We start from the raw sequence: 288,358 nt of genomic DNA, 5'->3' as shown, positions 1-288,358 counted from the left end.
AACGCAGTTTAGCGTCAAAAAGTTTAGCGCCGGCTAACGCCATTCTGAAGCGCCATGCGGGCGCCGTATTTATTGAATGGCGTTAGCCGGCGCTAGCAGACCGGCGCTGCCTGGTGTGCGTGGAAAAAAACCACGTACACCAGGCAGCGCCGGCGTAGGGAAAAATGGCGTTAGGGCGTCTTAAAAATGGTGCAAGTCAGGTTGACGCAAAAAAATCGCCTCCACCCGATTTGCGCCATTTTTAACGACGCCTAGACGCCATTTACATGACTCCTGTCTTAGTAAAGACAGGAGTCATGCCCCCTTGCCCAATGGCCATGCCCAGGGGACTTCTGTCCCCTGGGCATGGTCATTGGGCATTGTGGCATGTAGGGGGGCACAAATCAGGCCCCCCAATGCCAAAAAAAAATATTAATTGTTTTTTTTTTATACTTACCTGAACTTACCTGAATGTCCCTGGGATGGGTCCCTCCATCCTTGGGTGTCCTCCTGGGGTGGGCAAGGGTGGCAGGGGGGGTCCCTGGGGGCATGGGAGGGCAGCTGTGGGCTCATTTTGAGCCCACAGGTCCCTTAACGCCTGCCCTGACCCAGGCGTTAAAAAGAGGCGCAAATGCGGGGTTTTTTGCCCCGCCCACTCCCGGGCGTGATTTTTGCCCGGGAGTATAAATACGACGCATTTGTGGCGCAGTCATTTTTTTAGACGGGAACGCCTACCTTGCATCTCATTAACGCAAGGAAGGCATTCACGCAAAAAAATGACGCTCTTTCCTCATACTTTGGCGCTAGACGCGTCTAACGCCAAAGTATAAATATGGCGTTAGTTTTGCGCCGAATTTGCGTCGAAAAAAACGACGCAAATTTGGCGCAAACGGAGTATAAATATGCCCCTTTGGGTCTTATGAGTAAGCATTTCTTTTAAGACAAAAAGCACTGTGGTTCCTTCCCTAAACCCCGTTCCCACCCACAACGGCTAAACGCTGAATGTTACCTACTAAAAGCACTCCAGCTGATATCACTGCTATCAACCTGCAAAATCAACACTGATCACATAAAAGTTAGAGAATACAACTAAATCATTGACACATTTAGACAATTAACTTGAAATTGGCTTGGGAAAATCTAGCCTTCCCTCCTTATGGCTAAACAAGAAAATAAAAAGGGCTCTCCACCTTTGTGGGACAAGTGGCTTTCGAAGGGGATTTACGGGTAAAAGATTTGTGCACCAACGATTACGCCTTCACCAGCCTCTAACATTAAATCAAAAGAGAAAGCATAGAGTTATATAACTTTTTTTTTAAAATCAAGGTCACTGCAAAAATTCGAAGAAAATTTGCAACGGAACAATGCTTCCAACAGGTAGTACAGTCACCTCTGTCTAAAGTACACCTTGGGGCAAATTTACAAACTTTGGGCCAGATTTAACAAAAAATGACGGTGTGTGGAGTCGCGCCAAATTTGGCAGCGTCACGCACCATCATTTTCAAAATGCAGGGAGGCACCATATATAAAAGAATACAGCACACCCCTGTTTCCGTCTGCACCAGTGTTGTATTTCCTGCCCTTCCCCAACGCAGAAACCCTTGCACCATTGTGCAAGGATGGCTGCGTTGAGGGAGAGATTGTTTTTGTGCAGGAAGGAACACTTTCCTGCACAAAAACAATCCTAAATGGTGATTTGCTATAAAGAGCAAAAAATGAGGAGAAATAAAAGCATTTCTATTTATTATGCCCTGCTAACAGCACCCCTGGAGTGGCGTTAGCTTTTGGCGCTGCCTCAGGTTTACTAAAACTCATAAATCTGGGGCAGCGTTACAATGCAATGGGTGATGCTGTGGCACACCCACAGCAGCACCCATTGCATGCCCCTTGCACGCAAAGTGCTGTGTGTAAAGGGGCCATATTTACAAGGTGGTGTTTTTAAGGACTTTTGGGATGGGATTATCAAATACATTTCAGAAGTTCTTCCTGGAATATGATAATCTGATTTAATAAGAGTGTGTCTGGAAACAACAGCAGTTATCAATTTACATTACCTTGACACCACAGGCACCCACCTTCTTGATCTTATTCTTCCTCGGGGGGATGGAGGGGTCCTGGGCTAAAACAATACTATGTAATTTGAAATATATATAGACAAATTATCTTTGGTGGGCATGTCTCTGCTTTATTAGGAGTTCAGATAATATTTATTTATAAAGCTCACTTTGGCTGTTAAGCACATGCAATCTGGAATAAACTCAACAGTTACCTAGGAAAATCCATCCATACATCCCATAAGCTCACTAGCCTTACTTACCGAACTCCTTCTACTATCTCTCTGTTGTCACCTCTCACCATCTATTATTCATTATTACATTATGTAAAGATGCCTCATGTTACACACTAAGGGGGTGATTCTGACCCCGGCGGTCAGAGACCGCCGGGGCCAGGGTCGGCGGGAGCACCGCCGGCGGTGCCCCGCAGGGCATTCTGACCGCGGCGGTTCGGCCGCGGTCAGATGCGGAAAACCGGCGGTCTCCCGCCGGTTTTCCGCTGCCCATAAGAATCCTCCATGGCGGCGGAGCACGATCCGCCGCCATGGGGATTCTGACACCCCCTACCGCCATCCTGTTCCTGGCGGGTCTCCCGCCAGGAACAGGATGGCGGTAGGGGGTGCCGCGGGGCCCCTGGGGGCCCCTGCAGTGCCCATGCCAATGGCATGGGCACTGCAGGGGCACCCGTAAGAGGGCCCCACTTAGTAATTCAGTGTCTGCTATGCAGACACTGAAATACGCGACGGGTGCAACAGCACCCGTCGCACCTTCCCACTCCGCCGGCTCAATTCTGAGCCGGCGTCCTCGTGGGAAGGTTGATTTGCCCTGGGCTGGCGGGCGGCCTTTTGGCGGTCGCCCGCCAGCCCAGGGCAAATCCCAAAATACCCTCAGCGGTCTTTCGACCGCGGAGCGGTATTTTGGTGGGGGAACTCTGGCGGGCGGCCTCCGCCGCCCGTCAGGGTCAGAATGATCCCCTAAGTATTCGATCATATGATTTGGATACCATTTTCTTTTTTTCTATTTCTCCCATCTTCTCTCTTATCTCTACCTATATCATTTGACACGATACGTTAAGTGATATAAATACTTCGAACCAAGAAAAACAAGTGGCAGTTTCTTTGCTGATGATTCTGTTTTCTGTATTGTGTTTTACTATTCTATTTTCCTTCCGAAGACATTTTATTGATTTTTGAACATACCACTGAGAGAATACAACTCGCCTCCATATATTGGCCGCTGCTAATAACATTTAACAGAGTCAAGTGACAGTGAGAAGCCCTCCCTCCTGTCCCACCCCACGCCACCTTCCACAGGTTGAAGATCACACTACTTATCATTCATAATAAATCTTTACAAATATTTCTCGAAAATTGTTATGGATTTTTTTGGCTGGACCTTGCTTTTGTTTCCCTTTGGATTCACTGGACATTCCACTGCTTTTATTAAGTGTCATGGTTCCCAGTACTGAGGAAGTGCTCGAGGAGTTCTGGAGTAGGGCAGTAGTGGAGTGTTTGTTTGCAAATATTAAACTAAGAGTTTCCTTATCGTGGAAAATGTAGTTATCTGGTTTTGCATATCATATTTAAGCATCTCCACGTCTATAACTGACCACAATTTCCTGGACTAATCAAGCATGGATGGGAGAGATACCCCTTTCCATAGCAGCGCTATCTCCTGTTTAGCTGCTAGAAACATGTTGGAAGCCAATATTTAACAGCTCCTTCATTTTTCGCGTCTCAGACCTTGGATTACTATCCCACGATCGTCTGGTACCAAATGGAAATGTCCTGTACTACACCATTCAAATTCTCATCAGAATGGTGTAGTACAGGGCATTTCCACTAAATGTGCATGTCCTTCACAATCTCACATTGTTTCCAACAAGGTTTTTCTGTTCCTGTCAAGATCTTGACCAGCCTGCTCTGGGATCTATACCAGCTAAACATTATGGGGACATTACAACCCTGGCAGATGGCGGAGAACCGGCGGTACGACCGCCAACAGGCTGGAGGTCTTGCCTTGGTGTATTATGACCATGGCGGTTACCGCCATGGTCAACCGCCGGTTCTCCATCCCGCCCCCCAGGGCGGAGACAACCGCCGGGCTGGAGACCTGGGTCTCCAGCCCGGCAGCCGTCTGTATACCGCCGGCAGTATTTTGACCTGGCTTACAGCTGTGGATTTCCAGCGGTTTGAACCGCCATGAAATCCATGGCGGTAAGCACTATCAGTGCCAGGGAATTCCTTCCCTGGCACTGATAGGGGTCACCCCAACCCACCCCCCACCCCGACTCCCTCCCCTACACCCCCCACAACCCCTGCCACCCCCAAAGGTGGCAGGGCCCCCCTCCCCACCCTGACCCCCAACATAACATTACTCACACCCACCCGACACGCATGCAGGCACCACCAACACACACACGCACACACCCGACATACATGCCTACATCCACACACACAGTCAGACACGCACACCCACATTCAAACATACACGCACACATCCATACAGACATACCCACAGCCATACACAAACTCATTCCCATACACACAACACCCCTGCAAGCATACACGCACTCACACACCCCCTCTACATACACACACGCACACCCCCATGCACGCACACAACACACAACACCCCCCACCCTCCTCCCCTAACGGACGATCGACTTACCTGGTCCGTCGATCCTCCAGGAGGGGACGAGAGCCATGGGGGCAGCTCCGCCGACACCACACCGCCAACAGAACACCGCCACTTCTCCCGCAAGTATGGCTGTTGGCGGCTCTCCGTCGGAATAACGACGGAGAGCAGCCATCAGTCATAATTCGCCGAGCGGCAAACCGCCTGCACAGGCGGTCTTCCGCACGGCGGTCCCTCGCCGGTCTTGCAAAAAGACCGCCGAGGTCCTAATGACCCCCTATGTTGTAAAACAATGGTTCCCAACCTTTTGACTTTTGTGGACCCCCACTTTATTATTACTGGTACCCGAGGACCCCCACTGAATCATTACTGGCATCAGGGGACCCCCACCACTGGAAGCCGGTAACTCTGGCCTAAACATTGTGGATGATTTGAAATGCAAAACAATACACAAGAAATACAGAAATAGCATTCTTCCAACACATACACTAATGATAACATATTTTATTAATTTGCAAACAAAGGTTGGAGCTTTTCTAAATTTAACTGACTCCACACTTCGTCCATACTGTATTCCATTTGATGCACCTGCACTGCTCCCACAAATCAATCTGAGAATACTAATTTCATTTTTAACCTTCAATTTCAAATTCCTTGACATTTGCAGTACATTTAAAAAAATGTATTTGTAAATTTTGCCTCTTTATTCAAACACACTTTAATAATCTGTTAATATTATTTAATTTTCTAAGCAGTTGCGAACCCCCTGAGGAGGCTTCAGGGACCCCAAGAGGTCCCTGGACCACATGTTGGAAACCACTGTTGTAGCATGATTCTTTATTTTATAATTATGGGCTATCTTTGAAGCATCTTGCCAAAGTACTTGCCATTAACCTTGTGTCACTTCTCTAACAATTTTTCACATGTTTTCATATAGGTCCACTGTGTTGAAGTGTACATCCTAACTAGTACTATGTAGATATTGGATATGAGACCTCTTATCGACTTGAATGCAGTGAATACTTTCTCAAAGACTGTCAGGTCCTTGACGCCTGCTGCTGGTAAAGTGTGTGACATTAATCAGTGATTTAATTGTAGGTAATGAAGTATCGTGTACTCTCTCACTGAGAAGCCCTTTTTGTTTTGACTTCATCCTGGCGTAAAAGATATCTCACTGTTCGACAGTCTCTTTCCCTCCAATTTTTAAACCCTTTGACAACCATGGCTAGTTCCAGATCTGGATTATTGTGCATAGGTGTGAAGGGTGATGGAGATGTTGTGATTCCGAGATGGTGTGATGCCTGATCTCATGCCTCTAGTAGTAGAGAGCTACTACACACATTAATGCAAGTCAGTGTTTTTTAGGTAGCCATATCAAATCACAGAATGAGCAGCCCATCCACACCCTCACCATGTGAAACCAGTGTTTTTTTGGACTCATGCAGGAGTGACCTGAACGATATCCATAACTGAGACATCCTCTAGTAAGCCTCAAAGTGGGAAAGTCCAAATCGCCATTCTTTTCAGGGGAGTAGCCTGGTCAGTATCCCTGGTGGGGTGTGTCCTTAAGATTTCTCAACAATCAGGCTGGACATCACAGGACATGAAGTGGGCTGAAGGCGCAGTGGAAAAAGAGAGGAATGCGGATTGTTAGGGGTACTTAAAACACATTATTTTTCAAACTAATCAACATTTCTAAGGCCTTCAAATGATAGAGGAGAGAGTGTGTGTGTTTTTTGTCAGTGACAGCATGTAAAGATCACCTGTGAAATCCGACAGGCAACTCACGTTACCCAGCTGAAAGCATTTGTACCCAAATATTGAGTGCAGAATACATTTTTCAGGGGGGGGGGTGTAACCCCCCCAGTCGGAGCTACTTCCCTGCTTCTCTTTTATTGTTTTGCAAAATTCTTCTTGCCATTCTGTGTTTTTTACCACCCCACCTCAATGGTTCGCAGCGCTCTGTGGATTTTGCATCTCACATTTGAAGATAGAAATCAGAAGTGCTCGAAAAATAAATGTCTCAGTAAAATGTTCTTTTTAAATACCATCATTCTACCCAGCCAGGACATAAGGAGTGACTGCCACATACTGAGATCCCTTTTAATATCTGCCAGTAATGGTGGGCAGTTAGCATTAAGGAAACCCTGTAGCCTTGGGGTTATGTGCCTCTCCAACTGTTTAATTTTCTCTTTGGCCCATTGAAAGGGGGAAATGGCTCCTAATCTTTCCCTGTTTTTTCTGTTGGGGGCCTAACCCTAGAATTTCTGATTTATCACGATTCACCCTGAATAGATACACATTTCTCAAAGCTATAAAATACTGCTGGACTCAATAACTCTTGGTTACTCTTGGTTACTCACGGAGAGTAAGATATTGTCTGCAATTATGTGGATTTTGTGTGTTACATCCCCAAAGGGTATCTCCCACACTGCCTCAGCTCGTCTAATCTTTTTTGCTATTGGCCCTATCAAAGAATAAAGAGTAGCAGGTACAGGGGCTATTGACTCTGTGACTACCTTATGAGAGTACAGAACTGCTGATCAAGGTTGAAGCAAAACCTGGTGCAGAAGCTACATGGATGATATTTTTGTGATACGCAATGTGCCAGTCAATTAAAAAAATGGGTAATTACCGTGGACTTGCACCTCCTTTTACCAGTACAGCCGCACAGAGGTGTCTCCTCTTCCTTGAACTTTCTATCCCTAAATACCCACACTATAAACTTAGGATAAGAGCAGTGCAATTACAGAACACACAGCTTTATATGAAGTTCCTCAATGGTGAGGTTTAGGCCACACATGCCAGAAACTGCTAATGTGTGAAGAGTGGGACCTATGATGAAGCATGCCACCTTTCGGTGGGTGAGGGCTAAGCATCCTTTAATAGAGATTTGGTCCTGGAAGCATAGCACAGTATATAACAATACCTCATTAAACCAGGGTTTTAGGCTTCCAAATGGTGTACGTTCCCTAGAGGAGGTTTGTGGGTAGAGTTCATGCTTTTTGGGGGTTCTACTTTAGGAAATGTACTCCTGCTCTTCCTAAGTATGTTATTGAATCCTTTGTAAATGATTGGAAACTGGTTGACAATTGTTTTTCTCAGGTTAATACACTTCAGTAGTGCAAGGATAGTTACTCCTTACTAGTTACTAGTACTGGAACATTGTTGTGAGGCCTCTTTTAGGATATGGGTTGTCACCCTTATTTAAGTTTAGTTTTTCATCAATGGCTTTCTACAGATTTTATTAGTTTGGTTTTATTCTATGAAAGCAAGGGACAAGCTGCTCGTTTAATCTCCCTTTGCTCCATATATAATCAGTACTTCTTGTCCAAGGCTATGGAGCAAGGTACACAATATGCTAACTAGTGTTGCCTGTCCAGGAGACAGCTTCCATCACTAACACACAGCATTACATAAGAACTGTATTCCCAATATGGTGTGGTTTATTGTATAAACCATGGTCAGACCCAAGGAGGGCAGAGGGCATTCCAACCACGATGTCCCTGGGATGCATGCTGTGTGACATTCAGCTTGGCTGGCGCTAATCTGCCAGCTCCCTGAAAGGAGTGCCATCTACACAACAGGCTGATTCCTGATACTTTATCTATGTATGGAGCTGGGGCTCATCCTTTATATCAGGCCAGGCAGAGGGTTACTATCACTATGTTCTCAGAAATAGACATAGGATTTGGTAGGAACCTCTAGAACATCTAGAACCACATACATCATGGTTGAATTGTTTATCTCCTTTACCATGTTAGTAATACAAATTACCTTAGTTTGTTTTCTCTGCTTAATTGTCACAGCTCGCTCTTTATATACTAGATTATGATTGTTTCAATAAATGGATTGAAATCTTATCTTGCATCTTGTGCCTTGTCTTGGCATGCATGAGTAACTGAGTGAAAGGGGTATGGTCTGTGTCCGTGTCTTTCCTTGGGAGTCAGAGTGTCATGTTCAGCTTGCCGTAATCACCTTTTACCACGATAGATTTGAAGGTTTGGGTGAGGCACTGTGAGCTAGCCAGGACTTAGGCCGGCAGTTACTAACAGCGTGCATAAGGCTCAGTCTCCCATGCTTTTACTGTTCCGTCATCTTAAACACACAGTCCTATTACCAAAGTAGGAACCGCATAACATATCGCTACCAGCATATCAAGGTCAGGTACTTCTTTAACAGATATCCTGGGTAGTTTTTTCTTGTATGCCTAAGGTGCCCTATTCACCTTTTATACAGAGACGTCTGTGGTGTTAGGAAAATATCCTCCTCAGTGATATAGGTAGCATCTGTATGTGTCTGTAGGTTGTTCAAGCTCGAAAATGTCAAAGGATACCCCACTCAGGGTTTCAATCTCTGAATTCTGTTTTCTACAAATGGCGAATCCAGTAGTTGTTCCAGTAAATTGTAGACATGCTGTCACACAATATTTATTGCTAACTGGGCTACCTAATGGGGTGGAGACTTTACGTTTGTGAATGATGCACACAATGTGTACAAAACTGAAACATTTTATTCATGGGTAAATTTTCCTGCAGTTAATCCCAACACACATACATTTCATACATATACAGTAGCAAACACTCCACAACAATGTAGATTGTATAGTTATTTAGAAATACCTTTAACATATCAAGAACATAAAAATTGGTTCCAAGGCGCCATCCCACATGTTGTTGCACATGTTAGATTTGGTCCCCTCAGCAATGATGGGGACACATGGCCAGTTCTAGCTGCCTATACCCCAAATTCAAACATGCAAAATTTACAGGCAGCAGATATGTGCCCATTATATAATAATTTAGTAAGCTTATATAGATGCTTAACAGAATTTGTAATGTGAATTTTAAATACTGCCCCAAAAGGGCTGCACCAGCTTCCCAACAACAATTGACTACATTAGGGATTAACCTAGCGAATATTAATGCATTTTTGGGTAAGATGCCCACCAAACAAGAGGAGATTCCATTTTGGATTACTCAAAAGAAATCAGCTGGCAGCAGTGTTTCCCCATACGGGACCCCAAAACAAACAGAATTCTCACAATGTGCTTTCCATTTAAAATCATACCCCCAATAGATGATTGTGCTATGTAGGCACAGTTTTTGCTGCAATATATACAATAACACATGGTACACCATCACTTGCGGTCTTCCAGAAGTGCTAACACAGATACGGGGCTGCCTGTGCCCTGGACTTGGGGATGACATTAATTGGCAGTTTCGCCACAGTATCCTCAATTATTTTAGGAAATATAAAAGAGAAGCAGCAGCATTGGCATTTCGTGTCAGGACATGGGTGTTGTGCTATCTGGGGCCCGCCCCAGCCAAGTTACCTGCACTATCAGCATTGCCATTGTGCGCCAAACCATTATGTGGGAAGGCCCATGAGGCAGCTTGTACTGCCGACTGGTGGTCTTGTTGTTCATTTTCTCACTGATGTGCTTTGTTATTCATGTGGTATTTATTGCATACTATATTGCATGTTATTTATGACTACAATGGGCTTTATTATTCATGTGGTGTATATTGCATACTATATTGCATGATATTTATGTTTAGGAGCAAGGCTTGCTAATTATATCGATGTTTGCTTGGTTGTGTTGCACTTCCTCCTGTCGTTTTCATAGTAGTCAATAAGAGACTACATTTTGCAGCAAGCCACTCGACCGCCATCTTGGGTGTGGATGCCAGTATAAAACAGGCCCCACTGTATAACCCATTGCTCACTATTCTTTCCGGCTTCTTCCGGAAGGTCAGCTGAATTCCTGTTCCGATTTTCCATTCTCCTCTGAGAGGCACCTGCGCTGGAAGAACTTCTCCTCTTCATTCTTCCTTTTATCGCAGCTGTAATAATATCAAACTCCCGATTTCAAGGGTGTTTCTTCTCCGTTTTTCAGAACGCGATTTTGCAAAAGAAAGTTTTCTTCTCTCACATGCAAAAATCATAACAGGCCGTGTTCTATACGGTATGATATGATAAGGTGATTTATCATTAACTGCATAGTGCTCTGTTGCACTTTATTCTGTTCAAGACTTTTGAGAGGTCTGTTCACTTTTGGTGCTTTGAGACTATTCCTAAGTAAACGGTTGTTATTTATCAATGCACTATCGCTTAAGTCGTTTGGCACTTGGACATTATTATCTTATGCGAGTTGGTTTGTGGATCTTTTGGTTTCTTAGTGTGAATGTGATAGTTGCAGAAATATATGAATGCTCATGTTTGAGGTCACCTGGAAATAATGACAATATTGTGGAATGGGCAGAAAAACAATAGGTTGGATTACGAGTGTTTAGGCATTTAATCGGCAAGACGCAAACCTTGTCAGTTGGACCAGAATTTGGTGAATGGTGGAAAGGAGATCTCTTTGCAGGATATTAATATATGTGCATCTATATATTCCGGGAATGTTATGAATCAATAATGTAAATGTATAGAATTGTATGCTTGTATTTCTTTTCAGGTCTCCTTCCCTGCTGACCGCACCCCCAAGCCGTCCCCCTCACCAGGCCACTCCAAAAATCTGCGCTGTAATAGCATTCAGATTTGGAGGTGCCTGGAGGTGGACCTTGTTGAACTTTGTACAAATCCTGAGGAAGTATTGCTCCGACTGACAGTTCGCCCAAATTCTCACGCAAGTTCCTTTAATAGATCAGGAGCGCGAGTTACCAAAAATAATTACTGAAACTTATACGTGTATTGGTCGCAATAATTGTGGGGCCAGAACAGATAAACCACAGCTCAAAGGTAATCCTTAAAAGGATAATACCAAGCAAACACAGGAGTCTTCTAAAAAACGCTGGGACAAACATAAATCGAATAAAGATAAAGCAAAATCATGGGGAGAATCTCCACATTCGGAGAGATCTGAAAAACTTTATGATTTACGTAACTGTGATAATCTGAAACAACCTGACAGGTATCAGTATACTGATACACGTCCTACAGAACTCATTCGACAATCGGTCTGAGAGAGGTGGGATCTCAAAATGTAGAACAGAAGAGTATGTGAAACTGAAAAATGGCTCAAAACGTTCCTTTGATGCCATTATAAAAATGGAAGAGAAGTGTCCTCAAAAAAACGCCAGTTCAAAAAGAGGAAGGATGGAGGAATTTCAGCAAAATATGCCACATATATTAAGAATGTTTCTGTGGAACAGTACATGAGCAGCGACTCTGCTAGACAGTGCAGCAGAGGTCATGATAGTCATCAGAATCTTCAAAGAGCTGCTGTGAGAGCAGCTTACGACTACATAGAAGTTGAAACCCCAGATAGGCGGATTGCCCATCCAGATTGTTCTTATAAACTAGGGGCCATATTTACAAGAAATGACGCATTGCTGCGCTGTGGCAGTGATGTGTCAAAATAACTCGCACTTCAGTACAATAAAATCCTATGCCATGGATGCGTCAAATTTACAACATGGAGCACCATGGCATAAGGATCTTGGCTGCATCAAAATAAATGAAGCATCCCTGTGTGCCATGTTGTAATGAAATCTTACGCTTCTGCTACAAAAGTGATGTAGGACTGACGTAAAGTGATGCTAATGGGCCTTGCATCAATTGTTAGTGTGGAATGCCTCAAAAAAAGTACAAAAAATTGTGCATTGGGGAAAAATGGCACATTTCACAGATGGCAGCCATGGAGCAGGTAGCAGGAGGAAGGACTAGAACCCCAGCACCAGCCAGGATGCACAGACAGACTCCCATGGGAAGAGGAAGTGCAAATTCTGTGAGGAGGAGAATCACTGAGGTAACAGAACACCAACATCAGCTCTTTGTCACCTCTAAATTGCCACTAGGGAGGAAAGAGGCCATTTGGCAGTCCATAGTGGAGAAGATCAGCAGTGTGGGAAAATGAAGAGGACTGTCACCGACTGCAAGAAAAGTTGCCATGATTATAAATGCTGGATGAAGGAGAAACTGGCCAACATCCTGAAGGCAGCAATGCAGACTGGAGCAGGGAATCCAGCACCCCAGGAGGAGCTGGATGCCTTGGAAGAGCGGGTGGCTGCTGTCATCTCAGACGATTTAGTGACTGGAGAACCAGGACATGGCAATGCAGCACACGAGGAACAACCACAGCTACAGGATAAGTATTGTCAGGAATCCCCAAGGTGCCTCCTGTGTTATCTGTCAGCATCCCCAGGGATTAGGGTTAAATCACATCTCTGTTCTTGGTTAAACCTTTATGTTTCTAAGTAAACCTAATGGCCCTCATTACAACCTTGGCGGTAAATGCTGCCTACCGCCGTGCTGACAGCCGCCAACATAACGTGACTGCGGCGGTATACTGCTATGGGTATTATGACCCACATAGAGAAATCCGCCACTATACAGACACCCACACAAGTCCACCAGACCAAAGGTCAGTGATAAACTGGCGGTACCAAAACCCACACCGTTACGCCAACAGAACTACGCCCACAGTATCAGGACCCATGAATCACCGTGGCAGTCTTTCAACCGCGGTAAACCATTGGCAGTACACACCGCCGCGCTCAAAATACACATACAGTAACACAACTACACCACATTGGACAATTCAAACTACACACACCTGACACACATACACACACAACACCCACACACTCAGACCACTATAAAACACACACACACATTACCCACAACCCTTTCAATGAATAAAAGATTGTGAACAGAGAGAGAGACAAGCCAGGAGAACCCACTCAATCTAAGCCACAGAACACCATCACCCATACACCATCCACGCACCTCACAGCACACACCAAAACACATCACCCCACACATCCTCACACATACCACCCCAAAGACACCCCAGGTTTTTATAGGAGGAGCTAAGGGTCATGGTGGAGGAAATCATCTGGGTAGAGCCACAGCTATTTGGATCACAGGTGCAGGAGACGTCCATTGCTAGGAAGATGGAGCTATGGCGGTGAGTCGTGGACAGGATCAACGCCGTGGGACAGCACCCAAGAACAAGGGGTGACATCAGGAAGAGGTGGAATGATCTCCGGGGGAAGGTACGTTCCGTGGTTGCAAGACACCAGATAGCTGTACAGGGGACTGGCGGTGGACCCTCACCTCCTCTCCCACAACTAACAACATGGGAGGAGCAAGTCTTTGCGATCATCCATCCTGAGGGCCTCGCAGGAGTAGCAGGAGGACTGGACTCTGGTAAGTCAAATCTTTACTACTATATCCCCCATCCTACCTGCATGCCATCACAAACTCCTACCCTCACCCCATCACTCCACCACCTCACATATACCCCACTATCACAACCTTCCCATCCCAATACCAAGCCCTGCATGCCACACCAGTGCATGGACCCCCATCACAGACCTGCATGGACACACAGCACGCCCATTAGAGAGAATCACCTAGCCCACAAAATCACCACGAACACAAGGCAAAGTTGACAGGGCAATCACAACCATACATGGAAACACACCCATGCACAAGATGGCACAGGCAAATACAATAACACTGCATTTTCATCCCCACAGGACCCCCACTCAGCGTCACCGGAGAAGAGGTGTCAGCCACATACAGTCCTCCACAGAAGAGGCCCACAGTGATGACAGCAGCTCTGCATGCCTGGATCACGATGACCAACGGTGGCCCATCAGGGACCTCTGGACAGTGAGTTAACCTGCCACAGTCCAATACCACCACAGAGCCGCCCCCCTCAGGAAACACCAGCACAGCACCCAACCAGGGTGCCCATACCGCTGTCCCTCAGACACGTCAATCAGCAGTGTGTCCACCACTACAGGGACCCCAGGCAACCCCACAAACCCAAGGAAATCCGGGACCTGGGGCCAGTGGCAGTGGGCACACGGTTCAGGGGACATAGGCACAGGACAACAGGGAAGCTGGGACGACTGCTGTGTGACAGGGGGAGGATAGGCCCAGGGAACCCACTCTCCACGAGGCACTTGCAGGGATCCTGGGAACATACCAACATACCCAGGAGACCTTGGGCCAGATACTGGCCAAGTTGCAGGAGACCCAGCGGCTGCAGGAGGGACAGTACCTGGGGATCAGGGAGGACCTCAAACACATCCACACCATCCTGGTCACCATTGCAGGGGTGCTGGCTGACATGGCCAACACCATGAGGGCGGCAGTGGCACAACTGTCCCCTGACACTAGCCACACCGATGAACAACCCTCCACCTCCACCGGCGCTAGTGGACAGGAGGCCCCGCCACTTGAACAACAGGCCACCAGCACCCCACCCCCTGCAGAAGAAAAACCACCCCGCAAATGGTCCCTGTGATCCAGGCAGAAGCCAGAGAACATTGCCAAGACCCCCACCTAGAAATAAGACTCTCCTGATTGTCACCATTCTGTTCCACTCTGTCACCCTGTCCACCTTGAACTGCCATTGCTCCCCTTCCTATGCCCCATTGGACAATGCACCTGTGATACCAAGAGGCTGGACTCTAACTGGACATTCCTCCACCATCAACCCAGCCCATTGCACACCCCCCTCTACTTATTAGCACTTAAATAAACACCCTTGGAACAAATACAATTCTGGAGTATGTCAATTGATTGAAATATGTATTAGTACAACATTCTGAAAACATTGCAATTCATATGTACAGCAATTTATACATTGGTATGACCTGTAGTGGGTAGCAGTAAACACACCAGGAGCCAGAGTGGGGCACAGAGATCTGAAAATCGAGATGCCAAAGGGTGCAGTAAGTGGCCATAGACATAGGGAAATCATGCTCCCATGTACAATGTCCAACAGAAAACTGAAAAGTAAATTGAAGTTACAGTGTCTTACCTGTGTGTCACTGGAAGTACTGCTGTATGATTTTACTTCTGTTGTCCACATGTTCTTCCTCTGCCTCCTCTTCCTCACTTTCCACAGACTCCACCGCTGCCTCAAGACCACCTCCAAGCTCATCCTCCTGCAGAAAAGGCACCTAGCGTCTCAAGACCAGGTTGTGCAACATGCAACATGCAGTGTTGATCTGGCACACCTTCTTGGGTGAGTAGCACAGGGATCCACCTGTCAGATGGAGGCACCGGAATCTGGCCTTCAGGAGGCCGAAGGTTCTCTAAATAATCCTCCTTCTTCGACCATGTGCTCATTGTAACGTTCCTCTGCCCTTGTCCTGGCATTCCTCACTGGGGTCAGAAGCCATGAGAGGTTGGGGTAACCAGAGTCACCAGTAAATATCGAGGGATACCTGTTAGACACACACTAACCCTTAGGGACAACCCCATACCCAGACACCAACATATACTGGGTGGGGACCTTGGGCTCACCTATTAGCCACACCTGGTGCCTCTGGAGTTGAGCCATCACATATGGGATGCTGCTATTCCTCAAGATAAAGGCGTCATGCACAGAGCCAGGAAACTTGGCATTCATATGGGAGATGTACTGGTCAGCCAAACACACCATCTGCACATTCATAGAGTGATAGCTTTTTCTATTCCTGAACACCTGTACATTTCTCCGGGTGGTGGGGAGGGCAAATGCTACATGCGTGCCATCAATGGCACTAATGATGTTGGGGATGTGTCCCAGGGCATAAAAGTCAGCTTTTACTGTGGCCAAATCCTCCACCTGGGGGAATACGATGTAGCTGCGCGTGTGTTTCAGCAGGGCAGACAACACTCTGGTCAACATGTTTGAGAAAATTGGCTGAGACATCCCTGATACCATGGCCACTGTTGCTGGGAAGGAACTACTTGCCAGAAAATGGAGCACTGACAGGACCTGCACTAGAGTGGGATACCTGTGGGCTGGCGATAGCTGGCATCAGGTCTGGCTCCAATTGGGCACACAGTTCTTGGATTGTGGCCCGATCAAGTCTGTATATTAGGATAATGTGTCTGTCCTCCATTTTCGCAAGGCCCACCAGGGGTCTGTACACTGGAGGATGTCTCCATCTCATATTCATCCTCAGCGGTTGAAGCCTAGGGAGGAAAACGGTGAGCAGAGGGTCATATTAACACATCTATTGCAATAATGATGCATCTCTTCCTTTACAGAACCAGTATGTGAATCTGAGAGTCAGTTGATGTGCCAATGTCTGCTGTGACGCAGTTACTTGCCATCGCCTGTGCCCCCCTGAAATGGCGGCTGCCTGACCTGTGAGGAGGGACAAGTGGAAATGAGGTAATTCCGCTGGTGCTGTGCGCCGTTGCGGTATGCAGCTGTTAACTGCTGCGCAACTTCGCATTGGTTATCATTGGACCCTATGGGTTCCAGGAGCCAATGGCGATGTACGGCAGTGGGGAAGGTACGCACCGCGGCAGATGTGACCGCCATTTTCTATCTATTCACTCACTTGCTACCTGACCTTCAACAGGAGAGGACCTACAATGCAAGTGCTGGTGTGAGCTGTGTCTGGAAGCGACAATGGCTCATGTGTCTGGGGAAAGGGCCCCTGCCTTCACTGTGGAGGAGTTGGAGAGACTTGTGGATGGGGTCCTACCCCAGCACACTTTACTCTATGGTCTTCCAGACAAACAGGTGAGTACACTGTGAGCATGATGCGTGGGCCATGAATGTACGGAGTTCTGTGTGTGTAAGCCAGATGTAGGGGGGGGCAGAGGTGTTGAGTGCTGCATGTATGGTGGTCAATGTATGTGCGTTAGTGGATTGGAGGGATATGGTGGGCCATGAGTGTGACGGTCCGGACGGTATTACTAATCCCTTTTCTGCTGTATTTTCCCTGCAGGTCAGCGCTCATCACAAAAAGGGTATTTGGCGTGCCAACACCAAGGAGGTGCGGACCCTGGGGGTCTTTGGCAGGCGGAACACCCACTGTTGTAAACGGTGGGAGGACCTGCGTCGCTGGGCAAGGAAGATGGCGGAGGCCGAGCTGGGGCTGGCTTCCCAACGAGGAAGGGGTGCCTGTCATACCCTGACCCCCCAATGTTATACATCCTGGTGGTGGCCTATCCGGAGTTGGATGGGCGCTTGAGGGCATCACAGCAGCCACAAGGGGGTGAGTACTAATTCATATTTATGAGTTGGTGCACGTTAAGGTTTTACCTGGGTGGGGGATGTGGACTGTGGGTACCCCTAGGCCAGGGCGAACATAGCAGGGTAGGTCCCTTGCTAGGCAGGCTCTGAAGCACTCCACACCCAATGGTGTTAGTGGACATCTACTACTGGGCAGGGTCCTGTGGGTTTCAGGTGTGCAGCTGATGGCGTTATGTCATGTCCCACATGGGCTGGTGACTAGCATTGTAACTGGTAGTGCTTGGCCTAGTGCAGGGTTCTGCAAAGTCGGTCCTGGAGCGACGGGTCCATGCCAGATTTTTAGCAAATCCACATTTAGAAAACTGTAGATTTCTGAAACCTCTTTTTTCTAAATGTGGATATGCTAAAAAATCTGGCATGGACCCGGCTCTCCAGGACCGACTTTGCAGAACCCTGGCCTAGTGCACAGGGCAGCTCCCTGTGTGTTGTGTACGCCAACGGTAGTGGTGTTGCTGGCATTGACCAAGTGTATCGTCTGTCTTTCCCCCCTTTTTGTTTTCTCACTCTGTCCTTGTGTGCATTAGCATCATCTGGCGGAGGAGCAGAGGCACCAGTGATGGAGGGAGCTGCATCCCACATGGTCCTGGAGGCCGAATCCACTGAGGGTGAGGACACCAGTGGAATGGAGGGGGAGGGGACGACGGGACGACGGAGACAGGAGGGGACACTACAGACAGTGACTCCTCCTCCGATGGAAGCTCCCTGGTGGTGGTGAACATCTCTGTGCCCACCCCAACAACAGGTACAGCCACCACCCCCCTACCAGCACCGCCCTCCCAGCAGCCCCTCAGTGTGTTTCCCGTGCCCGCTCACCCAGGCATCTCCTTCGCCCCAGGCACCTCAGGCCCTGCCCCAATCAGCCCTGCTGCCCTCAGTGAGGAGGCTATTGACTTCCTGAGATCCATCACTGTTGGGTCAACCATTCTGAATGCCATCCTGGGTGTCGAGAGGCATTTGCAACAAACAATGCATACCTGGAGGGTATTCACTCTAGCGTGGCGGCCCAACAGAGAGCATTTCAGGCTCTGGCCTCCGCATTGATGACAGCCATTGTCCCTGTCTCCAGCCTCCCCCCTCCAACTTCCTCTACCCAGTCCCAGTCCCCTCAACCCTAGCCTATCCCAAGCACACCTTCAGACCAGCATTCACCCAAATCAACACAAAGAAGGGGCTCAGGCAAACACAAGCATCACACTTCATCGCACAGGCACTCACACAAGCACCATCCCCATGCAGACACATCAACATCCACTGCCTCCACTGTGTCCCCCTCCTCCTCATCGTCCACCTCACTCCAAGTAGCATCTCCACTCACACCTGCATGCACTACATCCTCATCCACTACCTCCATCACCTGCACGGCCATCACTACACACCCCTCACTGGGAGTCACCACCCCCACATCCATGCACACGTCCCCTGTGTCCTCTCCCACTGTGTCTGTGACCCCTCCTCCCAAAGTACCCAAACGCAAGCACACACCCACCCAACAGCCATCCACCTCACAACAGCATCCAGCTCATGCACCTGCACACAAACACAGCAGACTGACACCTCCTACAAGCACTCCCTCTTCCTCCAATCCCAAACCTTCACCCTCTTCCCGCCCCAATGTCCCTAAGAAGCTTTTCCTAGCCAACATTGACCTGTTCCCTACCCCTCCCCCCCATCCTTCCCCTCGGGCCAGAGTGGCCAAAACCCAGCCTAGCACCGCAGCTTTGCACTCCACAGGAGCAAGAAGTGAGCAAACCACCCACTGGAGAGACTTGAGAGACTGTGGCCTTGTACTCCCCAGTACTTCGCTGTGGGCATGTAGCCCCCTGCAGGAGCAATGGTGTTGTCTTCTGGCTGAGGTGCCCCCCCCTTCCCCGTCTCCCTGAGGTGCCTGTGTGTTTTCGATCTGATGCCCCTGCAGTGTTCTCTCCGTATTGAGGCAGGAGTCAAGTGTGGGATTGGCCTATATGTTTTGGTCCAGTGGGCCACGGACATTTTGGGTGGACATTGTCCCGCCTTTTGTACATATTGTATATTTTGTAAATACAGTTTTTGAGATATTAATGTATTTCTGAGTATTTCTAATATAACACTCATTTGACTCAATTCCTTTTGTCCATGCATTATTCCAGAGGGTTACGGGTGTATATGTAATGTTGTTGCATGTGGTGTGTGTATGGTGTTGGGGGTGAGGGTGGGGGTGTGGATGTTGCGTGTGTGTGTCACTCTCTTTTTCCTCCCTCCCTCCCCTGTCTACTAGGTGCTGTACTCACTATGGTCGTCATCGCCGCCGTTGGTACTCCTGATATATGAGAAGATACACCAGCATGGGTAGGATGTGCTGCTCTGGCTCCATGGCGTCCTGGTTCTTTCTTCAGTGTCGAGAGGGGAGTGGTTTCCCTTTCAAGTACTGTTTCCGCCGTGCTTTTGATGGCTTGGTACCACCCCGGAAAAGCTGGTCGGATGGGCTTGTTGTAATAGGGTGGGCAGTACATTGTCTTCCGCCTGGCTGTTGGTGGTTATCACTCCGGTGTTTGTTGCTACCGCCGTGGCGGTAAGACTGTTAAAGTGGCTGTATGTGTTGGCGGTTTCCGCCGTGGTCGTGATTCCATTTTTTTTTACCGTCGGCCTGTTGGAGGTATTACTGCTGCTTTAACACCGACCGCCAGGGTTGTAATGAGGGCCAATGTGCTGTGTTACACAATTGGTTTTATCAATGCTTGTTTTACCAATGCTTGTTTGTTAATGGGAGCAGGTGAAGACATGTGCTTCTAATTGGGTGTGGTGTAGACATGTGCTTCTAATTGGGTGTGGTGACCCATCCACATGTGGAAGTTCAACTGCTTTCCTGATTGGCTATAAATAGCAGAGTAAAGCATGCCTCCCTGCTTGGCTTTGTTTTGCTTCCTGATCTCAGCATCTGATTTGGCAGTCCAGCCCCTGCTGTCATCCTCGTATTCAGGACTTTTGAGGCAATTCTTTTCTTCGTTCCTGTACCAGCTGACACCAGGCATTCCTCCAGCTAAGTGACTATTATTCTCCAGGGAGTTTCTTCTTTGAGCGCCGCGCTTTCATAGAACAGCTGGTGTATTTCAGACCTTGTATTTTGGCAGAGTGCTTATCTTGAAGAGACAAATGCATTTCTGAACATTCTATATTATTATTGTAGTTACTTGCCTAAATTTGCTTCAGGAAATCTGCTTGAGCTCAAGTACTACAAAACGTGACTGTGCAATTTTAAAAGAGCATTCACGTGACCTTTCTTTCTCTCATAGCATAACTCTTAGATTTAAATTGTGTCATTCATGCCTGTGTTTCAGGTTTGAGGAATTTGGTTTTCAAGGGTTTTTCACACACAGAGTGAAACCAAACCAAACTGTTCCACCCTAACTGTTTAAACCCAGAGTGGACATTTGTATTTCTTGGATTGTTTTTGTTCCTTTTAGCTTAACCCTATGCATGCAATCAAGTTATACGTGATATAATAAATGCCCTTGTTTGTCTTTCTTGTGCATGATAAGTGCAACCACAGTTCTAATTGTAGTGTGCAACAGTGAATCTCTGTGAAGCCAGCCCTAGTGTCACAGTACTTATTGTTATGGTACTCAGTTTGGGTTTTTGGTAATGCAGTGTTAGTAATTGTGCCAACAGTTATTATTATCCAAGAAAAGTGCTGGAGCATCCCGGTGCTCTTCTACCGCTCCTGTGCCCATATCAGAAAGAGAGATTCAGTTTCAAGGAAATTGAGTGCACTAACTCTACTATCACTCTGTCAACAACGACCTGCCCCCACCGAAGATACAGGGTGCCTGGCTGGACCGGCAAAATGTGGCAGTGTTTTGTCTCTTTCTCTTCCACTCCTCCTTTCCTTTTGAGACACCTGCCGGGGTTTCTGTGTCCACCAGGAAGTGCCAAGAGGTGCTCCACAAGGTCGGGGGGCATACCATCGCCCCTGCAGACATCCTGCTTTTCAGGTGAGTGGCCCATCTCGACAAGTATCAATAAGGGGCAATGTGGGCAAAAAGGCCATGTTGTGAAGTGCATCTAGTTATGTCCCTGTGCTCCACTGTGCTGTGTGCAGGGTGAACAGCAGGAATCTGGCTCATGTCCCCAAAAATGGCAATGAAAAGTCAGTCACACTGCCCAGTTACACATTGCACAGCTCAGTTCAGCTCCTTCATGTTAACCTTTTTCATGTGTGAAGTGCAGCACCAGTCCAGGTCCACCTTTGTATACTGGCACATGTAGTGGAATATACAACATGAGTCACTAGAACGAAAAGTTCCACAATACAAAGTAAAAAACATGGAGTGGAATAACACCATGCATGGACACTTGAACCTTGCACAACCTTATGGTGACAATGCTGGCCACCTTGCACCATGAGGCCACTGTGTCTTACTTGGGCCCATGCACACAAATCTGGAATTGTAAAGCAATGGAGTGGAATGGACCTGTCAGAGGGGAAACAGATCACCCAAGAGGGGGACAGGTATGGAGTATGTGAAGTATGAACAGATAGGAACATAACAAGAAGCATGTGTGTATTAACTGGCATGGAAATACATAGCATGCAGCTATCCCGACGTGTGGGATGAGACAACACAGGTGTCAACTGCCATGGTAGGGACCACTAGAACTCATGCCATGTACCAAATTAGACTGGTTCAGGGTGAATGCAAGTAATACACCAGAGGACCATGTGTGTTGAAACCAAAGATGTGTGGCCCTTGTGGGCCCCTGGTTTTGCACTGCATTGTAAGCACTGACTGAGTAGGTTGAACTACCACTGTGTCTGAATGGAGACATGGCATAGCAAGGAGGTTAGAATAGATATGTGTTCTGCAAGGTAGCCTGAATAATACACATACACTGTTGTGTCTGACAGTGTCACACTTGTGTTTCAGGTGGGAAGGGATGATTGAGTAGAGCACATTGGGGTACATAATCCTATATTTGATGTGGTTGTGGGTGAAGGTGTAGCATGTGGCAGGAGTGAGACTGAAGTAAAATTGCCTCAGCATGCCACATATGTCTGAGATGTGAAATAGGGATCTATCAAGGAACATGAAAACTAGTCTGCCACCACAAAGGTCAGGAGTCAGCGATGGTTGGAGACTAAGGTGGATGTGCCCACTTATGTTACAAATCTGGGTAGATACATGTCACCCATTCTAGTACTACTACCATGTGGGGTACAGCTTGACCCATAGCCTTCAATAACAGCTATGATAGTCCATTGGATATGGTCACACATATTGCTGGTGTTGTAGGCACATGACACTCAATGTATGATCTGGGTTTCATCTCTGTATGACATTAAGTTGAGTCCCTGGAACAAAATGAGGAGTGGCAGAGCAGGCTTGTACATGTATAAAGTCAGTGGGCATGAGTCAAATGATGAGTGATACAATGCAGATACCCACCTCTGGCAATTATGAACTGTGATAAGTGTAAGTGCTAGCAACCTACCTAGTGTGACTGGGCCCATCCCCTCAGATTTGGTACACAGTGTCCACTGTCCACAAAGATAAGTCAAATATGCATCCAATCAAATCACCTGAGTATACACAAATAGGAAATACATGGCAAGCACTTGCTCCCACACCTGCAGTGTAGAAATGTTGTTTGAGGGTAGAGGTGTGCAGGATATGTGTTACAAAATAAACCCTCGGCCACATGAATGCACAATGTGCATGCAAGAGAGCACAACAAGGCAGAGTGGCACAGTGTACAGTGAGAAAGCCAGATGTCAGGACCATAACTAATTCATGACCAGACCCACATTACCTGCATAGGAGCTGTGGGCTGAATACTGGGCACAGGCAATGCAGGTACCCGGGGGGATTAGGTGCAATGTGAACAGTAGTGGTGTCAATATGTCAATGCAAATCACCATGGCAGATGAGGACCTGACTTCTTATCATACGTGCAGGAATGGTAGGTCCAGTGACCTGTGTAACTGTGTTGCAATATGTGCTATGAGTCAAAAAGTATGCCTTGTTACACAGTGGTATTGCCATATGAAAGCAACTACAATGCAACTTGGACTGCGAACCTACGTGTAACTGACATCCTACGCATCAATGGTGTATTGAAAGTCAAATATTAGCAAGTCTAATGGTCAATCAGATTACTTGTGTCATCATGTAACATAGGACACCATTATTATGTCTCTCTCTCATTGCAGAGGATGTACTTACACCGTTTGAGCAGCAGCTTGTCCATGAAGACAATTATGGATGAGGATGACAGCTGCCAACCATTGACCAAGAAACCCTCTGGCAAATCCTGGCCTCCTTTGACATATCATCTACGGTTATGGGAAGGCATACAGGATTATGGGGGCCCCAGAGGATCCACCCATCACTCAACAGATATCACCTGCCAGCCCACACCCAGCCCTGGACTCCGAGGACCTCCAAGTAGAATTCCAACCTCATGTGGTAGGAATCTAGCAGGAGATCTAAATGTGGTGCGGGTGGGGATGGTGACCATGGCAGGCACACTAGAGGTAGTCCATAGGTGCCTCAGTCCCAATAAGGACACCTCGGCCACTATACGAGGCACCTACCCTCTGCTCTGTGGACTCCAACAGTCCCTGGCTGACATCGCTGGTGTCATGAGGCAGAGGCACAAACAACTGCCCTGCCAAAGTGGCCCCAGCGAGGGTGCCAAACAGCTGGGGGTGATACACAACATAATGGAGTCCATGGAGCAGAAGCAGGACACATACATTGCAACAATAGCTGCCTACCACCGCGACGTTGGTGCTGTGCTGGCAAACCAGCAAGCTCTTCTCAGTGCAATGCTGCCTCCCTTGTTGGCACAGAGAAATGCTGCTGCAGAGAGGGGATTCACATCTTCAGCTCCTGATGTGTGTGTGCCTCTGTTGCCTCCGGCACTGACAACACCACCCTCATTGGAAGCATCACACACATCAGAGGAGGAAGGTGTGGACTTCACCTCTTTCCAAGGTAAAACTGCCCAGTAGCATTTCTCTGTGCCAAATTTCCAGTTTCTCCTTTGCCCACTACTGATGGCCATGCCAGTGTACTTCCCATCTGCTAGTCTCCTTAGTTTGCTGTCCCACCTGTTGATCTCACATATTTGGTGACTGCCAATGTGGCCTATCTTCCCTATTGACAATTTGTTCCTCCTCTTCCTCCCTGAAAAGCTCCTCTCCTCCACATGTTCCATGGATTCTGTCTGGCCATCCAATGCTCAAAAACAGCTGGGGGTGTTGCAGACAGAACTGTGACTGTGATCCTAAACATGTTTGCACATGTAAAGAAATGCACTGAATTCTACCTGTGTGTTGTATGTCCGTGGGTGTCTGGACTAAGTACAACATGGTGGATGTTGTGAGCCAAAGATACCAACTACTTTCAAAAGAGACATGTGTGTCATTGAGCCATGGACAAAACTACATGGGCTGGGGGAAATATATTTGGTCAACCCTATATGTATGTAGACTAGCAAGTAGTTACTCAAGGTCACCAGCATGAAGTGCAACAAGCAACATGCAGTCAATGTTAATTTTAAATAAAGTCACAGCACTGGTTGGGAGCACATCCGTGGATACCAGCAAGCAAATAACACTGCTGTGACAAGCAAATGATACAAAGGTGAGTGTGCAAGTGGGTGGCATCAGTGTGTGACCCAAAATGCCCTTGATTAGTGACAATGGTTTGATATAACTGTCCCATCAATGCCTGTTGCATGACTTACATACACAGTGCTCAGTAGCTGGATACCTGTTTCTGGGGGTGTATCCATTCACAGCAATAGTGCCAGTTACCGTGCTCATCTATGTTTAAAGATCCCTTAATGATCCCATACCACACTTGACAAATTCCTCTCCATAGCGTTCCACTTAGCCACACATGTCTGCAAACACTGCTTGCAAAATCTACTGCATGCACTGAACACAACCTAAGCAGATCTGACAACTTCTACACAGTAAATCATGAAGTAGACTTGTAAGTAGTAAAGACGTATCTTACTCTACACAAATAACACCACAAATATGCTAAACATCAACCCCCACCCCACTTAATACACATTTTCCCACAAGACAAACACAGACTACACTTATACATGAACTACCTAAATATTAAAACCTAACCAAATATATACTTTTTGTATTTTTTCTAGATTTTCAATTTTCTTTTTTTATACATATACTAAACATTGACCCTCCCCACCCACTAAATAACCTACCCACCTGTTAGACTTGGCATCCTTGGTGTGGTCTCCCCTAAGTTTTTGCCTCTGATTCCCGGGTTGTTGATATGTGCTGGACTCTGTTTTTGCTGTTTTTGATACTCTGGGCACTTTACCACTGCTAACCAGTGCTAAAGTGCAAGTGCTCCCATGTAAAATGTATGTGTAATTGGCTATCCATGACTGACATATTTGATTTACTAGTAAGTCCCTAGTAGAGTGTACTAGAGATGCCCAGGGCCTGTAAATCAAATGCCACTAGTGGGCCTGCAGCACTGGTTGTGCCACCCACATTAGTAGCCCCTTAAACATGGCTCATACCTGCCACTGCAGTGTCTCTGTGTGCATTTTTAAACTGCCAATTCGACTTGACAAGTGTACCCACTTACCATGCCTAAACCTTCCCTTTTCATACATGTAAGATACCCTTAAGGCAGGCCCTAGGTAGCCCCATGGACAGGGTGCAGTGTATGTTAAAGGTGGGACATGTAGTGATGTGTGTTACATGTCCTAACAGTGAAATACTGCTAAACTCAATCTTCACTGTTGCAACGCCTATCTATCTCATAGGTTAACACGGGGGCTGCCTTTAAATAACTTTAAAGTGCAGATTCCCTTTGAGAGCACATAGAAATATGGAGTTTCGGGTCTCTGAGCTCACAATTTAAAAATACATCTTTTAGTGAAGTTGGTTTTTAGATTGTTAGTTTGAAAATGCCACTTTTAGAAAGAAGGCATTTTCAAGCTTAAACCATTCTGTGACTCTGCCTGTTTGTGGATTGCCTGTCTGGATCAGTTAGACAGTTTGGCTGTTTGTGAATTCCCTCTAGACATTGAGTCAAAGGGAGCTGGGGTGTAGCCTGCATATCCTGATGAACCACCTGTGATAGAGTGAAGGGAGGAGTGGTCACTTGCACCTGATGGGCTGTGCCTGCCCTCTCACAAGGCAGTCTCCAACCCACTGGTGTGCGTCTGGGGCCTGCCTGAACGACTGAGACTTTCCTTTGAAGTATGTCTACATCAAAGGAAGAAAAGGTTTTAAGGGGTAACAGATCACTTTTGGAACCAAGAGGAACCTCTGCCAAGGAGAAGAGCTGAAGAACTGAGAAGATGTGCTGCCTGTGACTGTGCTTTGTCGGGCTATCCTGCAGTTGCAGCTTCTGCCTGTGAAAGGCACCAAAGACTGGACTTTGTGGTATATTCCTGCTTGTGAAGAATCTCCAAGGGCTCGAGCTGAGCTTTTCTCCTGTTTTGAAGTCTCAGGTCTCTCAAAGACTTCCCCTGCCAGCACTTGGACTCTCTGCTGATACTCTTGCCCTGCCAAGTGGTGCCCTATCCAGTGCCTGGGCCCTTGAAAGGTGACGTTGGCAGAACAAGAGCTAAAAATCCACGTACAGATCGCTGTGCGGGGACATTTTTGACGCACCATCTGCTGATAAATGACGTGCCGCCAGCTCTGTGGCTAAAATTAACACTCCACCTGCATCGCAGCTGGAGGATCGACGCACAACACCCGCTTGCGGTTGCTGATAATGATGCAAACCTCATGCAGCGCAGTTTTCTAACACTGTGCGACCGGATTTTCCACGCATCGATCCCTGGCTGTCAAAGTCAACACGACTCTGCGCGGATTCGTAGTGCCCCATATGGAAATCGATGCATCGTTCTCTTGCGAGGGAGAAAAACGACGCATCGCGGACCCGACCGGAGAAGAAACAAGCAAGGGCCTCCTTTGCGAGGAAGGAATCAAAGCATCGCTGCCTTTTCCGACAAACGCTCGCCTGTGTGGCTTTATTTTTTATGCTAACAAGGCACTTTGTGCAAAATCAATCCTTCCATTGTTTTCTACGGAGTAAGATTCTTATTCTTTTCAAAATTCATATTCAAATTCATACTTGTGTATGTTGGATGTTTGTCATTTTTGTCTTGTTTATTTAGATAAATATTACCTATTTGTCTAAACTGATGTGGTGTGCATTTTGTAGTGTTTTCACTGTATTACTGTGTGTGTTGGTACAAATACTTTACACGTTGCTTCTGAGATAAGCCTGACTGCTTGTGCCAAGCTACCAAGGGGGTAATCAGGGGTTATCTAAGTGTGTTTCTCCATTGCCCTGACTAGAGTGAGAGTCCTTGCTTGGACAGGGGATAACCTGACTCCCAACCAAAGACTCCTTTTCTAACATTAGTGATTAGCGGGGAGGATTTGGACTTGTATTTGTACTTGACATACAGTGATTAAGGCCCTCATTATGAACACGGCGGTCAAAACCACTGTGTTCATGCTTGCCGTCTTCTCAGTAACCGCCAGCTCCCCCGGAAAATTGTTTCTGCCCACCGGCCCAGAGGAATGCCTGGCCGGGACATTGACGCCGCCAATGCCTCTGTGCGCCGGGTGCAGCTGCACCCGTCACGCAGATCACTGCCTGTAAATCAGGCAGTGACCTGCGCGATGGGGCACTGCACAGGGGACCCTGCACTGCCCATGCCAACATGGGGCAGTGCAGGGGCCCTCAGAGGTGCCCCAGTGCACCCCTTCCGCCAGCCTTTCCCTGGCGTGGAGACCCACCAGGGAAAGGCAGGAGGCTAAGGGATCATTATCTGAGGGGCAGCATCGCTGCCCTGTCGGATAATGATGCCGCCCACCGCCAGGCCGGCTGACGGAGGCAGCCTGGCGGTGGGTGAGGGCCGCCTATGGCATCTTTCCATGGCTTCATTATGTGGCGGTGTGGGCCACCATGCCGGCTGGCGGAATTTCCCGCCACCGCCGGCATGGCGGCCCACACCACCATGTTCATAATGAGGGTCTAAGTCTCAACACCACGCCACCAAACTTAAACATTACGTCCTTGGCGGCTAAGGGGTTAACTGAACAGCCATGTGTGGAATGATGACATGTCCCACATCGACTCATAGGGATTCTGTCTGCAGTGAGGTAGGAATCAACACAGCCTGTTTGCGACTGCCAAACAAGATTGACATACATTGCCATGTGGACGCCTACACTAGCAGTGCGCATCAGACAGGCAGATTGACGTTCATCTCTCACATTTACTTCCATGACAACATCATTCATACCCCCAAGCCATTTTGGCGATTCAACTGCTGTCACCCCATGTCACATTTCACTGATATGCAGTACTCTTAGGGATGTGCAGGTATCAATGTTGTGGGATGACAGTTGTCACATATCATGATAAACATGGGCTAAGGGGTGAACCCAAGTAAGTCAATGGAATGAAAAATAGACTTACACACTCACTGTAGCAAATTAGGATATGTGACTTTGCTGCTGGTTTTGATATCAGGAATGATACATTTAAACCATGCCACCTCACAAATCCATATGCAGCATCTATACTGTGAAGGAATCATGTTTCGGTATGGTGAGCCTGCTCACATAGTAATCCAAGTCCATTGTAGTGCAAAATTTGGCTAAACACTGATTCCAGAATTTGTTGCTCTTTGAGTGGCATGAATGTATGACATGCCTTCAAACATTCAGACTGTACCAATTTCCGTAGGGTGGAGAGACATATTCAGTGGTCATGGGCATGGTATGATATGTACACACCGTAGGAGGACAAATATGTAGGAAAAGATGTTCCCTGTGCACATGTCAAAATTAAATTGGCAGTATTGTCTGGGTTATGTGCTACATCCGAACCACACCAGTGCCCCGGTCAAATTTGGACTGTGTCATGAAAATCACAACTTATCCCATGCAACATTTCTATCATATATTTTGGTTAACATGCTGTCACTTACTGTCCATAGTGTGGGTGAGAGACAATTGAAATAATGACCATTGTTGGTTTTAGGGCAGGTGATGGTACATGTGCCATAGGCATCCACACCATAGTTGGCACAACATTGGTACATCTGATGCATCATGTGGGCCTGCATACATTGAAAATTAATCAGCATTGCAATTTGGCCCTATTAATTGCACATGCAACGTTGTTCTACATCTGTTGTGAATCTCCATGTCAGGTAAAGCTTTTTTACCCTAGACTGATGATACCCCTTACACAACTCACTGCAACCAAGCTAAACAAACACACACAATCTTTACAGAGCACAGAAAAAATCAGGTGACACTCACTGGTGGCAATTGGATCTCCGAAGGCTGCTACCTCACTACGGCTCTATGGGTCAGGTCCACCTACAAGACAAGAACATGGTACATTGCTCTGAGAAAGCTGAACATGTAGCACAGTACAATGGCTTCACAAATGTATGGTATGCTGGACATGTAGCATAAGACAAAATTGGAATGTCCTAATGATGGACATATGTCTGCCATGCTGCAGTGTGTTCATATGATACCAGGCACATCACGTAGCAGGTGCACAAAGTGTAGACAAGGTATAAGACCAGCATAACTTGCTACATGGTGAAAGGGTGCCTTGATTTCATAGCTATGTGAATAGTCCAATTTGACTGACAACACTCTGCATAGTATAATAATGCTGGGGCCTTCTCAAGTCAATACATGTTCTTCATAATGATACACACATGAGACAGTACCCATGCTTATTTTCTCAATCTTCACTCAGCTCCTTACATGTAACCAGTACACTGCAAATGAACAAGGATCATTCAAGGCCTGTACAGGCTCATAAAGGAATCATGACCATTTCGCCCAATATACATGTATGTGTGATAACTGGAGGAAGGGGAAGGGTAAAGCAAACACCCTGTCTAACCTGTGGCCTGATGAAATGTGAGTGTGCTCCCCTGCATCATACATGCCATCTGGCCCCCACAGTTTGGAGTCAGTAATGACCTAGCAGGCCGGGTGACAATCCTCCCTACAAAATGCCAGATGGGTCACACATCACCTATGGGCCTAGTCTGCACAGCATGGTTTGTTTTGTCATGCCACTGTGAACAGGCCCCTGTGGCATGCACTGTTTATTTAAGTGAGTTAGCCCATATTAGATCATACTAACACAAATGTATATCTGAGCCTATAGGATAAAAAGGAAACTTTTAACATGTATGCAAAAAACACACAGCAACAAGCTCATGGTATATAGTGGCTTACCAGTAGCCTCACAAACTTCAGTCCACAGGTAGTCAGGGAGATCTTGCTCCCGGCTGACATCTACCCAGCGGTGCTTTAGTTGGTGGATGCTCCCCTAGATATTGAATATACAAGCTATACGGTAACGCACCTTCTCCCAAAGCTGCTGCCTCTCTTGTGCAGGGTAGCCTTGGCTCACCCAACCAACCTCCACTCCTGATCATGTTTGGCAGGTATTGAACCAACATCCATAGCAGACCACCAAACTCCTCTTCTGACATGTTCTTGGCTCTGCCCCTGCCCGACAGCCCACCACCCAAACTAGCCACCCTAAACCTACAAAAAAACTACACCTTCCCCCTTCCCAGAAACTACAGAACCCCTAAATGGGCAGATACTTGCCAATACAGTGGACAAAACTATACAGTATACAGTTACAATACACAAAGGACAGATTATGTACACAACAAGGACAACAGAGACACCTACAAGACCCACAAACAAACCACTTCTCAACAGCACACCCCAAACACCTCCACCAGCCAGCAAGGACAAAAATACTGTGAAAGTGAAAGGAACTTCACACTTCCTGGTGTGCAGCATGGCTGAGCCATTGCATCATTTCCTGGGAGGCTGAGTCACATTTCTGACTAAAGAGTCACTTTTCCTACTAAAGCTTTGTTTTTTGATGATGCATCGCTAGGGTTGTAGCCAAGGGTGAGCTACACACAAAACATGACAATGCACAAGGCATTGTTTTTGATGCTTTGTTGTGGCTGTGTGGATTCCGACTGAAGCTTATACTACTAAAGCATCACGTTTTCTACTAAACCATCATTTTTCTGATGCATCGCTAGTCAAATAGGTATTGCTTGGGTTATGCACAATCCAAGACAATTTCCAATGCATTGTTTTTAATGCTTTGTTTTGGATGCAGGGCCTCCAAAGGACACTCAGGGGGTCATTCTGATGGCCAACGACCGCGGGAGCACCGCCAACAGGCTGGCGGTGCTCCCATGGGCATTCTGACCGCGGCGGTACAGCCGCGGTCAGAAACGGAAAACCGGCAGTGTACCGCCGGTTTCCCGCTGCCCTGGGGAATCCTCCATGCCATGGGGATTCCGAGCCCCATACCACCATCCTGTTCCTGGCGGTTTTGGCCGCCAGGAAGAGAATGGCGGTATGGGGTGTTGTGGGGCCCCCGTAACAGGGCCCCACAAAGATTTTCAGTGTCTGCCATGCAGACACTGAAAATCGCGACGGGTGCAACTGCACCCATCGCACCCCTTCCACTCCGCCGGCTCCATTCGGAGCCGGCATCCTCATGGAAGGGTGTTTCCCGCTGGGCTGGCGGGCGGCCTTCTGGAGGTCGCCCGCCAGCCCAGCGGGAAACCCAGAATACCCGCAGCGGTCTTTTGACCGTGCAGCGGTATTCTGGCGGGCCAAGCCAGGCCGGCGGCTACCGCCGCCGGCCGGGGTCAGAATGACCCCCTCAGTATGCAGATTGACTGTTTTGATGTGTACAGTATGTTGCTACGCCAATAGGTCATCTGCTCATAGGTGCATAAGATACATAGCAGACTATGGGCCTGGTTTAGATACTGGAGGAGGGGTTACTCCGTCACAAAGGTGACAGGTAGCCCATCTATCGAAATAGAAATCCCATTATATCTAATGGGTGATGGAGTAACCCATCCACAAATATATAAATCAGTACCTATATTGTCCAACACCCAACATATGATTTATTAGTACACACACATCTACTGTCTGGGCTTGGTGTCTGGCACTATGGGGGTCATTCTAACCCTGGCGGTCCGCGACCGCCAGGGCTAAAATGACGGAAGCACCGCCAACAGGCTGGCGGTGCTTCCCTGCCCATTCCGACCGTGGCTGTAAAGCCGCGGTCGGAAAACTGGATCCGGCGGTTTCCCGCCGGATTAGCCCCGGCTGGGCTAATCCTCCATGGCGGCGCTGCAAGCAGCGCCGCCATGGGGATTCCGACCCCCTTCCCGCCAGCCTGTTTCTGGCGGTTTTCACCGCCAGAAACAGGATGGCGGGAACGGGTGTCCAGGGGCCCCCTAACAGGGCCCCAGTATGCTTTTTACTGTCTGCTTAGCAGACAGTGAAAAGCGCGACGGGTGCAACTGCACCCGTCGCACACCTGCAACACCGCCGGCTCCATTCGGAGCCGGCTTCTGTGTTGCAGGCCCTTTCCCGCTGGGCCGGCGGGCGCTCCCTTGGTGGGCGCCCGCCGGCCCAGCGGGAAAGTCAAAATGGCCCCCAAGGCCTTTTGACCGCGGAGCGGCCAATTGGCGGTTCCGCTTGGCACTTGGAATGAGGGCCTATATGTGTGCCACATGCAAATTACACTTGCAGAAAAGGGTCAGCCAAGACTGTTAGCCATTATCTTGTTCTTTGCAAGGCATGCTTGAGTAGGCCTCACAAGTGTGATGTCTTCCAAGTGGGAATATGTTTGGCATTTTCATGCATCCTAGTTTTACTAACAGAGAGGGCTAATGTGAATTTAAAATCTGGGTAGGCATTCACACCAGATGGTCACATGTGCAGTCATTGACATGTTACGCCACTGTGACCTGGGATGTCTCAATGCACGCTACTTTACCAAGAGTTACATCACATGTAGTTAAACATCAACATCTATTTGTCTCTTATATTTGAACAGTGTCCTGACAAGCTGACGCACATGTATGGAGCTGTAGGAGTCACTGCATTAGTTTGTTCCAGAGTAAGACAGAGCAACACAGTCACATCCATTCCTGCATCTGACAGTTACATCATTGCCTATTGGGTCAAGTGTGGCTGCATTGTGGCTAGGTAGCCAATTCAGCACTGGAACAGGTTTGGAATCCACATTTATATGTGTTACGAGATGTGCCACTTGTGCTGGCAAAGTTTTGTGTAAACTAACTGGGTTGCACTGTGTGCCCATGCACATCATACGGGCCTCTGCTCAGTCATAGAACAATCAGATCACTATACTGCCCTTTACGAGTGTGACGCAGTAAAGATATGTGAATACGGACAACACACACACTCAGTCATTGCACACTGTTGACATTTACACTCCCTTTGGAGTGTGATAGGATGTCTGAGAGCCATTACACAGCTGCACCACACATACTCACTACATGTGCACAATGTTCCACATTGCTACCTTTGTTTGTTGTGAATCTTTCACACACATGCATTCGGCAAATATTAATATGCACAAATGTTTTTACCACATGATGGTGTCATGGGGTGGGAATGACACCTAGTTACAGAACTTTGTGATGGCCAAAATTCAAATAGGTTAGATGCCAATGTATGAATGTTTACAGTGATTGTAAAATGAAAGTTCATACACAAAGGCAGTCTTCATTTGTTTATATTTGAACAGATTTATTTGGAATTAAATAACGACTGGCATTTATGACCATGAAACAAAATCAGTGTTCTCTGAAGAAATTCTGCACTAATGTGTCCCTTTGATTACTCCCAGCAACTGTGCCAATATTTTCCCCTCTGTATTCATCTTCATCATCATACTCCCCTGCTGGTTCCTGCTTCTCAGGGCACTGGTCCCATGGGACTTAGTATTCACACATATGTTGTGCAAAATGCAGCACACAAGTATGATCCTACATACCACGGGGAAAGTAGAGCAATCTCCTTTGGACATGTTGAGACTGCAAAAGCATAACTTAAGGACTCCAAATGTCTGCTCCACTATGGACCAGGTCCTGTTAAGCGTATGGTTCGCTGGGCCTCTGTCTGGGGATATACCCATGGCTGCAGACCATATCATTGGTCAGTTGAAAAGACGGGATCAACAATCAGTCAATGGTCATATTTGATGGACCCACATTTAAGTACATTCTGTAATGCACCCTGAATGACTCATATACACTTCCACCAGTATGGGACATACACTGACATTGTTTGGCATACACACACTTTCATTTTTGGTATGAATGACATTGTACTACACATACAAGTATACTGGCCTGTGTGATACACTTACTATTTTTAATACTTGTGAGTGTCAATGCCATGAACGTGGTGGATCTTTACTGGTATGGAAAGTCAGTTAGCCATTGAGGATATACTTCTCTCACACTTCTCTATTGTGTTGGTTTGGGACTATTCTTGGCATTTCTGACCTACTACATGTCTCTTGTCTTACACAACAATGCGCTGTGTCTTTTATGTTGACAGAATACAAGTGGATAGATATGTTAGAGTCTTGCGCTGTACTGTGCAACTGGGAAACTATCAACATTGTACTGCCACACTGATTGAGGGCAGTGTGGGACATATTTTTGGACATACTCCGGTGTCCTGAGTTGGCACACTGGCAGCATAACACCAAGACAGGCACATTAGCAAAATAGTGAATTTGTGGATGCATTTTCTATTAGATGTACTTTGTGCATGAGGGTATACTTTGCTGCACAGTCTGAACCCTTGGAATACTGAAAGAGTAGGTCTGTCTGCCACAAAATGGACCACACATAGGATAGCAAGTGTGTATATGATGACTAATGTAAATTTCCATTGAACACATGACCAGGAAGTGGCCAATTATTTTTTGACATATCTCAGTTTCACAAGTACTGGATACATGACATGCCTCATGAACATGAGAGTTATCTGTGGGCACACAGACACCAGAAATGGAAGTCTTTCCTTCAAGATATTGTTGCAACACAGCATTTTACAGAGTGTTGCATTGCTGAGGATCTTACCACCATTTGAAGACACACACAGCTGCCCTGCATCAAAAAGAAAAGGCTGGAATGCACTGTCTTAAGGAAATACGTCACATTACTTTTGCTTCTGCATGTGCCCGGATCACAAATTGGTGCCTCGAACCAACGCAGACACCCTTGCACCTTGGTGTAAGGGTGTCCGCGTTGTTGGCACAACTGCTTTTCCTGCACAAAAACAATCAATTAAGGCATTTTCCTCTTTCTATGTGTGCTGCCGAATGCTGCACACATAGGAAGAGGAAAAAATGAGGAGCAATAAAGTTATTTCTCCTCATTATGCCTCCCCTAGGGAGATGCACCATTTTGGCACATTCCCAGGTTTACAGATCTTTGTAAATCTGGGAATGTGTCAAAACCCAATGGTGTTGCGTGGGCAGCTTGGCGCTGCCTTGCCTTACCACATATCTATGAGGCCATGCAAAGGCAAGCAGGGTGACTCTGTGTTGCCTCATAGATATGACTGAGAGGCCTGCGTCACCAATGCGTTATGAAAAGTGATGCTCCAGCATTGCAGGCCTCTTGTAAATGAGGCCTACTGAGGATTGGAAGGTCTTCACATGTGTGACTTGCAGGGTTGTATTGCACATGTGCCATGTTGTATGGTACAATTATGAGGTCCACACTAGCTACGTATGCACTGTCTCATTCACCCAACACAAATATGGGTATTTTATCCAACATAATTTAGTGTCTTGAGGTCGGTCATGTGCTTCAGATGTACATACCAACAAATAGGCCATTTCCACATTTCCCATTCTGGAAGCCATAGTTTATGATGGAATGTCTGAAGATGTATGTATCATGAGCACTCCCAGGGTACTTTGCCAGCACATTGATGAACACCCCCAGATGGTCCACTATTCCCTGCATGTTGAATGAATATGTATGCTTTCGATTGCAGTATGGGTGGGCTACAGGAGCAGGAGGCACCAGTTGCACATGAGGTCTGCCCTTTTCCCATATAACATTTGGAAATCCTGAAATGGCATAGAAGCCCTGCTTGTTTTCAAGTTTTTTCTGCTGTGTGTTGAGGAACATGAGTTACTGGGGTGTGAGGCTTATGATGCCTTTGAGGATGGAAGGGAGGAATGCGGAAAAGGATGCCTGAGATATTCCTACTACTTTGGCAGCTGTGATTTGTAATGAGCCAGATGCCAACATGTGGAGTACTGCCATGAGCTTGGCCTGCAGAGGGATATTGGTGCACTTCTGAGATGTTGTCTGCAGCCTTGGTGCAATCTGGTCCAGAAGCTGGACATTGGACTCCCTCCTGATCCTGTAATAGGTGATGACGCCCTCCTCTCTAAGGTCAATAAGGGTGGTCCTCTGCCTTTATGCCTGCTCCCTTTTCTTGTGCTGCCTCAGTAGTGGTGGTGGAGGTGGGGGGTCGTTGTTGTCTTCTTCCTGCTGCAAGCTGCAGTATGAGTAGCTCCATGGCATAGATGAGCTCGGCAAAGTGCTTTCAGTATGTTCTGCTTATGTACCAGTGCCAATGCTTCATGTTTACAGCTGGGTTGCAGATGCGCAGGAATTTTGACGCATTTTTGACTCTGCACACCATTTGCCAATGATGCGTCCCTTTCCCATAGACTTGTAGTTATCGATGCATCTGTTCAACTGTGGATTTTACGGGGGAACGCCTACCTTGGACATGTTTAATGTTACCTGACGCAACTAGTTGTAGCACAGGAAAAAAATAACGCAGGACAGCAAAAAGTGATGCCTTATGTGCAATGCATCACTTTGTAAATATGGAGCACGGAATGTGCTGCATCAAAAAAATGAAGCAGCAGTAGTGCAAGCTCCTTGTAAATATGCCCCCAAACATACAAATTGAGGAGGACATAATGCTCACAGTCAAAATAATTTTCTGAGAAAGATTAACATTTAGCTATGACATTCTCTTGGCAGAAAAGGACTGGCCACTGGAATTTGTTAGAACCCTCCCACAAGGGGAAGATGTGATACTACCGTCTTTCTCAATCCTTGTTCCTGAGCAAGTAAAACGCTGTATATTGGGCTCTTGTGCAAGGCCCGACATTACACTGCACCCATGTGGGCTGGAATAGGGATTATCGTTATCATGTAATACCCATAAGTCCAGCCCTTCAAGTACACAGTACCCTATAAAACATGAAGCAAAAGCTCCTCTGTGGGAGATTCTATCAAAGATTGAGTATCAGGCAGTAATTGAACCCTGCGTATCTCCCATGAACAACCCTTAGCTAAACTGATCCTTCATATAGAATAGACTTAGATGAAAGACATTTAAATAGTTATACACACACTATTGCAATACGAAATTCACACTGTACAAAAGTAATGAACAACATTCTTTTAAAAAAATACAAAAACTACCATGGATATTTCCAATGGTTTTTCTACTAAAACATAGCACCTGAATGCAGGGATCTAAACACTTTTTCCGTGCTCAGCCCACAGGGCCAATTTTGCCAACTTCCCCAAGGGTATAAGAACAATCCAGGGCTGTTCTCTGCCCATGTGACATCAATATGGCATGATATTGATCCAGAGGCATTGTCCTATGCAGATGATATACATCTGACAACTTAAACGCACATTTAGCCAGAGTAAATGGCATTGTATTGGAATTTGCTAAACATGACTACAAATTTAATTTTAAGAAAACAAAAATTGCTTTTCTCAGTGCCCTGTTCTTCGGATACGAGCTTTCAAATGAGGGGAAGAGTCTAGCACTACACTTCCTAGTGAAGTGTGAACAATTACTTTCACTATATACCATCAAAAAATTGATTAGGAAATGTGTTATTAACAACACATAAGACCACTATATGACCTAATTTGTTCAGATTTTTCTAGTAAACATTGGACACCAGCACACACACACACACAAATACTCAGATCACTACAGACGGACATGCTTCAAGCAAAACACTTACACACACATGAAAACAAAACAAACCTGGTCATCTAGATCATAATGGGTGCCATTGGCTTTACCTATGTCACATTCGTTGAGGGTGACACAGTGCTGAATGCATGTAAATCTCATTTATATTCCAATGCAGAAATGAGTTTTGCACCCATTGAAAATAATACTGACTGCAGTTCAAATGACTGTCATTAAGGAAAGACCACTGACTCAGGGAAAATGCATCATTGCTGTAACTCCAGTACCTGCCTTGGAGGCAGTGAAAAAGGCTAGCGGTTCAGGTGCAAAAGCCTTACATCCTAGATGGATACAATAGGCCACTTCCTTGACTGCCACTGATGTCGACTGTGTGCCTCTTTACAATGTTTTGGTGCTAGGCAGGGCCCAAAACCTCTTGCTGTGCTGCCCTGCACCAAAACAAAAGGACAGGAATGCGCCATATTTACAAGAGACGGCGCATTCCTGTACTTTGTCCCACCGCTGGTGCTCAAATCACTGCCATGACCCAACGCAGGCACCCTTGCACCATGGTGCAAGGGTGCCTGCATTGTGGAGGTGATTGTTTTTGTGCAAGAAGGGACGTATTTCACTCCTTTGTGACACCCTTATGCCACACCTGGGATGGCGTAGGCTTTTGACGCATTCCCAGGTTTACAGAACATTGTAAATCCGGGAATGCATCAAAATCCAAGGGTGTTACGTGGGAACACCTACTACAACACACATGGAGTGGCACAAAGTAACGCTACGCAGCGACTTGAGCTGCGCTGCCTTACTCCATATCTACAAGGCCAAGAAAAGTCATGCAAAGTGGCTTTGCGTGGCCTTGTACATATTGACTGGCAGCTCGTGCCGCCAATGTACCACTAAAAGTGAAGTACTGGCAATGGAAAGCTGCTTGTAAATAAGCCCCTATGTTTTTGACCCAAAGTTGCAAACTCAAAGGGTTTGTACAGTACGAACTGGAGTACCCCATGCCCACTAACATGTCTCTTGATCAGTACAAATATATTACTTACACCGAAGGTTAAGCACAACCTGCTGTAGGTACCAAAGATCAATACTCCATGGCCTGCACAGCTTTTTATGGAGTAATGAGGGATGGAGAATTCCACCCCCAACAGACCTTTATGCAGCCCCTTGGGGATTGCACTGCACAGCTGCCTGAACAAAAAGCATTGAGTCTAGCAGTGGAACATATGGACCCTGAATTCCTGACACATATAGTGTGTAATTCATACTATTATGTTCAGTCTTTCGATGAAAATCTGCATTACTGGTGCATTAATGGATTCAGAGACGCCAAAGGAAATACCATCAAGCATAAAATGCTCTGGGGGAAGGTGGCAGAGTTTAAAGACAAATTGCCATGGCCTCAGGTAATACACAGATTGGTCCACCAACGGGTTGGAATACACTCGGTAGGGAATTCACAGGCTGATGAAGCAGCCAATCTGCAGTCGTTACTGCAACTGTAGTTGCGATTACTTGTTTCAATGGAGGGAGGATGAAGAAATACTGGTTGCTGTGAAAACTTCAGCTGATGGCACCCCTTTACCAAAAGCATATCTAGCAAAATATTCCCACCCGTTAAGTGCCCAAAGCATTCCTTATGTAGCAATTCCAGGGGTAGTTGTAAATGCTATCCCCAACCAAGACCATAGACTAGAATTAATTCAAGCAGCACATGAGGGTGTTGCTTCTGCCCATGCTGGTATGGTGGCTACTATTATACTACTACAAAAACATTATTAGTGGAATGATCTGTATAAACAGACAAAGCACTATGGCCCTCATTATGACATTGGCATTACATCCTTCTTACAGCCTCAGTGACGGGCACCAACATACCGCTGTGGTGGCGAATATCCGTTCGCCATATTATGACACACACACACCAATCCGACAGAATACAGCCATATACACAAATCTGCCAGCCCAAAGGTCAGTGAAAAAGAGGTGGTACCAACACCCATACCATTACGCCAACAAAACAATGCCCATCACATTATGACCCACGAATCACCACGGCGGACATTCAGTGGTGGTAATCCATTGGCAGTACATACCGCTGCACTCAGAATAGACAACCACATACAAAACAACACCACATTGGCCAAAAACACACACCTGACACTCATACACACACCACAGACACACCCACAGCACTATAAAACACACACACCCACATTACCCACAACCTTTTACGAATACAAATCATTGCCACCAGACTGCCACCAAGACCACTGTGACAACTAGACACACACACACCACTTACACCCATACATCCCTCATGCACCCCACTTCACACACCCCACTACATTACCCAATACACTCTTACCAACACACACCACACAACACCCATGTCCCCACAAAGGCACCCCTGTTTCACTGATGAGAAGTTAAGGGTCATAGTGGAGGAAATTGTCAGGGTAGAGCCATAGCTCTTTGGAGCACAGGTACAGCAGATATTCATTGCAAGGAAGACTGAGCTACGGCAGAGAATCATGGACAGGGTGAACGCCGTGAGACAGCATCCAAGATCAACGGGCGACATCAGGAAGAGGTGGAATGACCTATGGGGAAGGTACGTTCCATAGCAGCAAGGCACCAGCTCGTCATACAGAGGCCTGGCGGTAGAGCCCCACCGCCTCCCCCACAGCCTGTCATGGCAGTACTGCATCTTGAGGGACTCATTGGAGTAGCCGGAGGGCTGGACACTGGTAAGTCAACATTTACTACTTATCACTCCCCATACCTGCATGCCATCGCACCCCCTCACCCTCTCTCCCATCACTCCACTCCATTTCACACACTGCACCTACACACATGACTAACCACAATGCCAAGCCCTGCGTGCCATACCAATGCATGAACAGCCCTCCCAGCCCTGAATGGACACCCATCACCAAAGCATGCACAGCATAGGGAAACTAACAATGCCACAAGACCTCACCATACACAAACAAAGGTGGCAGGGCAACAGCAACGATAGAGGGGAAGCCAAGGATTTACAATATGCACACACGTAAAGAATGATACATCACTTACATCCCCACAGGTACCCCAGCCAATATCAGCGGAGAGGAGGTGCCACGACCATCCAGCACCCCAACAGAAGATGCCCCCAGTGATGACAGTAACTCTGGACTTCAGGATCTGGATGACATACCTTGTCCATCAGGGACCACAGGACAGCCACTCACCCAAGCCCAATCACAGTCCACTACAGAGCCTCCCCCATCAGTATCCAATACCACAGCACCCACCCAGCGTACCCACACCTCTTTCCCCAGGACATGTCAATCAGCAGTGTGTCCACCTGTACAGGGACCCCAGTCCACACCTCATACCCAAGACAATCAGGGACCTGTGGTCAGTGGCAGTGGGCACACCGTTCAGGGGACAGAGGCACAGGCCAACAGGGACACTAGGAGGACTGCTGTGTGCCATGGGGAGGACGGAACCAGGGAACCGACTCTCCAGGAACCTACCAACATTCCCAGGACACGATGAGCCAGATCCTTGACAACGTGCAGGAGAACAGGTGGCTACAGAAGGGACAGTATCAGGGGATCAAGGAGGACTTGCAGGCCCTGATCTCCATTGCAGGGGTGCTGGCAGACATGGCCAACATCATGAGGTAGGCAACAGCACACCAGTGGGCCACTACCACTAGACAGTCCATTGACCAGCCCTCCACTTCCGTTGCAGCTAGTGGGCAGGAGGCCCCGCCACAGGACCCACAGGCCACCAGCATCCCTCCCCCTGTAGAAGGTGAACCACCCCGCAAACGTTACCCGCGAACCAGACTGAAGCCAGAGACACTTGTCAAGACCACCGCCAGGAAAGGACACCTCTCCTGATTGTCCCCCTTGTGCCCCACTCAGTCACCTTGCCCACTTTGACCTGCCTTTGCTCCCCTTCCTATGGCCCCTTGGATACTGCACCTGTGCTACAAACAGACTGGAACAATACCCTGGACTTTCCTCCATCATCACCCCATTGCACTGCACTTTTCCCTTCATTTCTTAGCACTACAATAAACACCCTTGAACACAACTTGACTACTAGTATTTTATGTGTTGAAAATGTGTATTTATGGAAACAATCACATCTAGTGCAAATGAACTGTACACTGTGAGAGCACAGAAATAATGATCTGTAACAGTCATTAGTCAGCACATCAGTACACAGTTGTTATATCACCAACATCTGTAAAACCATAGGTGACAGTAAGTTGAGATGCAAAGGAAGTTAATGCCATCATGCTACAACCACACAGAATACACCTATAGTCATAGGATTGTGCAGTTGCAATGTCTCACCTGTGTGTCATTGGAAGTACTGACAGATAACTGATGTTCTGTTGTGATCATCCTCATCCTGAGCCTCTTCATCCTCGCTGTCCTCAGGGTCTACTGCTGCCACAGGGGCATTTCCAGTCTCCTCCTCCTGCAGAAAAGGTACATGGCGTCTGATGGCCAGGTTGTGCAACATGCAGCATGCCACTACTATGTGGCAGAACTTCTTGGGTGAGTAGCACAGGGATCTACCTGTCAGATGGAGACACCTGAACCTGGCCTTCAGGAGGCCGAAGGTCCTCTCGATGATCCGTCTGGTTCGCCCATGTGCTTCATCATAACATTCCTCAGCCCCTGTCCTGGCATTCCTCACAGGGGTCAGCAGCCACAATAGGTTTGGGTAGCCAGAGTCACCTGCAAGTATTGAAGGAGCACATTTAGCCTCACACAATCCTATGGGGTTAACACCAGAAGGCATACACTAACATACAGGGGGTGGGGACCAAGGCTCACCAATTAGCCACACCCTGTGCCTCTGTAGTTGGGCCATCACATTGGGGATGCTGCTATTCCTCAGAACAAGGACATCATGCACCGACCCAGGATACTTAGCATTAATGTGGGAAATTGTTTTGCTTTCACTAATGACTGAGCTGAAAACAATCTCTGGAATGCACTTCGTAAAGAAGACATCTATTATTACTTCACCACGAGGTTCCTGAGAGAGATTAGTAGGTTGGAGGTACACGTTTAAAAGTAGTCACAGCAATGAAAGGAAAATATATCAAAGTGATTCTCAATTACAATGTACACAGCAAATATATGTGATTATATTATAGCATAACTTCAAAGCAAAGAATAAAAGTAAAAATGTATCGCCGTAGTAGGGGCCACCAAATGCTTCATCTTTCTCATGCCAGCAAGAAGAACGACTCCTGTTCAACTGGGAGAAAGAGTTTTTCCGCTCCCACGGCCCAACATCAGGCAGCTGGCGCCCGCTCCTGACTGAAGTCTCGGAATTCCACGCTACAGAGTCATCTTTTATCTATCTTTGAATAGAGAACTTTCTAGAAAGCCCTCCCTCTTGGAGGAGAATCATAAAAAAAATGCTGGCTACTGCAGGTCAGAGTTGGGAAAAAAACAAGCCGTCGAAGGTTGGCCAAGTCCTCGAGGCTGTCTCTCCCAAGGCTGACTAGAGGGGAAAGAAAACCACAAAATATGCGCTCCCTTATCATGCTAAGGTTCGTTGAGAACAAAATACAGAAAAAAAGACACAGCTTGGTTTATGTGGAAAAACACAGCTCATCTGCAATGTCTCAACTGCAATGTCTAACGCCACGATACAGCCAATAGGCAGCTAAACTGAATGTTTAATACCACGTTAAAGCAATTAGGCAGCTAAACTGAATACAGAATGTAATGTCTAATGCCACGTTAAAGCCAATATGCAGCTAAACCGAATACAAAATGTAATGTGCTACTGATGAACATTCAACAACTAATATGTGCAGTGGTGAAACACAAAGTCAGTGGTCAAACATACTTAATGGCATAACAGAAATGTACTGGTCTGCCAGGCACACCAGGTGCACATTCAGTAAATGGAAACTCTTATGATTCCTGAACACCTCTTCATTCTGGCAGGGGGCGACAAACGCAATATGTGTACCGCCAGTCGTCCCAATAATATTGGGGATATGTCCCAATGCATAGAATCCGGCCTTCATAGTGGCCAATTCTTCAACCTGGGGGAAAGAAATGTAGCTGCACATTTGTTTTACCAGGGCAGACAAGCCTCTTGCCAGCACGATGGAGAGCATTGGCTGTGACATTCCTGTTGCCAAGCCCACTGTCACTTGGAATTAACCAGTTGCCAAGAGATGGAGCACTGACAGCATTTGCACAAGAGGGGGGATCATAGTCAGATGACGGATAGATGAGATCAGGTCTGGCTCCAATTGGGCACACAGCTCTGTGACTGTGGCCCTGTCCAGTCTATAGGTGAGGATAATGTGCCTGTCCTCCAGTGTAGCTAAGTCCACAAGGGGTCTATACACGGGGGTATGTCTCCACCTCCTATTCATCCGCAGCCGTAGGTATCTAAGGGACACAAGAGTGAGTAGGCTGTCAAAATTGGAACAATGAAACCACAACTTCAGTATATTTGGTGCACTTATGTAATGGACAGTGTTAATGGCGAGGTATGTGCCAATCTAATCTGTGACACAGCTAATGTCAATATGACTGTCCCCCCCCCTTAAAATGGTGACCGCCTGTCCTGTATGTAGGGACAGGTGGAAGTGAGGTAATTCCGCTGACATTGGGCGTTGTGGTGGAAGGCGGTCTTGCACTGTCGTGCAGTTCTTCATTGGATAATATGGGGCTCTATGGAGTACAGTGGCCAATGGGGATCTGCACATTTTCTATCTGATTCCTCCCTTGTTTCCTGACCTTCAACAGGAAAACACCTACACTGCATGTGCTGCTGTGACCTGTGTCTGGAACCCACCATGGCCTGTGTGACCGGGAAAGGGCTCCTGCCTTTACTTCGGAGGAGTTAGAGCGACTGGTGGATGCGGTCCTACCCCAGTACGGACTGCTGTATGGGCCTCCAGACCAACAGGTGAGTACACATTGGGCACGATGCATGTGGGAATGATGCATGGGGATCTGTGTGCAAGCATCGTGTCATCGGGGTGGGGGTAATGTCTTATGGTGGTGTACATAGTGTGCACCGAGTGATGTGTGTGCCAAGGCTGGACTGGTTGTTTAATGGTGTTCTCCTGTCTGTATTGCCTCTGAAGGTCAGCGGCCATCAAAAGAAGGGCTTATGGTGTGTCATCACCAAGGATGTGCGGACCCTGGGGGTCTTTGGCAGGCGGAGCACCCACTGTCGGAAACGGTGAGAGGACCTGAGATGCTGGGCATGGAGGACAGCAGAGGCCCAGCTAGGGATGGCCTCTCAAACAGGAAGGGGTGCCCGTTGGAACCTGACCCCCCTGATGGCCCGCATACTGGCAGTAGCCTACCCTGAGCTGGAGGGGCACTTGAGGGAATCACAGCAGCCACAAGGGGGAGAGTACAGTAGGTATCATTACGAATTTTGGCAGGTGGGTGGGATCCAGGTGGTGGATGTGAGCTACTGGGTGGCCCTAAGGCCAGGCCAGACATTGCAGTGTGGGTCAACTCTAGGGTAATGAGTATATATCAAATACAGGTAACCTAGCTTGTTAGCAGTCCATTTCAGGCAGGGATTGTGGGTCCCAGGAGGGGTGCAGTTGGTGATGTGTTGCCCTCATCTTGTCTTAGCATCTAGCCATATCATTGGCGGTGCAATGCATAGTGCATAAGCCTGTTCCCTGTGTGTGATGGTGTTGTGTATGCCAACTGTGGTGTTGGTGCAGTCATTGACCCAGTGTTTACTTTGTCTCCCTACCCCCTTTTCTGTTCTGTCATACTGTCGTTGTGTGCATTAGCATCATCTGACGGAGGAGCAGGGGCACCGGCGACAGAGGGAGCTGCATCCCACAGGACCCAGGAGGCGGAGTCCACCGATGCCGAGGGAACCAATGGGACGGAGGGTGAGGGGAGCACCACGGCAGAGACAGGAGGTGACAATACAGACTCAGATACCTCTTCCGATGGAAACTCCCCGTATCAGCACTGCCCTCCCATTATCCCCTCAGCGAGTTGCCTGTGCCTGCTCACCCAGGAGGGTGGGCATCACCTTTGCTCCAGGCACCTCAGGCCCTGCCCCAGTGAGCCCTGCTGCCCTGAGTGAGGAGGCTATTGACCTCCTGAGATCCATCTCTGTAGGGCAATCAACCATTGTGAGTGCCATCCAGGGGCTGGCATCCCTGATGCAGCAATGCAATGCATTCTTGGAGGGCATTCAAGGTGGATTGGTGGCCGAACAGAGATCGATTCAGGCTCTGGCCTCCTCTCTGATGGCAGCCATTGTCCCTGTTTCTACTGTCCCCCCTCCAACTACTACTTTCCAGTCCCATTCTCCTCAACCCCAACCCATCCCAGTCACACATACTGACAAGAATGCACACAAGACAACACCCAAGAGTGGCACAGGCAAACACAAGCACCACACTTCATCCCACAAGCACTCACGCAAACACCAGACAGTTGCAGACACGACAAAATCCACTGCCTCCACTGTCTTCCCCTTCTCCTCCTCTACCTCTCGCCCAGTCACGTCCACACTCACACCTGCATTCACTACATCAACATCCACCACCAGCATCACCACACCAAGCAGCACACACACCTCATTAGCAGACACCTCTACAACATCCATGCACGTGTCCCCTTTCCTCTCCCACCCTGTCTGTCCCCCCTCCTAAAGGACACAAACGCAAGCACTCACACACCCAACAGCCATCCACCTCACATGAGCATACTGCCCATGCACCTCCATCCAAGTACAGCAGACATACACCTCCTACAACCACTCCCTCAACCTCCACTCCCATCACTCCTCCCTCTTCCCGCCCTACCATCTCTAAGAAGCTTTTCCTTGCTCAGCTTGACCTCTTCCCTCCCCGTCCCCCCTGTTTTGCCCATAAGAGCACCGTCCCAATGACCCAGCCCAGCACCTCAGCCAAAGAGTCCACGGGGACAGTGGTGGCACCATCTAGTCGGGGTGGGAAGGATACCACACCTCCAGGCAAGAATGGGAAGGAGCATGCACCTCCAGGCAAGAAGCGGAAGGAGCCTGCACCTCCAAGCAAGAAGGGGAAGGAGCCTGCTCCTTCAGCCAAGAATGGGAAGGAGCCTGCACCTCCTGCTTTGAAGGGGAAGAAGCCCTCAACTCCTGCCTGGAAGGCTAAGGACCACGTACAACCTGCCATGAAGGGGAAGAAGCCATCAACCCCTGCCAGAAAGGGTAAGGAATCCATGCCCCATGTCATGGAGAAGACGAAGCCCTCTACTCAAGCAGAAGCTGTCAGGGTGACACCTCCACCACCACCAGTGGTCACGGGCCCCCACCACCAGCTGAAGAAGTGTAGCTATCACTACCTAGAGGCTGCCCAGGAGGCACCTCCATCTGCCACCACACTGCAGCCATCACCAACTGCAGAGGCTGCCCAGGAGGCACCTCCATCAAGAGGCTGCCCAGGAGGCACCTTCACCTGCCACCACGTTGCAGCCATCACCACCTGCAGAGGCTGCCCAGGAGGCACCTCCATCTGCCACCATACTGCAGCCATCACCACCTGCAGAGGCTGCCCAGGAGGTACCTCCATATGCCACCACACTGCAGCTATCACCATCAGCACCAGCAGAAGCCATGTAGGCCAGCCTCCAAGGGCTGCTGTATGAGGGGCCCCCTCCAGAACCAGTGGGTAAGTCACCCACTACAGAGACTGTGGCCTTGCACTCCCCAGGACAGTGAAATGAGCATGGAGCCCCCTCCAGAACCAGTGGGAAAGTAACCCACTCCAGAGACTGTGGCATTGCACTCCTCAGCACAGATAAATGGGCATGGAGCCCCCTCCAGAACCAGTGGGTAAGTCACCCACTCCAGAGACTGTGGCCTTGCACTCCACAGGACAGAGCAACTGGCATGGAGCCCCCTCCAGAACCTGTGGACAAGTCACCCATTCTAGAGGCTGTGGCATTGCACTCCTCAGGACAGTGAAATGGGCATGGAGCCCCCTCCAGAACCAGTGGGAAAGTCACCCACTCCAGAGACTGAGGCCTTGCACTCCCCAGCGCAGAGAAATGGGCATGGAGCCCGCTCCAGAACCAGTGGGAAAGACACCCAGTCCAGAGACTGTGACATTGCTCTCCCCAGGACAGAGCACTGGGCATGGAGCACCCTCCAGAACCAGTGGGCAAGTCACCCACCTGAGAGACTTTGGCCTTGCACTCCCCAGAAGAGAGAAATGGGCATGGAGCCCCCACCAGAACCAGTGGGCAAGTCACCCACTCCAGAGACTGTGGCCTTGCACTCCCCAGCAAAGAGAAATGGGCATGGAGCCCCCTCTAGAACCAGTGGGTTTGTTCCCGACTTCTGGAAGTGCCCCCACCCCCCCCCCTGATGTGCCTGCCCACTTGCAAAATTCTATCAGGATGAAGTCAGGATTCGAGTTGGGCCTTGGACTGTGCCCTGTGGCCATGTGGTCCCTTTGAACATTGGACTGGGGAGTGTCCCTTTGGGTACATTTGTACATATCTGTTTCAAGGACAATTTGATTATTTATTAGCTGTTGATATTAATACATTCACCTTCGTGCATTCCTGTTGTCCTTGCATTATTCTGCCATGTATCTGGAGCAAATTGTTTTTCATGTGGAGCTGGTTGTGTGCATGGTGTGTGTGTGTCGGGTGTGTGTTGTGCATGTGTGTGTGTAACTTTCGTTTTCCTCCCTCCCTTGTGTGCTAGGTGGCTGTACTCACCGTCATCGTCTTCATCGGCGTTGGTTGTTCCAGGTGGAGCATAACATAGAAGATCATCAGAAAGACTTGCATCTCGGGTTCTATGGCGCTGTTGTTCTTCCCTGTGTCTCCGATGGTGAGTCTTTTCTCTTCAGTGATGTGTTTCCCCCAGGCTTTTGTGGCGTTGGTACCGCCTTGGAAAACGTGGCGGTGGCTGTGTCATAATATGGTGTGTGGTACTTTGTCTCCTGCCTGGCTGTTGATAGCGATCGCCGGCGTGCGTGGTGTTTCTGCCCTGGTGGATGGTGCGGTACATTGGCTGTCTATGGGAGCTATCACCGCCATGGTCATATTTTGGCAGTAATTGCTGCCAGCCTGTTGGCGGTATTACCACCACTTTATCACTCACCGCCAGCATCATAATGAAGGCCTATGTCATTATTTACCAGCAAATTAAAGGTTCCACCGTTACAAGTCCATTGCAGACACCCCTCTTAGTGTCCAACATGCCTTTGCAGTGTTTGTACCAGGACCATTATGGTCCTTTAAATTCAGATGGTGCATACAAATACATTCCACTTGCAGTAGATTCTTGATCCAGATTCCTTTGGGTGTGGGCACAACAATCGGCTGACACTCGCACTGTTATTAAAGATTTGCAAGTCTTCCTTGGGACAGGGGCCATTATTGCATTCCACTTAGTCCAGAGCCCTGCTTTTGCCTCAGAAGCTTACAGGGATTCCATGAGAATTCTGAGTGTAGCAGTCCATTATTCTTCTCCCCATCATCGAGAGGGAAGTTTGTTAGTGGAAAGTTAAAACAGAGACTTAAAGCAATCCTTAACAGATAGAATATTAGGTTCAGGTCGGAGTTGAATCCATCATATATGTGGGTCCACACAACATTAAAAAAATCTCCCTAGATGATCTTTAGGTGGCCGTACCCCATGTGAAGTCCTAATTCCCTTTCACATAAATGAACATCTCACTGTCTTCCAGGAATTACAATATTTCCGAGATGGAGTCACCAACATCTACAGCCTGGATTCTAAAAGTTGGGGATCTGGTCTGAGAAAAGATTCCATTGAAAATGGTGTCTGGAAAATATACCATGCACTGGTGCCAGTTCTTGGAATCCAAAGTACCAGAACTGTGATTCTACCATTGCTTGCTGGCTGTAAAGGCAAACGTTATGTCTCCATTGATCAAGTTAAATTGCATCATGTGGCTGATCCTATAACAGTAGACCAGGAGGATTCCTGGGCAGTTCCCTGCCCCTTCTCACTACCCTAGAGCAGATAGCATTAAACACAGCTGAAATTGTTTTCCATAGGTTGGGGAGGACAGAGAATTATATTTTGTTGATTCCAGTGACTGCTACAAATCCCAGAAATGTACAGTCCTCTTCTACATCAGAGAGCAACAAAGTTGTTTATGATGACCCACCCTTAACGGCATCTACCAGTTATCTTTCACCTGCAGTGACCTCTGTCTTCACACAGACTGCTTCTGGATAGTTTGTGGACATCTACATATTCTCTTCAGATTCAACTACTACTTCTTTTCATGGCAAACATAAGCTTTTCAACTGGCTTAAGCACACTTATCTCATCTGTTTATGGTATCTCTTGTGGATTACACTAACATTGCTTTGTTTTTTCATGTGGATTGGATTTCTGATTGCTCGTTTTCTGCTTATACCTGGGCATTATCTTCCTGAATGTTCTGCTGATGAACTGGTAGATGTGGTATTGAAGCCTCACTTGTCTTCCCACAAAGTGCGAAGACTTAACCCTAATGAACACGTCTGCTGTTCCAGTTCCTGATGGGATTGTTTGGGATAAAGTTCCATATAATATGTTTGGCCCTACCGAAACTTATCAAATTCCGTAAGTTTTTAAAAGTTTTACATATGATATAATTACACATGGTGTTGTGTCTGATGACTGGGTCGTGAACCCGGTTGATTCAATGCTCTCTGAGCTCGAATTTTATACTGTATTCCAAAGTGAAGATATGTACATGAACATTGCAAAATATGGTGAAATGTTTTGTTATCACTATTACCTACATAGAGCTAGCACTCCATGTACAATCTTTTATTATACACAATAGGAACATAGTCTGACTCCATGACGGTGTAGTTCACAAGCATACTTAGACAAATACTACTGATCCTGAGTGATATTTTTTCAAATTACTAGCAACTAAAGCAAGGAGAAATTTGCTGACCGCCACTAAGTTAATTTATTCAAATTGTATTTTTTCCCAGCTAGCTATAAAAAGACTATGATTAGTGGAAAGAAATAATTGACTTGGACAGCAAAAGATTTGCAAGTACAGGGCATGGATGCCATATCTAAAGCATGTCTCATCCCATTACAGATTATTTTTCTGAACGACATTGTTAGGTTTAGCGAAAGTCAAAGAAATTAATGTTCCCAGTATCCCTTCATTGTCAAAGTATTGTACATTCTACAGAAGATCAGCTCAATAATATGGTTAGAAATGGTACATTTAATTCTACACTTTCAGGTCCCAACAGGTAGTTATTGTGGCAGGTGGACACAAATGGTTGTCATGCATGTTTTATAAACTCTAAACAGGGTTTTAAAGCAAGCAGACCAGACCCTCCTTATGTCAATACACAACATGCAAGTATAGTCACTACATACAGAGTGGGCAGGTTATATCAGCAATGGTTATAACATTCCACCTTGACAGGTGTAAAAGAGTACCTCTCTCTCATCTCTGAGGATATGGATGGACAATATTTGCTATTAGGTCCTAGAAAAAGATGCTCTAAAAGATACAATATACAATGAAATTTGGAAGATTTCCCAATTAGAGGCTACTACTCGTTTAAGGTAAATAGATCAGACAAACTTAGAGAAAGCATTAGCCATTGTCGATATAAGTATGAATATTTTGGCCTCTCGCATTTACACACTTATAATCTACAATGGACATGATACAAAATGACATTTCATTTATACAACATAAACAGAGTCAGCTTAAGTTCATCATGTAACTGAGTTGTACTTTGCAGGTACTGAAGTCAAACCACGTGAACTTGAAAGAGTCATTTTCACTATTCAACTTAACAAATGAACAACAGATAATGGTGAAGAAAGATGAAACATATACAATGCTTAATATAGAGATGTTAGAAAAGTCGTCTTTTACATTGGCTGAAATACCATCATCAGGGTGGTAAATACATAGGGGGTCATTACAACATTGGCGGTAAAAGGTGCTTACCGCCATGCAAAAGACCGCCAATACACCGCCGCAGCAGCGGAATTCCGCCACAGCTATTATGACCCACATCTCGGAATCTGCCGAAATTCAGACACCCACACAACTCCGCCACACCAAAGGTCAGTGATAAACTGGCGAAAACAAAACCTCCACCTCCACCTCCACGCCAACAGAAACACGCCCATGCTATTACGACACACGAATCCACGCAGCGGTCTTTCAACCGCAGTATTCCATTGGTGGTACACACCGCCGCGCTCAAAATACACACACACATACAAAACACCGCCACATTGGACATTTCGAAATACACACACCTGATACACGTACACACACCACTCCCACACACCCATTACAATATAAAACACACACCCACATCACCCACAAACCCCTATGACCAAAAATTCCAAAAGAAGGCCAGAGAGAGAGCACAGAATACATAACCCCATCACACAGAGGAACACAACACCATCACCCACACAACATCCACGCACAAAACACCACACACCACTACACTCACCACACTCATCACCACATACACCATCCCACACCATGTCACGCCAAAGACACCCCCCCTTCTCCGAGGAGGAGCTCAGGGTCATGGTGGAGGAAATAATCCGGGTAGAGCCACAGCTATTTGGCTCACAGGTACAGCACACATCAATAGCCAGGAAGATGGAGTTATGGCGCAGAAAAGTCAACAGGGTGAACGCCGTGGGACAGCACCCAAGAAATAGGGAGGACATCAGGAAGAGGTGGAACGACCTACGGGGGAAGGTGCGTTCAACGGTCTCCAGGCACAACATCGCGGTGCAGCGGACTGGCGGCGGACCCCCACCTCCTCCCCCACAACTAACAACATGGGAGGAGCAAGTCTTGACCATCATGCATCCAGAGGGCCTCGGAGGAGTCGGTGGAGGATGGGACACTGGTAAGTCAAATCTTAACTATCAGATCCCCCACCCTACCTGCATGCTATCACACACCCCCACCCTCACACCCTCCCCTATCGCTCCAAATCCTCACTAATGTACCCATAACACAAACCACCCATCCCAACACCAAGCCCTGCATGACACAACTAAGCATGGGCACCCCTCACTCAAGCATGCCCACTGCACATACCCAGAACACCCCCCAACCATCATCACACAAACCCACATACAGGAATGCTTGCAGTGGGGTACACAAACACCCACCCATTGCACACCATTACACACACAAATGCAATAATCATGCTCTTATGCCCCTGCAGGAACCCAAAGGACCGTCACCACACCAGAGGGTCCAGACAACACCACTCCACCCCCAGAAGAGGCCCACAGTGACGAAAGCAGCTCTGCCCTACTGGATCCTGATGACCAGCCCGGACCATCGTGGGCCTCGGGACAGTCGGTTCCCCTTGCACAGGCACAGCCCAACACTGACCTTCCACCCTCTGGTAACACCAGCACAGCACCCACCCAGCGGGCCCAAACCTCCCTACCCAGGACAGGTCAATCAGCGGTGTATCCACCACTACAGGGAACACAGGGTAACCCACCACCCCAACAACAACCGGGACCTGGGGGCAGTGGTAGTGGGCACACGGTCCAGGGGACGGAGGCACAGGAACACAGGGGAACTGGGAGAGCTGCTGTGCGACAGGGGGTGGACAGGCCAAGGGAACCCACTCTCCACGAGGCCCTATCCTCCATCATGGGAGCATACCACCACTCCCAGGAGACGATGGCCACGGTCCTGAACAAGTTGCAGGAGACCCTGCGCCTGCAGGAGGAACAGTACTTGGGGTTCAGGGAGGAGCTCAGGACCATCAGCTCCGCCTTGGGCACCATCGTAGGGGTGCTGAAGGACATACAGCACACCATGAGGGACACCGTGGCACTACAAGGGGCCCCTGACAGTAGCCAGGACGATGAACTGCCCACCACCTCCGCCGGCGCTAGTGAACAGGATGCCCCGCCACAGGACCAACACACCAGCACCCCACCCCCTGCAGACGGACAACCACCACGCAAGCGGTCCCTGAGATCCAGGAACAGGACAGAGCAAGATGGCAAGACCCCCGCCAGGAACTGAGACCACCCTGTTTGTCCTCCCACTGTACCACCTTGTTACCCTGTCCATACTTAAACTGCCCCAGCTCCACTTCCTATGCCCAGATGGGCAGTGCACCTGTGAGACTAATAGACTGGACTCTGCCATGGACATTCCTCCACCATCACCCCTCACCATTTTACAACCCCCCTCCATTTTTGAGCACTTCAATAAACACCCTTGAAACACAAAACAATCTGGAGTCAGTCTGTGATTTAGTAAATATGTATTATCAATGACAGTGTCATAATGGGTTTCCCATTGTAAGGTTAACATACCTATGTCACACATCACAAGTCCTTGAAGGATGCAAGCAGATGACACGTTGGTAACCACACCTGTGAAACCGTAATGGAAGGGTACAACTCAGTTACCAAATAGTGATTGCAATCAACAAACAGGGTAGAGGTAGACGTGTGAAAGTTAATGTAATGTTAAACATGAAAATGTTCTCACCTGTGTCTCACTGAAAATATTGCTGTATGACTGACTCCCTGTTGTTGTTGTCTTCTTCCTCAGCTTCCTCCTCATCACTGTCCACAGGCTCCACAGACTCCACAGCTGCTACAACACCGTCATCTGGATCATCCTCTTGCAGAAAAGGCACCTGGCGTCGCAGAGCCAAATTATGGAGCATGGAGCAGACGATCTCGCACACCTTTTTCGGTGAGTAGAATAGGGATCCACCTGTCATATGGAGGCACCTGAACCTGGCCTTCAGGAGGCCGAAGGTGCGTTCGATCACCCTCCTAGTCTGCCCATGGGCCTCATTGTACCGTTCCTCTGCCCTGGTCCTGGGATTCCTCACTGGGGTCAATAGCCAAGAAAGGTTGGGGTAACCAGAGTCCCCCAATAGCCATACACGGTGCCTCTAGAGTTGACCCATCATATCAGGGATGCTGCTATTCCGCAGGATGTAGGCGTCATGCACTGAGCCAGGGAACATAGCATTTACCTGCGAGATGTACTGGTCTGCCAAACAGACCATCTGGACATTCATTGAATGATAACTCTTCCTGTTCCTGTACACCTGTTCACTCCTGTGGGGGGGGACCAGAGCTACATGGGTCCCATCAATGGCACCTATGACGGGGATATGTCCAAGGGCATATAAGTCACCTTTCACTGTAGGCAAATCTGCCACCTCAGGGAAAATGATGTATCTCCTTACGTGTTTCAGCAGGGCAGACAACACTCTGGACAACACGTTGGAAAACATAGGCTGGGACATCCCTGATGCCATGGCCACTGTTGTCTGAAAAGACCCACTTGCAAGGAAATGGAGCACTGATAGCACCTGCACATCAGGGGGGATTCCAGTCAGATGGCGGATTGGTGACATCAGGTCTGGCTCCAACTGGGTACATAGTTCCTGGATTGTGGCACGGTCAAACCGGTCGGTGACGATGACATGTCTCTCTTCCATTGTCAACAGGTCCACCAGCGGTCGGTACACCGGAGGATTCCGCCATCTTCTCACATGTCCCAGCTGACGGTGCCTACGAAGGACAACAGCGAAGAATCAGTCATTATTCCTCCAGGTATGTACCCACAGTTACACAGAAGACTACACCACTCACAAAACCCTTCCTGTATGTGTGTTGAGTGTAGGCCTAGCTATGTGTGACGCAGAGGTAAATTAAGCCATGTGGGCCCCTGAAATGGCGGCTGCCTGACCTCTAAACTGGGACAATGGGATTGTGGGGTAACTGCGCTGGCGTTGCACACCGTCGCGGTAGGCGGTCGTAGACCGCGGCGCAATGCTGCATTGGTTAACATTGGACCCTATGGGTTCCAGGAGCCAATGAACAGGTGCGCCGGTGGTGATGATGCACACCGCCGCGGACGTCACCGCCGTGGACGTCACCGCCATTTTCAATCTGTTCAATCACTAGATAACTGACCTTCGACAGGAGAGGACCTACACTGCAAGTGCTGCTGTGACCTCGGTCTGGAAGCGACGATGGCTGCTGCATCTGGGGAAAGGGCCCCTGCCTTCACTGCACAGGAGTTGGAGAAACTGGTAGAAGGGTTCCTCCCCCAGTACACACTACTCTACGGTCCTCCAGCCCCGGCTGCCACAGCCCCGCTGGGCAATGATGGAACGTCACGCCACACACCAATGCCCAGTGTAGAGAATGTCATGCCACACACCAATGCCCAGTGTAGAGAACGTCATGCCACACACCAATGTCCGTACCAGAACCGCCATGTCAAAGCACTGCTGAACAGGGCAAAGACCGCCATGTCAAAGCACCGCTGAACAGGGCAAAGACCGCCATGGCAAAGCACCGCTGAACAGTCCTGAACCGCCATGGCAAAGCACCGCTGAACAGGGCAAAGACCGCCATGGCAAAGCACCGCTGAACAGTCCTGAACCGCCATGGCAAAGCACCGCTGAACAGGGCAAAGACCGCCATGGCAAAGCACCACTGAACAGTCCTGAACCGCCATGGCACAGCACAGCTGAACAGGTCAAAGACCGCCATGGCAAAGCACAGCTGAACAGTCCTGAACCGCCATGGCAAAGCACCGCTGAACAGGGCAAGCACCGGGTAGGAATGAATGGACCGCCACATCAGGCATCCTTATCCCATGTACAGCTGGGACAGTGACAGGACAGGAACTTTCACGGGGAGACTCATCCAGTCTGGGCACCAGTCCCCCCCAGTACCAGTGGAGACCTGCATCTACTTGAGAGACTGTGGCTTTGCACTCACCAGGATTGAACAGTGGGCAACCCACCCACTGTAGAGACTTGAGAGACTGTGGCTTTGCACTCCCCAGGATTGAACAGTGGGCAACCCACCCACTGTAGAGACTTGAGAGACTGTGGCTTTGCACTCCCCAGGATGGCACAGTGGGCAACCCACCCACTGTAGAGACTTGAGAGACTGTGGCTTTGCACTCCCCAGGATACATCAATGGGCATGGAGACCCGTTGTGGATCTGGCTTTGCAGTCATCCGGCTGAGGTGCCCCTCCTTCCCTTCCCCCTGAGGTGCCTGTAGTATTTCTATCTGATGCCCCGGCAGTGTTCTCTCCGATTGTGGTCAGGTATCCTTTGTGGGCCTCGCCCATGCATTTTTGGACTGTTAGTGCACGGACATTGTTATGTACATATCTGCACTACTTCTCGTATTGTATATGATTGTGACTGATTTTTATATATATCTGTATATTTTTGTATGACATGTATATTGCCACATTACAATGTTTGACCGAATTTCGCTTTGTCTTTTCATTCTTCCGGGGGGATTGTGGGTTGTTACTGTGATTTTTGTGAATGCATTGGTGTGTACGTTGTAATATGCGAGGGTGGGGTTGTTTGGTGGGTGTCCCCCTAACTTTTGCCTCCCCCTCCCCCGTGTCGTAGGTGCAGTACTCACCGTTGTCTTCGGCGCCTACGTAGCTGTTGGTCATAGAGGAGCAGAAACACAAGGGCAGGGAGTATTTGGAGTTCCGGGTCCATGGATTCCCCGTTCCTCGTGGGATGTGTAGAGGTGAGCGTTTTCCCATTGCAGAAACTGTTTCCGCCGTGTTTTTATCCACGGTGAATCCGCCCCGGAAAAGGTGGCGGATTGGCGGGTTGTGATACTATGGGCGGTACATTGTCTTCCGCCTGTCTGTTGGCGGTGACCGCCGCGCTGCTTGTCTGTACCGCCGTGGTGGGCGGTGTGTTAATGTGGCTGTCTTTGTTGGCGGTTTCCGCCAGGGTCATAATTCCCTTTTTTTGTCCGCCGTCCTGTTTGCGGTATTACCGCAGCTTTAACACCGTCCACCACGGTTGTAATGACCCCCATAGAGTAATCTCCCTGACAATATCGACTTTTCAATTCACTTTGCATATGAAACATTTTACGGTAGGCAGGTTTGAAGGTATAGGGGAGAGTTTTATTCATGAGGTGTGGGAACTGGCTTATGATTACAAATGAATGAGTGGAGAAAAGGAAGTTTTTCTTAGCAGTAGTGATTGTGAAACTTCTGTGAGCGATTCAGAGATTGGTGAACAGGTGGCATTGCACAGCGTATGCAACGTGTCACTGGCTAATTTAGCTTGCTTCTTGAAGTCTATTCCCGTCCCCTTGATTCACCCAGTGTCTTAGTTACTTTCAAAGGGAAGTTACTTGATGCTGAGTGATCAAGGCTTCTGCGGTGTCCCATATGTGAAATCTGTTTCTCAAATAGTGACCTGTTATAGAAATGTGTTATCCCCCCACGTGTGAGATTAGAGTAGCAAACCTGTGGCCTCACATGGCCACTTTCAATGTCAACTTTGACAAGCTGAGCAGGCTGTAAGAATTATTTAAAAAACATGTGATGCTCACATCTGCCTGTGAGACAGTGAAGAGGTGATCAGTGGAGATACAATCCCTCTTACATACCAATGTTCCAAGACACTTCAGTGAACTTGTGAGTAGAATCTTCAATACTTCAAACACTGAGGGGATTACACTTTTTAAGGCAGTAGAGTCTGGCTTTGTCAGCATATTCCATTCTGTTTATGGAGTAATACCATCATTTATCCATTCTTTATTTTCAAGTCTTTATGGAGGCATACCCCTTGTATTGGCATTAATTGGCAGCATTTTACTACTTCCATTTGTGCTCCATAATACCATTTCAAAGCCACGGGGTGATGGAGCTACCACCCACCCAACTGTGTTGTGATCGCATGATGCAGTATTTTGGAGTATCGCTATTGGAGAAACTAAACAAAGACTGCTAATTGTCTTACCAACTAGTGAGGTTCTATTTTCTGCACCCTGTGTGTACATTGCTTGCTGTGCCCCTTTGAGAGTGCATTGGAATTGTGTCCTGCTAAGTGACAGGTATTTCCTACAGACATGAATCTGCTGATGTTCCCGTTGATTGTTCATTCAAGGAGTTGTCCTATGGGAATACGTTTGTTTCGTGATGCCTTCTATTAGCTACTTTAAAGGAACTAGGATGCTACAGCTCCAGGAGTTCTTTCTGCTGGTTTGTCCGCTATGGACATGGCATGGAATACTGCATCCTCAGCTTCTGCTGAGGCCTTGGGTCATGTTTGTCCCGTCGACTTTTTGTTTGAGACTTTGGTGGTAATATTGTCTGCAGAAGGGGGCGTCCCTCATGGATTCCCCAAGTGCATTGGACTTAGATGGATTGCGTTTTCTAACAGAAATTCAATTTCTCCTATTTCTTTCTTTACTGTTTGAAAGTAATATATACAGGTATCTAGTCTTCTCCCCACTGGATTCAAAAATATTCTTTTATGCTTCAATATGTTTTGAGACTTCAGAGCTGTCCCTTCTTGTGTATCCTAGTAAATCACTGTCAGGATCCTCCCATCCTGCCACCAAGTGGCGCTAACTGATGACCTTCAGTGACCCAGCCATCACCATGTACAATAGTTTGGAAAAGGTGCATTGTTCCAGTGTTCAGTCACATGTTTTCTTGTTCACATTTGAAAGCAGTCCTGTTCTAGATTCTGTCCTGTGTTTGATTCTCATTTTCTTTTATGTTCTGCTACTTTTAGGCATCCATGAGATTTGAATAACTGATCTTTGGTTAATGTTATTCTACTCTGGATCTTACCTTGCATCCTTCTATATCACTCTTCTCTTGAAACACAAAGGCAGCTAATCCCCTCCTCATCTCCTCCCAGCAGCTTATAATTTCTCAGGTATCGATGCCACCTCTAACAAAGACAGCTTTACTAGAACTGCAGTTAAGCTCCATGTTGTTCCCTCAATCCCCAGGTCACAGTGTCCAACTAAATATGTATAAAAATATAAGAACAGTAGTGTATCTGTTAGACATGCACAGAAGAAAACTGTTTTATGGAATGTGTGGAAGTAGCTTGAAAAGCAATAAAGTAGTGCCAGACTCTTAAATTTGCATCTAAGACCATGGGCGGCTCCTACGCTATGGCGGAGGCGCTCCACCGCCCCCCCCCCAGCAGCTGCAAAACCTTTACAACAAAACTTTGTTTATTATGGTTTTCTTGTAAAAGGGGCAGAGCCATGAGGCGAGACAGGGACTCCCCTCAGTGCGCATGTATGTTTGGCCTGTCTACTCAGGCCCGCTAAACATACATTCGCACTAAACTCTCTCCAACCCGGCACTGTGTTGCCAGGGTGCTCCATCCAATCCTAGTAGCATGCCAGCAGCATGAAAACAGCGTTAGGATTGGCCGCAGGGTAGGTTGGGAGCCTGTGCCTGAAAGTACTGGCAGCCAGAGGAGCGGATCGGTGTGGCAAGAAAGGTATGTTTTTAAAAATAATTAGTATATATATTTTTTTGTTGTCCCCTCGCCACACGCCGCACCACCCCTTTTATCTTCCGCTATCTGCGACTGTCTAAGACCCTTGTGACGAGCCGATCGGAGACAGCCAGCACACAGAACCAACTTGTGCTGACACTGCCCCAGGTGCTCGGCAACATCCTGGGGCAGGAACCAATCAGAAGCCCCGGCTGGCCGTGACCCTGCATCCAGGAAGCAGTAACGCGGATCCTGGAGGAGAAAAAAAGCCAGCGTCCCACAGACGGGAGGAGAGTGACGAGGAGGAAGAGGAGAACGGCATCATTGGAGTGCAGACATTTATCACCCGGAGAGAAGAAGCTGAGGAGGAGGCCGACGGAGGAACGAAGTCCACGGTGGCCCCGGGAGACGAAGCAATAAACCCTGCCACGCTTCTGGAGAAGCGTGACATGGTCAGGTGTGTGTCCATACCCAAATGAGGGGAACCTGGGTGGCGGGAGGACGTGAGTGGAAAGACTAATAAGCAAGGGGGAGTGGGGAGCGGGTATAAATATCAATACGGGCACTTTAAGGGCATAACCCCGATAAAAGAAGGCAACAAGGTAAAAAGTTGCTACATTACAAGGTCCTATAGTGGTACAGCACCAAGAGGAAGGGCCTCAGCAACGAACTACCAAAAGAGCAGCAGAGGAAAGAGAAGGAGCCATATGAGGAATGAATACCTGAAAGATAGAGAGGGCAGTAAGAGGACAGTAAAGGCTACGTGAATGAAGGGAAAGCCAGTATAGCAGAAGATAGTAGCGAAAGAAAAGAGACACAGAATCCTAGTAAAGAAAGAGAGAGAGAGAGAAACAGAGCACACAGTAACAAACGGAACAGAGAACAGAAAGAGAGAAAGAGAGAAAGACATATGAAAGACAGAGGAAGAAAGGAAAAGAAGAGGTAGAAAAGGAAAAAGACAGACAAGAAAGAAAATACCACTTACCGGTTCTGCTCTTGTTCTTTTCCACGCATGAGCTTCCTGCGAGCCCTGAAAGAGAAGAAAAGAACATAGAAGAGGTGAAGAACCAGGGAAACACAACAGAAGCTATCCAGGAAACAATACAAGAAACACAGAGAAAAACCTATTCATCACTCCACTATATTCTTCAATAAATCACATTCGTAATCCAATCCAGAGCTTTGTGTCGTCCTTTAACCCGGCCAACCAAACCCTGTAACTCAAAACATTCTTTTGTGAGCGAGAACCTTGGACCACAAAATGTGTCAAAGATAGGGTGCCTGCGAGACTGCACATCTGAGCCAAGAGCAGATTCCCATTTCCCCCTCCCCTCTCCTCCTCCTATGCCACTGAGCTATGAGGAGAGGTAAAGAAACAGAAATGGATTCTTAGGGAAGGAGTTGGTTCACGACAGAAAAGAGTTTGTAATTGACTCCAGCAGTATATACATGAGGTAGAGGAATACTTGCACAGTGAAAGTGGAGAAAAAGTGCAGGAGAGAGACAGTTACAGGTGAGATTGGTAAGGAGAGAGGACTGATGCCCACCAAGGGTTTATAGACTGACCCACGTGTGAAGAAAGACACAAGTCAGCCCTCCCTGCAAACAGACAGCATTTTACACTCAATGTGGAAGACTGGAGAATGCCTGTGATGAAATATTACTGCAGTGCATTATGAATGTAGGTGCCATACAAAGAGAACAAAGCATGCACACCATGGGTAAAAAATGTGGAGGTCAGGGCCGCATTATTCAAAATTTGTGATAAAGACAAACTAATGTACTAGATAACCAGAAACTTCAAAGCTAAAAGGAAATGTACTTTTTGTTTCTTCAAAAGCTATTAATAGAAAAACAGATGGAAAGAAGCCCATGCTGATTGTTCTCCCTGTTGTCTGGAGACATTTTTCCCACAAAGACCTCCACTATATTAGTCCTGCAGAAAATGGAATAGAAAACAGAGGCTGATAGCCTGAATGGGATATTAACAGGGCTGGAGTGGTTAGTGGGATGCAGAGATGAAGAAATAAGTAACTATCGAACAAGCAATTTAGAGGGAAGAGAAGGTACGTGAAACAGTTGATGGCATAGGTAGAAAAGCAAAATAACAAGCCCTCAATGTCAAGAGAAGTTGGAAGACAAAGAGAACCTCTGCAATCAGCGCACCCGTAACTCCCTTAGTAGAGAATTAGGAGTCATACAAAATATATGCATAGACCAATCAGTCCGCTAGAAAATGGAATGAATGACTTGTGCATCTGAGCTACTACAGCAAGCTTCAGGAGATTCAAATATAATTCTTCCCAGATGCAAAAAAGCATCTGGGAAACTTGCTGCTTCAATTAATGAAGAGGAAGTTTCAGATGGGAGGAGTCATGGTGGCGATTCTCTTTCCAACCACACTCAGTGGTGGAGCTCCAAGGAAAGCAGTATGACGTTGGTTAAGAAGAAGAGGCAGGGAGACAGTTTGTACCACTGAAAAACCCAAAAGGCTTTGAGGTTATTGAAAAGGTACCATAAAAGGTTCACAGCCCACTGCTACTTGCCAGGCCTATACAACTCAATATTACAGATGCCAACCACTGCCTATGCCATGAGACAATCAACCATCCTGCTTCCACCCTAAATATATCAGTGCTGATTAGCAACAACAAGGTACTAACAATTATGAAATACTTAACCCATACGGCAGGAAACACCCCTATCACAATCTTATGTTACTCACCAAACTTCCCTCCCTCAGTTACTCATATTACATTAGCCTATTTTGCCATCCAAGACCACCCCTTATATTCTAACAATGTGCAAGCGATTTTGAAACCCACAAAGGCACCCAGAAAGCACATCCATTTTGTGATCACAGCTTCTCTGTGCCCTAAACATCTCAGTGAGCAAAAGACAAAGAAGGTGAAAGGAACACAGACTTTGGTGGTCATTATGACCCTGGCGGTCTTCTGACTGCCAGGGTTACTGTGGCGGTATCACCGCCAAAAGGCTGGCATTAATGACTGTCAAATTATGACCATGGCAGTGATCCCTCCCATAGAGAGCCAACCGCCAGCGTGATACGAACACAGAACACAGCGGTAGCCACCTACAGGCAGGCGGGAGACAAGGATCCGCCCACCATACTATGACATCGCACACCGCCACGATTTCTGGGGTGGTAGCAACGACACCAAAAGCCTGGCAGAAAACACATCATTTAAAAGGAGACACTCACCTCCAGGGACACACAGGAGTCTGCGGCCGCCGTGGAACCTGAACTGCAAGTATTCCTAATGCCGTACCACGCTATGGCCGTCCTTGAGCACCAACGCCAACGAAGATGACAACAGTGAGTACAGATGCCTAGCACACAAGGGTAGGAGAGAGGGGGGGACAGTGACACACACAAACACGCACAACACACACCATACACACACACCACACGCCCAGAAACACATGCACAGGAAAATAAGAATAACAGGACCCCAGAGTAAATAAACACAGGACACATACACAGTTCCAACCACTGTATTCCTTTTGTATGAATATGTAAATTGAAAAATATGCACAACTGCAGAAATAAATAAATGCAGGCCCAAAGGCCAGTCCAAAGTCACTAATGCTGACAGGGCAAAGTCCAAGCCCCAACTTGACTCTTGACAACATCGGGACTCCACTGTTCAGGGGCATCATGATGGAAATGGGCAGGCCCCTCAGGGGGCAGAGGGTGGGTGGGGTTTGCAACTCATTGTGAGGGGGCTCCTAGCCCACTGGTTCTGGAGGGGGCTTCCTACCCACAGGTTAAATAGGGGGCTTCCTGCCCACAGGTTGAAGAGGGGGCTTCCTGCCCACTGGTTCTGGAGGGAGCTGCCTGCCCATAGGTTGAGGAGGGGACTTCCTGCCCACAGGTTGAGGAGGGGGCTTCCTGCCCACAGGTTGAGGAGGGGGCTGGCTACCCACTGGTTCTGGAGGGGGCTGCCTGCCCACAGGTTGAGGAGGGGGCTTCCTGCCTATTGGTTGTGGAGGAGGGTGCCTGTCCACTGGTTCTGGAGGGGGCTTTCTGCCCACAGGTTGAGGAGTTGGTGCCCACTGGTTCTGGAGGGGGCTGCCTGCCCACAGGTTGAAGAGGGGGATTCCTGCCCACAGGTTGAAGAGGGGGCTTCCTGCCCACTGGTTCTGGAGGGGGCTGTCTGGCCACTGGTTCTGGAGGGGGCTACCTTCCCACAGGTTGAGGAGGGGGCTTCCTGCCCACTGGTTCTGGAGGGGGGTGCCTGCTCACAGGTTTAAAAGGGGGCTGCCTGCCCACTGGTTATTGATGGTGCACTTTGGCTTTTGGTTCCAGATGTTGCTCCTTGGCCTCTGGTTCCGGATGCTGCTCCTTCAACTCTGGTACCGGATGCTGCTCCTTGGCCACAATTTTCAGTGGGGGCTACTTGGCCATGGTTTCGAGTGGGGCCTCCTTGTCCAGAGATTTATTTGGGGCCTCCTTGTCCAGGGATTTCTGGGGGCCTCCTTGGCCTTTGATTTTTGGGGGGCCTCCTTGGCCTTGGATGTCTGCTGGGCCTCTTTGGCTTTGGATTTCTGGGGCCTCCTTGGCCTTGGATTTCATGGGAGCCTCCTTGGCCTGGGATTTCTGGGGGGCCTCTTTGGCCTTGGATTTTTGGGGGGCATCCTTGGGCAGGGATTTCGTTGGGGCCTTCTTGGCCTTTGATTTTTGTGGGGCCTCCTTGGACAGGGATTTTGTTGGGGTCTCCTTGGCCCTAGGTTTTGAAGGTGGCCCCAGGATCTTGCCAGTTTGTTTAGGAGGGGGCAGCACTTTAGCCCTCCGTTTTGGGGGGGAGGATTGTCCTTGGTGTGGAGGGGGGGGCGGCTTCTCACTCATGTGCCTCTTAGTGGCAGCTGGAGACCTTGGGAGTGGAGCTGTGTCAGACTGGGTGCTTGAGGTAATCAGCTTGGGTGGTGTAACCTTCCTCTTATGGGCAGGATGGAGAGGAGAGGAAGGGAAGAAGTCAAGGTGGGCAAGGAAAAGCTTCTTAGGGACAATCGGGCAGGATCTTTGTGCATGTGTGAGGTGGATGGCTGTTGGGGGTCTGAGTGTGAGCGTGTGTGTGTTACTGGAGGGGGCAAACAGGGTGGGGGAGGACAAACATGACTTGTGTATGGATGTAGTGGTGGTGTCTGCAAGTGAGGTGGGTGTGCTGCATGAGGTGATGGTGGTGACTGCGCATGTGATGTGTGTGGTGCATGTCTGCGGGTCTGCTGTTTTGACGACTATGGGCAAGGCAGATGGCAGGACCTGGGACTGATGATGTACTGCATGTAGGTGTGAGTGTGGATGTGACTGTGAGGGAGGAGGAGTGGTGAAAGTGGAGGCAGTGGATGATGTTGTGTGTGCATCTGGGTGTTGGCTGTGTGAGTGCTTGTGGAGTGAAGTGTGCTGATTGTGTTTGTCTGTGCGAATCTTGTGGGTTGTTTTGGGTTCATGCTTGTCAGAACGTGTGTGTGGGATGGGTTGGGGGTCAGGAGACTGGGACTGGTAGTGGTAGTTGGAGGGAGGACGGATGAAACAGGGACACTGGCTGCCATCAGTGAAGAGGCCAGAGCCTGAGACGATCTCTGTAGTGCCACCAACCTACCGTGGATGCCGTCCAGGAAGGCATTGCATTGCTGCATCTGGGATGCCAGCCCCTGTATGGCATTCACAATGGTTGACTGCTCTACAGAAATGGATCTCAGGAGGTCAATAGCCTCCTCACTGAGGGCAGCAGGGCTGACTGGGGCATGGCCTTAGGTGCCTGGGGCGAAGGAGATGCCTACCCTCCTGGGTAAGCAGGCACAGGCAACTTGGTGGGGGGCTAATGGGAAGACGGTGCTGGTACGGTGTGGCGGTAGAACCTGTAGCTGGGGTGGTCCCAGAGGGGTCCACCACCACCAGGGAGCTCCCATCAGAGGACAAATCAGAGTCAGTGGTGTCATCTCCTGTCCCCGCCGTGGTGCTCCCCTCGCCCTCCGTCCCACTGGTCCCCTTGGCGTCGGTGGACTCTGCCTCCTGGGTCCCCTGGGCTGCAGCTCCCTCACTCCCCAGCGCCACTGCTCCTTCGCCAGATGATGCTAATACACACATGGACAGGATGACAAAAGGAGAGAGAGAGGGAGGGAAAGAAAGGGAGCACAAGGTCAATCTCAGCACCAACAGCACAGATGGAAGACACATCACTGTCACACACTGAGACTTAGAATGGGCAGTATGGACCACACTGGCATACCATTGGCTAAGTACCACAGCAGGTAGGAGCCAAACACTGCAAGCTACACATCACCTGGGACCAGCTAAGCCCTGTCTGACATGGGAAACCACCTACATAGCTATCTAAAACATGCTTTCCACCCTATTAACATGAGCTGGACCACCCGGCAACATCTGAACTGGCATATTGAGGCATCCACTGACTAGTACCCTGCCCCCAAATCCCATACCAGACAACAGAGATGGTTGACAAACACACTGTACTTACCCCCTTGTGGCTGCTGTGATGCCCTCCAGCGCCCATTGAGGTCTGGGTAGGACACTGCCAGTATGCAGGCCATCAGGGGGGTCAGGTTCCAACGGGCAGCCCTCCCTCATTGGGAGGCCATCCCCAGCTGGGCCTCCGTGGTCTTCTGGGCCCAGCGTCTCAGGTCCTCCCACTGTTTCCTGCAGTGGGTGCTCCACCTGCAATAGACCCCCAGGGTCCGCACGTTCTTTGCAATGGCATGCCACAACCCCATCTTCTGATGGGCGCTGACCTGCAGTGGAAACACAGAAGGCGGGACACCATGAACCTCACAATCCAGCCTGTCACACATATGGCCCACAAAAAGCATTTCCCCTCATCCAGCACACATATGACCTGAACCCCTGCACTGACGCTGCTACCAGCCATACCTACCCACCTGACACACTGCCAGCACACACACACATCTCCATGCAGTCATGTTGCATGGTGTACTCACCTGTTGGTCTGGAGGCCCATAGAACTGGCCATACTGGGGTAGGACCCCATCCACCAGTTGCTCCAACTCCTCTGACATGAAGGCTGGGGCACTTTCCCCTGTTACACAAGCCATGGCAGGTTCCAGACACAGGTCACAGCAGCGCACGCAGTGGAGATGTCATTCTGTGGAAAGTCAGGAATCAAGTGGAGTGGTAGAAAGGACATGATGGTCACATCCACGGCGGTGAACACCGTCACCGCCGGCGTTGATCATCATTGGTTCCCATTAGCCATAGAGGGCCATGTAAGCCAATGAGGAATTGCACGGCGGTGCAAATCGTCTTCCGCCATGATGGGTACGTCAGCGGAGTGAGGTCACTTCCACCTGTCCCTGAATACAGGACAGGCGGTGCCATTTTCTAATGCTGGTACACATGTACAGATTAATTTGTGCGTCACTGTAGTAGAATGTACTCAACTACACAGTTCCAGTGTCCAGCATACAAACATGCTCTGTGTACACTGCTGTAGTGTGTTCATGGCTCCTGTTGTCACTCCTTTCTTACATTTGGGTACCTTAGGTACCAACCACTGCAGAGGAATAGGAGGAGGCACATACCCATGTACAGACCCCTTGTGGACTTGGCTACACTGGAGGACGGCACATCATACTCACCTATCGTCTGGACAGGGCCACAATCACAGAGCTTTGTGAACAATTGAAGCCAGAGCTGCTACCTGCTATCCGTAGCACCACAGTAACTCCCCCTCTTGTGCAGGTACTCTTAGTACTCCGTTCCTGGTAACAGGCTCTTTCCAGGTGACAGTGGGCTTGGCTGCAGGGATGTCACAGCCAATGTTTTCTTTTGTGCTTGCAAGGGTTTTGTCTGCCTTGCTCAAACACATGTGCAGCTACATCACATTTCCCCAGGTAGATGATTTACCCACTGTGGAGACTGGATTCTATGCAATGGGACATATATCACATGTTATTGGGCCATCAACAAGACCCATATTGCCTTAGTCCCCCAAGGCCAATGAACAAGTGTACAGGAATCGGAAGAGTTTCCACTCACTCAATGCACAGATGGTGTGCCTTGCTGACCAGTACATCTCCCACGTCACTGCCAAGTATCAAGGGGCGGTGCATGATGGCTTTTTACTTAGGAATAGCAGTGTCCCACAGCTGATGGCACAACTACAGAAACACAGAGTGTGGCTAATAGGTGAGCCTTTGTCCCCACCCAATGTTTGTGAGTGTATGCCTTCACAAGTCATAGCCCATGCCATTGTGCAGGGCTAATGTGTGTCCCTTACTTCTTGCAGGTGATTCCGGCTACCCAAACCTGTCATGGCTCATGACCCCTGTTATGAATCTGAGAACAGGGGCTGAAAATAGGTACAATGATGCTCATGGGTGTACCAGGAGGATTGTAGATAGGACCTTCCTGCTCCTGAAGGCTAGGTTCAAGTGCATCCATCTGACATGTGGATCCCTATGCTACTCCCCTGAGAAGGTCTGCAGAATTGCTGTTGTGTGCTGCGTGTTGCAGAATTTGGCCCTCAGACGGCATGTACCCTATCTGCAGGAGGAGGGGGGGGGGGTGAAAATGCAGTAGTGGCAGCAGTGAACACTAAGGACAGTGAGGAGGAGGAAGAGGATGTGTACCACAAGTCACATTTGATCCAGCAGTACTTCCAATGACACTCAGATAACATTGTTGAACTAAACATTTCTACATTTTAGTGTTGTACTGTGTGACTGCACCATGATGCCAGTCATTCCCTTTGCATCTAACCTGACTGTCACCTATGCCTTCCCTTATTGCAGACGTTGGTGTTGTTCCAACAGTGTACTGCTGTGATGTGTACAGATGGCTGAGACACATTTTTTGGATGGATCAAAATATTACTGGACATTTACACAGGATCATGCAGTTCATTACAGGTCATTCCATTGTACATTACCTGTAGATAAAGCACTATTACTCAAGTTGTGTCCAAGGGTGTTTATTGAAAATTGTTCTACAATGGGTAGTGCAATATAGTGGGGTGATGGTTGGGAATAGTCCAGGGTAGTGGTCCAGTCTGTTTGTGGCACAGGTCCAGTGTCCAAGGGGCCATATGAAGGGGAGCAATGGCAGCTCAAAGTGGACAAGGTGACACAGTGGGACACAAGGAGGACATTCAGGAGGGGCTCAGTTCCTGGCGGTGGTCTTTGTCTTTGGCAAGTGTCTCTGGTGTCTGTCTAGGTCGTAGGGAACGTTTGCAGTGTGGTTCACTTTATGCAGGGGGGAGGAGTGCTGGTGGCCTGTGGGTCCTGCGGCAGGGCCTCCTGTCCACTAGCTGCAGCAGATGTGGAAGGCTGGTCAGTAGACTGGCTACTAGAAGGGGCCCGCTGGTGTGAAAGGTGGTGGTGTTCCTCCTGCAGCCACTGGTTCTCCTGCATGATGTCTATCACCTGACCCATCTTGTCCTGGGATTGTTGGTAAGTCCCCAGGACATTAGTGAGTGCCTCCTGGACAGTCGGTACCCTGGGCCTGTCCTCTCCCTGGTGCACAGCTGTCCTCCGAGTGTCCCTGGCCCCCGGTGCCTGTGTCCACTGAAAGGTGTGCCCACTGCCACTGACCCAGGCACCCTCATTGTCTTGCCTGTAAGGTGTGGACTGGGGTCCCTGTACAGGTGGGCACACTGCTGATTAACGGGTCCTGGGGACAGAGTTCTGGGGATGTTGTGTGGCTGCTGTGGTGTTGGATACTGAGGGGGGAGGCTCTGTGGTGGAGTGGGTGTGGTCTGGGGTAGCCGATTGGCCAGTGGCCCCTGAAGGGCCAGGGAGTTCATCCAGATCCAGAACTCCAGAGTTGCTGTCATCACTGGGGGCATCTTCTCATGGGAGACTGGGTAGCCGTGGCAGCTCCTAGCCCCTGAGGAGATTGGCTGGGGCACCTGTGGGGATGTAAGTGGTGTGTTATGCTACAAGTCTGTGATATATTCTGCATCCCTAACTTCCCCTACATTGTTGCTGTTTCCCTGCCACCTTTGTTTGTGTATGGTGATGTATTGTGGGATGGTTAGTTCTCTGTGCTGTGCATGCATTGGTGGTGGGTGTACATGCAGGGCTGGGAAGGATGTGCATGCAGTGGTTATGGCATGCAGGGCTTGACATTTAGGTTAGTTAATTGTGTTGGTGCACTGTGTGGGATGGAGTGGAGTGATAGGTGTCAGGATGAGGGGTGGTGGTGGCATGCAGGTATGGGGCGGTGTTAGGTAGTAAATGTTGACTCACCAGTGTCCAGTTCTCCAGCAACTCCAGTGAGTCCTTCAGAATGCAGGATTGCCAAGACTTGCTCCTCCCATGCTGTCAGCTGTGGGGGAGGAGGTGGGGCTCCACCGTCAGTCCTCTGGATGGAGAGCTGGTGCCTTGCTGCTATAGAACGTACCTTCCTCCGTAGGTCATCCCACCTCTTCCTGATGTTGGCCCTTGTTCGTGAATTCTGTCTCACAGCGTTCACCCTGTCCACGATCCTCCGCCATAGCTCCATCTTTCTGGCAATGGATATCTGCTGGGTCTGTGCTCCAAACAGCTGTGGCTCTACCCTGACTAATTCCTCAACCATGACCTGCTACTCCTCATCAGTGAAACGGGGTGCCTTTGTGGGGACATGGGTGTTGTGTGGTGTGTGTGTTGTGCAGAGGGTGTTGAGTGATGTGGTAGGGTGTGGGGTGTGTGGTGCGTGACGATGAATGGGTGGTTGTGGTGTGTGTGTGTGAAGTTGTCTGTGATTTGCATGGCTAGCTATTGTGGTCTTTTTGTGTTAGCAAAGGATTGTAGGTGATGTGGGTGTGTGTTTTATCATGCTGTTGGTGAGTGTGTGGGGTGTGTGTAATTGTGTCAGGTGTGTGTTTTTTATTCTGGCCAATGTTGTCTTGTTTTGTCTTTGAGTGGCCTTATCTGCCGCAGTGGTGTTCATCGCCAATGGTTTACCGTTGTTGAATATTCGCTGTGTTGATTAGTGGGTCATTATTTGGAGGGCGTAGTGTTGGTGGTGTAACGGTATGGGTGGTAGTACAGACAGTTTATCACGTTCAGTGTGTCTGGCGGATTTGTAGTTGTGGCTGTTTTCTATTGATTTTGTATGTATGTGTCATAATGTGGCAGATGGATGTCCGCCTCCGCGGCGGCATGCTGGCAGCCATCAGCACAGCGGTATTCGGTATTTACCGCCAAGGTCATAATGAGGGCGTTTGTGTTTTGCATTCCTGAAATTGTAAAAGTTCCTTTTCCTCTAATCATGGCTGCTTGAATTTACCTCTTGGTGTCTGTGCATTTTATACTTTAAAACTGATGTTTTGTTCTACCCGTGACTTATTACATGTATTTCCTAGCTTTTCCCATATATTGTACTAAGCCACCTCCCCTTCTCTCCTTCCCCTACAAGGGAAAAAAGCAAAATACACCTCAGAGGCTAACCGGAATGTGTTTAAGAGACTGCTTGGTCTGCTTTAAAGTTTAAACTGGGTTTGGAAAGTATATGTAGCACTCATATTTGGCTTGAAAAAGTGATTCATTTAAGTGCATTAAAAGCACTGTTTGAGTTGGACCTTACTTGCAGAGCTGAATAAGAAGCTACAAAGTGTGGATTGAGCCTGTCTGTATCCAGGGAAATTCTGAATTCAGTAGCACCTCCCTGCTTCCTGCCCAGCAGCCTGTGCTTAAAGTCACCTGCTCCTTATGTAAGTTTTTACTGGTTATTGCATCTTTGCTCTGATTGGGTGCTAGGGCTAGGGTTTCTATTGGCCTAAGGGCATAGGTTTCGAGTTCTGATTGGTTATTAGGGCTAGGGTTCTGATTGGTTTTTGGGGCTAGGGTTGCTATTGGACTAAGGGCTTAAGGTTTGAATTCTGATTGCCTGTTAGGGCTAGGGTTGTGATTGGTGGCCAGGGTTCCTTTTGGAGTTATGGATTAGGGGCTGGGTTTTGATTGGCTAATAGGTTCAGGGCTTTAATTGGTTAATAGGGCCAGGTCTCCTATTGGCTCTAGGATTTAGGGCTAGGGAGTTCTGATCGGTTAAGGTTAGGGCTAGGCTTCTCATTGGCCAATAGGGCTATTTAACCTTAGGACTCATGGCGTCTCAGCCCTGGCATCGGGGCTAGGGGCGGAGAGGACAAAAGCAGTTGCCTCTTTGGGCCAGATCAGTCCTAGGGCCAGAAATTCTGCCCATTTTGTTATTCACCAGCAACCATCTAAAGCCATCCACATCCACAAACATAGTAACACTCTCTCAGCAAATGCTTACTACTCACTTACCACAAACAAACCCTATCCACATTACAATGTCTCAACACCCACTACGAAACCCCACAAACTACACCTATATCCCCTTCTACACCAACTTCCAGACTATGGCACCTTCATTCTCACACAAAACACCACTCTGTCCTACATCACTAACACATCCACACATCACCAACACAACACAAAGCCACATTATACATAACATTAATTTATTCAGACGCACACCACCTGTTCATACAAAACACCAGCACCATCCACTTCTTCCTCCTAACAGAATTCTCTTTTTACCAAAAACACACAACCAAACAATCCTCGCACTCCACTCTACCACACATATTATCTCTTCCAATGCTCAAATCTAACACAAACACTCAAAATTCTTGTCCTTCCTCTCTTACACACCACATACACTCCTTTCCAAATCCCATCACCACTCCTTTTACCATTCAAATTCCAGTCACCACCAGTACTTTACATACAAATTCTTCTTGGAAAACCACTACATCAATACCACCTCTCTCGACTCCACAAAACGAAAACATAACACACAGCACATCACAATCTCTCTCTCTCACATACACACACACACACACATAGACACATTCATAAAAATGTCCATCATAAATTTGAAACATGCACTCACTCCCACCCTTATGACTACACAAATAACACACATCCTAAACCATCTTTACTCCCAAATTGTCTATCTTCACCAACACCAACCCCAAATACACCAACACAACTCATTCATCCACCTCTCGTAGATTGCACAATTTCGTCTCAAAATATGACCCAAATGCTCCACCACCACCGCTGACCCATAAACCTTCCACCCTAGACAGACTCAAACAAAATAAACAACATGCCACTCTTCACAACCTCACATCTCCATGTCTATTACACAACAGGGTTTCTCTACAAAAAAAACAACCACCATCACACTTTCAACCACCATCTCCTCCAACCACACACACAGACCCAGCAAAATGCCTTATCAGTCTGCTGACAAGGAATACGGTATAGAAAAACAACACTATTGAGACCTTCATGCAGTTAATACCAGCTAATGACACACCTGCTACAAGTTCAAAATATACTGCTTACTGCTCAAAAACAAAGTCACACCACCCCCCAAAAAAAATCTCTAACCTGCCTACTAATGAAACACTCTAAAAACAACCACCACATCTACAACGTACTCACTGACACACAACCGGACTTACTCTTCATAACTGAAAATGGTTGTCCCTAACGTCACAAGGCATCAGGACACCTGCCCCTTTTTCAATTCAGGTCAGCGGCTTTGCTAGAATTAGCTACCCAACTAAAACACTTTACAGTCAGAGAGAATTTTACATATCCTCAGTATACATGCGTTGATTAAATTGTTTTCATGCTGCCTGGAGGGTCCCCTGACTGGCTATAAAGGCAGGTTCTCCTGTTTGGAGTATACTTTAAATACCAATAATTTGGATGATAAAACTTTTACTGATACTTAAGTTGGCAGCCAAGATGGTGCACCAAAAGCCCCACCTACCATTGAGGCCTATATGTTACCTCGATGCCCCATTGGCCTCAACAGCTTTCTCTGCAGTGTTAGACCCCTACCTTCTCATGCAGTTGAACTCTGGGATCTAATTTCTTCCACGTCCCCAGAGGTATGCTTTCTGACAGAAACCTGGATGTGCTTAGACCACCCTTCCATCAATCACACTTGCCCTCCCAGGTAATTACTGCATGATTAGACTTAAAAGGGAGACCAAATTGGGTGGTGGCATTGCTATTGTCTTTCAAGATGCGATCAAGGTGCTGTTTGTTGACACCCTAATAGCTGATTGGGTAGAACTAGGTAATTTTAACCTAAGGTTTGCCTCAGGAGACCTTAGGAAAGGAGTGCTCATTTACCACCCACCAGGCACTAAGAAAGATTTTAGTCATCATCTAACTGAGCTTATTGTCACTCAAGTATTATCGACAGAACATTTTCTCCTGCTGTAAGACTTCAATTACCATGGGAAAGATCTCTCTACCTCTGTGGTAGTGCAATTTATTTCTGACATGGGCTTGTTGGGACTATATAAAAAAATGAAAAGCCCCACCTATGTAGCTTAGACTAAGTGCCTCATTATGAGTTTGGTGGTCATGAGACCGCCAAACTCGCGGAGGCGGACGGACCGCTGGGGCTGTGGTGGTCCGACTGCCCAATTATGACTTTGGCAGTCGGTCCTGCCTGAAGAACGCCGTCCCCACCAGTATCATAGATCTCAAAGGGGTGACTGCAGTTGGGCTTGTAATCAGCCATGGCAGTGCTGAACAGGCAGCGCAGGGGCCCACCTGCCTAGCACCATCAGAATATGCACTGTCTGCAAAGTGCTAGGGGGCTGGAGTGTTAGGATATTGGCCTCGCTCCCTTAAGGGAGTCGAGGCCAATATCCTAACACTGTTCCCGCTAGGCAGCCTGGCGGAAAAGCGTATTGCAATGTTCCTGCTGGTCAGCCTAGCTGGAACATTGTAGCATGCTCGGGAGGGATGTCAAAGCTAGGGCAGTGGCATTCTCCCCTTGAGTTTGGAGGTCCCGTGGTGCACTGCCAAACTCATAATGAGGCCCTTAATTTTTACTAATTCCAATGATCTACACTGTGAGACTTCCTTATCTCTTACATGGACAGATCCTGAAACCAGTTGGGACAGTTAAACCCAAAACTGGAGGCCATAAAACTATGCGACAAAGGGGTCTGGTGACTTCAGACTCCTTTACTAATGCCTTTGACCATTCAGTGCCCTCTTCAGACCTCAAAATCAAGGCCGCCTTAGGGCTACTTAACAAAAATACCTAAATCAGGCTTTCAACAGTATCGCTCCCTTAAAAAAAAGGAGTGAACTTTCCATCTAGACCCAATACCCCTCTGTATTCAAAGGAGCTGAGACAGGAGAAATCCTCCTGCAGAAAGCTAGAAAGGTGATGGTTGAAAGCCAGATCTCAGACTGATAAAGATGCCCTCAGATTAGCATTGTACTCCTAGATCAGCCCAGAAAGTGCACATTTCTCCCCAAATAGAGCAAGTGGGCAATTCCTCTAGAGAACAATCCAAAATCCTTAATAATTGTTTTAATCCCTCTGCCTGCTCCCAAACGATATCAGCCTACCAGGATCGGTGCAATACTGTAGCAGATTTTGTTGAGAACAAAATTAATCAAATCTACTTGAAATTTACTTTGCTTGCAGTTCTGTCTAGTGAGATGCTAAATTACAACACTCCTTGTCAAAATGGCCACTGCTTATTAGAAACATTTGCTTCATTTTCTTTTGAGCAGAATTTTGTTGAGTCTGCTTGTTGAGCAGACTCAACAAGCTCTAGAAAAAGCTCTCGCACCTGTTGACTTCTGTGGTTATGGCCGTGTTTAAACTATCCCGGCAACAAATTATTTGTGCTTGGAAGCCTGCACAGATTATTCCTATAAAAAAGGCCAATGTTGACCCAAAAAGTTAGCAAACTATCGGCCTATATCACTGCTCCTGCTATTAGACAAGTCTTTGGAGGGTCTAATAAACTCACAACTTTCAGCTTACCTTGAGGTTAGTAAGGTCCTTAACCCATCGCAAACCAGGTTCAGAGACGCTCATAGCACAGAGACTGCCTTGGTCACAGTTACAGACTTTATAAGACTTTCTGTGGATAAGGGCACAACTATCATGTTGGTCCTATTAGGTTTATCATCTGCATTTGACACCGTGTCCATTCAAAGGCTGTATGAGATTGGCATTTCTTGGACTGCCTTACAATGGTTCTAAGACTTCATTAATAACAGAACTCCAACTATTTCACAAGACTCGCACCATGTCAAGGGGGTACCACAGGGCTCCTGTTTAAGCCCTACTTTATGCAACATCTATGTAACCCCCTTGCTGCTATTGCTAGAACCATTGCTTTTGATATAATATCATATGCCGATGATATGTAGATGATGATTTTCTTTGATATATTTTGGAGGTAATTAAGAAGCAGTTCTCAAATGGCATGAAGCCAATTATAGAATAAATGGCAAATAAATGCTGACAACATGGAGATTATGCTATCTGGCAAAGCCCACCAATCTTGCACTCCAGACTGGTGGCTGTCTAATCTTGTTCCGGCTCCTACGCCTAAGCAAGTAGTTAAAAACCTTGCCTTAAAAATTGATCAGTCTCTATGAAAGACCATGTTGCTGCCATCAGCGGCAGCTGTTTTAACGAAGTGAGTATGCTGAAGATGGCTTTCCCTTTTCTTCCATCTTCATCAAGGAAAACTCTTGTTCAGGCCTGGATTATTAGTAAATTAAACCTCAGCAATGCTTTGCCTGCTGCTCCTAATCAGACTCTATTAGAAAAACTGCAAATGGTCCAAAATACATCTGCTAGGCTTGTCTGCAATCTTCCTGCCAGCTTCGCATCTGAACCTTTGTGGAGATCCTTGCACTGCCCACATATCAAGAGCACGTCTATTTTTAAAAGCTGTTTTTTGATCTATAAATTTTTAATGGGCAGTGGTCCTATCTATTTAACTCAGAAACTTAAACGTTACTGTCCAGTCAGGGATTTACATGCCAAGGATAAAGCCTTACAGACAGTTCCCTGTGTACGTCTGATGAGATGCAGTGAAAGGGCATTCACATACCTGGCACCCTTTTGCTGGAAAAATCTGCTGCTTCACATCTGCACTTGTCCTGACTATGTCAGTTTCAGGAAATCACTTAAGACAGTTTTATTTTAATGGATGGCGCTCTGTTCTGCCTGTACCTTTCTTCAGTACTGAGATACAACTTCAGGGCCGGTTCATGCGCTATGACAAGTTATATTAACATAACATAACATTCTCAGACACATTTCTAGACACAGTCTCAAACCTTATAATACAACACTCCAACCTATGCATTCTTGGGGGCCTAAACAGTTTGTTTGACAAAGCCAATATGCCCCATTTGGTAGCTTTTTTTAATTTAAGTAGTGCTTTTGTATTTACACAGACCTCTCTGGAAAGTTCAGACATTTGGGGGAGAGAAGGGGCCTCAACTTGGCCCATAAATCAACATTTGGAGAGAGGGCAAAACAGTTCACCAGAAACCTTTTCCAGTTTAAGTTTTATGTGTAACAACTCTGTCCCGGCCTTGCTCTTTCTAGTTTCCTACACAACTGAAGACCAGTCCCTGAAATCTGCAAACTGCAAGGAAAGAAAGAAATGCCTCTCTCAGAGCTAAAGGCATCCTCAGACTAAAACATTTTCGTTGTTGTAAATAAAACTGAAACTAGAAAAGGTTTCTGATGAACTATATTACCCTGTCTCCAAGAGTTGATTTTAAACATATTTTTTGTTACAATACTAAACTGAAAGCAGAGGAGGTTTCTGATGACCTGTATACGCCCTGTCTCCAAGCGTTGAATTATGGTCCAAGAGGGCCCTTGTCCTTACCAAACCATCAGAGCTTTCTGAAAAGGCCTGTGAAATAGAAAATCGTTTAAATACATTTAAATGCTGAACAGCCTTGGGTTCACTGGAAGCCAACCACATAGTATGCAATAAGAGGCTGCTTTTCCACTGGCTATACCAATAGAATGTTGGCATCTCGTTTAACTCTCATTGGCTATTGCCAATCAATCAGTGTGAAGCTGTGTTTCATAACAATGAAAGTGTATTGGTATGATTGAGGGATGAGGAATGAGAAGCAAAGATGATGAATGAGGTAAGAGAAGTAGGGATGTGGGGGTAGGGATGATGGATGAAAATTAGGGAAAAGTAGGGATGATGGATGATTCATGATAAGTAGGGATAAAAAATAGGGATGATTGATGATGGATGAAACGTAGGGATGAGAAGTATGGATGATAGATGAGAAGTATGGATGATGGATGAGAAATAAGGAGGATCAATGAAAAGAAGAGATGAAAAGGAGGGATGATGGATGAGAGTTAGGGATGATGAATGATGGGTGAGAAGTAGGGATAACGGATGATGCATGAGAAGTAAGGAACATGCATGACCAGTTAGAGTGATGGTTGAGAAGTAGGTATCATGTATAATGGATTATAAATATGGATTATGGCTGAGAAGTAGGATGATGGATGAGATTTAGGGTTGAGAAGTAGGGGTGATGGATGAAAACTAGGGATGAGAAATAGAAATGAAGGGTGAGTAGTATGGATGATGAAAAATAGGGATGATGGATGAGAAATAGGGATGATGGATGAGAAGTAAGGATTAGAAGTAAGGTTGAAGGAAGAGAAGTAGGGATGAGAAGTAAGGATGATGGATTAGAAGTATGGATGATGGATGAGAAGTAGGAATGATGAATGGGGAGTAAAGGTGAGAAGCACGAAAGATGGATGAACAATAGGGATGATGGATGTGAAGTAGGAATGATGGATGAGAAGTAGGGATGAGAAGCAGGAATGAGACGTACAGATGATGGATGCAAAGTAGGGCGAGAAGTATGGATGATAGATGAGAAGTAGGAATGATGGATGAGAAGTAGGGAAAAAAGCAGGGTTGAGAAGTAGGCATGATGAATGAGAAGTAAGGATGAGGGATGAGAAGTAGGGATGAGAAGCAGGCACAAGGGATAAGAAGTAGGGATGATGGATGAGAAGTAGTTATGATGGATGAGAAGTAGGGATGATGGATAAGAAGTAGGGATGAGAAGCAGGAATAGGAAGTACAGATGATGTAAGAGAAGTAGAGATGATGGGTGAGAATTAGGGATGATGTATGAGAAATAGGGATGAGAAGTAGCGATGGGGAGTAAGGAATGAGGATGTCCTAAAGTGCATGCTGTAGTGAGCTAATTCCTCCTTAATTGGCAATGCCATGTTTGTGCGCAATAACATCTGCACTACAAATAGAAAGCAAAATTTACTCTCTGATTAGGAGTTACTTAAACTACTCAGCCACATAACCTCACCTGTATTTGGTTTACGTAACACGCAACTAAAAATCCTTCAGATTGGCCTGTTCATACTAGGTGGGAAGGAGTCCCACCACTGTTAAGGAACGCACTTCCGCTGATAATTGTTTCAACAAATATTTTTCATATATAACTACATATTATTGCATTTAATCAAGAGTAAACGTTTACCAATATATGCCTGTGATTCTGAATACTGCATTTAAACATTCAGAGGTGGCTGGTCTACAAACAGGCCTCTTTCTTCTGAGTACAGAGGTAATGAAAAGAGAAAAAAATGAGCTATATTAAATACATGTAGTTTAATTAATTTGTGCATTCTCACAGCAAATAAAAAACTGTATTGTGACAAATGGCACTATGTTAATGATTTATATATACAGTGTATGTTTTTACCATCTCATAATTGACAGTCGTCGTAGCCACCTGTAAAAACGTTCTATAATTATGGAGAGAAGGAAAGCTTATAAATGTTCACAGTGCCATGGAAAGAAAAATGATAAAAACAATACCTAATTGCAAATTCACATCGTTGGCTAAAAATATGCAGACAAACCGGAGACAGAAAGACTCTTTTTCAATTAATCGTCCACACTAACAGAAAAGTTAAAAGCAGGTAGATAAAAAGAAACAGGAACCGAAACAGTGTCATATCATAGGAACCTAAGATTGTGGATAAGGTATACTCACAAGACGATTCTAGAAATCACAAAAATGCGTGACAAGAAATCACAGTACTAATTGTATGCATCAACTGGAGAAGGTCCTACAAATATATCAAATATTTAGACAACAGGGTCAAAGAGAAAATACAAAAAAGTGCTATATGTGAGGAAGAGGCCTGAAACCAAAGCTGGAACACTACTTTGAATATAACAGAACAATCGCATTGCAGATATACAAACAACCGATCCCAAAATAGGAAAAACCTTTTGGAGTTAGTATATTCTACCTCAGACATAGAAAACAACATCATGCGCCAATCCATAGTAATGGAATTTATCACAAACATAGGATAATCACAGATTATAAATCAATTCTCAACTAATGAGGTAAAAGGAAAATGTGATAGAGTAGAAACTGAGAAAATAAAAGAGGTGCCATTCAAAAGATGATATATTTCACAAAAGCATCAACAAACCACCAACAGTGTGAGGGTTTCTACAACCTCAACAGATAATGAGTCCCAGGGGCCATATTTACAAGAAATGACGCATCGCTTCATTGCATCGGCGATGCATCAAAATAACTTGCGCTTCGGTATAACAGAATCCTATGCCATGAATGCATCATATTTACAATACGGCAGACCATGGCAAAAGGATCCTGGTTGTGTTAAAAAAAAAATGACACACCCATGTACACCATGTCATAGGGAAATTTGACGCTACTGCTGCAAAAGTGATGCAGATTTGACTTGCGGCACCTAAAGTGACACAAATCAGCCCTTTGACACTTTTGAGTGCAGAATGTGTCATAAAAGCACAAACAATTACGCTTTGTTTAAAAAAAAGACACATTTCACAGAAGGGAGTCATGGAGCAGGCAGGAGAAGCAAGGAGAACAACCCCCGCACCAATCTGGATGCCCGGACAAATTCCCAGGGGAAGAGGAAGAGGAAGTTAAACCTCAGTGAGGAGGAGAGTGATGTCTTGATCACGAAGTGACAGAGCACCAACATCAGCTCTTTGTCACCTCAAAATTGCCACTAGGGAGGAAAGAGGCCATCTGGCTGTCCATAGTGGAGAAGAAGGTCAACAGTGTGGATCAATGAAAGAGGACTGTCACCGACTGCAAGATGCACTGGCATGATTATAAGCGCTGGACAAAGGAGTAACTGACCAACAACCTGAAGGCAGCAGTGCACACCAGAGCTTGATGCCTTGGGGGAGTGGGTGGTAGCTGTCATCTCAGACAAGTTGGTGGCTGGAGTCCCAGGACAAGACAGTGCAGCACACAACGAACAACCACAGACATAGAGTACATATTAACAAGGGGCAATGTGGCCAAAAAGGTCATGATGTGCAGCACACATAGCTATGTCACAGTGCTCCACTGTGCTTTCAGCAGGGCAAAGAGCAGGAATCTGGATCATGTCCTGTTAAATGACACAGAAATGCCAGTCACACTGCACAGCTACATATTGCTCAGCTCAGTCAGGCTCCATCACGTTTATCCATTACATATGTGGAGTGCAGCACAAGTCCAGGTTCTCCTTTGTACACTGGCATGTGTTGCAGGAATATACAAATCCCACAATACAAAGTAAAAAAATGGGGGCACAATTGCAAGCTAAGTGGCGTAGGGCAGCACTGCTAGTCACCTTGCTGCACTGCCATGTGCCACAAGGAAAGGAGAGGAATGGGCTGTACTTAGAAGATAACGTGCATTCCTGTTTCCTCCCACTGCGCTGGTTCACGCTGGGCTGCCTAGTGCCAATGCAAGTATCCTTGCGCCATGTTGCAAGGATGTCTGCGTCTCCAACAGGATTGTCTCCTTGCAGGAAGGGAGACCTTCCTGCACAAAAATAATCATGTCAGGCTTTGTCCTCTTCCTATATGTGCTGCAGAATGCAGCACACATGGAAAAAGGAGAAAACAAGGATCAAAAACCTTACTTCTTGTTACGGCTCCCCTGGTGTGGTGTAATATTTTGTCTAATTTCCCAGTTCACAGATACTTGTACATCAGGAAATGCACAAAAACCCATGGGTTTTGTTTGAAAACCCACTTTAATGCCCATGGCTTGCCCCCTAACGGAGAGTAAGGCAACGCAGCAACCTACACTGCCATGCCTCACTACATATCTACAAGGCCCGTACAAACCATGCAAGCTGGCTTTGTTTGGCCTTGTAGATATGGGTCTGCAGCCTGCTCCACTGGTGTGTCACCTAAAAGTGATGTACTAGCGGTGGAAGCTGCATGAAAATATGCCCCATGGACTGGAACATCACATCATGCATGGACACCTGAAACCCTATACAACCTGATGGTGACAATCCAGGCTGCCTTGCTCCATCGGGCCACTGTGTCTTACATGGGCCCATAAACACAAATATGTACTGTAAAGGAAACCAAGGGCATGTGCTTGTCACAGGAGAACCAGCTCACCTGTTGGGGGCGGGTCAGGTGTGAGGTATGTGAAGTATCAACATATAGGAACATGCCAAGAGCCACGTGTATATTAAATGGCAAGACAATACATAGCACACAACTGTTCTGATGTGTGTGGTGAGACCACACAGGTGTCACTTGCCATGATAGGGACCACTACAACTCATGCCATGTACTAAATCTGTCTGGGTCAGAATTAATGCAAGTGATGCACATCAGAGGACCATGTGTGTTGAAACCGAAGCAGAGGTGGACCCATGGTTGTGGAGTGCATTGTAAGTGCTGGCTGAGTAGGTTGAACTGTCACTGTGTCTGAATGAGGAGACACTGCATAGCAAGTAGGTCAGAATCAGTATGTGTACTGCAAGGTAGCCAGACCAATACACATGCACTGCTGTGTCTGACAGTGTCACACCTGTATTGCACATGGGAAGGGATGACAGAGAAGAGCCCATTGGGGTACACAGTCCTTCATGTGATGAGGTCCTGGGTGTAGCCTGTGACAGGAGGAAGTATGAAGGGAAATCGTCTCACTGTGCTGCGTATGTTTCAGTAGGAAGATGTAAAATAGGGATATGTCAAGGTACAGGAAGAACTAGTCTGCCATCACAAAAGGCAGGCGTCAGCAATGGTTGGAGACTTAAATGCATGGGCCCAATCATGTTGCAAACCTGGACAGATACGTCACCAATTGCAGAACTGCTACCATGTGGGGAACACATTGACCCAATGGCCTTAATAGCAGCCAGCCATGTCAGTGCATTGGATATAGTCACAAATATTATTGGTGTCGTAGGCATATGAGAGTCAATGTATGATCTGGGTTACATCACTGTGTGACAGTAAACTGAGTCACTGCACACGATGAGGTGTGGCAGAGGAGGCATGTACATGAACAAGAGAGTGGGCCTGAGTCAAAGGATGTGTCATGCTATGCAGATACTCAACTCTGGCAAGTATCAACTGGGGTGAATGTCAGTGCTAGCATCTTACCTAGTGTGACAGTGCTCATATCCTCAGAACTGGTACACAGTGCCCACTGTCCAAAATGATTTCGCCAAAAGTGTATCCAATCAAATCAAATGAGGAGACAGAAATAGGAAATACATGGTAAGTACATGCTCTCACACATTCCTGCTGTGTAGCAAGGTTGTTTTGTGTGTAGAGTTGTGCAGGATAATTGTTCCAAAATAATCCCTTGATGAATGCAAAAAGTGCATGCACAGCAGCATAACAAGGCAGAGTGCGATAGTGGACAGTGTGAAACCCTTAAGGCAGGGTCATCACAAATCTATGGCCAACCACACATCACTAGCACATGAGCAATGGACTGAATACTGGCCACAGGAAGTGGAGGCACCCTGGGGATTAGGGGCAATCTGAACAGTGCTGCTGTCAATATGTTAAAACACAATCCCAATACGCGCCTTAAAAAATAATGCAAATCACATTGGAAGATGTGGGCCTGACCTCTTATCATATGTTCAGGAACGGGAGGCCCAGTGAACAGTGTTGCAATATGTGCCATGAGACAAAAAGTCTGCCTTGTTACACAGTGGTTGTATTAAAAATGCAGAGATACTGCCAAATGAAAGGCAACTACAGTGCAACTTGGACTCTGTATTCTCATATAACTGACATCCTACGCATCAATGTTGTATTGAAAGTCAAATATTAGCAAGTCTGATAGACAATCAGATTACTCATGTAAACATGTACCATAGGGCTCCTGTTGGAAAATGGGTTATTGGTAGGGCAGGTAGGTACCTACACCTAGCAACAAGCCACTAACCTCCACATAGGTACAGTTAGGTCTCAGTAAATTAATCCCAGCTCAACCCTTGGTAGCTTGGCAACGAGCGTCGAGGCTTAACTTAGGAGACAAAGTGTAAAGCATTCAAATATCACAAAACAGTAGTCAAATAAAACACAGGAAACAGTTTAAAAATCCAAAACCAATTTATAAAAATAGTTTATATTTTTATCTTTAAAATGACACAAAAACGATTAAAATCGGTTCAGGGGAACCGGAGATATGAATTTTTAAAGAATTATTACTTTTCTAGCGCTTAGAAACAAAAAGCGCCAATCGGGTCATCTGGTTGCACCTCGACCGGGGCAAAGTCAAACTTTCAGGCCGACCGCGATGGAGCCCTGCTCGGCTACAGGTCGCGGGAGGCCTCGGTTAAAAAGTTACCTTCTGACTTAGTCTTTATTTTGAAGTTTTTCTTCACCGGGACGAACCTGCCAGTTGAATCCGACCTCCTGGAGCCCTTGTCCGGATACGCGATGTGGGTTTCCTCGGTGGAGACTTTTACCTTCGGACTTAGTTGTTTTTTCGAGATGAAAATCCTTCGACCGGGGTAAACCTGGATCTTGATCCGACGTCCATGGAGCCCTTCTCGGATACGATGGCTGGGAGGTCCCGGTCAACTTTTTACGTTCGGACTTAGTCTCTTTTTTGGATGTTTTTCTTTACCGGGACGAACCACGAAGTCAGGCCGGGTCGCGGTTGAGGCAAGCCGGCTAGAATTTCCGCGGCGGGTCGGTCCCTCTCTGGAGCTTTTTTCCCAAAATTCTCAAATCTTTTCCAAACTTCTGGGGCTTCACCCAGATGTTCTTTTAAGGTTCTTTTGGGGTCCACAGCTCACCCCAAGGGTCCAGAAGTTCTGTGATGGTCCTTGGGGGGTGCGGACTTCAACTCCCAGAATGCACCTGGCGCAAACTCCTTTTTGGCCACTGGACAGTGGTCAGCTGGTCGCTTTCTTCAGGAGTTGGTGCAGGGGACTCTGGTTAGCAATTTTTCACCTGTAGCAAACAGGGAGTCCCTCCTTGAACCAGTTGAAGCCAGGCAAAGTCCTTCTTGTGGTGAAGCCCAAGTGTGCAGCTGGTGCAGTCCTTCTGAGTGCAGGTTCGAGGTGCAGGCCAGGGGTCCAGCAGGGCAGTCCTTCTTCTCCTTAAGTTCTTTCTTCTTGAAATTTGGTGGGGATCTGAGGTGTGGGTGCAGGTCTGCCAGTTTTATCCTTGCTCCTTGGTGAAAAGCAGGGGGGCCCTGGTTCTCCAATCAGGGACAGGGTCGTCCCCCTGTGATGACCACTTCCTGGGAAGTGTGGCAAAAATCCATCCCAGAAGGCAACAGTCTCTAAAAATCCAACATGGATGAATCTGATTTTTGGAGGTTACATCTGGCTGAGCCCACCCACTGGTGTGGCTCAAAATCATAAACACACCCCTCTCCTGCCCTCTCCTAATCTAATCAAGGGGGCACCTAATTGTCTGGGGTTGCAGGATGTGGGGGTGTTGCTGGGTGCTCCAAATGTCCTTCTCTGCCTTTGAAGACCAGTTTGGCAGCCCTCCCCCTTCCTGCCTCACCATCTCCCCCAAGCACATTCCTTTGTGTGAAGCCTGGCCACTTCACACCTCACCAAGGCAGCCTGGCAGAAGCTGCTGCAGGCTGGCCAATCAGAGCACAGCAGCAAAAACAATGCAGAGCTGAAATTGGCAACTTTTTAGGTAAAGTCTAAACTTTTTACCTGAACTAGTTATATTAAATCCAACAACTGGAAGTTGTAGGATTTATTACAACAATTAATTTGATACCAAATTCTTGGTATGCAACATTTAAGGAGACTTTAACATTTAAAATAAAGTCTGCCCATTCTAGCCTATGAAGGCCATTTACTTCAATGAGGGAAAAACGAATTTGGCTGTTTTTACCTCACCAGGGCTTATAAATCTATTTTTATAAAGTCCCTGCTTATAGTTACATGGCACCCAGCCCTAGGGGCACATAGGGCACACCTTAGGGGTGACTTATATGTAAAAATAAGGTAGTTTAAGACTTTGGAAGTACCTTTAATTCCAAAGTCGAATTTGCATATAACTTTAATTTAAAAGCAGCCAGCAAGGCAGGCTTGCTTTTAAAATGACACTGGGCACCTCAGCAGTGCACCTAGGTGTGCACCACCTATGCTGTGGTCCCTAAACCTACATGCCCTACCATATACTAGGGACTTATAGGTAGGTTAACTTAGCCAATTATAATTAGCCTAATTTGCATATCCATTTTACACAGAGCACAGGCCCTGGGACTGGTTAGCAGTACCCAGGGCACCATCAAAGTCAGGAAAACACCAGCAAAAAGAGGAAAATGGGGGCAAAAAGTTATGGGGCCTCTGCAATCAGCCCTGTTTTCTCACACAACCCCCCCCCCCAGCCCACACGCCCAGGAGACTCAGCCCAACCCTGGGAGAGTCTTCCTGGCTTGTTAGGCGAGGAAGACAGTGAAGAAAACTGGCTGTCCCTTTGCAGGGCCTACTCTGCCTTATATCCTCCTGTCAGGGTCACTCCCTATGGGTAGTGAAGCCATCCCAACAGTAAAAGGACCCAACTCAAACTGAAACTTTCCTCTAGGGGGGTCTTCCTCCTTTCTCTCTGCCAACTTGGGTAGTGAGGTGCCCACCTCCCCTACTCCAAACTTTGCTAGGGCAACACCTAGCTTACCCAAAGAGGTCACCCAACACTTGAGCAACCCCACAATGACCAATAGGGTCAGGGGGCCTACTTTGCTATTGGCCCTGGGGTCTGCCTCCCAGGCCAAGTACAGTGCTGCCAGGAAGGCTAGCACCCAGCAGAGGCTACTGACAGCTGTCAGTATCCAGAACCACACCCTAAGCTCTCCACTGACAGGTGGCTGAGCTGCTTTCGGGGCATCTTTGGGGTCCTGGCACCCCTCTTGCTGTCTAGAGTGGGGGGCTACCACCTCCTGTGGCAGACACCCTCCTTCCACTCTCCCTTCTGTCAGTGCAGGGGCAACACCTTGCATCTGGACAGCTGCCTGACTACTCAGGACTTCCTTGGGGTCAGGTGAGGCCTCACCAGTGCCAACTCTGTGCTCCCCCCTTACTGGGGCAGAAGGCCCTTGGCTCCCTGGAACTCTCTTTAAGAGTGGCCTACCCTTCCTTTTCTTCTTTCCTTTTCTTGGGGACCCCTGTCTCCTAACTGTAGGGACTGACTCCCCAGGACTTTGGGTTGGGGGGGCGCCCTGGGCGACCACCCCATCTGTGACCAGACTCACCTCTGGGAGGTCATTGCCCAGGATACAATCTAGGGGAAGGTCAGCACTGACTACCACCCTAATCCAGTCAAGGATACCCTCCCTCTCTAGGGGCACTATGGCTACAGGTTTGGAGGTGACCTCCCCTGTGGCTATCCTGACTTTCTTTGTCTTTCCTGGGACATACATGTCTGGGGTCACTAACCGGTCACTCACTATAGTGTGACTGGCACAGGTGTCTCTCAGGCCAGTGGTAGGGATCCCATTCACTTGAATGTGGTAGAAGTGCCTACTCCCACCCTTAGGGATCACCAGCTTACCATCTGGTCCTGTCTCCCAGCTAAATGCTAGGAGGACTTCATCATCTGAGGAATCCTCATCTATGGCTACACTGGACAGCCCAGTGCTAACCACCTTCTTTGGACAGGCTGCATCTCCTCTGAAGTGACCTGTCTGCTGACAGTCAAAGCAAGCCCTACTGTCCAAGAGCTTTTTTAACCCTGGGTCTAACTGTCTCTGCTGGTCAGAGTGGGAGTGGGATTTACTCTCCTCCTTCTTAGGGTTCTGGGGTACAGAGGGAGTCTCTGTGGTGGGCTTACCACCTCCCTCCTTAGGTTTTTGGGGACCTGTCCCCCCCTTCTTGGAGTCTCCCCCCTGGGACTTGACAACCACCCTGGTTCTCAACCACTCATCAGCTGCCTCCCCTAGCTCTCTAGGGTTGGTCTGCTTAGAGTCCACTAGATGCTGGCGTAACCTTTCTTGGGTACAATTGGTCAAGAGGTGCTCTCTCATGATCAGATTGTATAACCCCTCATAAGTATCTACTTTGTTACCAATAATCCAGCCCTCTAGTGCCTTTAGTGAAATGTCCACAAAGTCAACCCAAGACTGGGTACTGACCTTTTGGGTGTCCCTGAACTTCATTCTATATTGCTCTGGGGTCAGACCAAACTTCTTGGCTAAGCACCTCTTCATACTAGGGTATGAATCTGCCTCCTCCCCCCTTAAGGTCAGAAGCCTATCCCTCCCTGAGTTGGGGACCAACTCCCACAAAAGGGAACCCCAGTATTGAGGCCTAACCCTTCTCATTTGGAGTGCCCTCTCAAAGGCCCCCAGCCACTTATCTATGTCATCCCCCTCTACATAGGCAGGAACCACCCCTTTGGGTAATCTGGGGCAAACTCCCCCACCCATGGACACCTCAGCTTCTTTATCGCTGCTTCCATCTCTTTTCTCTTTGTATGCCCACTTTTTCTTTTCTAGGGCCAGCTTCTCTGCTTCCAAAGCTATGTATGCTAGCTGGGCCTCCAGCTCTCTTTCTCTGATGGATGGGTTCTCTCCTCCTGAAAGGACCCCCTTCCCACCACTAGCTTTGGGTCTGCCCCTAGTGACTGTATTTACTGAGGACCGTTCTTCCTCATCCTCACTTAGGCTCAGATGCCTTCCCTCCCCTGAGTGGTTAGAGCTTGCATCCTCCCTTCTTTCTCCCTCCTCTGGAGCTTCTTCTGACTCTACCTCTTGGGCCTCAGCCCATGCTGTCAGGGATGTGATCAGGATTTGCTTCCTGAGATCAGTGGTTGCAGGCAACCCTCTTTCAATACACAACCCCCTAAGCTGGACTACTGTCAGTGTGGGTAGGCTAGCCAGATCAAGCTCCATGGTTCCCTAGTTTTGTGTCAACAAAAACTTTTTGCAAAAATTGGAAACAAGAATTTAGAAAAATTACAAAAATTCAATAATTGAAATTAATCCAAATTAAAAATTAAAAACAATTTTTGCACTAGGACAATTTAAAGGATTTTTAATTTGTTTTACCCAAAACTGTAACGTGATATTGAACACAAGTACAGGATCCCGTCGCTGCTTCCAATTATGTTGGAAAATGGGTTATTGGTAGGGCAGGTAGGTACCTACACCTAGCAACAAGCCACTAACCTCCACATAGGTACAGTTAGGTCTCAGTAAATTAATCCCAGCTCAACCCTTGGTAGCTTGGCAACGAGCGTCGAGGCTTAACTTAGGAGACAAAGTGTAAAGCATTCAAATATCACAAAACAGTAGTCAAATAAAACACAGGAAACTGTTTAAAAATCCAAAACCAATTTATAAAAATAGTTTATATTTTTATCTTTAAAATGACACAAAAACGATTAAAATCGGTTCAGGGGAACCGGAGATATGAATTTTTAAAGAATTATTACTTTTCTAGCGCTTAGAAACAAAAAGCGCCAATCGGGTCATCTGGTTGCACCTCGACCGGGGCAAAGTCAAACTTTCAGGCCGACCGCGATGGAGCCCTGCTCGGCTACAGGTCGCGGGAGGCCTCGGTTAAAAAGTTACCTTCTGACTTAGTCTTTATTTTGAAGTTTTTCTTCACCGGGACGAACCTGCCAGTTGAATCCGACCTCCTGGAGCCCTTGTCCGGATACGCGATGTGGGTTTCCTCGGTGGAGACTTTTACCTTCGGACTTAGTTGTTTTTTCGAGATGAAAATCCTTCGACCGGGGTAAACCTGGATCTTGATCCGACGTCCATGGAGCCCTTCTCGGATACGATGGCTGGGAGGTCCCGGTCAACTTTTTACGTTCGGACTTAGTCTCTTTTTTGGATGTTTTTCTTTACCGGGACGAACCACGAAGTCAGGCCGGGTCGCGGTTGAGGCAAGCCGGCTAGAATTTCCGCGGCGGGTCGGTCCCTCTCTGGAGCTTTTTTCCAAAAATTCTCAAATCTTTTCCAAACTTCTGGGGCTTCACCCAGATGTTCTTTTAAGGTTCTTTTGGGGTCCACAGCTCACCCCAAGGGTCCAGAAGTTCTGTGATGGTCCTTGGGGGGTGCGGACTTCAACTCCCAGAATGCACCTGGCGCAAACTCCTTTTTGGCCACTGGACAGTGGTCAGCTGGTCGCTTTCTTCAGGAGTTGGTGCAGGGGACTCTGGTTAGCAATTTTTCACCTGTAGCAAACAGGGAGTCCCTCCTTGAATCAGTTGAAGCCAGGCAAAGTCCTTCTTGTGGTGAAGCCCAAGTGTGCAGCTGGTGCAGTCCTTCTGAGTGCAGGTTCCAGGTGCAGGCCAGGGGTCCAGCAGGGCAGTCCTTCTTCTCCTTAAGTTCTTTCTTCTTGAAATTTGGTGGGGATCTGAGGTGTGGGTGCAGGTCTGCCAGTTTTATCCTTGCTCCTGGGTGAAAAGCAGGGGGGCCCTGGTTCTCCAATCAGGGACAGGGTCGTCCCCCTGTGATGACCACTTCCTGGGAAGTGTGGCAAAAATCCATCCCAGAAGGCAACAGTCTCTAAAAATCCAACATGGATGAATCTGATTTTTGGAGGTTACATCTGGCTGAGCCCACCCACTGGTGTGGCTAAAAATCATAAACACACCCCTCTCCTTCCCTCTCCTAATCTAATCAAGGGGGCACCTAATTGTCTGGGGTTGCAGGATGTGGGGGTTTTGCTGGGTGCTCCAAATGTCCTTCTCTGCCTTTGAAGACCAGTTTGGCAGCCCTCCCCCTTCCTGCCTCACCATCTGCTGAGGGGAGATTCTCTCCCCCAAGCACATTCCTTTGTGTGAAGCCTGGCCACTTCACACCTCATCAAGGCAGCCTGGCAGAAGCTGCTGCAGGCTGGCCAATCAGAGCACAGCAGCAAAAACAATGCAGAGCTGAAATTGGCAACTTTTTAGGTAAAGTCTAAACTTTTTACCTGAACTAGTTATATTAAATCCAACAACTGGAAGTTGTAGGATTTATTACAACAATTAATTTGATACCAAATTCTTGGTATGCAACATTTAAGGAGACTAAAATTTAAAATAAAGTCTGCCCATTCTAGCCTATGAAGGACATTTACTTCAATGAGGGAAAAACGAATGTGGCTGTTTTTACCTCACCAGGGCTTATAAATCTATTTTTATAAAGTCCCTGCTTATAGTTACATGGCACCCAGCCCTAGGGGCACATAGGGCACACCTTAGGGGTGACTTATATGTAAAAATAAGGTAGTTTAAGACTTTGGAAGTACCTTTAATTCCAAAGTCGAATTTGCATATAACTTTAATTTAAAAGCAGCCAGCAAGGCAGGCTTGCTTTTAAAATGACACTGGGCACCTCAGCAGTGCACCTAGGTGTGCACCACCTATGCTGTGGTCCCTAAACCTACATGCCCTACCATATACTAGGGACTTATAGGTAGGTTAACTTAGCCAATTATAATTAGCCTAATTTGCATATCCATTTTACACAGAGCACAGGCCCTGGGACTGGTTAGCAGTACCCAGGGCACCATCAAAGTCAGGAAAACACCAGCAAAAAGAGGAAAATGGGGGCAAAAAGTTATGGGGCCTCTGCAATCAGCCCTGTTTTCTCACACAACCCCCCCCCCCCCCAGCCCACACGCCCAGGAGACTCAGCCCAACCCTGGGAGAGTCTTCCTGGCTTGTTAGGCGAGGAAGACAGTGAAGAAAACTGGCTGTCCCTTTGCAGGGCCTACTCTGCCTTATATCCTCCTGTCAGGGTCACTCCCTATGGGTAGTGAAGCCATCCCAACAGTAAAAGGACCCAACTCAAACTGAAACTTTCCTCTAGGGGGGTCTTCCTCCTTTCTCTCTGCCAACTTGGGTAGTGAGGTGCCCACCTCCCCTACTCCAAACTTTGCTAGGGCAACACCTAGCTTACCCAAAGAGGTCACCCAACACTTGAGCAACCCCACAATGACCAATAGGGTCAGGGGGCCTACTTTGCTATTGGCCCTGGGGTCTGCCTCCCAGGCCAAGTACAGTGCTGCCAGGAAGGCTAGCACCCAGCAGAGGCTACTGACAGCTGTCAGTATCCAGAACCACACCCTAAGCTCTCCACTGACAGGTGGCTGAGCTGCTTTCGGGGCATCTTTGGGGTCCTGGCACCCCTCTTGCTGTCTAGAGTGGGGGGCTACCACCTCCTGTGGCAGACACCCTCCTTCCACTCTCCCTTCTGTCAGTGCAGGGGCAACACCTTGCATCTGGACAGCTGCCTGACTACTCAGGACTTCCTTGGGGTCAGGTGAGGCCTCACCAGTGCCAACTCTGTGCTCCCCCCTTACTGGGGCAGAAGGCCCTTGGCTCCCTGGAACTCTCTTTAAGAGTGGCCTACCCTTCCTTTTCTTCTTTCCTTTTCTTGGGGACCCCTGTCTCCTAACTGTAGGGACTGACTCCCCAGGACTTTGGGTTGGGGGGGCGCCCTGGGCGACCACCCCATCTGTGACCAGACTCACCTCTGGGAGGTCATTGCCCAGGATACAATCTAGGGGAAGGTCAGCACTGACTACCACCCTAATCCAGTCAAGGATACCCTCCCTCTCTAGGGGCACTATGGCTACAGGTTTGGAGGTGACCTCCCCTGTGGCTATCCTGACTTTCTTTGTCTTTCCTGGGACATACATGTCTGGGGTCACTAACCGGTCACTCACTATAGTGTGACTGGCACAGGTGTCTCTCAGGCCAGTGGTAGGGATCCCATTCACTTGAATGTGGTAGAAGTGCCTACTCCCACCCTTAGGGATCACCAGCTTACCATCTGGTCCTGTCTCCCAGCTAAATGCTAGGAGGACTTCATCATCTGAGGAATCCTCATCTATGGCTACACTGGACAGCCCAGTGCTAACCACCTTCTTTGGACAGGCTGCATCTCCTCTGAAGTGACCTGTCTGCTGACAGTCAAAGCAAGCCCTACTGTCCAAGAGCTTTTTTAACCCTGGGTCTAACTGTCTCTGCTGGTCAGAGTGGGAGTGGGATTTACTCTCCTCCTTCTTAGGGTTCTGGGGTACAGAGGGAGTCTCTGTGGTGGGCTTACCACCTCCCTCCTTAGGTTTTTGGGGACCTGTCCCCCCCTTCTTGGAGTCTCCCCCCTGGGACTTGACAACCACCCTGGTTCTCAACCACTCATCAGCTGCCTCCCCTAGCTCTCTAGGGTTGGTCTGCTTAGAGTCCACTAGATGCTGGCGTAACCTTTCTTGGGTACAATTGGTCAAGAGGTGCTCTCTCATGATCAGATTGTATAACCCCTCATAAGTATCTACTTTGTTACCAATAATCCAGCCCTCTAGTGCCTTTAGTGAAATGTCCACAAAGTCAACCCAAGACTGGGTACTGACCTTCTGGGTGTCCCTGAACTTCATTCTATATTGCTCTGGGGTCAGACCAAACTTCTTGGCTAAGCACCTCTTCATACTAGGGTATGAATCTGCCTCCTCCCCCCTTAAGGTCAGAAGCCTATCCCTCCCTGAGTTGGGGACCAACTCCCACAAAAGGGAACCCCAGTATTGAGGCCTAACCCTTCTCATTTGGAGTGCCCTCTCAAAGGCCCCCAGCCACTTATCTATGTCATCCCCCTCTACATAGGCAGGAACCACCCCTTTGGGTAATCTGGGGCAAACTCCCCCACCCATGGACACCTCAGCTTCTTTATCGCTGCTTCCATCTCTTTTCTCTTTGTATGCCCACTTTTTCTTTTCTAGGGCCAGCTTCTCTGCTTCCAAAGCTATGTATGCTAGCTGGGCCTCCAGCTCTCTTTCTCTGATGGATGGGTTCTCTCCTCCTGAAAGGACCCCCTTCCCACCACTAGCTTTGGGTCTGCCCCTAGTGACTGTATTTACTGAGGACCGTTCTTCCTCATCCTCACTTAGGCTCAGATGCCTTCCCTCCCCTGAGTGGTTAGAGCTTGCATCCTCCCTTCTTTCTCCCTCCTCTGGAGCTTCTTCTGACTCTACCTCTTGGGCCTCAGCCCATGCTGTCAGGGATGTGATCAGGATTTGCTTCCTGAGATCAGTGGTTGCAGGCAACCCTCTTTCAATACACAACCCCCTAAGCTGGACTACTGTCAGTGTGGGTAGGCTAGCCAGATCAAGCTCCATGGTTCCCTAGTTTTGTGTCAACAAAAACTTTTTGCAAAAATTGGAAACAAGAATTTAGAAAAATTACAAAAATTCAATAATTGAAATTAATCCAAATTAAAAATTAAAAAATTTTTTGCACTAGGACAATTTAAAGGATTTTTAATTTGTTTTACCCAAAACTGTAACGTGATATTGAACACAAGTACAGGATCCCGTCGCTGCTTCCAATTATGTTGGAAAATGGGTTATTGGTAGGGCAGGTAGGTACCTACACCTAGCAACAAGCCACTAACCTCCACATAGGTACAGTTAGGTCTCAGTAAATTAATCCCAGCTCAACCCTTGGTAGCTTGGCAACGAGCGTCGAGGCTTAACTTAGGAGACAAAGTGTAAAGCATTCAAATATCACAAAACAGTAGTCAAATAAAACACAGGAAACTGTTTAAAAATCCAAAACCAATTTATAAAAATAGTTTATATTTTTATCTTTAAAATGACACAAAAACGATTAAAATCGGTTCAGGGGAACCGGAGATATGAATTTTTAAAGAATTATTACTTTTCTAGCGCTTAGAAACAAAAAGCGCCAATCGGGTCATCTGGTTGCACCTCGACCGGGGCAAAGTCAAACTTTCAGGCCGACCGCGATGGAGCCCTGCTCGGCTACAGGTCGCGGGAGGCCTCGGTTAAAAAGTTACCTTCTGACTTAGTCTTTATTTTGAAGTTTTTCTTCACCGGGACGAACCTGCCAGTTGAATCCGACCTCCTGGAGCCCTTGTCCGGATACGCGATGTGGGTTTCCTCGGTGGAGACTTTTACCTTCGGACTTAGTCGTTTTTTCGAGATGAAAATCCTTCGACCGGGGTAAACCTGGATCTTGATCCGACGTCCATGGAGCCCTTCTCGGATACGATGGCTGGGAGGTCCCGGTCAACTTTTTACGTTCGGACTTAGTCTCTTTTTTGGATGTTTTTCTTTACCGGGACGAACCACGAAGTCAGGCCGGGTCGCGGTTGAGGCAAGCCGGCTAGAATTTCCGCGGCGGGTCGGTCCCTCTCTGGAGCTTTTTTCCAAAAATTCTCAAATCTTTTCCAAACTTCTGGGGCTTCACCCAGATGTTCTTTTAAGGTTCTTTTGGGGTCCACAGCTCACCCCAAGGGTCCAGAAGTTCTGTGATGGTCCTTGGGGGGTGCGGACTTCAACTCCCAGAATGCACCTGGCGCAAACTCCTTTTTGGCCACTGGACAGTGGTCAGCTGGTCGCTTTCTTCAGGAGTTGGTGCAGGGGACTCTGGTTAGCAATTTTTCACCTGTAGCAAACAGGGAGTCCCTCCTTGAATCAGTTGAAGCCAGGCAAAGTCCTTCTTGTGGTGAAGCCCAAGTGTGCAGCTGGTGCAGTCCTTCTGAGTGCAGGTTCCAGGTGCAGGCCAGGGGTCCAGCAGGGCAGTCCTTCTTCTCCTTAAGTTCTTTCTTCTTGAAATTTGGTGGGGATCTGAGGTGTGGGTGCAGGTCTGCCAGTTTTATCCTTGCTCCTGGGTGAAAAGCAGGGGGGCCCTGGTTCTCCAATCAGGGACAGGGTCGTCCCCCTGTGATGACCACTTCCTGGGAAGTGTGGCAAAAATCCATCCCAGAAGGCAACAGTCTCTAAAAATCCAACATGGATGAATCTGATTTTTGGAGGTTACATCTGGCTGAGCCCACCCACTGGTGTGGCTAAAAATCATAAACACACCCCTCTCCTTCCCTCTCCTAATCTAATCAAGGGGGCACCTAATTGTCTGGGGTTGCAGGATGTGGGGGTTTTGCTGGGTGCTCCAAATGTCCTTCTCTGCCTTTGAAGACCAGTTTGGCAGCCCTCCCCCTTCCTGCCTCACCATCTGCTGAGGGGAGATTCTCTCCCCCAAGCACATTCCTTTGTGTGAAGCCTGGCCACTTCACACCTCATCAAGGCAGCCTGGCAGAAGCTGCTGCAGGCTGGCCAATCAGAGCACAGCAGCAAAAACAATGCAGAGCTGAAATTGGCAACTTTTTAGGTAAAGTCTAAACTTTTTACCTGAACTAGTTATATTAAATCCAACAACTGGAAGTTGTAGGATTTATTACAACAATTAATGTGATACCAAATTCTTGGTATGCAACATTTAAGGAGACTAAAATTTAAAATAAAGTCTGCCCATTCTAGCCTATGAAGGACATTTACTTCAATGAGGGAAAAACGAATGTGGCTGTTTTTACCTCACCAGGGCTTATAAATCTATTTTTATAAAGTCCCTGCTTATAGTTACATGGCACCCAGCCCTAGGGGCACATAGGGCACACCTTAGGGGTGACTTATATGTAAAAATAAGGTAGTTTAAGACTTTGGAAGTACCTTTAATTCCAAAGTCGAATTTGCATATAACTTTAATTTAAAAGCAGCCAGCAAGGCAGGCTTGCTTTTAAAATGACACTGGGCACCTCAGCAGTGCACCTAGGTGTGCACCACCTATGCTGTGGTCCCTAAACCTACATGCCCTACCATATACTAGGGACTTATAGGTAGGTTAACTTAGCCAATTATAATTAGCCTAATTTGCATATCCATTTTACACAGAGCACAGGCCCTGGGACTGGTTAGCAGTACCCAGGGCACCATCAAAGTCAGGAAAACACAAGCAAAAAGAGGAAAATGGGGGCAAAAAGTTATGGGGCCTCTGCAATCAGCCCTGTTTTCTCACACAACCCCCCCCCCAGCCCACACGCCCAGGAGACTCAGCCCAACCCTGGGAGAGTCTTCCTGGCTTGTTAGGCGAGGAAGACAGTGAAGAAAACTGGCTGTCCCTTTGCAGGGCCTACTCTGCCTTATATCCTCCTGTCAGGGTCACTCCCTATGGGTAGTGAAGCCATCCCAACAGTAAAAGGACCCAACTCAAACTGAAACTTTCCTCTAGGGGGGTCTTCCTCCTTTCTCTCTGCCAACTTGGGTAGTGAGGTGCCCACCTCCCCTACTCCAAACTTTGCTAGGGCAACACCTAGCTTACCCAAAGAGGTCACCCAACACTTGAGCAACCCCACAATGACCAATAGGGTCAGGGGGCCTACTTTGCTATTGGCCCTGGGGTCTGCCTCCCAGGCCAAGTACAGTGCTGCCAGGAAGGCTAGCACCCAGCAGAGGCTACTGACAGCTGTCAGTATCCAGAACCACACCCTAAGCTCTCCACTGACAGGTGGCTGAGCTGCTTTCGGGGCATCTTTGGGGTCCTGGCACCCCTCTTGCTGTCTAGAGTGGGGGGCTACCACCTCCTGGGGCAGACACCCTCCTTCCACTCTCCCTTCTGTCAGTGCAGGGGCAACACCTTGCATCTGGACAGCTGCCTGACTACTCAGGACTTCCTTGGGGTCAGGTGAGGCCTCACCAGTGCCAACTCTGTGCTTCCCCCTTACTGGGGCAGAAGGCCCTTGGCTCCCTGGAACTCTCTTTAAGAGTGGCCTACCCTTCCTTTTCTTCTTTCCTTTTCTTGGGGACCCCTGTCTCCTAACTGTAGGGACTGACTCCCCAGGACTTTGGGTTGGGGGGGCGCCCTGGGCGACCACCCCATCTGTGACCAGACTCACCTCTGGGAGGTCATTGCCCAGGATACAATCTAGGGGAAGGTCAGCACTGACTACCACCCTAATCCAGTCAAGGATACCCTCCCTCTCTAGGGGCACTATGGCTACAGGTTTGGAGGTGACCTCCCCTGTGGCTATCCTGACTTTCTTTGTCTTTCCTGGGACATACATGTCTGGGGTCACTAACCGGTCACTCACTATAGTGTGACTGGCACAGGTGTCTCTCAGGCCAGTGGTAGGGATCCCATTCACTTGAATGTGGTAGAAGTGCCTACTCCCACCCTTAGGGATCACCAGCTTACCATCTGGTCCTGTCTCCCAGCTAAATGCTAGGAGGACTTCATCATCTGAGGAATCCTCATCTATGGCTACACTGGACAGCCCAGTGCTAACCACCTTCTTTGGACAGGCTGCATCTCCTCTGAAGTGACCTGTCTGCTGACAGTCAAAGCAAGCCCTACTGTCCAAGAGCTTTTTTAACCCTGGGTCTAACTGTCTCTGCTGGTCAGAGTGGGAGTGGGATTTACTCTCCTCCTTCTTAGGGTTCTGGGGTACAGAGGGAGTCTCTGTGGTGGGCTTACCACCTCCCTCCTTAGGTTTTTGGGGACCTGTCCCCCCCTTCTTGGAGTCTCCCCCCTGGGACTTGACAACCACCCTGGTTCTCAACCACTCATCAGCTGCCTCCCCTAGCTCTCTAGGGTTGGTCTGCTTAGAGTCCACTAGATGCTGGCGTAACCTTTCTTGGGTACAATTGGTCAAGAGGTGCTCTCTCATGATCAGATTGTATAACCCCTCATAAGTATCTACTTTGTTACCAATAATCCAGCCCTCTAGTGCCTTTAGTGAAATGTCCACAAAGTCAACCCAAGACTGGGTACTGACCTTCTGGGTGTCCCTGAACTTCATTCTATATTGCTCTGGGGTCAGACCAAACTTCTTGGCTAAGCACCTCTTCATACTAGGGTATGAATCTGCCTCCTCCCCCCTTAAGGTCAGAAGCCTATCCCTCCCTGAGTTGGGGACCAACTCCCACAAAAGGGAACCCCAGTATTGAGGCCTAACCCTTCTCATTTGGAGTGCCCTCTCAAAGGCCCCCAGCCACTTATCTATGTCATCCCCCTCTACATAGGCAGGAACCACCCCTTTGGGTAATCTGGGGCAAACTCCCCCACCCATGGACACCTCAGCTTCTTTATCGCTGCTTCCATCTCTTTTCTCTTTGTATGCCCACTTTTTCTTTTCTAGGGCCAGCTTCTCTGCTTCCAAAGCTATGTATGCTAGCTGGGCCTCCAGCTCTCTTTCTCTGATGGATGGGTTCTCTCCTCCTGAAAGGACCCCCTTCCCACCACTAGCTTTGGGTCTGCCCCTAGTGACTGTATTTACTGAGGACCGTTCTTCCTCATCCTCACTTAGGCTCAGATGCCTTCCCTCCCCTGAGTGGTTAGAGCTTGCATCCTCCCTTCTTTCTCCCTCCTCTGGAGCTTCTTCTGACTCTACCTCTTGGGCCTCAGCCCATGCTGTCAGGGATGTGATCAGGATTTGCTTCCTGAGATCAGTGGTTGCAGGCAACCCTCTTTCAATACACAACCCCCTAAGCTGGACTACTGTCAGTGTGGGTAGGCTAGCCAGATCAAGCTCCATGGTTCCCTAGTTTTGTGTCAACAAAAACTTTTTGCAAAAATTGGAAACAAGAATTTAGAAAAATTTCAAAAATTCAATAATTTAAATTAATCCAAATTAAAAATTAAAAACAATTTTTGCACTAGGACAATTTAAAGGATTTTTAATTTGTTTTACCCAAAACTGTAACGTGATATTGAACACAAGTACAGGATCCCGTCGCTGCTTCCAATTATGTTGGAAAATGGGTTATTGGTAGGGCAGGTAGGTACCTACACCTAGCAACAAGCCACTAACCTGCACATAGGTACAGTTAGGTCTCAGTAAATTAATCCCAGCTCAACCCTTGGTAGCTTGGCAACGAGCGTCGAGGCTTAACTTAGGAGACAAAGTGTAAAGCATTCAAATATCACAAAACAGTAGTCAAATAAAACACAGGAAACAGTTTAAAAATCCAAAACCAATTTATGAAAATAGTTTATATTTTTATCTTTAAAATTACACAAAAACGATTAAAATCGGTTCAGGGGAACCGGAGATATGAATGTTTAAAGAATTATTACTTTTCTAGCGCTTAGAAACAAAAAGCGCCAATCGGGTCATCTGGTTGCACCTCGACCGGGGCAAAGTCAAACTTTCAGGCCTACCGCGATGGAGCCCTGCTCGGCTACAGGTCGCGGGAGGCCTCGGTTAAAAAGTTACCTTCTGACTTAGTCTTTATTTTGAAGTTTTTCTTCACCGGGACGAACCTGCCAGTTGAATCCGACCTCCTGGAGCCCTTGTCCGGATACGCGATGTGGGTTTCCTCGGTGGAGACTTTTACCTTCGGACTTAGTCGTTTTTTCGAGATGAAAATCCTTCGACCGGGGTAAACCTGGATCTTGATCCGACGTCCATGGAGCCCTTCTCGGATACGATGGCTGGGAGGTCCCGGTCAACTTTTTACGTTCGGACTTAGTCTCTTTTTTGGATGTTTTTCTTTACCGGGACGAACCACGAAGTCAGGCCGGGTCGCGGTTGAGGCAAGCCGGCTAGAATTTCCGCGGCGGGTCGGTCCCTCTCTGGAGCTTTTTTCCAAAAATTCTCAAATCTTTTCCAAACTTCTGGGGCTTCACCCAGATGTTCTTTTAAGGTTCTTTTGGGGTCCACAGCTCACCCCAAGGGTCCAGAAGTTCTGTGATGGTCCTTGGGGGGTGCGGACTTCAACTCCCAGAATGCACCTGGCGCAAACTCCTTTTTGGCCACTGGACAGTGGTCAGCTGGTCGCTTTCTTCAGGAGTTGGTGCAGGGGACTCTGGTTAGCAATTTTTCACCTGTAGCAAACAGGGAGTCCCTCCTTGAACCAGTTGAAGCCAGGCAAAGTCCTTCTTGTGGTGAAGCCCAAGTGTGCAGCTGGTGCAGTCCTTCTGAGTGCAGGTTCCAGGTGCAGGCCAGGGGTCCAGCAGGGCATTGCTTCTTCTCCTTAAGTTCTTTCTTCTTGAAATTTGGTGGGGATCTGAGGTGTGGGTGCAGGTCTGCCAGTTTTATCCTTGCTCCTGGGTGAAAAGCAGGGGGGCCCTGGTTCTCCAATCAGGGACAGGGTCGTCCCCCTGTGATGACCACTTCCTGGGAAGTGTGGCAAAAATCCATCCCAGAAGGCAACAGTCTCTAAAAATCCAACATGGATGAATCTGATTTTTGGAGGTTACATCTGGCTGAGCCCACCCACTGGTGTGGCTAAAAATCATAAACACACCCCTCTCCTGCCCTCTCCTAATCTAATCAAGGGGGCACCTAATTGTCTGGGGTTGCAGGATGTGGGGGTGTTGCTGGGTGCTCCAAATGTCCTTCTCTGCCTTTGAAGACCAGTTTGGCAGCCCTCCCCCTTCCTGCCTCACCATCTGCTGAGGGGAGATTCTCTCCCCCAAGCACATTCCTTTGTGTGAAGCCTGGCCACTTCACACCTCATCAAGGCAGCCTGGCAGAAGCTGCTGCAGGCTGGCCAATCAGAGCACAGCAGCAAAAACAATGCAGAGCTGAAATTGGCAACTTTTTAGGTAAAGTCTAAACTTTTTACCTGAACTAGTTATATTAAATCCAACAACTGGAAGTTGTAGGATTTATTACAACAATTAATTTGATACCAAATTCTTGGTATGCAACATTTAAGGAGACTTTAAAATTTAAAATAAAGTCTGCCCATTCTAGCCTATGAAGGCCATTTACTTCAATGAGGGAAAAACTAATTTGGCTGTTTTTACCTCACCAGGGCTTATAAATCTATTTTTATAAAGTCCCTGCTTATAGTTACATGGCACCCAGCCCTAGGGGCACATAGGGCACACCTTAGGGGTGACTTATATGTAAAAATAAGGTAGTTTAAGACTTTGGAAGTACCTTTAATTCCAAAGTCGAATTTGCATATAACTTTAATTTAAAAGCAGCCAGCAAGGCAGGCTTGCTTTTAAAATGACACTGGGCACCTCAGCACTGCACCTAGGTGTGCACCACCTATGCTGTGGTCCCTAAACCTACATGCCCTACCATATACTAGGGACTTATAGGTAGGTTAACTTAGCCAATTATAATTAGCCTAATTTGCATATCCATTTTACACAGAGCACAGGCCCTGGGACTGGTTAGCAGTACCCAGGGCACCATCAAAGTCAGGAAAACACCAGCAAAAAGAGGAAAATGGGGGCAAAAAGTTATGGGGCTTCTGCAATCAGCCCTGTTTTCTCACAGCTCCATTAAGATTTCTCTCTCTCATTGCATAGCATGTACCTAAACTTGTGAGTAGCTGCCTGTCTGTGAAGATGATAATAGATGAGGATGAGAGCTGCCAACCCTTGACCAAGAAACCCTCCGGCAAATCCTGGCCTTCTTTGACACACCATCTCCAGTTGAAGGAAGGGCAGACAGCATTGTGGGGTCTCCAGAGGATCCACTTATCACCAAACAGACATCACCTGCCAGCCCACACCCAGCCCTGGACTCCGAGGACCCCCAAAAGGAATTCCAACCTTGTATGGTAGGAGTCCAGGGGGAGATGCTAGATGTGGTGCAGATGGGGATTGTGACCATGGCAGGCACCCTAGAGGTGCCTCAGTCCCAATAAGGGCACCTCTGCCACTTTATGAGGCACCTACCCTCTGCTCTGTGGACTCCAAAAGCCCCTGACTGACATCGGTGGTGTCATGAGGCAGAGGAATGAACAACTGCCCTGCCAAAGTGGCACCAGTGAAGTTGCCAAACAGTTGGGAGCAATCTGTAATATCCTGGAGTTCCGTCACTCCAACAGGTGCCTACCACTGCAGCTTTGGGGCTCTGCTGGCAAACCAGCATGTCCTTCTCAGTGCAGTGCTGCCTCACTTGGCACAGAGAAATGCTGCTGTGGACTGGGGGTCCACATCTTCAGCCCCTGATGTGTGTGTGCCTCAGTCACCTCCAGCACCTACAATATCCACCTCATGTGAAGCACCAGACAAATCAGAGGAGGAAGCTGTTGATTTCACCTCTTTCTAAAGTAAAACTGCCTGGTAGCATTTCACTGTGCCAAATTGCCAGTTTCTCCTTTGCTCAGTGCTGATGACAATGCCAGTGTGCTTCCCAATTGGTACTGTCCACACTTTGCTGTCCCACCTGCAGATGTCACCCATTTGTAGAATGTAGCATATCTTCCCTATTGACAATTTGTTAAATCTCTTTCTCACTGCAGCACTCCTCTACTCTCCACATGTCACATGCAGTGTATCACCCATGGACTCTGTCTGGACATTCATTGGCTCAAACAAACGTTTGGGATTGTTGTCCTACTAACTGTGTCTATTATCCTACAAACTGTTGCATATGTAAATAAATGCACTAAGATCAACCTGTGTTGCATGACTGTTGGAGTCTGGACTAAGTAGAACATGGTAGATTATGTGAGGCAAAGACACCAACTACTTTTCAAAGGAACATGTGTGTGATAGACCCATGGACAAAGCTACCCAGGCAGAGGGAAATATATTTGGTGGACTCTATGTGTATGTAAACTAGCAAGTAGTTATTCAAGGTCACCAGCATGAAGTGCAACAAGTAGCATAAAGTCAATGCAAATGGTGAATGAAGTCAAAGCACTAGTGGGGAGTCTATCCATGGATACTAGCCAGCAAACAACACTGATGTGACAAGTAAATGATGCAAGGGTAAGTAAGTAAGGGCCTGGCATCAGTGTGTGACCCAGAATCTCCTTGATTATTGACAATGGTTTGACATCACCATCCATTTTATGCCTCTCGCATGACACATACAAAGAGCAACAGAATTTGCCCTTGCTTCTGCAAATTCTGGACATACTACGATCTGCTTTGGCCATGAGGCGGACATGCCTGTAACGTTCAGCACGGATGAGGTTCTTTTTTCTGCTCCAGGGTCATGTTGTCTGTTGCCGCAGAATGAAAATCTAGCAGACAAAACATAATTAGGAACTGTGTCAATCATCGTAATGCTTCATTTAGTATCAAACATCACATATGGCACTAAAACCCAAAAATCATCTGAAAGGCTGAAGTGACCATCCATCTAAAAATAAATTTTCTTCTTCCAAATCTAACAAAGCCAAAGTACACAGGTTTTACAAATGTTACGTAATGAGATTGCATTGTCTGGCCAAATCTAATTATAACGGTGTGAATATGCTTAGGAACAATGCTATTTTGCACACAAGGGTGGTCATTACAACCCTGGCGGATGGTGTTAAAGCGGCGGTAAGACCGCCAACAGGCCGGCGGTAAAAAAATTGCAATTACGACCGTGGCAGAAACCGCCAACAAAAACAGACACTTTAACACTCAGACCGCCACGGTGGTACAAACAAACAGCGCGGCGGTCACCGCCAACAGACAGGCGGGAGACAATGTACCGCCCACACTATTATGACATGCCAATCCGCCACCTTTTCCGGGGCGGATTTACCGCGGATAAAAACACAGCGGAAACAGGAATTTCGAAGGGAAAATGCTCACCTCTACACACCCCACGAGGAACGAGGACACCATGGAACCGGAACTCCAAATTCTACCTGCGATAGTCTTCCTGCTCCTTTACCAGGACCTCGAACGCCGGCGGCGAAGACCACGGTGAGTACTGCACCTACGACACAGGGGAGGGGGAGGCAAAAAACAGGGACACGAAAAACACAAAACACCACCACCCTCACCCTCACCCACTACAACACACACACTAATACATGTTGATACATTACAGTTACACCCCCCAATCCCCCCAGAAGAATGCAAAGACAAAAGGAAATGATTGTAACGATTGTAATCTATTAAAATCCAGTACTCCAAAATATATATACACTATAAACAAATATATACACCAATAATACAAGTCTAGGTATTGCACCATTTATAGTCCGTGGACCACTGGGCCCAAAATGCATGGGAGAGGTCCACACTCAATACCCGATCAAAACAGAGAGAACACTGCAGGGGCATCAGATAAAAAATACAACAGGCACCTCAGGGGGAAGGGAAGGGGGGGCACCTCAGCCGGATGAGTGCACAATGCCATATCCACGAGGGGGCTCAATGCCCACTGATGTATCCTGGGGAGTGCAAAGCCACAGTCTCTCAAGTCTCTACAGTGGGTGGTTTGCCCACTGTTCAATCTTGGGGAGTGCAAAGCCACAGTCTCTCAAGTCTCTACAGTGGGTGGTTTGCCCACTGTTCAATCCTGGGGAGTGCAAAGCCACAGTCTCTCAAGTCTCTACAGTGGGTGGTTTGCCCACTGTTCAATCCTTGGGAGTGCAAAGCCACAGTCTCTCAAGTGGATAACAGTCTCCACTGGTTCTGGAGGGGGACTGGTGCCAGAGTGCTTCATCCTGTGAAGGACAGAGGTAGTGGATGGATCTCTCCACTGGTTCTGGAGGGGGACTGGTGCCCAGAGTGCTTCATCCTGTGAAGGACAGAGGTATTGGATGGACCTCTCCACTGGTTCTGGAGGGGGACTGGTGCCCAGAGTGCATCACTCACCCCGTGACGGACCCAGTTGCGTCAGTGCCCCTGCCGCTCATGGGCTAGTGGTGCTTGAGTTGGCGGTGCCCTATTCAGCGGTGCTTGAGTTGGCGGTGCCCTGTTCAGTGGTGCTTGAGTTGGCAGTGCCCTGTTCAGCGGTGCTTGAGTTGGCAGTGCCCTGTTCAGCGGTGCTTGAGTTGGCGGTGCCCGGTTCAGCAGTGCTTGGGTTGGCGGTGCCCTGTTCAGCGGTGCTTGAGTTGGCGGTGCCCTGTTCAGCCGAGCCTGAGTTGGCGGTGCCCTGTTCAGCGGTGCTTGAGTTGACGGTGCCCTGTTCAGCGGTGCTTGAGTTGGAGGTGCCCTGTTCAGCGGTTCTTGAGTTGGTGGTGCCCTGTTCAGCGGTGCTTGTGCTGGCGGTCCTTCATGGCCCAGCGGTGCTTGTGCTGGCGGTCCTTCATGGCCCAGCGGTGCTTGTGCTGGCGGTCCTTCATGGCCCAGCGGGGCTTGTGCTGGCGGTCCTTCATGGATCAGCGGGGCTGGGGCTGGCGGTGCCCTCCTGGGCAGCTGGGCTGGGGCTGGCCTCCAGGGCAGCTGGGCTGGCGGTGGCCTCCTGGGCAGCGGCAATGATGGCCGTCTTCTCTGCCGTGCTGCTCTTCCCAGACTTGCCGGGTTTCTGGTGGCCCTTCCCCACCTTGGGAGGTGTCACAGCTGACTCCACACTCCCACCGGGACCCCTGGGAGCAGCTTTGGTGGCTGGAGTCTTCCCCCTCTCCCGCCGGGCACTGGCCAACTTCTGATGCTTCACAGGTGGGGGACTGGCTGTGCTGTGGCTCCGTGCCACACTGGCTGTCCTGGTGGCCGGTGCACTCCACATACCGGTGACTACAGGCACCACTGGTCCCGGAGATGCTGTGGCTGAGGTGCTACTTCGGGACCTATGAGATGGACAGGGTGGGGGAGGTGAGGGAAAAAGGTCAAGGCTGGACATGAAATATTTCTTGGACACACTGGGACGGGTAGCTGGAGGGGGTTTGGGAGTTGAGGAAGAGGTGGTGGTAGTAGGAGGTGTACGTTTGGTAACTTTGGGTGCAGGTGCATGCGCTGGAGGCTGTCGTGAGGTGGATGGCTGTTGGGTGGGTGTGTGCCTGCGTTTGTTTATCTTGGGAGGGGGCGTAACAGACACACTGGGAGAGGACACAGGGGATGTGTAAATGGTAGTGGGGGTGGTGACTGCACGTGAACGGGGTGTGCTGGTGGGTGTGCTGGGGAGGGACGTAGAGGCTGTAGAGGTAGTGCATGCAGGTGTGAGTGTAGACGAGACTGGGAGGGAGGCGGGAGACGACGACGAAGGGGACACAGTGGAGGCAGTGGATGTTGGTGTGTCTGCATTTGTGTGTTGCTTGCGTGAGTGCCTGTGGGATGTGTGGTGCTTATGTTTGCCTGAGCTTCCCTTGTGTGTTGACATGTGTGCATGCTGGTCTGATTGTGTGCTTGGGATAGGCAGAGGTACAGGGGATTGAGTCTGGGTGGAGAAAGTTGGAGGGGGGAGGCTAGAGACGGGGACAATGGCTGCCATCAGTGCTGAGGCCAGAGTTTGAAAAGCTCGGTGAAGGGCCGCCTGACCAGAATGAATGCCCTTCAGGAATGCATTAGTTTGTTGCAACTGCCTTTCTACACCCTGGATGGCATTCAAAATGGTAGACTGCCCAACAGTGAGGGACCTGAGGAGGTCAATGGCCTCCTCACTGAGGGCAGCAGGGGTGACTGGGGCAGGGCCTGAGGTGCCTGGGGCGAAGGTGATGCCCACCCTGCTGGGTGAGCGGGCACGGGGCGAAGGCAGAGGGGCTGCTGGGAGGGCGGTGCTGGTAGGGGGGGTGGCGGCTGTACCTGTAGATGCGGGGGCAAGGGTGTTGCCGCCACCACAAGGGAGCTCACATCAGAGGACGTGTCTGTGTCGCTGGTGTCAGCTCCTGTCCCCGCCGTGAAGCTCCCCTCGCCCTCCGTCCCACTGGTGAATTACGAGTCTGTAGTCTCGCCCTCCAGGGCCATGTGGGATGCAGCTCCCTCGTGCTCCGATGCCACAGCTCCTCCGCCTGATGATGCTAATGCACACAAGAACAGGGAGACCACAAAAAGGGGGGGGCCACAGAAGAAAGACATGTTAAGTGCATGGACTACCGCTACAGTTGGCGGACAAGACAGACACAGAAGCCCCCTGCACTACGCCGCGCTCTTGGGCTCCACTGTTCAATTCCTGGGAAATGGCCTACAAGGCTATGGACGACATCTGCACACATAGATGACACAGGGGCATGAATAGCTGTACTTGGCAGTCTACAGAGGTGGGGTGGGGTGCCACATGGCCTGCTATACGGAGGGGCCTTGCCTACGGAACTCGCCCTGGCCTAGGGAAACCCACAGCCCTCCTCCCCCACCCAGACAACTCCACTGCGCGCAAAGTTAGCAGAATGAGAGTGTACTCACCCCCTTGTGTCTGCTGTGATGCCATCAAACGCCCATCGAACTCCAGGTAGGCCACCGCCAGGATCCTGAACATCAGGGGGGTCATGGTGCGACGGGCACCCCTCCCACGTTGGGAGGCCATCCCCAGCTGAGCCTCCGCCGTCTTCTTGCTCCAGCGGCGAATGTCCTCCCATCTTTTCCGGCAGTGGGTGCTCCGTCTGTGGTAGACCTCCAGGGTCCGGACGTCCTTGCCGATGGCTCGCCAAATATCTTTCTTCTGGTGGGCGCTGACCTACATGAAATGTACAGGGGAAGAAGAGAAGTCATTACCAACTGCACCGTCAAAGTGATTGGCCCCCATCCCTACCCTTGCCATGTGGCACATGCACTCACCGTCTTAAATGCACGCAGCACTCTGCCCCCTTCCTTCTTACATCCAGCCCTCTCCACACAGGCATAGCCCATACATCATGCTCCCTGTGTACTTACCTGTTTGTCTGGAGGACCGTAGAGTAGCGTGTACTGGGGGAGGACCCGATCCACGAGCTTCTCCAACTCCTCCGATGTGAAGGCAGGGGCCCTTTCCCCAGACACTCGAGCCATTGTCTCTTCCAGACCGAGATCACAGCAGCACTTGCAGTGTAGGTCCTCTCCTGTCGAATATCAGGTATCGAGTGATTGAACAGATAGAAAATGGCGGTCACGTCCGCGGCGGTCACGTCCACGGCGGTGCATACCGTCACCGCCGGCGTACATCGTCATTGGCTCCTGGGACCCATAGGGTCCAATGTTAACCAATGCAGCATGGCGCCGCGGTCTACGACCGCCTACCGCGACGGTTTACAACGCCAGCACAGTTACCTCACATCCCATTGTCCCACTTTACAGGTCAGGCAGCCGCCATCCATTTCAGGGGCCAACATGGCTTCATTTTCAACTGCGTCACACATACCTAGGCCTAGTCTCAACACCCATACAGGCCACCTTTTGTGTATAATTGGTGTTCTGTGTAAACTGTGGGTACGTACCTCTGAGTTGTTTGACTCTGTGCTTGCTGTTGTCCTTCATAGGCACCGTCCGCTGGGACATGTGAGGAGATGGCGGCATCCTCCGGTGTACCGACCGTTGGTGGACCTGTCGACAATGGAGGAGCGACATTTGATAATCACCTACATGCTTGACCGTGCCACAATCCAGGAACTGTGTACCCAGTTGGAGCCAGACCTGATGTCAGCAATCTGCCATCCCACAGGAATTCCCCCTCAAGTGCAGGTGCTGTCAGTGCTCCATTTCCTTGCAAGTGGCTCTTTTCAAACAACTGTGGCCATGGCATCAGGGATGTCCCAGCCTATGTTTTCCAACGTATTGTCCAGAGTGTTGTCTGCCCTTCTGAAACACATGCGGAGCTACATAGTTTTCCCTCAGGTGGAGGATTTGCCTACAGTGAAAGGTGATTTCTATGCCCAGGGACATATCCCCAACATCATAGGTGTCATTGATGGGACCCATGTGGCTTTGGTCCCCCCCACAGGAGTGAACAGGTGTACAGAAACCGGAAGAGTTATCATTCTATGAATGTACAGGTGGTATGTTTGGCAGACCAGTACATCTCCCATGTGAATGCCATGTTCCCTGGCTCAGTGCATGACGCCTACATCCTGCGGAATGGCAGCATCCCTTATGTGATGGGTCAACTCCAGAGGCACCGTGTGTGGCTATTACGTGAGCACCTGGAAGCAAGTCAGTGGGAATGGTTATCTGGGTCTGGGGTTATCCCTCCAGGTTAGTGTGTGTCTAAAAGTTGCCCCTCACCATTTGCAGGTGACTCTGGTTGCCCCAACCTGTCATGGCTACTGACCCCAGTGAGGGAATCCCAGGACCAGGGCAGAGGAACGCTACAATGAGGCCCATGGGTGAACTAGGAGGGTGATCGAGCGGACCTTCGGCCACCTGAAGGCCAGGTTCAGGTGCCTCCATATGACAGGTGGATCCCTATTCTACTCACCAAAGAAGGTGTGCCAGATCAGAGTGGCCTGCTGTATGCTTGACAACTTGGCTTTGCGACGACAGGTGCCTTTTCTGCAGGAGGATGGTCCAGATGGCGTTGTGGCAGCTGTGGAGCCTGTGGACAGTGCTGAGCAGGAAGCAGAGGAAGAAGACATGCACAACAGGAACTCAGTGATCCAGCAATATTTCCAGTGAAACACAGGTAAGAATACAATCCTGCCTACTACATGTACTTTTACACTACTACCTCTCTCCTGTCTGTCGTTTTCACCCAGTGTATGGTCACTGAGTTGTCACTTTCCCTTACGGTTTCACAGATGTGGGTCCCACTGTGTGACATCTGCTTAAATTCCTCATGGACTAGAGCTGTGTGACATAGGTATGTTGACATTACTATTTCAAATACATTTTGTCATTGTAATTGCTAGATCATTTTGTGCTTTAGGTGTGTTTATTTAAATGCAAAATATTGGAGGGGGTAGTGAAATGGTGAGGGGTGATGGCGGAGGAGTGTCCATGGCAGAGTCCAGTCTATTAGTCTCACAGGTGCATTGCCCATATGGGCATAGGAAGTGGAGCTGGGGCAGTTTAATTATGGACAGGGTGACAAAGTGGGACAGTAGGATGACAATCAGGGTGGTCTCATTTCTTGGCGGGGTCTTGGCATCGTTCTCTGTCTTGTTCCTGGATCTCAGGGACCGTTTGCGGGGTGGTTCTCCCTTTGCAGGGGGTGGGGTGCTGGTGTGGTGGTCCTGTGGCGGGGCATCCTGTCCACTAGCACCGGCGGAGGTGGTGGGCAGCTCATCGTCCATGCTAGTGTCAGGGGCCCCTTGTACTGCCACAGTGTCCCTCCTGGTGTTGAGTACTTCCTTCAGCACCCCTACGATGGTGCCCAGGGTGGAGCTGATGGTTCTGAATTCCTCCCTGAAGCCCATACACTGTTCCTCCTGCATGCGCTGGGTCACCTGAAACTTGGCCAGTACTGTTGCCATCGTCTCCTGGGAGTGGTGGTATGCTCCCATGATGGGGAAGAGGGCCTCGTGGAGAGTGGGTTCCCTTGGCCTGTCCGCCCCCTGTCGCACAGCAGCCCTCCCAGTTCCCCTGTGTTCCAGTGCCTCCGTCCCCTGGACCGTGTGCCCACTGCCACTGCCCCCAGGTCCCTGTTGTTGTTGGGGTGGTGGGTTATCCTGGGTTCCCTGTAGTGGTGGACACACAGCTGATTGACGTGTCCTGGGGACGGAGGTATGGGCCCTCTGGGTGGGTGCTGTGCTGGTGTTTCCAGAGGGGGGAAGGTCTGTGGTGGCCTGTGCCTGTGTGAGGGGAACCGACTGTCCTGATGTCCCTGATGGTCCGGGCTGGTCATCTAGATCCAGTTGGACAGAGGTGCTGTCATCACTGTGGGCCTCTTCTGTTGGTGGTGTGGACATGTGTGGACCCTCCTGTCCGGTGACGTTGGGTAGGGGTCCTGCAGGGGTATAAAAGGATGTTTGTTAAATCTGTGTGTGTAATGGTGTGCAATGGGTGGGTGAACATGTACCCCAGTGCTAGCATTCCTGTGTGGGAGCTTGTGTGATGGTGGTTTAGGGGGGTGTATGGGTATGTGCAGTGGCCATGCTTTGGTGATGGGTGTCCATGCTTTGTCGTTGCATGCAGGGCTTGGTGTTGGGATGTGTGGTTTGTGATGTTGGGGCATGTGTGAGGAGTTGGGGTGCTGGGGGTGAGGGTGAGTTTGGGGGTATGTGATAGCATGTAGGTATGGTGGGAGATGTAATAGTAAAGCTTTGACTTACCAGAGTCAATCCCTCCACCTACTCCTGCGAGGCCCTCAGGATGCAGAATCGCCAAGACCTGCTCCTCCCATGTTGTTAGTTGTGGGGGAGGAGGTGGGGTCCGCCGCCAGTCCGCTGAACTGCCAGGTGGTGTCTTGAGACCACGGAACGCACCTTCCCCCGTAGGTTGTTCCAACTCTTCCTGATGTCCTCCCGATTTCTTGGGTGTTGTCCCACTGCGTTGACCCAGTCCACTATTCTGCGCCATTGCTCCATCTTCCTAGCTATGGAGGTGTGCTGCACTTGTGCTCCGAATAGCTGTGGCTCTACCCGGACGATTTCCTCCACCATACCCCTGAGCTCCTCCTCCGAGAACCTGGGGTGTCTTTGCCGTGCCATGGGGTGGTGTCGGTGATGTGTGGGGTGGAGTGTGTGGTGATAAGTGTGGTGATATGTAGTGGTGTGTTGTGTGAGGTGCGTGGAAGTTGTGTGGGGGATGGTGTTGTGTGCCTGTGGATGCTGTTGTTCTTGCTGGTGGTGTCTCTCTGGCCTTCTTTCTGAATTTTATGTCGTGGGGGTTTGTGGGTGATGTGGGTGTGTGTTTTATATTGTAGTGGGTGTGTGGGAGTGGTGTGTGTATGTGTCTCAGGTGTGTGTATTTTGAATTGTCCAATGTGGGGATGTTTTGTAAGAGTGTGTGTATTTTGAGCGCGGCGGTGTGTACCACCAATGGAATACCGCGGATGAAAGACTGCCGCGTGGATTCGTGTGTCGTGATAGTGTGGGCGTATTTCTGTTGGCGTGATGGTGGAGGATTTGTTTTCGCCAGTTTATCACTGACGTTTGGTGTGGCGGACTTGTGTGGGTGCCTGAATTTTGGAGGATTCAGAGATGTGGGTCATAATAGCTGTGGCGGAATTCCGCGGCCGCAGCAGTGTGTTGGCAGTCTTCTGAACGGCGGTAAGCAGCTTTTACCGCCAATATTGTAATGACCGCCATAATATGGTACACATGTTTCCATTAATTGATGATTTGTGTCCCTTCTGCAGCATACGATGCGCTTGATTCCAAGGTCATAACCCGAGGTAAGATGAGCAATGTCTGGCAAGTACATGTATTGTGTCTCAGCATTGGGTCCCTGATATGGCAAGGACACAACTCTGGACACATTGCTACACAGACTTACTATGCTCCTGGTTTTGGAAAAATTAATGGAGGCTGGTTAGCTAACGCACATCAAACAGAGATGTTGGCTACATTTCCTTTATTGACTAATGTAAATACCTGGCAGATCACACCATGGCTCATCATATTCAGGCAAAGTAATAGCATGTGTCCCTCTACATAGCCTACACAGCCTAGTGTCTTTCCCTACATCTCAGCTATTAATGTCACCCTTCTGCACAACATCACTCAGCATATCCATGTGATGGGCATGTGCATGCGTGCTGTACATCTGAAATGCATAGGTATCTGGTGATGTAACTAGCAAGTGTTAGCCAAAGTATAAGCCTGTGTGAAAATGTTTTGCCAAGCTATTATGGGTAACACCACCAGGAGTTGGATAGTGTAACGGACTGTCGGATGACAATGCTGTGCAAATATGCACCTAGTCAATCACATCTTGCCATTTCTGGAAAGAGGACAGCGCAAAGGTATGACTGTGTATACAAGATAGAAAATGGGGCATGAGTGAGGCCTTCCACTGTATTACCATATGTAGAATGCTGACATCTGGGCCAGCTACACTTACTCATTCTGCCTTCATTGAGGTGTGAATCTTTACATCCTGTCTGTACTAAGCATTCAAAATGAACGTAGAATGCAATGTGGATAACTTCAGTAGCAATGTGCATTGGGAAGGTTAGCCATCCCAAGCCATCCCGCACCAATAGACTTGAACGGGCTATGCCATTTTGGTCATGGCTCCTCTGTCACCCCATCTATAATGTGGGCCTACATAGATTGGCAATACACTCACCTTTACATTAGTCAGAAGCTAATGCGCATGCCACTTTGATATCTTTTATTTATGATGTACCATGTCTGGAAGAAATCATTCCATTTGAATTGGGATGCCCATTAAACATGCCACTGCAAACATTATCCAACATCACACACAATCATTGCACAACACAGTAACCATTCATGTGACACTCACCGGTAGCAGCCGGTCACTTCAAGCTGCCTACCTCAGCCGTTGTGTAGGGTTCTGGTCCATCTACAAGATATAACATGGTACATTGTACTGTGAATGAAGAACACATACACTGTGGACGTGAGAAGCACAGTACATTGAATTAGCAATTGTCTATGTAAGTCTGAATGTTGAACATGAATAATATGGTACAGTTGATATGGCTTAATGATACACAGAGGTTAGGCAGGTTTAAGTGTACACAGATATGATGTGCCCAGTACTTATGAAATTGTGCAAGGGTGCCTGCCTTTCATGGGTCTGTAACTGAATGATTTGACATACCACACTCTGCAAGGTATTACATTAGCCATGCCTTTCTCATATCTTTACATGTCCATGACAATGCTATACACATCAGACAGTAGCTATGATTGTTCCTTGCCTTCACTGAGATCAGTACCTGTCAATGCTGCACTGTAAATAGAAATTGTCCATCCATGGCCTGTACAGACACAATAAGGCATTGGGAACGTATGCACATCAAAGTGAATGAAAAATGTTCAGATATGCCCCCAAACAGCCTGTCAGACGTTTAGAGATAATTACATGTGAGTGGGTTCACTTGTAACATACATTGGGCCTCATTTAGAAGAGGCCTGTGCCATTGGAGCACCATTTTCATTAATTAAACACTCCAGTGTCTCAACCCTCTCAATCATGCATGGCTTGGCATGGCTTCTTAGATATGGAGTAAGGCAAGACAGCATAAAGCACTGTGTAGCCTTAGTCTACGTCAAGGAGGCATTCCATGTGCATTACGGTGGCATTTCCAAAGCAACACCCATGGGCCTTGACACATTCCCAGATTTACAAGAATCTGTACACATGGGAAGGCTTCATAGCTGTGTGCCTCCCGAGTGGAGGCGTAGCAAGTAGAAACATCTTAACTTCTCATTGTATTTATTCAGATTTGTATGTGTGCTGCATGCAGCCCGGTTGATTGTTTTTGAGCAGTAAGTTGTCCCTTGCTGCATAAAAACAATTGTTCCAACAATGCAGACACACTTGCACCATGGTGCAAGAGTACCTGTGTTTGCAAAAGGAACCAATTTGTGCACCTGTGCAGGCAGGAATGACAAGAATTCCTCATATATCATTCACACAGACCAGTCCTGCCCTTTCTTTTTGACAAAGGACAGTGCAGCAGGTAGCCTTGCTGAACTGCCATGAGCTAAAAATTAGGAAATTAGGCCCGCAGAGTTTGTCACACACATTTGTGTGTCATTAATGACCTGGAACGCCCAGTGACAATACTACCTGCACAGTGCTAGTGGGGCAAGATGCACCTCAGGGGCTGGCATGCACTACCTGGTCTGTCATCTAATGCCAGCCCAGTTTTAAAATACTTCTGTAGCATGCTTCTTCTTCTCAACATAGTTCAACGGAGGCATAGAATTTTGACCCTAAAACATATGTGACCCGCAGATTCATTGGATAAAGCTCATACATTAGCAAAGGAGGCACAGCTATGAAGTCACAAGCATATGTGTACTTACCAACAGCTCCTTCCACTTCAACTCCTAGATAATCAAAGATGTCAATCTCCCGGCTGACCACATGAGCCCAGCGATGCTTGAGTTGATGCATCGTGTGTTCAACCTTGAACATTTGTTGCATGTGCTGCCACACCTTCTCCAACTGTGTCTTCCTGTCCTGAGTTGGGTAGCCCGGGATAACCCGGCCACCATTGGCAATCATGTTTGGGAGGTAGTGTGTTATGAGCCACAGGAAACCCCAGAACTCCTGCTCTGACATGATACGCGCCCTGCCCCTCCCACACATGTCCCTCCCTGAAATGAAAACTACCCCAAATAACAATAAACTACATAAGAACCCCAAACTACCTCTAACAATACAAAACCTCAAAAAGACAGACACCAGACAATACACTGGACTAAACAATACAAATACAATTACAATATACAAAGCAACCTTGGGGACACAACAGGGCCAGCACAGACTCCAACAAGACCAAAATACAGCTACACTCTCTCCAGCAACCACACGACATACCCTCCAGCAAGCACAGACAAAAAAGTGTGAGGGAAAGTGAAACGTCCAAAGGTGGCCTGGTGTGTGGTGGGTACCCAAGGTACTTACACCTTTTACCAGGTCCAAGTATCCCCTATTAGTATAGTGTAGGCAGTGTCTAGAAGCCAGACTCTCTAGAGTTAGCTGTGGATGAGCAGGCAAGGCTTATCTAGGAGTATGTAAAGATCATGCAATACCACTGTAGTCACACATCAACTACACACATGAAAGAAAATACTCAGGCCCTCATTATTACATTGGCGGTAAATGGCGCCTACCGCCACGCTGACGGCCAACATACCACCACGGTGGCGAATATCCGTTCACCATATTATGACACACACACACCAATCTGACAGAATACAGCCACATACCCAAATCCGCCGGACCAAAGATTAGTGATAAAGTGGCGGTCCCAAAACCCATACCGTTACGCCAGCAAAACAACGCCCACCATATTATAACCCACCAATCACCACGACGGACATTCAACGGCGGTAAATCATTGGTGGAACATACCGCCGCGCTCAGAAAGGACACCCACATACAAAACAACACTACATTGGCCAATACTAAAAACACGCACCTGACACCCATACACACACCACACCACACACCCACACCACTATAAAACACACACCCACATTTCCCACATCCCTTTACGAATACAAATAATTGCCACCAGACTGACACCAAGACCACTTAGACAGCTAGACATACACCACTTACACCCACACATCCCTCACGCACCCCACATTACACACCCCGCCACATTACTGAACACACTCTCACCAACACAAACCACACAACACCCATGGCCCCAAAAAGGCACCCCCGTTTCACTGAGGAGGAGTTAAGAGTCATGGTGGAGGAAATTGTCTGGGTAGAGCCACAGTACTTTGGAGCACAAGTACAGCAGATATCCATTGCCAGGAAGATGGAGCTATGGCAGAGAATCGTAGACAAGGTGAACGCCATGGGACAGCACCCAAGAACAAGGGACGACATCAGGAAGAGGTGGAATGATCTACGGAGGAAGGTACGTTCCATTGCAGCAAGGCACCAGCTCGCCATCCAGACGACTGGCGATGGACTCCCACCTCCTTCCCTCTCAGCTCACAGCTCACAACATGGGAGTAGCAAGTACTGGCAATACTGCATCCTGAGGGACTCAATGGAGTAGGCGGAAGACTGGACACTGGTAAGTCAATATTTATTTCTTATCACCCCCTATACCTGTATGCCATCTCACACCCTCAGCGTGACTCCCATCACTCCACTCCATCCCACACACTGCACCTACACATATGACTAACCACAATGTCAATCCCTGCATGCTATACCAATGCATGAACACCCCTCCCAGCCCTGCATGGACACCCATCACTAAGGCATGCACAGCATAGGGAAACTAAGATTCACCCATTACATCACCATACACAAGCAAAAGGTGGCAGAGCAACACCAACAATAGAGGGGAAGCCAGAGATGTACAAATGCCATACACATAAAGCATAATACATCCCCACAGGTACCCCAGCCAATGTCAGTGGAGAGAAGGTACCACGACTATGCAGTCCCCCAACAGAAGATGCCCCCAGTGATGACAGTAACTCTGGACTTCTGGATCTGGATAACCTCCCTGGCCCATCAGGCACCACTGGACAGCCGGTCACCCAAGCCCACTCACAGACCCCCACAGAGCCTCCCCATCACAACACCCACCCAGCATCAATCAGCAGTGTGCCCATCTGTACAGGGAACCCAGGCTACACTTCACCCCCAAGACAATCAGGGACCTTTGGCCAGTGGCAGTGGGCACACCGTTCAGGGGACAGAGGCACAGGCCAACAGGGACACTGGGAGGACTGCTGTGTGCCAGAGGGAGGACAGGACCAGAGAACCGACCCTCCAGGAGGCACCATCCGAGATCCTGGGAGCCTACCAACAATCCCAGGATACAATGGGCCAGATCCTTGGCAAGGTGCAGGAGAACAGGAGGCTGCAGGAGGGACAGTATCAGGGGATTAGGGAGGACTTGCAGGCCATTAACACCACCCTGATCTCCATAGCAGGGGTGCTGGCAGACATGGCTAACATCATGAGGGAGGCAACAGCACACCAGCGGGCCCCTACCACTAGACAGTCCATTGACCGGCCCTCCACTTCTGCTGCAGCTAGTGGGCAGGAGGCCCCGCCATAGGACCCACAGGCCACCAGCACCACCTCCCCCTGCAGAAGGTGAACCACCCGCAAGCATTTCCTGCAACCCAGACAGAAGCCAGAGACACTTGCCAAGACCACCGCCAGGAAATGAGACTCTCCTGATTGTCCCCCTTGTGTCCCACTCAGTCAACTTGTCCACCTTGAACTGCCGTTGCTTCCCTTCCTATGACCACTTGGACACTGCACATGTGCTACAAACAGACTGTAATAATACCCTGGACTTTCCTCCATCATCACCCCATTCCATTGCACTTTTCCCTCACTTTGTCAGCACTAAAATAAACACCCTTGAACACAACTCGAATACTTGTGTTTCATGTGTTGAAAAAGTGTTTTTATGGAAACATTTACATCCATTGCAAATGAACTGTACATTGTGAGGGTACAGAAGTAATAACCTGTAGCTGGCTGTAGTCAGGGGCTGGCATCCCAGATGCAGCAATACAATGCATTCCAGGAGGACATTAACAGTGGATTGGCAGCCATTGTCCCTGTTTCTACTTCCCCCCCTCCAACTACCACTTCCCAGTCCCATTCCCCTCAACCCCAACCCATCCCAGGCACACATACAGACGAGCATGCACACAAGACAACACCCAAGAGTGGCACAGCCAAACACAGGCACCACACTTCATCCCACAAGCACTCATGCAAACACCATACAGTTGCAGACACAACAACATCCACTGCCTCCACTGTCTCCCCCTCCTTCTCCTCCTCCACCACCTCCCTCCCAGTCACGTCCACACTCACACCTGCATGCACTACATCAACATCCACTACCAGCATCTCCACACCAAGCAGAACACACACCTCACTGGCAGACACCTCCACAACAACCATGCATGCATCCCCTCTGTCCTCTCCCACCCTGTCTGTCCCCCCCTCCTAAAGGACACAAACGCAAGAACTCACACACCCAACAGCCATCCACCTCACATCGGCATACAGCCCATGCACCTGCACCCAAGTCCAGCAGACAAACACCTCCAACAACCACTTCCTGAACCTCCACTCCCATTACTCCTCCCTCCTCCCGCCCAACGTCCCTAAAAAGCTTTTCCTTTCCCAACTTCCCCCTCCCCTCTCCGTCCTGCCCGAATGAGCAAGGTACCAAGGACATAGCCCAGCACCTCAGCCAAACAGTCCACGGGGATAGTGGTAGCACCACCTACTCGTGGTGGTAAGGCACACCTCCATCAAAGAAAGAGAATTAGCCAGCACCACCAGGCAAGAAGGGGAAGGAGCTTGCACCAACAGGCAAGAAGGGGAAGGAGCCTGCACTACCAGGCAGGAAGGGGGAGAGCCTATCCACCCCTACCAGGAAGGGTAAGGGATCCACGCCCCATTTACTGGAAGAGACGAAGCCCTCTACTCCAGCGGAGGCTGTCAGGGTGACACCTCCACCACCACCAGCTGTCACGGGCCCCCACTGCCAGCTGATGAATTGCAGCCATCAGAAAGTGCAGAGGCTGGCCAGGAGCCTCCTCCATCCCCCACCACACTGCAGCCATCAGAAAGTGCACCAGCTGCCCAGGAGGCTCCTCCATCCACCACCACACTGCAGCCGTCAAAAGATGCAGAGGCGGGCCAGTAGGCTCCTCCATCCACCACCACACTGCAGCCGTCACTACCAGTGGACACCATGTAGGCCACACTCCAGGGGCTGCTGTGCAAGTTGCCCCCTCCAGATCCAGTGGGGTGGTCACCCACTCCAGAGACTGTGGCCTTGCACTCCCCAGGACAGAGCAATGGGCAAGTTGACCCCTCCAGAACCAGTGGGAAAGTCACCAACCTGAGAGACTGTGGCCTTGCACTCCCCAGGACAGAGCAAGGGGCATGGAGCCCCCTCCAGAACCAGTGGGAAAGTCACCCACCTGAGAGACTGTAGCCTTGCACTCCCCAGGACAGAGCAATGGGCAAGTTGCCCCCTCCAGAACCAGTGGGAAAGTCACCCTACCGAGAGACTGTGGCCGTGCACTCCCCAGGGCAGAGCCCCCTCCAGAACCAGTGGGCGTGTTCCCGCATCTGGCTGAGGTACCCCTTCTCTCCCTCAGGTGCCTGCCTATTTGCAAACTAATGCTCCTGCAGTGTACTATCCAGATGTGTGTCACGATTCCAGTTGGGCCTTAGACTGTGCCCTATGGCCATGTAGGACCTTTGATCATTGGACTGGGCAGTGTCCCTTTGTGTACATGTGTACATATCTGTTTTATTGACAAATCTAATTGGTAATTTTGATTTTGATCTGATTACAATCACTTTCGTCCATTCCTGCTTTATTCTGCCGTTTTTCGGGAACAAATTGTTTTTCGTGTGCAGCTGGTTGTGTGTATGGTGCGTGTGTGTCTGGTCTGTGTTGTGCGTGCGTGTGTCGATCATTTTCCTCCTACCCTCCCTTGTGTGCTAGGTGGCTATACTCACTGTCGTCGTCTTCGTCGGCGTTGGTATTCCAGGTGTAGCATTACGTAGAAGATCGTCAGAAAGACTTGCAGTTCGGGCTCCATGGCGGCGTTGTTCTTCCCTGTGTCTCCGATGATGAGTCCTTTCTCTTTAGTGATGCGTTTTTGCCAGGCTTTTGATGGCGTTGGTACCGCCCCGGAAAAGGTGGCAGAGTGATGTGTCTTAATATGGTGGGCAGTACTTTATCTTCAGTCTGGCTGTTGTTGGCTACCGCTGTGGTGAGTGTTGTTTCCACCCTGGCTGTTGGTGTGGTACATTGGCTGTCTATGGGAGTTATCACCGCTATGGTCATAATTTGGCAGTACTTACTGCCAGCCTGTTGGCGATATTATTGCCTCTTTATCACTCACCGCCAGGGTCATAATGGGGGCCTCAGTGTTATAAAAATAAGGGTACTTTATTTTTGGTGACACAGTACCAAAAAGTACTAGAGAGGCAACTCTTCAATAGGAGGTAAGTAACAAAACTAAACACTAAATACATACACTAGTTACCAGAAATAGGCATAGAAAGTGACAGAAAACAGTGTAAATGCACTTAGACAATAGTGACCCTAGGGGAGGCCCAAACCATATACTAAAAAAATGGAATGCAAACACAGGACCCCACCCTAGGTAAGTGGAATGTGTAGAGGGGAGCTGAAGATACTAGGAAACCCCAAAGGTAAGTGCCACAGTGCCCCCCCAGCGACCAGGAAGAAAGGAGTAAATTAATAGATTTTCCCCAAACCACCCAAAAGGAAGAAAATGAAGAAATGCAACACCCAGACACGACTGTAAGAAACCAGCAGTGGATTCCTAAAGAGGAAGATCTGTGGAAGAACAGGATCAAGTCTAGAAGTCACAGAAGAGTCCAGAAGGAGTAGGAGCTACTACCCACCTAGCTGAGGATGCAGGAGTTTGTTGACAGTGATGGGAAGAAGGTCAGCACTGCAGACCTGGAGTTGTTGACGAGATCCTGAAGGATGCATTCGACGTCCCACGTCAGATGGAAGTTTGCAGTTGGTCAATGGCTTGGAAAAGCCACCAATAAGCCTTGGCAAAGGCAGAAGTGGAGCTGCCGGGACCAGCAAGGTCCAGGAGGACTCAATCCTTGGGGGATTCCCAAGGGGAGAGTCAAAAGAAGAGGCAGCCCCCACAGGAGACCCACTGGACGAGGAACCTGGAGTCACAGAGGAGCCCATGCAGCACTACTGGAGAAGGGTCCCAGGCCGCAGGAGAAGCACGCAGAGGGCTGTGCACCGCAGTAAGGAGTGCTGGGGAATGCGGCTAAAAGGAGCCTGAAGATCCCTTGGGAGAGATGCAAACAATCCTTGGTAGCTTCAAGAGACGTGGGGCAGGGGGGTACTGTCTTGCGTGGGAAGGCAAAGGCTTACTTCCACCAAAGTTGGATAGCTGGTGGAGAGAAACAAGAAGACTACTCCAGACCACCACTCGTGATTCAGGATCCATGCAGCTCAAGCTGAGAAAAGATCCATGCATCCGGTCGCTGTTGCAGTTGGTGCCTGCGAATGCAGGAGAGTGACTCCTTTACTCCAAGGGAGATTCCTTTTTCCTTCTCATACAGAAAGAAGGCTTGCCACCCTCAGAGGTTGCACAGCTGGGTAAATGCTGCAGAAGCTAGAAGCAGCAGTGGAAACAATGTTACAAGCAGAGTCTTCGTCGTGGATGCAGATTGTCCGTTCCTGGAGGGTCAGGTCGCAGTTCCAGTGGCTAGAAGTCAAAGTAGAGGTTGCAGGAGAGTCCTGCTGGAATCTTCCAAGTCGAATCTGAGGACCCACCCAAGAGAGAGACCCTAAATAGCCCTGAAAGGGAGACTGGTCACCTAGCAGGTGACCACCTATCAGGAGGAGGCTCTGACATCACATGCCTGGCCTGGCAACTCAGATGCTCCCAGAGGTCCCTGCTAACATTGGATTCAAGACAGCAGAACCCAGGGACCCTCTGTGGGAGCTCTGGGCACCACCCCTGGTGTGGTGATGGACAGGGGAGTGGTCACTTCCCTTTCCATTGCTCAGTTACGTGCCAGAGCAGGGACTGGAGGTCCCTGAACTGGTGTAGACTGGTTTATGTATGGCGTGTAGCAAATGTGCCCGTCAAAGCATATCAGTGGCTTGGGGAGGCTACCCCTCCCAAGCCATGTAACACCTATTTCCAAAGGGAGAGTGTGTAACACCCCTTGCCCAAAGAAAATCCTTTGTTCTGCTGTTCTGCCTTCCTGGGCTTGAGCTGTTCAAGCAGTAGGAGGGCAGAAACCTGTCTGAGGGGTGGCAGCAGCTTGGGCTGCCTGGACAAACCTAGAAGGCTGATAGGAGAAATGCTGGGGGTCCTCTAAGGAGCTCCCAGAGTGCATGGAATCATAGTTCCAATACTGGCAACAGTATTGGGGTATGATTCCGACATGTTTGTGTGGGGAGAAAATTGTAGGAGGTTTGCCTGGTTTGCAGTGGGTACCAAAGGTACTCATACCTTATACCAGGTCTAGTTATCCCTTATTAGTGAAATGCAGTCAGTGTCTAGAATCCAGGCTGTCTAGGGGTAGCTGTAGCTGAGCAGCCAAGGCTTATCTAGGAGACATGCAAAGCTCATGCAATACCACTATAGTCACACAGTACTTACACACATGAAAGAAAATACTCAGTGTTACTAAAATAAAGGTACTTTATTTTGGTGACAGAAATGCCAAAAATACCTTAGAGACTATACTCCCTTAAGAGGTAAGTAATATACACAGTATATATACTAGAATGCAGTAATAGTTGTAAAACAGTTAGAAAACAGTGCAAATAGTGAAAATGACAATAGTTAGAGTGGGCCTAGGGTGGGACATAAACCATATACTAAAATAGTGGAATGCGAAAATCAGTTTCCCACATAGGCAAGTGTAGTGTGTAGAGGGGCGCTGGGAGTGTAAGAAAATACCAAAGGTAAGCAATGGAACCCACCCCAGAGCCCAGGAAAGCAGGAGTAATTCACAGTAAGTTTCCTAGAACACACACGAATACATGATAGAAGATTATGCAAGAACCAGAAGAGACTGTAATACACCAATGATGGATTCCTGGACCTGAAGACATATGGAAGAAGGGGACCAAGTCCAAGAGGCACTGAAGAGTCCAGGGAGAACAGGAGCCCCTGCTAACCCGGATAAAGGTTCAAAAGAAGAACCACTGGTGAAGAACAACAGTCATTACTGCACCCAAGAAGATGGATGTGGGTTCCTGGTTGGTGCAGATGACGTCCCATGCCGGATGGATGATTGCAGTCTGGTTTGCATCACTGCATTCTGCCAACAAGCCTTGGCACACACAAAGCATGCAGTTAGCAGAAAACAACGCTACCCGGGACTCGGAGGGACCTGGTGGCCTCTACCCAGGAGGGGGAGGGAGAAGGGGTTCTCAGCAACTCAGAGAGCCCTCAGAAGACCAGGCAGCACACACAGGAGTCCCACAGCACGGGGACAAAGAAGGTGCAAATGGAGGCCCATGCAGCACGACACAAAGGGATCCCACGCTCCCGGAGAATCACTCAGGAAGCTGTGCCTCACAGGAAGGAGTGCTGGGGGCCTGAGCTGTGCACAAAGAGTCGCACACAAGGTTTAGCAACTGAAAAACATGTGGTGCACAGGGTACTGTCTTGTGTGGAGAGGCAAGCTCTTACCTCCTCCAAAGTCAGACAGCTGGACCTTAGGACCATCAGGACCACTTCAGTCCACTACCTGTCTTACTAGATCCACGCACTATGTCAGGAGAGGGAACCCACACCACCGGTCATCGCTGCAGAGGGGTGCCTGCTGAAGCAGGGAAGTGACTTGCTTCTTCTGGTGCAGGCTGAAGACTGGCAGTCCTTGGAGGGTGCACAACCTGGAGACAGTTGCAATTTTTGGCAGAGGCTGAAGATACAATGTTGCAGGAGTTGCCTTTGCTTCTTTGTTGCAGTTTGTAGAGTTCCTGGAAGGTCCAGATGCAGTTCCGTCGGTAAAAGATGAAGTAAAGGATGCAGAGGATTCCTGCTGGAGTCTTGCAATCCGAATCTGAGGAAACACCTAGAAGAGAGACCCTAAATAGCCCTGAAAGGGGGATTGGTCAGCTACACAGGTAAGCACCTATCAGGGGATGGCTCTGATGTCACCTGCTGGCACTAGCCACTCAGATGCTCCCAGGGTACCCCACCACCTTGGAATCCAAGATGGCATAACCCAGGGACACTCCTGAGGAGCTCTGGGCACCACCCCTGGGTGGTGATGGACAGAGGAGTGGTCACTCCCCCTTTCCTTTGTTCAGTTTCACGCCAGAACAGGGAATGGGGGTCTCTGAACCAGTGTAGACTGGATTATGCAAGGAGGACACCATCTGTGCCCTTCAAAGCATTTCCAGAGGCTCTGGGAGGCTACCCCTCCCATGCCTATAACACCTATTTCCAAAGGGAGAGGGCGTAACACAGGAAATGCTTTGTTCTGCCTTCCTGGGCTCGAGCTGCTGAGCAACAGAAAGCCTGTCTGTGAGGTGGCAGCAGCTAAGCGTCAGAGGGCTGGTATGGCTGTACTGGGGGTCCACTGTGGAGCAGAGTGCATGGTATTGTACAACCAATACTAGAATCAGTATTGGGGTACTATTCCCAGGTGTTAGACACCTTACATGGCCATATTCAGAGTTACCATTGTGAAGCTGGACAAAGGTATTGCCCTATGTCCAGTGCACGTGTAAAATGGCAACCCAGCACTCATGAAGTCCGGTTAAACGGTCCTGGACAACATGGGGGCACCTCTACTAGTGCAGGGGTGACCTCACACACAGGTGCTTTGCACCCATCCTTCAGGGTTGGAAGGCCTGACTTATAGGTGACTTATAAGTAACCTGGTGCAATGAAAATGGCTGCATGCACCATTTCACTCAGGCTGCAATGGCTGCAATGGCAGTCCTGCAGAAAGTCTTTGCATGAGATCCCTATGGGTGGCAAAAGTAATGCTGTAGCCCATAGGGATCCCCTGAAACCCCAATGCCCTGGGTACCTAAGTACCATGTACTAGGGTCTTATAAGGGGTGGCCAGTATGCCAATTTGGGATGAAATACTGGGTTACCAGCATGCAGTGACAAATTTGGGAGGAGAGCGAGCCTAAGCACTGGGGTCCTGGTTAGCAAGATCCCAGTGACACAGTCAAACACACTGACATCAGGCAGAAAATGGGGGTAACCGTGCCAAGAAAGAGGGTACTTTCCTACAGAAACCAACTTCACACTTCCTGGTTTGCAGCATGGCAGTCACTGCATCATTTCCTAGGCGGATGCATCATGTTTTCACCAAATGTGTCGTTTTTGTTATGCTTCAATGGAAAAATAGTCAATGAGTGATTTAAAAAAAATGCATGACAATGCACAATGCTGTATTTTTGATGCATCCATTTGGATGTGTGGCATCCGGCTGACAGGACAGGTGCAATAACTCACTCATTACACTAATGCGTCTTTTGTTAAATGACACAATGGGCCAAATGTGTGTTTTACAGTGTAGTGTGTTGTGCAATGCATGAAACAATTACAGGGATTACTGTATTGACTGTGAATATTTGATTTGACATGATTTATGTCATTGAAAGTGTAGCATGTGTGTGTGCTTACAGTGCATATATGTATGACTTCTTGCATTCCTAGGGCCGTATCATGCTTAGGGCGCATTTCCTCTGTTGCGCAAGGGCACACCACAGCACATTTAAGTGTAAAATGGAGCAGCTTTTGTAAATCTGCTCCATGTTGCACAGTGCAGTCGGCAACCTGGCTGCAATTTTATTGGGGATTACAGATGCCCTTGCAGGCGAGTGCCATAAATGACTGCACACACCTGCAAGAGGATGTCTGGGTGGGGCCATAGTACCCCTTTTGCCCTCCAAAGGGCTGAGGCAAGGGAAACACTCTCAGCATGCCTCCTGACATCTTCTTTGCCTCTGTGCCTATGTCTTTAATATGACACAGATGCAATGGCAAAGGGATTCCCTCATTTGCATGGGGCCAAGCCTCCCAGCAAAAGAGGGAACACACTCTGGTGATAGCCCAGTGCTCTTGCTTTTTCACGTGGGGCAGCACAAGCATCTGCAGCACCTTCTGCCATTCGAAAGTGCCCTGCGGGTACACAGTGCTGGTGCAAACACCTGCCGTGTCCTCACAGCATTTCTATAATACAGCCCCTCTGTGAATATTGGGGCACACAGAGTAACATTTTCAAATTGGCTAGCATGTGAAGGGGTCTAATGACTAATCATGGATGTAACACCCTGGACAGCAAGCCAAGTTAATGTTCTGCGTTGCATGAAAGGGAGAGGGAATAACTTCCCCATATATATGATGATGTGGAGCATGTCATCTCTCTCCTTGAGCTGATGCACTTCAGGAAGCCTAGTGCCAAAACAGACACGCCTGCACTATAGTGCCTGGAAGCCAGCACTGCAAGGAGAATTATTTCAGTGCAGAAAGGGACATATGCCTGCACAATAGCATGTTCTTGAGGCAGTTCCCTCTTTCTATGTATGCTGCAGAATGCAGTACACATAGTAAGAGGAAATGACAAGTTCACAAACATATTTCTCTCATTCTTACGTCATCCTGCGTGATGTATGGAGAAATTCAGCAATTCTTAGGGTGCGAACCTTTGAAAATTTGGGATTGCATGAAAAGCATTGGTGGATGCATGTGAACACCCATGACCCCCCCCCCGTGGAACGCCTTCCAGAATAAAAAGTTATGCAATGCAGCAGAAGCCACTGACTTGCATTACCTTATTTTCTAGCCGATACAAGGCGGTGCAGATTGCCCCTTGCCTGGCTTGTAAATTCTCTACTGGTATTTTGTGTCATAGATGGGCAACAGTGGTGCAAACATGACACGAAATGGTATGAAATATAGCCATGAGTGTTATGGAGTGGTTGACATTAGGGGGTTTGTAAGAAAATGCCTCCTTGGCATGGTTACCCCCCAACTTTTTGCCCTTGCTGATGCTAAATTTTGATTGAAACTGTGCTGGGACCATGCTAACCAGGTCCCAGCATCAGTGTTCTTTCCCTAAACTGCACCTTTGCTTCCACAATAATAAGTCCCTTGTAAGATGCCCCCTGAATACCAATCCGACTTCTAGTGTAGGCTGAACAGTTCCTGCCAGCCTGCCAAAAACCAGACAAGTTGCTGGCCACATGGGGAGAGTGCCTTTGTCACTCTGTGGCCAGGAAGAAAGCCTGTACTGGGTGGAGTTGCTTCACACCTCCCCCTGCAGGAACCGTAACACCTGGCGGTGAGCCTCAAAGGCTCACCCCATTTGTTATAGCGCCCCAGGGTATCCCAGCTAGTGGAGATGCCCGCCCCTCCGGGAACTGCCCCCACTTTTGGCGGCAAGGTTGGAGGAGATAATTAGGAAAACGAGGAGGAGTCACCCACCAGTCAGGACAGCCCCTATGGTGCCCTGAGCTGAGGTGACCCCTGCCTTTAGAAATCCTCCATCTTAGTTTTGGAGGATTCCCCCAATAGGATAAGGGATGTGCCTCCCTCCCCACAGGGAGGAGGCACAAAGAGGGTGTAGCCACTCTCCAGGACAGTAGCCATTGGCTACTGCTCTCCCAGAACTAAACACACCCCTAAATCTAGTATTTAGGGGCACCCTAGAACCCAGGAAATCGGATTCCTGCAACCTGAACTAAAGAAGAAGGACTGCTGACCTACAAGACTGCAGAGACGACGGACGACGACAACTGCTTTGGCCCAAGCCCTACCGGCCTGTCTCCTGAGTCAAAAACCTGCAATCAGCGACGCATCCAACAGGGACCAGTGACCTCTGAAGCCTCAGAGGACTGCCCTGACCCCCAGGACCAAGAAACTCCTGTGAGCAGCGACTCTTCTCAACAACCTGCAACAAACTTGCAACTTTTCTTCAACTTTAAAGACTTCACTCTTCCCGCAGGAAGTGTGAGACTTCACACTCTGCACCCGATGCCCCCAGCTCGAGATCCAGAGAACAAACACCACAGGGAGGACTCCCTGGTGACTGTGACCCCGTGAGTAGCCTGAGACAACCCCCCTAGATCCCCACAGCAACCCCTGCAGAGAGAATCCAGAGGGTCCCCCTGACCGCGACTGCCTGTAAAAAGGGACCCGACACCTAGAACCAGCATTGCACTCGCAGCCCCAGGACCTGAAGGAACCGACCTTCAGTGCAGGAGTGACCCCCAGGCGACCCTCTGCCTAGCCCAGGCGGTAACTGTCCTGAGAAGCCCCCCATGTGCCTGCCTGCACCGCTAGAGTGACCCCCGGGTCACTCCATTGAATCCTATCTAAAACCCGACACCTGCTTTGCACACTGCACCCGGCCGCCCCTGTGCCGCTGAGGGTGTGTTTTGTGTGCCTACTTGTGTCCCCCCCAGTGCTCTACAAAACCCTCCTGGTTTGCCCCCAAGGACGCTACCTGCTGGCAGACTGGAACCGGAGCACCCCTGTTCTCCATAGGCACCTATGTGTTTTGGGCATCTCTTTGACCTCTGCACCTGACCGGCCCTGAGCTGCTGTTGTGGTAACTTTGGGGTTGCCCTGAACCCCCAACAGTGGGCTGCCTATGCCCAGGAACTGAGACTTGTAAGTGTCTTACTTACCTCACAATCTAACCTTTACTTACCTCCCCCAGGGACTGGTGATTTTTCCAGTGTCCACTTTTAAAATAGCTTATTGCCATTTTAACAAAAACTGTATATGTTATTGCTCTAATTCAAAGTTCCTAACTTACCTGTGTGGAGTATCTTGCATTTTTTTTTACTTCAAATCTTGAACTTGTGGTTCCAAAAATAAACTAGGAAGAGATATTTTTCTATATAAAAACCTATTGGCCTGGAGTAAAGTATTTGAGTGTGTGTTCCTCATTTATTGCCTGTGTGTGTACAACAAATGCTTAATACTACCCTCTGATAAGCCGACTGCTCGACTACACTACCACAAAATAGAGCATTAGAATTATCTAATTTTGCCACTATCTTACCTCTAAGGGGAACCCTTGGACTCTGTGCACACTATTTCTTACTTTGAAATAGTATATACAGAGCTAACTTCCTACAGGGTTCATATACAAGGGTCCTGCCCCACAGGAAAATCACTTTTTCAAAGTTGGAGGATGCAGGACTCTCACTCATGCTAATGGTGCAGTGCAAGGGCCCCATGCATGCCTTGGCGTGACCTCATAGTTATTAAATAATGGCAAGGAAGCATAAAGCACTGCTTTGCTTCACTCTGCATCAGGGAGGTGTTGCTTGTGCCATGCAAAGCCGGACTGGCCGTAGTGGGCATCGGGCATTCTCCAGTAGGCTGGAAGGGTGGGGGAGGTTTTTCAATGGTGGGGGACGGTTTTGCTTCTGGGGGCCAGTTGTGCAACAGTGCTGCAATATCAGCCCCAGTAACAAAAGAGCAAAAGCAGCAGTGCTTAATCCTCCCCACCTCACTAACTCCCAACTGGGAGGCTTGTCTGATAAAATTGCCAGGGCTGCTTTGGGTTCGCAGTCCGGCCCAGTGGGTGTTCACAAGCAACACCAATAGAGTTTGACAGGTTATCAGACTCACGTAACCCTGGTGCAGCCCAAAAAATGCACACATCCCCAGAAGAGGTGTAACAAGGAGGAATTTTGTAACATCTGCTTACCTTTTCCATTTCCATGTGTGCTGCATCCTGCAACACACATAGAACATGCAAAAATAAGTCCATGGACAGTTTATGTGCAGGAAGGTGCAGAGAGAAGTATAATGCAACTTGAGATCAGATTGGGTGAAAATATATGGCTTTTCTACGGCACCAGGTTTACATCCATAAGTTTACATGAGTCATCACGAAGAACCACAAGTGTTTCCTGGCAGAACCCCTCGCGAGGTCCCTTCGATATTACCATGGCACAGAGTAAAGCAAGGCAGCCTATTGAGGTGCCTTCACTTATTCCTCAGCTGTGAGGCCCCACACGGTGACTTAGCATGGCCTCATTGATATGGTTGAAAGGCTTATGCCACCAGATGTCCAAGAGTACTGGGATACCAGCAGCACCAGACTGTGGTACATAGGCCCATATTGGTATCCTAGGATGTCTTGTGGATGCATTACCCACACAGGGAGTGACATACACTGGTTGGGTCAGCAAGTCTACAGCATATGTGACATCCAGGGGACAGATTGACCGTCAAGATTTGCAATTGATGTGTCTAGGCACATATGACGTGTTGATATGTGCATACCAACAGTTACCAGAGAGTCATTACTAATGACCACCATATCATATTGAGTTACAGAAACATCTGCAGTATGGGCTTGGGTCTGGAAGGATATGTGTGGCATGGGCGCAGGAAAGGTTGGGGAACTACTAACTGTGTCCGGTCTTGGTTATCGCGCTTAGTTACGCGGTATAATAAACCTTTTTGTATTAGAAAGTAAGGGCCCACCTGTCCGTTTTTTTCTGTTAAGGCCGTCTCCCAGGCGTGCACTAACTTTGGATCCTCTCGTTGACTTATCCTGAAGGAGGGGGTGGTAGCTAATACAGTTTTTCCCACATAATTGGTTGTATGGGATCGTTCTTGGTTGCTGTATTGTTTTCGTCCTTCTCTTTTTTCGCTTCTGCTCATTTTATTTTTGTTTTTTCCTGGAGAAATGTCTGTCTGGGAAAAAGGGGCCTCTTTCCACCATGATTCCCTTTCTTTTTCTTCTTCAATGTTATCCAGCAATTCGGGGAACATGTAAAAATCTGTTCCAATAATGACTTCCTCTACTAGATGGGGAGTGACTCCCATTAATATAGTCTGGTTCAGTCCATTCCAATCAATTGGCACAGGAACTAATGGATACAGTTTTTGGTCTCCATGAATGCAACAGATAGACACATGATTCTTTATCGGGGATAAGGGGTTATCTACTAAGTTGGCTCTGATGACTGCTTGGCTACAACCTGAATCAATTAGAGCTTGAGTGGTTCGTCCATTGATGTAAAGTTCCTTGACATATCGGGGTGTCTCTTTCCCAGTATAAAATACTCTACCTATTGTGATTCCAAACTCCATGGGTTGTGGGTGATCAGTTTTATGGGGACAATTCTGCGCAATATGGCCCCATTCGGCACAGTTGTAACATTGTGGCAATTGGTTGGGGTTTTTCTCTAAGCTTTTGGGCAGGGAAAGATCTTCGGAAGGTTTACTGAATTTCAGCCGGTATCCGGAAATTGTTGAATGGAGTATTACTGTTTGTCCCTTTGACACTCATGCCTTAAATTCTGGCGCTCGGTGGTAGGCTCAGGCAAGTTCTATTGCGGTGGTGGTATCAATTTTGGGATGCTGTTTGATCCGATTACGAGTAGACAGGGGTAAAGCTTCTAGGAATTGTTCTAACAGAATAATCCTAATTATTTCTTCTCTATCTGGGCTGTTAGGTATTAGCCATTTTAGACCCAGATCTTGGATTCAGAAATAGATGGCTCGGGGGTTCTCCATCAGGGTCCACTTGGTTTTACAGAATCTAATCAGATAATACTCTGTATCATGTCCAAGTCTTTCGAGGATTCCCTTATTTATGTCAGGATACGGAGTAGTTCCATCAGGATTTATAGCTTGGTAAGCTGCCTGAAAGGTACCAGTCAGGAGAAGGGCTATGTATTGGCCCCATCTGTCTTCTGGCCATGTGGCAGAAGTGGCAACCTGTTAAAATTTCTGAAGAACGCGTGGGGATCTTCACCATCTTGGAATTTTTGCAGGACTGAACTGGGCACATTGGGGTGTACTAGTGTTGCAGCAATTGTATCCATCAATTTCTGCAATGCGGTCTCATGTACCAGTTGGTTGTTGGCTATTATTGTAGCCTTGCTTTTCAGCACGTTTTGAAATGTCTCTTTCTCAGATTTTGCTTCTCTTTGTTGCTCCTCCCATACTTCCTGGAGGTTTACCAATAATACCCCGAAGTGTTGAGCATGCAGACACGTACCTGCAAAAGCCACGTCCCTCCAGGGACGTGGCTGGCACTGTGGAGTATGAACTGCTCCTGCGGCGGTTCCTCTTCGGGAATTGTGTGGCTGTTGGTGTTTCGGTCTACCCCCCACCCTCTGCTTCACGTTCCGTTTTCTGCTCCGACGTCCCTCCTGGTCCTTGGCTCCCCGGCGTCTCGGTCTCCTCCTCCTTTCTTCCGCATTCCATTCTTCGCTCCGGCATTAGACATGCAGGGCCATATTTATACTTTTTGACGCAAAACTGCGCTAATGCAGTTTTGCGCCCAAAAAATTAGCGCCGGCTAACGCCATTCTGAAGCGCCATGCGGGCGCCGTATTTATTCAATGACGTTAGCCGGTGTTAGCCGCCGGCGCTGTCTGGTGTGCGTTAAAAAAAACGACGTACACCAGGCAGCGCCGGCATAGGGGGAAAATGGCGTATGGACGTCCACAAATGGTGCAAGTCAGGCTGAGGCAAAAAAATCGCCACAACCCGATTTGCGCCATTTTTTTACGACGCCCATCCCCCATTGAAATGACTCCTGTCTTAGCAAAGACAGGAGTCATGCCCCCTTGCCCAATGGCCATGCCCAACGGACTTCTGTCCCCTGGGCATGGCCATTGGGCATAGTGGCATGTAGGGGGGCACAAATCAGGCCCCCCTATGCCACAAAAAAAAAAAAAATACTTACCTGGACTTACCTTTATGTCCCTGGGGTGGGTCCCTCCATCCTTGGGTGTCCTCCTGGGGTGGGCAAGGGTGGCAGGGGGTGTCCCTGGGGGCAGGGGAGGGCACCTCTGGGCTCATTCTGAGCCCACAGGTCCCTTAACGCCTGCCCTGACCCAGGCGCTAAAATCCAGCGCTAATGTGGGTTTTTTTAGACCCGCCCACTCCCGGGCGTCATTTTTGCCCGGGAGTATAAATACGACGCAATAGCATCGGAGTCATTTTTTAAGACGGGAACGCCTACCTTGCATATCATTAATGCAAGGAAGGTGTTCACGCAAACAAATGACGCTAACTCCATGAACTTTGGCGCTAGACGCGTCTAACGCCAAAGTATAAATTTGGAGTTATTTCTGCGTCGAATTTGCGTTAAAAAAAACGACGCAAATTCGGCGCAAACGGAGTATAAATATGCCCCGCAGTTCTGGAATCCGACGCGTTTAACATGACATCTGGGTCGGTGTCAGATGATGCGTCTTCTGGCAACAGGAACGTGCCCCCAGGGGACTGTTTATCACGTCACTGGGGTTCCATTTGTAACGGAGCCGAAGCGGCTCCATTACAAACTCCCACTAGTTAATCCATTGTACCGGGGCAAATGCCACATTTGTAAAATCATGTGGTTTTGGAAGCAACCTGGAAGATACAGATGGGTGTTATAGAGGCAGTAAGAAATTAACGCAGACCAGATCCCACAAACTACTATACCTCTTATAGGTAATTCTAGGTCTAGGTGGAATACAGTCTTTCGTAGTGGAATCCATCATTAAAATATCCCGGTGTTTGCACAAGATACAATAAATATTACTACTAGGATTATTATATGTTGTAATTATTGACAGGCCACCCACCCTATTTAGAGTGCTTAGATAAGAGGGAAAACAATTACCTCTACTGATACTGTCCTTCAATTTCTCAAGAAGACTATCAAGGAATCTTTTTTCTGTTGATAACTCTTGTTGGAAAACCATATTATCACTACAGTTATGCTGTACATGAATCATTGCTCCAAAGGGATGGAATGTATTTGGATCTTGGAGTGGGCACTGGTGGCACATAGAATGTAAAATTTCCTAATTATGTAACAGAAAGTTTCAATTCTACTAACAACATGGAGGCGAGGATTATGATTTACACCTTTATTTCACTGCTCAATTAAAATCAACAGCAGCCATTTTTGATCAGGAAAAAACACAGAACTAACATCTCCATAATGCTATGGACTAAACAATACAACAAATCCAATCAAAATATTGCAGTGTGAACATAGTCCTTTGTCTATATCTGTGCTGCCTCTTTTCTTTGCGTGAGTCAAGCCACTACCCTTTGCTCATAAATCAAGTTTGGAACTATCAGTGCCTAAAATCAAGAAAACAAAAGAGAAATTTACCCTGAGCTCTTCCCCTTCAGACGCATAATCACAATATACAGAAGACCATCAATCAACAAAGCATTAAGTAGATTTGTAATTACCAATAACAATCAGTTAGCACACAGAGAGTAGATCCTTCCTTGCCCAGGCCTGACCCGAGACACACTCCAGTGGGTTGGAGACTGCAATGTGTGAGGGCCGGTATAGCCCTTTCAGGTGTAAGTGACCACTCCTCCTTCCACTCTAGCCCAGATGGCCCATCAGGATATGCAGGCTATACCTCAGCTCCCTGTGTGTCTCTGTCTAGACAGAATTCACAACAGCACAACTGTCTGACCCAGACATGAAATATACAAGCAGGCAGAGGCACAGAATGGTTTAAGCAATAAAAAGCCCACTTTCTAAAAGTGGCATTTTCAAACGAACAATTTAAAAAACAACTTTACCAAAATATATATTGTTAAATTCTGAGTCCAAACACGCCAAACTCCACATCTCTAACTGCTCTCAAAGGGAAACTGCACTTTAAGGCTATTTAAAGGCATCCCCCATGTTAACCTGTGAGAGAAATAGGCATTGCAACAGTGAAAAACGAATTTGGCAGTATTTCACTATTAGGACATGTAAACAACACCAGTACATGCCCCACCTCTAGCATACACTGCACCCTGCCCTTGGGGCTAACTAGGGCCTACACTAGGGGTGCCTTACATGCAATATAAGGGAAGGTTTGGGCCTGGCAAGTGAGCACACTTGCCAGGTCAAATTGGCAGTTTAAAACTGCACACACAGACACTGCAGCAGCAGGTCTGAACCATGTTTACAGGGCTCCTTATGTGGGTGGCACAAACAGTGCTGCAGGCCCACTAGTAGCATTTGATTTACATGCCCTAGGCACTTCTAGTGGACTTTACTAGGGCCTTACTAGTAAAACAAATATGCCAATCATGGATTAAACCAATCACCGATATAGTTTACACAGAGAGCATATGCACTTTAGCACTGGTTAGCAGTGGTAAAGTGCACAGAGTCCTAAAGCCAACAAAAACTGGTCAGAAAATATAGGAGGAAGGAGGCAAAAATGGCCATTTTCAACATCCCCGAGATGGAATCCTTTGGAGGGCATAGCTCCTATTATTGAGTGTGCTCCAAACACTCCCACGTTGATACCTGTTTCTGATATAGAAAAGGAGAGAGGAATATGAAAGTGTGTCTGCCAAGGAATCCCATAGAATTCTATGTGAAACCCTTGGACTGTTTGGAGTACCCAAGCATCCATCGTGAGAGACTCCCATGCTGGTAAACGCAGTGCAAACCTGCCCCCTACTTTTTTTGTGGAAGAAGGGTGGATGCTCACCGTTGGAAGAGTTGGAAGCTTGACCTTTGAAGCCACCTCTGCCTCGGAACCATTGACCTCTTATGGGATAGAAGATCGGGCCAGATCCTGGTACTGCCCACACCTGGGGCCCTGTCCCCGGGAGGAGGGGGGGAGTTGAATCGAAGCTGCTGGTCAAGCGGCCCATGCCACGACTGGCCCCCTGGAAAGCAGGAGGGCTGAAAGATCCGCTTGATAGAGGTTTGGGTTTGTCAAGGGAAGAAAAGGTTGCAACAAACTTCCCCAGCTCCTTGATGAAGGGGTCTTCCCAGAGAGCCCATTGGGTGACCATCCTTGCCTCTGAGGTTGCCAGGTCCCCCAGTTTGGGATCAACTTTGATGAGCAGAGATCAGCGCTATTCCATAGAAAGGGCACAATTCGTGTTCCCTAAAAAATGATGGCTCTTTGCGCCCAGCCTGACTGGACGTCCGGTGAGATGAGCGCGCCAGATGCCTTGTCATCCTTAGTCATGGCCAGGATTTTAGTGAGTGGGCACACCACCTCAAGAAGTTTATCCTGGCATGAACGCCAAGAGCGATTTATGCCCTTCTTGGGATCCTTAGGGAATTTAGCAAGAAAAGTGGCCATACGAGAATCCACTTCCGGAGTCTGGTTGACTTTGCCCTCCAAGGTGGGCTGTTGGCATTCGAAGAGAAAGCAATTATCGGTTCCTTTTTCGAGCGGTTTACATAGGCAACCAGCCATGTATTTAGCCACTTTGTCTGCTGGGGTCCACCCTGCTGATCGCGGGTGTATAATATCATCAGGGTCGAGCATGTCCATGGGGGCTCATCAGGTGCCGACTGGTGCTGAGGGGGGGTGGCAAGGTCTTGAAGGACCTGCCTCTTCATCAGAGTCCCCATGAGTGTCTTCCAGACCTGCCATGTCAGGGGAGTTAGGATGAGGGGATTCCAGCTCATTACAAGGCCCATGGATTCCTGGGAGAGCTGCGTATTCACCAGGAAGGCCTTCTTTAGGCATTCCAAAGCATCCTGATCTGCCCCAGGAAATCTGTGTTTTGCACAAGGGGCTCTGGGTCCAAAGTCACTTGAGACCTGGTGTAGTCGTCCAGGACCTGCCTAAAGAGGCACTGTTCAATAGGGGCAATAGCCTCTACCACAGCCTGGATAGAGATGTCCACCGCCTCATAAAATTAATCATCCCACGGAAGGACAGAAACCGTCTCTTGCTCATCATATAAATTAGAGGATGACTGCATGATTGTCACATTCAGAGGAGTGAATATGGTGACAGTGACTCTGGCAGCTTAAGGACTGGGGTTTACAGTGAATTTATGGTGAGACCGGAGGCCTCCAATAAGAAAGAGTGGGGTGACCCCAGGGACACAGCACCCACAGATTTGATGGGGGAGAGCTTGGGACTGTGCTTTGTAAAATCAAGGCAGAATACAGGCCCCACTGGGTGTAATTAATGAGAATGAATATGGCACTAAGAAATCCCCCAGGACAGGTGCAGTCGTAATATACAGAACCAGTAGTAGGTGGCAAGCTGAAGTTGTAGAGCGAGCACAGAACACCGACTCCGAAGCACGGCGTCAGTCTCCAGGCTGGGGACCCCAGAAACACAGTCTCCGCGGCGCACGCTGTCAGCTTCAAATGAACCTGACAGGTGCACGACGCAAAGCAGGGAGAGTGCCTGGGGTCCGCTATGAGAGCACCACCAGGCGTTCAGAGGCCTGCACTGCATGATGGCCTCTCGCATCGCTCAGTAACGAGCAGCCACATAAGGAGCGCCAGGCGTTCCCGTGGCAATAAGGGAGATCTGTGTGAGAAAAGACCACAGAAAGGAATGTTCTCCAGAGCCCTGTAATAACAGTATAAAACAACAAAATAACCAGATTTATATAAGGAGCAACACTTATCTGTGGCTGCGAGCAGCGAAGAAAAGAGGCAGCATAGATATAGACAAAGAACTACGTGCACATTACCAGTTTCTGATTGGATTTGTTGTTCTGTTTACTCCATAGCATTATGGGGATGTTAATTCTGTGTTTTTTCCTGATTAAAAATGACTGCTGTTGATTTTAACTGAGCCGTGAAATAAAGGTGTAAAGCTTAATCTGAGCCTCTAGTCCTGACACAGAATTGCATTCCATGTCATAGGTTTTCTGTACAGCTTTGATAGTAATTTATCATGTACCTACAATGCTATATCTAAGAATTCAATAGAGGTTTTACTATGTTAATGTGTAAACACTGTGATCATTATCATTAAGATATGCAACCAAATCACATAATGACTCCACAGTCCTTGTCCAAATGAGAGAAGTCTTATCTATATTCCTACCCCAAGATGTTATTAGTTAGAGCAGGTATACATGATTTTCAAAGAAGAAAATGTTTGAAATGGCTCACGTAGAGACTGGCATACAAGGGCGAAAATGTGGTCCCCAGAGTGAAACCGTGTATCTACCTATACCGTTTTTGATTATGTACAATATTAGATTTATCAGGTCAATACAAATTCTGGTATGTTCAAATAAGGTGACCATTCGTATTGTAATATTCAATGCCCAAGAGGCCCTTCTGTTTAGGTATACTGTTATAAAGAGAGCATACATCCAGTTTCGCAAATGTCATTTTATTTGACCAATCCATATCAGCAAGCTTGTTAAGCAGATCCCTGGTATCTTGTAGATATGTGGGGAGATTTGTTACACAATGTTTTAAAAAATAATTAATATATTCAGAGATTTTCTTCCGTGGAAGAACACAGTTGCGGCTCGCTTTGCTCGAAAGGAAGGGGGTGGGTGCGCCGTGCAGGGGGGAGTTCACCTAAAATGTGATAAAATTAAGTTTAAAAAAACCCTCTTACCATTTTGGTGAGGTCCCACGCCGCGCTCCTCTTCCCTGCAGGCTGCAGGCACAGGCTCCCAGCTCAAAGCATCAGGATTGGCTGGGAGCACCCAGCCAGGGCTCTCCCAGGCAGACTGGGAGCCTGTGCAGGTTCTCTCCAGCCCAGCAACACTGTTGCGCAGCTGGAGAGAGCCTACAGCACATGTGTGTTTGGCCGACCCGAGACAGCCAGCCAAACACACATGCACTCTGAGGGGGAGTGCTGGGGGGCCTGCTGAGCACTTCCCCAGCACTCTCCCTCAGAGCACGTCACCCCTGTGGCCCCGCCCCTTTACAAGGAAACGATAACAAACACTGTTTGTTATTGTTTCCTTATAAAAGTGTTGCAACTGCTGGTGCTGGCGGCGGGCACAACACTCCTCCGCCTTCATGGAGGAGCCGCCCCTGGAATAACATACCCCTGAAATGACTGGATGACCAGGTGGAAATGGCCCAGTATTGTGTATCTTCAGGAGCATGTACAGACTGGAAATGTAGGAAATGGTTGAATGGAAAATCTATCCTCCAAATCGCTGATCAGGCATTCATCGCTCCATTGTTTCAGGTGTCAGTGACTTCTGAAATAGGACTCATAGATAATATTATGTAAACTGTCTTATCTCCCAATTGTCCATCGAACTCTGAGCTGTAATCCAATCTATTCATTCTAACTATATTTACCCCTTTATTTGCTTCCTTGGTGATGTTGTTATCAGCTATTCGAATTCCTGGGATCTTCGTTCGGGGAACTCCATTATTTTCTGGACCCCAATTCAAATTATAGGATTGTGGGTCACTATTAACCTCTCAGGAAAATGTAATTTGGTTATGTCTAATAACATCTAATTATTTGCTTGTAGTGATAAGAACTTTGGGCCTCATTTAGATCTCGGCGGAGGGGTTACTCCGTCGCAATGGTGACAGATATCCTGCCTGCTGAAACATGATATCTGCAACCGGTGTGACGGAGTAACCACTCCGTCAAGGTCTAAATCAGGCCCTGGTGTGACATTCTGTTCTTCTTTGTTTCAGCATGATAAATAGGGTCTTTACCTTGCATGCATGTAATTAACTCAGTTTTCACAGCGCCTAGTCATCTGCACTTTGTTATGCTTACAAACATAGGGGCATATTTACAAGAAAGTGACTCATCATTCCTCATGTGCCACTTATCTTGCATCGCCCCTGCTACACCTAACAACACTATGGTTGCGCTGAATTTTACAATATGGTGCACCGTGGCAGTCGTTAGGAGAATAGCGTGAACATTTTTTATGCTGTGGCGCTTTGCTGCATTAGCATCAAGAATCTTGACGCTAGTGCAGCAAAGCCCGGGAAGGCCCATTGATTAAAATGGGTGTGTCATTTTAATGCCTGCTCTGAGCACGTGTTAAAAATGACTGAAAAAATGGTGCAGTGAGATGTTGTAAATTTCAGTGCGACATTTATTCAGACCTCCCTGTGTTGGAACGCACCGCTTGCATACATTATGCCTGGTGCAGGCACAAAGTGGTGCAAGGGTTTACAAAGTGGCGCAATGAAAGCACTGCACAGGCTCCCAGTCTGCCTAGGAGCATCCACCCTGGGCGCTCCCAGCCAATCCTGACGCTGCTCTGAGCAGCGTCAGGCTTGGCGCAGGGCAGGCTGGGAATCTGTGCCTGCGGAGCGAGAAAGCAGCGGAGCGAGAAAGCAGCGGAGTGCGGCGTCAGAGAAGGCAAGTTTTTTTCCATCAACAGTTGTAACTTTGCCTAAAGAGTTATTTCGATGGTGCAAAAGAGAAAGCTTAAAGGAATAGTAGTGATTATTCTTCAAGTTTATGACAGGAAACTCATTTGGCCCTGTGCATGAGTGAATTAGCTTTATTGAATCTTGCTGCCTCTGAGTGCCAGTAAACTCAGCAGTTAAAACATGGGATTCGAACTGCTCTTAAACAAGAGACATTTTGAGACACTGTTTAGCTGTGATAAAATGTGATTAGCACTACAACCTGCTGGAAGTTTTAAAAGCTGGAATTATAGTATGGGAATCTAGTAATGATTGCTTTAACAATCCTTATATTTGTGTTGTTCAATTAGTGCCAGAGAATATCCAATCCAGAAAAAATCTGAGAACCAAGTGAACAGGCACAAAACTTGGAACCCAGAGAATCTTTGTCTGCCATTACCTTCCTCGTCCCCAACCCCCTTTTCCCTTGGAGACAATCTGCAAAACTCGAACAATCTGTGTGTTAAGGTTTGTTTGCAAAGGGTAGAGGGGTCTCCGCCCCTGCAGATCCCTGTAATACAGGCGAGTGAAGTCCTGACAGGAAGGCAAGCCCGCAAAATTCATATCTGCCTGAGCGCAGAAGAACTAGGCGATCATTTCACCCTGGTGGATTTAGCCAAAGCCTTACCTAGTCCCTCACCTGTCCCAACTATTGATGACCTGCCAGAACTCTAGCACCAATACAACCAGAGTTACAAGGGTTAAAAGAAGAAAAATAAATATTAAAAGCCGATTTAGTCAGATATAAGCCCTAAACTGAACCTTTGGGGAGGAGTCCTGGAGCAATACCGAAAACATATATGCCAATAACCCAACCACCCTACTTTTCTGTTCCTGGAACCACAGAAAGTTCCCCTGTGAGACCCGTTGTTAACCCTCCAGTGAACTTTACAGTCTTAACCACTGGTCCTATACTATTGGTTGCTGTGGAACAGTTTAACGGAGATAATACCAAGTAGAGTATATTTATGAACCAATGTCATCTTCAGTTCCTTTGCTCACCAGCCTCCTTTCTCGATTATGGTGTTAAGGTGCCCTTTGTTATGTCCTATCTAGTGGGTATGCTGCTGCCTGTGCAGTACCCCTAGTTGAGCAAGACAACCTTGTGTTGTATAACCTCCCTGCATTCAAGGAGAAAATGTAAAGCTTATTTGCCAAACAGACATTTATGCAGGCTAGCAACAAAGAAGTACTGAATTTAAGGCAAGGTAACAAAGATCTATTGTCCTATATAGCTAATTTCAACAGGTTAGTAACCGAAACACATTGTCTTGAAGAAAAGAGAATCTCTCTCTTTTATTGTGGGCTCCAAGATGAGCTTAAAGACATCCTTTCTCAAATTATGGACCCTCTAGAGGAGTGATCCGAGTTCATTGATATACTGGATCATACATTGGGAGAAAGGAACGGTGAGAAAGGAAAGAGTGAGTTGCTTGTGCTCTAGTATATCATCCCAAAGGGAAAGAGAGAGAATACACACTCTACTCAAATGTCCAAAGAACGTACTCCAGGATACACTATATATATATGGATTGTAAGGCGTATCAGATCAGAGGGATGGGCAGACACCTTCTTCCAGACACAGTAAATAATCAGGAAATCCTCCACAATAGCATTCAATATTCAGAGTACAATGAAACACTTTAAGTGGTGATGCTTGTATTGTGTGCTCTGTTAAAGACACTAGTGGGTGGAAAAATGATAGAAATGGCTGCAAGAGGGAAAAGGGAAAGATCTGCTATGAGCTAAACTAAAAGCTGAAAAACCTGAAGCCACCAGCAAGTGAATACATATGAGAAAATACCTCAGAAAAATAATGAAGATATAAGGTCAGCTGAGGATGTCGCAAATTAATGAGTCAGAGAAGGCTCTTTTGATCCTAAAAAGTAAATTATGTATGGGATGGGGCCAAGGCCCATAGAATGTTAGCTCATAGATTACTGGCAGAGAAAATGAATCACACAATCCACAAATTGGCAGATATGAACAATGAAACATTAGTGCAGGACAGACTCAAAGCATCAGTCTTTAGCGATGGCTATAGAATACTCTAGACAAAAGGAAGTGAAATTGCGCCATTGTAGTTTAACGAGAGGACTTAGATATGCTCATTACATGCAAAGTCACGTTGGTGGTTAGAGAAAACAATCCCAACAAGCATTTGCAATGCAATAGGTATCACATATTTGGAACAAGTTAATTGTCATCTCTTGACAACAGTGCCCATGAGCAAAAAAACATGCAAAAAAAGATGAGTGGAAACTGAGAAAAGACGACAACAAAATAAAATAAAGTTAGCTTTAAAAAATAAAACTTTGCATATTTGTTTGTCCTGCTGGGCAGGTTTTTGTCAGTCACAAGTCTTCTGTCTGCGGGGCACTGGAAGTTAGAAAAAAAATAGTACCTGGACCACGTCTAGAGCAGCAGAAGGGCACTAATTAAGTTGAAATCAATCAGTGCTTGATCCCTGCTCCACACAGAGAACGGAAATGATGCCAGACAGGCATTGACAAATTACGATTATGTAAAGAAGGGTGCCATGCAAACCAACAAATGGTGAGCGACAGGCGGGATTCCAAGCCCTTTACTGAACACAACAGTGTTGTGAATGTGAGACGCATGCGCTAGCGCATGCACTCGCAGGCTCGACCCTGAAAAGCACCATGGACTCCCCAGCGAGTTCTACAAAACACTGGCATACACTCTAACTCCAACTCTGCCACCAATGAGCCTCTGAAAAGATAGTCAGAAAGATGATACAATTAGCAGAGGGGAGAGCACTGTTCAAGATGGTACAAGACATTCAAAATATGCGTTGTATTGACTGATCGCAGTACTTAATGTAGATGTGAAATATTACATGCAAATACAGTATAAGCAAAAAGGTTGGCTGCAATATTGCCCCTCGCTTATCCATGAGCATTCAGGTTTGTGGAACGAAGACCAATATTTGATAACATCCACAGAGGCATTCACTGTGTTCCAAAAACTAACAAAAGTAAATTAAAGGCATTAGTGGTGGTGCTTGAGGTAAGTACGGTTTTTAACAGGGTAAAATCGTCCTTTCTAAGTAATGTCCTGGTCTGGCATGGGCAAAGCTTTCCAAACAATGGCACTGGTAATTTAGAGGGCACGCCAGGCCTCTGTAGTTATAAATTGGATCTTCTCAATCCTGTTTAAATTAGACTGAAGAACAAGAAAGAGCTGCCTCAAGGCATCACTCTTATTTAACTTGGCCATTAAGCCCCTTGCAACATGGCTATGGCCAGACTAAAAGGGGAAGGAAATGGAATTCAGGGGAGTGAAACACATCTATTCACTTTTTACAGATGATATTATTATGATATTCAGAGTAAATCGCTACTCATCCTACTGCAAAAATGAATGGCTTCACGTGTTTAGCAAGAGTAGATCAATTCATCCAGGTAATGGCCAGCTTCAGACCCGGATTGTGTGGGATTACCATGTCCCTTAGATGCCTTCACAGCGGCTGTCAAGTTAAAATTGAATCATTAAATTATTATTGAATGGAATTTCGTAGCTCATCTTTATAGCACCTATGTAATTATATCAGAACTAAAGATTGGAAATAGAATCAGTTTGAAAGTATTTGAAAATGTTGATGTAATTGCCAGGACACAGCGATTGACTCTTGAAAAACGTGTGGGCACACATTTTGAAGTCACTAGGAATGGTACAGAAACATGATATGTTTGTCAATGCAGGAAGTCACTAAAATAAAATAAATCTGCAATCGATACTAAAACGCCTTCTGTACGTGGTTCTTTTAGTATGAAATGTCCAAAAGTGACCGGTGATACATCTGTGTCAGATTTTTAGCATTAGCATAAGATCCTTTAAGGATAGCAACACGGAATTTTATGACAAGACCGGAGGCTCTATTATGCGTTCTTTTCTTACTTTATTTTAAACAGCAGCAGTCAAGAAACTACAGCTCCCAAGAGGATTAGCGACAGGCTAACCAATGGGAGTAAAACAGGAACTAAAACTGAGCCAATGAGCATAAGCCATAAACCATAGAGAGTACCCTTGACTGCAAGCAGCCCTCTTTTCTTGCTGCTCGCAGTCAAGATAAGTACTCTCTTTTGGTCTTTCGTCTATTCAAATGTTTATTCAAATGTGTTTTCATGTAATAATTCGATATTGTTTATAACTGGTTATTTCCCTTGTGGGTTGCTATCTTTACCGTTACACTATATTTATTATCGCCCCCCCCCATCTTTGTGCATCTGTTATTTTCTCAACGCGCGCTAACCTCCGCGTTCTAATCGCTCCTTCTCCTCTGCTTTGGGTCAGCGCACGCGACAAAGCCGACGCGCGTCTGACAGAGGTTGTTTGCCCTACCTCGCGTCTACAGCAACCCGTTTCCAGCAACCTTGCGGGTCTCCGGCTTCCCGCGGAACCGAAACTGCTTTCCTTTCTCGACGCGTCTCTAATTCTGAATTCCTCCCGACCGGCTCTTCTTTTGTCCCCGCCTGTGGGGAGGAGCCGTATCGCGCTCCAGGGAGCGTGCTGCTCCCTCCTTAACCCTTGCATATCCATTCATATTTCCTGGCCTCAAACATTTTATTGACACCTCTGTGCATAGTATCCTGGTGTTTCCCATATATAAAAAATTCCATTATGGAATGTAGTTCACCTTTAAGGTCAGACTCTGGGGAGGATGAGGAATCCTTCAAACAGGATTTAAACGACTTTATTCAATCCTCAGTGAAAAATGCTCTAAAAGCATCAATGGATAAAATGTCTAAGAACATTGAGAACTCAGTCATGTCCATGGTGTCCAATTCTGTGGCCCATTCTGCGGGGGAAAGCAGAAAACGAAAATTATTTTCATTTAAATCGCGTAAAGGCGCACAGGCAGAGAGTAAGCTTGCCTCACACCAGACTGAGTACTTGATTCCTCCCAGGCCTCCTACCAAGGAGGGGATTTCCACCAAAAATTCGGCGCCTCTTTCGAAATGTAAAGCGAAAACAAAGCATATTCCTGCGCCAAAAAAGATTGTGATTTCGAAAATATTGGACACAGACGATGAAGACATGGACGATTTATCCCAGTCTGATAATCCTGACGATATGTTTTCCCCATCCTCTCCCCTCCAAACGTATCAAACTATCTTCAGGTGGCCCCTCCACCAGTGTGGTGGACTCTGAAGGCGTTCCCATGTTCGATCCGTCCCTCATTCACCACCCTAACTCAACAGAGTGGCTCCCGTTGGACCACGTAGGTGAATATATCTCTTCCCGCCTACGACTACCTTTAGATAAACAAACACTGTCCAAACTGAAATCTGAATGCCCTAGACCGTCGTTGGACTCCAACATTACTGTAACACCGACTATTGATGAGAGTCTCATCACTTTCTTTACCAAATTCGGCAAGGACCCCCGCAAAGGGGTAGACAAGGCCTGGCCCACGTGCCAGGACAAACTCTTGGATGTGGTCGGTCCCCTAGCAAGAATTTTTGATCTAGCCAATCAGCCAGATTAGAGGACTCTCCGATTGATCCCTTAGATCTTCCTCTTTGGACTCAAAGAGCCTTTTGCCTTTTGGGCAATGCGAATTCCGCTATTATTCATGAGAGACGCAAGGGCCTTCTTCTCAGGATGGACCCTAAGCTGGCTAATTTAGCCACTCGGGATCCCGGCATCCAGGCCGACGATAAGCTCTTCGGCGATTCAATCATTAAGGACCTTAGCCGTTTTGTTTCGACCTTCTCATCACTGGACAAAGCCCAACAATCAATTAAAAAGGTCTTCAACCAACGTGTTTTTGCCCGGGCCGGTAGAGGTAGGAGACGCTTTACCGCCCGCTCATACAGAAATCAAGGCTCAAGAGGATACTCAAACTCATACAATCCCTATCCCCAGGAATTCAAACCCCACTTTTACCCACAAAGATCAAAGGGATTCCGCAATCGTGGTCAACGCTTCTCCAGATCGTCCAATAATCAAGGTAAGCCAACTTTCTGGCCCTCCCGTAGGAGGTCGCCTTCGTTTCTTCCTCCAAAAATGGAAGTCAATTTCAGCAGACCCATGGGTCCTTTCCACTATTCGGGGATACCATATTGAACTTCTTTCCCCCCCCTACCAATCCTATCTTCCTCCTCTTCCAAGGTTTTCTCTCGAAATGTCCTCACTAATCTCCTTAGAAATCCAATCCCTCTTAGAAAAAGATGCCATCCACTATTGCACTCCAGATCCTTCAGGCTTCATCAGCTCTATCTTCCTCGTTCACAAAAAGAACAAAAAGCTAAGACCAGTAATCAACCTAAAATCTTTCAATCAATTTGTCGTCTATCGTCACTTCAAGATGGAAACCATTATCCATCTCAGGGATATTTTACTCCAATTCGATTGGCTAGTCAGACTAGATTTGCAGGACGCATATCTAACCATTCCTATTCATCCTTCTCACAGGAAGTATTTACAATTTCATTGGAATTCAAAAACATTTCATTTTTCCTCTCTTCCTTTCGGCCTATCGTCCGCTCCTTGGTGTTTCACAAAACTATTGAAACCAGTCGTGACCTACCTTCGATCCCTGGGCATCAGACTTATTATCTACCTCGACGATATACTGATCATGCACCAGAGCAAGGCTTCCCTGCTGAACCATCTTCAAATAACATCCACCCTTCTCACAGAACTCGGTTTCCTTATAAATCACGAAAAATCCGTGGTCCTTCCTTCCCAACAGATAGAGTTTCTAGGCTTCCAGATAGATTCGGTGTCGGCCTCCCTGCTCCTACCCCCGTTGCAAGGTTTCTGCAATCAAAAAAGAGCTAATTCTAACTCTTCAAAAAGACACTATCTCACTCAGAGCGCTCACAAGGGTCGTCGGTCTTCTCTCTTCTTCGATCCAGGCCATCTTCCCAGGACCCCTTCATCACCGCGCCCTCCAGCGCCTCAAAATCCTTCATCTCTGTCGAGGATTGGCCTTCTCCGACCCCGTGTCTCTAGATCAAGAATCCCAAATGGAAATTCAATGGTGGATATCCCATTTAGAGGCTTGGAACGGCAGATCCATCTTCCCCTCTGTGCCCGATCTTGTGTTAGAATCAGATGCAAGTCTCACGGGTTGGGGCGCCCGCTGTGGTTTGATATCGACTGGTGGTACATGGTCCGCAGAGGAGTCCAGATTGCACATAAATTGTTTAGAGCTTCTTGCAGGCTCCTTTGCGATCAGAAGCTTTACGAAAAACAGAGCACGATGCTCTATCCTACTCCGCATGGACAATATTTCAGCGGTACGTTACATCAACCACTTAGGAGGCACCAGATCCAAGCCTCTTGCTCTACTGGCCAAGAGCCTCTGGGAATTTTGCCTGTCCCACAAATTTTCCCTCCTAGCCGAATATCTCCCAGGCTCTTTGAATTCCAATGCAGACTGGCATTCACGCCACTTATCGGACTCCAGCGATTGGAAATTACACCATTCAGTCTTTCGCCAAATAGAAAGAAAATTAGGTCCTTTCCAGGTAGATCTCTTTGCGTCCAGACTCAACACCCAACTTCCTCACTTTTTCAGCTGGTGCCCGGATCCGCTAGCCATAGCTACAGACGCTTTCCTCCAAGATTGGTCCAGAACTCTCAATTATGCCTTCCCTCCATTTATTCTAATCAACAGAGTCTTAAATCAGGTCAGACGTCAAAAGGCGTCCTTTGTCCTGTTGGTCCCCTTTTGGCAATCACAGGTTTGGTTTCCACCCCTACTCGAACTCGCGGTGGATTTTCCAATCCTACTCCTGATGTTTCCGTCACTCCTTCTAGACCCTTTCGGATGTCCCCACCATCTGATTCTCAACAATTCATTAACCCTTTCAGCCTGGCACATTTCCGGTCTACCCAACAGTCCTTCGCTATTTCGTCAGAGGCTTCAGAGTTCATCAATAACGCAGGGGCACCTGGCACAAGGCGAGCATACACATCAGCTTGGACTCTTTGGTCAAGCTGTTGTGTGGGAAAATGTGCCAATCCCTTTTCAACAGATCTAAATTTAATTATCAATTTTCTAGCCGCCCATGCGGGTCTAGGCAAGTCCTATCGGACAATAAACCTTTACAGATCTGCTATATCCATGAACCACTCACATATTGATGGCAACCCTATCGGGATCCATCCTTTGATTTGTCGCCTCTTAAAAGGCGCGAAACTCTCCAGACCCCCTTCTGCCAAATATTCCCATGTCTGGGACGTTTCCCTAGTGTTGAATCTACTCCTTTCTTGGCCAGATAATTCAAGCCTTTCACCTAAAATGCTTTCGGCCAAGCTTACTATGTTGCTATGCTTAAATTCTATCAAAAGGACTTCGGATGTTAAGTCTTTAGACGTCTCTGCCCGTCAATTCTTACCTTCGGGGGTTTTGTTTCACATTTCCAAACGCACGAAAACTAATTTACATTCTGTCTTCTATCCTTTCTTCCCCGACAAGCCAAAACTATGTGTGGGTCTTTGTTTAAAAGAATATGAAAAGAGAACTGTTAACCTGAGAACGTCCTCTTCCAATCAATTGTTGATCTCCTTTCGCAAACCCCACAAGCCGGTGTCTTCGGCAACTCTAGCCCTTTGGGTTAAATGGATCATGTCCCTAGCGGGGACTGACAGCTCCGTTTTTGGAGCTCATTCTTCCAGGGGAGCCATGGCCTCCAAGGCGTTTGCCCTGGGGTCCAGTTTAGAGGACATTCTCAGGTCAGCAGATTGGTCCAATGACAATGTTTTTAAAACCTTCTATTGTAAACCTGTTAGATCTGCTTCTTCAATTGTTATTGACAAGCTTTAAACTTGCATAATAGAGCCTCCGGTCTTGTCATAAAATGTAGATTTTCCTAGTAATTTATGACAGAAAGTCTTAATTTTATTAAAGACATGGAGGCGAATATTATCCCACCACAGTACTTCTATTAATATGTACTTTTTTCTCCCTCCCAGCGACTCCAGCACTACCTCCAACTTCCGGATAACGACGCTGGCTCCAACCTCTCCTTCTTCAAGAAGAAACCTCCGGATGCGTCATCGCAACCTTCTCAGGATCTTCTTCCACCTTCATCTGCCTCTCGATTCATCGCTGTGGTCCAAGTGTTTTGTTCCGTTTCCTTGGCATTGGCAATTGTCGGACTTATTTACCCTTTGTTTTATGACTCTATCTGACTTGCTCGTTCAAGAAAAGAGGGCTGCTTGCAGTCAAGGGTACTCTCTATGGTTTATGGCTTATGCTGATTGGCTCAGTTTTAGTTCCTGTTTTACTCCCATTGGTTAGCCTGTCGCTAACCCTCTTGGGAGCTGTAGTTTCTTGACTGCTGCTGTTTAAAATAAAGTAAGAAAAGAGCGCATAATATTCGCCTCCGTGTCTTTAATAAAATTAAGACTTTCCGTCATAAATTACTAGGAAAATCTACATTTAAAATCACAGTACGGGAAAGATTCAGGTATTACCAGATTAGACATTGGGTAACTCAGCCACACATAAAGAAGGGAATGATTTGCTGCAAACTCCTTTTGAAAGGCACATCATCAAGACAGCTGGCAGGAGAGGACTAGTATTGGTCCTATACCCAGTACTATCCATCTTGTGTATATGAAGCAAATGGAGACCAATGGCTTAGTGGGAGGAGTTTTAGCTCACTCTATAACAGATAAGAATAAACAGTGATTAAGATAGTGAAGGAGTGGTATATGACCCCAGGCAGAAGGAGTGTTAACACATATTTGGTGGTCGGCCATCAGACGGCCAATGCAAGAAAATCCTTCCATGAATATTGTAGTTGATCATCCAAGGGACTGGGAGGAAATGGGAAGGTAGAAATGAAGTTTTAATTTTCCAAAAACTGGTGGCTACGCACATGATGATTACAAGGACATAGAAAAAAGTAAGGGGATCGACCACTATTATGTGAAAATGTGAGTTATGGGCGACCACAGTAGTTCAAAGATACACATCGCCTTACTAAAGACAGAGACGGTTTCTTAATGATGTGACAAAAGTCCTTCAGTGTATGGACAAGGATGCTAAAGAAGTGTTATCGCCGCCAAGACTCGGAGCGCTGCACCTGTTTGGTTGAACTCACTTTCTTCGACAGAGAAACAATGATCAAGTCTCTGAACCTGTAATGACTCGTTAACAGGGCAAGGGGTGGAGCGGATGGGTGAGGTTAAGCAAATAAGGGTTTGTTTTACTTTTTGAACATCTGTGATACTGGAAGTGTGAAAATGTTTCATGTTCTGCTTGGAAGAGCACTACCACATGTTTAGTAATAGACTGCTTCAAGAACATTAAAATAATCTCTTGCTGTGAAACAATTCTTCGCCAATGAGCATCTAACGTTTGGAACACTGTGCCATCTCCAGAAAGGGCCCAACAGACTCTATAGCATTCAGAATAATGCTCCTCTCTTTGGACTCCTTCTGAAATAATCACTTGCAGTTTACAACTATCTTGTCTGGTTATTAGTATGTTATTGCCTCTCCCACTGCTGTAGCAGGTTACCCAGCTGCATTAACTCTGTACAATGGGCTGCAATCATTTTATTGCTAAGTTCTTAATTCTCAGAAGAGGCTACTGATCATAAAATTCAGTCTTTCCTTCTTCTTGCACGCAGACACCTTTTAATTCCTGTGGCCGGATCACATAAATTGTACCAGTGTCAGTCAATTTGTATAATTCTGGAATTGTCATTGACAATGCCGACAAGTGTAAAATGTAGTGTTTATATTTGTGATTCACTACAAACGGCATCTTTGCACTGCAATTTAGGCCAAACACCAATGCAAAGGTTTCTGGCAAATGCAAAATTAGTCTTCACCTAAGCCACTTAAATGATCTGCCTGCATTTGCACACTGATAGTCTTGCACACTATCACTCTGATATATGGCCATGTGCCATTGCACATTACCACTTCGTTGCTTCCTCGTACCAGTCTGACATTTGTGGCTCAAGGCTTCAATGAGAATGTTTTTAAGTTACATACAACATAAGACTAATTGCCAGGTTTGTGCATTTATAATGAAAGAGAAACTAAGCAGAACCGACCTCTCATGGCCCATTAGTACACAATGTTTAAGAAAGGTACGCATTGGATACAGGAGTAGAGATGGGATGGGAAACAGAGACCGACTGCTGGAGGGGATTCTGAAATACCCAGTTTTTACACAATAAAGTGCGCTGCGAGGCATTACATGACTTGACATGCTGTCTATAACTCAGACAACCATGTTGTGAGGCAGCTAGTTGCGCTAATTTGTATGATTATTCCTGCGCTGTTAATAATACTGGCAGTCCCCTTAATACACATGATCAGTACAAGATAGTGTATAATAAATAATCACACAGTGTAAAATACCAACTCTTGAGTCTGAGAACTAATTTTAAGATGAGGGCTCTACATATATCACCTGCAAGTGAGATATTCTCTGGCAGAATTTTCTGACTGCTAACACTCAAACCTACTAGAGCATAGCTGAGTGTGACGGTCTGGAGGGGAGAAATATTCAAGTTATCTCTCCTTTTATCTAAAGAGGACATAGGTAACATACTGGGTTTGACACCAATTATTTGAGGGCAACAGAACAAGTCCTTACAGGTCTTTACATTATGAGTTGTATCCTGACACGGCATTCCGCTGCCTACCTAAGTGAATAATGTTTAAACTCCTCTTCCTCCATAACAGTCTCTATGGGAAGAAACCGCCTGTTTTTAGGTTGAGCATAGCAGCGGGCGAGCGCTGCTTTTCCGACGTCTTGATATGAATGCGTGTTTCTGTCTCCTGTGGAAGGCAGTCACTGTGTGTTTGCTGTCACTTTTCTGCATAAGTTTGCACAGGGCTTTTCTAACACAACCACACGAGGAGAGGGTGAAATACAATGGATAAACTTCATCTGCAAAACAACAAGTGTTGAAATTTGATCTTGGCAATTTCACTTTGTTCTGTATCTCAGTTTTATTAGCTACCAAAATTGGAGTGCTTACAAACAGGCTGCTAAAGTATTAGCTTCACAACGTCATGTTACCTCACGCAGTGTTATTTATTTCATATGGATGTACTTTAAATACTGTTTTCCTGATTCTAGGCATGAGCTGGCATGCTTGCACTGTGGTTCTTGCACTCCTATATGAATCTTCAGAGCCACAGATTAGTATATTTTCCTAAATATGGTACTCAACCCCCAAAGTTTACCTAAAACTTTGCAATTCCCACTTATGCTAACATCCATACAGTGGCATTGCTCTTGCACAATGCTCCTATATTGTTACAGTCCCTCACACTTAAACACTTCTACTCTCTAGCTTGGAAGTCAGGGAGCAAGACAAATGAGCACATTCTAGTTTCAATAAAGGAGACTGTTGAGACAGGTATGTCCACAACATGGTGTATAGTGATGATTGCTGATCTGAGTACCCTATTGCAAGTATCTGCTATCCTGTTATTTGGATGTTTGGCCTCAGCCTCAAGATAATCTAGTGTGCATGTGTAGGTCTAAACCTGTCCCTTGTTGTGAGTGCAGTCCTGGACCCATCGGGACCTGTAAGGGTGCACCAGGCATGCTCTCGTTAGTGACGTGCCATGCCTAGTCGTGCAGTTGTGGCAGCATAGCATATTTCATAGATCACCTAGTCATGACCTGGCTTTATCTGTGTCATGGAAGTGGTGGCCTACTGGCCCACTCGTGTAAAGGTCTGCTTCTACAAGTTAGATGCTGATCCATACGCTAACATCCCAGTGCATGTATGTGTGTAGTCTATGTGATATATTCATCATGTGTGTCTGAATGAACCAGAGTGAAGTAGATCTGTGGGTTCCACCTGGAAACCCCTGACCTGTTCACGTGCACAAGACAGAGGTAAGGTTACTTTCCAAGACAGTGGAAGTGTATTGCTAACATCGCTGAGAGTAAAGGGAGAGGACCTAGACACTAAATTGGGTCAAAAGGAGACAGGCTTCCCCTTAGCAATTGAACAATGTAATTTTGCTGCAAAGAGCTGACGATACAGCTAGTTAGTGTAGGATGGGACTGTTGCCTCGTTGTTTGGAACGCGAACAGTCCTCTGGAAAGCCATCCTTCTCTCCTGATCATTGTCTCTGTGGTTGTTTATAACCAGGTGTAATTTTTTCCACACCTCTTTGTGTCTCTGTTGTGGGTAATGCAACCTGGAAACAACCATTCTGCAAGGGGTATCACACCATACTGTGTTATTCCTGAATCCTGCGAAGGACACATGAAAGGAGAACTCGCCCTAAATTTTTTACCTAAAGGTTCCGAATGTGCAGACTAAGAAAACACATCTCATGTTTGCTGTACCAATATAAAAGTGGGAACTATTAACTCACCCGTTGTTCCAGTTCCAAGTTTTCAATGACCAAGGAAGGGGTGCACCAAGGAAGGCTAATACACATTCAAAGTTTGTGTCTGCCTGACATCCAGCTTCCCAGAAGTGAGGGGACATCACTTGGAGTCTAATCTGAAGGTAGAACTGTCTCCCTGTCCTGAAACACATGGAAGTGACTTGCCTAGAAGAGGAAAAGAGAGCGCCAACTCTGCAGGAGGGATTAATTGCCAGAGTGGACAAGAGCGGCTAACCCAGAGTTGAGGGTCTGTCCACCAGAGACTCCCAAGAGTGGGATCAGTGTGCTCCAGGTACGAAGCCCATCACCCTACCTGAATCTGAGAATTTGCAGCACTGCCGAATTGTGCCCAAGTGGATCACCTCATTGAAACATGCCTGCTGTTTGTCCATGGCACTTGCTAGAAGTGTGCCCAAACTGACCTCTGCCATAATAGTCTGAGCATAGGCTACTGACCAACCAGATTTCAAAAGCTTGGATCAGAACACTAGCCCAGTGTGTGCCTGAGTGCACTACACCAATGAAATTTAAGCTGCTGCCTCAAGGCAGCTGTTCACTGAGTGCTCAAGTGTCTGTGTGGCTGCCTGAGCTCTGTCTAACTCAGCTGCCGAATCACCAACCAGCCCGAGTAGAGGAGACCCCTGTCTGCCCACAGGACCCAATCTCCAGCTGACTCACTGTGTGAAGAGAGCCATCATTCCAAAGTTAGCCACAACTACTGCTTGCCACTACTTTCAGACTTGCCATCTGAGTCTGCGTCTGCTTTAAGGTTCAAAGCACTGGCCTGGTGCCCCTGTAGCCAGCTCTCCAGAGAAGGAAAAGGGCGCGGACTGAAGTTCATTGAGTTCTGGCCAAGACCTACTTTGGAGAATCACATTTGATGAGAAACATAAGACTGTCAGACTGAATGCACAACTCTCTGGGAAGTGGACTGCACATGTGTGGGAGACTCTGCACCAGAGATTCTGGGTACCTGAGGTTTTATAGTGTGTGGGATTATGTTTTAAAGTGTATTAAAGTACTTCTCTTTTATAAGGATATGCACTAACCTGACAATCAAATGAATATTCTGTTGGGTGCTTGTTGAGCGCTGAGCCTGTTGTACCTCCATAATAACTTTCCTGCAAAGCATGTGACTGCTTGCCATTGCTTACATTGAGTCCACTGCTGAAGGGGCTGTAATCAGCCAAGTTTGCAAATCCACAGTAGGACAGACTCTGTGACATCAGAGGCAAACAACCACAGCCCCTACAGCTGAGGCCCACTAGCCTCTTCTTGCCCTGTGGCCCCAAACTGAGCCTAACAGAGACACTTGGAAAATCTCATGTAAACTGAAAGCACGTGGGTCAAGTTAAACAGGGTGAACTGATCTGTGTAAATGCTGTAGCACTTCCACTGATCAAAACTCTTTTGACAGCCTTGCCGCCAAAAGGCACATTATGGCTATCCACTGTCTTATGATGCCAAAACCCTGAAGGTAGAATTCCTTTACATTCCAGCTTTTACAACTCCAACCTCTTATTTGTTGGCCAAATCTAAACCAGCTTTGTCCAATACCATTTTTCTTGCTGTTCCCAGATCTGTTTACTACTGTGGCCAGCATTAAAAAAAAAAAAAGAAAAAGTTTCAGAAAACACAATAAAGCAGTTAGTAGAGTGTGATGTGTATAACACAATTGGTTTAACATGGGAAAATGTTTCACCAGCCATCTACCACTCACTTTTTTTATCAGAGTCTCTCCAAGGTATAATACATCGTCTTATGCTTGTAAGCAATTCTCTCCTGCACCCCACTGAGACAGTATTATCTCCCATGTACTCATCAGTGCTAGTGCTGTCTGTTGATTTGGTGTAGGCATCTGGATCTAGGAGTGATTCACATAGGTCCTGCCAGATTGAGAGGTCTTCATCTACATTTTCATCTCTCCTGATATGCTTCACATGGGTCTACTCTTCTAGTGACCACTCCTGATGTCCCTGTACCAATATTCAATCTCAGGTGCCCTCCAGCCCATCCAGGTGAGAGTGACTCTATGCCTGGCCAATGCCACTGCCAATTGTAAGAAGTTTTGCACCATGTAACGGACCTTTGGCCTTTCAACATTGCCCAATTGCCATTCTGAGGTGTGTGTCCAATTCTGAGGTGTGTGATCCTCTTTAAGTCTGCCACCACCTTGGTCCAATAGCCCTGTACTGCCCAGCATTGTAGGCCAGGTGCAGAAAGTCTGCTCCGCTAACACCACAACATGAGTAACTGTCCGGTCAGCCTGGGACATGCAGTGAAGATCTTTGGGGTTAGATAGGTCCTATGGAGGAAGTTGTAGTGTACCAGCTTTAAGCGGGCATTGCAGGATACTGTGTGGGTAAGGTCACAGACATACATCCAGTTCCCTTTGTCCAATGGAGTTTCTACATCGGCATCCCAAGACGTGCTGGCCCGCAGCGAGGGACCACCCGCATCAGCTCGCATAACCTTATATAGCAGTGTTATGAAATGTCTTCCAGTTCCGCAGTACAGTAAGATCCCTAGGATGCGGGTAGGCTTGAGTGTGGCGGGGTAAGAGGGCAAGGTCATCTTGGCTATCTCTTGTAGAACGGCATTATGTAAGAAGTGCCCAAGTCCAAGCGTACATACTTCCCAAGCCTGTTTGAAGGTTGTAAAGGTCTCTACGGGGTATAAGTCCCCATTTAGGGCAGAACCACCTTCCCTCCATGCTTGGAAGGACACACTGTCCATCATTTGCCAAATTGTGAGTTCTCAGTGCAATGGGGCCTGTTTCGGTAATGTCTCAGTAAAACATTGCCATATCTTTGTTGTCTGTCAAACTATGTATTGGAAGGCTTTTGAGACTCTTGTAGTCTCCATTATTAATTCTGGTATTCAACCTGACACCACCATTCCTCTTCGCAAGCGCTTTCCGAACTGTCACCCAAGTCCAACTACCGGGCTGCATGTTTCAGGAGAAGTCAGGGCCATCGCTTGTATCAAAGCCAGGATCGTTTCCTCTCTGCTTAGCTCCCCCTACATCTGTTGACACACCCTGCAGGTTAGGCCTATGCAGGTACTCCTCAATACTGATTTAAGGGCCTCCCATTCTGTGGTCCTATGGGCTGTGGAGCCCCAGTTAACCTCCATGTAGTCTGTGAATGCCTACGACAGTACCTCCCACCCAACCAGGTCTGCTAGGATTTCTATTGGCATCCTCCAGAACCTCACACTTTGCACATTTTCACCCCAATCTATGGCACAGCTGACCAGGGACTGATCTGATAGGAAGTGTGCTCTGTGTGTTACAAGGATGTCTTCTGTGTGCAGGAATCCTGCCACCAGTATTCTATCCAACCTGCTGAATATGTTATGTGTCATGGAATGGCAATTGATACCCTTTGGGTGAGGTGGGTCATCCTCCACACATCCTATATTCCTAAGTTTTGCAATACCCTGCTAAGTGCAGTAGTCATAAGTGGTTTATTGCCCATTCTGGGAGGTGCCCTATCAAGATTGGGGTCTAAAATGCAGTTGAAGTGACCTAGCCATAGCAGGGGCCAGAAAACATCTTGCGTTATCAGGTCCTGCAAATTGTGGAAGCAGGTATGGCCGTCATTATTTGGGGCATAGGTGTTCAGTATGGTCAGGTCTCGTCCATCCAGGGTCCCCTGTAACACGATAAACCACCCTTCCACATCAGCCCCCATGTACGTTAGGGAGAACAGGAACCCTGGCACTACCCAGATTACTGTTCCCCTTGCATATGTGGAGTAGGAGGAGTGAAAGCTCTGTCCTCCACATTTCTTTGCTAGACGTATGGCACATGCATCATCCAAGTGTGGTTCTTGCAAGCATGCCATGTTAATTTTGTATTGCTTCAAGAAGGTGAGTACCCTGTATCTCTTAATGTATGTTCCTAATCCCCTGACATTCCAGGTTAGGACTCTGAGATCAACCCCGCCATCATCCTCCATGATTTCTGATGTGAGCCTCCCCCCTCCCTGCCATGCCGGGCCCCTGCCAAATGTTGTTCAAATGTCAACACAAGCATGCAGTACAAACCAAACCACAGACAAGCATAGTACAACCATTTGACTATCTATGCCCACCCATTGCTTGTGCCAGGACTTGCACAGCATCTCAGCCTGTCCAACAGGGACTGGCTAGCACACGCTGCAAGCCAGCAATCTGGCCAGCCACTTGCATCTGCCTGCATTGTACCCATTTCATTCTGGTCCCAGCTGTTCTCGTCTAGCGAGCACATGAGCTCTAATTTGTACCCCAGCGGTTCCATGCAGCCTGGCTGACCATCACACCACTGTGTGGTGCAGCTAATACACCTGATTCACAATCATTGCCAACAGCATTCGAACCCCCCCAAAGCATGCGTCAGGCCAGACTCAGTTGTGCTACCATTCAGATGCAAGCAGCGGGCATCCCAGTCAGTCATCTCCAGTCCCCCCCCACCTCTGGGGTGACTATGGTATCTGGCACAAAGTCCAAGGTGGGGCTCAAAGCCCTGTTCTCAGTTCCATCATCTATTAGTTTCTTGTCAGTATTCTACTCCATGCCTTGTGTTTCCATTGTGCTTATTTGCATGGTTCCATCCTCACTGAACGTAAACTTCCGGGAATCTAGGGGCGTGAGTATGGATTCTCCCTTGCCAAGCAGTGTCAGCGGAGTCCCCCTTGAGGGCGGGAACCCCAGATCCACCTTTGGTTGTTACCCAGTCAGGGTACCGCTGTCTCACCTCTGATTTCTAGCCATTCCCACACCTTTTCCGGATGATCAAAAAAGTGTGCCTTCACCTGGAAGATGACTTTCAGTCTCGCTGGGTACAGGAGCATGTATTGTAGCAGTAGAATCCTTAGTTTTTGTTTGATGCTGAGAAAGGATTTGCACTACTCCTGTGCCTGTTTTGTATAGCCTGGGTAGATAGTTATCTTACTGTTGCCAAAGTGGGGGACTGCCTGCTAACAGGCCGCTTGGAGGATGCTATCCATGTTGCAGCAGTTGAGGATTTTAGCTATAATGGCCCTGGGGGGGCTCCTGGTGATGGTGGTGGAGGCCGGAGCATGCTATGTGCTCTTTCCACAACAAAATGTTCAAAATAGGCCCTGTGGCTTGAGTTTGGTCTGCACCCAATCCTCCAGGAACTTTTCTGCAGAAAACCCTTCCATTAATTTGGGGAAACCTAAGACGTGGATACTGCTATGGCAGGAGCAACCCTCTATGTCATCTGCTCGAGGTTCCAGCTCCTCTGTGACCGTGGTCATCTGGGCCATCTGACGCGTAAGGACTGCAACTTTACCCTGCAGCTCTGCGATGTTGCCTTGAGTGGTCATGACTTTCTGCGTGACCATCCTCATGTCTGCAAAATTAACATCAATAGATACTGTCTCTATTTTGTGTTCGAGCATGGTCCAGAAGCCCTGGATAGCTGTCAACAGTTCGGCCCTGGAAGGCTCTGCATCTTCTTCTAATATGTTCCCTGCATCATTATCCACTGTCTGACGCATTATCCTCCAGGTGGGGAGGAGAGGGATGGTATATTGAGTGATAGTATTTGCTGTGTGTGAGCGGGCTGGCCTGTCCTTACCCATGCTGTGCTGCGAAGGACAGCTGCTCACCCTTCTGGTCAGCCAAGGGCTGGTGTCATCCCAACTATCAGGGTCTCTGGGAACTTTAGGCTGGTGTCCGTACGGCTGCTGCTTCATTGAGCTACTCCAACCAGCCGGGGCACCAATCGAAACGCCGGGGTCAGACTAAATGGAGGGAAGTGCATACCCCGTGGTGTGACGCTACTGTGTTTAAGGGGGAGTTCCCCATAGCCCAGCGCGCTTCTGCGCTTAACTTGCTGCTGTGTGTCTCAGTCATGGTCTTCCACCGGTTACCTGTTCGCCCCCAGCCTTGTGGCAGCCATGGCCCCTTAAAGTGTGGTAGACTAGAGGCCAGTCAGGGGCACGGCATACTGCCAGCCACCGTTATTCATTTCCCACAGATCGTCCGGGTCTGTTACCCACAGGTGTGCACTTGTGAGGGCCACGAGACGATTGGGATCAGGCTCAGTTGCTGTCCCCAGTACAGTCTCCTCTGAGTGTCACACCCATAGGCAATCAGAGACTCACTGTGGGGCGAGCAGTCTCCTGGTCCACTATTGGCTCCACTCAAACTGGCCCCAGGAGATCACAGGGGAGGTCTGAGGTGGGCTGGGTCCCATGATGCCTCACAGTGAGCAGCTTGGGTTCCAAACTTGAGTTTCACAGACCAAGACCAGGGCATGTCATGCTGAGGGACCGGCGAGAGTTCAGGGGCCGGTCGCGGGCAAAGCAGTAGATTGCCACAGAAGTTGTTGCTAAATCCCCCTCTGGGTGGGGATACGCGGGATAGAGGCTGTAGTGCAGTCCTGGGGGTCACTCCACTATCTCCTCAGGGCCTCTTCACCTAGTGCCAGGATCAGCCGTGCAGGTCCACATGCACCAGGGCATCCCACTGCCGCCCTCTGCACAGCACAATCAGTTCTCCTGTACATGCCAGCTGCGGCTCACCTTGCTGGGGCGCGATGTGGACACCAGGTGGGTTGCTCCAGGGGAACCTGCTCTACAGCCAGCTGGCTTTCTGTGCATCACAGGGTGGGGCTCGGTTGTACCTCTGACCCGTAGAAGTCTACATCCTGGGCTTGATCCTCCATCTCTCCCAGGGCCCCCTTACTGGGTGTTGATGAGGTGTGATGGGATTATGGAACCGGGTGCTGCATTGCTCCTTCTCCTCCACGACGCTGTCTGCAATACAGTCCCTGTTGGCCCAGCTGTCACTCCTCCAGGCACACCTCGCGTTGCAAGTCACCAGAACTGCTAGGGACAGGATACACTTTCGGCAGGCTGCATCAGCACCCGTAGCCCACTGACTATTGTCCCACCTGTCTGCTCCTCCTGACAGCTGAGTTACGCAGTGGGCTGCCATGCAACACAGTCCTGGTCACAGCAAGGCCACAGTCGTGATCTCCGCCGCACATAGCAGTCTAGAGCAGAATACTCCATTTGAAGTCAGGATCAAGTGTATTAGCAGGTATTACTCGTGCATGACTGCGCTGGAAGTCAACGTTCTGTGTGATTTGGCAGGATTATTAAAGCTGGCTGGCTGGCTGGCCGGGACCTCGAGGGCTCACGCGCTGTCGGCCATGTTTCCAGGCCACGCCCCCCAACCATGGCCAGCATTAAACTGCTCGAGCAACTTGGTCCTCTAGTATGGAATATTCACCTTGACCAACTTAGTGCAATCTCCTCTTTCGTTGAATTGACATCACATTTCACATACCTTACCAAGCATACAGAGCCACCCTTTATCAGCAGCTTGAAGTCTAAATATGCACGTATGTAAATTGCTTCCCACACATAGTGCTTACTTCAGTACCTTTCTGTTCTAATGTCTGCATCAAAGACACACATATTAAATATCAGCCACAACGTATCCTGCAATTAAGACACTGTATCTACAACTTTTCTTTTGTACATCTTTCTTTTGTAGTCTGTTTACAGCACTTGTTAGAAGAACTACAGTAGTGCTTCACCAAATACAAATACATTTCCATCTTCAAGTGCAATTTATGCATTTAAGCTCCCGAAGCGTGTCACCGACCTTTGCCTCTCGCCTCCTCACCAGTTTTTTACCGGCATGGCTGACATTTTTAGTAGAACCATTATTCAAAATCAGTAGAAGTCGATATTTTTCCGCTTTAAACTAGAAACGTAAAGCAACACATACAAGATGAAACAATTTCAAAAGTACTTTACAACTGTCCAAACTATTCATAAGTGTTTATGAACCTAAACGTCATTTTTTTTTTGTTAAAACACATAGAGTTTTACACAACAGGTTTATCAAGGGACCCGCCGCTTCCTGTTTCTTCTAGAATGACAAAACATGAACAAATGCCCGGGATTTGGCTCTCAGTAAAGTGGCTCCTAACCCACAGTTGCAGCTTGTTTTATTTCAGGATCCAATTTTGCTCGAGGCCTTTTGTAAACAAGGCAGAAGGCTTCTTCCTGCCAGTAACGGAAGGAAAGACGAGTTACAAATGCAGTCATGAGTACCTTCTCTAAAGCAAATTGCTTTCCAAATAGTTGTTTGTGCAAACACACGAGGCCTTGGAGACATCAGTATTAAAACCCATTGCCTCAGCAGTCCCTTGGGGTTTGACGGCAAAGGGATAACCCGCTCTTGCGTAATAGGCTCCAGGCGGAGCACGTTTCAGCCACGCACTTGCTGTAGGTAACAGGCCTATAGTACCACCTGTCATCTGTCATTCTTCAGCAGTTGGACAACGGACAAAACAGATTACACTGCTCAGAAATGTTCTCCCAGTGGCTCCAGCTGAGGCGCACCACTAATTCCATGCTAAAATCACTTTGCATACATAATTTGCATAATTATATAATTAACAAGAACTAATTAACATGCTTTATCTATTTAACCCTGGCTTCTAATTAATTCAAGTTCATTGTTAATGAAACGTGTTAGCATGTTATTTTAGTTTGTTGATATTTTTGGATGAGTAGGGGGCAGAGCAGGACATTAACATTTGTTTCATTAAGGGGATTTTTTATTTAAAAACGTTCTGAGTATGAGCATCGGACCAGAAACAATTAAGAACAAGATTCGATTCTGATTAAATGAACCGCCAAATCAGCACACAATTGATCGTAAAAGTCCCATATACCCAATGAAAATAAGTCTATGATAAACTAATGATTAAAATAGACAGGATAAGTGTGACATAGCACATATTATACTAGGATTATAGTTAAAAGACTAGGCAGAATGAAATCTGGCATTGTGGGAAGGGGACCGGTTCTACATATGCCTTTGCAAATAAGCTTAATACATCGAAACTCTTTCAAGTTTAAAGATGGGAATGTATTAAAACAGGGCACAAATGCCAAGGCAAGAGAAGAACAAGAAAAAGGAAGAACACAAATTGCGGTGTATGATTGAGAACAGCTACTTGCTGTTTATGGATCATAGCTAGTTTAAAACTGTATTTAGAACTTTCATTTGCTAATCTAAGTGTTTGGAAATGGACCATTGCCGTACAGTGCACGTTAAATAGTGTAGGATACTGGGTTACTGGTTGAGGGGGTGAAACCCTTCTCAAACAACAATCACAACTCTTCTCAGGGTGAAGTCACAAGTAAACCCTAAATTAACCTGTCTCAGCTCTCGAGTAGCTTGGCAAAGAGCAGTCAGGCTAACCAAGAGGCAATGTGTAAAGTATTAGTAAGACACTTCAAACCGTAACACACCACAACGTGAAAACACACCACAAAAGGATCCCACAACAGATTTAGAAAAATAGTCATTTTTAATAAATAAGAGAAGAGTTGTCAATATCTGGTTGCACTGGACAGAGACACAGTCACAAGTTCAGGCCAGCCGTGATGGAGCACAGGCCGGGTAAAAGGCTCCAGTTAGGCCCGCTACACAAAGTACCTTAAATCCTGGTTTGCTTTCCAGGATTCGTGTCGAAGGTGTGTTGCACAGCCGAAGTGATGCATCAGTTCAAAGAAGTGCCTAGGCTGCAGCACCAGGACCTGCATCATGGTGGAGTCTCCCGTCAATGAGGGTTTCTGATGTGAAGTCCGGTGTCAAGGATGCATCAAGCAGTAGGGGTAATATGTTGCTTCTGAGAAGTTGCAAGGTTGTGATGTGGAGTCTGGCGTCGTCATCAAGGCTCCTGCTGATGAGGAATGTGAGGGGTGTGCCAAGGATGCCTCATACAGTGGTGGTTCCAATGAGGGGATGGGCTGCGATGTGGGTCTTAGCAACAGATTCAATCCACGCAGCAGCAGCAATGCATTGGTTATGCTCAGGGTTGCACTGCCCAGCAGCAGAGGAGATGTGCTCTACAGATGACTGGCAGAGCACCTTAAACCCACTTCACATGGTCCAGGAATGAGGTGGCACCACTTGGCAGGGTATTCAATAGATGCAGGTCGAGACCTTCTCATCCAGGCAAGAGGGCAGCATGCAGCAAGTCAACACAGCAGGGCAGCAATCCTTCAGAGTAGCAGTCCAGCAGAGTGGCAGTCATTTCAGCAGAACAGTCCTTCTTCCTGGCAGAGTATCCACAGTCCCAGAAATGTGTACTGAAGAGTTTATGTTTGAGGTCTAGTGTTTATACCCAGTTGTGCATTTGACTCAAGGAGGAGAAGCTACTAGAGGCTTCCCTTTGAAGAACCCAGGAGTCCTGCCTTCCCGGTCCTGGCTCCAGACTAACTACAGGGGGTATGCAGTCCTTTGTGTAGTGAAGAACATAGCCTATCAAGTGAATGTGGAGCTGTGCCCAGCTCCCCCATTCCATCCTGCCAATGACGGCCAATCCAGGCACAACTAAGTTCTCTATTGTGTGTGACAGTCCAGGCAAAAAGGGAAGAGTGAGAAAGGGCCTCTTTTGGTTTCAAAGTTGACAGCCTATAAGACTTTGTTGTCCCCTAACAATTGAAAACACCCTTAGGTACCCCTATAAGTCCCTAGTAAATGGTACTAAGGTACCCAGGACATGAGGTGCTAAGAGTAGGCCAATGAAGACAGCAGCACAGATTGTGCCACCCTCAGGGACCATGCATCCAAGTGCAGCCAGCACTGCCATTGCAGACTGAGTGTCCTGGTGCAATCCTAAAATGCAAAACTGACATGGCAAACAGCCTGTGTGCCCTGCCCAGTATACACTGTATAGAATATAGGTAAGTCACCCCTCTGGCAGGCCTTCCAGCCCTAAGGCAGGGTGTACTGTACTGCATGTGTGGGCATAGATGCATGAGCAATATGCCCCTCCTGTGTCCCTGCCAAACCCGGGGCATAGTAAGTGAACAGAGCAGCCACTTTACATGTATGTGCTGGACAATGGTCAGTACGAGTTTCACAGCTACACAATGGGCACTCTGCACCCTAGATTGTTTGGTATCGAACAACTCAGAATGCTAAAGCCAAACTGGTACCTGTATTGGATTCATTGCAAAATGTACCCAGGGGCCATATTAGAGGTGCGCCCTGCAAAAGCTAACTACCCAGGCATGGTTGCTGGCAGGTCACAACTAGCCTGCCTCCACCAGACAAGATTCTGAAACCTTGGGGAGAGAGTCTGTGTTCTCTAGGTCCAGAGAACAAAGCCCTTCCTGTGCAAAAATGTTACTCTTCCTCCCATAGGAATGTGCACAGCCCTGCCAATGAGCTTCAAAGGGCTTACCGCCCTTGAAACTCGATCCCCAGCTCTGTTGCTAGCAACAGATGGCCCTTGCCATTGCAAACCCCCACTTTTGGGGTGAGCAACTGTGGGAAATGCACAAAGGACAGGAGAAGTGGCCACCCCCAGCTTGCACCACCCCTAAGGTATTGGATGCGAAGTGACCTCTCCTTTTCATTTTTCTCCATCTTGCATGGTAGGAAAATAGCCTATCAGGGATATTGAAGTGACCTCTGCCCACAGGAAGTGGTCACGTAGCTGGTGTAGCCACCCTACAGTAGATGACCCATTGGTCACTACTAGGTACTCCCTTAATCGCCCACTAAATGCAGTATTTAGTGGGCACCCCTAGACCTGCTGATCAGATTCCAAGGACACAAGAAAACCAGCAACAAAGAAGACCCAAGGCCCGATAACTGCATTCCTGCTGCACAAAGAAAAAGGGGCCAAACCTTGTCTGCTGCACCCAGGACTTGAAAAATCACCGCTGAGAGGTTGCTCGGACATCGGAAGGACTCAAAAAATCAGAGGACGTCGACACTTCTAAAAATCACCAAAGATCTCCCTCCAGAGTGAAGGCATCACTCTCCTGCAACAAAGACGAAAAGACCAGTGAAGTCCAGTTCACTGACTGGCAGCTGACCAAGGAATCGGATGCCGCAGCCAGACCAAATTTAACCCCACAGACCTTGGTGACAAAATCTGAAAGTGTGCCAAGTTTGGTGGCACTGCAACCTCCAGTGGCGGAACTGTGCAATAGCCCCAGTACCAGTCACTCAATGCAAACACCAGGAAGGAAAGTCCACTCCAGACTCTAAAAGGACCGGAAAGAACCCCCAGTCAAGGGACTTCAGAAACCACCATAGCCACTCATCAGAGTGGCACTGCTGACCTGCAAGTGACCCTCAAAGTGGCCTATGTCCTGCTTCCAAAGGGACTTTGTGCACAGCTCTTGGCTCATCTATCTGCTCTGCACCCGGCCTCCCTGGGCCTGTGCCAGAGAACCAGCTGTGCTCTAAGGGTCACCCACCCCTTGCAACCTCTACACTCCAAGGTGACCCACCGGACTCACCCCGAAGTCCACCTGTGCATTGATTTTTCAAGTGTTCCCTCAGCGTTCTGCACCAGCTCCAAGGACTTTTCAGCAGCTCTTCCCTCCAAAACCGGGAACCACTCAAACTCCTCCAGTTGATCCTCAGGACTTCTTGACAACCTCAACCTTTATGTAAAAGGAGACATTAGTAAACACATTGCCAGATTTTATAAGTATTTTTAAAGTTTTCTCCCGTTGATTCCTATGGTGCGTAATTACACACAATACTATTTTTGCTAAACTTTGAAAAATCATAACTTAAAACCTAACGTTTGATAATCTTGGTCTTAGAAATGTTATAAAAATCTGAAGTATTTTAGTAAATTGGTCTGGAGTTATTCCTTTGAGTGTGTGTCTTGCTTTAGTGATACTGTGACTGTAACAAAGGCTTTGCACTTCTCCTAGTTTGGCCTAACTGCTCGACCAAGCTACCATAAAAATTAGAGTATTAGGTGGTCTAGTTTTTACCTCTGTAAACCAATGTGTGGTTGCCCAGACTCTCTGCACAGTGTCCCTGGTTTTGCATTCTACATAGAGGGTCAGCCTCCTACAGGAAGCCAAAAGATTCAGGCAAACACTTAACAAAGTCATACATAATGCAGAACAAGGGGAACTAGGGAACAAACTAGTTGAGTGGGCCATATATCAGTTCCTACAAGACTTTGTCAATACCCTTCCACCTCTATAAAGACATCCCTAGTCGTTATGGTAGGAGGGTGACACACTTGAAAACTTGTTCCCAGCCACTCATCCTGGATCCTCCCAGGAGACAGCCTGGAGGCTGTTCAGGACTGGAGATGACCCAGCAATGAGGCCGTCAGTGGAAGTCGACATTGTAAGCCATCTCCTCTCAAAGTAGGTGACCCTGTACTGTTACACACCTGCCCTAAGGGTGGATGGTTCGAACTATGATTCTTACCTTAGCCAACAACCAGAATTACAAGCACAATGGTGACAGCAGGTCAAGGAAACCAGAGTATCACACTGAATATCCCCTATTTAAAAAAAAATCTCAAACTGGCTGCCAACCAAGGGGATGAGTTCGCTGAACCAAATGACTTGCCACTGGCACCCTCATCTACCAAAGATATAGGATTGACTGAAATCCTCAATATGACTCCAGTGAGGTCCACTATGCTAGAAGGGGAGGCAACACCATCCTCTGATAGCCCTCTGGAACATCCTAAACCAAAGTCAGCAGTGGGCATAAGTAATCCTCATGGAGTCCAAAATCACTATTTTCTGAGATCCATCTCTCAGCCTTCACAGAAGTATATAATGAATGAGGGTGAGACATTATTTGATTCTAAAATTTGGAAGGAATGCAATGTTGTTTCTAGTTTTATCCAGACTCCCCCACATCCGAAACTGCAATTGGTATGTGAAAAAGGGCACTTTATTGAAACAGATGTGCATCACAAACTGCCCTAAGCAAAACACCTTAGAAAGCCAAATCCTCACTATACATTTGAGTCACACATACTTTGTAACCACTTGCCTAAATTCCAAACCCCACATATGTAATCCAGCAAGTATCTACGTCATGAACTACTGTCCTCTGTGATTGTAACTTCCCCTCCAGTTTAACAGTGAGTCTATTATCATCTACTAAACATAATAATCCTTTGATATAACCTTTAACTTCCTGCCAGTTTCCGATGTGAGCTTGTTCACACCCTCCCTTTTGGCCTGGTTTGCCTACATCAACAATAATTAACCTTAAGTAAAGCACTGCAAACTTGCGGCCAACAGCCAATTCCAGGCACCTGTCTCAAAACGACAACAACAACCTCAGTCCCTTGCACCTGTCCTACTTAACACCTCCCAGATTATACTAAAAACAGGTCCTTGCAATTTCCCAAAACTGTAAATAAGGGGGGGACAGGTGGGAAAAAGTTTTCCTGATACTAAAGAGGGCTGACACCAGGTACCCTACCACAACATGGTGGGTGACAATCCTAAAATGGCTACCTATATTTCCATTGGGCTGCATCCTTTAGAAGATGTAGCCCACGTAGTCCAGTCAACCAGACTGCACCTTGTTCCCCCAATGTCTCCCTTTTGTCTGCTGTCCCCCAAAGCCCTATTGGGTGAAATGGGGTGCAGCACAGACAACTGACTCTTTTATTGTGTGAAAAAAGCTGCTTTATTGAAACAGATGGGCATCACAAACCATCCTGGGCATAAGGCCTTACAAAACGAAGGCCCATATTTATACTTTTTGACGCACAACTGCACCAACGCAGTTGTGCGTCAAAAATTTTACCGCCGGCTAACGCCATTCCAACGCGCCATGCGGGCGCCTTATTTATGGAATGACGTTAGCCGGCGCTGCAGACTGGTGTGCGTAAAAAAAAAATGACTCACACCAGGCAGCACCGGCGTATGGGAAAATGGGGGTTGTGCGTCAAAAAATGGGGCAAGTCAGGTCTGAGGCAAAAATCAGGCCTCAAACCGGATTTGCGCCATTTTTTTTGACGCCCAACCTCCATTGACATGACTCCTGTCTTAGCAAAGACAGGAGTCACGCCCCCTTGCCCAATGGCATGGTCATTGGGCATAGTGGCATGTAGGGGTGCGCAAATCAGGCCCCCTTATGCCACAAAAAAAATCGGAAAAAATACTTACCCGAACTTACCTTTACTTCCCTGGGATGGGTCTCTCCATCCTTGGGTGTCCTCCTGGGGTGGGCAAGGGTGGCAGGGGGTGTCCCTGGGGGCAGGGGAGGGCACCTCTGGGCTCCTTCCGACCCCACAGGTCCCTAAACGCCTGCCCTGACCCAGGCGTTAAAAAACGGCACCCATCAGGCTGTGCGCCGTTTTTTAAGGCCCGCCCCCTCCTGTGCGTCAAAATGACACCAGAGTATAAATATGGGGCACAGGCCTTAAAGTCATTTTTTGGAAGGGAATGCCTACCTTGCATATAATTAACGCAAGGCTGGTTCCCCCTTCCAAAAAATGACGCACATGGTGGAATTTTGACGCCTGCGGGGTCGGACGTCAAAGTATAAATATGGGGCAGGGTTTGCGCCGATTATGCGTCAAAATTTTTGACGCACATTCGGCGCAGAGTATAAATATGCCCCTAAAACTCACTATTCATTTGAGTCACCTATATTTCCTGCTCCCACCCCTAAATTCCTGCCCCTCCCCACATATGTAACCCAGCAAGTATCTACGTTCTCCTCCCATTTAACAGTGAATTTATTAACATCTACTAAACTTAAAATTCCTATGACGTAACCTTTAATTTTACGTCAGTTGCTGGTGTGAGCTTGTTCACACCCTTTTGGAGGCTGGCCTGGTGTGTGGTGAGTACCTATGGTACTTACACCTTATACCAGGTCCAGTTATCCCTTATTAGTGTAGTGTAGGCAGTGTCTAGAAGCCAGGCTCTCTAGAGGTAGCTGTGAGTGAGTAACCAAGGCTTATCTAGGAGACATGCAAAGCTCATGCAATACCACTGTAGTCACACAGTACTCACACACATGAAAGAAAATACTAATTGTTACAAAAATAAAGGTACTTTATTTTGGTGACACAAATACCAAAAATACCATCGAGACTATACTCCCTTAGGAGGTAAGTAATACACAAATGATATACACTAGTATGCAGACATAGGCATTAAAACAGTCAGAAAACAGTGCAATTAGTGAAAATCACTATGTTTAGAAATGGATCTGGGGGAGCACAACCCACATATTAAGAAAGTGGAATGCGAAAGTCGGTCTCCCACCTAGGCAAGTGCAGTGTGTAGAGGGGAGCTGGGAGTACTAGAAAACCCCATGGGTAAGTACTAGAACTCACCCCAGTGACCAGGAAAGCAGGAGTAAATCACAGTAAGTTTCCTAGAACACACAGAGAAACGAAAAGCAGGATTATGCAAGAACCAGAAGAGACTGCAAGACACCCACAGTGGACTCCTGGATCTGAGGACCTGTGGAAGAAGGGGACCAAGTCAAAGAACCACAGAAGAGTCCAGGGAGAACAGGAGCCCCTGCTAACCTGGATGAAGGTGCAAAAGAAGAACAGTCAGTACTGCACCCAAGAAGACGGAATCATGGTTCCTGGTTGGTGCAAGTGATATCTCACACCGGATGGAGGATTGCAGTTAGGTGTGTGTAGCTGGAGTCTGCCAACAAGCCTTGGCATGCACAAAACTTGTGGGTTAGCAGAAGATGGCACTGCCTGGGTCCAGGAAGGACCAGGTGAACTCTACCCAAGATGGGAAGTCAGAGGGGTCTCTCAGCAACTCAGAGAGCCCACAGAAGACCAGCAGTGTGCACAGGAATCACACATCACGGGGACAAAGAAGGTGCAAAAGAGACCCATGCAGCACTACAACAAAGGCTCCCACGCTGCCGGAGAACCACTCAGGAAGCTGTGCGTCGCAGGTTAGAGTGCTGGGGGCTGGAGCTACAAAATGCATGAAGAACTTGGAGGAAGTATGCCAGCAAGTCTTCGCAGCTGCAAAACACACAGTGCACGGGGGTACTTTCTTGCATAGGGATGCAAGCTCTTACCTCCACCAAAGTTGGACAGCAGGATGTCAGGACTTTCTGGACTACTTCAGTCCACTACCTGTGATGTAGGATCCATGTAGACCAGCAAGAGAGGAAATCCACGCAGCTGGTCATCCCTGCAGTCGGTGACTGCTGAAGCAGGGAGTGTATCATTCACCCCAAGGGAGATTCCTTCGCTCTTCTGGGGCAGGCTGAAGACGGGCTGTCCTCAGAGGATGCACGACCGTGAAACAGTTGCAGTTGCTGGCAGGAGCTCAAGATACAATGTTGCAGAAGGTGTCTTGCTTCTTTGTTGCAGTTTGCAGAGCTCCTTTTGGGGCCAGATGCATTTTCTTCAGTGAGAAGTCGAAGTGTAGAGTGCAGAAGATTCCTGCTGGAGTCTTGCAATCCGAATCTGAAGATCCATCCAAAGGAGAGACCCTAAATAGCCCTGAAAGGGGGATTGGTCACCTAACCAGGTAAACACCTATCTGGGGAGGCCTCTGACGTCACCTGCTGGCACTGGCCACTCAGATGCTCCCAGAGTTCCCTGCCAACTTGGAATCCAAGATGTCAAAACACAGGGACCCTCTGGAGGAGCTCTGAGCACCACCCCTGGGGTGGTGATGGACAGGGGAGTGCTCACTCCCCTTTCCTTTGTCCAGTTTTGCACCAGAGCAGGGACTGGGGGTCCCTGAACTGGGGCAGACTGGTTCATGCAAGAAAGGCACCGAATGTGCCCTCCAAAGCATTTCCAGTGGCTTGGGGAGGCTACCCATCCCAAGCCTATAACACCTATTTCCAAAGGGAGAGGGTGTACACCCCTCTCCCAAAGGAAATCCTTTGTTCTGCCTTCCTGAGTTTGGCCTTCTAAAGCAACAGGAAGGCAGAAACCTGTCTGTGAGGTGGCAGCAGCTGGGGCTGCCTGGAAAACCTCAGTCGGCTGCAATGGCAATACTGGGGGTCCTCTAAGGAGCCTCCAGAATGCACGGACTGCCAATGCTTGCAAAAGCCGTGGTGTCTGATTCTAACATATTTGATACCCAACATGCCTATTTTCGGAGTTACCTTTATGTAGCTGGACATAGGTAGTGACCTATGTCCAGTACACTTGCAAAATGGCGTCGCCTCAATCACAAAGTCCGGGAAAATTTTCCTGGAGGCTCTGGGGGCACCTCTGCTAGTGCATGGGTGCCCTCACACACAGGTACTCTGCACCCTTCCCTCAGGGCTGGTGGACCTGCTAAAGGGGTGACTTCTATGTGACCTGGTGTAGTGTAAATGGTAGTGAAAGGGTGCTTGCACCTTTTCACGCAGGCTGCAATGGCAGTCCAGCAGAAGCCTTTGCATGGGCTCCTTATGGGTTGCAAAGTATGCTGCAGCCCATAGGGATCCCCTAGTGCCCCAATGCCCTGGGCACCTAGGTACCACATACTAGGGACTTAAAAGGGGGCACCAGTATGCCAACTGTGGGTGAAATACTATGTTAACAGTAAGTAACAATCAATTTTAGACGAGAGAGAGCAAAATCACTGGGGTCCTGGTTAGCAGGGTCCCAGTGAACACAGTCAAGCACACTGACATCAGGCAGAAAATGTGGTTAACGAAGCCAAGAAAGAGGATACTTTCCTACACCCAACCTTTCTGCCTGATTTGCCTATGTCAACAACAATAACCTTAAGTAAAGCCCTGCAAGCTTGTGGGCCAACTGCCGCCAGAAAAAGAGACAACCCTGACTTTTTCTGCCTCATCACTGACGCTGTACTTGATCACAACTGCATCTTCAACATCTGAAATTAAAAAAACTCCCTTATTTCTAATAGGTATAATTCCATTTGATACCTGGAAAGGTGAACTCCATTATCCCTAAAAAACACCACTGCGTCATAGCATAGCTCAGCATGCACCACTCTGATTGTGCTTATTCCCTTCAAAAATGCCTCATTTCCCTATTAACCTTTCTCCTCACCTTATCTATGGGTACTGACTTGGAAGCACCTCTTGGACTTCTTCTTGGAGTAAATTCAGTCCACACTACAAAACACTCTGACCACTGAGCTTTGATTTCCTTCAGGTCCTGCTTCATGGCTCTCAGTAACATCAAACCCTTCCCCCACCAGCATGTCATTTTCTATCAGATGTATTAGCAAAATGTCTAGGCAAACCTTCCCCTTAAGCAAACTACTTAGCTGGGGCAAACACTCCTTCCACCTCATACCTCTTTTACCATGCCATGCTACTGAAATGGTATTATTATTCAAACCAAGGTTCTGTCTCCAAGCAATCTTCCCTGCTTCTTGGTCCGCCCTTCTTACAAAGGAATGATCCAATCCGTCAAGCCAGCAGCCAACGAGCCCGGAATTGAACCTGAAAAGAGATAAGCAGGTAAGCGAAACAAACTAATTATCCAACAATTCCCCTTCACCTGACATTCCTCCAGAAGCAATCGGATGACCATCTACCCCAAACCATTATTTGTTCCATAGACCAACCCCACCTACCCCCATATTTGTCACCCTTCTGATGCAGAAAGAATGTGTGCCAAATTCTGTAGCCATCAAGCCTAGCCCTGTAGGAGGCTGGACTGGCTTGTAGTGAGTACCAAGGGGTACTTACACCTTGCACCAGGCCCAGTTATCCCTTATTAGTGTATAGGGTGTCTAGCAGCTTAGGCTGATAGATAATGGTAGCTTAGCAGAGCAGCTTAGGCTGAACTAGGAGACGAGTGAAGCTCCTACAGTACCACTAGTGTCATATGCACAATATCATAAGAAAACACAATACACAGATATACTAAAAATAAAGGTACTTTATTTTTATGACAATATGCCAAAAGTATCTTAGTGAGTACCCTCAGTATGAGGATAGCAAATATACACAAGATATATGTACACAATACCAAAAATATGCAGTATAGTATTAGAAAACAGTGCAAACAATGTATAGTTACGTTAGGATGCAATGGGGACACATAGGGATAGGGGCAACACAAACCATATACTCCAAAATTGGAATGCGAACCACGAATGGACCCCAAACCTATGTGACCTTGTAGAGGGTCGCTGGGACTGTAAGAAAACAGTGAGGGTTAGAAAAATAGCCCACCCCAAGACCCTGAAAAGTGAGTGCAAAGTGCACTAAAGTTCCCCAAAGGACATAGAAGTGGTGATAGGGGAATTCTGCAGGAAAGACACAAACCAGCAATGCAACAACGATGGATTTCCAGTCGAGGGTACCTGTGGAACAAGGGGACCAAGTCCAAAAGTCACAAGCAAGTCGGAGACGGGCAGATGCCCAGGAAATGCCAGCTGTGGGTGCAAAGAAGCTGCTATTGGACAGTAGAAGCTGAGGTTTCTGCAGGAACGACAGGGGCTAGGAACTTCCCCTTTGGAGGACGGATCCCTCACGCCGTGGAGAGTTGTGTAGAAGTATTTTCCTGAAGAAAGACCACAAACAAGCTGCTGTGGCCCAGGAGGGACCAGGATGTCGCCAATTGTGTCTGGGGACAGAGGGGGCGTCGAGCAAGACAAGGAGCCCTCTCAGAAGCAGGCAGCACCCGCAGAAGTGCCAGAACAGGCACTACAAAGAGGAGTGAAACGGTGCTCACCCGAAGTCGCACAAAGGAGTCCCACGTCGCCGGAGGACAACTTAGAAAGTTGTGCAATGCAGGTTAGAGTGCCGTGGACCCAGGCTTGGCTGTGCACAAAGGATTTCCACCGGAAGTGCACAGAGGCCGGAGTAGCTGCAAAAGTCGCGGTTCCCAGCAATGCAGTCTGGCGTGGGGAGGCAAGGACTTACCTCCACCAAACTTGGACTGAAGAGTCACTAGACTGTGGGAGTCACTTGGACAGAGTTTCTGGATTCAAGGGACCTCGCTCATCGTCCTGAGAGGAGACCCAGGGTACGGGTGATGCAGTTCTTTGGTGCCTGCGGTAGCAGGGGGACGATTCCGTCGACCCACAGGAGATTTCTTCGGAGCTTCTAGTGCAGAGAGGAGGCAGACTACCCCCACAGCATGCACCACCAGGAAAGCAGTCGAGAAGGCAGCAGGATCAGCGTTACAGAGTTGCAGTAGTCGCCTTCGCTACTTTGTTGCAGTTTTGCAGGCTTCCAGCGCGGTCAGCAGTCGATTCCTTGGCAGAAGGTGAAGAGAGAGATGCAGAGGAACTCGGATGAGCTCTTGCATTCGTTATCTGAGGAAATCCCCAAAGCAGAGACCCTAAATAGCAAGAATAGAGGGTTTGGCTACTTAGGAGAGAAGATAGGCTAGCAACACCTGAAGGAGCCTATCAGAAGGAGTATCTGACGTCACCTGCTGGCCCTGGCCACTCAGAGCAGTCCAGTGTGCCAGCAGCACCTCTGTTTCCAAGATGGCAGAGGTCTGGAGCACACTGGAGGAGCTCTGGGCACCTCCCAGGGGAGGTGCAGGTCAGGGGAGTGGTCACTCCCCTTCCCTTTGTCCAGTTTCACGCCAGAGCAGGGCTGAGGGGTCCCTGAACCGGTGTAGACTGGCTAATGCAGAAATGGGCACCATGTGTGCCCATGAAAGCATTTCCAGAGGCTGGGGGAGGCTACTCCTCCCCTGCCTTCACACCATTTTCCAAAGGGAGAGGGTGTAACACCCTCTCTCAGAGGAAGTCCTTTGTTCTGCCATCCTGGGCCAGGCCTGGCTGGACCCCAGGAGGGCAGAAACCTGTCTGAGGGGTTGGCAGCAGCAGCAGCTGCAGTGAAACCCCGGGAAAGGCAGTTTGGCAGTACCAGGGTCTGTGCTAGAGACCCGTGGGATCATGGGATTGTGCCTCCAATGCCAGGATGGCATAGAGGGGGCAATTCCATGATCTTAGACATGTTACATGGCCATATTCGGAGTTACCATTGTGAAGCTACACATAGGTAGTGACCTATATGTAGTGCATGCGTGTAATGGTGTCCCCGCATTCACAAAGTCCGGGGAATTGGCCCTGAACAATGTGGGGGCACCTTGGCTAGTGCCAGGGTGCCCACACACTAAGTAACTTTGCACCCAACCTTTACCAGGTAAAGGTTAGACATATAGGTGACTTATAAGTTACTTAAGTGCAGTGTAAAATGGCTGTGAAATAACGTGGATGTTATTTCACTCAGGCTGCAGTGGCAGGCCTGTGTAAGAATTGTCAGAGCTCCCTATGGGTGGCAAAAGAAATGCTGCAGCCCATACGGATCTCCTGGAACCCCAATACCCTGGGTACCTCAGTACCATATACTAGGGAATTATAAGGGTGTTCCAGTATGCCAATGTAAATTGGTAAAATTGGTCACTAGCCTGTTAGTGACAATTTGAAAGAAATGAGAGAGCATAACCACTGAGGTTCTGAATAGCAGAGCCTCAGTGAGACAGTTAGGCATCACACAGGGAACACATACCTATAGGTCACAAACTTATGAGCACTGGGGTCCTGACTAGCAGGGTCCCAGTGACACATAACAAACATACTGAAAACATAGGGTTTTCACTATGAGCACTGGGCCCCGGCTAGCAGGATCCCAGTGAGACAGTGAAAACACCCTGACATGCACTCACAAACAGGCCAAAAGTGGGGGTAACAAGGCTAGAAAGAGGCTACTTTCTCACAAGCCCCACAAGTGCTTTTCTCAGAACTGTCAAGAGTTGAAATGCAGTGACTGTATCCCCCTGCACATGTGTTGAAACTGCCCCCATTAGTTCAGTTATATGCTTCCTACGTTTTTTACCCCATGCTACTGGGCAACAACCTTCTGTTTGATACATGGATAACAGGACTGTTGTCCTCTTTGACCTCTGATCATTTTTTAACCTAAGCAGAAACATTTCTATACCAACTGGCCTAAAATTTATGTTGTCCTGTAAATCCTTTGCTACCCACATCCACTCAACATCTCAGATACTCGATATGCACCAAAAAACATCCACGTAATCAATGTAAAAAACAAGGTGGTTTCACACGCCAATTTACAGACTTTCGGTAAAATACCTATTACTCTGCAAATTGCAGAAATGAGCTAAACCACTGTAACAGAGCACATGAGAGAGAACATCCCATTAGGAGAGCTTTATTCACATGCCATTGCCCTCCGAATTGAATACTCAGCAACTGAAAATCTTCCGGATGGACTTGTAGTGAGTGGAAAGCCAATTTTATGTCCCATTTTGCCATATGTGCTTCCACTTCTGCTTGCTCCAACATTGCCACGTCAACAGATGAATATGACACTGACAATAGCTCCTCACCAATGAAGTATTTCACTGACTGGCACTCCGACCATGACAGATGCTGTATTAATCGGAACTGACCTTGTTCCCTTTTTGACACCAACCTTATCGGGGACACAATCAAGTTTTCCTTTGGCCATGTGTGAAAAGGACCATCCATTCTACCCTTCTGCACCTCTTTCTGCAACTTCTCCCTCACCACCTGTTAGTGTGCCTTAACTGACTTTAGATTCTCTGCTGAGAGCAACAACTGCGGGCTCCTGTACCCCCTTCTGAATCCCCCATGAAAACCATCCTGTACGATCACAGTAACCTTCTTGTTTGGGTAGTAACGCAACCAGAATGTTAGCCTGTCAAAAATAACCAGAGTACAAGCTTTTCACACCAGGTCCTTATGCCCCCATCCTGCCCTGTAATTCCATGCTGTAGGTACCCTTGTCCCTCCTGAATTCTTCTGCCACTGGCTGGGGTTCCCCCCATATGTTCCCTTTGTGTGACACCACTATCCCCATAGCAATGGATGAGGATGTGCTTACCAGAGCACTTTGACATTTGTGCCTAACTTTACAGTATTCCCTCATGCACAACCCTTTGTTGAGTCCCAACCTGCCCCCTGGGGTCATCCCTGGCTCTTAGCTGTGATACCCACCCCTTCCCTGGTCCATATCACCTGGCACCACACTGTCCACAATCTCACCTTCCTTCTGACTGTCCTCCTCATAATCCAGTTCCACATAAGTGGGCCATGAGGTCTCTTCTACACCCTGCATCATACCAGCCACACCCCACCATGGGACTTTCACCAACGTTACCCTGAGGGGCCGTACCAAACCCTCTCAGGAATTCGTGCCATGAGGGCTGTTGTGATCCATGCGTTCTCCCTTCAGATGACGTTCTGCATGATTCCTCTGCTCCCCTGGTGAGGCCTCACCGGACTAATTGGGGCCAGGTCCCACGATGCTGTTCAGCTACCCATTCAATGGCATGTCTTCGCTTCACCTCGGGGTGGCTGAGCTGCACTTTGCTGTTCCGAGTCCACTGCCTGCTGTAGGCTTGAAACCTATAAAGAAGAAAAGAGATCCGGTGTGCAGCGCCTTGAAACCCCTACCACTTGCACCTGGCCCTTAATTTCATTGCCACCCAGTGCGTCAGGAGATGCCTCATACATGCTGGCTGCTTACCTTGAAAGGTCTGTCCCTGCACTATCTCCTCCCTACACCGTGAGTAAACCCCTTGTGGCCTGACCAGTTGTCCCTCTCTCCCCCCTGTGGAATCTCGTCATTGCTCCACTCCAGCATGGCCACCATCAGCGCTGATGTCGGGCCCATTTGTGAAGCAGGGGGTATCTGGCCCACCCAGAGTATCCTGCTCAGCCTTCCTGACTGGGCCACATTATGGGTTACTGCCTCTTTCTTACATTCCTGTCCTCCTGTACTGTGCCTGCTGCCACGGGATGCAGGCCTAGAGGAATATGTTCTGCGATAAGCTCCACCCACGCTATCAATGCTCATCATGCCCTGCAGCCCCTCCCTCAACCCACACCGACCTGATTTCTTGACTGGAGCCACTCTGTGGACTTGCAGCAAGCCCCTGGGACCTCCCTGGGCCTCTGCATGGCCCGACACTTATGCACGGTACAGGGCACATGCCAAAACAGCAGGGGCTACCCTGCCTGATGCGCACCTCACCGGCTGAGTCAGCAGGGTGAATACGCCACCTGCTGCCAGTAAGTCCAGGTGCAGGGCCTTCTCCAGGAGTTGGGGTGCCTGGCAAATTTTTTCAGCTGACATCTTCCCGTCTGAACCCATGGACACCACGCTTGGTTAATGTGAAGGTAAGATTGATGGACAAAATGCGAGCAAAGAGCGCTAAACTTAAAAAGATTAAGCTTCCTAATGCCTGACAAAACCTCAGACTATTAAAACACTTTTTCTTGGCGCTAAAGAGGGCTGCCACTGGGTGCACCTACCACAAAATGGTGGATGGCAGCCCTAAAATGGCTACACAAATATCCCTTGGGCACATCCTTTAACATATGTAGCCCATGAAGCCTTGTCCACTAGAATGCACCTCATCCTCCAAATGCCCCTGGGGGTCAGAACTCCCTCGGATTGCTGTCCCTCAAAACCCTGTTAGGCACATTAGCGCTCGAGTTTTCATACCTTGATGACACAACAATGCTGTTTGATGAAATGGAGAAGGATTGCTGCCATCAAATGGGAGAGTATTATGTGGGTAGAATGCATCTGAGTCAAGAGGAATGTTGCTATTCTGGGCCTGCTCACAATGCATTTTCATGTAGTCATTTATTCCAGCCCTCAATTTAAATTGCTATTATATTAACATTTCGTGGCAGAATAGTGTAATACCCGGGCACAGTGGAATTATGTGGCAGTGGGGAACACCATTTTGCAGCAGTGTTAGCAAAATTATGCAGGAATTAAAGGCATATTATGTGGCAATTAGGCAGCACCTCTTTCCATTAAAACAGTTCTGCAGAACCTTGTAGTACTTATATTTATTTTGCATATGTCTCACTGGGAGACACACTAGACTGGAGTCAAAACATGGAGCCTTAAAATGAGATGCAATATTTTTTTGCTTTTTCTAAAGACTTAGGCCCTCATTACAACCCTGGCGGTCAGCGGAGAAGCGGCGGTCTTACTGCTAACATGCTGGCGGTAAAAAGTTTGAAATCATGACCATGGCGGTCACCACCATGGTCATCCGCCACTTCTCCGTTCGCCAGGGCAGAGACGACCGCTGGGCTGGAGACCTGGGTCTCCAGCCTGGCGGTCGTCACAATACCGCTGGCGGTATCATGACCTGGCTGATCGCCATGGATTTCATAGGGTTTGGAACCGCCATGAAATCCATGGCGGTGAGCACTATCAGTGCCAGGGAATTCCTTCCCTGGCACTGACAGGGGTCTCCCCCACCCCACCCCGAGTCCTTCCCCTACACCCCCCACCACCCCTGCCACCCCCAAAGGTGGCAGGACCCCCCTCCCCACTACTACCCCCAACATTACATTACACATTCACACCCGACACGCATGCAGGCACCACCAACACACATACCTGCACACACACCAACATACATGCCAACAGCCACACACACAGACATACGCACACACCCACATTCAGACATACACGCATACATCCATACAGACATACATACAGACAGACACGCACTCATTTCCATACACACAACACCCCTGCATGCATACACGCACTCACACACCCCCTCTACAAACACACACGCACACCCCCATGCACACACACAACACCTCCCCACACCCCTCCCCTAAGGGACGATCAACTAACTGGTCTGTTGATCCTCCGGGAGGGGACGGGATCCATGGGGGCTGCTCCGCCGCCACCACACCGTCAACAGAACACCGCCACGCCGAATCACAGAACGTGATTCGGTGGGCGGTGTTCTGTTGACGTGGCGGTGGAGGTGGAGCAACCTCTACTTCCCCACCGCCCGCCAGTATGGCTGCTGGCGGCTCTCTGTCTGGAAAAGGACGGAGGGCTGCCAGCAGTCATAATACGCCGAGCGGAAAACCGCCACCACTACCGGTCTTCAGCACAGCTGCCCCTTGGCGGTCTTGTCAAAAGACCGCCGAGGTCGAAATTACCCCCCAAGTGCCCAGTTAAAATAACTGCTCTCTGATTACAGTGCCTTTGATGTCAACATAAATTTGTGTCAACAGTGAAAAAATATATTAACAGAGAAGAAGCACTATTTCAGTCTCTTTTGAATTCTATTCAAGTATTTAAGGTTTTTGTTTCCTGCCCCAGACATAGGCCCTTCCTCTACTCTGCCTGCATGTATGTGTGTATGAATGTGGTATTTGTATAACACAAACCTTGCTGAAGGGCAGAGGTACACCAAATAGGGTTAAAGGCAAAGATACAGACAATGCGTGATTAGAGGAGTATGTGGATTCTGAAAGTGGAAGTACACTGTTACTTTGTTGTGAGATAGTGTTCCTCATTGCAAGTATAGGTACTATTTATTGCACCTGATAATAGTATCATGGGGCACGTTATTTATTGGGTGCAGATAGAATTATGAGTTGCTGGGCAACAACATGAGGATTTTGGTGTTTAACGCACCAAAATATACATGATAGAGTAAATAGCATATGCTTTTTCAATTTTAAATTTCAACAGGTTTGACCTGCTGAAATTTAACGAAGGTTGAGGTATTTAAGGCATCTGATAATTATTGGATATGTTAAATGCCCACCAGTGCAAACCTGTGCGTAAACAGGGGTTTATTTTTGGGTCGAAATACACCGACTGACTCGAAATCAGGCCCAGTTTCTTTTGAAGAGGTGTGTCTTCACACTTTCCCAAATTGAAGAAAGGTTTTGACGGTCCTGATGGAATTAAAGATGTCATTCTATATCTTGCATTTGGATACTCTGCAAACTTCAGATGGACTGACTTGTGAAAGGCGTTTTATAAGGCTTAGTTCTGCCTCTCTATGAAAGTTCATGCCATTTGTTCCACAGTGTTCCACCTAAACAAAGTCTGAATTTATCATCCTGTGCACTGTGCATCATTTTGAAACTCCTCTGCTGCCACTCATGCACCACACTACCTGTAACCCTTTTGAACGACTGTTGGTCACTTCAAGTGAGTAAGTGGTGGTGCAGCTTCAGAGGCAAGGGAGCTCTGCAATATCTGTTCTGCAACGCACTAATGTGAAGTATGTAAGTGACTTCTTCCTCTTCTGAATTTGTATGACCTTAGGCCTTAGTACTGTCTTCCTCAGGAAAGTCACAGTATGGCCCTCATTACAACCCTGGCGGTATATACTGCCTACCGCCATGCTGACGGCCGCCAACATACCGTGACCGCGGCGGTGTACTGCTACGGGTATTATGACCCACACAGAGAAATCCGCCACTATACAGACACCTTGTGGTAAATAATTTATTTTACCTTATCTTATTTCATAATTTTCTAGTAATAGGTAAATGAGGAAGGAGACAGAGTCCGGGACGTGGAGTATAATCAGGGTTTATTTCAATAACTCGAGTTAAGGGAGAGCTCCCTCACCAAGCGGGTTAGGGAGTGGTCTGCCCAACATTGCGCAGCTTGCAGCTTTTATACATTTCTTGCACAACACAAGCAAATGGCAGTATTCGGTAATTTTCCATCAAGCAAACTTTAAAAAGAGGAAAAAAACAAAACAGTCTATATGCGTCAGTGGAAATATGTGAAGCTGGAACACTCCGATGTGCGTCAGTGGAAATATGTGAAGCTAGCATGCAGACGGAGAAATGTCAGAAGCGTGGGGTAAAAAATAGAGTACAAGGGAAAACAAGCGTGACTTTCTTCCAACCACAGGTTATTCTGTCGAAGCGAGCTTTTTCTTAGAAACGGAAGAATCGGCTTAACCACAGCTATGTGGGTGGCTAACATCCTGCCTAAGGCCTAAAGCACATCACACGTTGCAATTTATCTTCAGCTGCATTCTCCAAAATGTCAACACATTCTCAAAATGGATGCTTACTCTCAAAATGGATGTCCAGATGTCAAGGCACAGTAATTGCATGAGGGTGCGATATTTTATTTTTCCACATCCCCTCCTTGCACCAGAGTGCAGTCACTGTCAGTACAGGCCATTGAGGTAGATCCTGGCATTTTCTTCCTCCTGAGTATGTCTTCTAGGAGTGCACAGGGTAATACACAATCCACAGAGCGGTGGACCACATTGTATGCAGAGACAACACCCCATAAGTACTGCGAATATTATCCCAACTATGGATAGTAACTTCCAGCCCCAGGAGGATACCAACCCCCAAAACCATCCTGACCAAGTCCAGGTGCCTGGTTCCTGGTGTAATCCTGATGCTATTTTGTGTAATTTGGAAATAGCTTCATAGACTGAAGGGGCGTTATCGGGAATGAAAATGCAACAGCTCGACCCGATAATTTTACAAGCCCCACCCTTCTCCGCTAGTATGACGTCGAGAACAAGACGATTCTGGAGCGCTACCATTCTGATAGCGGATTGTTCCTGAGTCAAGTTCCCCAAAGCGGCTATAGTCTGATTCACAACTGCCTCTACTGTTCGAGTAAGTCTACGTATAAGCTTACTGTTCTGCACTGGTCCGATGAAGAAGAAAAAACCTCTATTAAAATCAGTATATTGTTCCGCAGCAGTTTCAGTTTGATCTATTCCAGATGTATCTATATACCTCTTGTACCTCCCTGTACTAATTCGATGATCCTTGTGGTACGTTGAAGAGGCAAGGAAAACAGGTGGCAATAAGAAGGATATATAACATCTCCCCCCCCAGTTGTAGGGAAGACGGACATAGGCAGACTGGCCGCAAATGAAATAGGTATGTCTGGTGGTCTGAAATGAGGACCGACCATGATCCGTAAATTTCACAGTAGAATTGCATTCACTGTATCCTACAGAGATAGTGCCAGTCTTCTGGATGCACAGGTGTCCTTTTACTTTGAAAACGGATATGGTTATTGGCCCTCCCTCTCCTTGAGACCTGGACCTTTTCAGCTTAAAAGTCAAGTCATCCCGTCGGTATTCTTCGCTTTCGAATACCGTTCCATTAGCCTGTGGCAACCCTTCCTCATCAGGATAACAGACCTTTTGAAGGACAGCGTTTAGATTACCCCAGGGCCAGTCCTTTTGATCTGTTGGCATCTCAGACCTGTTATAAGTTGTGATCAGGGCGAACCAGGCCTCGCATGAGCCGTTATATGAGAATGGAAATGGTGTTAATGGCATTCCCCCTTCGTCTTGGTGAGGGGGAATCTGTCCACATACCCAGCAATTAGTGGTATTAACCACTTGATGTGAGTAGTGTAATAGCTTCACAAAGGTGTTGTTCTGCATCGCTACTCTGTGTGCCAACTCATGAGGTGGAAGATCGTGATGTGTGTGTTCTTGAGTGTCATTAAGGGGTGTCTGAACTCGTTTGCTTGGAGGAAAAACCACATACAGTATCCAACTCACACATGCTATTGCTGCCAACAAAAACATTAATATCAATACAAAAATATTTTTTCCAGCACACATTCTTCTCTTATATTTGTCCCTTAATCTCTTTTGTTCCATCCTTGTTTTTGTCACAAGCCTTGCCATTAGGCGTATCTCCCTTGAGCCCCTGCCGTTTCACCAACAAGAGGAGCTTGTTTGGACTTAAGTGACCTGGGCTCGGGAAGAAGACCTAAGTTTCGACTTGTATAACTGTTGGGGAGTTTCTTCTGTGGGTAATGTCAATTGTTCGGAATGTTTTGGAATCAGGTGAGGCAAGGTGTCCTCTGCCCCTTCTTTAGAAAAGTATTTCTTACAGTGGCTGGCGTGTAACCAGCCCTTCCGTCCTTCGACTTTCACGGCTGTTCGGGTAACCAGTAGAACTAGCTTGGGTTCCTTCCACCTGGGCTCAAGAGGCGTCGCGCGATCAAAATTCCGGATGAGGACCCAGTCTCCCGGTCTGATCTGGTGTTCTTTGGGTTCGGTATTATCAGGAAATGCAGCTGCAACCTGTGAACGACAAGATTGAAGTGCAGACATCAAAGAAGCCAGATAATCTGTCAACACAGGTAGTTCAATGTCTGTTATAGCCTTAGCTCGCGGTGTCCCCCATATGTTAGGTGGTCTGCCAAAAACGATCTCATAGGGAGCTAGTCCAGTCCTGGAATGGGGAACCATTCTCATGTAGAACAATGCTATGGGTAAAGCTGTTATCCAATCAACTTTCTTATCGGCACAAATTTTTGGCAATTTGTTTTTCAGCGTTTGGTTGTGTCGCTCGACTAAACCAGCTGCTTGTGGGTGTCGTACGCAGTGGAATTTCCACTGGTATCCCAGCAGGAGCGAAATTTTCTTCATTAATTCAGATGAGAATGGTTGGCCATTGTCAGAGTATATAACTCGAGGTAGACCAAACCTAGGAAAGTATTCCTTAATCAATTGTTTGGCAGTGGTGTTAGCAGTATAATCAGGTACGGGGTAGGCTTCTGTCCACCTTGTTAATGTACATACTACTACAAGGACATACTTGTATCCTCTGCATCTTTCCATTTGTATATAGTCCATTTGTATGACCTCAAAAGGATGTTCTGGAGGATGAAATCCTCCTGAGCCTACTGTCACACCCTTCCCGATGTTGTACTGGCAACATATCATGCATGTTTGGACCTTGTTTTTGGCTGCGGCTCTAAGGTGCTTATTGTCCCATATAGATCTTGTTGCATCTAGCATAGCCTTTTCTCCTAGATGGGCTGGCCCATGTATTGTTTCTATAATGATCTGTACCATGGCGTCCGGTAGATACCAGACTGCTTTGTGTGGCACCATCCATCCCTGGTCTGTCAAGATCCCTCCCTCCTTTTTCCATTTTTCTTTTTCTTCTTTTGTAGCATGACTCTGTATGTCTAGTATATCAATAGTGGTATCTCTGGTAGTTTGTGTATGTCCTATAAATGCAAGGTCATGGGGTGACCCTTTTTCTATGTCTTTTTGTGTCATTTCCTGAGCTGTTTGGTCTGCTAAGGCATTTCCTATAGCGACATCGTCTGTTCCCTTTGAATGTGCTTTGCATTTAATTACAGCTATTTGTTCGGGCAAGTGTATGTCGTCCAATAACTGTGTTATGAGGTCTGCATGTTGTATTTTTGATCCATGGGATGTCATGAAGCCTCTTTCTCTCCATAGCGTTCCGAAATTGTGAACTACCCCAAAGGCATACTGTGAGTCGGTGTAAATGTTTATCTTTTTTCTCTTCCCTATGTGACAAGCTCTACTCAAGGCTATTAATTCTGCAGCCTGCGCCGAGAGAATTGGTATTTGTCGACATTCTAGTACCTGTGTTTTTGTGGTGACTGCATAGGCCGCTTTCAGTTCCCCTTTTTCATTTCTTTTACATGAGCCGTCCACATATATATGTTGTTCCGCCTCTTTTAAAGGAATATCTCTTAGGTCTGATCTTGGTTTTGTCACTTGTTCAATCACTTCTATACAATCATGTACTCCGTCTGTCTCTTCAGGGAGAGGTAAGAGTGTCGCTGGATTCAGGGTGTTACATCTAAGTATTTGAATGTGGGGTTGGAACAGTGTCAGTTCATACCCTGTCAATCTGGCTATGGTCAAATGTTGAGTCTGTGTTCTATTGAGTAGTAGTTCCACTGCATGAGGAACCCTTACTACTAGTGGGTGTCCTAATACTATGGTGTCACTTTGTCTGATAGCTTGGGCTGTCGCTGCTACAGCTTTCAGGCATGCAGGAAGGGCTTGCGCTACTGGATCCAGAGTGGATGAAAAATATCCGCACGGCCTTTGTTTGCCTGCTTGTTCCTGTGTAAGAACTGACAAAGCAGTCCCATTTTTCTCAGTAACAAATAATGTAAAATCTTTGTGGTAATCGGGGGTAGCTAATACAGGAGCCTGACACATTGCTTGTTTCAACGTTTGGAATGCATGTGTATGTTCCTCTGTCCAGGGAAGTTGGGGTGTTGCACTTGCTTCCAATGTTGTGAGGTGTACAAGTGGTTTAGATATTAATGCAAACTGAGGGATCCATTGTCTGCAGTAGGATGTTAATCCTATGAATTCACGTACTTGTTTCTGTGTTTTTGGTTGGGGTATATTTAGTACCAACTGTATTCTTTCTTGTGTTAGTTGTCTACCCTCCTTCGACAGCAAGTGCCCTAAGTAGGCCACTTGCTGTTGACAAAACTGTAACTTGTTTGGTGACACCTTATGACCATTTTCAGCAAGAAACGTTAATACAATTAACGAAGCTTGTACACATGACTGTTCAGAGCGAGCCGTGATGAGTAAATCATCAACGTATTGCAGGAGTGTAGTATTTTGAGGCATTTGTATAGTGTCTAATTGTCTTTTTAATGCCTGACTGTAGATGCTCGGGCTGTCAGTGAAGCCTTGAGGAGCTCGTGTAAACCGGAAGCTCCTTCCGGACAGTGAGAACCCGAACAAATACTGGCTATCTTCATGTATGGGTACGCTGAAGAACGCATTCTTGAGGTCGATGACGGTGAAATAAGATGCCTCACAATCAATAGTAGTTAAAAGTGTGGAGATATCTGGTACAACAGGATGTTGGGACACCACACACTTATTAAGTTCTCGTAAATCAACTACCAGTCTATAACTGGGATTTTCACCTTGTTGGACTTTCTTTGCTACTGGTAATACAGGGGAATTAACTGTGTTTGAAGGTACTTCTATCACTACCCCTGCTTTGATGAGATCTTCTATAATGGAAATGAGATCTCTCTCAGCTTGCGGAGGTATTTTATACTGGCGTAATCGTGGTAGTATGGCTCCATCTTTCAATATAATTTTGTGAGGTGCAATAGTCATTCGCCCAACCGAGGTGGAGCTGGTGGCCCACAATTCGGGGGGAAGGTGTGCAAGCCGAGGATCCAACTCTCTAACGGTATAGTGGCCTTTAAAATCTCTTAAGAAAAGGCGTACGTCCTGGGGGGAGCATACTATAATAGCTCCCAATTCTTTCAGTTGTTTAATGCCTAGCAAATTTTCGGGGCAAGCATCTGTTAAAAGAAGATCGGTGGTCGTGGTGAGGGGGCCGACTTGTAAAGGTAAGGGCTCTGAAGTACTACTAGTAATGGGCTGACCTGAAAAACCTAGGGAAACATTTTTATTTCCTGACAGTGGTGCTTGAGGCAGTTCATTGTGATCAATTGTTGTTTTGCTTGCCCCGGTATCCAATAAAAACTTCTTTTCTTGTCCCAGGAGGTGAACGTCCACATATGGACCAGTCTGGTCCACAGGTATAGGGATAAGGGGCAATTTATCCTCTTCCCTCCCTGGGCAACTTCAGAAGAAACTGGGAAAATCGGCATACCCATTATCCTCTCCATTCATGTACATCTGTGCGCTCTGTTTTATTTCTCTATCCTGGCTCTTGGGAACTCTTCCCTCTGTTCTGTATTGTTCCCGAGGAACATGGGGTCTAGATAACGTTTTACCGGTGGCCAAATTGTGTTTCAGAACAGGACATGTTACATTCCCTTGTAAGTCTTTGACATAGTGTCCTTGTTTCTTACAGTAATTACAAACACCCTTGGAGGTAGTTGTTGTCTTTTGTTGTTGTGGCTGCGGGCCTGTTCTGGGCATTACAGTCTGTGCGACTAAAGCTCTTATCTTAGTTTCTTTCAGTCTTGTTTTTTCACGCTCTTCTTCCTCCCTCAGTCTATTTTGATGATATTGTAATATTCGTAAAACTTGGGAGGGAGTCTGAGCCTGCCAGGAGCTTTCAACTCTTTGAACCCTTTCTTTTAGTTTAGGCAAGCTATTTTCTACCAATTTGGACACAAACAGGTGGGGGTAAGAGTCACTATTTGGTTTAAGACCGCTATTGATAGCGAAACATTCCTCTAATCGGGAATAATAATCCCCAGTATCCTCACCAGGTTTTTGCTTACAAGCCGAAATGGCGTCCCAATCCTCTTTTTTAGTAGCGAGGAGTTGGGGTAATACTTTGAGAATAAGACCTGGCAACGCCTTTATATCCTGGTGTATATCTCCCCCTGCTGTGCGTTCATTTTCACGTGTTTCAAGAGTTGCCCAATTTAATTCACCAGCATCAACTACCCAGTTTTTCTCTCTCAATTTTTCATAAATTCCCGAGGGCAACAAATGTTTCAACATGATTGTCATATCTGCTAATGTATATGTTCCCATCGTAAGGACATCCGCGAGTTCTTTAAAGAATCCTGTAGGATCCCTAGAATGGGATGGAACCATTTCTTTCATTTTCATAATTTCCATTTTAGTAAGGGGGGTATATACAAAAACTCTGTGCAAGTTATTTCCAACATCTGCTCGTGGGTGTACCTCTCTGAGAGGAAAATGACGAAGTGTGTCTTTCTGTTGTAAATCCTGGTGTCGTGACCGAAGAAGTGTTCGTGTTACTTCGTCATGATACTCCTGTCTAGCCTCAAGGAATATGTTCAAAAACAGACTTGGGTCTTGTACGAATGTTAAGGACGTGCACTTAGACAATAAATCTTCGAGGGCCTTTTGATGGGGTCTAATTATTTTATTTAGCGTCATCAAGTGTTGGGTCATATATATACTGGCCAATCTACGTTGCGTAAGTGGGAGATTAGAAAATAACTGGGCAATGACACCTGGATTGTATATTTTTGGTTGCGAGGTCCACTGGGTGGCGGTACGAGCTAATTCCTGCTCCTCAACTGTCAAGGGAGGTTCCTGATCAAGGAACCATTCTAAGGCTTCCTCTGTTTCCTCATATAATTCTTCACTCGTTGGGGCCTCGGGAAAAAGGGAAACAGTTGTATACGTAGAGGGGGTAAATTTTTCTCTTTTTCCGAGGTCCCCACGAAGTGGACATTGCTTAGTAGATCGTGGGGGACCCTCTTTGAATTTACGTTGTTGTTGTACCATAAGGCCCAATAAGGTACCTACTGCTCCATCTATTTCTTCCTCTACTTCTTCAGTTTTTTTATCAAGGTCATTAATAATGTCTGCTAATTTTGTAGGAATTTTCAAACCATTTGCCTGAAAATATCGTGCAAAAAGAAGTGTCATGAAAGTATATATGTGCCTTTTTTGTCTCTTATTTTTCCCCTTCATAACATCTGTATATGCGGTGGAATCTCCACCTCGTAACATATATTCAATCATACTGTCAATGGTACTTTGTACTGCAGGCATTTTCTCTATTTTAGTCCAACTATCAGCTAACTGTTTTCCTGGTTCATCCAAAGCGGGATATCTTTTATATAATGGATCATAGGGACACTGCACTTTATCCTCCCCGCCCGCTGCTTCGTCTCCTCCCGCTGTCTCTTCCAGCGAAAGGTGTCGGGTGCGTTCTGAAAGGTTGTCAATTATAGTTGGGGGACGTGTTACCGCTTGACCAGGTCCAGGATGGACGGGCCGCATATCAGTAGAATACGGGGGTGGTACGTCCAATAAGTCTATGAGGGGTGCCTCTTCAAAATCTACAGGAGCGCTGGGAAGGGGACCATGTTTCAATTTAACCTGACCAGCAACCTCACATTTAGGTAATACCGGATACAGACCGGTCATATTTCCTTGTTTTTCTCTAATTGTTTGGTCAAGAACTGTTTCCTTTCCTGTCTGCAATAATTCGTCTGACTTCGCTTTTTCTGACATTTTCTGCGCTTTTTCAACTTTATTCTGAGCTTTCTCCTGTCTCCTATGGGTTTCTTTCCTCCACCATTCCACAGAATCTAATTGAGCCTGTCTCGCTTTCCTTTTGAACAACTGTTCCTCCACCTTAAGGACACTTTCTATATCGAAAGTCCCGTTGATGGGCCACCGATATCTTTCTTCCAACTTTTCAGTATATTCCACCCATAAGTCCAAAAAGACTATTGCCGACATGCCATGTTTATTATACATAAATCTAGCTGGCGTGTCCTTAGGTGGAAGAACCACCTCTTTTTCTAAAAACTTTTTAGCCTTAGATTTAGTCTTAAATTTGGTAAACAACGACATTTTGTTACTAAATCTATACCTTTACCGTTTCCTTAATCGGAAAACGTCTTGATACTATTCAGTAATACTCACCGAACAGCAAATCCAGAATTTTCGATCGAATCCAGACGCTGCGCGTGTCAGGGATCTCAGACGTCTCGGACTCCTCAACTCCTCGATGTCGGGCTCGGGTATGGACCTCCCGCGTCTCTCACTGCCTCATATGTATGCCGGTCTCAGTAAATCCCCCGCATCTCCGAAGGAATTCGGTGGGAAATCCCCACCGGGTGCACCTGAAGTCCGTCAAGAGAGGAAACAGGGGAAAACACCGCGGCCGGCAAAAACCGGCGCGTGTAGAGAAGGGAAGGTCCCTGTTCGGGCGCCAAAAATGTGGTAAATAATTTATTTTACCTTATCTTATTTCATAATTTTCTAGTAATAGGTAAATGAGGAAGGAGACAGAGTCCGGGACGTGGAGTATAATCAGGGTTTATTTCAATAACTCGAGTTAAGGGAGAGCTCCCTCACCAAGCGGGTTAGGGAGTGGTCTGCCCAACATTGCGCAGCTTGCAGCTTTTATACATTTCTTGCACAACACAAGCAAATGGCAGTATTCGGTAATTTTCCATCAAGCAAACTTTAAAAAGAGGAAAAAAACAAAACAGTCTATATGCGTCAGTGGAAATATGTGAAGCTGGAACACTCCGATGTGCGTCAGTGGAAATATGTGAAGCTAGCATGCAGACGGAGAAATGTCAGAAGCGTGGGGTAAAAAATAGAGTACAAGGGAAAACAAGCGTGACTTTCTTCCAACCACAGGTTATTCTGTCGAAGCGAGCTTTTTCTTAGAAACGGAAGAATCGGCTTAACCACAGCTATGTGGGTGGCTAACATCCTGCCTAAGGCCTAAAGCACATCACACGTTGCAATTTATCTTCAGCTGCATTCTCCAAAATGTCAACACATTCTCAAAATGGATGCTTACTCTCAAAATGGATGTCCAGATGTCAAGGCACAGTAATTGCATGAGGGTGCGATATTTTATTTTTCCACAACCTGCACAAGTCCGCCACACCAAAGGTCAGTGATAAATCGGCGGTACCAAAACCAACACCGTTACGCCAACTGGAATACGCCCACAGTATCAGGACCCCCGAATCACCGCGGCAGTCTTTCAACCGCAGTAAACCATTGGTGGTACACACCTCCGCGCTCAAAATACACACACACTTACAAAACTACACCACATTGGACAATTCAAACTACACACACCTGACACACATACTCACACCACACCCACACCACTATAAATCACACACCCACATTACCCACAACCCTTTGAAGAAAAAAAAAAAGCAAACAGAGAGAGACAAGCCAGGAGCACCCACTCATTCAGAGCCACTAAACACCATCACCCATACACCATCCATGCACCTCACAGCACACACCCCAACACATCACCCCACACATCACCCCACACATCCTCACACATACCACTCACACCACATCCATGGCACCCCAAAGACACCCCAGGTTTTCAGAGGAGGAGCTAAGGGTCATGGTGGAGGAAATCATCTGAGTAGAGCCACAGCTATTCGGATCAGAGGTGCAGCAGACGTCCATTGCTAGGAAGATGGAGCTATGGCGGAGAATCATGGACAGGGTCAACGCTGTGGGACAGCACCCCAGAACAAGGGATGGCATCAGTAAGAGGTGGAATGACCTATGGGAGAAGGTACGTTCCGTGGTTGAAAGAAACCAGGTAGCTGTACAGAGGACTGGCGGTGGACCCCCACCTCCTCCCCCACAACTAACAACATGGGAGGAGCAAGTCTTGGCGATCATGCATCCTGAGGGCCTGGCAGGAGTAGCAGTGGGACTGGACTCTTGTAAGTCAATTCTTTACAACTTTATCCCCACCTACCTGCATGCCATCACATACCCCCACCCTCACTCCCATCACTCCACCACCTCACATATACCCCACTATCACAACCCACCCATCCCAATACCAAGCCTTGCATGCCACAACAATCCATGGAACCCCATCACAGACCTGCATGGACACCCATCACCACAGCATGCCCAGTAGAGAGAATCACCTAACCCACAAAATCACCACGCACACAAGCCAAATCTGACAGGGAAATCAGAACCATAGAGGGAAACACGCCCATGCACAAGATGACACACACAGATACAATAACACTGCATTTGCATCCCCACAGGACCCTTACTCAACGTCACCAGAGAGGAGTTGCCACCAACATCCAGTCCCCCCAGGAGAGGCCCACAGTGATGACAGCAGCTCTGCACGCCTGGATCCTGATGACCAACCTGGCCCATCAGGGACCTCTGGACAGTCGGTTACCCTGCCACAGTCCCAACCCACCACAGAGCCTCCCCCCTCAGGAAACACCACCACAGCACCCACCCAGCGGGCCCATGCCACTGTCCCCAGGACACGTCAATCAGCAGTGTGTCCACCACTACAGGAACCCCAGGCAACCGCACAAACACAGGACGATCAGGGACCTGGGGTCAGTGGCAGTGGGCACACGGTTCAGGGGACAGAGGCACAGGACAACAGGGAAGCTGGGATGACTGCTGTGCGACAGGGGGAGGGCAGGCCCAGGGAACCCACTCTCCAGGAGGCACTCACCAACATCCTGGGAGCATACCACCGTTCCCAGGAGACGATGGGCCAGATTCTGGCCAAGTTGCAGGAGACCCAGCGGCTGCAGGAGAGACAGTACCTGGGGATCAGGGTGGACCTCAAACACATGTACACCATCCTGGTCACCATTGCAGGGGTTCTGGCTGACATGGCCAACACCATGAGGGAGGCAGTGGCACACCAACGGGCCCCTGACACTAGCCACACTGAAGACCAGCCCTCCACCTCTGCCGGCGCTAGTGGACAGGAGGCCCCACCACAGGAACAACAGGCCACCAGCAGCCCACCCCCTGCAGAAGGAGAACCACCCCAGAAACGGTCCCTGCAATCCAGGCAGAAGCCAGAGGACATTCACAAGACCCCCACCAGGAAATAAGACTCTCTTGATTGTCACCCTTCTGTCCCACTCTGTCACCCTGTCCACCTTGAACTGCCATTACTCCCCTTCCTATGCCCCCTTGGACAATGCACCTGTGATACCAATAGACTGGACTCTAACTGGACCTTCCTCCACCATCACCCCAGCCCATTGCACATCCCCCCTCTACTTATGAGCACTTACATAAACATCCTTGGAACAAATACAAATCTGGAGTCTGTCAAATTAGTCAAATGTGTACAACATTATCAAAGCATTGCAAGTCATATATCCAGTCATATTTACATTGGAATGACCTTTAGTGGGCAGCAGTAAACATACCAGGAGCCAGAGTGGGCCACAGATATCTGAAAATAGAGATGCCAAAAGCTACAGTAGGTGGCCTTAGACATAGGGAAATCAGGCTGCCATGTACAATGTCCAACAGAAAAATGAAAAGTTGAGTGAAGTTACAGTGTCTTACCTGTGTGTCACTGGAAGTACTGCTGTATTATATTACTTCTGTTGTCCAAATCTTCTTCCTCTGCCTCCTCTTCCTCACTGTCCACAGGCTCCACCGCTGCAACAAGACCATCTCCAGGCTTATCCTCCTGCAGAAAAGGCACCTGGCATCTCAAGGCTAGGTTGTGCAACATGCAACGATGTTCTGGGACACCTTCTTGAGTGAGTAGTACAGGGATCCACCTGTCAGATGGAGGCACCGGAACCTGGCCTTCAGGAGGCCAAAGGTTCTTTCAATTATTCTTCTTGTTCGCCCATGTGCCTCATTGTAATGTTCCTCTGCCCTTGTCCTGGCATTCCTCACTGGGGTCAGTAGCCATGAGAGGTTGTGGTAACCAGAGTCACCTGCAAATATTGAGGGATACCTGTTAGACACACACTAATCTAAGGACAACCCCATACCCAGACACCAACTTATACTGGGTGGGGACCTTGGGCTCACCTTTTAGCCACACCCCGTGCCTCTGGAGTTGGCCCATCACATTGGGGTGCTGCTATTCCTCAAGATCAAGGTGCCATGCACAGAGCCAGGATACTTGGCATTCACATGGGAGATGTATTGGTCAGCCAAACACACTATCTGCACATTCATAGAGTGATAGCTTTTTCTACTCCTGAACACTTTTTCATTTATCCGGGGGGAGGGCAAAAGCTACATGTGTACCACCAATGGCACCAGTGATGTTGGGGATATGTCCCAGGGCATAAAAGTCAGCTTTCACTGTGGCCAAATCCTCCACCTGGGGAAATACGATATAGCTGCGCATGTGATTCCGCATGGCTGACAACACTCTGGTCAACACGTTGGAGAGCATAGGCTGGGACATCCCTGATGCCATGGCCACTGTTGTTGGGAAGGAACCACTTGCCAGGAAATGGAGCACTGACAGGACCTGCACTAGAGGGGGGAAACCTGTGGGCTGGCGGATAGCTGACATCAGGTCTGACTCCAATTGGGCACACAGTTCTTGGATGGTGGCCCGATCAAGTCTGTAGGTTAGAATAATGTGTCTGTCCTCCATTGTCGCAAGGTCCACCAGGGGTCTGTACACCGGTGGATGTCGCCATCTTATGTTCATCCTCAGTGGTCGAAGCCTATGGAGGAAAACGGTGAGCAGAGCGTCATATTCACGGATCAATTGAAATAATGATGCATCTTCTCCTTTACAGAACCAGTATGTGAACTCGAGAGTCAGTTGCTGTGCCAATGTCTGCTGTGACTCAGTTAGGGCCTGTGCCCCCCTGAAATGGCGGCTGCCTGACCTGTGAGGTGGGACAAGTGAAATGAGGTAATTCCGCTGGCGTTGTGCACCGTTGCGGTAGGTGGTCGATGACCGCCGCGCAACTTCCATTGGTTATCATTGGGCCCTATGGGTTCCAGGAGCCAATGGCGATGTACGCTGGCGGTGACGGTACGCACTGCCACCGACGTGACCGCCATTTTCTATGGCTTCACCAGGAGAGGACCTACACTGCAAGTGCTGCTGTGACCTGTGTCTGGAAGCGACAATGGCTCATGTGTCTGGGGAAAGGGCCCCTGCCTTCACTTTGGAGGAGTTGGAGAGACTGGTGGATGGGGTCCTGTCCCAATGCACGTTACTCTACGGTCATTCAGATAAACAGGTGAATACACTGTGAGTATAATGCGTGGGCCATGAATGTATGGAGTGATGTTAGTGTAAGCCACATGTAGGCGGGGCTGAGGTGTCCTGGGCAGAGTGCTGCATGTATGGTGGTCAATGTATGTGCGTCAGGGTATGGGAGGGATATGGTGGGCCATGAGTGTGACGGTCCGGACGGTTAACTAATTCCCTTTTCTGATGTCTTTTTCCTGCAGGTCAGCGCCCATCAGAAAAAGGGTATTTGCTGTGCCATCGGCAACGTGGTGCGGACCCTGGGGGTCTTTGACAGGCGGAGCTCCCACTGCTGCAAACAGTGGGAGAACCTGGCCACTGGGCAAGGAAGATGGCAGAGGCCCAGCTGGGGCTGGCCTCCCAACGAGGAAGGGGTGCCTGTCATACCCTGACCCCCGTGATGTTCCGCATCCTGGCAGTGGCCTATCCGGAGTTGGATGGGCACTTGAAGGCATCACAGCAGCCACAAGGGGGTGAGTACAGAATCTGAATCATGACTGTGTGCGCGTTAAGGTTTACCTGGGTGGGGGATGTGGGCTGTGGGTGCCCCTAGGCCAGGGCAAACATGGCAGAGTAGGTCCCTTGTTGGGCAGGCTCTGAAGCACTCCTACCCCAATAGTGTCAGTGGCCATCTACTACTGGGCAGGGTCCTGTGGGTTTCAGGTGTGCAGCTAATGGCATTAGGCAATGTACCCCATGGGCTGGGGACTAGCTTTGTAACTGGTAGTGCATGGCCTAGTGCATAGGGCTGCTCCCTGTGTGTTGTGTACGCCAACAGTAGTGTTGTTGCTGGCATTGACCAAGTGAATCCTCTCCCCCCCTTTTTTGTTTTATCACCCTGTCCTTGTGTGCATTACCATCATCTGGTGGAGGAGCAGAGGCACCGGCAACGGAGGGAGCTGCATCCCACATGGGCCTGGAGGCCGAATCCATCGATGGTGAGAGCATTAGTGGTATGGAGGGCGAGGGGAACACCACGACGGGGATAGGAGGGTAGACCACAGACAGCGACTCCTCCTCCGATGGAAGCTCCCTGGCGGTAGGGGACACCTCTGTGCCCACCCCAACAACAGGTACAGCCGCCACCCCCCCTACCAGCACCGCCCTCCCAGAAGCCCCTCAGCGTGTTTCCCGTGGCCGCTCACCCAGGAGGGTGGGCATCTCCTTCGCCCCAGGCACCTCAGGCCCTGCCCCAGTCAGCCCTGCTGCCCTCAGTGAGGAGGCTATTGACTTCCTGAGATCCCTCACTGTTGGGCAGTCAACCATTCTGAATGCCATCCAGAGTGTTGAGAGGCATTTGCAACAAAGAAATGCATACCTGGAGGGCATTCACTCTGGCATGGCAGCCCAACAGAGAGCATTTCAGGCTCTGGCCTCAGCACTGATGGCAGCCATTGTCCCTGTCTCCAGCCTCCCCCCTCCAAATTCCTCTACACAGTCCCAATCCCCTTAACCCCAGCCTATCCCACGCACACCTTCAGCCCTGCATTCACCCAAATCAACACACAAAAGTGGCTCAGGCAAACACAAGCACCACACTTCATCTCACAGGCACTCACACAAGCACCATCCCCATGCAGACACACCAACATCCACTGCCTCTACTGTGTCCTCGTCCACCTCCCTCCCAGTAGCGTCTCCACTCACACCTGCATGCACTACCTCTTCATCCACTACCTCCATCACCTGCACGCCCATCACTACACACCCCTCACTGGCAGTCACCACCCCCACATCCATTCACACATCCCCTGTGTCCTCTCCCACTGTGTCTGTGACCCCTCCTCCCAAGTGCACAAACGCAAGCACCCACCCACCCAACAGCCATCCACCTCACAACAGCATCCAGCCCATGCACCTAAACTCAGCAGACAGACACCTCCTACAACCATTCTCTTCTCCTCCACTCCCAAACCCTCTCCCTCTTCCCACCCCAGTGTCCCTAAGAAGCTTTTCCTGGCAAACTTTGACCTCTTTCCTACCCCTGCCCCCCGTCCTTCCCCTAGGGCCAGGGTGGCCAAAACCCAGCCCAGCACCTCAGCCACCAAGCCCACGTCCACTGTGTTTCCTGCAGCTATCAGAGGCCCAAAGGGGGCACCCGTCAGCCCAGCCAGTGTGCCACCAACCCCTGCCAAGGCCAAAGCCATTCCGCCACCTGGCAAGGTGAAGAGAGGGACATCATCCAGCAAGGAGAAGGAGCCCCAACCACCCAGCAAGGCCCCCTCAAAGACTCCAGCTGCCAGACCCAAGGCCACACCACCTTCTGCCAAGGTCAGGAAGGGGCAAAAAACACCAGACAAGGCACTTCAGCCATCCGAGGCTGCGGGTGAAGGCCTGGTGGCTACCAACACAACCGCCAGCACCGCCACTTGTGCCGCGACCAGCACAACAGCAGCCCCGCCGCTAGCACCGCCACCTGCACTGCCACCTGCACCTCCACCTGCACTGCCGCAAGCACCATTACTGTCAGCAGCAGCAGCCCCAGTGGGCAACCGTCCAAGGCTGCAGGAGAAGGGCTGGAGCCTCCCTCCACAACTGGCAGCACCGGCACCTGCACCGCGGGCAGCACCACCACCTGCACCGCAGCGAGCACTGCCGCAGGCACCGCCACAAGCACCGCCACCTGCACCGCTGACAGTAGCACCACTACCAGCAGCAGCAGCCCCAGTGGGCAACCGTCTGAGGCTGTAGGAGAAGGGCTGGAGCCTCCCTCCACCACTGGCAGCACCCCCACCAGCACGGCACTACCACCACTTTGCATCTGTATTCGCCACCGGATGGAGCATAGCCCTGCCTCCTTGGACTACAATACAACCTGGACCCTGCAAATCTTGTGCCTCAGACACCCAGCTGAGGGACTGTGAACTGCCATACCCCAAGTGTTGCATCGCTGGGCACAAAGCCCCCTCCAAAACCAGTGGAGATATGCATCCACTCACCCTATCCTTGGCAGGATGAAGCACACTGGGCACAAAGAGCCCTCCAGAACCAGTGGAAGAAGGCATTCACTCAGCCACTCCTTGGCAGGATGAAGCACACTGGGCACAAAGCCCCCTCCAGAACCAGTGGAGATATGCATCCACTCACCCTATTCTTAGCAGGATGAAGCACACTGGGCCCAAGGCCCCCTCCAGTACAAGTGGAAGAAGCCATGCACTCAGCCCCTCCTTGCCAGGATGAAGCACACTGGGCTCAATGGCCCCTCCAGAACCAGTGGAGGAAGCCACCCACTTGAGAGACTGTGGCTTTGCACTCCCAAGGACCAAGCAGTGGGCAACCCACCCACTCGAGAGACTTGAGAGACTGTGGCTTTGCACTCCCCAGGACCAAGCAGTGGGCAAACCACCCACTCGAGAGACTTGAGAGACTGTGGCCTTGCACTCCCCAGGACCAAGCAGTGGGCAAACTACCCACTCGAGAGACTTGAGAGACTGTGGCCTTGCACTCCCCAGGACCAAGCAGTGGGCAAACCACCCACTTGAAAGACTTGGGAGACTGTGGCCTGGCACTCCCCAGGACCAAGCAGTGGGCAAACCACCCACTTGAGAGACTTGAGAGACTGTGGCCTTGCACTCCCCAGGACATCGCTGTGGGCATGGAGCCCCCTCCAGGAGCAGTGGTATTGTCTCATCTTCCGGCTGAGGTGCCCCCCCTTCCCCGTCCCCCTGAGGTGCCTGTGTGTTTTTGACCTGATGCCCCTGCAGTGTTCTCTCCGTATTGAGGCAGGTGTCAAGGGTGGGCTTGGCCTATGAGTTTTGGCCCAGTGGCCCATGGTCATTTTGAGTGGACAATGTACCGCCTTATGTACATATTGTATATATTTTGTAAATACTGTATTTCAAGTTCTTGCGTATATATTTGACTATTTCTAATATATCACTGATTTGACTCTATTCCTTTTTTCCTTACGTTCTTCCAGGGTGTTAAGGGGTGTAAATGTAATGTTGATGCATGTGTTTGTGTGTATAGTGTTGAGGGTGAGAGTGGGGGTGTTGCATGTGTGTGTCACTCTCTTTTTCCTTCCCCTCTCCCCTGTGTACTAGGTGAAGTACTCACCGTGGTCGTCGCCACCACCGTTCATTCTCCTGGTAGATGAGGAGGTACACCAGCATGGGTAGGACCTGCAGCTCGGGCTCCATGGCGTCCTGGTTCTTCGTTGAGTGTCGAAAGGTGAGTGGTTTCCCTTCCAAGTACTGTTTCAGATGTGCTTTTGGTGGTGTTGGTACCACCCCAGAAAAGCTGGCGGATGTGCTGGTTGTGATGGGGTGGCCGGTACATTGACTTCCGTGTGTCTGTTGGCGGTTACAGCTGTGGTTTTTGTTGCTACCGTCATGGCAGTCGGAGTGTTAAAGTGGCTGTATGTGTTGGCGGTTTCCGCCGTGGTTGTGATCCCATTTTTTTTACCGCCGGCCTGTTGGCGGTATTACAGCCGCTTTAACACTGACTGCCAGGGTTGTAATGAGGGCCTATATATCCCCTTCAGGATTTCTGTTCTTATCCAGATGCCATCTGAAGCGATGATGGATCAACACAGCGGCATGAACTAAATATGGATCTTGCCAAGAATGCTCTTTAGGAAGGTAGTCCTTCTATTGAATCAAGACATGAAGACCACCTTAAAACTTCTGAGAGTCACACATTTCTTGATCTTCACTTTCAGGCTGTCCTTGTACCATTACTGGTGGTCGTTCAGATGGAAGCTCATGCTAAGGATGAGTTATATATGGCTTCAGTTGAGAAGGATGGAAAAAATGAATCTTCCCGGTATGACACAACATCAACCAAACAGTGCAAGATTAGTCTGATGAGTTATCACACGTGGACCAACGATCATGGCCAAAGTCTAGCTAGTAAAGTTTATACTGGAAGACAATGAAAACACAGCCAAACTTTCCTTCCAGGCAACAAATGTTAACAGAACTTGATCTAGCCTCATCATTGTGGCTTTAGGATGATGTAAACTTACTGAAACAAGCCGTCCTATGATTTTTAGGGGAATCACATATTCTGTAGTTGTTGAAATCTAACTTAATTGGAGGAGAAGATAGAAATACTTTTAAAGGAAGCCTTTTTGATAGAAAAGAATAGTGAAAAGGTATTGATTATACTGCTTCCACTGAGGTAAGAACATTCTGCAGTTGGCAAATGTGTGTCACAGTATAATCATACATATTGCTCCAAATACAGGTTAGTTCATTCTGTTTGTGCATTAAAATGGGAATAAGATTGAGATGACAAAGCCTGCTCAACTACTAATGCCTTAGACTAAGCCTTCAAAACACAATAAATATTATCAAGTGGCTTTATCAGAGATGATAGTATGAGGATATCCATTAGATGTCAGTCAAGAAGCATTGGGCCATGTTTTCAACAGCTGGGATCTTTTGCAGATAGAAAATGAGACATCTTTTAAAAAGAGTCTATTGTCACCATTATCATCTGGTTACTTTCAGAAGGTGCGAGTTGTATTCCAAGGTTCAGAAGCCACAGGTAAAGCTTGCTGTACCCAAAATGGTTAAAATGCAAAGATGAGACAAGAAAGAACATGTTCCTGGACATATGATTGAACAGTTGGTCCCCAAAATGATTATAAGACCAAATCCAATATATTCTTAGCTCCTGTACAACCATTTCTGGTATATGACACATCCTCACAGCTTCCATGAGTAAATCCTTGCTGGGAATAAAGATTGTTTGCTAAAATACAGCTCCTTTGGGTGAACAAAGTCAGACTTTAGATGACTACTGAATACTAAACTTAATACTTTAGATCTATTGATTCCTGTGCAGTCCTAACATGTTCTAAAAAAGACTGAACTATGCCAACAACATATAAGGGGAACATTACAGATTGTTCATAAGTGAGCGATGTCTCTGGGTAATGACTAGGCAAGGCATCCACCAGCACATTCTTCGAACCAGGAATATAAATGATGATAAAACAATGATTTGCTGATTGCGGCTAACAGCTCTTCCTCCTTTGAAGATTTCTCAGACTTTGAAAATTCTGATGGTTAATTAGGATTTTACACAGCTCTTTAGGGCCTATCAAATGTTTTGATTCGGTTCACCCCGCTTCATAGCCAAAAGCTTTCTTTCAAGCACAGAATAGTTACATTCCGAATCAAACAGAATATGCAACACATAAAATACAGAATGTTCTTTTCCTTCATCTTCCTGTTGCTATAGTAAAACTGTTTTCACTGCTTTTGTGAAGGCATCTGTCTCCACAATGAACTTCTTAGACATTTCAGGATGCTGCAGAACAGAGGATTCAACAAACATGTTTTTATGTATTGAAAGCTCTATCAACCTGAATGCATCTACAAAGACATTTTTCCAATTCTTCTTGTTTAAGATGTAAATAGTCTGCCCAGTGATCTGCACAAAGTGGTTGGTAAATTGATAATTAAAATGTACAAAGTCAATTAAACTTTGAGCCTCCTTAACACTAATAGGAGAAGACCAATTTAAAACAGTAGATACCATTCTAGGAACCACAGGGCAGACTACAGGCACTTACTATAAATTCAAGATATTCTACATCATCTCTTTCCAAACTCACCCTTATGTAGTTCAACATATAAATTATGTTGCTAGAGTCTTGACAGTAGCAACCGAACATAGTTGATATTCCGTAAAAGTCTTGGAATATACCAAAATGTCATCCAAGATAAGCAAGACAAACACATTTAAGACATAAGAGAATATTGAATCCATGAAGTGCTGAAAAATGGCAGGAGCTCTGCACACCCCAAACAGCATCACACAATTTTCATAATGTCCAAATGGAGCATCTTCCACTCACTGCCTTTCATGATACATAGCAAATGATAGGGTCATCAAAAGTCTAGCTTTGTAAAAACTTATGATCCATGAAGTGATGCCAAAGACAAATTATAACTATCCTTGATTGTGATCTTGGTCACCTCAAACCTCTCTCATCAATACAAGATGTTAAATCTTGAGCCTTCTTGGGAACTATAAGCAAAGGTGCCCCAGCAGGTGATGAAGATGAAACAATCAACCAGTTTTGTGGAGTCACCTGTAAATAAGCCTTTAACATGTCCTATTCTTTCTCTAATAGAGACTAAATGCATCCAAAAGGAGCAATGATATCAGATTTAGCTGCAATAGTGCAATCGTTCTCCCTATGATGAGAAAGTGAACAGGCTTTAGGTTTAAGGTAAACTGGAGAAACTGTATGGTGCTGCAAAGGCACTGAAGACAGGCTAGCCTTTATAATCTTAGATATGGCATCTCCTTATTTACCAGACGGTGACCACTAACTGCCTGAGGCATAACAATGATTGAAACAAATTGTTTATGATCAGTTCACAGAAGGATTATTCCGCTTTCAACCAAGGAAATCTAATGATGACAGCATATATGGATGCATTATAAGGTCAAAAGATAAAATCTCACTATGGTCAATAAAACATATGTGCCACATAGAAGAAATTTCATGTATAGGGCCTAAGAACAATGGAAAGCAAGCAACAATTCAAACAATTTCAGGGTTTTTCTTACTTATGTTAGAACTATTATTCCTTATGGCCCCATCCTGATCAATAAACATTACTCAAGCCACTATCCACCAAGGTAAGGTGTTAACAATATTTTCCTCTTCTGTTCCTATTCCAGTCATTAATAGGAACAAATGAGTATTAGCATTATTCTCAGAAGACCCAGTATAAGGGAGAAGCTTCAAAAACTCCAGAATTCTTCAAAGGCCATTCAGAACATGTGTTTGGCATTGTCTGGATTGTGTGTTTGGTATTGTCACAATACAAGAAGAACCGAATCAGCACACATTTTCAATCTCAGACCAAGGACATCTTAATACCCCAAATTATACAGGTTCTTTATGGGATAGTGGGTCCACCAGAATCTCTGATTTACCAAGCAAAAGGACAGTAGGATTTATACAACACAACAGCTACTCCAAGAGTATCCGGGTAGGAATAGTGAGTGGCAACCATAAAAATCATTCTTTCCCTAAGTTTTTCTTGTAGTCAGTGTCCAAACAAAAGTGGCAAATCAATAAGTGTATAACTGTGCTCAAACTAGCTCATTCTTAATACACCTTTAAACCACAACAAAATAATGTCATCTGAGTTCATTCAACTCAGGTAGTTTCTGAAGCTGGTTGAAGAAATAGAGTCACATACACCTATGCATCAATTCCTGCATGCTGAACATCACACAAGGTCATTCACACTAGGATATACAAACATCTTCTTAAAGACTGACAAGAAGACATCATGAGACTCCACATAGGAATCTGTGATGTTACCAACAAGGTTACAGAAGCTAATGTAGATCCAGTCAGACAACTGATCAGGTTACCCCATTTGATTTGATATTACATAAACTGAGCTGCTTAAAAGACTAAGGGGGTCATTCCAACCCTGGCGGTCGGGGTTAAAGCGGCGGCCAACCCGCCAACAGGCAGGCGGTAAAAAAAATGGAATTCTGACCCTGGCGGGAACCTCCAACACAGCCCGCCACTTTAACACTCCGACCGCCACGGCGGGGCAAACAAACAGCGCGGCGGTCACCGCCAACAGACAGGCGGCAGACAATGTACCGCCCACCCTATCACGACCCACCAATCCGCCACCTTTTCCGGGGCGGGAGCCCTGCCGATAAAAACACGGCGGAAACAGATCACGAACGGGAAAACGCTCACCTCTGTACACTCCATGAGGAATCTGGACAGCATGGAACCCGAATTAAACATCGTACCAGCGATTGTCTACCTGCTCCTCTACCAGGAGCACGAACGCCGCCGCAGGAGACAACGGTGAGTACTGCACCTACGACACAGGGGAGGGGGGAGGAGAAAAGATTACGGGCACACACATACGCGACCCCCCCCCCCAAATCCCCACACACCAATGCAGAGCAACAAGTCAGATTTACACCCCCCAAACCCCCCGGAATAATTCAAAGACAAAATAAAATGATCATTAAAATAGAAGTATATTAAATCATATTTGAACTTAAGTGAAATATGAGATTATTAAAACAAATAAATCACAACATGAAAAATATGAACATAGTCCAAAAGTCCGGCACATATTGGCTACATGCCATTGTCCGTGGGCCAATGTGCATAAAGACATGGGCAAAGCCCACACACGAGACCCGATTCCATTGGAGAGAACACTGCTGGGGCATCAGATAATAAAACCACAGGCACCTCAGGGGGAAGGGAAGGGGGGGCACCTCAGCCACATGAGTCCACGACGCCAGATCGACGAGGGGCCTCCATGCCCACTGTACCATCCTGGGGAGTGCAAAGCCACAGTCTCACAAGTCTCTACAGTGGGTGGATTGCCCACTGTACCATCCTGGGGAGTGCAAAGCCACAGTCTCACAAGTCTTTTCAGTGGGTAGATTGCCCACTGTACCATCCTGGGGAGTGCAAAGCCACAGTCTCTCAAGTCTCTACAGTGGGTGGATTGCCCACTGTACCATCCTGGGGAGTGCAAAGCCACAGTCTCACAAGTCTTTTCAGTGGGTGGATTGCCCACTGTACCATCCTGGGGAGTGCAAAGCCACAGTCCATCTGGTGGATTACAGACTCCACTGGTTATGGAGGAGGCATGGTGCCCAGAGTGCTTCGTGAAGCCCTGCCCGACACAGATCCGGCCCTGCCAATGGGCCAGCGGTGCTTGAGATGAAGGCCCCAGCGGAGCGGTGCTTGAGAGGAAGGGCCCAGCGGAGCGGTGCTTGACAGGAAGGGCCCACCGGAGCGGTGCAGAGACGGCGGGGCCCAGCGGAGCGGTGCTTGAGAGGAAGGGCCCAACGGAGCGGTGCTTGAGAGGAAGGGCCCAGCGGAGCGGTGCTTGAGAGGAAGGGCCCAGAGGAGCGGTGCTTGACAGGAAGGGCCCAGCGGAGCGGTGCTTGACAGGAAGGGCCCAGCGGAGCGGTGCTGGACAGGAAGGGCCCAGCGGAGCGGTGCTGGACAGGAAGGGCCCAGCGGAGCGGTGCTTGACAGGAAGGGCCCAGCGGAGCGGTACTTGAGATGAAGGGCCCAGCGGAGCAGTGCTTGACAGGAAGGGCCCAGCGGAGCAGTGCAGAGACGGCGGGGCCCAGCGGAGCGGTGCGGAGACGGTGGGGCCCAGCGGAGCGGTGCTTGAGATGAAGGGCCCAGGGAGCGGTGCTTGAGAGGAAGGGCCCAGCGGAGCGGTGCTTGACAGGAAGGGCCCAGCGGAGCGGTGCAGAGACGGCGGGGCCCAGCGGAGCGGTGCTTGAGAGGAAGGGCCCAGTGGAGCGGTGCTTGAGAGGAAGGGCCCAGCGTAGCGGTGCTTGACAGGAAGGGACCAGCGGAGCGGTGCTTGAGAGGAAGGGCCCAGCGGAGCGGTGCTTGAGATGAAGGGCCCAGCGGAGCGGTGCTTGACAGGAAGGGCCCAGCGGAGCGGTGCAGAGACGGCGGGGCCCAGCGGAGCGGTGCTTGAGAGGAAGGGCCCAGCGGAGCGGTGCTTGAGAGGAAGGGCCCAGCGGAGCGGTGCTTGACAGGAAGGGCCCAGCGGAGCGGTGCTTGAGAGGAAGGGCCCAGCGGAGCGGTGCAGAGAAGGCGGGGCCCAGCGGAGCGGTGCAGAGACGGCGGGGCCCAGCGGAGTGGTGCTTGAGATGAAGGGCCCATCGGAGCGGTGCTTGAGATGAAGGGCCCAGCGGAGCGGTGCTTGAGAGGAAGGGCACAGCAGAGCGGTGCTTGAGAGGAAGGCCCAGCGGAGCGGTGCTTGAGAGGAAGGGCCCAGCGGGGCGGTGCTTGACAGGAAGGGTCCAGCGGAGCGGTGCTTGACAGGAAGGGCCCAGCGGAGCGGTGCTTGACAGGAAGGGCCCAGCGGAGCGGTGCTTGACAGGAAGGGCCCAGCGGAGCGGTGCTTGAGATGAAGGGCCCAGCGGAGCGGTGCTTGACAGGAAGGGCCCAGCGGAGCGGTGCTTGACAGGAAGGGCCCAGCGGAGCGGTGCAGAGACAGCGGGGCCCAGCGGAGCGGTGCAGAGACGGCGGGGCCCAGCGGAGCGGTGCTTGAGATGAAGGGCTCAGCGGAGCGGTGCTTGAGATGAAGGGCCCAGTGGAGCGGTGCAGAGACGGCGGGGCCCAGCGGAGCGGTGCTTCTCACGGCGGGGCCCCGTTCAGCGGTGCTTCTCACGGCGGGGCCCTGTTCAGCGGTTCTTCTCACGGCGGGGCCCTGTTCAGCGATGCTTCTCACGGCGGCGCCCTGTTCAGCGGTGCTTCTCACGGCGGGGCCCTGTTCAGCGGTTCTTCTCACGGCGGGGCCCTGTTCAGCGGTGCTTCTCACGGCGGGGCCCTGTTCAGCGTTGCTTCTCACGGCGGGGCCCTGTTCAGCGGTTCTTCTCACGGCGGGGCCCTGTTCAGCGGTGCTTCTCACGGCGGGGCCCTGTTCAGCGGTTCTTCTCACGGCGGGGCCCTGTTCAGTGGTTCTTCTCACGGCGGGGCCCTGTTCAGCGGTGCTTGTCTTGTGTTCCTAGGGAACCAGATCTGGGCAATCATTCCCGCTCAGTCGCCATCCAACCTATCGCTTGCGGGGCCCTCCTGTGCTGGACTCCTGGGCCCATGGGTGTCCTCCGTCACACCCCAAATGGGGCTGGTGGGGCCCTCCTGGGCAGCTCGCCTGCTGCCGGACTTCTTCGCCCTGCTGCCCTTGCCCTCCTCGGACGAATCTCTGGGGCCCTTGCCTCCCTTGGAAGTATCTCTGGGGCCCTTGCCTCCCTTGGAAGTATCTCTGGGGCCCTTGCCCTCCTTGGAAGTATCTCTGGGGCCCTTGCCCTCCTTGGAAGAATCTCTGGGGCCCTTGCCCCCCTTGGAAGAATCTCTGGGGCCCTTGCCTCCCTTGGTGGATGGGCCAGGTGACGGTGCAAGGCTGGTGTCCTTGGGGGCAGCCGTCTCAGGCCTGTGGCGCCGGCCCTTCACTTTTTTGCTTCTTTTCCCAGGGGGTGGGCTGGCTGTCCCCTTGCTGCTGGCCGATGTTCCTGCCCTAGGAGCTGGTGGACTCCAATAGCCCTAAACGATGGTCCTAGTAGGTGCAGGGCTTGTGGTGGCTGAGGTGCTGGTTGGACTCTTACGAGATGGAGGGGGTGGGTCAGTTGTTGGAAAGAGGTCAAGGTTGGAAAGGAAAATCAATTTAGAAAGACAGGGACGGGTAGTTGTAGTGGGTATGGGAGTGGAGGAAGAGGATGTGGTTGTAGGAGAGTCAAGTGTGCTGTCTTTGGGTGCAGGTGCTTGTGATGGAGGATGTCGTAAGGTGGATGGCTGTTGGGCGGGTGGCTGCCTGCGTTTTTGTGGTTTGGAACAGGGGGTGACAGACACACTGGGAGAGGACACAGGGGACGTATAAATGGTAGTGGGGGTGGTGACTGCACGTGTGCGGACTGTTCTGGTGGGTGTGGTGGTGATGGACGTACTGGCTGATGGTGGTGTGCATGCAGGTGTGAGTGGAGACATCACAGGGAGGGAGGAGGGAGACGAGGAGGAGGGGGACACAGTGGAGGCAGTGGGTGTTGCTGTGTCTGCATGTGGATGTTGCTTGGGTGAATGCTTGTGTGATCTGTGGTGCTTATGTCTGGATGAGCTGCCCTTGGGTGTTGATGTGTGTGCAGGCTGGTCTGTAGGTGTGTCTGGGATAGGCAGAGGAACAGGGGAGTGGGACTGGGTTGAGAAGTTGGAGGGGGGAGGCTAGACACAGGGACAATTGCTGCCGTCAGTGCTGAGGCCAGAGCGTTGAACGATCGCTGATGGGCAGCCTGACCCGAATGAATGCCCTCCAGGTATGCATTGCTCCGATGCACCTCCCTTTCCACCCCCTGGATGGCATTCAAAAGGGTAGACTGCCCAACAATGAGCGTCCGGAGGAGGTCAATGACCTCCTCACTTAGGGCAGCAGGGGTAACTGGGGCAGGACCTGAGGTGCCAGGGGCGAAGGAGATGGCCGGCTTCCTGGCCGAGCGGGCACGGGGCGAAAGCTGAGGGGCTGCTGGGAGGGCAGAGCTGGTGCGCTGGGTGGCGGCTGTACCTGTTTTTGCGGTGGGCACGGATGGTGTCGCCACCACAAGGGAGCTCCCTTCCGAGGACGTGTCGGTGTCGCTGACGTCTCCACGGGTCCCTGTTGTGGAGCCCCCCTCGCCCTCCGTCTCACTGGTTAAGTCTGAGTCGGTTGCAGGGCCCTCTGGGCCCATGTGAGATGCATCTCCCTCGTGCACCGATGCCACTTCTCCTCCGCCTGATGATGCTAATGCACACATGAGCAGGAAAACCAAAAAAAAGGGGGGGAGAGAAGAAAGAAAGACATGTTGGCGGAGAGGACAGACACAGAAGCCCCCTGCACTACGCCGCGCACTCGGGGTACACTACTCAATTATTGTGACTTGGCCTACAAGTCTATGGACGACAAATGCACACATAGGTGAGCCCGGGCCATGGATAGCTGTACTTAGCATCCTACAGAGGTGGGGGGTGGGGGCACAGGGCCATGTCTAACGGAGGGGCCTAGCCTACAGAAACCGCCCTGTCCTAGAGATAGCCACAGCCCTCCTCCCCCACCCAGACGCCTCCACTGTGCGCTAATATAGCAGAATGTGCTGATACTCACCCACTTGTGTCTGCTGTGATGTCCTCACGCGCCCATCCAAATCGGGGTAGGCCACCGCCAGGATCCGGGACATCAGGGGGGTCAATTGACGACTGGCACCCCTCCTATGTTGCAAGGCCATCCCCAGCAGAGCCTCGGCGGTCTTTCTGCTCCCGCGGCGGATGTCCTCCCACCTCTTGCGGCAGTCGGTGCCCCGTCGGTTGTGGACCCCCAGGGCCCGGACGTCCTTGGCGATGGCACGCCAAATGTCGATCTTCTGATGGGCGCTGACCTATGTGACATGGACAGGGTGGAAAAAGAAATATCATCACTTTTCTGCATGGTCGATGTGAGTGGCCCCCCTCCCCAACCTTGCCATGTGGCACATGCTCTCATCTGTCGTGCGTTGCTCTCCTCATACGCTCCCCTCCCCACCATCTTACATCCACCCCACTCAACACAGGCATAGCCCATACTACGTGCTCCCAGTGTACTTACCTGTTGGTCTGGAGGACCGTAGAGTAGCACATACTGGGGGAGGATCCCATCAACGAGTTTATCCAATTCCTCAGATGTGAAGGCAGGGGCCCTTTCCCCAGTCGCAGCAGCCATTGTCTCTTCCAGACCGAGTTCACAGCAGCACTTGCAGTATAGGTCCTCTCCTGTGGATGATCAGGTCTCGAGTGATTAAGCAGTTAGAAAATGGCGGTCACGCCCGCGGCGGTGCGTACCGCGGCGGTGCGTACCGCGACCGCCGGCGCACATCGTCATTGGCTCCTGAGACCCATAGGGTTCAATGTTAACCAATGCTGCTTTGCGCCGCGGTCTTCGACCGCCTACCGCCACGGTATGCCACGCCAGCGCATTGACCTCACATCCCATTGTCACACTTCACAGGTCAGGCAGCTGCCATTTCAAGGGCCCACATGGCTGAATTTCTACGGCGTCACACAGGCCTAGGCCTTGCATTGCCACTCATACAAGCCATTCAATGCATAGCGAATCGTGTACTGTGCAAGCTGTGGTTACGTACCTGTGGGTTGCTTGACTCTGTGCTCCATGTTGTCCTTCCTAGGCACCGTCCGCTGGGACTTGCGAGGAGATGGAGGAATCCTCCTGTGTACAGACCGCTGGTGGACCTGTCGACAATGGAAGAAAGACATGTCATACTTACATACAGACTTGACCGAGCCACTATACAGGAACTGTGTGCCCAGCTGGAGCCAGACCTGATGTCCCCCATTCGCCAACCCACAGGGATTCCCCCTCTGGTGCAGGTTCTGTCAGTACTCCATTTTTTGGCAAGTGGATCATTCCAAACAACAGTGGCCATATCATCAGGGATGTCTCAGCCTATATTTTCTAAGGTTTTGTCCAGAGTGTTGTCTGCCCTGATGAAATACATGCGGAGCTACATTGTTTTCCCTGAGGTGGCCGATTTGGCTACAGTGAAGGGTGATTTCTATGCCCTTGGACATATCCCCAACATCATTGGTGCCATTGATGGGACCCATGTGGCCTTGGTTCCCCCCAGTGGCAGTGAGCGGGTGTACAGGAACAGAAAAAGTTATCATTCTATGAATGTCCAGGTGGTCTGTTTGGCTGACCAGTACATCTCCCATGTAAATGCCAAGTTCCCTGGGTCAGTGCATGACGCGTACATCATGCGAAATAGCAGCATCCCTTATGTGATGGAACAGCTACAGAGACACCGTGTGTGGCTAATAGGTGACTCTGGTTACCCCAACCTGTCGTGGCTACTTACCCCAGTGAGGAATCCCAGGACAAGGGCAGAGGAACGGTACAATGAGGCCCATGGGCGAACTAGGAGGATTATAGAAAGAACCTTCGGCCTCCTGAAGGCCAGGTTTAGGTGCCTGCATATGACAGGGGGATCCCTAATGTACTCACCAAAGAAGGTGTGCCATATCATTGTGGCCTGCTGTATGCTTCACAACCTGGCTTTGCGACGCCAGGTGCCTTTCCTGCAGGAGGATGGTCCAGATGGTGGTGTTGTAGCAGCTGTGGAGCCTGTGGAGAGTGAAGAGGAGGAGGACGACGGGGACGACACAGACAACAGGGACACAGTGATGCAACAGTATTTTCAGTAGCTCACAGGTACGAATCAACCACGCCATTTTACATTTACTTAAAGTCTCCTTCCTCTCTACTGTCTGAGTTCCCCCCCAGTTCCTGTTAACTGAGTTGTGACTTTCCCTTCCGTTTTCAGAGCTGTGGGCCCCACTGCGTGACCTCTGCTTTGTTTGCCCATGGACTACAGCTGTGTGACAGTGGTATGTTGTCATCACAATGTAACTGAACATTTTGGCACCGTTATGTCTAATACATTTGTTCAAATTACAAGCAGACTCCAGATTTTTTTAGTGCAAAAAGTGATTTAATTCAAGTGCTAAATTTATGGAACATGATTGTAAAACGGGGATGGGTGATGGTGGAGTAATGTCCATGGCAGAGTCCAGTTCTCAGTCGCACAGGTGCATTGTCCATATGCCTGTGGAAGGATGGAGCAGGGGCAGTTCAAGGTTGGACAGGGTGACAATGTGGGACAGTGGGATGACATCACGGGGTATCGTTTGCTGGCGGGGGTCTTGCAATCCTACTCTGTCTTCTTGTGAGATCTCAGGTTCCGCTTGCGGGGTGGTTCTTCTTCTGCAGGAGGTGGGGTTCTGGTAGCCTGTCGTTGTGTGGGGGCCTCCTGTCCACTAGCGCCGGCGGAGGTGGTAGGCTGTTCCTGGTCCAGGCTAGTGACAGGGGCCCTTTGTGGTGCCACATGGTCCCGCAATGTGGTGACTATCTGGGTTAGGGCCACGACGATGGTCCCCATTGCGGAACTAATGTTCCTCAGTTCCTCTCTGAACCCCATGTACTGTTGCTCCTGCATGACCTGGATCTCCTGGAACCTGGCCAGTACCGTAGCCATCGTCTCCTGGGAGTGGTGGTATGCTCCCATGATGGAGGAGAGGGCCTCTTGGAGAGTCGGTTCCCTGGGCCTGTCCCCCCCCTGTCGCACAGCAGCCCTCCCAGTTCCCCTGTTTCCCTGGGCCTCTGTCCCCTGGACGGTGTGCCCACTACCACTGCCCCCAGGTCCCTGTTGTTGTTGGGGTGGTGGGTCAACCTGGGTGCCCTGTAGTGGTGGACACACCGCTGATTGACACGTCCTGGAGACAGAGGCATGGGCCCGCTGGGTGGGAGCTGTGCTGGTGTTCCCAGAGGGGGTTAGGTCTGGTGTAGCCTGTGGCTGTCTGTGGGGAACCGACTGTCCCGAGGTCCCCGATGGGCCGGGCTGGTCATCAGGGTCCAGGGAGACAGAGCTGCTGTCATCACTGGGGGCCTCTTCTGGGGGTGGGATGGACATCTCTGGACCCTCCGTGGCGGTGTGATGGCGTTCGGGTCCTGCAGGGGTATAAGAGTATGGTTATTGCTTCTGTGTGTGGCATTTCGTGTAATGGGTGGGTGGCCGTGTCCCCCAGTGCTGGCATTCCCTTGTGGGGGCTTTTGTGACGGTGGCTTGTGGGGGTGATGGGTATGTGCAGTGGGCATGCTTTGGGGATGGGTGTCCATGCTTTGGGGAGGCATGCAGGGCTAGGTTTTGGGATGGGTGGGTTGTGATGGTGAGCCATTAGCAAGGAGTTGGTGTGATGGGGGTGGGGGTGAGGGTGGGGGTATGATTTGGCATGCAGGTGGGGTGGGGGGAATGAAGTAGTGAAGATTTGACTTACCAGAGTCCATTCCTCCGCCTACTCCTGCGAGGCCCTCAGGATGCAGGATGTGCAAGACTTCCTCCTCCCATGCTGTGAATTCTGGGGGAGTAGGTGGGGGTCCGCCGCCAGTCTTCTGCACCGCAATGTTGTGCCTTGATACCATGGAACGCACCTTCCCCCGTAGGTCGTTCCACCGCTTCCTGATGTCGTCCCGATTGCGTGGATGCTGTCCCACAGCGTTGACCCTGTCCACTATTCTTTGCCATAGCTCCATCTTCCTGGCAATGGTGGTGTGCTGCACCTGTGCCCCGAAGAGCTGGGGCTCTACACAAACTATTTCCTCCACCATGACCCTGAGTTCTGCGTCAGAGAACCTGGGGTGTCTTTGGGGTGCCATGGGGTGGTGTGGATGAGGTGAGGGGTGGTGTATGTGTTGTAGAGTGTGATGAGTGTGGTGGTGTATGGTGTTTTGTGCATGGAAAGTGTGTGGGTGATGTTGTGATTTGCCTCTGTGTGATGGTGTACTCAATGCTGTGCTCTCTCTCTCTCTGTCCTTCACTCGCAATTGTGGTCGTAGGGGTTTGTGGGTGATGTGGGTGTGTGTTTTATACTGGATTGGGTGTGTGGGAGTGGTGTGTGTATGTGTCTCAGGTGTGTGTATTTTGAATTATCCAATGTGTTTTGTAAAGGTGTGTGTATTTTGACCGCGGCGGTGTGTACCGCCAATGGAATACCGCGGTTGAAAGACCGCTGCGGGGATTTGTGGGTCGGAATGGTATGGGCGTATTTCTGTTGGCGTGACGGTGGAGGTTTGGTCATCGCCAGTTTCCCGCTGACCTTTGGTGTGGCGGATTTTTGTGGATGTCGGGTTTTTGGCGGTTTGCCAGTTGCGGGTCAGAATGACGGTGGCGGTTTAGCGCGGCCGCGGCGGTGTTATGGCGGCCTTCTGGCCGGCGGTAAGCGACTTTTACCGCTGAGGTCAGAATGACCCCCTAAATGCACTGAAGGAGAGTCATAAAATCTCTTAATTTAGCAGGATCGCCAGAAAAATGTGGGGCACTGGGAGGTACTATTGAAATGTCTGTAGACCATAACATTAAGGTTTGCTTTAGTGCTGAATTCAAAAGGTACAGTTGTTCAAACTCTTGTTCCAGGACCTTACTAGGATCCAGAACAGTACCAAACCCACAGAGCTGGTGGCGTTATAACAACACGTCAAGGACTGGATGCTGAGAGTTGGGTCAAAAGCCCTGCTAGACTGCCTGAGCAAAGAGCAGCTCCTCCCATTAGCCACTCTGCCACTATTTGCTGAACAATGTATGTCATACCTGACAAGTGTCTCATTTAGATGGCCACAGTTTGGAGAAAAAGCACACAAAGAGGAAAATCTTGCTTCAGTAATTTACTAAATCTTTAATGAAGATGAATAGAGAGATGATGAAAACAACAAGGCACCAAACTCCTGCTGAACATCAGCAAGAAGAGAAAAGTCAAAGAAAAAAAGCAGAGCCACAGAATATTCCACAGGGAAATTGGTCCAACTAGCTAGAGACAAAGACAAGCACTGGCAAAGCCAATAGGGTTTGCCTTTGCAAAATCTATTGCCTTTCTCATTTTTTTTCTACATGGTGGCAGCAGTTGTCCTGTGTGCAATATGGCTTAGAGTAAAAAAATGTATTAAAAAAAAAGCCTTTGACATGGCCTGCTTTAACTACATGGCCAACTTTAACTATGTCATAGGATTTTTTAGGTTGAGCCTGCAACACAGTGGAACACACACGGTAGAGGACGTGGCATAATGGATAGAGTGGTTGGAGGCTCAACCTCCTGGGATTTCGAGTATATGACTTAATGGTAATGAATGTGCCTATCTGTAATGTAACTGGTGTTTCTGTAAAGCGATCCAATACCGTTGAGTCCAGTTGGGGCTATATGAAACTGCAAAACAAAACACGTTTGGCAGACGGAAGAGCCAGAGGGAGTGTTGGGGGTGGTGTTAATAGTAATTGAATAAAACGCAAAGTGCCAATCATAAGCCAATATGCTAATAGCGCTAGCTAAATCTTAAAGTTCACAATAGACAACTATTTCAATATCGGAAAGTGATTCAATCTATGTTAAAAATGTGAGTATGTTTTACATCTGTTTGTCGAAGTTATAGAATCTGCACTACTGTACTGTGTTTATGCTAGCAAACACGTATTAGCATAGTGCTCTTGCAATTTGTGTGACCTCATGGCACTAGAGAACTAAGAGGAATTAAAGGGGTCTCATTAGTGGAAGTCCAGCACAGTGGAAAACGCAGGGGAGAGGACATGGCGTAACGGGTAGAGTGGCTGACTTTGAAGCTGGAGACCAGTTTGAGTCTGTGTGAAGGCTCAACATCCTGGGATTCTGGTTAAATGACTCAATGTAAATGAATGTGCCCATCTGTAACGTAACTGGTGTTCATGTAGAGCACTTCAATACCGTTGGGATCCGTTTGAGCTATATGCAACTGCAAAGCAAGTTTGGCAGACAGAAGATCTAGGGGTGGTGTGGGGGCTGGTGTACAGCGGGAGGGTAGGGCAAGCATGGAAAGTAATATAGGAGCAGAAAGACTGCAGACACGCACATTCCTAGAGAATCCATTTATAGAAGTAAAAAAAAGTACCTTATGAAGCATCTGGTCAGTGGAAGAACACTGGGCAAAAGCCAGTAAGCCATGACTGGAAAGAGCGCTTGGTCAGATGGCGTGCACGGTGAAGGAGAGAGCAGGAAGTCAAAGTAGAAAAAGTAGACGATGAACGAGCCAATCAGAAGCATGTAAATAAGAGCGACGATGTCTAAGCCAATGGTAAATTCAGGTAAGTGAGGGGCAGATTTCAAGCCACTTCTAAAAAAATTTACGCACAAATGTTTTTGCAAGCACAGCACACAAGCATGTGCATGAAGGTGAAACCTATAGTGATATATAGCACATTGATGGTGAGCGTGATTATAAATTGGGGAATGGAATGTGTTATGGTGCTTTAGACCATTTCCTGTGCTACATTTTGTACACTTCAAAAACGATGTGACATCACAGGAAGAAACGTTGCAACATCTTGGATTGGGATTTGGATGCTCCAATAACTTCCAATAAACTGACCACCATCTTGGCAAGGGTTTTTTATTAGGCTTAATTCTGCCTCTGTTTGAAATTTCATGGTGTTTGTTTCATCGCAGAGAAGCAGTTTGACATCCAGTGCACCATGGAGCATTCTGAAACTCTGTGACCACCCACCTTGTGTTGTGCCTGTAACCCACACGAAACACAATCAGGCCACAAAAAAAAGGGATGGAGCAGCTGTGGTGGTGAGGAAGCTCCGCCATCATACTGGACATTGCCTTCTGCAACGCAAAGATATGGCGCACATAAGAAACATTTTCCGATTCTAAATCTACATGACCTTAAGTGAGTTCTTGGTTCTATCTTCAACGTGAATGTGGCCGTTGTCAACTTTCTATAGCTTTACTTAATAGATACACGATTTCCCTACTCAACCTCTTTAAGAATTTTTAAGTCAATGTACAATTGTATTCCGATGACACTCAGGTGTACATTCAGATCAGGTATCCAGTGATTACAGGACAATTGAAAACATAGGCGAATTGTAGTCCTTGTGTACGATAGAGAAAATATCTGAAAAATCTTATCACGAAACTCTACACAGATATAAAGCTCGCATTACACCTGTCATCGCTTAGTTTATTTATTTTATATTTCATATCATCCGTATTATTTAAATTATCATTTTCTATCGTGAAAAAGTACTCTTCATATACCAAATTCTGATGAACTCATGATTGGGTAAAGGTGATGGACTGCAATGAAAACCAATGAAATGAATCCCCTTTCCGTACATCAGCACTGGTCCTGCATCTCACTACCGGAAGGGCCTAAGATCTTCACACTAGATGCACGTGTGGACAGAAACGCATGACTGCACCACGGCTTGAAGGTCCCTGCCATGACATTCAGAAGAGTTTAGATGATAACTAAAAGGCTGAAAGATACGCCTGACGCCATTGATGGGCGACAGCTCCTATTTGGATACACGCGACGCTGGCCTTTAAACACAGCATTTTCTTCTTCAACTTCAGCCACTGAGACAGGCTCATTTTACTGTTATGATTAGTGTGCGCTTGACACTTTTATTGTAAAATCCGTATCAGAAAGTCTCCTCTGGGAATATGAAGATTTTCCTCGCAATAAGGCTTTCATTTTCTGATAAACAACAGGCAAGTACTTTTCATGCATTTCAATTGGTTTTCTCTCAGTGTGTCCTGCTACGGAGCACTGTCTCAAATGGTAGAAGTAGCCTCAAACTTAGATTGCTTTTACCACCCTTATGGTCTCATTTACAAGGCATTTGTGCCACCCTTGCATCATTTTTGTTATGCAGCGGTGGTGCTAAGCCGTGCTTTACACTGCTCCAGATGTACAAACTGTCACTTAGGGCCCAATGCATCAGTTTGTAAACCCCTGCATCCCATTATACCTTTGCCAGGTTTAATGTATGTAAGGTAGGCGTTCCCAGTCAAAAAGCTACGCAATCTGACGCAGTGAAATTTACATTTCACTGCCTCATTCTGCGACTTCACTGCGTCACAATTTTAACACCTGTTCACAGCAGGAGTTAAACCGACACAGGGTTTTATTCCATGGAGCCTTCCTTGCATTGCTGGAGTAGCGTCATTTTTCTGATGCTTGTCCAGCAATGCACCAGTTTAGCACCACAGATGCGTCAGAATTTCTGATGCATCTGTGAAAAAGTGCACCATGGAGCTCTGTATAGTAAATACAGCTCATCCATGGCATCCATGGCATCATAGGGAATCGTTGGGCAGTGCAAGAAATCTGACGCATCGGGCCAATGCATTTGCTTCATGTAAATAAGGCCCTTAGGGCCAGATGTAGCAAGTGTTTAGCGAGTCGCAAACGGCGAAAATCGCCTTTTGCGAGTCGCTAAAGCCACTTTGCTATGTAGAAATGCATTTTGTGAGTCGGAACCGACTCGCAAAATGCATTTCCGACTCGCAAATAGGAAGGGGTGTTCCCTTCCTATTTGTGACTCGCAATGCTATGCATTTTCATTTGCGACCGCGATTGCGGTTGCAAATGAAAGCGCAGTTACCATCCACTTGAAGTGGATGGTAACCCAGGCGCAAACGGGAAGGGGTCCCCATGGGACCCCTTCCCCTTTGTGTCTGGAAAAAAAAAAAAATTCAGAGCAGGCAGTGGTCCAAGGGACCGCTACCTGCCCTGAAAAATACCGAAACTAAAGGTTTCGGTTTTTTTTTTCAAAGTGCAGCTCGTTTTCCTTTAAGGAAAACGGGCTACACTTTGAAAAAAAAAGACTGCTTTATTTAAAAGCAGTCACGGACATGGAGGTCTGCTGTCTACAGCAGGCCACCAGCCCCGTGAGTGCCCTGAATCACTATGGGGTCGCAAATTGCGACCCACCTCATTAATATTAATGAGGTGGGTCTTTGCGACCCCATAGCGACTCGCAGAAGGTGTCTGAGACACCTTTCTGCATTCCAAATTGCGAGTTGCAATTTGCGAGTCGCTGGGACTCGCAAATTGCAACTCGCAATTTGGAATCTTCCTACATCTGGCCCTTAGTGTAATATATATGCATATGAGGAGAGATGTGGAAACCAAGCAGCAATGATGACCATTAATATCTGATTAGTATGTCCTGCATGTGGGACACTCTTTGTGTACAAATGAAGTGCACCTTTATATCCTATAATATAATATCATATCATATCATACTATATGCAACTGTTGTGTAGGGTACTTTTCTGTTATCTCATCTTCAGCACCGAAACACTCTCTGAGTAGCCCTGTGCTTTAGAAGTCTGCACATTCATACATTCTGTAGAATCGCCACTTAACGAATGTACAGAGTCAAAGCTCTGGTGACCTTCTTTATTCCCTGTCTTTATTTCATTAACTCCCCCCTTCCATGCTCCTCGTCACCCCTTGCCTCACCATTACGCACATATCGGGCAGGGGTGAGGCAGTGAGCCCCCCTCCTTGGAGCTGCATCACGGTGTTGCTGGAGTGCAGCAACACTACATTCCTCCCTAACCAAATAAAATAAATAGTGAGAAAGAAAGGGGGGAAATAAGGATCAGGAAAAAAAAACTAAAAGAAAAGAAGAACAAACCTACAACAGTATCATACTGTATTAAACAGAGTACAGTGGAAACATGCTAAACAGAAACCAAAAACGAAACCTGGGCAGCCTACAGATAACTCCAAAAGGGGAGGATTACCTCCTAGTCAGTCACATAATCAGCATACCCCTTGGATGGGCCTGGATTGGACCTAAGGTAGTAGCATCCATTGCCAGACCTTCCAGAAACCACATATTGGGTACCACCATCCGCTGGCATGCCCCTGTTGGTCCCTGGGATGGAACCACAGGGGTGATTGAGATGCCAGGTGAGAGTGGTTGCATCTCAAAAGAAACTCAGCAGTGAGTAAGAGCTGGGTGACCGGCCAGTATTTTCATTTTCGCTCCGAGAATCACCACCCTGAAGACTGTCTGCTTCTTTCCTTGCAGGGGCGATAACAGAGAACCTTTTGAACTGGGATACATTCCTCTGGAAACTTTCGCCACCAGTTTCCGCAGTCACCATAGTCCCGTTTACAGCAGTCACTGTCCACAGTTCAGTCTCAAAAGGGAGCCGGAACTTCCCTCTGAGGTGACAGTGATTGATCAGCAAACAGCCTTCGTCAGTCGCTGATAGTTTGTTGCGAACTTAATATGGAGCCTGTAGCATTGTTTTGGCTTCACAGGTGTGAAAAGTTTCTGAATGAAGTAGGGGTCGCCGGTTGCAGGATTGGATGGCTTCCATAGCAACCTGCGAACAATCATCCTGCCTGGTGGCTCCTACTACCACCGACAGAGGTATGGGTAGCGGTCTCGCTTAATTCAACACCAGCCGGATGTACTCTTCTGTTTCTTGAGCTTCTTCAACCTCCCCGGGGTGGCAGGGCGAGCATGGCAAGACAGGAAATCTGCGGGATTCCTACTGACTGGTTGATATTCCACACAGAAGTTAAACTCCTGCAACTGCAGTATCCACTTCTCTATCCTCGGTGGTGGCTTGGAGGATGATCCTTTGAAGAGGGAAAGGAGCGGCTTGTGGTCAGTGATGATGGTGAATGCTTTGCCATATAGATATAAGTGAAAGTTTTGACACCCCCAGTGTGTGGCAATGGCCTCCCGCTCTATCTGTGAGTACCGCTGTTTGGTGGGTGTTAGCACCCTGCTGGAGTATGCGATAGGCACCCATTCCCCACAGTCTTGCCTCTGAGCCAGAACTGCTCCTAGTCCTGTTGGACTAGCATCAACCACTAGCTGAGACTTTCTTCGAGGGCCAAAATATGCTTGGGTGGTATTGGCTGAGAGTGCATCCTTGGTGTTATGAAATGCGCATTCCTTATCTTTACCCCACACCCATTGATGGTGGGCTTTGGTCAATTCTCGCAGTGGGCTAGTGTCTTCCGATATGTTTTTCATGAACCGCCCACAATACGTGACCATTCTCAAGAAACTTCTGATCTCCAAGATGGAGCTCGGTGCAGGGGCTACCTGAATGTCTTTTACCTTGGCGGGGTCTGGGCCGATGTCTTGGTCTAAGAATTTGTACCCAAAGAGACAAATGCCTCTCTTCAGGAATTCGCACTTTTCTTGGTGCAAGTCAGCCCGCATTTGGGAAGTCTTATGAATACTGCATGTAGGCAGGCCATGTGGCTCTTAATGGTGGGAGCATGCACCAGGATATCATTGCTGACATTTAGGACCCCTGTGAGTCCCTGCAGGACCTACTTGATGGTGGGCCGGAAAACCTCTGCAGCGCTGGAGATTCCAAAGTTCAGTCGGGTGCACCTCCAGAGGCCTGTGTGGGTGGAGAACATGGTTATAGGGTGGGAATCGGAATGTAGCATGATCTGGTGGTAGCCAGACTGAAGGTCAATTTTTTGAGAAATCACTTGGAGCCGGAGAATTCTCCAATAATGTCATCTATGGTCAGGGTCAAGCGTCTCTCGCTTCGCATGGCCTGGTTGGGCATTCTCATGTCCACGCTGATGTGTACCGCCTCCAGCTGTTTGGACCTCTTCGCAATGACTAATGGGGATACCCAGGGCATAGGGCCAGATACTCTTTCAATAATTACTGCTTGCTTTAGGACTTGCAGCTCTCATTCTTCTTTTGGGCGAAGGTGAAAGGCAACCCTTCAGTGTCTCAGAGTGACTCCGGTTACTGTTTCATTGATATGCAGCCTAAGAGGGAGGGGATTTCAGCCATCCTATGCAGCTGAAGAGTGCTTCAAACTCTTTGGTCCGGTCTTCGTAGCTGCAGGTGTGGATGCTGAACGTGAATTGGACAAGATTCAAACTTTGTGCTGTCTGGCAGCTGAGCAGGAACCCACTTCCTTCTTGTGATGCATAGATTTTGGTCGAGCAGTTTGTTGTTCAAAAGATGTCAGCAATCTGTAAAGGCTGGGCATTGCCAAAAGTATATACTTGGACTCGTGAGAGGTAGAGGGTCAGGCAGACTGCAGTACACTTCTGCTGCCATCAAGATGATTGAGGCTCCCGTGTCAATAAGCATTGGAAGGGGGTGTCCACACACCACCACTTGGCATGTGGGCAGCCGTCGGTCTGTGATCTTTCTGCCGTCTACCACTCTCACCACATGAACTACCTATTGGTCATCGTCCATGTTGCTGTCAGATGATGTCTCAGGGAGGGTGGTTACCACTTTAACGGTTTTCTTGGGTGTTGTCAGCCGCACTTTCTTTGGGCAAAGAGCGGTAGGCCTTACAGAAATGGTTCAGCTTGCCACACAAGCTGCATGTTTTTCCCCTGGCTGGGAAGGCACCCGAGTGTGGCAATGAGCCTCCACACCATCTGCAGAGTCTATTTTTCGGTTTTGATTTTGTGTGGTCTGTCTTGGGTTTGGCAGTTTCCATGGCTACTGCGTTAGTGGGTTCTGATTTTACATGGATAGCTGGTATTTGCTCCATGTGTGCAGCCCGGGCTTTCAACAGCTCCTTCGACCGACCCAGGGTAAGGATGTCTCTCGTGCTCATGTTTGGTTCCTGCAGTATTCGTTCTCTGAGTTTCAGGGAGGCATACCCTTGAATGAACTGAGCTCTCACCTCATCATCTTTGTCTGGTAAGGTGCAGGTGCTGGCTAACTCCTTTAACTGTGAGTAGAAAACATCCACGGATTCGTCCGGCTTCTGATGTGCCTGGTACAGCAAGAACCGTTTGTAGTCAGGGTAAGCATAGGGTTCAAAATTGGCAGTGAAAGCATCCTTCAGTGTGGTGTATGTGTGGGGGGGGGTCGCTTCCACCACTGATTTGGAGATTTTGTGAATGTCTGCCCCCCCTAGTTGCAAGAGAAGAAGTTGTTTTCTTTCATCCTTGATTTCTAGGGCCTCAAAGTACGATTCGAGGTACTTGACCTAGATCTTCCAGTGGACCGCTTACATGGGGGGGGGGCAATGAAGGTGAATGGTTCAATGGCGGAGACACTGGCCATAGCTGGCAGCTGTTATGAAGGTGGGCTGCCATTGAGTGAGTGAAAGGAAAGTCTGTTGGGTGGTCAAAGTGCGGGTTAAAGTTATACCTCCACTGCGCCAAACGGGGTGTACGTTCAGTCACTATGCCCCTTCTACTGGTGCTTTATTTGTTACTGTCGCCTAATAGCAACTGCAATCTAAATGGGGACAGCAAGCCCCTGTTTCCTCCTCCCAGCAGGACTGGTGCAGTTTCTGTGGTCTTTCCGACCTGGTGCAGCACTTGGTATGGAGTAGGGGAGAGACTGTGGGGCACTCTCAGTTCGTCTCCCTGTATGAGAATCAATATAGATACATTCACACTCAATTCCCCATTCCCCATAACATGTCAATTAATGATCTACACATTTACTCAGCACTTCTGCACCCACACATATCCTCTAACCACTTCAAACATCCTGTTAATTAATCCAGCTGGTGGTACTCTCACTCATTTCCTAACTTCACCCACTCACTCACACATACCCATTAATCAAGGCATCCAAACGCTCATCCAGTCAATTACTTGCCTACTAATTTGTGTGAAACATCTGTGTACATCGCTCTTTTGCCTTTTGGGTAGGTTTGCACTATACAAATACTACAAACATGAATACATATGTACATACATACTAACTTACTCTCATTCACTCACCTGCACCAAATAATTGATGTATGAAGTTGTAGAGGTTCATTCCCTCTTTCTGTTCAATGTATAGGAATGTTCGCTGACATTTGGGGTTGGCATGGGGGACATGACTGTTGGGATAGGGGTTGTTCAATTTTTGAATTTCACACTTGCAATGACACTAAATCGCCCCCTTTTTCCGACTCCTACTACCACTATTGCCGTACTTGGATCATCCGAGGGTTGAACAACACTCACAAGGCCAGGCAGGTACCTAAGGAGGTATAAGTTCAATATCGCCCTGTTTCAGGAGACCTACCCATCAACATCTGTTACTCTCACATTTGCATTTCATGGGGCCCCAAATGCTACTCTTCTTCCCATCCCATTTACTCCCAGGGAGTGGCTACCCTTATCAATAAGTCTTTAGGGTTCACATGTACAGAGCACATTGTTGGTACGTATGGCAGGTTGATGGTGGTGGCGGGAATGAGTAATGGGCAACTGTTAAACTGCTATTATAGATCAACATCTATGGACAGAACGCTGCTAGCCCAAAGTTCTATGATGACATAATGCTTACCTGTGCTAAATATAAAGATTGGCCTATTCTGTGGTGAAGGGATTTTAATGCGGTATCGCACCCAACCATATATAGGCTGTCTGGCTCCAGCAGGCAAACCACAAAAGCAGAAAAAACAGTGCAACACGTAATGCAGTTGTATGACTTACTTGATGCATTGCAGGTCCATCACTCAATCAGTTCATGATATGTCCTCTTATTGTTGGTGACTCAAACTCTTTTCTCTAAGGTGCAAGATGTCTGCATCTTACCCATAATATTGTCTGATCATTCCCCGGTCCTGTTGACACTGATGGACCTCATTCTGCCCTCCAGCTCAATTGACTGCTGACTAAAAGGATCCAAGCTCCGTGATACTGGGCTATGATCTGGAAAGAAAACACATAAAACATGTCAATTGTGCCCAAGTTGGGGCCTTTAGATCTTCAAGTAATTTAGCATTACATACAATAAGTGCTATTACCTGGAATGCCTGTTGTGATATTGATTACAGCTTTCAGCTCAGATAGGTGCTTGTGCTTCCTTCCTACTTCAGGGTTGTCAGGCCCTGGATTTATAAAAGGTTATTCCCCATTTTGATTTCAGATTTTGAGTCTCATGTTTTCAATCTGTTTTATCATGGCACCACAACCTATTTCAATAGGGGTACATTTTAGGGCACCAGTTTTACATCTCACTGCGTGTTTCCATAATCCAGAGGGTCGGATAACCTGTGCTGTCAATGCAGAACTGCATATCTTTTAGAAATATTTTACTCATGGGCAGTGTTTGATGCAGGAGATTACAAAACGGAAAAGTCAAATACAAAAAGATCTCAATTCCAGCTAATTATGAACCCTATTGTGGCTTAGATGTGCCTTTATGATATCAAGAATATAAAGGATGGGTTGGTGGTCAACTTCCCCAGGTAGTTTAGAATATTAGACTAGGTTCCGTGAGCAACAAAGGGCCTACCTGTACCCTTGTCCCCTATTGGCTGGTTATACACCATATTCTGATGTAGTAGATATGATAGTTGCAGACATGAGACACTTACTAAACTAGATTACGGCCATTTACTAGTGACTTCGAGGATACGTTTTTTAGTTGACTGCTACACTGCTACATTTGTTTCGGGTCCTGTACAACAAGAGCATCCTGTGGCGCAGGAAACCAATCCACTATTGATGCCATCATAGGCAAGGCGCCAGCAAAACGAGATGAAACTCTAGTTTGCAGCGCTCTAAAAAAATTCAATTAGAAATGGTTTGATTTCGCACAACACCATAGGATAGACGAAGGATGAAAACTATGGCGGTCATTCTGACCGCGGCGGGCGGCGGTCGCCGCCCGCCATGCGGTTACCGCCGAATGACCGCACCGCGGTCAAAAGACCACGGCGGTCATTCCAATTTTCCCGCTGGGCCGGCGGGCGACCGCCAAAAGGCCGTCCGCCGGCCCAGCGGGAAAGCCCCTGCAACGAGGAAGCCGGCTCCTAATGGAGCCGGCGGAGTTGCAGGGGTGCGACGGGTGCAGTGGCACCCGTCGCGATTTTCACTGTCTGCAAAGCAGACAGTGAAAATCTTTGTGGGGCCCTGTTAGGGGGCCCCTGCACTGCCCATGCCAGTGGCATGGGCAGTGCAGGGGCCCCCAGGGGCCCCACGGCACCCGTTCCCGCCATCCTGGTTCTGGCGGTGGACACCGCCAGAAACAGGCTGGCGGGAAGGGGGTCGGAATCCCCATGGCGGTGCTGCAAGCAGCGCCGCCATGGCGGATTCCCTGGGCCAGGGGAAAACCGGCAGGAAACCGCTGGTTCCCCTTTTCTGACCGCGGCTTTACCGCTGCGGTCAGAATAGCCCAGGAAGCACCGCCAGCCTGTTGGCGGTGATTCCGCCGCCCTCCGCCATGGCGGTCATGGACCGCCAGGGTCGGAATGACCCCCTATGTGTGTTCCACTCAGTATGGTATTAACAGTAAAAGACTATACTACTTGAAGAGCAATATTTTCGAGTATCTTTATGATTACATATGAAACACCCTCATTAAGGATGATGATACCTGATGTGTGAAAGCAAATATAAAATGAAAAGGTAGCACATACACTTGATTTAGGAATTAAATTAATCGGTAACCCTGAGACACTTTTCTTGATAGTGCTGAGTCACATTAAAGGAGAAGCTGCAAATTCTGGCGTTAAGCCAAAGGTTTACAGCGATTTCCATTCAAGATTGAGAACAGAATTTCCAAAGATTTTTCAGAGGTTTTCATCTCTGTGGACCGTGATGACTTAGGTAATGAAAAATGAACATGAGGGCTCTGGTAATGGAAAAGCTGCAACAGAGGCTGAAAAAAAGCAGAAGGCAAAACATAAAAAATAGGATGGGTTCCCCTCCAATACAGGAGTTCAATAAGGGGTGGATACAATTTCATGGACCATGATAAATTCACAAAGCTGCATCTGCATCAGTATTCTGATAGATATGTCTTCTGTTCTTTTCAGTCTTCTAGGGACAGTTAAAGGACAGATGTGCGGGACGGACTGGGAATTGCAGAAAAAACTACTACGTTAAACAGAAAAGAGAACCAATGCATGGAGATAGTACTAGCATGAAGAGAGAAGAGAAATGTTTGGATTGAAAGACTCACTTTAATAAAGAAAAGTATCGGATTCTTACATCCCTTTGACTGCTGTTGCTGCGTGACATGTTGGGATTCGAGAATTAGAATCTTGACACATCAGTTGGAGCAATGAGGAGTGAGGAGTGGGGAAAGGATTTTGTTGCTGCGCAGTGCCTGTGTATGTACAACCAAAATAAATTAGACCTTTCTTTCCTCAGCTGGCATCCACTGTTTGAACTTCCCACATTGCAACACTGGCTCCTCCAGTTCCCTCACGCAGCTCTCCCATTTCTGTTTTAGTACATCTATGGGGAGATTTACAAAACATTTTGCTCAAAAGTGGCGCTAACGCACATAAGATGATTTTTTCCTAATTTACTTTCCAGTGCAAAACTTGTTTTGAGCTGGAAAGTACGCTAACAGTAACTCAAAGCAGTACTGCTTTGGGTTACTTAGAGCCAAGGGGGCAACCACCCAGGCCTTTTGATACAAAACCCTATCTACAAACAACAGTAGACAGGGTTTTGTGCCAAAAGGTAACACCTTGCAAAAGCAGGTGTTACAAAGAGTTAGTTTAAGGTATAAAAATGGGGAGACTTAGCACTAAAACAGGAACTCGCCTGTGGAGCGGATGCGCTGCCCAGGATTTCTTGATTCCAATCGGGGGTCTCCCACCTTGGCTGATTGAAGGTTCCCCAGTCTGGCTGGTGAGGATGATGTCTACCCCAATATTGGTGCATTCTAAATCTTGATTATTCAGCTTATGTATACATACTCTGTTGATATATTGCATATTTCTTTTTAAATCTTGACTACTTGATATATTCAATTATCTTTGCATATGCACATGTTCTGCTGCATTTGAGTTATATGTTCATTCTCATATATTTGTGTGGCTTTTTTTTTATATTTGGGAAGTGCCTTAATAAATTGATTATTTAGACTGAGTGCTGCATTCTTTTGGCATTGTGTCAACTTAATTAAAGTGAGAGCAATACATTTTTGTGTCACTTTGCAGGATAAGAAGTAAAAGGTTAAAATGAAAAATGTTTGGGGAAAAGACAAAGGCAGTGTCCCAGCTACCAAATGAAATCCCAGGGTGGGAAACAGCCCTCACTGTATGCTTGCTCACAAGTGGGCTCTCTGTGCTGGTTTGAGTGAAAATTGGAATGTGTGTATAGCAGAAGCTGAGCCAGCAAATGTATTAGCTTGTTTGGAGAAAGTTCCAATAGAAAAAGGCAGAGAGCTTACCACTTCAGGTTGTCAAAGCTGAGTCCTCTTACGTGCATATCATAAAATGCATGAGAAATGTGTTCAGTTAGGACAGGAACGTGAACAGATGAAAAAACAGTTAGTGGAAGCCAAGAATACTTCTAGAATGTTATCATGTCAGAATAAATTGTTACAAGACAAGTTAGAAACGCACCAAACTTTCGCTGAGGGAGCCGCAGTGCGAGTGGCACAGTATAAATATAAGAAGAGGCTGGGAAGAGTTAATAAAAGAAAGGTTCATTTAGCAATTGCCAACGCAGGGTTAGACTGGCATCCTGAGGTATGGGATGGTGATATTTGGGATTCCTCAGAGTTTTTAGACTCTGGGGAAGAGTGTTGTCAAAACAGTAGTCAGGGTGAGCCAGAAGAGCAGAAAGTGGTCCGTGCACAGCCCATATTTAGACAAAAATGGCAAAGTGGGGTCAGGATGGACTCCCCTGACAATTACACTCAGCACAAGATGAATGATATTATAGACAGATTTTGGCAGAGACCTGGGGAACATTGCTCACATGAATGGTGTGGTTGTTTGATACAGGAACCTCAGGAGTGATGTTAGATGTAGGAGACGCACCAAAGTTCTATATACTCAGTACTGACCCCACTGTATAGGAGTATTTTAGGGGTTATCAGGGCAACAATTAAATCGTCATGTTGCAGTTACCAGTTACCGGGTGCAATCATAGGTATTTTACCAAGTCAAATTGGCCTCAAAATGATAAGAAGCTTTAGCACATTGAGAGATGCAATGCAGAGAATCAAAGAAGAGGATATGAACACCTCCAGTTTTCTTGTTGATGCTCACTGTTTGTTAGATGGACCGCTGTCAGTGTCACTGCGAAACAAAATAATTTGTTTGCCCCCCACCCACCAACCCTACAAATATGTCATAATGACCCGTTTAATCAATCAGGCAAGTAACTCCTTGAAAGATGTACTTGAGGCAGTCTTTGAGTTGGGAGAATTGGGAGAATGGATAAAGCCTGAAAGGGCCTCTTGGTCTGAGAGCCTTACTGACAATAACAGGGTATCTAGGAGAGATATGTTTATGGCATTGTTGAAGGATGGACTGCCTCGTTGCCATTCCAACTCCTGCTAGGGTATTGATGCAAATATTTAACAATACCAATAAGGATGAGGCTGTGGAGGAAAGTAACTTACAAACTCATTTTTTGCTTTATGAATATAATTATAATAAAACATTTTGCCAAGAAACAACTGATGATAAGTGAAATAACTTGACCTAAATAATTACCTACAGTGTCACCGCCAGTGACGTGTGTTACAATTTAACTTGAGATGCCAACAACATTGGCAAATGTGCCCAGGTGCGACTCGAAAAGACTCAAAAAACCTCATGGGAACAACACAGTTTCTGTCAACCCATAAACAATTGAACGTGTACAAATGTAAATAATAGTGTGTTCTGCAAGAATATAGGCCCTCATTTCAACATTGGCGGGTGGCAAGTGCCACCCGCCAAGTTGAAACTGCTGCGCAGCTGCCAATGCAGCCGCACTCTCGCGGTGTCTATTTTGAGATCCCTGCTGGGCTGGCAGTAGGAAACCTAGTTTCCGCCTGCCGGCCCAGCGGGGATCTCAGCCGCAACACGAGAGCCAGCTCCAAATGGAGCCGGCGGTGTTGCGGCTGTGCGACGGGTGCAGTTGCACCTGTCACGCTTTTCACTGTCTGCTATGCAGACAGTGAAAAGCTCCATGGGGCCGTGGCAGGGGGCCCCCGCACTGCCCATGCCACTGGCATGGGCAATGCAGGGGCCCCCAGGGGCCCACGACTCCCCTTTCCGCCAGTCTTTTCATGGCGGTTCATACCGCCATGAAAAGGTTGGCGGGAGGGGGACTCGTAATCCCCTGGGCAGCGCTGCAAGCAGTGCTGCCCTGGGGGATTACAACCGCCGGGACAAAAGCGGTGCAACCGTAATGACCGAGTTTGTACCCCCAGCCTGTTGGCGGTACTAACTCAAAAACAGCCCAGCCGGTCTTTGACCTCCAGACTTGTAATGAGGGCCATAGTGTCTGCTGCTAATCATATTAGAAAGAACAGATAGATGGAATAGATGCCAGGAGCCTGTGGAAAATGTGTGGAAAGCGAGGGCTGGACACAAAGGAGGGAGCAGGAAGGTTAATAAGCAGGATAATAAGCGGGTGAATCAGGGCAAGTCAGAGATGCAGGAGGAAGAAAAGGAGAGGGAGAAAATGTTTGCCCAAGGATGAACGAGGAGGAAGATCGGGACACTGATTGGGTGACTGAGGAGAATCGGGAAGGAGAGGAATCTCCTCACGGATATGAAAGCATATATCTGGATTTGACCTGGGCAAAAGACAACAGGTTTAAATCTTATTAGCAAATAGGCCAAACTCCGGTACAAGCATGGACTTGCAAGGATAATAGACCCCATGTTGATTTTTAAATTTATTGGAAAAACAGAAATGTCCAGAAGGTCTGGGACCTGGTGGACACTGGATCGGAGGCCTCCTTGGTATATGGAAATCCGAAAAAGTTCACAGGTCAGCACTACACCATCACGGGTGTTGGGTGGAAAGAAAACCCCCACTTTGCAAACCAAGGTTTGTCGTGTACCCATTTTAGCCATAGCTCCATGCACATTATTTTGACACACTAGGCCACGCCGCTGTGCTCTTTAACCTAGATATATTTTATTCGGCTTTATTTTATTGTTACAGTAGTCACTTTTACGGTTTTGTTTTATTTTCTGTTCATCTAATTGTTTTTGCCTAGGCCATCACTCTGTTCTCAAACAAGACATTCTTGCTCACTCTGTGTTTCTTCCAAGGCTACAGCAAAGTACATTGCCAGTGAACGTGGTATAAGTTTAGTCTCCGACATTCGTAGAAAACACACATCCTTACGTAGGGACATTTTCTCAGAACATCAGCTGTTTTATTATAAAACACTTCTGTTAGAAATGGGGTTTCTGGTTGGCTAGGGTATGCACCTCAGCCAGGCAGAACTTACCCACTCTAGTCAGGGCAAGGGATTTACACGTCCAAGATAACCCCTGCTCACCCCCTTGGTAGCTTGGCACGAGCAGTCAGGCTTAACCCGGAGGCAATGTGTAAAGCGTTTGCACAACACACACAACACACGTGACGCAATATCCCCACCACAAAGGAAAAACAACACCAGATTATATGAAAATATACTGTATTGTACACAAGGCAATTATCAGACCAAACATCACATATCAGTACTATCCTGCTACCTTAGCCGTTGTCAGAACGTTACACATTAGTTACTCTGCAACCTAGCAGTAGTCACACATTACACACAGGTTACTCAGTATTCTGCAACATAAGCAGTAGTCAGGAAAACACATTATTACATCACAGCACTTGTCATAAGAATATCATAAAATGCCCATAGTAGGAACATTAGAAAACATATGGCAAGTTAGAAAAACATATTAGCAAGCATGTCCATAAAAGGAACAGTTGCATACACATATGTAAAAACATCAAACGCAGGTAGGTAATATATGAATCAAACAAAAGTCTGTAGAAAGAACTTTGGATTGCAACTATATTGGTCCTTTAAACAGTACCTGGTTGGATGAAGGCACCTCCAGTGCCTAGAAGGCGAACAATGGGGTCCCGGCGCTCCTATGCGCAAAATGGGGGCCTCCCTTATACTCTGGGGTCAGAGGAGGGCGACATGCACCTCCTCTCTTTTATAGACAGGCCCCTCCAGGGACTGTGATTACTGGGGGCCCCCCAGGGCCTCAACCGGCCCTCACAGGGGGGCCAAAGCCAGCAAAAACAACTTAGGGCAGGAGGGGGGCACCACACACCCCCTCCGGTTTAATGGCAGGTCCCTCCCGGGACCCGTGATCTCTGGGGGCCCCCCCGACCTCCACTGGCTCTTCCACCAAGCTGGGGGGCCCACAATAATGGCCGTTTTACCTAACAGCAGAAAAGGAGCGTCCTGCTCCTAACGCAGAGGCCAGGGGGAAGAGGGCACTCCCCGCGCATTCCCCTGGTCCTGCCGTGAAGCCACAAGAAGATCAGACCCCTCCTGGGGCCCGAGCAGACACTCGCCTGGACCCGATGCGGTGCACGAGTGTTCTTCCAGCTTCCCGAGCCGCTGCGGTGATCTTATTTAAAGGGTCACAATGCAGCAAGGAGCCTACGAGCTCCCAAGGCTCCATAAGCGCGCTGCAATCAGCGCTATGGCAGCTGCAACCACGGAGAAGCACCCCTCGTGAAGAAATGGATGCCGGGGTCAGGGGCCACAGCACTCTGCCCCTGGGGAGCAGAATCTTAAGACAAGGTCCTCAGGTGGAGGGCCCAGCTACAGGCCAGCACAAGGGAAAGGCAGCAAGTGGCAAGTCCTTCACAGTGACCAGGCAGGTCACAGGTCAGCACAGCAGCAGCAGTCCATGGCGGTTCCTGGTGAGTCCTTTCAGCCTTTGGTGTCCAGTTCCAAGATGATTCCAAGAATCTCCAAATTGTGGGGAAAATTCCCCTTGTACTTATAGTCAGTTCTTACAGTGTTTTACAATGGTAGGGAGAGGAGGTTCCACTGGTTCTGGGCGTGCCCCCTCTCTCCTTTCAGCACAGGCTCCAAACATCAGTGAGGGGTTAACGACACTATTGTGTGAGGCCAGGGCACAGTCTTTACAAATGCAGGTGTGCCCCGCCTCTCCCTTCTCTCAGCCCAGGAAGACTATTCAGTATGCAGATGCACCTCTGTGACACCTCCACCCTCCCTGTGTACAGGCTGTCTGAAAAGTATGCACAAAGCCCCAACTGTCACTCTGCCCAGACGTGGATTGGAGTCAAGCTGCAAAACACCAGAGTCATAAGCACAGATAAATGCGCACTTTCTAGAAGTGGCCTGTGATAGTAATAAAAAATACACCCACACCAGTAAGCAGCATTTATTATCACCATCACAACCATACCAAACACGCCTACGCTACTCCTCATAAATCAGACAATACCCCTTACACATAAGGCAGGGCATTTCTAATGCAATCCTATGAGAAGGCAGCACTCACAGCAGTGAGACACCAAGTTAGGCTGTTTGTCACTACTAGGACAGGCCATGCAATATGGCACATGTCCTTCCTTTCTACATACATGGCACCCTGCCCATAGGGCTAGCTACAGCGTACCTTAGGGGTGACTTACATGTAGTAAAAGGGGAGTTCTGGGCCTGGCAAGTAAATTTAGATTCCAGGTCCCTGTGGCAGAAAACTGCGCACACAGGCCCTGCACTAGCAGGCCTGAGACAGGTTTGAAAGTCTACTTCAGTGGGTGGCGCAAGCAGCGCTGTATGCCCACTAGTAGTATTTAATTTACAGGCCCTGGGTATAGAGATACCACTGTACAAGGGACATATAGGTAAATTAAATATGCCAATTAGGTATAAGCCAATCATACCAACTTTAGATGGGAGAGCACCTGCACTTTAGCACTGGTCAGCAGTGATAAAGTGCTCAGAGTCCTAGAGCCAACAGCGAGAGGTCAGAAAAACCAGGAGGAAGGAGGCAAAAAGACTGGGGATAACCCTGCGTAAGGCAAAAAGTCCAACAACTTCCCTGTCCCTTACACATTAGAGCAAGATTCCAGCCAGAGAACCACAACTGTATGCTGATTGCCTAATGCTTCGCTACAGATGCTAACGTAGACTGCAGGCCTTTGCTCAGGTATAGGGGATGATGTCCTCCCAGGGGAACCTGAAGGGCAGAATTAGAGCTTAACATGCTGTGCTCTATCATAGCCTAGGTAGGAGTTAGTCTATCAACTGTAGGGACAGTATGTTAGCCTTATTTTTATGCTTCACTCTTCTTGTCACAGTTTTAGTACTGTCATGCTGTGTCGTCTTAGTTATTGCAGCTCACGCTTTGCTATCTAAGATGCAGTTGTTTTATTAAAATCATTATTGAAACATATACTGCCTCTGTTTGTCATTGTATACATGAGACTAAGGTAACTGAGAGAAACGGATGAGCCCTTAGTGACCACGAAAAACCTATTATGTCATGCGCTCGGCTGCCCAGGCATCCCTGCCCTTGAGTGGAGATAAGGCACTGCTAGTTGGCCGGGGCAAAACCCGGATTGGAGCGACAGATGTCACCTGCAGTGGGTCTGACTTAGTCACCCACACTGTGGGCGATTCTGCCGCTCAAAATCCAGTAGTCTCATTAGAATAATAACACAACAGGTTCAATTGAAAATAGGGAGATCGCCAAAAAGAGAATACACTGTTTTGATACTGCCCCTCTTTGAATATATACTGGGAATTGACATTCTGAAGGGGATGAATTTATATTTGGAACATGGGTCTTATCAATTCAGATCGAAGATATACATCTCTGCTGTGGCATACCCCAGGTAAAGGTTCCCCCAGCCATCAAGGTGGTTCACTTAAAGAAGTACAGGATTCCGGGAGGGCATGAGGAGATGTGTAAATCCAGCTCTGAAGTGATTGACCAACAGAGCTGATCAACTCTTATGATGCATCAAGCTGACAACATAAGGATACATCTAGCACAGACTGTGCTTAACAGTTCGGACTTCTTCATAATGAACATGAAAAGCACCACAGATGTCATTTTCACCTACCTAGTTGCCATTCCAACTTCTGCTAGTGTTTTTCCGCAAATATTTAACAATTCCAATAAGGATGAGGCAGTGGAGGAAAGTGATGTACGAACTCATTTTTCACTTTATGAATATTGTTGGTTTTGCTAAGAAACAACTGATAAGTGGAACTACTTGACCCAAATAATTACCTACAATGTCACCACTGGTGATGTGTGTTATAATTTAACTTGTGATGCTAACAACATCAGCAAATGTGCCCAGATCCGACTCGAAAAGACTCAAAAAACCTCATGGGGACAACACAGTTTGTGTCTACACAGGAACAATCGAATGTGTAAAAATATACATAACAGTATGTTCTGCAAGAATATAGGTCCTCATTCCGAGTATGGCAGTCCATGAATCTCCAGACTCGTGGTGGTGCTCAGACCCACTCCAAAAGGGGGTGTCCAACCGCCCTATTATAACCTTGGTGGAGCTGCGAGGTCCCACCGCTGTCGGTGCTGGTGGTCTTCATCACCAGGGCAGCGCCATGCAAAGGCTGGCGGAAATGGGGCACTGGGGGCCCCATAAGAGCCCCTGCACTGCCCATGCACTCGACATAGGCAGTGCAGGAGCTCCTATGGACAGCCCCGTCACCAAGTTAAAGGCAGTGAAAGGTGCGACGGGTGCTCTCGCACCCGACGCACCGCCACATTGCCGTTGTCTCAATTATGAGCCCATGTCAAAGTTAAGGCTCTGTTCCCTGCTGGGCTGACGGGTGGAAATGCTGTTTCTGCCTGCCCGCCCAGCAGGGAAATCATAATAGGGTTGGCGGGTGGAAGACCAGTGTGGCGGTGTACCATTAAAATAAGTGTGGCAGGCGGCCTCTGCCGTCTGCCAAACTCATAATGAGGGCCATAATGGCTGCTGCTAGTCTTATTAAGCATGTCAAGTTACCTGTCGGATGGTTATTTTCTTGTGGAAATGTCACTTACACGTACATCCTGACAAATATAACAGAAGGGGCTGTGTGTTTTTACTCAGCTAGGACTCATGATGTTTCCATTACACTCAGCAGTACATACTCGAAACACAAGAGAAACAGTTCAACTAAGTGATGACTGTGATTCAGGAGTTCAGGTACTATCTAGATCAGAATATGTAAGCTTAGGTTTTTCTATGGTAGGATTCCCAGGATTAGCTGTCTATAATATTTGAGTTATTAATAAACTAGCATGTTTGATGGTTAAGAGTATTAATCATACATCTATTGCTTTGGCAGAATTGTTACTAGATATACATGGCACTAGAAAGGCTGCTTTGCAAAATAAGGCCACCATTGATTACTTGCTTCTTAAACATAATCATGGATGCTCGGAATTTGAAGGAATATGTTGTTTTAACCTATCTGATCGTTCTAAAGCTATCCAGTCTCACATTGGAGCCTTCCATGAATTGGTGAAGAGGGAGAGATAAGATGTAGATAACGGGTGGTGGGACTGGCTATTTAGCTGGCTGCCTGATTTTGGTCAGCTTTGTTCTATTTTAGGTGGGTTAATTATGGTAATCTGTGTCATAATACGGCTCTGTTGCTGTAAACAATGCGTGCCTAATCTAATATTCATGCTTCGTCCACCAAAAGTTGATTTCAAACCAGTATGTTATGAGAGTCAATGGTCAAAGCGTGGAGTGTGATGATATGTGTATTTAGCAACCGACTTCATGTTTGACCATCGACTCCATTTTGTGTGAGTGATTCCATTTAGTATCCTGCTGCAGTTGCAGGTGTTTTTCCACACATAACTTGTTTTTCTCTCCACGAGAACAGGAACAGACAGTGCTGGAACATATTATGGGGGATGCGGACTCACAAGGTTGAGACTGTCTTATCAGAGGAATGTACGCAGACAAAGTACAGCTGGCATTTGATTCCATAACAGAGGGGAGGGGGGTTCCTAGAATCTTCTCCTTGAGATAGTTTAAGGTATGAAAGATGGGGAAACTTGGTGTTAAGACAGGAACTATCCTATGGAGCGGACAAGCTGCCCAGGATCTCTTGACCTCAATTGGGGGTCTCCTGCCTTGGCTGATCAAGGGTTCCCCAGTCTGGATGGCAAGGATGATGTCTACCCCCATGGTGATGCATTTTAAATGTTGATTATTCAGTTTATGTATACATGCTCTGTTAATACATTGCTTATTTCTTTTTAAATCTTGACCACTTTGATATATTTATCTTTGCATATATACTCATTTTCTGCTGCATTTGAGTTATAAGATTACTTTCATATATTTGCGTGGCTTTTATTTGATATTTGGAAAGTGCCTTAATATATTCATTATTTATACTAAGAGTGCTGCATTCTTTTGGCATTGTGTCCTCTTAGTTCAAGTGAGATAAATTCAGCTTCAAAAGGGGGGGTGAGATTAAGCTCACATGTGAGGTCTGGAAGTGTAGAGATATGTACCCCTAAATACTTAAAATTGAGGCAGCGGCTAGGGATATCAGGTCAACAGTCAACCGATGCACTGTCCCCTTACAAAGGAACAGGCAGTGACCTCCTCCTGTTGACCGACAGACCTGAAGCATCTTCGAAGAGGCGAAGGATCTCAAGGGCACATGGGTTGGATTCTGCCACCTGCAACCGACGGATACAGGCTCATATTTATAATTTTTTGCGCCACATTTGTGTCATTTTTTTATGCAAAAGTGGCGCAAAAAAGTATAAATATGGGCCACTGTGTCCGGTGATATGGCCCATCATAATGCCACATTGATCCAGATAAATCAAGGAACCAAGGACTGGCAAAAGCTTATTCACTAGGATCTCTGCATATATTTCAATATCCACATTGATTAAAGAAATATAGCCCATTAGGACGTGCAATCCGCTGACGATTGGTCTGACTTGGGGATGGCCACAATGGTGCCCAGGTCAATCTTTGGCAGGAAGGAGCCATGCCTCATTGCCTCCAAGTAGAATTTAAGAAGATGGGGGTGTCACAATGTCACACAGTTTAGAGTAGTATTCAAGGGGGAAGCCATCAGGGTGCGGGGTTTTACCGGTGTTTAAATCCTGGATAGCTGCCAGGATTTCATCTTTGGTAATTGGCTCTTTTCGGGTGTGTAGTTGGGAGCACGTCAGAGGTGGGAGAGGAAAGGTTCAGTATTGTTATCTGTTTGCTGACATCATGTGAATGCGCATCAGCAAAGGCACGTTAGGAAACCATTTCATCTCCGAGACAATTGCCTGGACCTCAAGTACTTCTATATAATGGTGCCTGATCTACAAAGCTGGCTATGTATTTCTAGCCTAAACTTAATCTTTCCTTTAGAACTGATGTCTGACTTTCATGTGTCATTACATTGCAATACCTTATTGTAAGGAAATGCCTCCTTGGCATGGTTACCCCCTGACTTTTTGACTTTGCTGATGCTATGTTTTGATTTGAAAGTGTGCTGAGGCCTGCTAACCAGGCCCCAGCACCAGTGTTCTTTCCCTAACCTGTACTTTTGTTTTCACAATTGGCACACCCTGGCATCCAGGTAAGTCCCTTGTAACTGGTACCCCTGGTACCAAGGGCCCTGATGCCAGGGAAGGTCTCTAAGGGCTGCAGCATATCTTATGCCAACCTAGGGACCCCTCACTCAGCACAGACACAGTGCTTGCCAGCTTGTGTGTGCTGGTGAGGACAAAATGAGTAAGTCGACATGGCACTCCCCTCAGGGTGCCATGCCAACCTCACACTGCCTATGCAGTATAGATAAGTCACCCCTCTAGCAGGCCTCACAGCCCTAAGGCAGGGTGCACTATACCATAGGTGAGGGCACAAGTGCATGAGCACTGTGCCCCTACAGTGTCTAAGCAAAACCTTAGACATTGTAAGTGCAGGGTAGCCATAAGAGTATATGGTCTGGGAGTCTGTCAAACACGAACTCCACAGCACCATAATGGCTACACTGAAAACTGGGAAGTTTGGTATCAAACTTCTCAGCACAACAAATGCACACTGATGCCAGTGTACATTTTATTGTAACATACACCCCAGAGGGCACCTTAGAGGTGCCCCTGAAACCTTAACCAACTACCTGTGTAGGCTGACTGGTTTTAGCAGCCTGCCACACTCGAGACATGTTGCTGGCCACATGGGGAGAGTGCCTTTGTCACTCTGTGGCTAGTAACAAAGCCTGCACTGGGTGGAGATGCTTATCACCTCCCCCTTGCAGGAGCTGTAACACCTGGCGGTGAGCCTCAAATGCTCACCCCCTTTGTTACAGCACCACAGGGCATTCCAGCTAGTGGAGTTGCCCGCCCCCTCCGGACCACGGCCCCACTTTTGGCGGCAAGGCCGGAGGAGATAATGAGAAAAACAAGGAGGAGTCACTGACCAGTCAGGACAGCCCCTAAGGCAACCTGAGCTGAAGTGACTCTGAGTTTTAGGAATCCTCCATCTTGCAGATGGAGGATCCCCCGAATAGGGATAGGAATGTGACCCCCTCCCCTTGGGAGGAGGCACAAAGAGGGTGTAGCCACCCTCAGGGCTAGTAGCCATTGGCTACTGCCCTCCCTGACCTAAACTCACCGCTAAATTCTGTATTTAGGGGCTCCCCTGAACCTAGGAACTCAGATTCCTGCAACCTATGGAGAAACAACACTTCAGGGAGGACTCCTCGGCGACTACGAGACTGTGAGTAGCCAGAGTTGCCCCCCCTGAGCCCCCACAGCGACGCCTGCAGAGGGAATCCCGAGGCTCCCCCTGACCGCGACTGCCTGACTCCCAGATCCCGACGCCTGGAAAAGACTCTGCACCGCAGCCCCCAGGACCTGAAAGATCGGAACTCCAGTGCAGGAGTGACCCCCAGGAGGCCCTCTCCCTTGCCCAGGTGGTGGCTACCCCGAGGAGCCCCCCCCCCCTTGCCTGCCTGCATCGCTGAAGAGACCCCTTGGTCTCCCATTGATTTCCATTGGAAACCCGACGTGTGTTTGCACACTGCACCCAGCTGCCCCCGTGCTGCTGAGGGTGTACTTTCTGTGCTAACTTGTGTCCCCCCCAGTGCCCTACAAAACCCCCCTCCGAAGACACGGGTACTTACCTGCTGGCAGACTGGAACCGGGGCACCCCCTTCTCCATTGAAGCCTATGCGTTTTGGGCACCACTTTGAACTCTGCACCTGACCGGCCCTGAGCTGCTGGTGTGGTAACTTTGGGGTTGCTCTGAACCCCCAACGGTGGGCTACCTTGGACCCAAACTTGAACCCCGTAGGTGGTTTACTTACCTACAAAAACTAACAAATACTTACCTCCCCTAGGAACTGTTGAAAATTGCAGTGTGTCTAGTTTTAAAATAGCTATATGTGATTTATTTGAAAAGTATATATGCTATTGTGATTATTCAAAGTTCCTAAAGTACTTACCTGCAATACCTTTCATTTGAAGTATTACATGTAAAATTTGAACCTGTGGTTCTTAAAATAAACTAAGAAAATATATTTTTCTATACAAAAACCTATTGGCCTGGAATTGTCTCTGAGTGTGTGTTCCTCATTTATTGCCTGTGTGTGTACAACAAATGCTTAACACTACTCCTTTGATAAGCCTACTGCTCTACCACACTACCACAAAATAGAGCATTAGTATTATCTCTTTTTGCCACTATCTTACCTCTAAGGGGAACCCTTGGACTCTGTGCATACTATTCCTTACTTTGAAATAGTGCATGCAGAGCCAACTTCCTACACTTATTCTATCTAGCCATGTTGCATTTTACATTTTACTGACCTTACACATTTTTCTTTACCTTGTTGAAGTACTTTACTGTGCAGGCAATACATTCTCCACCACTGTTTTTAATATCACAAGGAGATCCACTAATGCTGTGGAAAGAGTGGTTCAGAGCATTTAATGCTTACCTAGGTGCAATAGTTCATTTTAAGTTTAAACCTGACCAAAAAAGATGGTTACTTAAACATTGTTTAGGAAAATGTTTGAACACTTGCCTAATTGTTTCTCAGAAAGATAAAAATGAACAACTTGATGAATATAAAGAAGCTACTAGGTGATTAGAAAGGCATTTTTCAGAGCCACTGTAGGAAGCTGGAACTGAATATACTATATCAAAATAGGATATAGGCCCTCATTACAACCCTGGCGGTCGGTGATAAAGTGGCGGTAATACCGCCAACAGGCTGGCCATAAATACCAATAAATTATGACCATGGCGGTGATCTCCAAAAGACAGCCAATGTACCACACCGACCGCCAGGTTGGAAACAACAGCCACCACGGCGGTAGCCGCCTACAGCCAGGCGGAATACAAAGTACCGCCCACCATATTATGACATGCCAATCCGCCGCCTTTTCTGGGCCGGTACCAATGCCATCACAAGGCTGGCGGAAACAGAGCACAGAGGTGAAAGGACTCACCATCGGAGAGACAGGGAAGAACCACGCCGCCATGGAACCAGAACTGCAAGTCTTCCTGATGATCTTCTACGTTATGCTCCACAACGAAGGAGAGACAGGGAAGAACCACGCCGCCATGGAACCAGAACTGCAAGTCTTCCTGATGATCTTCTACGTTATGCTCCACAACGAACACCAACGCCGGCGAAGACGACGATGCTGAGTACAGCTGCCTAGCACACAAGGGAGGGGTGACACACAAATGCAAAACACACACCCCATACACAACCACCATACAAACAACCAGATGCACTACAAAAACGATTTATCCTCGTAAATCGCCTGAATAATGCAAGGACAACAGGAATTGACTAAAGTGCTTGTAATAAGGTCAACATCAAAAGAAAAAAATCGATTTGCCAATCCAACAGATATGTACACATGTACAAAAAAGGGACACTGGCCAGTCCTCAGTTCACAGGGGCCACATGGCCACAGGGCAAAGTCCAAGGCTCGACTCATTCCCGGCACAAATACGGAGAGAGCACTGCAGGGGCATCAGTTGGCAAATAGGCAGGTACCAGGGGGGGGGGCTCCTCAGCCGGATGCAGAAACAAGATCACTGGTTCTGGAGTTCTGGAGGGGGCAACATGCCCATTGCTCTTTGTCCTGGGAAGTTAAAGGCCACAGTCTCTCTTGTGGGTGACTTGCCCACTGGTTCTGGAGGGGGCATCATGTCCATTGCTCTTTGTCCTGGGAAGTTCAAGGCCACAGTCTCTCTTGTGGGTGACTTGCCCACTGGTTCTGGAGGGGGCAACATGCCCATTGCTCTTTGTCCTGGGGAGTGCAAGGCCACAGTCTCTCTGGTGGGTGACTTGCCCACTGGTTCTGGAGGGGGCAACATGCCCTGGGCTTGGTCCTGGGGAGTGCAAGGCCACAGTTTCCCTGGTGGGTGACTTGCCCAGTGGTTCTGGAGGGGGCAACATGCCCCTTGCTCTTTGTCCTGGGCAGTGCAAGGCCGCAGTCTCTCTGGTGGGTGACTTGCCCACTGGTTCTGGAGGGGGCAACATGCCCAGTGCTCTTTGTCCTGGGCAGTGCAAGGCCGCAGTCTCTGTGGTGGGTGACTTGCCCACTGGTTCTGGAGGGGGCAACATGCCCTGTGCTCTTTGTCCTGGGGGTGCAAGGCCACAGTCTCTCTGGTGAGTGACTTTCCCACTGGTTCTGGAGGGGGCAACATGCCCTGTGTTTGGTCCTGGGGTGTGCAAGGCCACAGTCTCTCAAGTGGGTGACTTGCCCACTGATTCTGGAGGGGGCAGGCTGCCCAGCAGCCCATGGAGGTTGGATCATATGACGTCCGCCGGTGGTGACGGCTGCACTGTGGTAGTGGTGGTAGTGGGAGGCTCCTGCTCAGCCCCTGCACCCCCCAATGGCTGCACTGTGGTGGTGGTGGTAGTGGGAGGCTCCTGCTCAGCCCCTGCACCCTCCGATGGCTGCACTGTGGTGGTGGTGGTGGTAGTGGGAGGCACCTGTTCAGCCCCTGCACCCTCAGATGGCTGAACTGTGGTGGTGGTGGTATTGGGAGGCTCCTGCTCAGCCCATGCTCCCTCTGATGGCTACACTGTGGTGGTGGTGGTAGTGGGAGGCACCTGCTCAGCCCCTGCACCCTCCGATGGCTGCACTGTGGTGGTGGTAGTGGTAGTGGGAGGCTCCTGCTCAGCCCCTGCACCCTCCAAAGGCTGCACTGTGGTGGTGGTGGTATTGGGAGGCTCCTGCTCAGCCCATGCACCCTCTGATGGCTACACTGTGGTGGTGGTGGTAGTGGGAGGCACCTGCTCAGCCCCTGCACCCTCCGATGGCTGCACTGTGGTGGTGGTGGTAGTGGTAGTGGGAGGCTACTGCTCAGCCCCTGCACCCTCAGATGGCTGCACTGTGGTGGTGGTAGTAGTGGGAGGCACCTGCTCAGCCCCTGCACCCTCCGATGGCTACACTGTGGTGGTGGTGGTGGTAGTAGGAGGCACCTGCTCAGCCCATGCACCCTCCGATGGCTGCACTGTGGTGGTGGTGGTAGTGGGAGGCTCCTGCTCAGCCCCTGCACTCACTGATGGCTGCACAACCACGGCTGGTGGTGGGGACTCTGTGACAGCTGCTGGTGCAGGCTCCTTCCCCTTTTTGATGGCCGGTGCAGGCTCCTTCCCCTTTCTGCTGGCTGGTGCTGGCTCCTTCCCCTTTCTGCTGGCTGGTGCAGGCTTCTTTCCCTTTCTGCTGGCTAGTGCAGGCTCCTTCCCCTTTCTGCTGACTGGTGCAGGCTCCTTCCCCTTTTTGATGGCTGGTGCAGGCTCCTTCCCCTTTCTGCTGGCTGGTGCAGACTCCTTCCCCTTCAGTATTTGTGGCCTGGAATCCTTTCCACCACGAGTAGGTGCTGATGGAACTGGGCCTGTGGACTGTTTGGCTGAGGTGCTTGGCTGGGTTCTTGGTACCCTGGCCATACGTGCAGGAAAGGGGTAGGGGTAGGGAAGAGGTCAATGGTAGAAAGGAAAAGTTTTTAGGGACTTTGGGGCGGGAAGAGGGAGAAGAAATGGGAGTAGAGGATGAGGGAGTGGTTTTGGAGGTGTTTGTCTGCTGGATTTGGGTGCATGTGCATGGGTTGTATGCTGTTGTGAAGTGGATGGCTGTTGGGTGTCTGAGTGCTTGCGTTTGTGTACTTTAATGGGGGACAGACATGGTGGGAAAGGACACAGGGGATGTGTGCATGGATGTTGTGGAGGTGTCTGCCAGTGAGGTGTGTGTTCTGCTTGGTATGGTGCTGATGCAGGTAGTGGATGATGATGTAGTGCATGCAGGTGTGAGTGTGGACGTAACTGGGTAGGAGGTGGAGGAAGAGAAGGAGGGGGAGACAGTGGAAATAGTGGATGTTGTTTTGTCTGCAACTGAATGGTGTTTGTGTGAGTGCCTGTGGGATGAAGTGTGGTGCTTGTGTTTGCCTGTGACACTCCTGGGTGTTGTTTTGTGTGCATGCTCGTCTGGCTGTGTGCTTGGGATGGGTTGGGGTTGAGGAGAATGGTACTGGGAAGTGGAAGTTGGAGGGGGGACAGTTGAAATAGGGACAATGGCTGCCATCAGAGAAAAGGCCAGAGCCTGGATCGATCTATGTGGGGCCGCCAATCCACTGTGAATGCCCTCCAGGAATGCATTAGATTGTTGCATCTGGGCTGCTAGCCCCTGGATGGCATTTACAATGGTTGATTACCCTACAGAGATGGATCTCTTGAGGTCAATAGCCTCCTCACTCAGGGCAGCAGGGCTCACTGGGGCAGGGCCTGAGGTGCCTGAGGCAAAGGAGATGCCCACCCTCCTGGATGAGCGGGCACGGGCAACTCGCTGAGGGCCTGCTGGGAGGGCGGTGCTGGTACGGGAGTGGCGGCTGTAGCTGGGGTGGTCACAGAGGTGTCCGCCACCACCAGGGAGCTCCCATCGGAGGAGGTATCAGAGTCTGTATTGTCCCCTCCAGTCTCCGCTGACGGGGCTCCCCTCGCCCTCCATCCCACAGGTGCCCTCAGCGTGGGTGGACTCTGCCTCCTGGGTCCTGTGGGATGCAGCTCCCTCCATCGCCGGTGCCCCTGCTCATCCGCAAGATGATGCTAATGCACATAAGGACAGGATGACAAAACAAGAAAAGGGGGGAGAGAGACAAAGGGTACACTGGGTCAATGACTGCACCAACACCACTGTTGGCGCACACAGCACCCTCACACACAGGGGACAGGCCTCTGCACTATGCATTGCACTACCAGTGATATTGCTAGCCACCAAGGCATAAGGAGGAGCACACACCGCCAACTGCAGCACACCTGTGACCCATGCAGCCCTGACCAGTAGTGGATGCTAACAAGCTAGGTAGGCAGTATTTCCCCTTCAGACCTTTAGCCATCAGAGGACCTACGCTGCTATGTCTGGCCTAGGGGTACCCACTGACACACAACCACCACCCGGATACCACCCCTCCAGCCGTGAGCTTCAATGATGGCCACTGTACTCACCCCCTTGTAGCTGCTGTGATGCCCTCAAGCGCCCATTCAGCTCTGGATGGGCCACCGCCAGTATGCAGGCCGTCAGGGGGGTCAGGGTTCTACGGGCACCCCTTCCTCGTTGGGAGGCCATCCCCAGCTGGGCCTCTGCAATCTTCCACGCCCAGCATCTCAGGTCCTCCCACCATTTGTGACAGTGAGTGCTCCGCCTGCCATAGACTCCCAGGGTCTGCACCTCCTTGGCAATGGCACGCCATATACCCTTCTTTTGATTGGCGCTGACCTGCAGAGGCAATACAGACAGGAGAACACCATTACACCATTACACAAACAGTCCAGCCAGTAACACAAATGGCCCACTATACCCGTTTCCAGCACTAATGGCACACACATAGCCCAGCACTCAACGTGTACCCAGCCAAGAGGACATCCATCCCCCTTACATGATGCCTTCACACACACCTCCATACATTCATGCCACATGCATAGTGCCCACAGTGTACTCACCTGTTGGTCTGGAGGCCCATGCAGCAGTAAGTACTGGGGTAGGACCCCATCCACAAGTCTCTCCAACTCCTCGGAAGTGAAGGCTGAGGCCCTTTCCCCGGTCACACAAGCCATGGTAGGTTCTACACACAGGTCACAGCAGCACATGCAGTGTAGGTCCTCTCCTATGAATGGTCAGGAAACAAGAAACAAGTGAGGAATCAGATAGAAAATGGCTGTCACGTCCGCAGCAGTGCATTCCGTTACCGCCAGCATAGATCACCATTGGCCACTGTACCCCATGGGGCCCAACTTTAACCAATGATGAATTTCACGGTGGTTCCCGACCGCCTCCCACCACGGCGCACAACGTTAGCGGCATTACCTCACTTTCACCTGTCTCGCCACACAGGACAGGGGGACGCCATTTCAGGAGGGGGGGGCAGGCCTTTGGATTAATACTGCGTCACAGGAGAAATAGGCACATACTGGACAAATCACACTGACACATTACATGTTTACAGATTGCAGACTACTGTTATGGATCCATTGTTCAGTTTGTGACAGCCTCCTCACTCTGTTGTCCCTGAGATTCCTACTGCTGCAGATGAATAGGAGCTGGAGAGATACCTCAGTGTTCAGACCCCTGGTGGACTTGGCTACACTGGAGGACAGGCACATAATACTCACCTATAGACTGGACAAGGCCACAATCACAGAGCTGTGTGCCCAATTGGAGCCGGACCTGATATCTGCTATCCGTCACCCCACTGGGATCCCCCCTCTTGAGCAAGTGCTATCTGTTCTCAATTTCCTGGCAACTGGTTCTTTCCAAGTGACAGTGGGCTTGGCAGCAGGAATGTCACAGCCAATATTCTCAATAGTGCTGACAAGAGTGTTGTCTGCCCTGAAAAAACTCATGTGCAGCTATATTGTATTCCCTCAGGTTGAGGATTTGGCCACTGTGAAGGCAGAGTTTTATGCAATGGGACATATCCCCAATATAATTGGTGCAATTGACAGAACACAAATTGCATTTGTCCCCCCGCCAGAATGAACAGGTGTTCAGGAATCGTAAGAGTTTCCACTCTATGAATGTGCAGATAGTGTGCTTGGTGGACCAGTAGATCTCCTACGTCAGTGCTAAGTATCCTGGGACGGTGTATGATGCCTTTGTCCTGAGGAATAGCAGCATCCCAAATGTGATGTCCCAACTACAGAGGCACAGGGTGTGGCTAATAGGTGAGCCCTGGGTCCCACCCAGTATATGTTGGTGTATGGCTATGGTGTTGGCCATACAGGATAGTGTGTGGCTAAATGTTGTCCCTCAATATTTGCAGGTGACTCTGGTTATCCAAACCTATCATGACTGGTGACCCCTGTGAAGAATGCCAGGACAAGGGCAGAAGAACGTTATAATGAGGCACATGGGCGAACCAGAAGGATAATTGAGAGAACCTTTGGCCTCCTGAAGGCCAGGTTACGGTGCCTCCATCTAACAGGTGGATCCCTGTGCTACTCACCCAAAAAGGTCTGCCATATAGTAGTGGCATGCTGCATATGGTACAACCTGGACCTCAGACGCCATGTCCCTTTTCTGCAGGAGGAGGAGACTGGAGATGCCCCTGTGGCAGCAGTGGACCCTGTGGACAGTGAGGATGAGGAGGCAGAGGATGAGGATGAGAACAACAGAACATCTGTAATCCCTCAGTACTTCCAATAACACACAGGTGAGAAAGTGTAACTTTACATTTCAGTGACTTTGGTTGTATTCTGTGTGGCATTGGCATGCTGGTATTTACCACTTCTATGCTCAGTTACTGTTCCCTCTGGCTATTTATTTTGCAGATGTTGGTGATTTGACAAATACTCCTGGTGTGATCACAACAGCCAGCTACATGTTATTAATTCTATGCTCATTCTACATACAGTTCATTTGCAATGTTTGTGCCTCTTTCAATCATTACATATTTGAAATACATGACATACTCGAAATTGATTTCTATGAAAGGGTGTTTATCGAAGTGCTAATATGTAGAGGGGAAAGTGCAATGGGATGGTGTGAGGATGGAGGAAAGTCCAGGGTATAGTTCCAGTCGGTTTGTAACACAGGTGCATTGTCCAAGGGGACATAGGAAGGGGAACAATGGCAGTTCAAGGTGGACACGGTGACTAAGTGGGACACAAGGGGGACAATCAGGAGAGTCACCTTTCCTGTCGGGGGTCTTGGCAAGTGTCTCTGGCTTCTGTCTGGATCACAGGGAACGTTTGCGGGGTGGTTCACCTTCTGCAGGGGGAGGGGTGCTGGTGGCCTGTGAGTCCAGTTGCGGGGTCTCCTGGCCGCTTGTGGCAGCGGAAGTGGAAGGCTGTTCAGATGACTGGCTAGTGGCAGGGGCCCATTGGTGTGAGACTGCCTCCCTCATTATGTTGGCCATGTCTGCCAGCACCCCTGCTATGGAGATCAGGGTGTTGTTGATGGCCTGCAAGTCCTCCCTGATCCCCTAGTACTGTCCCTCCTGCAGCCGCCTGTTCTCCTGCTTGTTGTCTAGGATCTGGCCCATCGTGTCCTGGGAATGTTGATAGGCTCCCAGGATCTCGGAGAGTGCCTCCTAGAAAGTCAGTTCCCTGGTCCTGTCCTCCCCCTGGCGAACAACAGTCCTCCCAGTGTCCCTGGTGGCCTGTGCCTCTGTCCCCTGAACTGTGTGCCCACTGCCACTGACCCCGGGTCCCATTGTCTTGGGTGCGAGGTGTATCCTGGGGTCCCTGTACAGGTGGGCACACTGCTGATTGACGTGTCCTGGGGACAGAGGTTTGGGTACACTGGGTGGGTGCTGTGGTATTGTTTCCTGATGGGGGAGGCTCTGTGGTGGTCTGTGACTAGGGTTGGGTAATCGGCTGTCCGGTGGTCCCTGATGAGCCAGGTAGATCGTCCAGATCCTGAAGTCCAGAGTTACTGTCATCACTGTGGGCCTCTTCTGTTGGGGGACTGGATAGTGCTGGCACCTCCTCTCCAGTGGCATTGGCTGGGGTACCTGTGGGGATGTAAGTGATGTGTTATGGGTTATGTGTATGACATATTGTACATCCCTGGCTTCCCCTCTATGGTTGTTGTTGCCCTGACAGCTTTTACTTGTGTATGTTGGTGTATGGTGGGATTGTTAGTTCTCTATGCTGTGCATGCTTTAGTGAAAAGTGTCCATGCAGGGCTGTGAGGGGTGTCCATGCATTGGTATGGCATGCAGGGCTTGGCATTAGGATTAGTGAGATGTGATGGTGGGGTGTGTGGGATTTAGTGTAGTGATGGGAGTGAGGGTGAGGGTATGTGATGGCATGCAGGTAGCGGGTAGTAGTAGTATAGAGTTGACTTACCAGAGTCCAGTCCTCCACATCTGAACCCATTGTGATTATAGTAGACAATTGACTTACCAGAGTCCAGTCCTCCTCCAACTCCGGCCAGGCCCTCAGGATGCAGTATTGCCAAGACTTGCTCCTCCCATGCTGTGAGTTGTGGGGGAGGAGGTGGGGGTCCACCCCATGTCCTCTGGATAGCGAGCTGGTGTCTTGCTGCTATGGAACGTACCTTCCACCGTAGGTCTTTCCACCTCTTCCTGATGTTGTCCCTTGTTCTTGGGTGCTGTCTCACGGCGTTGACCCTGTCCACGATTATCCGCAATAGCTCCATCTTCCTGGCTATTGATATCTGCTGCACCCGTGCTCCAAAGAGATGTGGCTCTACCCTGACTAATTCCTCCACCATGACCCTTAACCCCTCCTCAGTGAAAGGGGGGTGCCTTTGTGGTGCCATGGGTGTTATGTGACGTGTGTTGGTGGGGGTGTGTTGGGTAATGCGTTGGGTTGTGTGAAGTGGGGTGCGTGAGGGATGTATGGGTGTATGTGGTGTGTGTATGTAGTTGTGTCAGTGGTCTTGGTGTCATGGCAATTAATTGTATTCGTAAAGGGTTGTGGGTAATATGGGTGTGTGTTTTATAGTGGTGTGGGTGTGGTGTGTGTATGGTGTCAGGTGTGTGTTGTTTGAATTGTCCAATGTGGTGTTGTTTTGTCTGTGGGTGTCCATTGTGAGCGCGGTGGTATGTATCGCCAATGGTTTATTGCCATTGATGCCAGCTGTGGTGATTTGTGGGTCATAATTTTGAAACTGCCAGTTTACCACTGACCTTTGGTCTGGCAGATTTGCGTCTGTGGCTGAATTCTGTCAGATTGGTGAGTCATAATATGGTGAACAGATATCCGCCACCGCGGTTAGTTGGAGTCCGTCAGCGTGGCGGTAAGCGGGATTTACAACCAGGGTCATAATGAGTGCCATAGTGTCCATAGAGCCCAGGAGTTCCCCAAGAGGCTTGACAGAGGCAATAATAGAGAATATTAATGCTCTACTTTTGGTAGTGTGGTCGAGCAGTTAGGCTTATCAGAGGGTAGTGTTAAGCATTTGCTGTACACACAGAAGCAGTAGAAGAAACAAACACTCAATGACTTAACTCCAGACCAATAGGTTTTTATTTTGAAAAATATTCTTTTGTTACTTTATTACTTAAACCACAAGATTGAGTTCAGAAATAATTACTGTTGTAGGTAAGTACTCAACACAGATATCAATGTAACTTTGTTTCACTTTAGCAAAGAAAACAGTTTTTAAGAAAACAGAGAATATCTATTTTAAAAGTGGACACTGCATTTTCAGAACAGTTCCTGGAGAAAGAAAATAAAGAACAGTTATAGAGGTAAGTACACGACCTACAGTTCCAGTCTCCGGGTTATAGGTAGTCCACCGTTGGTGAAAGAGTGCTGCCTGTTGATTGTTGCTGCACCGGGTGTCGATTTCTCCAAAGCCTGGGGACAACAGGTACAGGGGGTCCTCTGGGGTCAGTTATACCTTAATCCAGGGCAGTTGCGGTCAGGGGGGTCCTTGGGATTCCCTCTGCAGGCGTCGTCGTGGAGAGGTCAACCCAGGGTGGGCACCTGGTCTCCGTCGCCTGGATGTCCTCTCTGGTCGGATGAGCCACCTGGGCTTGGGCCGTGGGCGTCGGGTGCAGAGTGGTTAGGATGCATGCTTCTGGAGTGAGGTGGGAGTCCTTCAGAAGAGGTTTCTTCTTCTGTTCTTCTTTGTACAGGGCCACTGTCCAAGGAAGTTCTTGATACTCTTTGATGCAGGCAGGCTTCTGGGGGTTATTCAGAGGTCGATGGACCTGCAGGACATGTCACTTTTTTCAGCAGGTAGGGCTGGGGACAAGTCAGTTGTTGTCTCCTTTCCTTCTCTGCTGGGGTTTCCGCTAAGCAGTCCTTCGTCTTCTTGTGAAATCATCAGGAATCTTACTAGCTTGGTTCAGGGAGCCCTTAAGTACAAGATTTAGGGGTGTTTTAGGGGTCAGAGGGCAGTAGCTAATGGCTACTGTCCCTGAGGGTGGCTACACCCTCCTTGTGCTCACTCCCTTTGGGGAGGGGAGCACATTCCTATGCCTATTGGCTCTGATCCTCCAAACCAAGATGGAGAATTCTGCAAGGAGGGGCGTCACTTCAGCTCTGGACACCTTAGGGGTGGTCCTGGCTGAAGTGGTGACTCCTCCTTGTTTTTCCTAAGTAGCCCTCTGGACTTTCTGCCAAAAGTGGGGGCTTTGTCCGGGAGCTGGGCATCTCCACTAGCTGGAGTGCCCTGGGGCTTTGTAACACGAAGCCTGAGCCTTTGAGGCTCACTGCTAGGTGTTACAGTTCCTACAGGGGGGAGGTGTGAAGCACCTCCACCCAGTGCAGGCTTTGTTTCTGGCTCCACAGAGAACAAAGGCTCTCACACCAGAAGGTCAGAAACTCATCTCTCAGTGGCAGGCTGGCACAGAACAGTTCTGCACTGAAGGATTGGGTAAAATGTAGGGGGCATCTCTAAGATGCCCTATATGTGTATTGTTTATTACATCCAACACTGGCATCAGTGTGGGTTTATTATTCTGAGAAGCTTGATACAAAACTTCCCAGTATTCATTGCAGCCATTATGGAACTGTGGAGTTCGTTTTGACAAGCTCCCATACCATATACTTAATATGGCCACACTGTACTTACAATGTCTAAGAATGAACTTAGACACTGTAGGGGCATATTGCTCATGCAGCTATGCCCTCACCTGTGGTATAGTGTACCCTGCCTTAGGGCTTTAAGGCCTCCTAGAGAGGGGACTTACCTATGCCACAGGCAGTGTTTTGTGTGCATGGCACCCTGAGGGGGATGGCAAGTTGACTTTGCCTTTTTCTCCCCACCAACACACACAATCTGCAATGGCAGTGTGCATGTGTTAGGTGAGGGGTCTCTTAGGGTGGCACAACACATGCTACAGCCCTTAGGGACTTTCCCTGGTCACAGGGCCCTTAGTACCACTGGTACCTTTTACACAGGACTTATCTGTGTGCCAGGGGTGTGCCAATTGTGGAAACAATGGTACATTTTTAGTGAAAGAACACTGGTGCTGGGTTCTGGTTAGCAGGGTCCCAGCGCACTCTCAGTGCAGTCAGCATCAATATCAGGCAAAAAGTGTGTGTGTGGGGGGGGGTAACTACAACCAGGGCCATTTTGCTACAACCACCCAATCTAACCGTCACAAGACACAAGTCCTTTTCTAGATTACAATCTGCAAATGAAACCATTGACATGTATCCGGCTTCTCTTAGGATGTTGCCATCAAAGTGTGAATTTCGTTCTTTCATAGAAGAGCTTATTAGAGATCAGTTTGTTATGGGATGCTTTCATAAAAGTAATTCGAGAGAGATTACTGACTTGTAAAAATCCTCCTCTCAATGGGCAATCATAATTGCAAACAGCATACAGACTTCTACGGAATTGGCCAATGTTTTGAAGACAAAGGGGGTGATTCTAACCCTGGCGGTCGGTGATAAAGTGGCGGACAACCCGCCAACAGGCCGGCGGTCCAAAAAATGGAATTCTGACCCTGGCGGGAACCGCCAACACAGCCCGCCACATTAACACTCCGCCCGCCACGGCGGTACAAACAAACAGCGCGGCGGTCACCGCCAACAGACAGGCGGCAGACAATGTACCGCCCACACTATCACAACTCACCAATCCGCCACCTTTTCCGGGGCGGGAGCACCGCCGATAAAAACACGGCGGAAACAGACTACGAACGGGAAAACGCGCACCTCTACGCACTCCACGAGGAAGGAGGACAGCATGGAACCCGAATTAAACATCCTACCTGCTCTCGTCTACCTGCTCATCTACCACGAGTACGAACGCCGGCGCAGACGACAACGGTGAGTACTGCACCTACGACACAGGGGAGGGGGGAGGACGAAAGGTTACGGCACACACATATGCGACCCCCCCCCCCCAAACTATGTACACACCAATGCAGAGCAACAAGTCACAGTGACACCACCCAAACCCCCGTGAAAAAAGCAAGGACATAATTAAATTGTGAATCGAAATTTATGGAAATAAAAAGCCACTGATAAGTCATGGTCAAATAGCAATAACAATTTTAAAAAATCAATTCAATATTTAGTGCATACGATAAACCGAGGCAATTAGTCCTGCACATCTAACGAAATTCCAAGTGTCCGTGGGCCAAAGTGTATCAACACAAGGGCAAAGCCCACACAGGAGACCTGAGTCCTTTGGAGAGAACACTGCAGGGGCATCTGATGACAAAACTACAGGCACCTCAGGGGGAAGGGAAGGGGGGGGGCACCACAGCCACATGAGTCCACGACGCCAGATCCACGAAGGGGCCACCATGCCCACTGTGCCATCCTGGGGAGTGCGAAGCCACAGTCTCTCAAGTCTCTACAGTGGGTGGCTTGCCCACTGTACCATCCTGGGGAGTGCAAAGCCACAGTCTCTCAAGTCTCTACAGTGGGTGGCTTGCCCACTGTGCCATCCTGGGGAGTGCAAAGCCACAGTCCATCAGGTGGATAACAGTCTCCACCGGTCAAGGAGGAGGCATGGTGGGCACAGTGAACCGTGAACAGTAGCTCGAGACAGATCCGGCACTGTCATTGTGCCAGTGGTGCTTGAGACGGCGGGGCCCAGCGGAGCGGTGCTTGACAGGAAGGGCCCAGCGGAGCGGTGCTTGACAGGAAGGGCCCAGTGGAGCGGTGCTTGACAAGAAGGGCCCAGCGGAGCGGTGCTTGACAGGAAGGGCCCAGCGGAGCGGTGCTTGAGACGGCGGGGCCCAGCGGAGCGGTGCTTGACAGGAAGGGCCCAGCGGAGCGGTGCCTGAGACGGCGGGGCCCAGCAGCAGTGCTTGACAGGAAGGGCCCAGCGGAGCGGTGCTTGACAGGAAGGGCCCAGCGGAGCGGTGCTTGAGACGGCGGGGCTCAGCGGAGCGGTGCTTGACAGGAAGGGCCCAGCGGAGGGGTGCCTGAGACGGCGGGGCCCAGCGGAGCGGTGCTTGAGACGGCGGGGCCCAGCGGAGCGGTGCTTGACAGGAAGGGCCCAGCGGAGCGGTGCTTGACAGGAAGGGCCCAGCGGAGCGGTGCTTGACAGGAAGGGCCCAGCGGAGCGGTGCTTGACAGGAAGGGCCCAGCGGAGCAGTGCTTTACAGGAAGGGCCTAGCGGAGCAGTGCTTGACAGGAAGGGCCCTGTTCAGCGGTGCTCTTCTGCACGGCTGGGCCCTGTTCAGCGGTGCTCTTCTGCACGGTGGGGCCCTGTTCAGCGGTGCTCTTCTGCACGGCGGGGCCCTGTTCAGCGGTGCTCTTCTGCACGGCGGGGCCCGGTTCAGCGGTGCTCTTCTGTGCGGCGGGGCCCGGTTCAGCGGTGCTCTTCTGTGCGGCGGGGCCCGGTTCAGCGGTACTCTTCTGAACGGCGGGTCCCTGTTCAGCGGAGCGGTGCTTGACAGGAAGGGCCCAGCGGAGCGGTGCTTGACAGGAAGGGCCCTGTTCAGCGGTGCTCTTCTGTGCGGCGGGGCCCGGTTCAGCAGTGCTCTTCTGCACGGCGGGGCCCGGTTCAGCGGTGCTCTTCTGTGCGGCGGGGCCCGGTTCAGCGGTGCTCTTCTGCACGGCGGGTCCCTGTTCAGCGGTGCTCTTCTGCACGGCGGGGCCCTGTTCAGCGGTGCTCTTCTGCGCGGCGGGGCCCTGTTCAGCGGTGCTCTTCTGCACGGCGGGGCCCGGTTCAGCGGTGCTCTTCTGCACGGCGGGGCCCTGTTCAGCGGTGCTCTTCTGCACGGCGGGGCCCGGTTCAGCGGTGCTCTTCTGTGCGGCGGGGCCCTGTTCAGCGGTGCTCTTCTGTGCGGCGGGGCCCGGTTCAGCGGTGCTCTTCTGCACGGCGGGGCCCTGTTCAGCGGTGCTCTTCTGCGCGGCGGGGCCCTGTTCAGCGGTGCTTGTCCAGTAATTCAAGGGAGCCAGACCTGGCCTGGACTCCCTGCTCAGTCGCCCTCCGACCGTGCAGTCGCAGGACCCTTCGGTGACGGAGTACTGGGCCCTTTGGTGTCCTTCCTTACAGCCGGGATGGGGCTTGTGGGGCCCTCCTGCTCCGCGCTCCTGCTGGCTGACTTCTCCACCCTGCTGCCCTTTCGCTCCTTAGAAGAGGCTCTCTGGCCCTTGCCTCCCCTGGATGTTGTGGCAGGTGAAGTGGCCGAACTCTGGTCCTTGGGGGCAGCCGTGTCAGTCCTCTCACGGCGGCCCTTGAGTTTCCGGGTCCTCTTGCCTGGGGGGGGGCTGGCTGTCCCCTTGCTGCTGATAGAAGTGTCACTGCTGCCAAAGGGTGGACTCCAGAACCCATGCACCACAGTGACACTCGAAGCTGGGCTGGTGGTGGCTGAGGTGCTCTTGGGCTCTTAGCAGATGGAGGGGGTGGGTCAGGGGAGGGAAAGAGGTTAAGATTAGAGAGGTAAACTTTTTTAGGACTAAGGTAAAGGGTGGGAGTAGTGGTGATGGGAGTGGAGGAAGAGGATGTGGTTGTAGGAGAGTCAGGTGTGCTGTCTTTGGGTGCAGGTGATTGTGACGTAGGCTGTCGTGAGGTGGATGGCTGTTGGGTGGGTGGCTGCCTGCGTTTGTGTGTCTTGGAAGAGGGGGTGACAGACACAGTGGGAGAGGACACAGGGGACGTGTAAATGGCAGTGGGGGTGGTGACTGCACGTGTGGGACTGTACTGGAGGGTGTGCTGGTGATGGAAGCACTGGCTGATGGTGGTGTGCATGCAGGTGTGAGTGTAGACATCACAGGGAGGGAGGAGGGAGACGAGGAGGAGGGGGACACAGAGGTGGTAGTGACTGTTGGCATGTCTGCATCTGGATGTTGCTTGGGTGAGTGTTTGTGGGATCTGTGGTGCTTGTGTCTGGATGAGCTGACCTTGGGTGTTGACGTGTGTGCAGGCTGGTCTGATGGTGTGGATGGGATAGGCAGAGGAACAGGAGACAGAGACAGGCTGGAGGCAGTTAGAAGAGGGAGGCTGGAAACAGGGACAATGGCTGCCGTCAGTGCTGAGGCCAGAGCATTGAACGATCGTTGATGGGCAGCCTGACCCGAATGAATGCCCTCCAGGTAGGCATTGCTCCGATGCACCTCCCTTTCTAACCCCTGGATGGCATTCAAAAGGGTAGTCTGCCCAACAATGATGGTCTGAAGGAGGTCAATGACCTCCTCACTGAGGGCAGCAGGGGTGACAGGGGCAGGGCCTGAGGTGCCTGGGGCGAAGGAGATGCCCGCCTTCTTGGGCGAGCGGGCACGGAGCGTAGGCTGAGGGGCTGCTGGGAGGGCGGGGCTGGTGCACTGGGTGGCGGCTGTACCTGTAGAGGCGGGGGGCCCGGATGTTGCCGCCACCGCTAGGGAGCTCCCATCCGAGGACGTGTCGGTGTCACTGGTGTCACCACCGGTCACCGTTGTGGTGCTCCCCTCGCCCTCCGGATCACTGGTGCCACCGGTGTCTGTACCACGGCCCACCGGGGCCTTGTGACTTGCAGCTCCCTCGTGCTCCGATGCCAAATCTCCTCCGCCTGATGATGCTAATGCACACATGCACAAGATGATCAACAAAAAGGGTGGGGGGAGAAATAATAAAACAGGTTGAGTGCATGCAATGTCAACACCGTTGGCGGAGAGGACAGACACAGGGGCCTCATGCACTACGCTGCGCAATCGGGGTATACTACTCAGTACTTGTGACCAGGCCTACAGGTCTATGCACAACAAATACACACATGGATGATGCAGGACCATGGATAGCTGTACTTGGCACCCTACAGAGGTGGGGGGCGGGGGCACAGGGCCGTGCCTAAAGGAGAGGACTACACTACAGAAAACGCCCCGGCCTAATGTCACCCACAACCCTCCTCCCCCACCCAGACGCCTCCACTGCGCAGAAAGATAGCAGAATGTGCTGATACTCACCCCCTTGTGTCTGCTGTGATGTCCTCAAGCGCCCATCCAAATCAGGGTAGGCCACCGCCAGGATCCGGGACATCAGGGGGGTCAGGGTACGACTGGCACCCCTCCTAGGTTGGGAGGCCATCCCCAGCAGTGACTCGGCGGTCTTCCTGGTCCCGCGGCGGATGTCCTCCCACCTCTTGCGGCAGTGGGTGCCCCGTCTGACGTGGACCCCCAGGGCCCGGACTTCCTTGGCGATGGCACGCCAAATGTCGACTTTCTGATGGGCGCTGACCTATTTGACATGTACAGGGTGGGAAAGGAAAATTCATCATTTATCTGCATGTTAGATGTGATTGCCCCCCCTCCCCAAATTTGCCATGTGGCACATGCTCTCATCTGTCGTGCGTTGCACTACTCATTCGCTCCCCACCCCACCATCATACATCCACCCCACTCAACACAGGCATAGCCCATTCCATGTGCACCCAGTGTACTTACCTGTTGGTCTGGAGGACCGTAGAGTAACGCATACTGGGGGAGGACCCCATCCACTAGTTTCTCCAACTCTTCAGATGTGAAGGCAGGGGCCCTTTCCCCAGTCGCAGCAGCCATTGTATCTTCCAGACCGAGGTCACAGCAGCACTTGCAGTATAGGTCCTCTCCTGTGGATGATCAGGTCTCGAGTGATTAAGCAGTTAGAAAATGGCGGTCACGCCCGCGGCGGTGCGTACCGCGACCGCCGGCGCACCTCGTCATTGGCTCCAGAAACCCATAGGCTTCAATGTTAACCAATGCGGCTTCGTATAGCGGTCCTCGACCGCCTACCGCCACGGTGTGCCACACCAGCGCATTGACCTCACATCCCATTGTCCCACTTCACAGGTCAGGCAGCCGCCATTTCAAGGGCCCACATGGCATAATTTGTACTGCGTCACACAGGCCTAGGCCTTGCATTGCCACACATACACGCCTTTCAATACATAGATAATCGTGTGCTATGCATGCTGTGGTGAACGTACCTGTGATTTGCTTGACTCTGTGCTCCATGTTGTCCTTCCTAGGCACCGTCCGCTGGGACTTGCGAGGAGAAGGATGAATCCTCGCGTGTACCGACCGCTGGTGGACCTGTCGACAATGGAAGAACGCCATATCATACTACGATACCGACTTGACCGAGCCACTATACATGAACTGTGTGCCCAGCTGGAGCCTGCCCTGATGTCCCCCATCAGCCAGCCCACAGGAATTCCCCCTCTAGTGCAGGTTCTGTCAGTCCTCCATTTTTTGGCAAGTGGCTCATTCCAGACTACAGTGGCCATGTCATCTGGAATGTCTCAGCCTATGTTTTCAAAAATGTTGTCTAGAGTGTTGTCTGCCCTGACGAAACACATGCGGAGCTACATTGTATTCCCTGAGGAGGTTGATTTGGCCACTGTGAAGGGTGATTTTTATGCCCTTGGACATATCCCCAACATAATTGGTGCCATTGATGGGACCCATGTGGCTTTAGTACCCCCAAAAGACGATGAGCAGGTGTACAGAAACAGGAAAAGTTACCATTCTATGAACGTCCAGGTGGTCTGTTTGGCTGACCAGTACATCTCCCATGTGAATGCCAAGTTCCCTGGGTCAGTGCATGACGCGTATGTGATGCGTAATAGCAGCATCCCTTATGTGATGGAACAGCTACAGAGACTACGTGTGTGGCTAATTGGTGACTCTGGTTACCCCAACCTGCCTTGGCTATTGACCCCAGTGAGGAATCCCCGGACCAGGGCAGAGGAACGGTACAATGAGGCCCATGGGCGAACTAGGAGGGTCATAGAAAGAACCTTTGGCCTCCTGAAGGCCAGGTTTAGGTGCCTGCATATGACAGGGGGATCCCTGATGTACTCACCAAAGAAGGTGTGCCAGATCATCGTGGCCTGCTGTATGCTTCACAATCTGGCATTGCGACGTCAGGTGCCTTTCCTGCAGGAGGATGGTCCAGATGGTGGTGTTGTGGCAGCTGTGGAGCCTGCGGAGAGTGAAGAGGAGGAAGACGAAGAGGACGACACAGACAACAGGGACAGAGTTATCCAACAGTATTTTCAGTAGCACACAGGTAAGAATCACCCACGCCATTTAACATTTACTGAAAGCCCCCTGCATCTTTACTTTGTGTATTTCCCCCCAGTTCTTTTAAACTGATGTTTGATTTTCCCTTCCCTTTTCAGTGCTGTATGACCCACTGCGTGACTTCTGCTTGGTTAGCCCATGGACTAATGCTTATTGACATCGGTATGTTGTCATCACAAAAATAACTGAACATTATTGATCAGTAATGTGTTATACATTTGTAAATAATACAGGCTGACTCCTGAATGATTTCAGTGCAATGAGTGATTTATCTTTAGTGCTAGATATTGGTACATGATATTAAAACGGTGATGGGTGAAGGTGGAGTTATGTCCATGGCAGAGTCCAGTTCTCAGTTTCACAGGTGCATTTTCCATATGCCTGTGGAAGGATGGAGCAGGGGCAGTTCAAGGTTGGACAGGGTGACAATGTGGGACAGTGGGATGACATCAGGGGGTATCTTATGCTGGCGTGGGTCTTGGCATCCTACTCTGTCTTCCTGTGAGATCTCAGGTTCCTCTTGCGGGGTGGTTGTTCTTCAGCAGGAGGTGGGGTTCTGGTGGCCCGTCGTTCTGTGGGGGCCTCCTGACCACTAGTGCCGGCAGAGGTGGTTGGCTGTTCCTGGCTAGTGACAGGGGCCCTTTGTGGTGCCACATGGTCCCGCAATGTGGTTTCTATCCGGTTGAGGGCCTGGACTATGGTCCCCATAGCGGTAGCGATGTTCCTGAGTTCATTGCTGAACCCCATGTACCGTTCCGCCTGCTGTGCCTGGATCTCAGTGAACCTGGCCAGTACCGTCGCCATCGTCTCCTGGGAGTGATGGTATGCTCCCATGATGGTGGTGAGGGCCTCTTGGAGAGTCGGTTCCCTGGGCCTGTCCTCCCCCCCCCTGTCGCACAGCAGCCCTCCCAGTTGCCCTGTTTCCCCGGGCCTCTGTCCCCTGGACGGTGTGCCCACTACCACTGCCCCCAGGTCCCTGTTGTTGTTGGGGTGTTGGGTCAGCCTGGGTGCCCTGTAGTGGCGGACACACCGCTGCTTGACGCGTCCTGGAGACAGAGGCATGGGCCCGCTGGGTGGGAGCTGTGCTGGTGTTCCCAGAGGGGGTTGGGTCTGCTGTGGCCTGTGTCTGTGTGTGGGGAACCGACTGTCCAGAGGTCCCCGATGGTCCGGGCTGGTCATCAGGTTCTAGGTCGACAGAGCTGCTGTCCTCGCTGGGGGCCTGTTCTGGGGGTGGGATGGACAAATCTGGACCCTCCGTGGCGGTGTGTTGGCGTTCGGGCCCTGCAGGGGTAAAAGAGTATGGTTATTGTTTCTGTGTGTGCCATGGCGTGCATTTTGAGTGCCCTTGTCCCCCAGTGCTGGCATTCCCTTGTGGGAGGTGTTGTGAGGGTGGTGGTGGGGGGGTGTATGGGTATGTGCAATGGTCATGCTTTGGTGGTGGCTGTCTATGGTTTATGTTGGCATTCAGGGGTTGGTGTTGTTTAGGGTGGGTTTTGCTGGTGAGACATTGGCAGGGAGGTTGTGTGCTGGGGGGTTGAGATTGGGGGTGGGGGGGGTTGGCATGCTGGTGGTTGGGGGGGGGTGAAGTAGTTGAGATTCGACTTACCAGAGTCCATTCCTCCGTGTACTCCAGCGAGGCCATCAGGATGCAGGATGTTTACTACCTCTTGCTCCCATGCTGTGAATTGGGGTGGAGTGGGTGGGGGTCCGCCGCCAGTCTTCTGCACAGCGATGTTGTGTCGCGACACCATCGAGCGCACCTTCCCCCGTAGGTCGTTCCATCGCTTTCGGATATCTTCCCGATTTCTGGGATGCTGTCCCACAGCGTTGACCCTGTCTACGATCCTTTGCCATAGCTCAGCCTTCCTTGCTATAGTGGTGTGCTGCACCTGTGTGCCGAAGAGCTGGGGCTCAACCCTTATAATTTCCTCCACCATGACCCTGAGTTCTTGGTCCGAGAACCTGGGGTGTCTTTGGGGTGCCATGGGGTGGTGTGGATGAGGTGTGGGGTGGTGTTTGTGGTGATGTGCGTGGTGATGTGTGGTGATGTGTGCGTAAATGTGGTGTGGGTGATGAAGTTGGGTTCCTGTGTGTGTTGGGGTTTTCGATTGCTGTGCTCGCTCTCTCTATCTCTATCTCTATCGCCTTCTCTCCGATTTCCAACTAGTGGGGGTTTGAGGGTGATGTGGGTGTGTGTTTTATAGTTGATTGGATGTGTGGGAGTGTTGTTTGTATGTGTCTCAGATGTGTGTATTTCAAATTGTCCAATGTGGCTGTGTTTTGGAGCTGTGTGTGTATTTTGAGCGCGGCGGTGTGTACCGCCAATGGAATACCGCGGTTGAAAGACCGCCGCGTGGATTCGTGGGTCAGAATGGCATGGGCGTGTTTGCGTTGGCGTGACGGTGGAGGTTTGGTCATCTCCAGTTTTCCGCGGCCCGCTGATGAGGCGGCCTTCCTTGGATGTCGGGTTTTTGGCGGTTTCACAGTTGGTGGTCAGAATGACCGTGGCGGTTTACCGCGGCCGCGGCGGTAGAATGGCGGACTTCTGACCGGCGGTAAGGGCCTTTTACCGCCGAGGTCAGAATGACCCCCAAAGATTGGGAATGTAGTTTATGTGGTGTAAAGTGATAAGCCCAACAAAAATACTTCTATACAAAAGAAGGGGGTATTGATGCATCTTGTTTCTGTTGCAGATTGAAATGTCATTTTGCCTCATTCAAGCAATGTCCTGCTGCTGGTAAACAGTGTGCTGTGTGACACTTTTGGTCATTTGCCAGAATTTGTAAGATGAGCAATACAACTTCTGCTGTCAGCACCATTACTGAAGAAATTGGAGCAACTGGACAATTTGGTATTATATGTACGAGTGCATGAGGAGGATGTTTGGAAATCTAAAGATCCCATAGGATATTTTCTTGTGGAAAATGTGTTGATAACTTTATTAACTGATTCTGGCTCAAAGATCACCATTATTTCCAGATGAATATTTGTATAAAAGAACCTGCAGACGATGCTATTCCCTCTTGACGTTACTCTTCAAGGTTATGGAAAAATGCATTAATCTCATTCTGGTCTTGACATTCTTGGTTGGCATCACTAAGGATGTCTGGGGATTACTCTTTAAACTGGTTGTGCTCCAAGGTTTTTGGGAGTTGAAGATGTGAATATAGTAATGGAAGAATCGATTGATTTGCAATGTGTTTTAGAAAAAAAACACAGAGGTTTTTGAAGAGAAACTTGGGAAACTTCCGGGTTTTGAACATGTCATACTAAAAGATAGGAGTGTACCAGTGAAACATAAATTGAGGTGCATACCTGTGGCTGTGGGGGAAGGGTTAGAGAAACTTGTCTAACAGTTATGCGCTGAAGGGGGTCATCAAAACAACAGAATCTTCATTGTTATTGCCCCTTATTGTAGTTGCACAGAAAAAAAACAATGAGTTGAGGATCTGCACTGAACTTAGGAGCCTCAACAAAGTAATGTGGGTAGATGGTCATCCATTACCTAAAACTGAAGAGATGATAAACACTTTTCCTGGTGCAAATCTTTTCTCTAAATGAGTGTTTTAGCTGATAAGTCTAGGTATCTCACTGCTGTTGTCATTTCTTTCAGAGTATTCCAGTATTGCATAATACCCTTTGGACTTTCTTCGGCTGCTGCTGTTTTTTAATGTGTCTTCAGTTATGTACTGAAGAGGCTTTTTGCTGTATTAGTATTTCAGGACGACATACTTCTGTTTGGAAAAAATTGGCATAAGCATAATCAAATATTGGATAAAGTTCTCAATGTGCTTAGAACAAATGGATTGAGTTTAAGAAAAGAGAATGTGTGTTTAAAGTACAAGAAGTAGAGTATTTGGGACATATTGTTTCAGGCAAAAGTATTGCCCAACATCCTGGTTTAATGAAAGCTATAGAGGAAGTGCCTGTCCCAAAAGATCAACTTCAGGTGTATCCTAGAATGAGAAAGTATTAAGCAAAATGTATTGAAATGTATTGAAATGGTGCAACTAAAGCTGAACCACTTCTTATGTTGCTTAAAAAGAATCCGTGTTTTGTGTGGGGTGATGAACAGGATTTGACTTTCAAGAAAATAAAAGCAGATTTGACCACTGCACCACTTCTAAGCCCATTTACCCCTGGTAAGCCTTTGTGTATCACTGTTGGTGCTAGTGGTGTTGGTTTGGGTGCAACTCTTTCTCAAGCTAAAGGTCACTTAGAGTGCATTGTAGTACTTTATTAATGTACTCAAGTGTCAAGAGTGACCTTTCACTGTCATTGAATGAGAGATGCTTGACAGAGTGTGGGCTGTTGACCGTGTTAATGCTTATGTGTGGGGGACCAGATTCCTGTTATGTACTTATCACAAGGAGCAACAAAAAAGGGTGATGGATGGAGTGTGGTGGACGTGGCGAGCAAAATAGCAATGGATTAAACCCAGATCTGTGACTAGTAGTGAGTGTTAGAAAAGTTTAAACACTCCATCCATCATTTTATTTTGTGGTTTTGCTATGTACTGATCACAAGCCATTGGGTCCTATTTTGAGTAGTGGTAATGTGCATTCAATCAAAGCTACTGACAGATTAATCAGGTTGAGTGTGAACTTATTAAAGTACCATTTTGAGCTACTGACAGATTAATCAGGTTGAGTGTGAACTTATTAAAGTACCATTTTGAGGTTGAATACTTTCCCAGGAAGAAAAACAAGAAGGCTGATTTTCTTTCTCGCCTTAACACTACAAAGTTCCATCATGGATGAATTAGGTGATGATTAGAAAGATGATGTAGGTTGTTTAGTTGCAAAAAGTTTTTGGATTACGTGTGAAGAGAAAGCTGTGAAAGTGTGAGTGAAGATGATTGCAGGAAAGCTCTTGCAAATGACCAAGTACTAAACAAGGTTATTGAATATCCCAGCAAAGGAAGAGCCCAGGGAGGGTGATCATCCTGTACGGTTGCAATCATACAGCAAGATTCAGACTGAACTGAGTGTTGAAGATGGTCTGCTTTTTTGAGAGGGAAACTTACTCTGCCGTACGTGAAATAAACTACTTGAGTTTAATCATCAAGGGCATTTGGGCATGACACTCAACAAAATAAGATTGAGAGAAAGATACAGGTGGCCAGGCTTGGATAGGGATGTTGAGGAGTGAAGTAGTAACTGTTTAACATGTGCATGGAAAGATAAAGTTCTCAAATGTAACACTCCTTGTTTCATTTGCATGCCTATATTGTGTTACTGTTGGTTCATATTTGTGTTCAATTTTTATCTTTAGTTTTTGTCATAGAACTTTTTATTGTATATTTTTCCTTTGACATTTTTTTTTCATATTATATTTATAATTTTATTGTAGGGTTTTATTTGATGTGCTGTGTCCCTCTGACTCCTGTTGCTGAGTGACATGTTGGGATTCGAGAAGTAGAATCTCAGCATGACAGTTGGAGCAACAAAGAGTGAGGAGAAGGGAAAGGATTTTGTTGCTGCGTAACTGCCCATGTATGTCCAAATTAAATACATTTCACCTTTCTTTGCTCAACTGGCATCCACCATCTGAACTTCCCACATCACAATACTGTTCAAGCGAAAAAGCATGCCCTACAAGCTGCGGATGCTTCTGTGGAGTCGGACTTGGGCAGTATTGCTGCCAGACAGCGCAACAGAAGTGATAATAGTTCAATAGACTCTCCAGGAGCATCTGCCGGTGACACCAGCTAAAGGCTATTTACAGGCTGTGATAGCAAACAGACATATAAACCCTCCAGGTAGGAGTTATACAGTGGAAATAAATGAAATGAGGGATACATTGTGCAAAATCAAAGTTATATTCTGGTATCTTTTGTCTGCTCTTATGACACCATCCTCGCAGAGGATTGTCCTCCAGTTTTTATAATGGTTGCACCTTAGAGTGAGGTGTTGATAATACATACATTTTCTTTCTTAGTATCTGAAGAACTCAGGGAGAAATATGCACAAGAATGGGCCTTTAAGCAGATTCCTTTATTCTATAAAAACCATGTGTGGTAGGTCACAGAGTCTGTTCCACAGTGATTCCCCTAAGGAGTGAACCCAAAGTTCAGGCTCAACCTCTTCTAAAGTGAGAAGCTAAGCACTACATAAAAGCTTTTTTAGATCAATTACAATATCAAGGTATGACAGTGGCATGTCATTGCACCATAAACATTTCTCTTTTTTACGGTGTTCTAGTCGAAAAGTTCATGGAGGATAGTTTTACATTATAGACATTTGAAAGCACATACACACAAACATGCTGTACAAATGCTCACAATACTGCAATAATGAAGAATTTTGTAAGGAAACGTATAAAACAATATTAACTATATCAGGTCAAAATATAGCACCTGAAACTCAGTGTCTAACCACTTTTTCATTCTGCTTTTTTCATTCTGCGTATACAAGTTTACCTTAGGGATATGGGAACATCCCTGGACTTTTTGCAAACTAGAGCACAAGGTACAGTTAGTGCACCCCTCCAAGTCACAGGACTTTGGTAATCTCAAGGGACAGGCTGAGGCATTCAAGCTCACACTAGATTAGCATGAGGCCAAGAGCCAAAATAAAAAAGCATGATATCAGCTTCTTGCAGTTGGGTACTCTGGACATGGAAACCTAACTGTACACCATGCAAGGGACATTGTTGTCCCAACAAGTGGCAATAGTAGTTGTATATTTTTCTTCTGGAGTCACTTGAGAATATCAGGAGGTAAACTGAATAATTAGGTCTCTTCTGGTGAAAGGCTTTGTAAGTTATGTAGGCAATTTTGAATGGTTGCCAACACCACAGAACCCACCCAGCGTACCAACAACTCTGTCCCCAGGACACGTCAGTCAGCAGTGTGCCCACCTGTACAGGGACCCCAGTCTGCACCTCATATACAAGACAATCAGGGACCTGGGGTCAGTGGCAATGGACACACTATTCAGGGGACAGCGGCACAGGGCAACAGGGACACTGGGAGGACCGCCGTGCACCGGGGGAGGACAGACCCATGGAACCGACTCTCCAGGAGGCACTCAGCAATTGTCCTGGGGCCTATCAACAATCCCAGGACAGGATGGGCCAGATCCTGAACAACATGCAGGAGAACAAGCGGCTGCAGGAGGAACACAATCAGGAGATCAGGGAGGACTTGCAGGTCCTTAACACCACCATGATCTCCGTAGCAGGGGTGCTGGCAGACATGGCCAACATCATGAGGCAATGGACTGCACAGGGTCGGTCCCCTACCACTAGCTAGTCCATTGACCAGCCTACAACATCCGATGCAGCTAGTGGACAGGAGGCCCTCCCCACAGGCCACCAGCATCCCTCCCCCTGCAGAAGGTGAACTACCCTGCAAACATTCCCTGCGAACCAGACAGAAGCCAGAGACACTTGCCAAGACCAAGACTAAGACCACCACCAGGAAATGAGACTCTCCTGATTGTCCCCCTTGTGTCCCACCCTGTCACCTTGTCCACCTTGAAATGCCATTGCTCCCCTTCCTATGGCCCATTGGACACTGGACCTGTGCTGCACAAGGGACTGGAACAATACCCTGGACCTTCCTCCACCATCACCCCATTTCATTGCACTTTACCCTGAATTTCATAGCACTACAATAAACACCCTTGAACACAATTTGAGTAACACTGTTTTGTGTGTCTTAAATGTGCATTTGTGGGAACAGTCACATCGAGTGCAAGTGAGATGAACACTGTGATAGCTAACAGATAATGACCTGGAACTGTCTGTAGTGATCACATCAGGACAATGTTGTCATATCACCAACATCTGGAAAATGAGAAGCCATAGGTGACAGTAAGTTGAGATGCAAAGGAAGTGAATGCCATCATGCCACAGGCACACAGATAAATCAATAGTCGGAGTAATGGTCAGTTCCACTGTCTCACCTGTTTGTCATTGGAAGTATTGTCGTATAACTGATGTTCTGTTGTCCTCATCCTCTGCCTCCTCATCCTCACTGTCCTCAGGATCCACTGCTGCCACAGGGTCATCTCCAGTCCCCTCCTCCTGCAGAAAAGGCACATGTCGTCTGAGGGCCAGGTTGTGCAACATGCAGCATGCAGCATGCCATTACTATCTGGCAGACCCAGTGAGTAGCACAGGGATCCACCTGTCAGATGGAGGCACATGAGCCTGGCCTTCAGGAGGCCGAAGGTCCGCTCGATTAATCTTCTGGTTTGCCCATGTGTCTCATTATAACGGTCCTCTGCCCCTGTCTTAGCATTCTTCACAGAGATCAGCAGCTACAATAAGTTTGGGTAGCCAGTGTCACCTGCAGGTATTGAGGGACAACATTTAGCCTCACACAATGCTAGGGGATAACACTTGAAGTCATACACTGACATACAGTGGGTGGGGCATCTGGCTCACCTATTAGCCACACCCTGTGTCTCTGTAGTTGGGCCATTACATTTGGGATGCTGCTATTCCTGAGGACAAGGACGTCATGCACCGACCCAGGATACTTGGCAGCGACGTGGGAGATGTACTGGTCGGCCAGGCACATCATTTGCACATTCAGCGAGTGGAAACTCTTATAATTTCTGAATACCTGTTCATTCTGGTGGGGGGGGGCTAACGCAATATGTGTACCAACAATCGCACCAATTATATTGGGGATATGGCCCATTGCATAGAATCCTGCCTTTACGATGGCCAAATCTTCCACCTGGGGGAAAGCAATGTAGCTGCACATGTGTTTCACCAGGGAAGACAAGACCCTTGCTAGCACAATAGAAAACATTGGCTGTGACATTCCAGCTGCCAAGCCCCCTGTCACTTGGAAAGAACTAGTTGCAAGGAAATGGAGCACTGATAGCACTTGCACCACAGGGGGGATCCCAGTGGGATGATGGATGGCTGATATCAGGTCAGGCTTCAATTGGGCACACAGCTCTGTGATTGTGGCCCTGATCAGTCAATAAGTCAGTAAAATGTGCCTGTCCTCCAGTGTAGCCAAGTCCACAAGGGGTCTGTAAACTGGGGTTCGTCTTCTCCTCCCATTCATCCGCAGCGGTAGGTATCTAAGGGACACAAGAGTGAGTAGGCTGTCACAATTTGAACAATGGAACCACAACCATCAGTGTACATGTTGCATTCATCTGATGGGACAGTGGGAATGACAAGGTATGTGCAAATCTAGGTAGTGACACAGTAAAGGTTAATCTGATGGTTGTCCATCACCATGACATGGCGACCACCTGTCCTGTATGTAGGGACAGGTGGAAGTGAGGTAACTCCGCTGATGTTGGACATCGTGGCAGAAGGCGGTCTTGCACCGCTGTGCAATTCCTCATTGGATAATATGGGGCTCTACGGAGTACAATGGCCAATGGGGATCTGCGCCGGTGGTGACGGTGTACACCACTGCGGATGTGACCGCCATTTTCTATCTGATTCCTCACTTGTTTACTGACCTTCAATAGGAGAACACTTACACTGCATGTGCTGCTATGACCTATGTCTGTAACCTACCATGGCCCGTGTGACTGGGGAAAGGGCCCCTGCCTTCACTTCCGAGGAGCTGGAGCGATTAGTGGATAGGGTCCTACCCCATTACGGACTGCTGTATGGGCCTCCAGACCAACAGGTGTGCGCCGGCCGATGTATGTGCCAATGTTGAAGGAAATGGGATTGGTGGGCCATATATGTGACAGTCTGGATTGTGTGTGTAATAGTGTCCTCCCATCTGTATCGCCTCTGCAGGTCAGCACCCATCAAAAGAAGGGATTATGGCATGCCATCGCCAAGGATGTGCGGGCCCTGGGGTTCTATGGCAGGCAGAGCACCCACTGTCGGAAACAGTGGGAGGACCTGAGACGCTGGGCATGGAAGACCACGGAGGCCCAGCTAGGGATGACCTCCTAACAAGGAAAGGGTGCCTGTCGGAACCTGACCCCCTGATGGCCCGCATACTGGTGGTGGCCTACCCAGAGCTGGATGGGCGCTTGAGGGCATCACAGCTGCCACAAGGGGGTGAGTACAGTGATCGTTACAGGAATAATTTGTAGGTGGCATGGGAATCAGGTGGTGGGTGTTAGTTAGTGGGTGCCCATTAACCCCTTCAGTGCTGCAGACGTAGTGGTTACGTCCTGCGGCACAGTGCTGCTGTGCCGAGGACGTAACCACTACGTCCTCGGCACACAGCCCAGAGGGAGCGCTCTCGCTCCCTCTGTGTGCTTCCCCCCACCCCCCAAAGTCAGGGATGGAAGGGGAAGCCCTTCCCCTTCCACCCCCGACCCCCCCACTGCCCCATAATGACGTCAGCGCGCGATCGCGCGCTGACTTCATTATGGGGATATCGCCGCACAGGAAGCCATTTGCTTCCTGTGCGGCGTGGAGTGAAGAGGTGAGTTCCTCTTCCCGGTGGGTGGGGGGTTTGGGCTAAAGAGGCACCGGGGGAAAGGAAAGGCTTTTCCTTTCCCCCGGTGTCTCTTTGAGCATTCCTGCTGCCCGATCGCATTGCGATCGGGCAGCAGGAATGCCCACTAGACACCAGGGATTTCTTTTTTTTGTTTACTTTCCTGTTTCTTGTTGGCGGGGAGCGGCCCCTTGGGCAAGGGTCGCTCCCCTTTGGGGGAAATTAGTTACGGCCATTTCTGCCCCCCTTGGGGGCAGATTGGCTACTTTTTAGCCAGATCTGCCCCCAAGGGGGGCAGAAAACACTAGATCACCAGGGATTTATATTTTTATGTGCATTTATGTGTGGGGGGGTGCCCCCTTGGGCAAGGGGCGCCCCCCCCAAGGGGGCAGAGAACTGTTGGCCTTTTCTGCCCCCCTTGGGGGCAGATCGGCCTATTTTATTTAGGTCCATCTGCCCCCAAGGGGGGCAGAAGCCACTTAGGCACCAGGGATTGTGTGTGTAGTGGATGGGGGGGCGCCCCCTTGGGCAAGGGCCGCTCCCCTTTGGGGGGCATGTCTTTTAGGGCCATTTCTGCCCCCCTTGAGGGCAGATTGGCTACTTTTTAGCCAGATCTGCCCCCAAGGGGGGCAGAAAACACTAGATCATCAGGGTTTTTTATTTTTATGTGTATTTATGTGGGGGGGTGCCCCCTTGGGCAAGTAGCGTCCCCCCCAAGGGGGCAGAGAACTGTTGGCCTTTTCTGCCCCCCTTGGGGGCAAATCGGCCTATTTTTTTTAGGTCCATCTGCCCCCAAGGGGGGCAGAAGCCACTTAGGCACCAGGGATTGTGTGTGTAGTGGATGGGGGGGGCGCCCCCTTGGGCAAGGGTCGCTCCCCTTTGGGGGGCATGCCTTTTAGGGCCATTTCTGCCCCCCTTGAGGGCAGATCAGCCTATTATTTTTAGGCTGCTCTGCCCCAAGGGGGGCAGAAACCACTAGAACGCCAGGGATTTTTTTTAATGTGTTTATTTTTGTGGGGGGGCGTCCCCTTGGGCACGGGGCGCCCCCCCAAGGGGGGCATTGACCTGTTGGCCATTTCTGCCCCCCCTGGGGGCAGATGGGCCTATATTTGTAGGCCCACGTGCCCCCAAGGGGGACAGAAGCCACTTAGACACCAGGGATAGTGTGTGTGTGTGTGTTAGTGGATGGAGGGGGGCCTTGGACAAGGGTCGCCCCCCACTTTGGGGGCACATGTACCCAGGCCATTTCTGCACCCCTTGGAGACAGACCAGCCTATTATTTTTAGGCTGGTCTGCCCCCAAGGGGGGCAGAAACCACTAGAACGCCAGGGATTTTTTTTTATTTGTTTATTTTTGTGGGGGGGCGTCCCCTTGGTCACGGGGCGCCCCCCCAAGGGGGGCATTGACCTGTTGGCCATTTCTACACCCCCTGGGGGCAGATGGGCCTATTTTGTTAGGCCCACCTGCCCCCAAGGGGGGCAGAAGCCACTTAGACACCAGGGATAGTGTGTGTGTGTGTGTGTGTGTTAGTGGATGGGGGGGGCCTTGGGCAAGGGTCGCCCCCCACTTTGGGGGCACATGTACCCAGGCCATTTCTGCACCCCTTGGAGACAGATCAGCCTATTATTTTTAGGCTGGTCTGCCCCCAAGGGGGGCAGAAACCACTAGAACGCCAGGGATTTTTTTTTATTTGTTTATCTTTGTGGCGGGGCGTCCCCTTGGTCACGGGGCGCCCCCCCAAGGGGGGCATTGACCTGTTGGCCATTTCTACACCCCCTGGGGGCAGATGGGCCTATTTTTTAGACCCACCTGCCCCCAAGGGGGACAGAAGCCACTTAGACACCAGGGATAGTGTGTGTGTGTTAGTGGATGGGGGGGGGGGCCTTGGGCAAGGGTCGCCCCCCACTTTGGGGGCACATGTACCCAGGCCATTTCTGCACCCCTTGGAGACAGATCAGCCTATTATTTTTAGGCTGGTCTGCCCCCAAGGGGGGCAGAAACCACTAGAACGCCAGGGATTTTTTTTAATTAGTTTTTTTTGTGGGTGGGCGTCCCCTTGGTCACGGGGCGCCCACCCCAAGGGGGGCATTGACCTGTTGGCCATTTCTACACCCCCTGGGGGCAGATGGGCCTATTTTGTTAGGCCCACCTGCCCCCAAGGGGGGCAGAAGCCACTTAGACACCAGGGATAGTGTGTGTGTGTGTTAGTGGATGGGGGGGGCCTTGGGCAAGGGTCGCCCCCCCACTTTGGGGGCACATGTACCCAGGCCATTTCTGCACCCCTTGGAGACAGATCAGCCTATTATTTTTAGGCTGGTCTGCCCCCAAGGGGGGCAGAAACCACTAGAACGCCAGGGATTTTTTTAAATTTGTTTATTTTTGTGGGGGGCATTGACCTGTTGGCCATTTCTACACCCCCTGGGGGCAGATGGGCCTATTTTGTTAGGCCCACCTGACCCCAAGGGGGGCAGAAGCCACTTAGACACCAGGGAAAGTGTGTGTGTGTGTGTATGTGTGTGTTAGTGGATGGGGGGGGCCTTGGGCAAGGGTCGCCCCCCACTTTGGGGGCACATGTACCCAGGCCATTTCTGCACCCCTTGGAGACAGATCAGCCTATTATTTTTAGGCTGGTCTGCCCCCAAGGTGGGCAGAAACCACTAGAACGCCAGGGTTGTTTTTTTTTTTGTGGGGGGGCGTCCCCCTTGGTCACGGGGCGCCCCCCCAAGGGGGGCATTGACCTGTTGGCCATTTCTACACCCCCTCGGGGCAAATGGGCCTATTTTGTTAGGCCCACCTGCCCCCAAGGGGGGCAGAAGCCACTTAGACACCAGGGATAGTTTGTGTGTGTGTGTGTTAGTGGATGGGGGGGGGGCCTTGGGCAAGGGTCGCCCCCCACTTTGGGGGCACATGTACCCAGGCCATTTCTGCACCCCTTGGAGACAGATCAGCCTATTATTTTTAGGCTGGTCTGCCCCCAAGGGGGGCAGAAACCACTAGAACGCCAGGGATTTTTTTTTATTTGTTTATTTTTGTGGGGGGGCGTCCCCTTGGTCACGGGGCGCCCCCCCAAGGGGGGCATTGACCTGTTGGCCATTTCTACACCCCCTGGGGGCAGATGGGCCTATTTTGTTAGGCCCACCTGCCCCCAAGGGGGGCAGAAGCCACTTAGACACCAGGGATAGTGTGTGTGTGTGTGTGTGTGTGTTAGTGGATGGGGGGTGCCTTGGGCAAGGGTCGCCCCCCACTTTGGGGGCACATGTACCCAGGCCATATCTGCACCCCTTGGAGACAGATCAGCCTATTATTTTTAGGCTGGTCTGCCCCCAAGGGGGGCAGAAACCACTAGAACGCCAGGGATTTTTTTTTACTTGTTTATTTTTGTGGGGGGGGCGTCCCCTTGGTCACGGGGCGCCCCCCCAAGGGGGGCATTGACCTGTTGGCCATTTCTACACCCCCAGGGGGCAGATGGGCCTATTTTCGTAGGCCCACCTGCCTCCAAGGGGGGCAGAAGCCACTTAGGCACCAGGGATAGTGTTGTGTGTGTTTTTTTGTTTTTTTGTTTGTTTGAGGGCTGTCCCCTTTGGCAAGGGTCGCTCTCCATGGGGACACACTACTAAAGGTATTTTCTGGCTTCCTTGGGGCAGACAGGCCTATTTTTTTAGTAGGCCCATCTGCCCCTATGCCAGAATCCACTTAGGCACCAATTTCTAAATGTTTGTTGGTGGGGTGTTTGTCAACTGAAGAAGTCTTTGCATTTGTGATAAAAAAAAAATTCCTCCTTTTTGTTCTAGTTCAAAGCTTTTGCTTTATTTGCTGTGGCTCCTTGCGGTTTTGGCGGTGGTTGACCTGCAGTTTGCACAGTTGCATGTTTTAGGTAAGTAAAAACAATTTACTCCAAAGGAGTATTGTTGCCATGCATGAATGACATGTTTGTAGGGGGTGTACTAAATGCAGGATTGTGTGTGAAATTGTCCTTAGGTTTGTGCACAATGATATTTGTTTTGTCTTATTTCTAATTTGCCTTTCTTTCTTTATTTTTAGTGGAATATCATTGGTGATTGCTGTGTAGTTGCTGGTGAATCAAGCTTTTTCAGGCAAGTGAGCAGTATAGTTTTTGAGTTTATAACTCTTACTAACAAAGCTACACTTTGTTACTTGTCTTACACATTGCTGGTTGTTGGTGGTGAATTTGTCCAGTTAATTTTAGCAGGAGAGATCATGGCTAGCCGCAGGATGACCGCTCAGCAGGTGGTTGGTATGCTTTTTGAGTCACAGTCTGATCATGACTATGAGACGGACTCTGCATCTGAGGCAGAGGAGGAAGTCAGAGATTCTGGCAGTGATGTTTCTGTTGGAGGGGAATCTTCTGATGATGAAGCCACACTCAGTGCAGATGAAGGGCCTGTTTTAGAGGAGGACATTGATGTGCCAATAGTGCAGCAACCTGGGGCTGAAAGGTTTCCCGTTATAAGACCTGATGTCTGGGTTTCCCCAAACATGGAGCAGCCAGAGTTGCCTGCCTTTACTGGTCTCCCGGGGTGTAACGTCAATACAGAGAACTTTATGCCTATCAATTTCTTTGAGTTATTCATGGATGATATGTTTTTGGAAGAGATTGTTGAGCAGACTAATTTGTATGCGGAGCAGCATTTAAGGGACAACGCTGCTAGACTTAGGCCACACTCTAGAGCTGCCCAGTGGATTCCCACAAATTCGGAGGAGTTAAAAAAGTTTTTGGGTTTGACTTTTTTGATGGGGTTGATAAGGAAGCCGTCACTGGCTTCTTATTGGTCTACTAGTCCCTTGATGGCAACAGCTATATTTCCAGCGACCATGAGTCGTAATCGGTATTTGCTTCTTCTTAGGATGCTGCATTTTGTTAACAATGCATTAGCCTTGCCACGAGATCACCCAGATTCTGACCGTCTTTTTAAGATTAGGCCTGTCCTTGATCATTTTGTAGATCTGTTTTCGGAGGTCTATGTTCCAGGCAAAGAGTTAAGTGTGGACGAGTCTTTGGTCCTCTTCAAGGGTCGTTTGGTTTTTAGGCAGTACATTCCTAGCAAAAGGGCACGATATGGAATTAAATTGTATATGCTGTCTGAAAGTAGGACAGGATATGTGTATAGTTTCCGTGTGTACACTGGTGGGGATTCCAATATTGACCCCCCTGCTTGTCCTCCCACTTTTGGAGTTACTGAGAAAATTGTGTGGGATCTTGGTAGACGACTGTTCAATAAAGGTCACCATTTGTATGTAGATAACTTCTACACTGGTGTGCAATTGTTCAAGGAATTGTTTAGAGTGGACACAGTTGCTTGTGGCACAATCCGTTCTAACCGGAAAGGCTATCCAAGGGAGCTTGTCTGTAAAAAACTTGAGAGAGGACAGTGCTGTGCCTTGCGGAACGAGGAGCTGCTAGCTTTGAAATTTTCAGACAAGAGGGATGTCTACATGCTAAGTACCATCCATGATGAGAGTACTTCCCCTGTGACTGTTTGGGGCCAGGTTGCTGAAGTGCGCAACCTGTGTGCATTTTAGATTATAATAAGCACATGTGAGGTGTAGATAGAGTTGACCAGAGGTTGGAACCTTATACTGCTATTCGTAAGTCTTACGTTTGGTATAAGAAGTTAGCACTTCACCTCTTCCACTTAGCAACCTTCAATGCTTTTATTGTGTTTAGGGATAGGTCTCCAGAGTCAAAGATGACATTTGTGAAATTTCAGGAGTCAGTGATAGAGAGCCTTATTGTGGTGGAACAGGCCAGAGTTCCTAGAGAAGCAGTGGTGGAGGATGTGGCTAGATTGAAAGATCGCCACTTTGCTGAGCACATTCCTCCCACACCCAAAAAAGACTTTCCAGCTAAGAAATGTAGAGTGTGTTTTCGAAGAGGTATCCAGAGGGAGACTCGAATGTACTGCCCAGATTGTCCTTCAAAGCCTGGGCTGTGTGTCGGTGCTTGTTTTAAGAATTACCACACCCAGAAGAATTTCTGGGAACAACCATGAGTGTAAACTCATGTCTGTTTTGTATTTTCATGTGTTTAGTTTCATGGTTAGCATTTCTGTCATGTTCTTAGTTAGAGCTTTTGTGTTTGTAGTTTTGTAATTCTTTCTACTTAGTTAGGGGATCCTCTGTTAAAAAAAAAAAAAAAATGATGCCATTGTGTGTGGAGTGGGGCTTGGCTGAGAGTGTACATATTGACTTGCTGTTGGCTACTGCAACACACTGCCAGCCAAACACCAGTCCACACACTCCCATCAGCTGGTGTGATTGTTGTATCAGGCATGTGGGCGTATGTAAGTGATGGGCCCTTGAGTGGCGCTGTCTGTCGATGTGAGTGTTGTAATGTGCTGGGCCCGTGGCTGGCAGTGTGAATGGCCTTGTGTGTGTCATGTATGAAAGTTGTGTGAATGGACTGTAAAGCGGTTGGTGCCTTGTCGCGGCTTTACAGCTCACGAGCTGTGAGTCATTGGTTCAGTTTTTTGCCTTTCAGTTACTAACAGTGCATTTCATTTTTGTGAAAGCTCTTGTTAGTAAAATTTGATCCACTGAACCATCACTCACCCTTGTGCCAAATCCAACCAGTATGTGTGGTAAAAATGACAAAACCAGCTCCGCTGTAATCAGGCGTCGCAGCACACCTGTGACACGCTAGGTGCCTCAGGTGGGACCCCGATGATGAAGCATGCCACCAACTTGGTTGGTGGGTGAGGGGTCTTTTTCACATAACCTAAGTGTGTTTCTTTTCAAAATTTTAGTGTTTGGCACATCACGGACGTATGTGGGCACATCAAAACGATATATTACAAAACTACCTGTGTTTGGGGGGGAGAGGGCACCTATGTTTTTGGTCCTGTGTGCGGCCTTCATCTAGGGAAACCTACCAAACCCAGACATTTTTTAAAACTAGACACCCCAAGGAGTCCAGGGAGGTGTGGCTTGCGTGGATCCCCCAACATTTTCTTACCCAGACTCCTCTGTAAACCTCAAAATGTGCTTAAAAAAGCATATTTTCCTTACTTTTCTTCGTAGGATCACCACTCCAGCACAAAATTCCTACTCCCCAGTGTTCCCCTCAGTCTCCCAAGTAAAATGACACCTCACTTATGTGGGTCCCCAAAGCAGAGTCAGTCTAAAGATGTATAAAAGAATATGTCCTTATAAACTTGCTGTGCTATCCCCTCTATCTCTACAAGTTTTGGGCCTTATTCTGTTGCAGGCACCTGGCCCACCCACACAAGTGAGGTATCATTTTTATCGGGAGACTTGGGGGAACGCTGGGTGGAAGGAAATTTGTGGCTCCACTCAGATTCCAGAACTTTCTGTCACCGAAATGAGTGGAAAATGTGTTTTTTAGACAGAATTTGAGGTTTGCAAAGGATTCTGGGTAACAGAACCTGGTCAGAGCCCCACAAGTCACCCCATCTTGGATTCCCCTAGGTCTCTAGTTTTCAAAAATGCACAGGTTTGGTAGGTTTCCCTAGGTGCCGGCTCAGCTAGAGGCCAAAATCTACAGGTAGGCACTGTTTTCAATGAAAAAATGTGATGTGTCCATGTTGCGTTTTGGGGTGTCTCCTGTCGCGGGCGCTAGGCCTACCCACACAAGTGAGGTATCATTTTTATCGGGAGACGTGGAGGAATGCTGGGTGGAAGGAAATTTGTGGCTCCACTCAGATTCCAGAACTTTCTGTCACCGAAATGTGTGGAAAATGCGTTTTTTTAGACAGAATTTGAGGTTTCCAAAGGATTCTGGGTAACAGAACCTGGTCCGAGCCACACAAGTCACCCCATCTTGGATTCCCCTAGGTCTCTAGTTTTCAGAAATGCACAGGTTTGGTAGGTTTCCCTAGTTGGCGGCTGAGCTACAGGCCAAAATCTACAGGTAGGCACTTTGCAACAAACACCTCTGTTTTCCTTCAAAAATTTGGCTGTGTCTACGTTGCGCTTTGGGGTGTTTCCTGTCGCGGGCGCTAGGCCTACCCACACAAGTGAGGTATCATTTTTATCGGGAGACGTGGGGGAACGCTGGGTGGAAGGAAATTCGTGGCTCCTCTCAGATTCCAGAACTTTCTGCCACAGAAATGTGAGGAACATGTGTTTTTTTAGCCAAATTTTGAGGTTTGCAAAGGATTCTGGGTAACAGAACCTGGTCCGAGCCACACAAGTCACCCCATCTTGGATTCCCCTAGGTCTCTAGTTTTCAGAAATGCACAGGTTTGGTAGGTTTCCCTAGGTGGCGGCTGAGCTACAAGCCAAAATCTATAGGTAGGCACTTTGCAAAAAACACCTCTGTTTTCCTTCAAAAATTTGGAGGTGTCCACGTTGCGCTTTGGGGCGTTTCCTGTCACGGGCGCTAGGCCTACCCACACAAGTGAGGTATCATTTTAATCGGGAGACGTGGGGGAACGCTGGGTGGAAGGAAATTTGTGGCTCCTCTCAGATTCCAGAACTTTCTGCCACAGAAATGTGAGGAACATGTGTTTTTTTAGCCAAATTTTGAGGTTTGCAATGGATTCTGGGTAACAGAACCTGGTCCGAGCCACACAAGTCACCCCATCTTGGATTCCCCTAGGTCTCTAGTTTTCAGAAATGCACAGGTTTGGTAGGTTTCCCTAGGTGGCGGCTGAGCCACAAGCCAAAATCTACAGGTAGGCACTTTGCAAAAAACACCTCTGTTTTCCTTCAGAAATTTGGATGTGTCCACGTTGCGCTTTGGGGCGTTTTCTGTTGCGGGCGCTAGGCCTACCCACACAAGTGAGGTATCATTTTTATCGGGAGACGTGGGGGGACGCTGGGTGGAAGGAAATTTGTGGCTCCTCTCAGATTCCAGAACTTTCTGCCACAGAAATGTTAGAAACATGTGTTTTTTTAGCCAAATTTTGAGGTTTGCAAAGGATTCTGGGTAACAGAACCTGGTCCGAGCCACACAAGTGACCCCATCTTGGATTCCCCTAGGTCTCTAGTTTTCAGAAATGCACAGGTTTGGTAGGTTTCCCTAGGTGGCGGCTGAGCTACAGGCCAAAATCTACAGGTAGGCCCTTTGCAAAAAACACCTCTGTTTTCCTTCAAAAATGTGGCTGTGTCCACGTTGCGCTTTGGGGCATTTCCTGTCACGGGCGCTAGGCCTACCCACACAAGTGAGGTATCATTTTTATCGGGAGACGTGGGGGAACGCTGGGTGGAAGGAAATACGTGGCTCCTCTCAGATTCCAGAACTTTCTGCCACAGAAATGTGAGGAACATGTGTTTTTTTAGCCAAATTTTGAGGTTTGCAAAGGATTCTGGGTAACAGAACCTGGTCCGAACCACACAAGTCACCCCATCTTGGATTCCCCTAGGTCTCTAGTTTTCAGAAATGCACAGGTTTGGTAGGTTTCCCTAGGTGGCGGCTGAGCTACAAGCCAAAATCTACAGATAGGCACTTTGCAAAAAACACCTCTGTTTTCCTTCACAAATTTGGATGTGTCCACGTTGCGCTTTGGGGCGTTTTCTGTCGCGGGCGCTAGGCCTACCCACACAAGTGAGGTATCATTTTTATCGGGAGACGTGGGGGAACGCTAGGTGGAAGGAAATTTGTGGCTCCTCTCAGATTCCAGAACTTTCTGCCACAGAAATGTTAGGAACATGTGTTTTTTTAGCCAAATTTTGAGGTTTGCAAAGGATTCTGGGTAACAGAACCTGGTCCGAGCCACACAAGTCACCCCATCTTGGATTCCCCTAGGTCTCTAGTTTTCAGAAATGCACAGGTTTTGTAGGTTTCCCTAGGTGGCGGCTGAGCTACAAGCCAAAATCTACAGGTAGGCACTTTGCAAAAAACACCTCTGTTTTCCTTCAAAAATTTGGCTGTGTCTACGTTGCGCTTTGGGGCGTTTCCTGTCGCGGGCGCTAGGCCTACCCACACAAGTGAGGTATCATTTCTATCGGGAGATGTGGGGGAACGCTGGGGGGAAGGAAATTCGTGGCTCCTCTCAGATTCCAGAACTTTCTGGCACAGAAATGTGAGGAACATGTGTTTTTTTAGCCAAATTGTGAGGTTTGCAAAGGATTCTGGGTAACAGAACCTGGTCTGAGCCACACAAGTCAACCCATCTTGGATTCCCCTAGGTCTCTAGTTTTGAGAAATGCACAGGTTTGGTAGGTTTCCCTAGGCGGCGGCTAAGCTACAGGCCAAAATCTACAGGTAGGCACTTTGCAAAAAAACACCTCTGTTTTCCTTAAAAAATTTGGCTGTGTCCACGTTGTGTTTTGGGGCGTTTTCTGTCGCGGGCGCTAGGCCTACCCACACAAGTGAGGTATCATTTTTATCGGGAGACGTGGGGGGACGCTGGGTGGAAGGAAATTTGTGGCTCCTCTCAGATTCCAGAACTTTCTGCCACAGAAATGTTAGAAACATGTGTTTTTTTGGCCAAATTTTGAGGTTTGCAAAGGATTCTGGGTAACAGAACCTGGTCCGAGCCACACAAGTGACCCCATCTTGGATTCCCCTAGGTCTCTAGTTTTCAGAAATGCACAGGTTTGGTAGGTTTCCCTAGGTGGCGGCTGAGCTACAGGCCAAAATCTACAGGTAGGCACTTTGCAAAAAACACCTCTGTTTTCCTTCAAAAATTTGGCTGTGTCCACGTTGCGCTTTGGGGCATTTCCTGTCACGGGCGCTAGGCCTACCCACACAAGTGAGGTATCATTTTTATCGGGAGACGTGGGGGAACACTGGGTGGAAGGAAATACGTGGCTCCTCTCAGATTCCAGAACTTTCTGCCACAGAAATGTGAGGAACATGTGTTTTTTTAGCCAAATTTTGAGGTTTGCAAAGGATTCTGGGTAACAGAACCTGGTCCGAACCACACAAGTCACCCCATCTTGGATTCCCCTAGGTCTCTAGTTTTCAGAAATGCACAGGTTTGGTAGGTTTCCCTAGCTGGCGGCTGAGCTACAAGCCAAAATCTACAGATAGGCACTTTGCAAAAAACACCTCTGTTTTCCTTCACAAATTTGGATGTGTCCACGTTGCGCTTTAGGGCGTTTTCTGTCGCGGGCGCTAGGCCTACCCACACAAGTGAGGTATCATTTTTATCGGGAGACGTGGGGGAACGCTGGGTGGAAGGAAATTTGTGGCTCCTCTCAGATTCCAGAACTTTCTGCCACAGAAATGTTAGGAACATGTGTTTTTTTAGCCATATTTTGAGGTTTGCAAAGGATTCTGGGTAACAGAACCTGGTCCGAGCCACACAAGTCACCCCATCTTGGATTCCCCTAGGTCTCTAGTTTTCAGAAATGCACAGGTTTGGTAGGTTTCCCTAGGTGGCGGCTGAGCTACAAGCCAAAATCTACAGGTAGGCACTTTGCAAAAAACACCTCTGTTTTCCTTCAAAAATTTGGCTGTGTCTACGTTGCGCTTTGGGGCGTTTCCTGTCGCGGGCGCTAGGCCTACCCACACAAGTGAGGTATCATTTTTATCGGGAGATGTGGGGGAACACTGGGTGGAAGGAAATACGTGGCTCCTCTCAGATTCCAGAACTTTCTGCCACAGAAATGTGAGGAACATGTGTTTTTTTAGCCAAATTTTGAGGTTTGCAAAGGATTCTGGGTAACAGAACCTGGTCCGAACCACACAAGTCACCCCATCTTGGATTCCCCTAGGTCTCTAGTTTTCAGAAATGCACAGGTTTGGTAGGTTTCCCTAGCTGGCGGCTGAGCTACAAGCCAAAATCTACAGATAGGCACTTTGCAAAAAACACCTCTGTTTTCCTTCACAAATTTGGATGTGTCCACGTTGCGCTTTGGGGCGTTTTCTGTCGCGGGCGCTAGGCCTACCCACACAAGTGAGGTATCATTTTTATCGGGAGACGTGGGGGAACGCTGGGTGGAAGGAAATTTGTGGCTCCTCTCAGATTCCAGAACTTTCTGCCACAGAAATGTTAGGAACATGTGTTTTTTTAGCCATATTTTGAGGTTTGCAAAGGATTCTGGGTAACAGAACCTGGTCCGAGCCACACAAGTCACCCCATCTTGGATTCCCCTAGGTCTCTAGTTTTCAGAAATGCACAGGTTTGGTAGGTTTCCCTAGGTGGCGGCTGAGCTACAAGCCAAAATCTACAGGTAGGCACTTTGCAAAAAACACCTCTGTTTTCCTTCAAAAATTTGGCTGTGTCTACGTTGCGCTTTGGGGCGTTTCCTGTCGCGGGCGCTAGGCCTACCCACACAAGTGAGGTATCATTTTTATCGGGAGATGTGGGGGAACGCTGGGTGGAAGGAAATTCGTGGCTCCTCTCAGATTCCAGAACTTTCTGGCACAGAAATGTGAGGAACATGTGTTTTTTTAGCCAAATTTTGAGGTTTGCAAAGGATTCTGGGTAACAGAACCTGGTCCGAGCCACACAAGTCACCCCATCTTGGATTTCCCTAGGTCTCTAGTTTTCAGAAATGCACAGGTTTGGTAGGTTTCCCTAGGTGGCGGCTGAGCTACAAGCCAAAATCTACAGGTAGGCACTTTGCAAAAAACACCTCTGTTTTCCTTCTCAAATTTGGATGTGTCCACGTTGCGCTTTGGGGCGTTTTCTGTCGCGGGCGCTAGGCCTACCCACACAAGTGAGGTATCATTTTTATCGGGAGACGTGGGGGAACGCTGGGTGGAAGGAAATTTGTGGCTCCTCTCAGATTCCAGAACTTTCTGCCACAGAAATGTTAGGAACATGTGTTTTTTTAGCCAAATTTTGAGGTTTGCAAAGGATTCTGGGTAACAGAACCTGGTCTGAGCCACACAAGTCACCCCATCTTGGATTCCCCTAGGTCTCTAGTTTTCAGAAATGCACAGGTTTGGTAGGTTTCCCTAGGCGGCGGCTGAGCTACAGGCCAAAATCTACAGGTAGGCACTTTGCAAAAAACACCTCTGTTTTCCTTCAAAAATTTGGCTGTGTCCACGTTGCGCTTTGGGGCATTTCCTGTCACGGGCGCTAGGCCTACCCACACAAGTGAGGTATCATTTTTATCGGGAGACGTGGGGGAACGCTGGGTGGAAGGAAATACGTGGCTCCTCTCAGATTCCAGAACTTTCTGCCACAGAAATATGAGGAACATGTGTTTTTTTAGCCAAAGTTTGAGGTTTGCAAAGGATTCTGGGTAACAGAACCTGGTCCGAGCCACACAAGTCACCCCATCTTGGATTCCCCTAGGTCTCTAGTTTTCAGAAATGCACAGGTTTGGTAGGTTTCCCTAGGTGGCGGCTGAGCTAGATGCCAAAATCTACAGGTAGGCACTTTGCTAAAAACAGCTCTGTTTTCTGTGATGTGTCCACGTTGTGTTTTGGGGCATATCCTGTCGCGGGCACTAGGCCTACCCACACAAGTGAGGTATCATTTTTATCGGGAGACTTGGGGGAACATAGAATAGCAAAACAAGTGTTATTGCCCCTTGTCTTTCTCTACATTTTTTCCTTCCAAATGTGAGACAGTGTGTAAAAAAGACATCTATTTGAGAAATGCCCTGTAATTCACATGCTAGTATGGGCACCCCGGAATTCAGAGATGTGCAAATTACCACTGCTTCTCAACACCTTATCTTGTGCCCATTTTGGAAATACAAAGGTTTTCTTGATAGCTATTTTTTACTCTTTATATTTCAGCAAATTAATTGCTGTATACCCGGCATAGATTGAAAACCCACTGCAGGGTGCAGGTTATTTATTGGCTCTGGGTACCTAGAGTTCTTTATGAACCTATAAGCCCTATATATCCCCGCAACCAGAAGAGTCCAGCAGACGTAACGGTATATTGCTTTCGAAAATCTGACATTGCTGGAAAAAGTTACAGAGTAAAACGGAGAGAAAAAAAGTGATGTTTTTTTCACCTCAATTTCAATATTTTTCTTTTTCAGTTGTTATTTTCTGTAGGAAACCCTTGTAGGATCTACACAAATTACCCCTTGCTGAATTCAGATTTTTGTCTACTTTTCAAAAATGTTGCGGTTTCTGGGATCCAGCGTTGGTTTTATGCCCATTTCTGTCACTGACTGGAAGGAGGCTGAAAGCACAAAAAATCGTAAAAATGGGGTATGTCCCAGTAAAATGCCAAAATTGTGTTGAAAAATTGGGTTTTCTGATTCAAGCCTGCCTGTTCCTGAAATCTGGGAAGCTGTTGATTTTATCACCGCAAACCCTTTGTTGATGCCCTTTTCAGGGAAAAAACCACAAGCCTTCTTCTGCAGCCCATTTTTCCCATTTTTTTGAAAAAAACGAAATTTTCACTGTTTTTTGGCTAATTTCTTGGCCTTCTTCTCGGGAACCCACAAAGTCTGGGTACCTCTAGAATCCCTAGAATGTTGGAAAAAAAGGACGCAAATTTGGCGTGGGTAGCTTATGTGAACAAAAAGTTATGAGGGCCTAAGCGCGAACTGCTCCAAATAGCCAAAAAAGGCTCGGCACAGGAGGAGGAAAAGGCCTGGCAGTGAAGGGGTTAATGCCAGGCCAGACATTGCAGCGTGATCCAGCTCCAGGGTAATGGTTGAAAGGGAAAACAAGGTAACCTAGCTAGGTTGCATTGCATGTCAGACAGGGCTTAGTGAGTCCCAGGAGGTGTGCAGTTGGCGGTGTTTGACACTCATCTTGCTGTGCATCTGCATCTACCCAAATCAATGGCAGTGCAATGCATAGTGCTCAATCCTGAGCCATGTGTGTGATGGCGCTGTGTATGCCAACTGTGGTGTTGGTGCAGTAATTGACCCAGTGTTCTCTTTCTCTCCCTCCCCTTTCAACTTCTGTCACCCTGTCCATGTGTGCATTAGCATCATCTGGCGGAGGAGCAGGGACACTGGCGACAGAGGGAGCTGCATCCCACAGGACCCAGGAGGCACAGTCTACCGACGCTGAGGGAACCAGTGGGACGGAGGGAAAGGGGAGCATCACGGCGGAGACAGGAGGTGACAACACAGAAACAGATACTTCCTCCGATGGGAGCTCCCTGGTGGTGGCGTACACCTCTGTGGCTACCCCCGCTGCAGGTACAGCTGCCACCCTGTACCAGCACCGCACTCCCAGTAGCCCCTCAGCGAGTTGCCAGTGCCCTCTCACCCAGGAGGGTGGGCATCTCCTTCACCCCAGGCACCTCAGGCCCTGCCCCAGTAAGCCCTGCTGCTCTGAGTGAGGAGGCTATTGACCTCCTGAGATCCATCTCTGTAGGGCAGTCAACCATTGTGAATGCCATCCAGGGGCTGGCATCCCAGATGCAGCAATGCAATGCATTCCTGGAGGTTATCCATAGTGGATTGTTGGCCCAACAGAGATCGATTCAGGCTCTGGCATCCTCTCTGTTGGCAGCCTTTGTCCCTGTCCCTACCGTACCCCCTCCAACTACCACTTCCCAGTCTCTTCAACCCCAACCCATCCCATGCATACATACAGATGAGCATGCACACAAGACAACATACAAGAAAAGTACTGTCAAACACAGGCACCACACTTCAACACACAAGCACTCACGCAAACACCAGACAGTTGCAGACACAACCACATCCACTGCCTCCACTGTCTCCCCCTCCTCCTCCACCTCCCACACAGTCACATCCACACTCACACTTGCATGCACTGCTTCAACATCCACCACCAGCATCACCACACCAAACAGCACACACACCTCACTAGCAGAAACCTCCACAACATCCATGCATGCGTCCCCTGTGTCCTCTCCAACCCTGTCTGTCACCCCTCCTCCTAAAGGGTCACAAACGCAAACACTCAGACACCCAACAGCCATCCAACTCACATCAGCACACTCCCCATGCACCTGCACCCAAGTCTAGCAGACGTACTCCTCCAACATCCACTCCCTCAACCTCCACTCCAATCCCTCCTCCCTCTTCCTACCCCACCATCCCTAAAAAGCTTTTCCTTGCCCTCTTCCCTGCCGCTCCCCCCGTCCTGCCCGTAAGAGCAGGGTCCCAATGACCCAGCCCAGCACCTCAGCCAAACAGTGCATGTGGGCAGTGGAGGCACCTCCTACACGTGGAGGCAAGACAGTGATGGTTCCCACTACACCAGCAACGAAGGGTAAGGATCCAACAGCCACTGCCATGAAGGGAAAGAAGCCCTCGACTCCTGCCATGAAGGTGAAGGAGGCCGCACCTGCTGCCATGAAGGGGAAGGAGACCGCAACTCCTGCCATGAAGGGGAAGAAGCCCTCGACTCCTGCCTTGATGGGGAAGAAGCCCTCGACTCCTGCCATGAAAGGGAAGAAGCCCTCGACTCCTGCCATGAAAGGGAAGAAGCCCTCGACTCCTGCCATGAAGGCAAAGAAGCCCTCGACTCCAGCAGAGGCTGGCAGGATGACACCACTACCACCAGCAGTGGTCATGGAGCCCTCGCCTCCAGCTGAAGCAGTGCAGTCCACTCCTCCTGCAGATGCTGCACCTTCACCTGCTGAGACAGAGCAGCCTTCACCTCCAGCAGAGGCTGCCCAGGAGGCACCTTCACCTGCTGACATAGTGCAGCCCTCACCTCCAGATGAGACAATGCAGCCCTCACCTCCAGCAGAGGGCATGTAGACTACCCTCCTGGGACTGCTGTACAAGGAGCCCCCTCTAGAACCAGTGGGAAAGTCACCTACCTGAGAGGCTGTGCCCTTTCACTACCCAGCACAGAGAAATGGGCATGGAACCCCCTCCAGAATCAGAGGGAAAGTCACCCACCTGAGAGGCTGTGGCCTTGTACTCTCCAGCAAAGAGAAATGGGCATGGAGCCCCCTCCAGAACAGTGGGCAAGTCACCCACCTGAGAGACTGTGACCTTGCACTCCCCAGCACAGAGTAATGGACAGGGAGCCCCCTCCAGAACCAGTGGGCAAGTTCCTGAATTTGGCTGAGGTGCCCTCCCCCCCATCTCCCTGAGGTGTCTGCCCACTTTCAAAATGATGCCCCTGCAGAGCTCTGTGCAGTTGATGTCAGTCGACAAGACTGTGCTCTGTGGCCATGTAGGCCCTTTGTGCTTTGGACTGGGCATTTGCCCTTTGTGGACAACTGTACATATCAGGTTCATGTGCTGGCTTTTCTCTTGCTAATACATTTTCAGTACTTCCGAAATCTGGTCCTTGTTTGATTGTGCCGTGTGTCATGTGCGATTGGTTTACATCTGTAGCTGTTTGTGTGTATGGTGTGTGGATGGCTGGTGTGTGTTGTGCATGTGTGTGTCATTCTCCTTTTCCTCCCTCCCTCCCTTGTGTGATAGGCGGCTGTACTCACCGTCGTCGTCTTCGTCGGCATTGGTGTTCCAGGTGAAGCATGGCATATAAGAGCATCGGGAAGACTTGAAGTTCCACTTCCATGGAGGCATTGAGCATCTCTGTGTCTCTGTTGGTGAGTCTTTGGGCTTCTCTGATGTGTTTCCACCAGGCTTTTGATGGCGTTGGTACCACCCCAGAAATCGTGGCGGTGGGCTGTGTCATAATATGGTGGACGGTACTTTGGGCCTGATTCACGCCCGCCAAGGTCCGCCGACAAATGACCGCACCGCGGTCAAAAGACCGCGGCGGCCATTCATACATTTCCGCTGGGCCGGCGGGCGCTCTCCAAAAGAGCGCCCGCCGGCCCAGCGGAAATGCCCCTGCAACGAGGATGCCGGCTCCGAATGGAGCCGGCGGAGTTGCAGGGGTGCGACGGGTGCAGTGGCACCCGTCGCGTATTTCAGTGTCTGCATAGCAGACACTGAAATACTTTGTGGGGCCCTCTTACGGGGGCCCCTGCAGTGCCCATGCCATTGGCATGGGCACTGCAGGGGCCCCCAGGGGCCCCGCGGCACCCCCTACCGCCATCCTGTTCCTGGCGGCAGACCCGCCAGGAACAGGATGGCAGTAGGGGGTGTCAGAATCCCCATGGCGGCAGAGCGCGCTCCGCCGCCATGGAGGATTCTGCAGGGCAGCGGGAAACCGGCGGGAGACTGCCGGTTTCCCGCATCTGACCGTGTCAGGAGTGAAATCACCTATGCTGACATGGAATGTGACCAAAGTTAGATTGAAGATAGCACTTTCTCATTCACTCACTCATCCTCCAGACACCCACTTCAGTGGCTACAACACCTGCTCCACAGAACTATATGTAGCCAACTTGCCATACTTTTGGAAATCTGCCTTTTTTGCGTGGTCACCTGATATTATTTGCCTTTTGCTGGGCCCTATCTTTGTGCTGGCATTCGAACTCTGTGCACTTTAACCCTGCTAACCAGTGCTAAGGTGTCTGTACTCCCCCTTTAAACATGAAGGTCCATATTTATACTTTTTGACGCAAAACTGCACTAACGCAAAGTGCCATTTCTCAATGCCACTCTGGTGTCATATTTACACTATGACGCAGGTTGGCGCTAAGAAGAGGTTAGAGTCATTTTTCCTGA

Source organism: Pleurodeles waltl, chromosome 1_1 (assembly GCF_031143425.1).
Source record: "Pleurodeles waltl isolate 20211129_DDA chromosome 1_1, aPleWal1.hap1.20221129, whole genome shotgun sequence".
NCBI classification, from domain to species: Eukaryota; Metazoa; Chordata; class Amphibia; order Caudata; family Salamandridae; genus Pleurodeles; species Pleurodeles waltl.
This window is presented reverse-complemented; position numbering follows the sequence as displayed.